The sequence below is a fragment of the Typha angustifolia genome, chromosome 14 (assembly GCF_048772165.1).
Source record: "Typha angustifolia cultivar Huaian chromosome 14, ASM4877216v1, whole genome shotgun sequence".
Lineage (NCBI taxonomy): Eukaryota > Viridiplantae > Streptophyta > Magnoliopsida > Poales > Typhaceae > Typha > Typha angustifolia.
In genome coordinates this window covers 9,075,206-9,342,890 of record NC_133252.1, presented here as the reverse complement: position 1 = coordinate 9,342,890, position 267,685 = coordinate 9,075,206, and the positions used below count along the sequence as shown (strand labels likewise).

Below are 267,685 nucleotides of genomic sequence, written 5' to 3'. Positions count from 1 at the left end.
CATTATTATAAATTTAAATATTAAATATATAATTGCAAAAGCCTTATCCATCTTGTAATATTTTTTTAGAAAAAAGATGCATTAAAATTGTATTAGCAAGTGACCTTAGGGGTAACAATCCGGTCGAGTTAGTTAGATTTGGGTCAAATCGAGTTTGGATTTTCTCAAGTTATTCCTATCTTTCATTTGAGCTACAAGGCTATACATTCACGTCCTTTGTCCTAAAAATCATAAAAATTCTAAGTGAAACACTCGCCACCAAATATTTCACATATCTCTCACGTGGGTAAAATTCACGTGGTTTCCACGTGACCTGTTGGTCAATTTTCTATACAATAATCAGATAAAGACCACATATTTTCATAAATAATAGAACTTAAATTAGATAGACCAAAACAAGTCCTAAAATACATATCCAAACCTCACAATAGAATAAATACCCGCATAGGGACTTAGTTTACAATAACAGAAATAGATAAAAGAAACGGTAAACAAATCTTCTCTAGCTCCTCCATGGTCTCGGGATCATCTATTAATTTAAAAATATTTTCACCAAAAGTGGTAAGCAAAAAGCTCAACAAGTATATACATATATAGTCTAAAAGTAGTGTAAGAAAAAATATTACACAATGTATGTATATACTAATATGATCATAATAGTGCATCCATACAACATGTTTATCAAATTAATATCTACAACTTACATATGATAATAAGGGAACACATTTTGTACATTATTTAAACTATCAAATTATTTCTCTCATGCTCCCACAGTGCCATAGTTATAAATTATCATTATATGTTTATCGAGCTATTCACCACATCATAAGCACATGCTCACAAATCATCTCATATATCGAGAAAGGATAGACATCTACTAGTAATATCATTTGTACATGTTTGGCGATGCTGCACATGATTGGTTATCTATGGCCAACAGATTGAAGACCTTAATCGTAAACGCATATCTCCTTTTTTACAATCATCACCGCCCACAGCGAGATAGTCAAGAGTCCCCATCTCATTAGTGGACGATATGACCATGCGTCATTGGGTATCGCTAAGTCTAAGACCCCTACCTTACAATCATTATTTTATATCACCAATGTATAGTCTCCAACAAGGTAATGTGATTACCTAAATGTCGCTCAAGCTAACAACCTTAGACGTAAATCCTTTATCTCATCGGCACCATATAAACTCCACCTTTAACCTCGGGTTGAGTTAATAAAGAGCACTGCATAGTCAAAACTTACCTAAATAGTAATACACGCGAATAGCGTAATGATCAATATTATTAGTCATATGGCATATACATTAGAGTTATTATACACAGGTATGCACCAACAATCCATAAATCATTATGAAACAGTATAGTAAATATAATTATGTTGAACAACAAATAAATATTTGCACATGTGTGATTTGCATGTCATAAATTCATAAAGTCAAACATCACATCAATGCTATACTATTTCTAGACTACAGAGGATTTATTTGTTTGACATCGCTTTCAAGTAAACTCACTTCAACTACACCACGGAATCACCTTCACACGGTACTGAATCTACCTCGATAATGAGAGTAACAACGTAAGCACACATTCCACTAATTAATTAATAATCCTACTAACAACCGATATTTGTATGAGCAGGTCCATCTAGGATCTCTTTACATTTTTTTTGATCACGTTAGTATATTAATTACAACAATTTGACACACTTTTAAGGTTCACAAATGTGATCATCATCACATTTACCATTTCACCCAGTATTGTCGATTTAAAATAAAAGTGTAAATCATATTCAATTAACTTACTTTATTGGATATAAAAACACATGCAATATAATTACCTAAACTTCAATTAGAAATAAATTCCCATTAAAAGCAAATTCATAGAAATAATCTCATATCACTACCTCATTTATTAAAATAACGATTATTAGGGCTAACTAAACTACCTTATAAAGGTGATTAAAATTTAAGGCTCAATCGACAAGAATAATAAATAAGATAACTAACGTAAATTAAAATAATTATGGTGCTACTAATCTACTTGGATCAGCTCAAGGCTAAACACAAATCCACTAAAATTGGACCTGAAGCCTCGAGACAACTAAACCTAAAAGCCTTTTGGGCTGGGCCGCAGCCCAACCCACCAAAAATTGGGCTGGGTTGTCTGCAGCCTAACCCACCAGATATTTGGTTGGGCTGTAGGACACTAACCGAAAGACCAGCATGAAGCCTAATCTAGCCTAGACTCCACTTAGATTGGGCCGCAACCCAACCCAACCCAAGCTAGCTTGGGCTACACCCCAGCTAGCTCACACTCACCTCCTCCTCTCTCACCCGACAACAGACTCACCAAGAGAGGAGATGATTGTCAATGGCGAGGAGGAGCAGTTTGGTGGAATGTTGAGAAAACAGTAGAGAAAGTATGATCCAGCATAACGAGAAAGTCAATAAGAACCAAATATCAGCCAAACAAGGAGGCCAACAACAATAGGAAGCCTCCTAAGCCATGGAGGCCGGCGGCCATGGAGGTTGCCATCACAGCCTCTAAGCCACGAAAGCCCTATTAGATAATTGCTCAAGCTCCCACAGAAGGATAAGAACACAACAAACCCACGGGAAAGGCGATGGGAAGCTATAGGATATAGCCTCAACCGACGACCTAGAGTACCCATGAAAGGTACCTAGCGAGAGAGGATGTCGAGGGGAAGCTCCTCGGTTCGTAACGACATCGACACATGGTCACCTACCAGCCTATTTTTCGATGGGACCGAAACAAGGATGGGGAGGAAAAGCACTTCAGGGCTAATTTAAACAAAAAATTAAATACTCAAGATAGGGGAGGACTTATCGACGAGCATCTCCGTAGCGGTGGCAAACTCTGGAGACATCGCGAGGTGGCGAGGAGCAAAAAGGGGTGAGTGACGACTACGAGGTGAGGGAGAAAGGAAGCAGAATAGAGAAAATAAGAGAGGGAGGAGAAAAAAGGTAAGGCAGCTGCCGAGCACGTGTGCTCATTTCATTTTTTTTAAGGGACGGGTGTTACACTAAGAATATGAATACATACTTATTAGCTAAAGTAAGTGCAACTTATGTCTTATTTACAAAAGCCCTCAAGCCTATTCTTACTAATCTAATCGATTATCACTCTCGATGGTGCGAGGTCAACTAAGTTGTGTAATAACTGTTGAAAAAAAATATATTTAAACATGGATTTTATATCAATTTTAGGTCCAAATTTAAGTAAGGTCACACATTATTAATGAAGAATTAGTGGTAAAATTGAAAAGCTTAGATAATACTTTAATGTCACATATTTACTTATTCAAATTCATGAAGAGAGGTATATAAAAATTGACTTTTAAGTGATTATCATAGTAATAAAAAATAAAAATAAAAACTAGTTTAGTATCAGATTAACTATTTGAGAAATTTTGATAAGGTATCTAAAGTGACGAGCTTCTGAGAGACTTTGAACCCCAAAAGATATCTATTTTATTGGTAAAGAAATTTATGGAAATTAACTCACATACATAGATCGCCTGACTCGACTTAGTTCAGTTTATGCGCATGAGTCAAATCTAAAATTATATTTTGCATGATATGATTACGATTTCAGTCTTGTCTAACCTGAAGTATATTATGCAAATTGATGCATTGTTTGGTCTAGAAAAGGTGTGTCCTTTCAATGCGTCCTTTCATGACCAAATATCTTCTATTCCAATAGAATTTTTTGCACCATTTCATCGTGACTATCCATTTCTATAAATAAGTTTACAATTTACACTAGATTTTTTTTAATCGAATTGGTTCATTTCATTCACAAATTTTTTGAATTTCTCCTTCTGTGTTGAGAGAGAAAGTACTGCACTACTTTGATTTCACAAAGCACTCAAATAGCAGCTTTCATTTATACGTAAAAGGTCAGTCGTATCTTCGAAGATCGATATTTACTATTTTAAAAGCAACTAATAAATAATCAATTGATTTTAAGGAAATAAAACTTATACAAAATTTTACATTATGTAAACAACGACATTGAAGCATTCTTTTACGGCGGCGTATATATTGGGGGCAGTTTTTATTCTAAAATTTAATATAACTCTCACAAAATGTTAACATACAGGAGCATTTTCATGAAAAGCAATGCAAAAAATAATACTATGTTATACAGACTCTTTATTTTACTAATTACACACCAACTTTCATATATAATATAACATTTGGGGATTGTAAATAGCTTATTAATATAAAAATTGGTTATTAGTATCGTTTCATCTCTTTTTTGAAAGACCAAATATTAAAAAAAGTCCTAGTTAATTTATTAGAACATAGGTTAATCAAGGTGCCGCTTCATATTAATATAAAAACTAGTTATTAGTATCGTTTCATCTCCTTTATGAAAGACCAACTATTAGAAGAAAAAAATTCGATAATAAAATTGTATCGAAAATTTGTGGTGTTTTTAAATCAAACGAAAAAATATACATTTTAAAGTAATAATAAATAATATTTTTTTTAAATAATATTACTTTTTATTATAATTGCAGACTTAAAATACTCTATATACCTGTAATATAAAAAAATAATCATACATTACAAATTAATGCGGGATATAAGCTTGCACTCTACGTAAAATAAACATACACTAGAGGATATAAATAAGCACTGTGGGAGTAATGCGGGATTATAAGCTCGTAATCTATATAAAATAACAATACACTAGAGAATATAAAAAGACACTAAAGAGTAATACGAGATTATAAGCCCGCATTCTGTATAAAATAATTATATGCTATAGAATATAAAGAGGCACTACGGGATAATCTATGGTATAAATCTATACTATATGTAAAATAACTATACACTAAATAATATAAGGAAGCACTATGGTGAGATTATAAGCTCGCATTTTATGTAAAATAATTATGCACTAGAGAATATAAAGAGACATTGCAGATAATGTAGGATTATAAGTCCGCATTCTATGTAAAATAATTATGCACTAGAGAAAATAAATAGAAGATGAAATAGAAAAACTAGACTGTAGATGATATGACTAGTATTTACGAAAATCGATCGTAGAGAGAGAATCTTTATTGTAGTTGATGTGATATATAATTAAGTGTTGTCTAATCTAGATGCGAAATTATTTTTTTTAAATTAAATGAAATAAGATGAGAACAATGAATTACTATACTAAAATAAGATAAGTTGTTATTTAATTAATACACCAGAATAATGAGACTTATTCTATAATACATTTATTTCTATTCTACAAGTGAACAAGGGGCTTAAAATTATAACAATATATTTTGGACTGTCTACCTCCTATCTAATGAACGGCTAAAAAACCATGTATGAACAAGGATTAATTACCCTTCCGCACCAAACTATTCTAGATTGGGGTGGGAGATTTACAGACACCTTTCCATACTTCGTATTTGGAGTAGTACGCTCTTTTTTTTCCAGTCTTCGGTTATATATGGAGGGATAGAAATAAGATGACACGGGCCTTCTCCTTAAAAAAGGAAAATGTTATCCACTAGTAGCCGATTATATATATATATATATATATATATTTCATTTAAGTCCCTCTCCCTCTCCCGTTGTTAAGTTTCACATCAGTTTAAACTGACGGAATAACAGGTCATAGCGGGATTAGGATATAGAGAATAAATAGAAGCCAGACTATTAGTATCAGATTTAGACAACAGCAGAGTGGCTTAAGACCTTTTAGTGTATTTATTATCCTTTTAATTATTATTTTTTTTATAAAAAAAATGCGCCAAGTAATTTTAAGAAGACCAATCGGCTCACCAAACTTGCCGTATTTGGGTTCCTAATTTATTCACCGAAGTTTCTTTTTCGACGGCCAGCGAAATCCAAATCCGCACAGTGTGAGCTGCCATCTCCTCCCTCCCCCCTCCTTCGCGCGATCCCTCTCCTCCGCCTAGCGATCTACCAACACATCTCTTTTGGAATCCCAATTCGATTTGTTACCCAATCGGATCCCTCCTACTGTACCCGAAGTCGAATTCGTCAGCCCAAGCTTCGAATTCCGGTTCTAGGGTTTGCTCCTGGGAGGAAATACCTTTCCTGCCTATGGAGGAGGGGGCTTGTTCTTCTCCCCTTTCTCCAATGGTGCGTTTTGCCGAAGTGAATTGGTAGTCGCTTGGTTTTGTTTTTTCTAATTGATCCGGATGGCGCACATACTTTTCGTCGTCGTCGCGTTGCCGTGCGCGGTCGGAGCGACAGTGCTGGCGTTGCTCCACATCTATCGGCACCTCCTCAATTACACAGAGCCTACTTACCAGCGCTTCATTGTTCGTATGATCTTCATGGTGCCGGTAATGCTGCTTGCTATTATTATTGTTGAGGAAATTGAAGCACTAGCTTTGCTTTAATAAGTATTGGAATTAAGAAATTTAGCAGTGCGCAAGCTTGGGTTCTTTTCTTTGTTTCCTTTTGTTTTAACTATTGCGGTGTCTAATGTTTGACATCTCTGTACGTTAAGTGCATGTATATAATAAAGTTGGTTGCTTGGGTGAAAGAAAATTTAAGAAAATCAAATATATACGCTAGTGTTGCTTTTTTTTATCATTATAGTGTAAGTAATTATGTTATCTTCATCATTTTTGTCACATGGAATTTCTGATCTAATGGCTGTTCTGCTAATTGTACTCTGATTGTAAGTTTCTCAATGGTTGTCCCGGGCACCATTGCAGTAGTTCCGGACAACCCAAGTATACACAGTGTTGCTTTTTTTCTTCTTCTTATCATTGTAGTGTAATTAATTTATGTTATCTTCATCATTTTTGTCACATGGAATTTCTGACTGTATGGCTGTTCTGCTAATTGCTCTCTTATTGTAAAATTTCTCAATGGTTGTTCCGGACACCATTGCAGTGGTACAATAATTTTCTGCTGCTCCCTTTGTATGATACCATTGAGTTCTAACCATAATGATTAACGTTATCCAGCATCTTCTAGTGAGGAATGATTATCTCCTAAGCTATTCGCTAGAGCTATTATCTTTTACCACGGATTTCAGGTGTATGGCCTGATCTTTGATTTTGACCCTATAATGATTATGATTTTCTGTCTTTCCAATTTCGGCATCCAATGTCCTCTACCATTATATCAAGCTTGACTAACTACTAGTTCTGTAACAATCTTCAAGCTGATTCTATATTGAAGAAGAAACTTCAATGTGGTACTTGTGAAACTTTAAAACAACCTCTCGAAATAAGGAAGGTTGCATAAATTTTCTTTCTCAGACCCCGCATTGTCAGGGGCTGCCCTTATTAGTTTCACAAGTACTACATTGAAGTTTCTTCTTCTTTTATATTCCATCTTCAACCATTTTCTCATGCTCTCTTGTGTAGTCCTGCCAAATATTCTTACTGAGCATACACCGGCACCCTTTTGACAAGAAATTTGTTCCATAGGAACTTTTGTTTTTTCACATATGAAACCTTCTTTTTCACAGGTAAAGTAGGTCTTGATTTGGTGTTTTTGTTGCTTGTGCTAGTTGCTTACATCATTGTTTGTTGCATTGCCCACCTTTTTTAATATTTTACATTTATATTGTTGATTTTCTGTTTACTTTGTAATATAAGGGTTTGAATGAACTTAGCAACCTAAAAATGAAGAAGAATTAAGTTAACTTGGATAGAGATGGTAAATTCTTTGAGCAAAGCTTTCTTCATTGAAGGATTTAGCTGTTGGTAAAAACAAATAAAGGATCCACATAATTGGTTCTAATGATATTTGTCAGTTGATGTGCTTTGATTGTTAAAGAGTACTGAGATTATGCAGCTTTTATCGATTTCTTCTGGATCAATTAATAATCTTTTTTGGCAGGTCTATTCTGTGATGTCTTTTCTGTCCCTTGTCTTTCCTGATAGATCAATTTACTTCAATTCAATTCGAGAAGTGTAAGTTTGATCACCTAAGCTTGTCTATGCTTTATTTCCAGTTTTTTTCATTATTGGCAAATAAACATTTCTTGGGTTATACACATATAATCTTTTAAATTTTACATTATACTTATTAGAGATGTTGTAGTTACATAATGACATAGTCAGTGGCATTAACAACGAGTCCAGATAAGAAAACATATATACTAGTGACCTCATATACTTGTATTTCTTGTGTATGAATATGTTAAGAATATCCCACAATGTAATCCATATAAAGTGAAACTAATGTACTGTAAGTTTGTGTCATTGGAGGTTGTGTTGTAAATCATAGAAATAGTTCTTCAAAAAAAATAAAAAATTTAAAGTTAGTGCTTGCAAATTAATTTGCATCCTTGTCAGTCGTCTTATTGTGTATACATACATATGCATGTGGTGGACTTGAGTTTGGAGATGGGCATTTTTGCTGATGGGTTGAATATCAGCATCTGGTTGTATAGAAAGAGGTCTTCTCTTAAAACTTAAAAGGTAGTGTATGTTCTTTCATTTTATGTGCTTGTCTACAGTTGAATGATGCAATAATAGGTCTCTAAGAACACAAGCCTAGCTATGACTAAGTATCCGTTCGGTTAGGTTACAACAAGAGTAGTTAATCTACTACAATATATTCAACAGAGGAGAGCATTTCATATTAAATCTTCAATAGGGGCATGACCCTGGTGGAGAGTTTACCATAGGGGTTTGAATTATTGCCTCTTTTGGGTCCTCCTGTAGGATAGGAACTAAGAGAACTAATTGGGAAGGGGTTGGGCTCAATTAAGAAGTTTTTTAGGTCCTACTCTACGGTCTGTCCATCCTAGTTGAGCCTAGTAATAGTGGCTGGTCATATTTGATCTCCCTTGCTTTTTTAATTTACTGGCTCATCTGATGACTCAATCTGATTATGTGGGCGACATCTAGGCTTTTCAAATTGACAGTTTGCTAATTTAACTAACAACAAAAGAGAAAAACAGACCTAAATTAAATAAATGTCATTGGTGAAATAAGGGTTGAACTTTGGCATTTGTGAACACCATTAGTTACTAACCCAAAGACTTATCCTGGTCTTGTCAAATTTCATTGGCTTAAGTGTCAAGAAGATTTGAACTGTGAATGCATGATATATTCTTGTTAATTTGGGCCGACATTAGACTGCATTCCAAACATTGCACTACAGTATAAGCTTACAAATAAGGACTCATAACTACGAGATAGTGTTGGTAGTTTTTGACCAATCATATTTGATTGGGCTGCACAGTGCATTCTTTTCATGTGTTCATCTTCGTATATCTTAAGTTGGCATATACTCTTTTTAGACATGTAGATGGAAATACAGATTTTCTAATATTATGCATTATAATTTTGACAAGTATATTGTTCCATCTAAGTATTTATGGCTGTATTTCATCTCACTCTCCGACTATATAATGAATAACTATCTTTCTGTTACCTTCAATTTCAGTCTAAATATTAGATTTGTTATTAATTTGATAGAAAATCAATAATATTCCCAGTAATTCTTTGTCCTTAAAACTTTCTTGTATGTCATTTGCTTCTCAATTAACCTGCTAATTGTTATATGTTATTGTTCTTCTTGATATTTCATTCATGTATCAATATACGAAAAGTTAGTTGCTTCTTGGAAAGTGCTGGGAAAAATGCATTTAAAAGTCCTTTGGAAGCTTTAGTTAATTTGATTTTGTATTTTGACAAATTTCAGTTATGATGCTTGGGTGATCTATAATTTCCTTTCACTCTGCTTGGCGTGGGTTGGCGGCCCAGGTGCTGTGGTGTTGAGCCTGAATGGCCGAGTCCTGAAGCCATCATGGTTCCTGATGACATGCTGCTTTCCAGCTATTCCTTTGGATGGGTGCGTTAATACTTAATAGTCCTTTTATTCACCTCTCTGCATGATTGTTTCTTGCAAATTAAATGCCAACCACTTCACATGTTAATCTGCTGAAGTGTTTTCTTTTTGATAAATTCAATCATGTTCACTTTACTGAATCAGACTTTGTTATCCAACAGGCGTTTCATACGAAGATGCAAACAAGGTTGTTTGCAGTTTGTGATTCTTAAGCCTATTTTGGTTGTGATTACCTTCATACTGTATGCAAAGGGAAAGTATAAAGATGGAAATTTTAGCGTGAATCAGTCCTACCTTTACATCACAATCATTTATACAGTTTCATATTCGATGGCACTGTATGCTCTTGCCTTATTCTATGTGGCGTGCAGAGATCTTCTTCAGCCATTCAATCCAGTGCCAAAGTTTGTAATGATCAAATCAGTTGTTTTCCTCACTTATTGGCAGGTATTCTTTCGAAATTCTGTTTCTTATTATTATTATTATTTTTTGTACCTATGGTTTTGAAGCCTGCCAGTGCCTGCTTCAGACTGTCATGCTGATGATTCTTGTGCATATAGCATATCAAGATCCTGCAGGTAGTGGGGAAAGTACCTCCAGTTAGCACAAATAAAATTTGGCTTCTCACTCTGTCAACATAAACATATCTTACCTTTATGGTAAACATTGAGATCCATCTATTTTGCAGGGTGTCCTGGTTTTCCTAGCTGCCAAGTCTGGATTTATAGAAAATGCGGAAGAAGCTGCTGACTTTCAGAACTTCATTTTATGCATTGAGATGCTTGTAGCAGCTGTTGGCCACCTTTTTGCCTTCCCTTACAAAGAATATGCAGGTGCCAATATTGGTGCATCTGGCGGTTTCAGGGGAAGCCTTGCTCATGCTTTGAAGTTCAATGATTTCTATCACGACACGGTCCACCAGGTGATCGCCCAGTAGATTGTAATATTGGAATATCAACCTAATTTTACTAATGATGTCACTCTTTGCCTTAACTTATTCTTACAAGTTTCATTCTACTGCAGTTTGCCCCTACTTATCATGAGTACGTACTCTACAATAACAACGAGGGTGATGATGGAGCAAGAAAATATCGATCACGAACTTTCGTGCCAACTGGACAAGAAATGGATGCTGTTAGAAAGAACAAGCCCATGTATGGTGGCAGAATTGAAGACATCCAACTGTCCAGTGTCTCAACATCTGGCTCAAATAGTCCTGAGGCATCAAATACAGTACCTAGCCAGGCTGATCTGGAAGCAATCAAGTCATCTTTGCTCTTGGAAAGCGGTGCTGCATCTGCACAGCCATACGATCTCTCAGCCTTAATTGACACAGATTTGTCTAGTTATCCAGGAGAGGTTCCTGCAGTTGATGATTCGAGCAAACAATGATATTACATTAGAGGGAGTTCCTTAGCGAGAATGAATCTTTGAAACAGTTGAACTAGGGAAAGCTTGTATTTCGTTTCATCCATTTTGGGCTTTGACACATGCCATGTTGATATGTTCAAACACATTGTTCTGTAATTTTTGATTCAGAGCTACACTAGTATATACCCATGATCATCCACTTTGCTCATCACTTTTGCTTTAGCTATCAAACTTTGGTACCTGGAATGGGGCAGAAATTGATCTAATGGGCGATAGATAGTAAGTGCGACAGTCACCTTTTTATATGTTAATATTTACACCAATGAAGCATCTACTCGCCATAGTTTGGTTTATATACAACTACATAAACGTGATAAACAAAAAGGAGAGAAGTTATAGATCCATACACAAATTAAAAATATGCCTATATTTGCATTTACTATTTGTATGTAAACCTTGTTCCCTGGGGGGATTAAAATGAAAAATACTCATCGGCTCTTATGCGTAGCTGATTGCTCATTCTGTGTCTTCTGCAATTTTATTACATTTAATTTTTTAATTTATAATAACAAATTTTAAGGTGCATCACATATATAAATTATATACACCTTATTATAATAAAATATGCATCAATTACAGAAAATATATGCACTCAATTTTATATGTTAAATTAAACAATTAAATATAATTAAATTGCAAAAAAGCTGGCTTATACTCTAAAAAGGACCAGAGCAATGGATTATGCACCATCTTTTTGTATACGTAATGATTTTATTAAATGAGGATAAACTTTTTGCAGCAGTTCGTTTATCGAAATACACATACTATTATTTATTGTATATATAATGATAATGACAGTGCAGACAAAACTACCGCAGCAGCAGATGAATCCAAACCACGAAGTTGCATTTCCTGAGCACCTTCCTTCCAATACTAAGAACACTTTATTCTCTCACAATTAGATACTAAATTCGCAGTCATGTCTGCAGCCATTGCTTCCATGGTTTTAGTAGTTTCGTGAGAAGGATATCCACCAGCACATCTAAGTTAAATTCCACAATGTAGCAGTTCAAGGCGACTAAATGATGTACCCCTTCATGGTATGTCTGAGCCAATTGCATGTCTAAATCCACTTGTTTAGATAAAATTAGTGTAGGAAAAAAAAAAGCATGCAAATTTCAACAAAGTTGAAACAACCACGACTTGTGGCGACAATTAATTTAAGAGCGCTAAAAGTACAATCTTGAATTATTGGAGCATCCTCATCCATTTTACATTAGCAACCAACAAGAAGGAAAATCTACATTACCCTCATACCTGTTGGAAATTTAACCTTTTGACAGCATAAATATAGGTAGTGGTACATAAAATATCTATGATCAAGCAGAAGCATCACCAATTACATCACTGCTTGCATAGTTTATGAACAAGTTCTTGGATGAAGGCAAACCAGCAACCACATCATCTTCAATTCCACACTCGTTCGTTCCCCTCAAAATCTTGAAGTATCCGTCCTGCACAAACCATAAAAGGGAATGCCTTAGAACCTACTATAAAAGATCCCCACAAAAATAGTATTTGTAATGATTGAGATGTTGAGATGTTGTTCATCAACTTACATCACCCCATCCTCTATTCCATTGATTAGCAAGAAGCTGCAAGAAGAGAGATAACGAAAGTCAGATTTGATTAGATAAGTGTCAGCATTCAGAACCAAAGGGTAGACAGCATACCCAGTAATCCTCGCCCTCATCACTGGTTCCCCATCCAATTAACTTAACGGCATGGCCACCCATTACATCACCTGTAATGTGCTTGTACACTCCTGACTTGTAGTGAGCAAAATCCTATCGATGATGAAGATATCAGTAAATCAGCAATAATAAGCTAAAAAGTAGTTGAACCCTGTCATCCTTCTTTCATGTAGAAACACAAATATACCATGAAAAGGCTGAGTATAAAGATTTTCCACGACTAACCTTACCAATGTAACAGTTCACATAAATGAAGGGAAAGGAAAAAAGCAATCTTAGCATATAGGATTGCTTTAAATTTGTACCTCAAAAACTGTGAAGTCAACTTCTACAGGGCCATTTGTGTAGACCTCTGCCATGATATCATGCGGATCAGAGTTTACTCTGTATGCATTGACACCGAAATGCTTAGTCTTCTCCCAGAAAAGGTTGTTAACTTTGCACTTCTTCTCACACTGTGGGGTTGGATAAGCAGGTTCACAGCCTGGATGGGCACATCCAATGTCATCGAAGTATGGGTCACACTGCAAGATGAAATGTTAACTCGTTAAAGACTGTACATCCAGTTGGATGTTAGGCAACTAAATTCTTGCACTCAAAGCTCGTAAGAGATCACAGAAGCACATAGTGAACATCAACGAAAAAGATGACTATCAAGAGGTGCAATTTTTGCCTATATATTTATGTTTGAGAGAAACATGCCCATCTCAAACAATTTGGTATTTATTGGTAAGCCATAACTTCTTATAGTAATTCTACATATCAACTTAGTACTTACTAAGTTACTACAAAACCCTCCTATGCTTCCAAAATTTTATATACAATGTAGCTTCAGTATGCAACAGTATTTTGTCAACAAATCAGTACTCTCCAGGAATATACACTAATAAATGTGAAACAGAAGAGGCTTCTGCTTGACCAGGATGAAAGCTTATCACTTCACAAATTAGCAAGTGTGCAAGAGAGAACTTGCCATTACTTCCGTAGGCATGTCTATAACTTCATCAATATACAGTGCTCTCTTGATTCTGACCATAAACAGAATTTTGACATGACAATGGGATTAGTTACAAACTGGATTGACTAATTGTCATCGCTTTACGTAATGCTTCTATGCTTTTGTATAAGTTAGGGTAGCCAGCTCACTTATTACTTCAGCAAAAGGGATAAATTCGATCGCACAAGAAAGGAATTCCAACGTAATAATTAAACAATAAATAGAGCAATCTAATTAGGAATATGCCCCATCATATGCAGCAGCAAGTTCTGACACTGGAATGCACCCAAGGATGAAGAAATACAATCAATATTCAAAGCCTTTGCTGATTGGGTAGCAAGAAAAAAAAAACCAGGGTAACAGAAAGAACCACAAATTGTAGGCTACAATAGAAAGAACTGCCCACATCTTCATTTTATCATATTGCAAAGCAAATATAAGCTTGATGCTCACCTAAGAATTTGAAAGAAAATTGCAGAAGAGTGATAGTGCAGAGGAAGTATGCCGAGATTGAGGAAGACAGATATTTCAGAAAAGAACATAGATAACGAAAGGTTGACTGTGAGACTACAATAAATTTTAGTACCTCTTCAGTAACAACACCATTCTGGACAAAGTAGCGCCATGCATATATCGGATAACCACCATCACAACCATCTCCACACATAAAACCACAGCATGAGAGGAGATCATTGACAGACAGGGAAATGTTCTGCGATGGAGTAAATCATTACTTAGCTATAAGAAATAGGCAGCACTTAGGAAATCTTCATAGAAGCTGCAGGTACACTTTACCATGCCGAAATGAATGCAGAATCGATCTGATAGCGACTCCACAGCACCAAAAGCCCAACAAGAGCCACAGTGACCCTGTTCATCAAGATTTCATACCTTTTTAGTGCATCTAAAACCTTTCCTGAACTATATAATTAAGCAATGAAGAATATTGATCAACTTACTTGATCTGTTCACCAAAATCAGCAATTACGCCGTAAAATAACGAGGCAAGGAAGCACGAAAAGGAAAAACAAATGTCAGCATCTCCTATAAAGGATTTGGGTCCTCTGAAGTCTAAACTAAAGCATGAAAATTAGTGCAACTAACCAAGGATTCTCCCAATAGTGCTGCACTGAGACCAAGCTGTCCTTGCATCAAATTGCTTTGGAAGATTTAAAGATTTCGGATAAGTTCTCACAGGAATATCTTCCAACTCATTCTGAGGTGTTCGCTTCACTCCAAGAATATGCTTAAATTGGCCAATCTGCACGAGTACAAGGCTCATTCAGACTCCAGAACATGTAAAAGTAGATGTTCTATTACATCGACGACTCAAGGTTGAGGTTGAGTAAATAAGTCTTACTGTGTAATTTGCGAAACGGGGATTAGTGGAAGCTCTCCAACCGGCACCGGGGTGTGTATTAATTTTGTCTACGATTGCATTCTGGATTGACACAACCAACAAGACGATTTATAAACTCTAAGACGAAAGAAAGAAAAGGAAAACGATAGCACTTGGGAAGCCCCTTTTAACTTGATAAAAGAAGGAACCTGAAGAATCATTGAATCGGTCCTGAGCTTTGGTATTGGCTTCACTGCGACAGCCTGCAGACGAATATAGTGATAAGGAAACAATGGAGAATAAGCATACAAAAGTGCAGACTTGGAAATTAGAATGTTAAAATTGAAGTAAAATAGCCACCAAAAAAGGAATTTTTATAAAACCAAAACGGTCAACGGCGCAACATATACAAACACTTGTATTGTTCAAAGAAATCCCCCTTATCTATGAGCGCTACAAAAAAACAGGACATCATGATCCGTCCCACAAAAAGGAGCTTTGATTTAAAGTGAGCTCTCAAAAAACTCGTCAAACCAGTTAGTTAGATCTTTGCAGTCTTCATCTCGACAACGTTATCAATTTAGTATTGAGTTCAACATAAAGGATAAAAGCTCCTAAAAGATTGCAATCTAATAGGAACTTATTAAATCGAAAAAAAGACCTGGTGTGAGAGGAGATCAGCAGTCAAAATCATTAGGAGCATCACAAGAGATGATTGCCAAAGCGAAGGCAGGGTGGAATTCGCCATCTCGCTTAAATTTTCTCCTCTCCTCCGGATCACAGAGAAGAAAGAGTATCGAAGAAGGGATAGGCGAGAAAGTGGAGCGGATATTTTGGCTCCGTATATTGATCACTAAATAGCGAGGGCGACGTGTGATTGGTGGGAAATTTGTATATAGGACCCTAGATTTATCTAGATTTTATTTGAGACCCTATATTTATCCAATAATTGCCTTCAGGTTTTTCTAGTATAACTTTTTATTTCACATATAGGTTGCACAAACTCAGAAACCCTCCCAAAAAATAAAAACTAAAATATGTACATATAATATTTTAATTAAAAATTACTAAATATAAACCCTAATGTTTATGAAAGAATTCAAAATTCACAACCGTTGTCATAGATTCTATTGTAAGATTAGATCATTAGACTATAATGGTGACAAAAATAGCATCAACTAAAAATATCACCAATTCCATTAATTAGAATTGTGATCCTGATTAGAAAGCCAATCTGTAGCATGAATAAAGGCCCGCTTACTTTATCTACCCAATAATACTATTTTATTTTACACTAAATATATATATATATATATGATGTAGTTTATGACTTATACAGGGTGTTAAATGCAAAATTCCCTCTGAGATCAGGAATTTTGTAAATTTGCACCATGCTTTTCACGTTTATTCTGATTCGCACCTTGTTGGTTTTCGAAAGGTACAGATCCGAATTAACACACAATGTAGGGGCCTGGAATGATATATATTCTTTAAAAAAAAAAAAAAAGAAACTGATCGCAGAAAGCAGATGATAACGTGGTGCAGGCGGGTCCGCACCGTTTGGCCGCCACGATGATCCAATAATGAAGCGACACGTTCTATGTTAAGACGACCCGCGATGTATTTTATAGGCCTGTGGTTTTCGAGGCAAGTAACATGATGACCAGAGTACCCAAGAGCTATGGAAAGGTATGGGTGTCCGTAACAATAAATAGGGGGCCAAGAGATAAGAGAGTTTTATTATTACCAAACTACCCTTTATTTATTTATTTATTTATTTATCAAAATAAATCACATCTTACAATTTTAGAAATGTTGAATAGTATTAAAGTTACAATTTGGATGAGTAACTGAGTAGTGAGTACAAAATTATATAGACTACTCTAAATTTTTTTAATGTATATATATTATCTATATTTTTCTCATTTAAGCTCTGATTAAGCTTCAACTAAATATTCATTTCTAAATTAAGCAGTCCAGTGCCTTAATTTCATCAATAAAATTTATGTAAAAGTAAAAAGCTAATAAATTAATTGTTTGATTTACTGACTATTAATTTTGAATTGTGATTCATTTTGGTAAATAAAGTCTAGAAGACGACTAATTTGGTCAAAGACTATAAGAGATAAAAGATGAGGATAAGGATGAGGGGAAGTAGCGTGATTGGTATGGTATTACTTCTATCGTCAAGTGCGGAAGAAGACGACGGACAATGCCTTATTTCTTGTGGTTAAGTCATTCGTCAGGAACGGGCCGGGCCCACTGCGACTGCCAGGGAACGGAACGGGTTGATACTTCCGTCACGGCCTAATGCAAGCTTGCATCTTTGACCCGTAAAATACCTACCCCTATACTTATACCAGTATTTTGGTATATTAATATTTCTCTTTCTTTTTTCCCTCCAAAAAAGAATGGTATAAAGTTGATAAATTTAGTCACAAGTGAATTACATGATAATATATAGATGGAAAAAATAATAAAATATTAATATAATAAGAATTTGAGAGGTTTCAATAATTTAAGGAGTCCGTAAGTACTTAAAAATAAGTTCATTAGGTGTATATGAAAATAAGTGATAGATTAGAAGGTTTAAATAAAATTATTCATAAATTACTATCCTATTTGATATTTTAACATAAAATGATACTGTGTTAGCGGTTGTCTACTGAGCTGATGAGCTGGTATTAGGGTATTTAATTTTTTTTTAAATGATCTACTATAGTCAAAACTCAATTATGAACAACTTAGAAACTACACCAATTTCCTAAGGTAAGTGATTAGTTTCTCTCAAGTATATTGGTGTCAAAATTCATGAAAAACTAACCGGTAGATTTTAGATAGTTTTGTTAAAAGCATGGTATAAATTGTTGATTCATTATCTACATAGCTTAAGCTTTGTAGTTAATTAGTCATTTAATATAGTATCAGTGCTTTCCTTCAGATTGACAGAAAAGCATGTTGAAAAAGTTCCAAAAGAGAATTAATTTTTCTTTTAGTATAATTAAAAGTATTATAGCAATTAAAATACACAACATATTTTAGAATATAAAATATAAAAATTATCATTCTCATAAATTACAAGTGAAGTCATTAGAATATCTAATGAATTAACATGGCATCATAGTAAGGTCTCTAAGTCTGAATCTCACCATGTGCCACCATTCTCTAACAACTACTCTAAATAAATAACGGTCATATTTATTTTCTTGCTCGGATATTGTAATTATTTACAAAATCTCTTTGCCTGGCCATCCTTCTCATCTTCTCCTCCTCCCTCCCCTCCGTTGGCATGATCTACTTTTCCTCCATTGTTTGTTGCCTCCACCAATCTACTCTTCTTCCTCCATGGTTGCCTTCGGTAGATCTACGCTAGCCCAAACTTCAAGCTTGAGTTTTCTATTCTAGAGTCTGACTCGGCCCGAAATCGACTCAACCCTATATTTGTTCGTGTCAAATTCACTCTATTTTTTTGCTGCACTAAGTACTGAGTTTAGTTCCACATTTGGAGGGAAAAAAAAGTAATATGGTCTTAAATTCATAGATTGAATTGTATTTTTAAGATCACTACTGATAGATTGTTAGGTGCTCATCTAATAACACAATCTTTTGGGCGTCGAAGTTATTACTATAATAATTATCTTTGATATAATATAGAGTATAAATAAAAAAATAAAAATTAAATCAAATATCTTTAATTTGACATATATATTTAAATTAAAATATTTTTATTTATTGTAGATATGCATTAGATACTTGTAAGAATCTAGTGAGGTAGGTGGGTAATAAGAGAGAGAGTAGATATGTGGAAAAATTATGCAAATGATGACTTAATCAATAGCTATGATATCCCTGTGTATTACACTAAAACCCCTACAAATGGTTATTACCTTTCATTTATTACATTTTTACATTTATATGGGCACTAAAATGGAATCTTAAAAGTTATAAAATTTAGATATTCTCAATGATTATTTGATGAAATTACTTCAGAAAATAATTTTAAATTCTATCTATATGTAAGATGTTTTATATTGCAAATTTGTAACCGAAAATAAATACTTCTCATGTATTACACTTTTACCTTTATTTATAACCATATTTTATCTATTATATTTTCATCCCGAACTACTTTATTGTATGCTAGATGCACGCAACCGACATTACTAGAGTTAAGCTATGCTAGGGTTTCACAAAAGTTTATTTTTGCTTGTCATATGAGGGTTTTTCATGTCGGTATCGGACAACGTTTCCTCTTCCCTCATCATCTCCACCATCACTAAGAATCGTTTGCCTCTTGTATGCAGTGTCATGACCAATCAAATCTAGGCACCATGCCTTTTGTATGATCATGCTTTTAGTTTTGCTTAGCTCTTGCTGCAAGGTTTAATGTGTTATAGATTTTTTATTTCTTTGTTTCTTTTCTAATGTAGGTCGATGATCTTTGATCCTCTAAGATACAAATTCCTTGGACTGCTGGATTGCGACAAAACCATAATATAACTCGAGGCTCTCTACATTTGTGAATTTGCTAGCGTCTTGATTCATCATGTAACCTCAAGCTTATGCTTTTTTCGATTTCTAGTGCAATCTAATATAAGTTAAACGTGAGGCTTGTATAAAAGAGTTATCGTTATATCCTTCTTCTATTCTATGTATTATATTGTCTTCCCGTAATCTCTAGAAGTTAAGTAATTGTTCCAATTTACGATCTTTCTCTCAAAGAAAAAATAAAGAAAATTAAAATATTTTCACTTGTCACGATGGAATCTCTTGCTCATATCTAACAAGTCATCCCGAGTACATCATCTTCAAAGTTTGGACATAGTCCTATCTAGTATTTCATCAGCTACTGCAATATAAAAGTATACAGTTTGATTGCGTAGTCCTTCAAACATTGCTGAGTGCTGACAGGTGATGGTGAATAACAACCATATTCGTATTTGTTTACATCTATATCTGATGGCGGGTGACTAATCACAACATCACTACATTAGAATTTAAATAAATTGCACATAAATATATGCAATGATATGCCCACTAATTCTATCACTCTTTGGCTTATTCGACTATAAACGTGTTCAAAGTTTAGACAATTTCAACCCATTAATTTGTTGCATCTCAGGAGCACGATGAGCTTTTGTGAATCTCGAGTTGAATTCAATGGAATGGATAATTATTTATATAGTATTATGCTAGAGAGAGCGACTGTATAAATCTCTTCTTCTTAGGATTTGCTTTAAGGACATATAAAATAGTTACATGGTTTCTTAGCAATAGAAGAAAAATTAAATGAAAAAGAAAACTAAAGTTAAATAATTTAAATATCCTCAACTTTTCTTTTCTTTTTTTCTAAAATAAAGGTAAAATAATTTATAGTCTAAAAATTGATTTTATAATGAATAATTAACGAAAGATGTATGAGAGTGATGGTTGGAAAATTTATGGGCTATTTCAATTTCTTTCAAAATTTTAATTTTAATTTTTATGTGGAAGCTCAGCTGGGAAATGGGGAATGTCATTGGATTTTCTTTGTTTCTCTCCTCTCTATAACTACAAACATATTTATTTAATAAAAGTTTAATTAGATTCTGATTCTGATTCCTTCTTAAAAAATAAGAACTCATATGTCACGAAAATTAAACAATACTATGTGAGAGTAGATCATAGTTAAAGGTCTAGATATAATTATCCATATAATTTATCCTATTTTGGCCGGGTGTTGATTTGTTCTCCTTCTTTTTCCTTCTCCTCCGGGTTTGTAGATAGATTGGCAGCTGCGCGTCCGCAGGTTTAGGTTGTCAGCGGAGATAATATATTCCTGCGCCTGAGTGTTTGTTGGATTCATATATCCGTCCCTATCCAAACCCTCACCTAATAAATCCCCTCGCAGTCATATATGCGACTCTCATTCTAATTAGTAATTGACCTACCGCCTATACCAATCCCTCACTCCCCCAAAATTGGAATCTTGGATAGATAAGAAGTTGGCCATAAAAATAAACCAAGGGAGAAGAAGGGGGAAAGGTGTCGGTAGTTTTTGGCGATGGGTGCGATAAAGGCGGCGGTGAGCGATGCGGTGATCACGTTCCTCTGGGTTCTGTGCGTCTCCACGGTGGGCACAGCCACCTCCGTCGTCACATCCTACCTCCAAATCCGTGGCGTGGCCTTCTCCCTCGTCGTCACCGTCGCCCTCATCTCCCTCCTCCTCTTCGTCTTCAACATCATCTGCGACGCCGTTGGCGGGGCCAGCTTCAACCCCACAGGCACCGCCGCTTTCTACGCCGCGGGCCTCGGCGGTGACAACCTCTTCTCCATGGCTCTCCGCTTCCCAGCTCAGGTCTTGAGGGAGGAGAAAAAAAAAACTACTATTTTTAGAGTTGTTCTTGTTCTTTCGGTTGCGAATTGATGATGGGGGAATTGTGAACAGGCGGCGGGGGCGGTGGCCGGCGCTCTGGCGATCATGGAGTTGATGCCTCCTCAATACAAGCACATGCTTGGTGGGCCTTCCTTGAAGGTGGACCCCCACACTGGAGCCATCGCCGAAGGCGTCCTCACCTTCGTCATCACCTTGGCCGTCCTCTGGATCGTCACTAAGGGGCCTCGGAATCCGATTGTCAAGACTTGGATGCTTTCCATCTCCACCGTCGCATTGGTTCTAGCCGGTGCTGGTTATACGGGACCGTCCATGAATCCCGCCAATGTGAGATATATCTTCCTTTACCTATTTCTCCTTTCACAATTGATCAAACCCGTACTTAGGCTGATAAATGATAAATGATATCTATACAATGTTTATATAGCTTTATCGGAGCACAATGGCTTGTGCTATGTACAGTAGGCATGTGAATTATGTGCTAAAGTACATATTTTGGTGGCTCAAATATGTCTGTTGTATCAATGCTGAAGTGGAGAAGTTCACTATCAGTAAATGACTGATCATACGGCTGTTATACAAGGTCTAATGCATAACAAAAATAAATCAGAAAATCACGAACAAGGAATTTGAACATTCATGATTGAATTTAAGATTATTTTGAAAAACACTCTATTTGCATTAGTTTTGTATTTGCACAATAACTTGTTGGTATAGTCTAGCATGTTGACACAGCTCAAACAGCATGAGCGTGCCATTGACCATGGTGTGCCTTGGTTGGGATTTCTTTTACTTCTTGATGAAAATTATGAAATATAAGTATCATATGCATTTTAATACAAAAATACACCTTAATTGGCACTATTGTTTTCTTTGTCATTTGTGCATCTCTGTTGTTCTTCCTATATACCATTATAGTTAAGAAACTCAGTTTTTTAACCTTACTCAAAGGTTTATGCCCAATTTGATGGAATTTCAATTTCCAAGTGGGCAACTTAATTGTAGATTTATTAGATATATTTAACAGAAATTATACTTCAATCTTTCTTAGATTATTCTAGTTTATCTAAGGAAATTGGAGAATTTACCATTGCCCACCTAAAGTATTTACCAAATATGGGGGAACTTATGTGAGATGAATGCTGAAGGGTAGATCCTATGACTTTATCTCCACCTGATGCGGAGCAACAGAGGTGGCACATCTTTTCCACTTTGTTGTTTATCAGTTACTTTCTATAAGAAAACATCAAACAAGTTTCCTAGTGCAATGGTACTTCCTTACCAATTGAATTTTCTTGGCTGTCAGTTGTTTTCAGCAAGAACTGACACACAGTTTGGAGTTATAGTTGAAACAATGGAAGTAAAGGATATCTATTATCCTAATGATTCCAATAAAGTCTTCCTAGTTGATAGGTCCATGATTTGAAGAGGTAAAGGCATGTAGGGAGTGGGAGTAAAAATTTATTTATTCAATGCTGGAAAGCATTTTTGAAGATGATTGTTACAAAGGGTTTGTCCATGAAAAAATAGCGCATAAAACTTCTCAACCAAGTATTGGAATACAGTGATCCAGACCTATTCCGAACATACCTAATTAGCCACGTTCCATCTATAACTTATTAAAGTTACTTTGTATAACAACATATTCTTTACATTTGTATAATAAATAATGTACATTCCATATTTAATTAATTAGGCTAATTGAGAAGCACTGGAAAATGAGAATTATATCTTCCCTGCAATCATGTTTCATTACTTCTTTGTTTATGGAAAAGAAAAAAATTATTGATCTAAGGTACATTCTTATTAGTTCCTTTTCTGAGATTTTCTTGACCAAACCCAAAATCAGAACCAAAACCACCTAGACCAAACTGAGGTAGATACTTTTAACTTCTTAAATAAGCTATTAATAGAAAAAAGATAAAGTGCGAATGTAGCTTTAAATAAATGTAAAAGAGGAAAGGGGTGAGGATATCAGGGTTTTCAACTTTGCACATGGATTCCTTGGCCTTTTAGTTCCTTAAGACCAACTACTTACTTCTTACATCTATTAGGACAACAAAGCAACTGACAATAATTTTTGACTAATTTGTTCTGCACTTTGGGTAGGGCCTGATAATGAGCCATTCTAATTAGGTTAGTTTTGGTTGGAATCTATGACAAAAATGCCCATTTAGTAGGAATTTAGGAACCCTATAGAACTTGAATGATAGGTACACTTGGGGACCCAAGTAGGAATAGTTCTTCAAACTTAACACTTATATTAGAATTGTTTGGTTCAAAAACTACCTAAGTACCTGGCTCCTAGTGCTTGAATGACTGCCTAGGCATCCAATTGACCACCTTAAGAACCGGCCAAACATATAGAGGAATGGCTCAGTGCCACTTTGGCCATTGATATTGGGCTTTCTTTAGCGAGTCATAGTAGGTACATCAATCATCACTTTACTTCAGATCATGTTGCATGGTATTTTACTTAATTTGGAAGCAGAAGGTTTCTAGTTGGTTTTGCATGGTGAAGATAGAGATGGGGCTTTGGTGATGTGGTATAATGAGAAGCATGCCCGACTATGCTGTGATGGTAGGACTTGATAATGTAGATAGTAATTGTCTTCTAACTGGATTTTAATGTTTCCACTAATATTTATTGGACATTCCTTGCTACCTGTAGATCTGCACCATCATCGCTAGTAATTGTTCTCTTGTTTATCTCGTCACTGTGACTCAGAGTACAAACCACTAAAGTACACATTGGTGTATATCTTACTTTTAGTATTCACTGTTCTAAGTGAGATTTTGAAATGCAACCTTTTCCAATAACAACTGGATTGGCCGTTTAGATGTCTAAAAGACTAAAACTGTTTCTTTTGATGATTTATGTCTGTACCTCCACATGGACTGAATTATTTCTTGTTCTTTTATATTTTCTTTTCTTGGAAAATGTCCTACAGACCTGCACACATTTGGTCTAAAGCATCTTTATTAGCATAATGTCAGAAGCATCAATATATGACTGGTTGATCAATACTTTTTACAAAGTTTTGTTTAGGAACTGCTACACTAGAATATTTTTATTATGACACGGTTAGAGTATGGAGGACTTTGGTAGAATATTTGAATTTTGTGCAAAAATCTTCAATATGTCTACTAACTTATGTTGGATATATTGTGACTTAGTTTATGTCTCTCTTTTCTCCTATATCATTTCCTAAATGTAACAGAATTTGATCCTTTCTGCAGGCATTTGGCTGGGCATATGTTAAAAATCGCCACAATACGTGGGAACAGTTTTATGTCTACTGGATATGCCCCTTCATTGGTGCCATTCTTGCTGCTTGGGTTTTCAGGGTTATATTCCCACCTGCTGTCAAAGTCAAGAAAGCATGAATCCAGATGAAGCGCAAATGTGCAATAAGATATAGATGATCTTTCATGCTTTAGAATGAATTGAATTAATGTGGACTGTTATGGTTGACTAGAAGTAAATGCTTTGTCCATTTTTACGTTCAACCGGTTTAAAGTGTGTGCCATTGCCATGATAAAGTTTTAAAAAGTATCATACTCTTTGATCTCTTGTTACTTCTCTTTTGGGCCTACAGTATTAGATCAACTTAAGGACTACTCAGTAAACCATAACTAAAAGGGAGCCCACTATTGTCAAAAACCTTTTCACAGGTTGATTTGCACAACTTGCTACTTGTCATCTCATAAGATTTGTTTGGTTCCCACCTTATATTTGGAGCTAAGTGGAGCCGAAAAGTGGATTTTACTGAAAATATCTTGATAAATTCTGGTTGGATGATATATGTTTTTTGGTTGAAATCTAGTTGAATGGAGCAACTAAATAGGATATCTATCTATTCTCATTTTCTTCATGTGTTGAATTGAATGCCAATAATTATGTGTAGATTTTATTCTTCTATGAATGGAATCAGGATCCATATGTGCAGGTTTTGCACTGACATTTGCGGAAAGGTATTTTCTCTCTGTGAATCAGCACTTCTGTATGTGAGCAGATCAATATTTCTGAGTGGAAATTTAACACTCTTTTTATTAGGATCATGCTTGAACATATCAAATAAATCCATAAAAGATATTTAAATGGTATAAATTGTATCAAAAAGATGTGGATTTGCGTTAAAAGGGTGTTAATTTGTATCTAAAAAATATGACTTTGTTATTCACCAGTGTTAATTTACTCTTAGAAATCACTGGATACACAAGATACTATTTTACCCATCGCATTTATCTCTTCAATTTGCAATATTATATTCTTTTACATTCTTTGTCGTCTGCGATTTATCTTCTTCTTCCTTTCTTATTACTTTCTATGTTTTCTTACTCTTTGAAGATATACTTATCCGGGGAAAGAATTAGGTTGACTTTGGTTTTTGGCAATAATGTAAGAAAGCTTCAATGGAGATTGAGAAAAGAGTGACAGGTCGATGAGAGGAGATGGAAGAAAAGTATAGCTTTGATTATTTCATACATGTAATGCCTAAGTACACTTGTCTATATATATACATATATATTGCAATAACCAACAAAGAAATGAGTTTTTATGCAATCACTCCTTACAGCATCTTGACTAAAATCTACTATCTCTGTAAGTATATTACACCTTTATTCCTATCAGCTAGAAGATCATACGCCAACATGAGAATATTGACTAATTGTAGCTATAATCCGAGATGATATGATAATACATAGAAATATAGTGAATATTATTAGAGTCGGAGAAGATAATAGTTATTAGTTAAGTTATTTTGTTCCGTTACAACCTTTTAATACGTAGGATATTCTTATATATATATAGGATATACCATTATCATTTACCACTGTAAAATGGACTCTTACCAAACTATAGCCTCTTCCAAACTTTTTTTTATAGAAAATAAATTACCTCTAAACTTAATACCAAAAGTAGTATATTTTATTGTAGTTCTCAGTAAAACTTATTAGCGATTTATGAAAGAAGAGATAAATAAGATCTTGATTTGATGTATATTTAATATGTGGTTAAAAAAAGAAAAAGAATAATAATGAAGGTAAACTTAGCTGAATATATTAGTGTTTCAATAAACATAAATGCAGTAGTTGTTTGAGTTTCTATATAAAAATAAAACTATATTACGATAGATCTTTCTTGTATTAAATTTGGATTATGATCCATTCCAATAAGAAATAAAAGTTTGAGGCAGGGATATTTTGGTCAAAAGCTCTTGTAAAGCTGCCCTTTTTCACAACATCCGAATAATATTATATCCCATTGGTGGCGGTTAAATGCGAAGCGTGGCAGCCTCGGGAGCAACTAACTCGCGAGCGGCGAACCCAAAGCAAAGTTGCTCGATGCGTGCTCGACATTTGACGTTTGACATTTGACCGGTTCGATCTTTTCACTTGCCCTCCCTCCCGCCCGCTTGCCCTCCCTCCCGCCCGCTTGCCCTCCCTCAATCCCCCAACTCCACTTCCGAGACTCGGAGAACGAACGAACGAACGAACGAACGAACATTTGAACCCCCAAAAATGCCTCCACCCAAGAGACGGCGACGCTTTGTCCATAACACAAAGGAGGCCGACTCCGATGAGGAGAGCTCGTCGTTGTCGTCGTCCTCCTCTTCCGATGAGGAAGAAGATGACCAAGTAGAATCACAAGTAGACGACGATGGAGAAGAAGAAGAGGTAGAGGAAGACAAGAATGCCAAGGAGAAGAAGATGAAGGTTCCCATCACCATCAGCCTTAAGAAAGTTTGTAAGGTCCTAAATCTCTCGACTACCTTCCCCTAATTCAATTTCTAATTCCAATGCTTTTCTCTTTTCTTTAAGTTGTATAAAATTTTTTCCAATTTTTATTCGGCTGGATTCAGGTGTGCAAGGGAAAGGGCCATGAAGCGGGTTTCAAGGGAGCCATCTACATAGATTGCCCTATGAAGCCCTGCTTCCTCTGTAAAAAGCCTGGTATGATGTTGCTAAATATTTTCCTTGATCTATCTATTTGGAAGTTACAACTTGGACCTATATGTTAATCTACCATGGGAAAATTGTTCAATGAACAAAGCTGATGCTTTTATTATTTTTTTGTGTAGTGTGATACTCTTTCTTATTATGTTTGTGAAGTTATGGTAGACCTAGAATTGGGTGTTCTCGTATATCTTACGTCCTGTTTTTAGTTATTTTTGTAATGCTTCCTTCGTGCCCATCGTTGTATGATCGTAGGCCATACAACCATGACGTGCCCACACCGAGTAGCAATGGAGCATGGCGTTGTTCCAGCGCCCACGATGAATACAAAGACTTCCTTCGGTTATATCTTTAAGCGCCAAGTGCAAGCTAGAATTCCGATGGTACGAATAGTTGATTAATCTCTTTAAATCTTGTCTTTCTTTAGTTGGTGTTCTCTTTTTATATATAGTTCTTGATAGCCATGAATTAGTAATTTTTAATGAAGATGATCATTTAGCAAAGGTGCATGATGTTTTACTAACATTGATATGCCTATGATGTTTGAATTTGATTTACTATAGCCTTCTTCTCTAAGCTTACTTTTTTTTCCTATGGATGACTGTTCTGCTAATTGATTAGCTGACTTATCTCGAGATTCACGTTCTTGATTTTCTCGCTGTGATTGTTATGTTTAGATCAAGCTTGCATCTGTGATACCTACCCAGTTGGAGTGTGGAAATATCAGATTTCACAGTCGGCGCGTGACTTGCCTGGAGTTTCATCCCACTAAGAATAATGTTGTTTTATCAGGAGACAAGGTATAACATACACACCATTATGTTATCGTGGCATTAAAATGGGCAGTTTTAATATTGACACGCGTTCTTTAGTTCTATGTAGCCATGATGTAGATAACAATCTAATCTTCCTTTTCCTTTTTCTGAAAAGAAAGGGCAAGTTGGTATTTGGGATTATTGTAAGCTACAGGAAAAGATGATATATGGATCCATACACACTTGTATAGTTAACAATATGAAGTAAGAGTCCTCTTCAAAGTGTTTTTGCTTATAATTTCTTAAAAGGGATTGATGGATACTTGATGGGCATTTGTCCTCTTTCAGATTTAATTTGCGCAATGATGAAGTATTGTATACATCATCCTCAGATGGGACCATCAGCTGCACTGACTTGGAGACTGGAATCTCATCCTGCTTGTTGGATCTTAATCCAGATGGGTGGAATGTAATTTTCTATCTGCTAGGACTAAATTAGATTTCTTTCTTTATATTGTGCAATCCTAATCGAGGCCCATTACCTTCAGAAGTTGAGCTAGCCTTCAGTACTTTTTGTGGTCTCAAAGTTTATTGAATGCTTGTGTCAGAGAAGGGTCATCAAGTACACTGTTATGGTTTCAACATTAAGAGTTAAGTTGCTTAAAACCTTTTTCCTTTAAATGAAGATTAAGTTAGGCATTTGTCTTATCCAGAATCACTACTGATGGACCTCATTGAATATGTGTGCTGTCACATACTTAGATCCCGTTAGTTGCATCTTCTTGGGATCGAGGGCTCTGAGTTTTTCCATGGTTCTATTTTATTAATCATTTATCCTAGTCAGGTTTCAAAATAAATTTTGTTAGAAAGTACTTTAGTTGTAAATTGCAGATAAAATGAGTACCTGAATTTTAGTAGCCGAACCCAAAAATGTAGTAAAAGACATTCACCATTATGGTCAGCAAGATGCGGTGAGCTTCTTATGTTATGAAATCTTGAAACTTGTAGTAATTGTACTGAGAATTTACTTGTGGCAAGAATATGCTCTAGACATGAAGTAGAGAAGATAACAGGGTTATGGAATCTGGATTCAGTTTTGTGATGTATCATTCATTTAAGATTTCTTAGGCTCTAATATCTTTCACCCGACTTATCTAAACAGGCATTTACATTCTCATTGTTGGTCCTCTTGATTTTCTATGTAGTTGGAATGTCAAATAGTAAACTAAATTTGTAATTGGTATCAGGGCCCTGCCACATGGCGCATGTTCTATGGTATGGATATAAATGTTGGTAAAAGTCTTCTTCTGGTGGCTGATAACTTTGGATATCTTTACTTGTGAGTATCTCTCAATGGCAAAATTTGAAGTACTGTATTGTTCATCTTCTTTTCTTTCTGTAGTCTTAATGATACATGGTCTTATGTTCTTTGTACTTCATTACTTGGTGCATTGGATACTTAATTTGTAGGAGCACTAATCAATAATGAACCATATGATTTTAATATTTGATATGGAGAAACTAAAAGGATGTGGTGGAAAGTGGAATCTAATATGATATGTCTCTTCTAACTCTTCCTACTTTCTGTCTTTCTTGTTTTAGGCACTGGCAAACTTGATAATTCTGTCATTATTCTTTTATATTGAAAGATCATACTAAATTTGTTGTCATTCTGTAATATTGAAAGACTGGATGAACGATCAAGAACGAAAACTGGGGAACCAATTAGAATACATAATAAGGGTAGCAAGGTGGTTGGGCTTCACTGCAATCCTGTTCAACCAGAACTTCTTCTAAGCTGTGGAAATGACCATTTTGTGAGTTTCTTAAAGGACCGCCTCCTATTTAATTTGAGTCATTATAACTAGAAATTATTGTATGTGTACTTAACCTTATATGTTTGAATATGGCTATTTATAATCTAGTTCCACCCACATCTTTTATTCATTTTCTTCCCCTTTTGTTTTGGTAATTTCTAGGCTCGGATTTGGGATGCACGTCGTCTAGAAGCTGGTTCCTCGCTTGCCAGTCTTGCTCATGGACGTGTCGTCAATTCAGCTTATTTCTCACCAATAACTGGAAGCAAGATCCTGACAACCTCTCAGGATAATCGAATTCGGGTGTGGGATTCTATCTTTGGCAATTTAGATTCCCCAAGCAGAGAGATCGTCCACAGCCACGATTTCAATCGCCACCTGACTCCTTTCCGAGCTGAGTGGGATCCAAAGGTCTTATTCTTGATGTACATTTTTCTGTTGGTATTTAAATGATTTTTAGTTGTGCTCCATCTTGTTACAGTAATTTTAAACAATGTTAGCACTGTACAGGATCACTCAGAATCAGTCGCAGTTATTGGTCGTTACATAAGTGAGAACTATAATGGGGTTGCACTACATCCCATTGATTTCATAGACACAAGTACGGGGAAGCTTTTGGCAGAAGTGTTTGATCCTGACATATTAACTATCAGCCCTGTGAACAAGCTACATCCTAGAGATGATGTGTTGGCATCAGGGAGTTCAAGGTAATTATGCAGTTATTTTCATTGTCATTTTAATGATTAGACAATTGAAAATTAGACATTATTTTCTGTTCATATCATGGTAAAACTGATTGCTATTTACAGGTCTCTTTTCATTTGGAAACCGAAGGAGGAAATAGCTGAAACAACACAAGAACGCAAAAGGAACTGCAAGGAATTCATATATCCAAATGCTAGGAAGAAATCACGTGGTAAGCTCGAGGATGACAGTGATGATGATTCAGATTTTGGTTCTAAGGGGAAGAAAGATAAAGCCAAGAAAAAGTATAGTGTTCAAACTCTTCACGGCAAGGGGAAAGCTAAATAGATCTTCCAAGTTTCTCTCATTTTAGAGATTTTTGGTAGTAAATTATAGTAAGTGCTATTTAAACTGTTCACAGCAAAGAAGAGCTATATCTTGAAACTTTTGTTTCACACCTATTGTATATTTTGTGCTCTAACTGCTAATCAATATGTATTGTATCTGATGATATTTTGACCAATATTGTAACTGTCATGTTATGCTAACAGAGTCTTTCTATTGTTGTCCACCTTGCTTCCACTCTCCTATATGTTCAGCTTGCACCAGATACTTTGGTTGGAAACATAGATTCTTCTCTTTAGTAATTGGGAGTTAATTACACACTTGAACTTGATAGTTGCTTATTAAAGGTATGGTCTTCAAATGTGTTCTTTTCCTGATGTCAAGTAGAGAATTTATCTTAGCAAGGTAACCATTAATACTAGTTAGCAGTCATGTGGAAGCCCGCGTAGTTTCTCTTCTATTTTTTTTTTTAATAGAGAAAAGGGTTTAAAACCCTATAATTGTATTATAGTAGGAGAATCTACAAGGAGGGGAGAGGTGTTTTTGAAACTAGATCTATTTTTAAATTTATTTATCAAAATACATCAGCCCTAAACTTAAATACCAAAAGGGACTTATTATATTATAGCCCTAATAAAAATGCTTAACTGTCGATAAAATTAGCATTTTAGTTAAAGAGATTTATTTTGATAAAAAAACTCAAAACTTTTTGGCACAAATTCTTCTGAGTAGTAACACCGAAACAGGGGTTGTGACAAGTAAAAAGGTTACCTAGGCGGTCCCACACGATCATTTTCCTTTCCAGTTGCTCAATAGTCCATTGTATCTCTTGGAGAAACGAATCCTGCTTCCCAATGTGGGTTAGGGACGAGCCCATGCTTAGTGATTGTATTAGCTGTACATCTCTTTGATTTGTGCTTCATAGGTTCTCTAAGTAATAGTCATTAATGAGTAATGAAAATTTCAGTAGTAAATCCACATGCAGGCGTGGAATTTCGTTGAGGTACAAGAAAGTCTATAAATCTAACCTGGCATCATGCTTTTGACCTGCTAGCTACATGGTTAAAACATATTCAATTTTCAATCTTTTGTCACTAAAAATTGTTATAAGCTAAGTCCTCCATAATGTTTCTTGTGACAAAATGATGTTTCGAGACAATCAAGTCTGAGTTTTTACCTTCCATTAAATTTCTACTACCATGATATTCAATATCCAGTAAGAGGCAAGCGCAATATTACATGTTTGATCACAAACTGTACTTGAATTCCTTGCACAAAACCCACAAGCAACAAGTAGATGGACATTTCAGAGCACAGAAAGAAAGTCTTGGAAGACTTTTGTTTTCATCACCTGAGCCTAATAACTTTTGATATTCGTCAGAGAAACCAAGAATCATTTGCTTGACTCTCATTGATATACTAAGATTACAAATAATAGAACAAAGTCATGGGTGACATTTTACAGATTGAACTAGTCGGACTTATGCCGTGAGCAAAACAAAGTATTTGATAAATACAGAATTTAAAAATACCAATTGTCGAGTTGAACCTGCAAATTTTGTTCAACCTGACAGCTAGAGCTGTAATGTTACGATTTCCGAATTAAATCACCATTCTCCAAAATCAATATATACTACAATTACAAGTAATTGATCAGAATTCTTGTTATCGCTAACTCATCTATTATGCCTCTGATATTTCAACCTTTTGTGCTATCTGAGCTTGGAACAAAATGAGGATAGTCTGCTGGAGCCCTTACGAGAAGAACTACCAGTTTTGTTGAATCCAGTAGATACAATTGACTCAAATCAAGAAGAAACATCCAAAGCTTGTTCTTAATCCATCTTGAAACCAATATGTTGAGGGTTCCGGAATTACCATCTTGTTCTTAATCCATCAGAATTTACACCTCCTTGGCAAGTTCACAGTAAACTACTTCCTCAAAAAGAAGTTCCTTGGGCACCTTGAGTTTAATTTGGTCCTTTTTCCATCCAGCTCTTTCAAATTGTTCAAGAAAGTCTATAAATCCACTTTCCAGTTTCAGCAGGCTCTCCTCAAGCCAAGAGAAGACGCATTCTGATTCTCTTTCTCTATTCTCATTAAGCCAATACACCTGCCATAGGCTTCTCAGGACTGACAAGCTACTAGCCCCCTCCTAAATTTTAAAAAAAGAAGAAGCTTAATTTGGTCAGATAGAAGAAAGTAATTGGTCCTTACAAACAATTGACCTCAACTAAACCAACCATGAACAGCAATCAACCTTGAATGTCACAAAGAATGATAGCCCATTTGATCCATGTTGATTCACAAAAAGGATGTACTTTTCCTTGGTATATAACTTTATAAGATCCTTTACCTGTTACAGATAATTCCACAACAGTGAAAATGTCATTCCAATAATAACTGCTACTACATTTGTCAAAATGTCATAATTGCCGGCCTTTCGAAAATGTCAAGCCATTACATAAATCTAACTAATCATAGTTAAAACTGAACATAGATTAGAAAATGACCATTTTACCCTTGTTAAATTATTTTCAAATAGTTCAAAAGCTATCTAATGTAACCGAATCATTGTTATAAGAAAAGAAATCTTTTTTACATAAGAATAAAAATCAGTCATAAATGTTTTAGACAACTTTAAGAAATTAGGGTATTTTACTCATTTATGTGTATTTGTTAACTTAGCAACCATCAATTGGGAATATTCTGTTAAAAAACTAAGCATGATGGCAATTATAAAAGAGTCAAAAAAGAAAAAAGAAAATCAGTGGCAATTATGTAAAAAGCCCCACATATATATATATACTAGAAAAGAGATACCATTTGACCAGAGCCCCTGGTACCAATCATTGTCTCCATGGATACAGCAAAAGAAACTTGTGGTTGCAAGAATCTTTGCCAGGATAAAATGTCTTCTTCCTTATTGCAATTGGCATATCCTATAAAAAAAGATCAACAAATATTTCTCAGTAAATACAAGAATTGGATCCATAAGCATCAAGGCAGTGGAAAATCACCAGGAACAGTGTCGTATAAAACATGTGAGTTCACAAGAATCCGAGCTCGCTTGAGGTTTATCTGCCAAGAAGAAAAGGTCAAAGACAAACACAAACAATGATGTCATCGTTATCAATTATAATGGGCATCACATGAACAATGAAGCATGCAAATTCCCTAGAAATTTCACTATAAACACAGAATTAAGGGCATCAACCATTAGGAAATGGCAAATGGATAGAACACTTTTTAATTAACAGACAAGACAATTTAACTGAAATTCCTTTCTATGTAAGTTCTTTGTTTCGAAGAAGAAAAGGTGAGATTTGGAAGGACTATATTTACTTGGAAAAGATAGTAAAACTGAAAACTCAGACTTATGAGGGCTACTTAATTTTTACTTTCACACTTAGTGTGCAACTAAGTGTTGAAAGCAAGCAGTTCATTAACAGACATCAGATGCTACCATGCATTATAACAATTGATTATTGCCTCCAATCTGCAGCAGATTTCAACAATCAAGCTAAGGTCAAGAAGAAAATATCTGAATAAACCACCTTACTGTGCGAAACTTGAGAACTGATAGAGACTGGTAACGTAGCCAAAGGTGCAGAAGACGGATGCTTGTCCATGTAAAAGCCAGTGTTGAATATGAAGATTGAACTCCAGGAGTGTCCTGGATTATAATTTCAAATATTACGAACTATATCAACCAAGAGAAAAAAATTTCCAACATCGAAGAACACCTTAATTAAGTCAATACCAATACAATCACACCAAATGTAAGGCCTATGAGCTGAGCTACTACTTCCCACACTTCTTCCTGAAATATCAATGTCAATATACTTGCCAGATAAAGCTACATAATATTATAATACACCAAAATTTTGCATACTCGGATGCATAAATGTACAACAGGAAATAGAAGAATAACTTTCCTCTAGCAATCTAAACACACTTTCCTCTAAAGGTTAATATAGCCAAATCTTGATTTCATATTTTCTGCGATTAGTGTTGAAGGTCTCCATCTCAATTGCATTTTGTTTTTCACTAGAATTTTGTAGTTAAAGCAAGAATTGTGGTGCTAGTGGCACGGAGCATGCCGACCTTGGCTTGGCATGGGGAGTGTTGACCTTGGCTTGGCACAGTTCATATTGTTGGCACGTGTTCGTGCTTAGTCAGTGTGCCGACCTTGTTGTCTGACACGGTAATCCATGAATTAAAACCCTTTTTTCAGAACTTTTAGCACAAGTCCAGACCCCTTTCAGTTCTACGGCATCTTTTGCTGCACAAGTATATCCAAGAAGTTTTGTACTCTTGTACCGCGAAATGAGCAAGTGTGCAACTGTGACACTTCTCTGGTGGAAAACCTAGTTCTTATTTCCTACGTAAATGATTATTTGAATAGATTATCGAGGAACAATTTACATTAATAAAGAGTCTCGCACAGGCTCAAATACACCCAGCTAGCCTTCATTATGGAAATTCAACAGCTAAGCATAGGCCTCTTTAGAGAGCCTTTAAAGTTGAAGAACACCCTTACTTCAAAAAACAAGAAAAAACCTTGCATGAGGCCCCTTTGTGATCTATTTCAACTATATAATAGCTACTCTGATTTATTTGTATCAGAAAAATGCAAAAGAAGGAATGTTCATATATTCTTCTACCTCCTTTCAACCGAATTTAATGGGGCAATAAATCTTGCTTGAGTCCATTATGCTGTATTGCAGAAGTAGTAATATGACCATGCAGATGTTAATTTGTACCTTTGCAGCAACCTCCCCAAGATTAGCAGAGATGGCAAAATGATTTTGGATCACACGGAAGGAGGGGTCTTTCAGGCCTCTTGCTACAGCCTGCTTAGATATTAGAAGTCAGCAATTTCAAAGAGCTGCTGCAAATTGCAGTGTAAAGCATTATTAAATGATGATACATTATTTAAGAAACAAAAATTGACGAGATGGAAACATGCCAAGCTGCAGTTTTGCAGTAACCTTTTCCCAGGACGAAGGTTCACTTCTCATGGATGTGTTATGCTTGATTCAAAAACCAAATCCACCAGATAGGAACACCCTCAAGTATCACATGCAGACCACAAGGAAGGCAGAAATGGGATTGTATCTTATTTCTTTTCCACTTAAACCTTTGAACCATATATCTAGTGTATAATGTGGCAAATAAGAAACATAAAGACTTTCTTTACATCCTTATCTCATAATTCTGTTAGAAGGAAACAGGATTGTATCTTATCTCATTATGAAACCATATAACTAATGTATAATATGTGGAAAAGGCAGCATTAACGAACGGACAATAGAAAGATGGAAAGAAAACAAGAGTTCTGTCAGAAAATGTTACATGTTTTCATATACCTTGGCAAGATTTCCCACAGATGCTAATGGGAGGAAATAAGCTGGATATAGTTGAGTAGTAAGCTCAAAAATGCTGCATAGATATTCAGGAAGCATACTTATACCACTGCATTTATAATTATATATCTAATGTTGGATCAAATTGGTCAAAAACCTTCCAGCACTGCCAATGAAATCAGCATACATCCGCCATTGCTTTGGGTCATCATCAAAAAGATTCCCAAAACGCCCACCTAACATAGACAAGAATTTAACTTTCAGTTGGAACAAGCATAAATATGTTTCTTTCTATCTACTCACCTTACCAATAAATAGACGCCCAATAGCTCCAAGACCATCCTTTGACACCCATCTGTAAAATAATTTGAATCTCAGTAACTTTGTAGAATTTGTTGCTTGAAATGTAATTGCAATCTATATGCAGTATCAAAGTTTTATTAGTATATAGCTATCTCCGACCAAAATCTGTCCTACACTAACTAGTCCAACAAAAGTACAAAAATCTTTGCACCATTTTTATATAATGATATTTGTTAAGAATTGAAATACGTTTTATCAGTTTGTAAGGATAGACTAGATCTTCTCTCGGTGTGAGGTATCTTGCATGTTGGTCCTGAGTTACCAGGCATCTAGCACACAACAGAACCTAAGCCACTACTTTACATTACACTGCTCTCATTTCAGACTATGTCATAACTAAACATAAAGGAGTTGCTCTATGAATTGGACTTGTATCATTAAGTGATAATAACTACACCAAGATTTCAAATATGTAAGAGATTTAATGAGCACATAGTAAATAGAAATTCTCTAGAAACTATAACCAGAAGAACAAGAGGAAGATTACCACATTGAAGTTTTCTTTTTCCCTCTTTGCTCCTCATTTTATTTTGATCAGATAAATCTGGAGTAAAATTACTTGGTATCGTATGATTGGAGTTAACTGCTATTAGCACCCTGTGGACTGAGGTTACTAACATTCAGTTGCCATCCACAGTATCACATTCAGTTGCCATCCACAGCATCACATTCAGTTTTCATGCGATAATATCAGTACTTTTTTTTTTAAGACCGATCTAGATGTTAGAAAATTATAAAAATTTAGGTGGCGGTAGCCTCATGAGTTAGGGTTCTAATGGTTCAGATTTTACGTCAATCGGACATTTGGATGAAAAGTTATAATTAAAATAGTGGAGTAAGGTCAGAACGGTAAATATCTAACGTTGCAGCAGTAGTTGGAGGGTGACAGACGGCCAAAGGTGGTGGTGGATGGCCGTATAGTGGTTGCTGAAGAAAGGTGGTAGCTAGAGTTTGAGTATTTGGAAGGTTTTACGGTTACGATTTACTCCTATGAAAATAAAAATGATCTAACGACTACGATAAATACGATAATAAGAATTATAACTAAATTTAATTAATTCTCAATGCTTGGATACTTGGATTCATAAACACAAAAGCCTAGCCCCTCTATATATAGAGGTCGGGTATAATGAATCCTACTCGGACTTAGCCTTAAAAACTTATTCGGCTCGAACTGTAACTTGTCTTAGAGGCTTACATGACTTAATTAAACTTATTTTAGTGGCTTAAATAACTTAATTAAACTTGTCTTAATAGTTTACATGACTTAATCAGACTTGCCTTAAAGGCTTACATGAACATAAATCAATTAAAAGATAAATAAGCTCAATCTATCAAGTACAATGTTCTTATAATACGATCTAATCTAACCCGGTTTGCAGTACTATTCAAATGTCTAAAGAATTTCTTATCATTATCACATTGCTAGGTTCCTACCTAAGAGGGCAGGTCAATGTGCATCTACTGATATTTATTTTACTTTTTTAAAAGATCATTTTCTCCATGCCTCTCTTTACTCTGTAGCTCCTAGAGTAGGTGACATTCCCCTATTTCTTCATGGCAGACAGTGTCCAAGAAAGAGCAAATAGTTTGTTCTAACTCATAGTTGCTCTTCTTCTTCAACTAAGAATCTATCTGTTCAATTGACACTAAAGCCTTAGATACTTTGACTTTATGTTACTTATAATATATACATATATCAAAGGAAGGGTCTAGAACAGATTTAATTATAATGATTTAAAATAACAGAATGAAAAAATAATTGTCATTCACCATCTTAGGATAAAATCTTTCAGAACTTAGAAAATGAAAACAAAGTAAGCAAGGAGCAAGTTCTATAGAAACAAAAAAAAAACCCGACATAATGTATAGTTAAATGAAGCAAGTTATTTTGGAAGATAAGAAAGAATATTACCTAATAGCAGCAGCAGAAGCAGCGGCTGTAGTTGCTGCAGAAGAGCCTATACCTACAGCCTGTGGCAACTGTATTCAAATAATTGACTCTCTTGCCTTTGAAAAATGTCAATGACGAAAAGATCATGATTACTACATTTTATGCAACATTAAGAATTATTTGAAACTAGAAACCAACTTAACTTGCCACAACCAAGTTAACTGGCATTTCATATCTAATCTTCAAAATATGCAAAAGAATGAAAGATAATGAAGGTTCAAATTCCTTAGGACACGAAAAACAGCATATATATATAGCAGACTCAGGCGTGATATGGATAGCTTTAAATGATTAAATTTTGAAATGACATTTATTCTTTAACATTTATGAGTACTTAAGAGTACTTCTCCATAACAAAATCTTCCTTTCGGGTTCCCAATTACAAAAAGGATTGAACTTTCTTTATTGACATGCCAGTGGAATAAGCTCAATTTCTCAGGTGGTTTAAACCTAGGGTACAACTGAATTAACAAATTTTCTAGAAATTATGACTAAGATCTCTTTAAGTGTTAAACTTCTTTGCTTGGGAGTTTCAACATGTATATAGAAAAGATTCTGGAGTAAATAAGCCATCATATTAATAGTCTGATACAGTACCTTCAGGAGACTTGATGTAACCAATGTGTGACAGATCCACCCCGTTATATTTGTTGGGAACTGCAATAGCATGTAGTCCAAATAATCATCTGAAACTGATCCTGAAGGAATATTCAAAATGGATAAAATAGCTCAGACACCCATGATTCTGACCATAGTCCATAGGAACAAGGTGGATTAAGTAGTAAGTACAGCAGGATACAACAAAAAAAAAAAAGCATATTACCGGGGAATTCAAATTATAGATCAGTATTTATACTGTTTGTAAATCATGTGGTTTTATTGCTAACATTATTAGAAGAAATTGTTACTTGACCATTAGAATATAAACTAATATTGTACATAAAATGCTTCCTGCAATGCTATAGCTGACAAAGTCAATGATGCATTGACAAGATACCTACAATGGCATTTAGGCATTATATCAATAGATTGAAACAATCTACAATAAGAACATATCCCTGCAAAGCAAATAGTGCAATAAATTGATCGTTGCAATTTAGAATCTTCCTATTTGGCAAATCTAAGGCATTAAAATAATGCTGACTTAGATCTCATGTTTAAAATAGGGATTGACAAAATATTGGAAGACTCTCTGAGTTGGACAAGAAGCTATATGGGTGCAGTAAAGAGTAAAAGCACAACTTTGTGATCCAAGTGAAACTAAAAACAGACTAAAGAATCTAAAATTATATGAATTAGAAATCCAGCAGAGTATATTAGTGTCAGGTCATATTAATCTAGGTGCTAGTACTAGCACGATCAGAAACAGGCTACTAAGATTAATTTACTTCAACTATCAAAATTATAGAATGACAATCTCTTCTTAAAAATTAAGATTTAACACTTTACAATAAATAAAATGATGGCAGGTTGCATGCATCTATTTCAACTTTTTCTACAATCTGACAAAGCAACAGAAGATGTCTGTCAAAGTAAATACTAAATAATGCCTAAAGCAAAACTCAAAAATGTAGATATTTTATAGACAAAGTATACTACCAATGTATCAGCCGTATATGGGATTTATTACATTTTATCATTATTAAAATTCAAAAATAAGTTCATGTTTGTACGAGATTGTGTTGTAAACATAATTTTAGTATCATTAATTACTGGATACTGAGTTATTGCAAACTGCAATATGAGTAACAACAAATCATGATAGAGATAAACACATTGTAAAAGCGAAGAACAATTTCAGTATTTACCTGGATACCCAGCAGGAAGTACAAAATCCTTGAAAATGCTTGGAGCAAAAGATAAGTATGAGTGCTTTTCTTCTTGCACTATATTCACTAAAGATCCATCTTTCTCCCAGAACATTTGTAGTCCAAAGTCATTATCAGAAATGTATCTGTAAATCAGGATCTAAAGAAGAATGAGAGACTTCTGAAAACGTCATAGCAACATATTCAGGTAACTAGATACTGATAAAGGAAAGGAAAGGAAAGGAAGGAAAGGAAAGGAAAGGGGGGAAAGGGAGTTTCAGCCATAACTCTCGTAGTTAACATAAGGAATTTGTAGTTTACTCTGAATACCAATATGATAATAACAAGGCATGATTTGCTAACTTCTAGTTTCTTCCTGATCCTACTTACCTGAAATTTTTCTAGTATACTAAGGTAAAAAGTTTTAGGTTGTTGTCCAGATTCAAGAACATTGTTCTAAAAAAATAATCATGTCATTTGCAATGGCGGCTACCGTGGTGGTTTTAAACCCTCTCTGCGAGACTCTGTGTATTTCCTTCCTTGAATGATGTCCAAGCCCATGGCTGGTGTCATTCTAAGCCAAAATCAACTATCATACTAATGCTTTCGACTATTGTAGGTTGTTAATCATATGCGCTAGCTAGTAGGTTGGTAGGATTTCTTTGATAGGACACATCATAAGATAATAGTTACTAACATCATTTGTTTAAGGCATTATCTATTGTTTGAAATTCTTTCAAATCTTCTAATGAATATTATACATAATAACATAATTTTTTAGATTATGAATGCCTCTTTTGGGCTTGAGTCACCCCATATATCACCCTTCATCCACTAAGCACTATTTACAACATGTATCCGTCAAATGGCGTAAATATTGGAAAGTAAAAGTGTAACTATGATATATCCATGCAGCAATGGTTTGCTTTGGGTCTCCTATCTAAGATCAAGCAGTTTAGAACATTCAAGGAGAGTCAGATTGCTTACTTTTATATGGCAACGGACCAATAGGAAGATTCAGGTCAAGCAGTCTTGATTCACATATCATGTGGTGCAAAATGCAAGTCAATCTAGCTTGCAGTTACAAGCAAAAGACCTTCCTTTGGTCGCACCATCATGACCTTGAGAAGTGGCTGGGCCATAAGACTAAGTTTAACCTTTCACTATTTATTTGCCTTTCAATTCTCATATAACAGTCAAAACTAGGAACTTTATGCAGGGTAGTTTCTTTTATTTGGAAGGGCAGATGACCCTTCGATTATCATTTATTAAATAAAATATTATTAAAGTTTCTAAGGCCTAATTTGGTTAGTTCCATATGGAGATTGGATCCTTGTCTAGGAAAAATGAATATTTCCGTACTCTTGACATATCAATATCGGATACGTTGCTTGTCAGATACTTTCAAATACATATCGAATACTTCCTTAAAATATCCGATTTTTAAAAACAAAATTAATCTTGTGGATACTTCTTAGATACTTTTGAAAAGAATAAGTTTGCTTGTTTATTTTATGATCTATACTAGAAAATCATGTTACAATGGTCATTCTTCTGATTTATAAATTGTATTAGCTTATTTATCTTATCTCTTACTTTGTAATACACTACAGTATGCTAGACCAATCTTTTGAATGGTAGTTCTTCAAATAGATAAATTGGAGGTCTCCATATATATCTATCAAATGCAATAATATAATCTTTCAATTAAGAAAATGCAAGTACACAAGTTCACTAGGGGTGTTTATGGACCAATTATGATCTCAGGTCAGGTTCAAGTTTTCTGACCTAGTCCAATCCAGGGCCATGTAATTGGGCGGGCCAATTGCAAGCGAACGAACAGGCTAGGTCCAGTGGATGATGGGCTAAGTGTATATAATTCTGGGCCATCTATTATGTTTGATTCCAAAAAATAAAAAGAAATAAAAGAAGTATTCGAATTTGGAATCTAAATGTTCGAAAAGAATGTTTTTATATTGTTCAAAATTTTCTAAATGTTCTTTCTTCTAGAATTGTTTCCAATCTAAACCAAGTTAGTCACAATTCATATTTTGTGACCATTGCTAATACTCCCTAATGAATGTAGTAATAGTAACACAAATTTAACTTTTAAGGAATAATTTTTGACAAAAACTTTTAAGGAATATAAACAATTTAAAGAATTAAATGGGATTTAAGGGATTTAAATATTATAGATATAAGTCAAGCAAATTGCGGGCATATAGGCTAGGCCTCAATGAATGGGTTGGATGTCATAGGCTCGAGTCAAGTTGAGCTTGGATAAGGCTTGACCTAAGCCAGTCCACTAAACTTTCAGGTCAGGTTGGACAAAGCCCAAAGTGGGCCTAAGCCTAATTTTATTAGGTTGGATATGAATGGGCTTCGGGTCCATGGGTTTTTTTAGCACTTCAAAGTTCACTAATATATATATGTGTAGACATAAATATATATGAGTTACATATCCTAAGCATATAGTATCCTTAATTTTCAAAATTTCTCATATCATATCCCCTATCCTTATCCATGCTTCATAGATCCCTATTTGGTTTGATGTATAACGATGATGGTGCAGTACTTCTAAACACCAAAGTAACCATTTTGGCATCTGCTAAAAATTTGGTGTGACAATATGCACCAATTAAAGGTGTTCACAGACATGTTTAGAAATGGAACCTAGTCACTACTATCAATCACTCCTGTTTGGTAAGTCCTCGAAGCCCCTCTGCTTATCTTCTTTTCTCTCTCCCTCTTTCTGTTTTCCTGTGTATATATATATATATATAACCAAGCTCCTGCCTAAGCCACCTATTCCTCTCCTTGTTCTGCCCTTCAGTAAGTGGCGATAACTAAGCTCAAATCCAATTGCAGAACAGTCAACAGTCCGGACACATCCCCAAAAGAATCAAATAGCATTCAAGCTTCTAATCCAAATGAATTAACACATAACTGACATATTTTATTATGGACAACATTATATAGATTAGATAAAGCACAAGACTCTACTAGCACTCGAGCTACTAAACCATTTAAGGAACATATAATTGAAATATCCACCTATGGACAACATTATTAGACATAGTATAGCTAATTTATCTCAGGTCCAATTAGACAAAGTGTCTACTTCTTGAAATTGGGAAATATGACTTATTCAAAATGCTTCACGAGGAGTATAGAAGATTGACTATCTTCTCAGTTTCTCCATATTAACACTTTGGAAGAGACAACTAGATGGTCTAGCTCACTGGATTATCCTTTATGAAGTTCTAGTTCATGAGCCATCAGATGCCAATTTGAGCACTGGATTTTGGATTTCTTTGGGTCGTCTTGTGAATTTATCGGTGCTCATTTCTAATGCAACACTGACCTCACGAACATATGCACACAAGCTTAATCAAAAAGTTTCACAATATAAAATCAACCAAACAAGAAGTTCGCGTCTCTTGATACAGTATCTTAAGGAAGTTGGATATAAGACTTAATTCAACTCCTTAGTCCTGCTATCTCAGTTCCCTTCCCAGTAATCATACTAGTCTAGAACAATTGGAGTTCTTTTTCACGTAAAAGATAAACTTAAAACGCAGTTCTAAATCTTAATCCTAGAGTGTAAGGTTCAAATTTTGCCAACGAAAAACAAAAGTCCAACAAGACAGAAAATTTTGGACAACAATGGATGAGAAACGAGTCACCGACCTCTTAGCCATGCCATCTCGGTACCTCTCCACTAGCAAAGTCTGCGGCTTTCTGCAGCCAAGAGGGGAAGAAGGAAGAGGGTTAGCTCGCAAGGCACAGGAAGAAGGAAACAAGAAGAGTGCTCACCCGGAGTTGGAATTGGAATGATGATGATGATGATGCGGGGAGACATCTGCCTCGTCTGCTTTGGACGACCCGACAGAGGAAGATCGAAGGAGTCGGCGGCGGAGACCCGGAGGATGGGGGCGAACAGGGGAATGGGGAATGATGGAGCCGTGGAGATGAAGGGCGTGGGAAGCCATGCGTTATTCTCCACCAGGTAGGGAATGGAGATAGATGATGAGAGTGCTGAGTATGCGGTCGTTGCCGATGACGATGGTGACAACTGACAACTACTATAGTCGGGATGTATCTACTAGAAATTGGACTTTGGGTTTTAGCCCAATACGCTCAACGGCAATCCACATCCTTTCACAAGTAGAGCCCTCGGGAACTACGACTACGAATGCTCTAAGGATGAGTTTTTGACCAAAATAGCCCTATTTTATATTTTATTTACTTAAACAAAATTTTATTTTAAACTTAAAACTAAAATAAGTCTGAGATACTAGAGCTAATTTCAGCGCTTTTTATGTTTAAATTTTTTTGAAGATTTAAGCATTTTTAATGAATTAATGTAAATTCGGAGGAGTTATAGTCTTTTTCTTTAATTTTAAGTATAGTCCGCTTTGAGGAGTAACTACGTCATTTCAACTTATAGAAATCTTCTATATCTTTATAACAATATATTTTATGATTAAAATTGATAATCAAGCACAAAGTAATGATGTCATAAATTTTTTTGTATATTTTTTTATATATTATTTTTTATTAATATGTTTAACTTTTTAGCGTTTTATTTGTATCATATTTTTAATAAATCATCAAAATATTCAACATTTTTTTATAATAAAAATACTAATCAGATTAGTATTTTATTGAGTATAACGTTGATCTGATCGATGTTTTCCTTTTTGGCCGGATAAAACACTTAATTATTTAGCATTATTTAGAACTAAAATGAAATAGTCCATATTAAAATAAGAATATTTCATTCTAATCCTTATTGATTCACGGGCGACCGTAGAGCTCTAAGTAAAATACTAAGTTAATATTAACTTCTCAATATTTAAAATAAATGAACGGATAAAGCCAGTGAGAAGCTTGGGCTTAGGCCTAGAGTAAAGTTGGCTCAAGCTTAGTTAAGCCAACCCAACAACGTGGCTCATCCTGAATTGATCGGCATTTTTAAAAATACTAATTAATTCAGCGTTATTATAAGATATTTTTTTAATTTAACTGCTGAAAAATTAAATTTAAAAAAATTATACATATATATATAACACTGATCAATTTAATATTTTAAGACTAGACAAAAATACTGAACTAATTAATATTTTGGCCTAGAAAAATAATATTAATAGTTCAGTAGTTTTATTAGAGCTACAGTAAATTAAACTTTATTTAATAATAAAGTTTGAGGGATAGTCTAAGATATAAAAGAAATCTATATCTGGCTAGTTAGGTCAAAAACTCAAATATGAAAGCCAAATTGATATACATATAAATAAAGTATCTTGTAGGAGTGTAAGTGTAAATTTAGAATTTGGAGGTTGTAATGTTGTACACATAATTCGTTTTTATTTATTTATTTATTTATTTATTTTGAGAGAGAGAGAGAGCGCTTTGAATATCGGAATTTCGCACTGATAAGAAAACTGCAGGACCACCCTCCACCTTACTTCTACTCCTATAGTCCTATCCTCTTCCCTCTCTCTCTCTCCCTCATCTCTTCTCCCCTTCTTCTCCTCCTCCCCTGGCCCTGGGAAACCATAATCCATGACGAAAACCCTAATCTCCTCCCCCTCCTCCTTCTTATCTGCTCCCCTTCCTCTCCTCCCTCGTCATGGCCGCCTTGGATTTCCACTCTACAATCCTCGGAGGCCTATGGACAGCAGGGTCAAGCTAAGCTTCCAAGAGATACCTCCGCTTCAACCGCTCGATTCTTTCGTGGATTTACACGGAATTGTCTCGAGAGCCGAGGGGCTCCTGTACACGCTCGCCGATGCCGCCGTCGTCGCTGCTGACACTTCTACTTCCGCCGGAGCGGATGCTACTACGACGGTTCAGAAGAACGGTGGGTGGTTTGGGTTCATATCGGAGGCCATGGAAGTTGTCCTCAAGGTATTTCTTTCAATAATTTCGTTGCGATTTAAGAATTTGGAGGTTTTTGAATTGTTAGCTGAAAAAAAGGAGAATTTATTTTTCTTTTTCTAGATAACATAATTAGTTTTTCTGTGTATATTTGTCTTCTCGGGGTTTAGAGTAGGTTTGGGCAGTAGATTTTGCATCCTCTCTGGGTTTAAATTCTTGAGGATTAGTTAGAATCTTTTCACATTAGTTGTAAGTTTCTTTTTCGACTGCAGGTCCTAAAGGATGGTCTTACATCTGTACATGTGCCGTATGCTTATGGTTTTGCCATTATTCTTCTCACAGTTGGTGTAAAGATTGCAACCCTTCCGTTGACAAAGAAGCAGGTAACTTGTTGTACTGTTTGTTCTCATGTAAAGAGAAGTTGTCCTCACTGTATTCTTGTATTTTCTATACTGTTTAGCCGCCTTTCAAAATTAATTTAGAAAGCCTACCATTCTTTAACCGGAGCACAGCCGGGTTGCCACGACCACAATGCCCTGAAGTTCAATCTTTGTGTTTACATTGCACTATTTCTTGCTTGTGGAAGATGTTCATAAAGTTAGGAGTCATCATTAGAATTACACATCCTATTAAGTGTTTATCATTCTAATTAGTTTTTGTTTATGGTCTTCATTATTTTCCTTGTTGACTTTTTGAAAGAAAAAAAACATCTCTCCGAAGCAGCTTATGTTGTGCAACTATTGGTTCTGACGACTTTTGTTGATTCTGTAGGTAGAGTCCACTTTGGCAATGCAAAATTTGCAGCCAAAGATCAAGGCAATTCAAGAGAGATACAAAGGCAATCAGGTTTACCCTAATTCCCTATCTCAAACTTCAAAAATACCATGCAAAATAGAGTTCTTAACTTACAGGAAACATTAATGTTTACTAATCTTGTTAAAGCTATTAAGATCTAATGAAAGCCTAAGCTCCTAAGCCTATCATCTTCTGCACTGAATTTAAGTTAACTGATTAGCTAGATAAGGGAAAAAGACAGCGTGTATTGGCTATAATTTGCATAATGTTTAAGAAATTTAATATGCCATTCTATTTGATGTGAAATTTAATTTTACCATGTTGGCACCAATTTTCTTGGAGGCAAGTTGTAAAAAAAAGTATATTTCAAAACATCTTATTGGCATTTATCAACTTAATCCACTTTAGCTCTTGTTCATATCAGGAATAACTTTTTCCTTATTATGGGATACAATTTTTATTCCAGAATAACAGCTAAACATCATAATAGTCATATTTTATAATATAAATACTATTTATTAAAATTTTATTTTATACCACACACTACCTTAATTACTAATTTATCCTTGATATCTATCTTAGCAATTTATTTTGTATCAAATCAAGGGATATGTTTCGTAATTTTCTAAAAACAAAATATATTTTTTCTATTTTTGCCTTCACTTTGTATCACATCAAATTTTTATTATTACACCCTTATTCTAGAATATTAAGTTTACTTTGCCTTTCACTTTAGGAATAACTTTTAATTATTCTAAAATATAACTCTTTATTATAGAATAACAGCTAAATATCATAATAACCTCATTCTAGAATACAAATACTATTCATCAAAATTATATTTTATACCATACACTAATCCAATTACTAATTTACTCTTGATATATATATCCCATCAACCTACTTTATATCAAATTAAAGAGTATTTCTAGTAATTTTATAAAAAATAAAATACCTTTTCTCATCTTTTCTTTTATTTTTTATCGCATCAAAGATAATTATTGCACTCTTATTTTAAAATACAAGTGAACATAATAATAGTTATTCATGGAATAAGGATCTCATTTTGGGAATAACTAAGATGAATACATATTCTAGAATTAACCTTATTTCTAAAGTAAATAAGGCCTTTAGGAATAACTTTTTCTTATTCTAGAATAACAGCTAAATATTATAATAACCATATTCTAGATATAAACACTATTTATTAAAATTACATCTTATGCCATACACTAAATTAATTACTAATTTACCCTTGATATTTATCCCATCAACCTATTTTATATCAAATCAATGGGTATTCATGGTAATTTTATAAAAAACAAAACATATTTTTCTCATTTTTTATTCACTTTATATCACATCAAAAGTAATTATTACATCTTTATTCTAAAATATAAGTGAATATTAAATTAGTTATTCTTGGAATAAAAATCTCATTTTGGAAATAACAAAGAAACAAAAAAGAATACTAGAATTGACATTATTCTCAAAGTAAACGAGTCCTATGAACATAGGAATTTGTAAACTAAATTCTTCATTTTGGTAATAAAAATGAGAACTACTATTCCTATTTCAACTCTATTCCACATGTAACCAAGTCCTTCGTGTCATAATAAGTGGATGTTGCAATTAGGGCATCTTTTTCTTGTTTATTTTGCTCAGCTGCAGTGCGGGTTTATTTTGACCTGCTTATCTAATTCAGATACATTTAATCTGTACTACAGTTTTTTTAACTTGCTAAATTTATCAACTGTTTTTTTTTTTTGGTCGGAAAGAGAGCTTTTCATATGATTTACTGTGGTTTTTCTCCTCTTGGTAGGAAAGAATACAACTTGAGACTGCGCGTTTATATAAGCAAGCTGGAGTAAATCCATTAGCAGGTATCTTTCATATTACATCTCCTTCTTTATGTTGTTTAATTTTCTGTAATTTTTCATAAACTCTTCTTTTCATATTATAATCCTTTTGGATCTATGCACTTTCTGCTATGGTAAACGAGTTTCTACAGTACTCTCCATTTAACAATGAAAGGACATTTAAGTGGAACCTCCCCTCTTTATGCTTTATCCTCTTAGAATGGTTGCTTGACTGTGCTGGGCTAATTGAATCTAGTTTTCGCACTCTCTAGTGCTTTCCAGCTTAAGAAATTGTGCTAGATCTGGTCAGATGGTTTTTAACTATTTTCCAAAAGAAACTTCTTTCATGCCTATGTTTTAGCTGATAGGTTCTTCCTACATATTTACCTTACATATACAGTTCTCTATCTTACCTTTCTTTTGTTGGTCTTAATGATTAACTATTATGGTCATCAATCTTGCTTTCTTCTAACACAAAATTTTATCTTCGTATGTTTACTTGGGTTTAAAATTATTTTGTGGAACCAATGGCTTTCATGGGCCATGGCTTTCAAAGTGCAGGGTGTTCAAATATATATGACTGCAGAATAAAGATTATGAATCAGTTGATATTTGTTTTAGAAATTTCTTCTCCCGGCATAGTAAGGGCATAAAACACAGTAGAAGAGAATTTTCCATCTTCTTTTTCAGCTCTTATCAATTCTTTTACCACATTATGATCCTTTTATCTGCTTAATTATTGTCTCTATGGGCATTTATTATGGTGCATCTTCTTAAGATGTTAATTTCTTGCCTTAAACTTTCTGTATTCATTGATAGGATGTTTCCCTACTTTGGCTACAATACCTGTGTGGATTGGTCTCTATCAAGCTCTTTCAAATGTGGCAAATGAGGTTCATCAGTGATCTTTTTTTTAATGACTTGGATGTTTTTTCCTAGTAACTGTACATGTTGACTTGTCAAATTGTTTCACTGAAGGGGTTGCTGACAGAAGGGTTTTTCTGGATTCCCTCTTTGGGAGGCCCAACCACGATTGCTGCTAGGCAAAGTGGTGCCGGCATTTCCTGGCTCATTCCTTTTGTGGTAATGAAGTACTTTCATGTAGAGAAACCAACTCCTATTTTATTGTAGAATATTGACCAATTTGCTACCAGCCCATAGATGTACTCGTCTTAAGGCCTTAAGGCTACATGAATTTGTTTTATTTTTCCTACGCGTCTTCAAATTGCCTCACTCGTGTCATAAATTCTATTTTGTTCTTTTTCAAGAATTCAGAAAGCCTATCATCTTTATTTTTCTTTCATGGTAGACCTGTTGAAGAACTGAAGAATGCTAAATCCAATGAACTTTTTCATTATCAATATCCTCAGTGACAGTCTGAAAGATGTTAACATATCATGTGCAGGATGGGCATCCACCATTAGGTTGGTCTGACACCATTGCATACCTTGTTTTACCTGTTCTTCTTGTTGTGTCTCAGTACGTCTCCATGGAAATTATGAAGCCACCTCAGGTAGATAATCACCTTTTTGCAAATTTTTGTTTGCTGTTGTTGCTTTTTGCCCCTTATATTGGTTAAACATATAACCTGTATCATGTTTAACTGCAGAGTGATGATCCATCTGCAAAGAATTCACTACTTGTACTCAAGTTTCTTCCTTTTATGATTGGTTACTTCTCTTTGTCCGTGCCTTCAGGCTTGTCAATTTATTGGTAGGAAACTTGGTGTTTACCTTTGGTAATGACAGTTTTCTTTTCCTAGAATTACATCTAGCCAGGAACTTGGTGCTTAATTGGGTGGGTGGGTTTCTTTTCTCTGTGTACGTATATGAGGATGGGTGTGCTTTTCTGCAGTTATACTATAGCTACATCATTTGATGCTTAGAAGTATGAGAAGTTCATGAATTGGTTTTTGTAGGTTTACGAACAATCTCCTCAGCACCGCTCAGCAGATATGGTTACGGAAATTAGGTGGTGCAAAACCTGTTGTCAGTGAGGATGGAGGTGGAATCATTAGTGCCGGACGTGCAAAACGGACTGGTGAAAGGTTGTTATTCCACTTCAGAGAATATTCTGCTCTTCTCATTTCCACGTAATTTGTCTCTTGTACTGATGAGCACACAAAAGCAGGTTTAAGCAATTAAAAGGTCAAGAAAATAAGAAAACACTCAACAAGGCATTGCCAGCTGAGGACATGCAGATTTTGGTCTCAACATCTGATGCTGATGATAATTCAAGTGATGAATCTAAGGATAAGGTACTGCTACCTATTACTTTTTGTGACACCCCTAGTGAACAAGGCCTTAAGCTTAAGTAATGTTTTAACCATTGGCATTATATATTCTTTTTTTACATCTAGAGAGAGTATGAAACTTTGTTGATCAACCTTATAAGAAAACTAGAATTAAAAAGTTAGGGTGTTGAAAATAATTTCTGAGCAGAATTTTTATATTATCATCATTAAAACTTCTTTACGAACTTTGTCTTTTGTTTCAAAATAATAATAATAATAAATTATTCTCAATCAGAATTTTCTTAGTACACATGTTACGATCCGACCACATAGATTAAGTCGAGTCAAGTCAAGTTAGTTACTTAATTTTATCTTATTGTTTTAAATTTTAAATAAATCGAATAATCCGCATGTAGGTTCGATCCGTTAGAAATTTTTACTCCTATAAATAGAAGTACACATGTGTTGATAGTAATCAACTGAATGAATCTGAGTTTAGCTAAGTTAATATTTTCGTCCTTATCTTTTACCGTAGCCGTTAGATTGTATTTATCTTTCTAGAAGTAGATCATAGCTATAGAAGTATCCCGATCTTTCAAATCTTAGCCATCTTTCTCCATCAGCAGCCACCCTACTTATAGCTGTCGACCATCGTCCTTGGCCGTTCGTCGCCTTTCGACGACCAACACAACGTCGGTTATTTACCGTTTTGTCCTATCTAATATTCCTCCACTATTTTAATCATAACTTTCCATTCAGATCTATTGATTTCATTCCAAAGCCATTAGATCCGAGACTTTTGAGGTTACTACCTCTTAAAATATCAGGATCATCGTACAAACTGATCATTCCAGATCTGGTTCGTAACAGCACAATATCCGGAGGATACGTAAAGTTCAATCCCGCCTAAATTTGGCTACACGTAAAATTATTTTTTCCTTGTCGGCTAATGGTGCATCATTGTCATTTTCTTTTTTGTAATAAAAGACAATATATTACCTCAAAAATGGCGCTAAAATACTTTAGGTATTAAAGGTGACACTTAGGGTATCTGTATACAGTAAGCTATGTAAAGATGTGGGAACAAAACCGGTCCACACTGAAGAAAAGCTTTGATGCCTTCTATGGTTAGCTTCTCTAACACAAAAGGGAAACAGAGGCAACAAAGAAACAGGAAAAAATGTGAAAATGTCCCCAAAAAATGTGTTTTAGCTGCCACAGAATAACAGTCCTGTGGCCCATAATGTTGATGAGAATTTCAGAATCAGCTTCAGTAGCAAAGTGGCCCAGACTAAACTCCTCGACTTTGAGAAGGGATGTCATTGTCATTTTTAATTCATTGAGTGTGCAGTCTACAGACTTTTTCCTCAATAAATAAATAAAGATCATTGGATGTCCACTTGTATTGCTTTCTTGTATAGAAGTTGGCACACAATTATGCACCACATTCCTCATCACCGTGGAGTTCACTTGGTTACAATCTGAGCGATCTACTTTGTTCTTAAAAAAAACATCTAATTGTATATATAATGCTTACTCGTCTCACTCCGCATGGCAGGGTGATGTCCTAGAGGAGGCTTACAGTTCGAGCAGTGGCAAACAAGTTCCAGATTATCCTGGACCACGGAAAGGCAAAAGATCAAAAAGAAAGCGCACAGTGCAGTAGTCTCAAGGCCTAATATGACTTAATTTTTAATCTGGTGAGTAATATGCATCCTGTGCAGTTGCATCATCGCAAAGGTATTGTGCTCTTTTCTTTTTCTTTTTTCTTTTTTGAACTGTGGCATTATTGTAGGCACAAGGCCCAGCTGTGAGGAGCAAAATTTTTTAGCTTTCGGAGCAATGTTTGTAAAGTTATCCCAATGCTTTCGGAGCACGGTCCCATTATTGTTGGCAGTCAGCTATATCATGTCGATTTTTAGTTACCAGTTGCCACCACACATATTCATATTATTTGTAATCATGTCATCATAAGTTTGCCAGTTGAGGCCCATAATATTAAGTTTTGTTCTGGCTGAGATCTCTTATCAAGCAAGCAAACTGCCTTGACTCCTACGAAGTTCCAGGTCTTGGGTTCACGCCCAACTTTTGTTGTCTGTTAAACTCAGACTTTGCGCACAAAAGAAGCAGGATTTCATCTTAGCTGTGAGATGACCACCAGGAACACAGATGCTAATTGCTTTGCAACTGAAAGATCTCAATCAGAACTGCACTGATTATATCAGCATCTAAAACTGGATTCTGATTCTTTTCTCGTCACAGGTTGAAGCAACTGTTTTCACCTCAGCTTATCTTTTCACTTTCTCTTACCCTATTGGAATTTGATGCAATTAATCTTACTATGATTTCTCAATTTCTCGGGCCTTAGATCATCTATATTATGGAAACTTTAGAATATTACCTTTCCTTCAAGAATTATTTTTGGCTTACTTCACAAACTCTACATGAAGGACAACCTTGGAAAGAAAGGCTTCTTAATTTGTGTTATCTGGGGGAACTCCCTAGAAGCAGTCGAGCATATCTTATTTGAGTGCTCCTACATTAATGAAATTTTCAACTTCTATACTGCTAAGCTACAAATTATCTACCGGCTGTCATCGTAGAAGGATTTTTGGTCTGCCCTCTCGAGTTTCTCTCCCCATATCTGCCAGTTATGGTTTATGCTCCATTTTATGTCCTAGTGGAAGATTTGGAAGGAGCGCAACAATAGTTTTTTTTTTAATATTAAAGCTTTTAACTCCAATTTATTTCTTCCAAGGATTTTTTTTGTTAAATAGTTCATTCTATTGAAGACAGGTTACAGTAAAAATTGACTGATGGGTTGATCCACCCTTTACTACATTTGTGTAGAATTGCGAATTTTGCTAGCCAGAGAGCTGCTAGGTTAACATTTTTACTAGTATAGCATATCTTTAAGGACGGAACTTTGAGATCCAGAGAAGACATCCATGGATAAGAGGAGCTCTTTGCCGGTTTGGAGAGTTTGGAGAAGGATTGTTGATTGCAGTGACTAAGGTCCGGCAGTTGCAGATCTAGATCTTCTTGCCATTAGCCAACCTACTTGTCGCCTTGATAGCAAAGGGAAGAGCTACAGATTCCCCCATAAATTAGGTCCTGACAATGGTTTTATGAAAACCGACGGACGAGGGGTGCTCTCAGGCAAAAAATAGGAACATCTTTACCCGACAAAAGTGAAAAATCTCCTTTCTTACTTTCTCTAATGTTTGTACTCTATAAACGTGTACATTTATTTCCTTCCTTTTAAGAGCTTTTCATTATTTTAGTCTGCATCTAAATTTTTTCATTAGTCTAATAGTACATTTTAAAACTTATATTAGGTGTATTTTGAAAATTGTTGTTCCAGACAATGATCAATATATAAACTTTAATGCTACTCAGAAAATTAATATAACCCCTTACTCGGAAAACAATTTATATGAAAACAAAATTCCTCGGATGTACTATAATCATATCTCAAAATGGAACAGATACGCCGGACCGTAAAAAAAGAAATTATGGGAGGGTAGTTTGGTCAAAAACTCTTCCCTTAATTTCATAGCCAGCTTTGTCCGGTAGTTATCGTTGTAATGTACTCTGTAACTCGTGATCCCATGTGGCCCTAACACTGCGATGCTTGACACTTAATCGCAGGCTATTGATACTCTCCCCCCGGAAAGTGGGGCCCTCATGGATAAGGCCGAGCACAGAGCGCAGAGGGCACCGCACCACTATAGCGGCTCATCCACTTGCGTGGGCCCCATCCACCAACGTGTGCGCGTACGGACGCCTAATTCATTATTCTACCTGCGCCCTCTCGACCAACATTAGCGCGTACGGACGCCTATTCTTTCCTCAGTTTTGTTTATTGTGTGACTATTTTAAGTCTGATGGAAAGTTTGTTTGACGCGTCTAGTTCAGTTCGAAAGCTAAGTGCATGACTGGATGAGTTATAAAACTGTTAAATTAGATAAATTGGACACTCGGTTCAGTCATTCTTATTGGTCACCGAGGAAATTACTGACATCTTGGAGGAGAAATATTAGCACAACTCACTCTTTAGTCTAATAGTTTATTTGAAAGTTGCCGTCCTGTTCAGTGACTTCTACTATGGAATGCAAGTTATGTTGGAAAATAATATCAATGTATGTCGTTTTTTTAATTCAGCGATTTATATTTGAAAGTCATTGTCGAGTTTAGTAGCTTTCTTATTCATTTAGATTCGTATCTAAATTTAAACATTTATTAAATGTATAAAGGAAAAGTGTGGGAGGGCTAGTGTGGTCAAGAACTCTTATTTATTATACATTTTTTTGAATGTTTTGCTTGATAAACTTTAGATACATTTGATATAGCATTTGTTTTTCTCCGTTTCATGTTCTCACTGAATAATTACCCAATTTTGGCATTTTGTAGCACTTTCTAAAATGTTTGGATAACCAATTTTAGCATATATATATATATATATATTCTAGGATATATAATAGAAGGAGCCTTTTTCTTAAATTACATGTCTTAATTTTCAGTATCATTTAACACATAATATTAAATGTTTTACTTAAATGAATGAATATTGTAACGCTAGTCTTTAGTCACATGTACGATACGAGTTCACACGATATGTGCGGTACACACAACAATTTGGTTAGTTACGGATAATTAAATAACTTCTGAATTATTATTATAATTTATCAATAATCATCTAAATCATGAGTCACTTGAACCATAGTAATAATATCATATTTTATTAATAATCTTAACAAAGCCTACATAAGCCATAATAATATATCAACAGACATATACATAAAATTTCCATGCACATAATATATAGATTTTATAAAATTGGTACACTATTTAACATCAACTAATATAAATCTATAATATCACACAAATTTTCAATTGCTAGTAGGTCTTTGGTAGAATATTTCGCTGATTTCTCACTTAGGGTTTTATAAAAAGAATAACAAGCAGGTTATAAGCTAAAAGGTCCAACCCCTCGGCTCTTTAGTGATTCTCTCACCTTGGTCACATATATTAATGATTTGCGCAATACTTTGGGTTGGACAACCCTTTCTATCATTCAAAAATGTACCATATAATTATCTTTCTACAGTCTATTTTATTAGCAAGTATAACAATCCATTGATCATAATTTTTGCCAACCTTCTTAATTGTAATAGTATCTATGAAGTTTGGACTAGTCCATCCTCGAAGATTAATAATCTTTACTTTGTAAACAAATATGCTATAATTTAGAAACAACAAAAAATAGAATTCGGTTCGAAAAATGATTCGTTTAAAATATAGGGCGTTACATATAAATTTCATCAAAAAATCGATACGGTGTTTGTCCTTAATTAAACTTGCATCGTTGTTTATAAATTGGGTCGTCTTTTATTGCCGGTTCTATTTTTTCTCTTCTCTATCTCTCTCTTAATCTGAGTTTTTGACCAAATTATTGCTACAAGTGAAAAAATTGTTGAAACTTATTCTAAAATCACCATACTTCTCCTAACTCACCACCGAGTAAACATAATAAAAAATGGTTATTTTAAAAATGATTTACATAAATAGCTCTCTAGAAAAGTAATTTATAAGTAAATCCCATCTCCCCCCACAAATAGTATTAGATATTTTTAATAGTATAAATTAATTTTTTAGAGAATTATTTATAAATCGACCTTTTTTTTTAAATTAAATATGGGGTTATTATGTATTTCGGTAAAAGAAGTTTGAAAGAGGGCTAGTTTGGTAAATAGAACTCCAGAAACTCCTCGGTAATCCAGTGGACCGAGTCATCACTGCCATTCTTGGGTGGTTTCCATGTGACTCGAGTGCTCCTCCCTTTATGGGGGAGGATTAGATGCACGTCCTTATCCGATCTCCTCATCCGCCTCACTACAATACGAAAGATTAAGAATTTTTTAATGTCAAATGACAACTATAACTCCATTATTAGCCACACTAAATCCATTTGTTTATCAGAAACAGGGTTGGTGATAAGGTTTCCACTCCCCCTAGACCACTTTTAACGCATAAAGGTTGCCCTTCCTGTCCCCCTGTGGGCTGTGGCTGTTCTTCTCCTCCCTCGCTAAGTTCGCGTCTTCCTAGAGCCACAAAGGTGAGATCTTTAGGCTGATCTTGCTTACTACTAGATCGTTTTTTTTTTTTTTTGTCTTGGGGTTGTTTACTATCTTTTTTATTCGATCTGTTTCTGGGCTTCCAAATTGTTTATCTGGTACGGAGATTGCAGTTACTAGGAATCAATTTAGCCTGCGTTCTGCAGTTTGGTTTATTTTTTTCTCCTGAATCTGCGTTTAATTGAACATAGTTGGCAAGACAAAGTTGCCGATTTCACTTTTCCTTTTCCTTTTCTTTCTTTTGTCCCCATTAAATTTGTGAAATGAGTTGGGTTGGGGATCATTGCCAAGATTGCATGACAGATGTTACTTTTTTATGGTTGATCAACGATTTATCTTTCTTAAGAAGAATAAGAAGCCTGTTCTTTGATTTTTCTTGCATAGTTTGCCTAGATCAGTTTCAGACCTTAATACTCTTTCAGTCTTATCCTTTTATATTAACTCTTTTAGTCCTTTTAGCAAGTTGGAAATATGTGATGGGGATTGATTGGCTTTTAACCTGCTGAAAATGAATTTCAGGAAAATAGAAGATGAAAGTGAATTTTGACACCTCATTATCAACTTCATTAATAGAAAAGTTCATTGCTATTTAGTCTCTTGACAGTTTTGAAAGCATTTGACAATCTGCATAATGAATTCCTTTTTTTTTATATGGTGATTGATGCTGCTTGTTATTATTATCTATTTATACATTTATTTCTTCTGTCATGTTGGCTGTGATGAAGGTAGTTATTTGTCATCGCCATTCATTTGATTTCTGCATGCATCCCGGCAATTTTTCTATATTTGCAAGGTGATTTTCCTGGTATAGAGAAACCTTTTTAGCTCTTAAAATGTTAAAATCTGGTGTTGGTTCACTAACATGTAGAAGTTGAGAAATAATGTTGACTTTGATTTACTGCATATCCTTTGTTTAATAAGAGATTTTGCAGTTCTTTTATTTCAGGTACATCTTTTTCTAGTTGTTTGCTTCTGGACCTGGAGAATGCTAGAAAGCAGTCTCCTTTTCTTGACATTGCCATTTATATTTTAAATTAATGTACCATCCAAAGCAGGAAAAATGCAAGGAGCTATTCAAGCATTTCGGTCGCGAGGAAATGTCCTTAAGCACACCGTTTTGCAACACGTCCGTGTCATGAACCCAGCGACCATACCAAATGCTTTTTCACGTTTTCTGTCAGTTTCTTCTGCCCGATTGGAAGAGCATGGATTTGAAAGCACCACAATTGCGGATATTCTGAAAGGTAAAGGGAAGAGTGCTGATGGATCCTGGCTTTGGTGCACCACAGAAGACAGCGTCTATGATGCTGTGAAATCGGTACATGCTCTTGTGTATTTGTTATCTCTCTTAAGTTTATGAGGGCTCTCTTGCCTAAGTGATGTGGTCAAGATTGCTTATGTGTTTTATTCTGAAATCAGATGACGCATCACAATGTTGGAGCTTTGGTTGTGGTAAAACCTGGAGAAGAGAATGCAATTGCTGGAATCATTACTGAAAGAGGTAATCGACAACTTTGTCCACTTAGAAAATGTTGCACTTGCACTTTCATTGCACGCTAGCTTGTCGACTCTTTCATCTTTACAACACAGTAAAAAGCAAAGATCTAGTAAGGTAATAATAAATATAACAATGTCATTACCAATACAACTCTGATAGAGCCTCTCCTGGTTTTGTTGGAAGGAGAAACCACATATTGTAACAACTATTTCGAGATGCTCAACTATCCTATCTCAATCTGATAGACATGGTCTTTGTTTAGCATAGAGTTGAATGCAGATTTGTAGTAGATACTTGGCTCTATAGCTTGGCTCTGAAAGAGATTTTTCAATATGAACGGGACTACTGGAGCATTATTATACCCTTATTAAAATAATTAGTGGAATTGGTAGGTCTACTTGTCCCTGAGTTGGACCAGAACATACTTACATGTATAAGTAACCACTGACCATTGTTGGACAAAAAATGCATTGCAATGAAACTTGAGCAGGCAAAATCTTATTACATTTATGTTGTAATTTTTTCATCTTTTTCTTTTTTTTTTCTAATTAGAATAGAAAGAAAAATTGAAAAAGGAAATATTCCTAAGAAATAAAGTAGACAATTTTTCATAAGAACCATAGAAAACCCTGGATCTTCAAAAATGTTTTTTTTTATGAATTATTAATTTAATTTAATTTTGTACTAACTTTTTCAACCTTTCAAGAGATTGTCTTATCTGAATAAAATCAAGAAAGGAATTCTATGGAATGGTACTTATATCAACCAATTAGAATCACCTTCTAGGAGCTATAATTGTCTCAAATGTGCAACATATGTAATAACAAGAGTTGTAAAACCCTTTTTGACGACCTAATATTATTATAGAATATATCTTAAAAGTTAGTGGTTCAAAGTTAGTGAAATGGGCTAAGGTTTACCTGAATAAACAGACACAACACAAATTCAAGGGCAAATTGCAGGATAAATATGAACATATAAAATATTGAGTTTGTGCATAGATTTTTTGGTAGTATACCCACAATAAATAAAATTAAAATCCAAAGCTATATTTCTCTCTAAAACTGATAAATCTGAATGAAATGACTAAACTCAATTCAACAGGTACATTTGCATGCCATGACTTGTTGGGTGTGAATAGAACATGGCATCTTGTCGGAATGGGGATATTTGGCTTTGCCATAATTAGATTTCTTTGATAGTAGTCTAACTCTAAGAAAAGTTTGAAGCAAAAATTGGGGAGTGCTTGAGATGGTACTTGCTTGCTGGCATGGCCGCGTGCTGCGGCAAGTGAATCCTTGGTGGTAGTAAAGTAACTTTAAGAAAAACTTAGGTCTTGTTTGTTTTGAGTTTAGGAGTCTTTGAACTGGTTCAGTAATTAAATATCTTTCTATCTTTTTCATATCTAATCAAATTTATTCTTAAAAAAATTAAGATTAAAAAATGAGACTAATTAATCGAGTTTGAAGCTTAGCTTTAAACCAAACAAGACCTTAAAGCATAATGGGGATTTCTCAAGGTGGTACTTTTCTTGCAGACTGAAGTTAATCAACTGATAATCGTGACATTGATTAAGTTGGAGATTGCTGTAATTGCTTTGATTTCTGGATATCATAGAAACACCACAAAGACCAATTTGGGTTACTAGTTCATCTTAATCTCTAACTTGCAGAAATCAAGTACTGATCATTCAATGCACTTTTTCAGATTATCTCCGGAAAATTATCGTGCAGGGGAGATCTTCTAAATCAACTAAAGTTGGTGATATCATGACTGAAGAGGTACATTTGGCCACCTAAGATGTGCTCTATCTATTTGTGTGCGTCCAATATTATATATAAGAGAAGTCCAGTGAAGGATACTTCTAAATTTGTGGACATTTCTCTAAATCAGGAGCAGATCAGATGAGTTCTTATTAATGAACCATTCTTCTGTTTTCCTTTTCTTCTTTCTACTCATTATTTGTGTACAACTGTTACAACTGTTCAGAACAAGCTAATCACAGTGACACCAGATACCAGAGTTCTGCGAGCAATGCAGCTGATGACAGGTTTACCATGCCTTCGAATTATGCCTTTATCAGTGGCCATCAAACTAGTCCTCATCAAAGTATCTGTTTTTGTTTGCAGAGAACCGTATTAGGCACATTCCAGTGATTAATGATAAGGGTATGCTTGGAATGGTGTCCATTGGAGATGTTGTTCGTGCTGTGGTCAGCGAGCATAGGGAGGAACTGAACCGCCTCAACGCATTCATACAGGGCGGTTACTAGAACGAGACATCCTCACGCCCTACTAGTGCTTAATGTCTCATCCTCAATTTCTGCTAGTGCTTATGATGGTGGCGAAAAGTTATGGTTTTCATGAACAGAGTTTGGTGGTTGATCTCCTCGTAGCAGTGTGGCTTTTGGTGTTCTAGTTTTAATCATGTGTCTATATCCCTTTGCCTTTCCTCTTCTACATGATGGTTTGTGCAAACCACCAGACAGCACATCCACTGAATAAAGTCTGTTCATGTAAACGAACTGATGTGCTTAGTTTCTATTGAATCTTTTTCTGTAGCATAGGCTCCTTTATTATAAATAGCGATACTTTTCTTCACTCCCTGAATTATCACATAATGATTTTAATTTATTTTATAATGATTTTCTAGACTATCAAAAATATCTCACCTCTATTATGATGAAATCGGTGAATTAATAAGTTGCCGCTCAACTTAATATATTAAGATAGATACGTAACAGAGCTAAAATTAAATATATATTTTATCGTTTGAAAAAATTTTATTGTTCTATGCCTTAATCCTCTTTGTCCTAAGCTTTTTTAATTTCTCCTCTACAGCACACAGAAGATCTCCCCCGAGCTTTAATCTCTCCTCTTGTCTCTACTTCTCCTTCATAGGGTGTTAAGTAAGATGTTCTCTTGTGCGTGTGTTTATAAATTGCTATTACGGATCCATTGCATAGGTGTAAATTCTTCTTAAAACCATGAGAATGAGAACTTAGATATGTGAAAATTCTGCATGGGTGCCATGTCCTTGACAGGTTTATTTTGAGTGATAATTAGCCAGCAACTTGATTCACATTCTAAACAAATGTCGTAGGACATACCATGGCTTGCTTACTTAGTTGAAATCCGAACCATAACAAGCTATACTTTGATAAGAAATGAGTTAGAAATCTAGTTGGATATGGATTTTGGCAAGACTACTATTTATTCATAATAAAACTATGATCTATGTGAAAAAATAACCACTTTGGTCAACACGTAGATGGTTTGGTGTTGCGCAATTGTTGGCCTCTTATTCTTAATTCGATTATTTGTCGTAATTAATACAAGTAATGTACAAGCCATTGTTACAATGACGGACGAAGGTGGGTAATGGTAGTAACGATCGAAGAATCCATATTCTAAGGATTAAAACCAACCGTATGCAATTTGTGCGTAGCGTTAACCGTTTCACCATTCCTGCTGCAACCAAGCGTTCCTCAGCTGCAGCTCCACGGGATCTCCGAACGCTTTGGCTCTCACCAGGCAGAAATGGGTGCAGAATCCCACCGACGTCCGAACCCGGCTTGTTCTAAGAATGTAACACGCCGCCGCACACTCCATCCCACGCCCTTGGACGACGACACCCCAACTCCTATGACCCACTCCACCGTCCTCATCGTCGTCGTCTTTATACTTGAGCTCTTCCACTAGGATTATCCCGTCAGGCGGCGTGCAGTTCTCGTGGTCCCATCTCTTCTTGATGCTTGGCCAGCTCTCCGGCAACGCCGCCTCCCTTTCCTTCCTCACGCCTTTCCCCTCGCCGGAGAAGATGTGGACGAGAAAAGGAGCCTCCCCTACGCTCCTTACAATCTGAGTGCAATTGTCGAGGAGTTATATAACATGGTATCAGAGCGAGCGATATTTTAAATAATATCTCAAATATGTTTCAGTGGATTATCAGAGGCATCACCTCTGAAATCGACTGTTTGATCCAATCATCTAGCTTCTCTTGGGTGACGGGCTTCTTCCTCTCCTCCTCCTTTGCCCCTAATAGTGCAGTGATGCACTTAATAATAAGAAAAGGCTCTAAGAAGATGGACTGGAAATGGAAACTCCTCCTGCTCCCCAGAGACTTTGGCTTCAACCTAAGAGAAGATCTAAGCGGACTACGACCACCGCGTGATATAAGAGAGCAGGAGGAAGAAGAAGAAGAAGGAGAAGAGAGTTGATGAGCCTTCTTATTAGTGCATGGAAGCTGCAACCCACCAATCATAGACGCCATCTCAATTCTCGCATCGATCCGATCGATGCCCAAACCAAACTAGCAAAGGCGTGCACCGCGGGAAAGAGAGCAGGGGGCGGAGGATGAAAGGAAAAAGATCGACCAAGAATCAAGCAAAGAAAGCAACTCGACTAAATCGTGCTCGATCCTGCTGAGGTGGCAGTTGTCCATTGGGCGGAATCCGCTGTATTCTGTTGTACATGTATCGCGTGGCATGCGGCTTGTTTCCACGTTCCCACGCATGGTTGGCCCCCGGCGCCTCTCTTCCACGTCAGCGAATTCTTTCCATGTCACCTCCCACGCTTCCTCAACCCCTCGGATCCGGTACGGTGCACCGCGTAGCAGACGGAACACGCTTGGCTCCCTGCGAGAAGAAAGTCTTCTGGATCAGGAAAGCATCCGTCGATTCCCGGACCAGAATATAATTCCCTCCACTTGACCACCGACTCGAACAATCGTAAAGAAGAGATAAGAATCTCCTCTCATTTCATCTCATCTCTTTGGATTCGAAGCGAATTAATGGACGGTGGTTGGCGCGGAAACCGTCAGCCTCCTCCTCCGCCTTGCGCGAAGGGTGGTGGAAATGGGGGTTTTGGGGCTCCCACTTGTGTGATGGGCACGCCGGCACCACCGCACGCTAATCCGGCCAATCAGCAAACCGCCGCCACGTGGTACGCCGTCGATTACGCCCCGGCCGGCCACCACGCTAACCACATGAACGCGAACTACCACGCTGCCTCCACCGTTCCCTCCTCCTCCGCCTATTACCATAATAGCAGCGGCGGCGGCGGCGGCGGCGGCGGCGGCGGGGACAACAACCCTTATGTGCAAGTCTCCCCTGTTCCTGGACCACCCGGCAAGAGTACGCAAGTGGTTTCGATCTTGAATTCGACAATTGAAGTATATCGATTGCTCCCCAATGGATAAGTTCCTTTCGCCTTTTGTAGATCAAATGGGGACGATCCTTAAGGCGTTGGGTCGCTGTGGAAAGAAGCTGGAAGACACCGGCAGAAAGGCAGGGGGCACCGCTGGAAACGTCTGGCACCACCGTATGTCTTAAACTCGCTTCTATGTTAAACTTCTTGTGATAATGGGCTGAGTTCATCTGATAAATTCTTAATCTTGACCACAAATAGGAAATAGGAAAAATGAAAAATTGAAATTTGTTCGGATAAAGACATGTCGAGAAAGGTCGTCGCCTATTTGACATTGGTTACATCTAAGACGTGACTTTTTTTTCGCTGCATGAATGAATCATTTTTGCCACTTCAGCTATATCGTTATGATGATTCTCGTGTTACTTTTGTTTACAGTTCTTTTGTGTCGTCCTCTTCATGCTATGGTAGCTTCATCTTTACTTGGACAGTTATCCTTCTTCATAGATATTTCTGATAACTTGGACTATTAACCTCTATGAAGATCCTTTTGGATCATCCTGTGACTGGCTCCGTATAAAGGACCTATACTTGTTTGTTATGCGTATCATCATCATGATCAGCACATGAATCTGAGGGATCAATTTTACATAGTTCACCAGATCCTCCTGTAGGCTCGTTATGTTTTAAAGATATTATTAACTCTGTAATTGATAAACCTTTGGCTTCTGTAGTGCTCCTAAATTTTTTTGTTGCAATATGATGCTTAAATGCTTAGGAATAACTGAAAGCAACTGAGAATATTCGTCTAATTTTCGGTGATTGCTATGAAGCACCAGCAGGTTGGATATATCATTACATGCTAAGCAAAGATTGTTTTTTTCCGACATAGTCTACCATTTATTTGACTTATGAGCCATTTTTTGTTTTAATTTTCAACTAGGGGAGAAGTTTTTATTTTCACAATTTTGCCCCAAATTGTGCTCTTTCGCTCTTGAGTTCGAGTGGCTTATGAGTTATGGAAGTGAACCCAATCTCGTAAGCAACTCAGGGCTTAAAAGAGCTCCTATACCAATTGATATTAAGTCAAATTTGTTGCTTGCTACCTATCATGATCTTCACCTTATCACACAAGAATCCTTGAAGTTAAGTTATAATACATCTATTACCAAAACTTTCTGATTCCAGATTCCAATTGAAGGTAACTTGAACTGGTCTTTGAAGCTAAACTGCTCAAGCCATCCCAAATTCCCAATCATCCGAATACCAAATTAAATGGTTTTCTCTGTTGGTAGCTCTAAAATGCCCCAGTATTTGTGATTCTCATTTTGAAAATGTTACTTTCAGTTGTAATGTGAAGTTTGGTCTCATTTCCCTGAGATTTCTAGTAGTTCTCATTTCTCAATTTAATGATTCTTGTCATGTGGAGAGGGCTGAGTAATTTCTACCTATCAATTTTCATATGCCTATAGTTTGTTTACATGTACTACTGTGATTTGACCTACTGAGGAATTTAATCCGTGCTCATTAGTTTAGGTCTGGTGAGTTCATTCCTAGATTGTTAACCAGGATGTGTTACAATGAAAGGTTGTTGGCATTCATCATGATTTAATAAAACGTGCTTACACCCTCACCATTTCTTACTTGTACATGCATCTTAAACAGTAAAGACAGGTCCCAGTCTCACTGATGCAGCCATGGCTAGGCTTGCACAAGGAACTAAAGTGTTTGCTGAAGGAGGAAGTGACAAAGTTTTTCAACAGACATTTGGTGTCTTTCCAGGAGAACAGCTTCGAAAGTCATTTGCTTGTTATCTCTCGACATCGGCAGGTCCTGTGATTGGAACACTATACATATCCACAGCAAGGCTTGCCTTTTGCAGTGATAACCTTCTTTGTCATACTATTGCTCCAGGTCAACAAGAGTGGGTATACTACAAGGTGCATTTTTCTCCTCACATTCTTTAAAAGCCATAATTAATTAATTAATTAATTAATTGTACAATACAATGTTCAAAAGCTTTTACTGTGATGATCCTTCTTACCTTAGGTTGTGACCAAATGTTTAGGCATTTCATTCTACAGTAATATTTCTCAGTGGAGATGTATTGACAAAAGACAATTTTCTGCTTTTGAGTCTCCTATACATCTCAAATAGTCAAATATCTATGCTTTATTAGTGGAAGTTATTAAAGTTAAAGTAGGTTAAAGGGTGGCTCAAGATATTAGTGCTCAAAAATAGTCTTCGTTCAAAGCCAGGCAATGAAATGAAGTAACTTTCTAGACATCATTAACTTTATGGCTTTGAATTTATCAAGGTAGCACACCCAGCCTGAGAAAGAGTACCCTTCTTCCACCCATCTAATTTGGATTGCACCCGACTAAGCTAATTAGAGAAATGATTAACACAAGGAATCGGTGGCTGAACCAGAATACCCAAGTAGGAGAAGGGATACAAACCTTGGCTAAATTCTAGGCTGCTCGCTAAAATCCGACCCAAAACAAGACTGGCCCACAAAGGGAAGTAAAAAAGCCGATATAGCCTTATTAACACGTTGGTTGGTTAGACACAGTTATTTGTTCAGGATATCATTTAAAAACTCACAGTTACTAGAGTTAGCCTTAGTAAAAAGTTAAAATATCGTCTGCATTCATAATATGACAGATTTTAGTGTTATCAGAAATAAGAAACCATCCAGTCACCACTACTCAAAGCTTCATTAAGTAAAGAAGTTAAAACTTGAGCACATAAAATGAATAAATAGAGGTAAAGGAATCGCTCTGTATCAACAAGAGCGATCATGGTATTTGATTCCTAGAAGTAATTTATGTCGAATGATTACTATACACTTGTACCACTTTATCACACCCTCCTAATTGTGGTAAGATATAAGAAATAAAAATTGTTCTAAACTTCTAAGGCATGTACAGATCTTCATTGTCACACCTCTCTTATCATGAAACTAGATAGGCCATAAATTACTCCAACGAGACAACCCTAAACGAATTAGTTATATGTTGGCCATCAAATAGCTGTCTTTTTTTTCTTCTCCAGGGAACCAGTATATTGCTTGTCTAGTAATATTGCATATTATTCTCTTTATTACTAGCATTATCATCGTCATTTTTATGTGATGATTGATGATATTATTAAATAACCAGCTGACCTAAAAACTTAAATTGTTAAGTAAAAGACCAATAATGTATATTATACTTTTATTGCACACCCTACGTGTTGCTTTTATATATTGCACATAGACATAAAAAGTACGACCCCCCACACTGTACAAAGAATGGATAATAGAAAATAGGGATTAATTGAAGCTAAACGATGTTTGAACTCTAGACCTCTAGAAAGTCAACCTTTAATATCATGTTAGATAATCAGCTGATTCAAAAGCTTAAATTGTTAAGTAACAAACTAAGAATATATATTATATCTTTAACAGATCAGAATGAGTTTGTAATAGCTCTGCCCTGAACGTATGCACATTATGCAGTTATGCTCCATCCCAACAGAGATGATAACAATTCTGGCATCTAAATTATCCTAGTTTATTTTGAGAATCTATTGTTACTGAAAACAGTAGATGGAAGAAAGAAGGATTCTAGTAAATCAGTGATGACATTTTGTATGATCTCTTCTTTCAAATGTTTAATTATTAAAATCTTTGGACATTGGTGCTGCTGCAGAGCATTCTGTGCATAAAATACCAACTGGTATGACATTTTGAAGACCATTATTAGAAAGGAAAACACATCAGTTGATGCTATTATAAAATTTACGGCTTTACCAAGATGTAGCACATCTCAAGACACTCAGAATAGAAGTTTCCTGTTTCATCTAGATGTGTATAAGATTCTGTTGCCATGATAATATAAGCAGCCTTCCACCTTGTATTGGTAAACATTAGATGATACGACTGTCTGCTCAAGGTTACATCAACATCACCTTGAATTTTGCTAGTTCTTTATAAAAGAAAAAGGTATGCCAGCTCTTATCACTGCTAAGTATCGTGATCTAGGTGCTTCTGTTTTTGAGCTTTGCTTGCATTTTTTACTTATTCATTACAACCTCAATGTGGTAGAGTTAATTGTTTTGCTTTACTCTTATCCGAGCTGTTTGTTTGCATCTATGGTAGCTGAATTTCTGTTCTCTTCTTGTACATGAATGTCAGATTGTTATGCAACTGGATCAAGTAAGAGCATTGAATCCTTCTGCTAGCATGTCAAATCCAGCAGAGAAGTACATTCAAATTGTGACTCTGGATAACAATGAGTTCTGGTTCATGGGATTTGTATCATATGATAAAGCACTTAAGCATCTAAGGGAGGCCTTACAGCGCTGTTATGCTTAACACTCTCTTCCTCTTCAAAACAGTTAAATATTTGACTTTATTTACATTTCAAGCTGAATGCAGCATATTTGATGTCCAACCTCGACTGTATCTGACTGTAAGCTATTCCTGCATGAAAACAATGATGCAACTGTCTATAATTTGGTGCCCACTCAATTGTACTTTAAACAACTTTGCAGTATTGGTGGTATGCTATGTACTTTTCAAACAATGTTTTGCATCAAAGGTTGTGGAAATAAAATAAAGTGCTTACACTGGTAAACTTGTACACTTTTTCTTACTGCATGAATTTGGTCACTGCAGGATTTCTCTTCAGCAACTAGCAAACCTTCAACTCCCCACAGGATAAAATCCATGGCTTAACTACAGCTCCGCCACAGTATAAAAACTATTTGGCTTAAAATACAGCTGTGACAACAACATGACAGAAAATTGTTGTTGGCAGTGTTGATACTAAGAAGTGCCACAGGGATATTTATTTACATGATTACAAGAACTGTGAATTCTGCAGATCTTGAATCTTGTAACTCTAAACATGGTTGTAGGTCCTCCGGTCGAAGGTTTCAACTCGTGCCGCTAACGCAGCCAATTGACCTTTCACACTGAGATCTATAATTTGCGACTCGTCAGTGCCATAGCTGATAACAAATCCAGCAATCAACGAGGGATCAACAATGTTTTCAAGCCTCAGGTTTCTGAATCCTGTCAGCCTCTGCATCTTCCTAGTTATGAGATCGATCTGCTTGGCATCGAGCTTCACGGCGGATGAAACTGCGACGATGAGGGCATGATCAGTTGGAAGCTGGGCCATTGAGCTGCCATCATTAATTGTATTCAACTTGTCCTTCTCCAAGATGGAATTCAAGAAGTTGAGAGTAATGGGCTGGAATTCCACACTTTGTATGGCCGTTTTGGATTCGCTGTTAATTGTCTGCTGCTGTCCAGAAGATTCTGTCGTTGAGATTGTTAGTGCTGTTCTGGATGCCTTGAGAGGAAGTGAAGCATCAAATCTTACAGCACCAGTTGGAAGTTGCTTCTGGCGCAATTCTTGGATTCCTGAGTCTTTGGAAGTGAACACTGGCTGAGCACCAGGATTGATGGATTGATTCAAAATGTTCATCTGCCAATATTTTTCTAAAATTTGTTAATCCTCATGCCTCTGATAACTTAGCATCAAACGAGATGCGAAAATGATGATTTTGCTGATAGTTCCATTGGAATACATGAATTATAGGTTAATAAGAACACAAGAGTCATATTAACTTTCTCTTTGGAAACCCTAAATCTCAGCAATTCAAGTCTCTCCAAATCAGCTGCTTGGAATCATCAAGTATAATTAAATTCGATGATTTCAGATTGGATTTGAACAGAATTCATTCCCACTTTCCTAAATCTCTAAACTAAATCTTACCCAGTTTCATTCCTATTGATGTTCGAGTGTAAATTAAAAAAAAAATACAGTATAATAAGATTACATGGATTTTCTTTTCAAATGAAATCTATCTAGAATTGGTTTCAAAACATAGTTGTTTAAACTTTTAATCCTTGCAAGAATAACAAGAACAAACTGTAACATATACGTTACTTTAACATTAAAAACATAACCCATCCAAGAGATGATCAACTAGAGAGGATAATCTCTTAAACCAGAGCAAGATGGTCGAACCTGGAATGGTGCAAGTAGTCCTGTCCTTCTCTCCTGGAACGAACAAGCTGAAAAACTAGTTGTTATGAGAATGAAGGAAGAGGAGAGGAGATGTGAGAGCTGCTTCTTGCCCACAAGAAGGAGTGGATTGGATGAGGAGTTAAAAAGAGAGGTTGTGGCGAAGAGTAAATGCTAAGGATAACATGAGCGACGTGCAACCAACCATATACATATATGTAGGCAAGATGGAGTTGATGATAAATGGAGATAATAGAAAGGATTGGAAGAAATGGTAGGGGGTGAAAGCACATACGAGGAGGCACTTCCAACCGCAGAATCCCCATCTTTATCTACTGACTTTATCCCCCCACCATATCCTCTCTTGGGAACTTAGATTGGATGGATTAGGTGAGAGAGAGAGAGAGAGAGAGAGAGGAACCACTCATTCATTAAGGAGGCCTTGGATGATCACACTGAGTTAGTTTTCATCTTTTTCTTCTTCTCTTGGCTTTTGTGATTGATCCATTAAGTTGACTGAGTGGATATTTATCTGAAAATATATTGGATTTTTTATTTTTTATTTTTGAAAGCCAAGAAAGTTGTTCGATTGGTGGCTGGCCGGGTCAGATTTTGGGTTTTAGATATATTTGAATATTATTTATAACCATTTGTATAAATTATTCAGCCTATAATATTAATGGTATTTTATAATCATGGTCAAAGAATAGATTTTTTTTATAAATTAAATTTTTAGAATAATGAAATAAAAGATTAATGATTACATGTAAGTAAAAAAAACATACAAACGGAGATTAAATATCACAAGTGAAAATTGACAAATTAAAAAAAAATGATAGCGATCTCTCTAGATACATTCTTATTTTGTTGTGTGGTTTGAAATTTAGGATACGTAGCATTCCAGATAATAAATAAATAAATAAATAAAACAGGTTGGTAGTATATCCAGAATTTTTGACCAAAGACTAATTAAGTTAAATAGATAAAACTAAATTAATTGAATAGTATTTTTAAAAATGGATTGTCAGTTTAATATTTTTATCGTTAAATAAATTTTTTTACTTACGAAAGATCAAGTTAAGTAGATTTATATGTATAAAATATTGATCAATTTATACTTTAGGACTAGACAAAAAGATGCACTTATTAATATTTTTGTTGAGAGATAAAATACTAATTAATTTAGTATTTTTATTAGTAATATAGTAAATTAGATATTTTTAATGGTAAGTTTGAAGAGTATATATATTTCGATAAAAATAAACTAGTTAAAAATTCGCAGAACAGGAGTAGGGCCAGTGAACTTCGAACGAGATTGATAATAATAATAATAATAATAATAATAATAATAATAAACTCTTGGGTACAAGGACAAACAAGCAAAGACGAGGAATAATTCCAACTTAGATCCAAGTAAGATAGTATGCAGTAAAAAGTGTGGGGGCTGCTTTGTAGCTCCTTCTCTCTGGGAGTGGGACAAATATGCTCCATGCCACTGGCATCACACAAAATAGGAGGAAGATAAGGTCAGAAGAAGCCGAGCTAGTTGTATTAAAGGACCACCCCAACCCAAATCAAAGTGACATTAGTTAGAAGAAATGGCCATGAAAAGAGAAAAGCCTAAAGAAAACAAACGAGCAATGGAATACTATTTCCGAGTATAAATTTTCTGAACAAGAGTAGAACGCATTAGAAGAGAGAAAGAAATTACATAAGAATAACTAGATAGATAGATAGATAGATTATAATATTTATATAAGAACAAACCAATGAATGAAGAAATCTTTTTTCCCACTTCAGAGGGAGCTTGAGCAGAACTCCAATGGCCCATTAGGAATCCAAGCAAAGAGACCGACCAACTTAGGATTTGGTAATGCTGGTGAGGACGGGGATGATGACGATTAAGATGAGCAGTAGAAGCAGGACGATGCCGATGCAGAGCCACTTGCGGCTGCTCCTCTGGTACACCTTCGCCGTCTTGAGCTCCTTCGTCCCGTCCTTCACGTAGTGCGAGGCGCTGCTGACGTGGTGCTCGATGTCGTCCATCTTCTCCCCCTGCGCCTCCACCATCACCGCCATGTCCAGGAACACCTGGTGCAGCTCCAGCAAGCTCCTCTCGATCTCCCTCGCCGCCTCGTGCCGGTCCTGGATCTCGCTCACCGCCTCCAGCACCTCCCCCTTTCCGTGCTCCATGATCGCCTTCTTCAGCAGCTCCTCGCTCTTCCCCTCCGATATCATCTTCTCGATCACCTCCTCGTCAGGGACCTCCCCCGTCACCGTGAAGTACCGCCGCTCCACCGTCTCTTTGTACTCCGACATGCTCCTCTGCCTCAGCTCTTGGAAGTCCATCATCAGCTCTTTCAGCTTCTTCCGAAGACCGTTGGTCACCGACGTCCTCGTCCGGTCGACCGGGGTGCCCTCGCGACACCCGGAGAGCCGGCGGTTCACGGCGTTGGATTGGTCCATCGCCTCGAGCCGGGCGCGGATGGCGCGGGCCTTCTTGAGGACGGCGACGATGTCGGAGTTGATGCGGTCGCGGAGGCGGCGGAGCGCGTCGGGCCGGTGGACGGACTTACTCTCCTCATTCGCCGCCTGGAGGCGGACGAGGACGTCGCGGATGGCGGACATCTCTTCCTTGACGAGACCGGCTTCCTCAAAGAAGCGGCGGAGGTTCTCATCAGCGCCGGCGGAGGCAGCCGACATCTCGATGTCGGCGGGGTCCTCGCCGCCGGATTCTAAGTCCTTGAGGGCGGCCTTCTTGAGGTCGACGTAGCTGACGAACGATTTGGTCATCAGGTCATTCATCTTTGGTTATCTAAAAGAGATAGTAGTAGGAATGGGGAGAGGAGAGTGAGAGCAGCTGAGAAGAAGAATTGTTGGTGGTGTTGGTGTTTGAGGAGGAGGGATTGGGGAATCGAATTTAAAAGGTCCGAGCCATTGAGGCGCTCCTCCAACGGTCAGATTTGATTCAGAACGGCAGGTGAGTTAATGTAGCCGTTATCAAAAGACGAGTTCTTCCCAACGGCTATAAGCATTGAATAGTTAAAAGGGCTTTTTGCAGGTATACCCCTCCAAAGCTGTCTATTTATTTGCGAGCATATCTTGCTAAATTTTGTATTTATGTACATGCCCTTTTTATATTGCTTTTATATGGATACCGTTCTAGTTACTTTTTTGATAATTTTATATTAAAATTTAAACTATTTAGTAGATGGAATGACAATGATGCCCTTAATTAGAAGTAATGTATGCAAAATAAGTCAAAATTTATTAGTTGGTTAACCTTTTATTTTCTTACTTTAAAAAAAAAATGTAGAAGAGTAGATGTGCAAAAAAAACCTATTGAATAATGTTTGGGGCCCCCTCGAGACCCCAACGGCTAATAGCACGTGTAAGGGAGGGGGAACTGTAATTCTGTCTTGATTTAGGAGGGAATAGCTTTAAATTCTTCTCTTAATCTTATTAAGATGAACATGGCTTCTTCATAAATATATAAATAAATAAATAAATAAATAATGCGGATGTTTTGCACTTTTTATACACTTTGAAGTCATACTGCATGCATATCCAACTCTGAAAAAAGAGAAGGTAGCAGAGGCCCTCGCTAGCATTTCCCCGTGTCCCTCGCAGGATATTTTCTTCTCCTCTTCACCTTTTCTCCTTCCTCTCCACTCTTCTCCTCCCGCCACTGCCATTGCTCCCCTCCCCCTATCTCAACCTCCTCTTCGCTGCTGCTGCTACTACCGCAGCACTCCTCTTATCCGACGTCGCCAAGGCCTCCTCTAGGCTTGCAGGACCCCGCAGAACCCCAGATCGATCACACCGGAGTCGCCAAAAGCTAGATCTTTTATGCTGGTATAGCAGCTTGGCCTGAGGTTTTTAATCTTATTTCTAGGTGCTCTTCGAACTTGATACAATATTTTTATCTTGTTGTGCTGTTATTTTCGCCAAATAGAAGAGGTTTATTCAATCTATCTCCCCCTTTTTCTTTGCGTATCAAGCTTATAAACATATAATTTGAAAATTCTGTTTTAGCCACAAGAGACTAACAAGGAGTGGCATTTCAGTAAGACTCAAAAGTAAGAACTTGCAGTAGGAACAGAGAAGCTGCCAGAGCTAAAAAAACCTTGTAGAGTTTGATTTGTTCCAAATAGTTTTCACTTCGAAGTTCTTTTAATGCAATTAAGAAGGGTTAAAGAAGAGCCGAGCATAAGCAAAGTGAAATCAAAGTTCATACGGTGTCAGGCACTTCTCCAAACAATATCTTAACATTTATATAGACACTTATAAAGTGTTCCCCCAATATAAAACAATGATTTTTAATGATCATGATGGAAGAAAACAAACAGTTGTTAAGTATTAGCAATCAGGCTGCAATAAATTCTCCAGATGCTGGACTTGTATCACTATGTCTTGCAGATCTTTTATGCGTAAAGCCAGATTTAATCCTTAAGCTGAAAAAAGTAGCAGTAAGAAAAAAAGTTGAAAGAACCATTATAAACCCCAGAAAACAATCTATAGACCATTATAAACCCAGGAAAAAAGCCACAGATAGAAGTGAAACTGATTTCATACATCAAACGCAGAAAAGGAAAAAAATAGAAAGAAAAAATAAAACTTGATTCAGACTTACTATTCAGGCACTAGACCAAGAAATCTAATCATATATGACAGGGCTGGTCTAAATGGTTATGCTAGATGAGAGCTTAGTAGGAATAGGATTTTTATGCTTCGCAAGGACAAATAAGAAAAGATGAGAAAAAACAGAGGACTGGAGACTCTTACACTCTCACGAGAAAAGAAGATAGATACAATGAAACTCTGAGAGACACCTTTGAGCATATTTCAAACAATGTTATACATGATTAGATGATGGAGTAGAATATGACAGAAATAAACATATACAATGAAAGGACACAGATGCAGTTTATTTGACTATTCTCGAAACTATGTTTCCTATTACAAACCAGTCATATAAGGTCTCTTTATATCTTTTGGCCCTTTCTTATGTACCAACATGTCAATAAACTGTGCTAACATCATTAATTGTTCCTCCAGTGAATGAGCACTATTGTTTTATCTCCATTCTGGAGCTACCTTATATTGTCATCCCGACACTGTAAAAGAACATTAAATTTCAACCTCAATCATTATAACATCAGATAATAAAACAGTTTGATGAAGTAGGTTTCAAGCTCAGGTTTCTCATGAATACAATATGCGTTGAGAATGATACTGAAATTGAAGCTTGTAATACAGCAGCTATATGTCAGTGAACAAATATACTAACTATATGATTTGAGTAAGCGATCGGATTCACTACTTGCTCTGCCCAGACTTAAAGAAACAATTACAGCCAAGATAACTGCACACCGGCACAGGATGCACGATTGGCATGGTATCTCTTGCTACACAGCATGATCTGGTATATAGTGTAAAGAAACAATAGAGAAAGATTAAATTATGCAAGATAGATACCACATTCAACCAACATCAGCACTTGAAAAATTGAAATCTAAAGTCTAACTTTATCAACAACCAAAATTCAGATCTCAGTTCTTCATGTCCCATTGTACAAAGGTTGTCTCCACAACACATGATGCAAAACTTGAAACTAGGATTGCAGCACAGACAGACAACTTCCTACTCAAAATCTAAAGCACAGCTACCAGCAAGAAGAGTTATTCAGTCAAATTATGAGATAGCAGCAGGCACCTTTCTATTCCTCTGATTCATTTCTTCTCTGTTGTGGCTATGTTGGCACACCGTCCGGGATATGGCATCACTTGCTAAAGAGCAAGCTCATGATGCTTCGGAACATGTGACCGCGCTTGGTGAGGCTTTCTCTTACGGCGTTTTCATCCAGAACGAATCCCTTCGTCTTCAAATCATCCAGCAGAGCCCGGGCATCATCAAGCTTCTGCTCTCTAATGTACGCCTCGAACACGGCCAAGTAGGTGCCCACATTGGGCCGCATCCCCCTCGCAATCATGTCAAGCATATACTTGCTAGCCTCATTGAGCTTCCCATCCTTCGCAAGACCTTTTATTAGCACCGTAAAGGTATACGCATTGGGCACGACTCCGGAGGCGAGCATCCGGTCGTAGGTGCGGACGGCATCCTTGGAGTGGCCGCCAGCGTTGGCGTAGGCCTCGATGACCGCCGTGTGAGCGACGACGTCGGGCATGGCGCCCTTGTCCTTGATGACGGCGAAGAGTTCGAGCGCCTCGTGGGTGAGCCCGTCCTTCGACAATGCGTCGAACATCTTGATGGCGTAGTTGGTGAGCCCCTCGGTTCGCATCTTGTGGAAGATCTCTTGCAAGTTCGACGGGTCACGGGGCTCCTCCACGACTGGCTTCTTGCTGAACGGGTCGTAGGGAGGGGGGAGCTTGCTCTTATCAATCTCGTGGCTCTTGTTCCTCTTCTTATTTTCGCCGTCGACGTCGTCGTCTTCGTCAGAGGACCAGTCGAAGGAAGCGGTGGTGTTGGTAGTGGAATTAGAGGAGGAGGAGGAGGAGGAGGAGGAGGAGGAGAAGGTGCGGCGTGGAAGAAGGGAGGAGGATAGAAAGGCGGGGATTTTGGTGATGATGGGAGGATGATGGTAAGAGGGTCTGAGGAGGGCGATGAGTGTAGAGAAGGAGGAGGAGAAGTTTGAGTTAACGCGAAGGGAGGGGGTTAGGAAGAAGAGGCGATTGAAGGAGGATGGGAGAGGCCGAGGAATTTTAGCTGCCATCGCCATTTCCGCAGGGTGAGCACCGAACCGAAGACAAGAGTTTGCAGGGAAAGCGGAGTAGGGTTTAACTCGATCAGTTGGGACGACAATTGACGCATCACAATTTACAAGGGCTGTACTAAAGTCAACTGAGCCGAGCTAGGTGCATCGGATTCGGTATCTAGGATAAACAAAGGAAAGGAAATTTGCATTTAAACCCCTGCCTTTTCACCTATTTAGGGTTTAAGTCATACATTTTTACTATTATTTACAGAAAATATTATGAATTATATTAACACTGTTTGTTTGGACAAACGGCAAGTATGCCAATATTCCATCCACCACAAAACTATTCTTTTTCTAAAATATTAAAATTATCATCATCTTCTAGGGTTTGGCCAACCAACACTCGTGGTTCTTGGGTGGTGGCTAACCTAAAGTCTTGAATTATTGGGCCTATGATAGGGGTGAAAACGGATTGGATACGGATCGGATAATGTTTAACCCATATTCGGATCCATATTTTTAGTCCGGATGAATACAGATTTTGGACGGATAGTAAAATTTAAAACCATATCCTAACTAAACAGATACGGATAATTTTCGGATGAAGGATTGGATCTTCAACGGATATTGATTGAATTTAAAATAATTATAATATTTTATTTAGATATAATTAACACAAAATTATTAAGAGTTTTTTTGTCTGTCAAATATATAAAATTAGAGAAATTAATCTCTATAAATAATATATAAAGTATTATTAGTAACAATATTAATATTTACTATTTAAATAAGCAAACTAAAAACTGTAAATCATTTAAAAAGATATGTGGGTAAACGGATATCCAATATCCGTATTCGAATCCGAAAAATATATCCGACCCGTATCTGAATTTTTTTCACAAATTCTATCCGTATCCGAATAGAAATTTTTTATCCGAATCCGATCCAAGTGGGGTCGGATAGCAGGTCAGGTCGGAGTTAATCCGACCCGTTTGCACCCCTAGCCTATGAGCAAGCCTAAATGAGTTGGTTAATTTTAGTTTTCCCATACTAAATTGAAGCATTTAAATATTAATATCTAGATAATTGAAATTCATTTGTTCATAATAATTGTTATAAGTCTATATTAAATCAATATAGCTGCTTGCTAATAGGAGAATCTTTCACATAATTTACTCTTCAAACTCATTAGAGTGTGACTATTAAGATGAATAAATGTAATAACCTCAATTAGTTCTACCCGAACTCAAAAGCTGCAAGATGCATCTTATCTAATTAATTGGTCCTAGGTGAGTTCTTGTTTATACTTTAATTTTCTTCACAACTTAGTAGATATGTTACTATAGGAGGAGAATTTCGTGATGTGGGCAAAGCTAAGCAGTGTTTGCAACAATTAGATACTTTTTAGGTAAATGAATTCTCTATAGTCTAAGGGTAATATAGACATAGTAGTGTAATAATGTAGCCTGTAGTATAAAATTGCAAATATACTATAACATAACATGCGTATGCTCATGCATCCTTTATTATTAGTGTTGCACTTTATTACATCATTATAATATAATTGCGTACATACTTAATACATTATATGCACTTTAAATATGTTGATTATGCAATGTATAATGTTAGATATTGTACTACATGTATGTATCACTAAGTAGTTAGATAATTTCTCAACAATACTATTGTACTTACTAAGTCAGGATCAGAGGCACAATATATATGTATAATTTTTATATATTATTAGCCCTAAAATCATTAATTCTAGGAGGACAATCAAATAAATTGTATATTGTATTTAAGTAGATATATTACTATTGAGTATAAAGATTAGGAACTAGATGCTCTTGAAAATAATAATTATGAGGTAGGATTTATAACTCTAACAGTACTAATGATATATAATTATGGCATCTTTCAAAGTCGAGGGCTCATGATCCCACATGGGGTGCAATAACAAGGAAGAATGGAGCTTATGATCGAGATTTTTAGTTTAAGTTATAGATACGTAGCTTTTACAAATATGTTCATGTGTTAATACCATTAATTGTCTTTCTTTATTGTTTTGTTGCTTTTGGAGAGATTGTGATATTATTATATATAGTGATGCTTTGAGATAACATATGATGTTAATATCTTGAGACTCTAAAAGAGCATAATTGTATGACACTTGATTTACTTTTCATTATTAATTTATGGGAACTAGTATTATTATTCTTATGAGCTGATGATATTATTATTATTTGAGTATGATTTTTTTTTTATTATACATTATACTACTTTAAAAAATGTATAAATTTATACTTGTTAGACTTCATGCTTACTAACATTTTATGATACATCTTTTTTGAATTAGTAGATGACATCGAAGTCGTGGAAAAGCAAACGATAATTAATTACATTTTAATTTAGTTTTTTTATTAGTTATGTTGTCTCTATGTGAATATTTACTTACTTTTTCTTATGTTATATATATATATATATTCTCTGAATGCTTATAGTGATATGTGATACTTTTGAATATTGACCAATGAGCTATGTGAATATATGTGAGTACTACCTACATAAGGAGTACATGTATTTAGTGATGGACATTTCAAATAGAGTAATATGTAGATAAAACAAAAATGGTAAAGGATAATTTATATGGATTCAATACATATGATAAATTGAAGATATATTTTTTAATGCATAGTTTCTGAAAAAAACTTAGTTTTTTATCCTTTGGTATGATATATGTATGACATACTTAAAGAGTGTCTAACGTGTTTATAAGTTTGGATATTTGGTGACCAAGGGATTGTACTACTATTTGAGAGGAAGATAATAGTTTTATTTGAGAATATTATGGTATTTTGGTACACTGAGAGTTCTCTCTCTCTCTTTTTCTCTAAAGACAAAGGTAAACATGTTACATAGCAGCTAGAGATTTTTTTATAGTTAAGTCTACATGCACGAAAGAAAACTACAGAAAATATATGTGAAAATTAATGATGATTCAGAAGTCTAAGTGAAATTATTCCAAATATATAGTACAAGTTAAAGAGTATAAAATTTGATCTTCTTGTATTTGTTTGACTTAACTAAGTAGGATTAGGTAAATAAGACACCAACTATCTCGAGGTGACTAATTTAAGAGTTAACTATACTTATACCCCTTAAATAGTAGCTAATTTTTAATTACACTAATAACTTTTTTTTGTTATAGTAACATCAAAGTCAACAAATGCTAAAATTACATAAGAGTTAAATAAAATTATTTTACCCATTTATTCTTGGCTTAATGGCGAGATTGTCAATCTCTTCGTCCCATCAAATCTACTTTTATTTGAAGTGCACTCATGCATGCTATCAGAGAAATTAATACATGGCCTCAACCTAAAGACCGCATAATATGCCATTAAAGGGACACACCGTGAGCCCAAGAATTTGGAAAGATGGAAAGAAAGGAGCAGCTAAGGAAAAGGAAAAGAAAAGTAAATGTGAGATCTTTATGGAATTAGATTTGTGAGAAGAGGAAGAAGGAGAATGATGAATGTTGGAGGGGAAGGGAAGTATATTCTCCATATAAGGTTAATCTGGCATATAAATCCACAGTAGAAGGGGCACATCGTAACAAAGAAAGTTTAGGAGTACTAATTAAAATTTGGCCATAGTTTAGATGGTGTATATGTAATAAATTCTTAACTAAATAAAGCTGACAGTGTCTTGGATCCTTGGTATCACGCTTATTTTATCTCTTTTAACGAGATACACGGTGTGTTCTAATTATGGATTTCTATTAAGCTTACTTGCATTATGATGAGAATAACTGAGCATATTAGTTAATTGCATGGACGTATGAGCATAACGTTCTAGGATTTTATTACTATTTTTATTTTCCAGTCGTCTACATGTTAAACTTTAATTACACGTACTCACGTAGCTCCCTAACACACGCACGAAACCGGCCACCTCCATGAGCCGTTCGATAGCCTTCTCCAAATTAGGCTCCGACGCACTTCCCTCAACATCCAACACAAAGACGTAGTCAAAATAGGTGGCTTCACCGGCTCCGTCCTTCCTCTCCACCACCCTGACCGGCGCCGATCGGTTCGGCCGGTGATCGATACGAATCACCCTCACCCCTCTCATCTCGAACACCCACATCACCCGAACGAGATCCGAGACACCGTTCTTGAGCGAGAAGGCGATGGTAGTCTTCGTCGGTGTTCCTGGTACTGCTACTCTTGCATCCAACTCCAGCCCAACTTGGAGGAATCGATAGTTGAACTCATCATCCACCGGGACGATGAATTCGCCGACGATGCGGATGTACGGGTGGCGGAGGAGGAGATCAAGGTTGCGGTGGATGGCGCCGTCGCGAGAATTCTCAATAGGGATGACGGCGAGGTCGGCGGCGCCGTCTTGCACGGCGGCAAACGCGTCCTCGGCGTAGGAGCAGGGTACAAAGGCGGTGGAGAAGAAGGCCGACGCCACCGCCGCTTCGCGGCAGTAGGCGACGCGCGGAAGTCGCGAGTCCAGCTCGATGCTGAAGCGCGAGGCGATATCTTCGGCGATATGGAGGGGAGACGTCGTCGTAGGAGGAGTCACATTTAGAACTCTCGAGCTTGCAGGAGATGTGGAGTCTAAGTTAGCTTTGATAGTATGGTGTCGTAGTAATGGGGTTTGATAATAACTAGGAGGAAAGTTAAGAGCCATTGTAAGCTACAACTAGGGAAGAGGAATCCCTGGATGAGAGCTTTTGGCTTTGGAAGGGTGATGTAGCTAATTATATAGACAGTTCTTGGTTGGTTGGTGTGCTTAGGATTTGGTTTGAAATTTCCAAACAGCTTTGACGAACGAGCAACGTACGTGAGTGAGGGAAATGGAACGAGGTTGAGAGGTAAATTCTATGCAGTGGTTGGTGCGGAGATCTGCTAGAGTCGCGGTCAAAGCTCGCATGTCTTCCCTTGTTTTGTTGACCGCCAATTACCATCGGCATTCGTCTTGGAATTGAGTATATTGTACGTTAGATTTCCGTAATTTGGTGTTTACTAGTTATTTCGGTTTGAGAGCTGAAACTAATATCTAACGGTTGATAACTATATAATTACTTTGGTTGGTGACTTGCTCAACTAGTTAGTCAAGATGATTTTCCTTTAAAATTGTCAAACTTTTGGCAAGAAATATTTACAATATTTAGAATGTAAGATTCATATGGCAAGAAATAATTCTTCTAATTATACTAAATATGATGAGAATTACAAGGAGATCAAGTGACATAAATAAAAACTCAAAAGGACACGGGGTTATATATATTATATTATCCCCTCTAAGGAATTACCGATAAATTAATAATTATTTTATGCTTAAATACAGTCTTAGCAGTTGGATAAAAGAACAAGAAATTGAAGATATATACGTATGGAATCATTCATCAAAAATATTCTTGGTAATTTATTAATTTGACCTACTTACATGAACAACAGCAGCAAATGACCGCAGTATTCATGAAGATCGCTGGGGAGAATGTCAAATTCTTCGGCGACGTAAATTGACGGGAAGCCAACCGAGTTTTCATCACATTCATGCATGAAAAAGAATTTTATTATTAGTTCGCTGCACGAGTTAATGACTGGAAGATTAACGCTTTTATACTACGTAACGTTCCTTACTAATAGTACATTTTATCTTTGTTTTTTAAGAAACAAACTTAGAAGATTAATTTGAACACATTATTTTGATTTTTTTTTATTCATATAATAAGTTGTACGTTTACAAAATTTCTAAATGTAATCTTCAAAATTATTGAGTGGATTAGAGGATTATGTGCCAATCTGATAAGACATTATCGCTGAAAACCTAATTTGCTTTCACTTAGATACTCTAAAAATATTGGGAGAAGCTGTAAACTTGTTACGACAATAACACATAAAAAAATATTAAATTCTAATAACTCTAAAATTTAAACATAATGCCCAACAACTAATAGGGGAGGCACGATGAGCTTTCAAAACAGTGCTCTTGTCAAAATAATCAAGCCATGACAATTTCGCATTTGAAATTGAGTCAAATTTCTCGGTTTGCTTTCTACGCCAGCTTCTGAAGAAACTTGATAGTGTGCTTGGGAAGTTTTGATGGGGACCTAGCAAAGACCGGTCCATCTGTCTTCGAAGTTGAGAGGTGTTCTGCCGTTCTGAAGATCATGATGGTCTTGGTATCCGTTCTTTTGAAGCTGTAAACAAATCTCTTATCATCAAGTTGGTTTGGAGACTTTTAACATCAAATGGCTTGTGGACTGAGATTCTTAAAGCCCGTTACTTCCCTAGTTCTTTCTTTTTGGGATGCTGCACCTAAGCGACCTTCTTCTTGGTCTTGGCTTGCAATGCTCCATGGCAGAGAAATCGTTAAATCTCATATAGTTTGGGAAGTTGGATCGAGCGCCAATATTTCTATTACTCAAGACACATAGCTACGCGGCATGGATTTATCGTATCTTGTTATCCCTTCTGGCATCTCTCATGTCATTCACCTAATATCTCCAACAGGATTATGGAATCAGCAGTTAATCTTCTCAATTTTTTAGTCGTCGGTTGCTACCCGCATTATTAGCTCACCACCGTCCTCACCTTGTGATGAGGATTGCTTACTTTGAAAGCTAACCCCCACTGGCCGCTTCTTTACTCGGTCGGCGTTCTAACTCATGGCTTAGGATACTTGGTCTGCTTCTTCTTCCTCTTTTCCTCTCAAAGCTCTTTGGCGAGCAGTTTGGAAGACTAAATATATTCTTCTTCCTCATTGATCTCACACTCTTTCTGTTGGGTTGACGCTAGTTGGTGCAAAGGATTGGATGCTAGAATTGGCATTTATCTCCAATCAGCATTCTCAGGAATATTTCAGCAAACTATTTATTTACCTGACTGTCCTTCGGCTTTAGAAGGAGAAGCTTAAGCTCTTCTAGCAAGACTCAAAGTGATTCAAGCTCTCATACCTTTGGAGCGGGTTCTTCTTTTTTATGATTGCAAAATAGTAGTCGATGCCTTCTCCTCTAATTCACCTAATGATATTCCATGGGTCATTAGGTCTTGCATGCTGCTCTCCCTTCCACTACTATATTGCATACTAGCAGGGCCAATAATTCTTATTCTCATAACCTTGCTTGTTCGACTTTATCCACCCAAATTTTTCTATCTGATTTGAGTGCATCCTGTAATTTTTCTTGATGAAATGAATTTTGACTACGGTCTTTCTCTCTCAAAAAAAAAAAAAAAAAATTTGAGTCAAATTTAATTAATTAGATCAGACTTAAATCTCATTTCAAATTAAGATTATATTACGTGCCAACTCAAGTCAGCTTGGCTCAATAAGACATGATATATTTAATTAGGTTATATGTTTAATTTGAATTTAAAACGTGTAGATTACCCACCAACTTGGTTCAAGTTGGATTCAATTAAACTTCCATTCTAACTTGATTCAAATTGGATTCAATTCAATATGTATTACCCTTCTATTTTCTCGATAAGTTTGGAAGATAAATAATATGCAAAAGGAGTCCAAAAACTTTGCGACTTGGGCTCAGGCCCTAGTCAGGTTTCCAGCATTTAGATCCAGCCAGCCCAACAAACTCAAAACCATCTAAAAGGAAAACGACTCGCCGCTGCGCTTCCCAGAATTTCCTGGGCTTTGCATTCCTCCCTCTCCGACTTCCAACTTTCCAAGTTTTTCGATCGGAAGAGACGGCGGAAGAGTATGCGCACCAAGAACTTCCGCAAGAGAAGCTTCGAGCAGGACGCCAATTCGGACTCCGGAGACGAAGAGGACCGCAGGTAATGCAACAATCTCTGCAAAACCACTCACTCGTTCATGGTGTTGGTGTTGGGATTACTCATCTATTCGCTCTTCTTTCCCGAGATTTATTTATTAGGGTTTTGGTTGTGTTAGATTGGCTTTGGAGGAGGTCAAGTTCCTCCAGAAGCAGCGGGAGAGGAAGACCGGCATCCCCGCTCTCCCTATTCCGACCAACTCTGCAGCCTTGGCGGCAGCCGGCGGCCTCCACCGCTCAGCCGAGAAGAAGGGCGAAGCTGGCGGAGGCGATGGCGAGAAGGAGGACCTCGTGCTCCAGGATACCTTCGCACAGGAGACTGCCGTCACCATCGAAGACCCCAACATGTACTCTTCTTTGCACGCTCTTGTATCTCTCTTCTGTTGTTGATTTGTTCTGGATGTTCTTATCTCTATTCTCGTGCTGCGAAGGTTGAAATATGTGGAACAAGAATTGGCTAAGAAGAGGGGCAAAAAGATCGATGCTAATGAGAAAGATGAGAAAGATCAGGTGGATGAGCTCTATGTTGTGCCCGATCATCTCAAGGTGACCTCTTTTATTTACAAAAAGGATCGCTCACTGATAACTACTCTGGATTATGTTTATGCTTATGCTTTTGTTTCTTGTAGGTGAAGAAGAGGAACTCAGAGGAGAGTTCCACGCAGTGGACAACCGGGATCGCGGAAGTCCAGCTACCTATTGAGTGCGTTTCCTCCTTTGTCTCTGTGTTTCCTGTATTTTATTTACTTGGGCAAGTCTCCAAATATGATTTCCCTTCCCTGTTTTTTGAGTTAAAAAATAGCATCACACCAATGATTTCACTGATTGGAACAATGAAAAAACCTAAATTATGCATTTTTGATAGTACACACTTTTGCTGCAACGAATGCTGTTATTCAGCAGTTTTCTTCAAATTACCTTATTTCTTGGGGACAACACATTTGCAAAGAGACTCCAAACTAATGAAGGGAGCTTAGAATAATTTAAACTTAAGATTTATAGGACTGTGTTTTTTTTTTTAACGCTATGTTTTATAGGCAGCAAATTCTTTTGATTGGCTGTCCTGTTCTCTTATTTACACAAACCACTCCTGTTTTGATGCTTTCTATATGTTGAATGCTACTATACTTCTTGACATTAATATAACTATATTGTTGTGGCTAAGAAACATTACAAATTTGAATTCCTTGTGCCCTATTTAGTGCATTAATTATCTAATCAGGATCTCAGACATTCTGTACAATTTCTAAGTTTTCATTAATTCTAGCTCATCCTATTCTTGTAGTCTAAAGGCTTACCTATCCTTCTTCAAGATCCAATGTTTCTGGAATCAACTAGTATGTTAGATGACATCTTTCAATCTACTTCTGCTTTGACACACTGATATGATAAATCTTGAAATGTCCTCTGGATCCACATGCCTGCACAGAGTTCCATGCATGCAATTGTATTAGATATATTCTTAAGGAAATAGAAGAGAATAATAAAATAAATACCTTTCCTGAAATTAGATGGTGAGTCGGTGACATTTAAGAGGGTACTAGGGAAAATAATTTGCAAACAGGATAACAATTAACAAATGAAAATAACTGGATGTCTGGAACTAAGAAGATGATGCTAATACAACATGGATCATGACAACTAACCATATTATGAGAGTTGCATCAAAGGTTCCATGTGTTTCAAAAGTAGAAAATATATGTTCAAAGGAGAAACGCTGGTTAAATGATGAGTTAGTGATAAAAAAGAATATGACTTGGCAAAAAGGTAGAAGTAGTAAATGAAAGTGAATTTTATATCCTTGTCACATAAGACTGTGTTTTGAAAGGTGGCGGAGGCAGCCGCCTTGGCGGGGGTGGCGGACGCCTTGCAAACAAGGAATATGATCGGGAAATGGTGGACGGGCTGCCTTGATGGTCTTGGCAGGTCGCCTTGTCGCTTGGTGGGCTGGGTGACCTGCTATGGCGTTGAAGTGTGTCATCTTCTCTTTCCCTCTCTTGTGTCCATGGCGTTGGAGTGTGTCATTTTCTCTCTTGAATGGTCACAAGTGATCGGCCCACTAAAGATTCCGGGAGAGATTGAGGTGGGTGAGAGAGGAATAGGGAAGTAAGGGAGAGGAAGTGAGATGGATATTTTATTGTTAGTATTTGATGCCATCATTATCTGATTGGATCACTCCCATACCCATGTTTCTAAAATCTAATCAAAGGTTTTTTTTTCCTAAGTTACAGAGATCGGTGTATTAGAAATTTCTTGCAGCTAGTTACTAAGATAATTCATTTGCGGGATTGCAGATATAAATTGCGAAATATTGAAGAAACAGAAGCCGCTAAAAAGCTCTTGCAAGAGAAAAGGCTTGCCAGTAAAACAAAATCAGAGCTGACCATTCCATCAAGCTATAGTGCAGATTATTTCCAGCGTGGCCGAGATTATGCAGAAAAACTTCGGAGAGGTTAGACATGCTTACTTGGCCTCATTTATCTGCAATTTGCATGTGATATTAGTCTATTACTTTACAGGCATGTGTCCAATCAGGTGAGTGGGAAGCCTTGTTGTCTAAATAAACGCTCACCCTCATTCTATCTGCTATCCAACTAAATATTGATCCTTTGTTTCTGAACAGAAGGGTGGAATCCCCTCTTTTCCACATCAAAAATTGTGATGACAAATTAAAAAAATCAATCATCCGTTCTTAATGTTTTTTCTGAGAGAAACTTTGCTTTTGGCATTTCTCTTGCATAATGCATGACGTATGACATACTATGTAATGTAGATGACAAATCCATCTTATAGGATAAGCTTGAATGCATTTTGTAGTATTAAGAGTTCCTTGAAAATTAATACATAATACTTCTATTGGAATCATGAATAGCTGATAGATATCTGTGATCCTCACCTAGTGTTACGACAAAATTTTGGGGTTATTTAGACGTAAAGATGGGTGGTGCCCAACATGTATTCAACACCATTTCTGTGCCTTCACTGGAACATAGGCCTCTAATTTCACTTACTACTTGCAGTAGCAAGTCCAAACAATGTAAGCTCTAAACATGTATGATCACAATAAAGTCTTGGCCGACAAATAGTACTTTGAATCACTGAATGTATCAAGATTTTACATTGTGACATTTCTTTTATGTTGTCAGTCAAATTGTAAATAACAAGGTTCCAAAAATCGGTATCAAGATCGGGATCGGCCGTCCGAAAAAACGATACGTATCGGTTGTATCGGCTGTATCGGCTGTATCGGCCGTATCGGCTGCCTGTATCGGATCGGACTATTTTAATTAAATAAAATTCTAAATATTATTAAAAATGTTAAGAAATTTCTAAAAATTTAGAAAAAATTATAAGAAAATAAGAAATAATAATTACTCACATATAAAGCCTAAAAAGTAAAAATCTATTTTTCTCCCTCTCTTCTTTTCTGTCATTCTAATTGTTAGTCTAAAGTATTCATTCTCTTCCATATTTTTTTTTAATCTTTTTCTCTCTCTTTCTCACCTTTTTTTTTAATCTTTCCCTCTTCATCACTCTCTCTTCCTTTTTTCCTCTCTCTCTCATACCCTTTTTTTTTTAATCTTTCCCTCTCCCTCACTCTCTCTTCCATTTTCTCTCTCTCATACCCTCTTCTTTTTTTTTAATCTTTCCCTCTCTCTCACTCTCTCTCCCTTTTTCCCTCTCTCTCTCTCTCTCTCTCTCTCTCTCCCTTTCTCTCCCTTTCTCTCCCTCACTCTCCCTTCCTCTCTCTCCCTCACTCTCTCTCTCCCTCTCTCTCTAGCTGCTGCTGACAGCAGCAGCTGATAGCTGACAGCAGTAGCTGTCAGTAGACAGCTGCAGCCGCCTGCAGCAGGCCGAAAATCGAATCCTTGGTAAATAATAACCACCTTGACATAGAGAATAATGGAACAGAAAGTAGAAACAATAAATGTCTGAAGAAGAAGACAAAAGAAAAATATTTTTATCCATGTCTACGAAATCGTCACAGAATAGATTATCTTGTGGTTTATCTACATGTTGTCTTGTCATAAAATACATATAATTGAAGTTTTCACTGAGTTATATGAGACAATTTGTAGTGTATTATTACATATTCTTTGTACAAATTTCAAAGACAGAATAATGATCAAGAATTCCTTAATAATTTTATCCATTTTACAATGACCTAGATCATGAAGAAAAAAAAAAGAGTCAAACTGTAGAACCTGACCTTAAATTTTTTAGATTATTGCTGAACAATATCAAGTAGCTGCTGCACTCTCAATTCTCCAGCTCATCACATTTGCAAGAATAGTAGTTTGACTTACTAAGTTACTAGGTTATTATTAGGAAGAGTGAATGTGGAAGATTGCATCCATCATTACTGTGTTTGGAGTAGCTTTGATACTTATATACTTATTTGGAATTAACTAATATCTAGATTTATTTTCATTATTTGCTATTATCGTTTGTGGTGATGCATTAGCATGAGTTTTATGATGTTCCATGGTATTATTGGACTAATTTTTGGTGGGAAATGTTCTTTCAGAGCTGTTTGGTTGTGGGATAAGAAAAAATTGGGACTGAAATAAAATGGGGTCTTATAATCAGATAAAGGCAATTTTTATCTCAAACTTTTATTGGGTGTTCGATTGCAAAAACAACTAGTGCTGGGATAATTTTTTTTTTTATTATGATAGTTGGGATGAAAAATAAAAATAATCAAATTTAAAAGATTATAAATACCCTAGGAGATTGGATTTCTCACACGCTATTAATGATAAAATGTGGAATAACAAACATATAAGGACAATCTCAAACACAAGGATTTTTACATGAAAAAAACTTGCAACATGGGTAAAAAACCATGAATCAACGTGGGTAAAAAATCACGAATTCAAACTCTAATTGAAATTAATCACTAATAATGGTAGTAGTTATAAGATTGACTTATAGATCGCCTACTGATTCTCATGGCTTTATTTATAAGGCTTTGCTTGCTCGAACCTATAATACATTATTTTTCGTAATTGATTCTCAGCCCCAATGGCCCTAGAGGTTGATTTTTTTTTGTTTTAGTGACTATTGAGACATATTTCTTCTATATCTTATGCAGACACGATAAGTAGAAAATTGATATCGCATGTTCCATCCAAAGCCATGAGATTTTCTTCAAAATCCTCTCCAAAAGGATAATAGGATGGTTCTAATGATCTAAAAAGATGCTCTAAGATTAGGTCGTAAGCTCTTATGTACCTCCTTTAATAATAGCCCAAACTACCCTTCAAAAGTTTTCCAAATGGACTCTAAAAACAGATGTGTTCCCGTGCATTCGATCTACTTTTATGCATTTGAATGTCTCACATGAGAACTTATGTCATTTCTAAAGTGATTAAAACCACTCTTCAAATGCTTGTACACCAAAATTTCTCTGTATTTTTTTGTTTGAACCACTTTCAAAGTGGTTAGAACTATTGCACTAAAATTGCCAAAACTTGATATGTCTTTTTGTGTAAACCAATGCCATAGATTGAATTATTGACTTTAAAATCAATCTTTAATTATAATATTTTTCATCAAATATTTCATAACTTATGCATATACTCATATTTAAAATAGAGACTTGTTTTATATTTGAAGCATAATTTACCAATTATATAAGTACAAATAAAACCTCTCAAAATTAACCTAATTACTCTTCTCTAATTTTAATGTAAACAGATATTTGGTATGTTTTTCTATTGAGAAATATAGGAAATGAGTTTAAAATTAAATATAAATTATAATTTTATTTTATAACTATTATATTATAGGGAAATTAATCAAAATACCCCGCAATTTGCTTTTACTATCATTTACACCCTATCTTATAGTATTTACCATTCAACCTCTATACTATAGGTTTAATCCTTAAAAACACCCTAAGTTAATATAACCTGACATCAACTAGTATAATGGAGAATATATCTTCAATTTAAAAAATAAGAAACTTAAATATCTAATATATTATCCCTCACTTTTTATACTTAAACCTATGGCACAAGAAGAGTAGAAGTTATTCAAGGGCACTTCAATTATTTTTCACCTTTAATTAAGTTAACTAATATATATAGTAACTTTCGATTGGGAAAATTAATGTTAGGGAGTTTTTGATGATTAAACTCATAATGTAAGGATCGAATAATAAATATTGATAGAGGACAGTGTAAACAATAATAAAAGCAAAATGCTGGGTGTTTTTCTTATTAATTTTGTATGTTAAATTATATTATCATATCATGGTTATTACAGAATTTCTAACCACTTCTTTTTTTTAAACATATTCACCTTAATTAAAAATATCAATACCATTACAAATAGCACCATAAATAAGCATCTCATATCAAAACATTTTCACATCAGACATATTCCAATATATTATATTAATTGTCACATTACAATTCGGTGATTCGGTAACCATAGTAGTGCTATTTTACATTCAGTAATATATTATAATGTATGTAAAATAGAGAGGACAAATTGGTTATTTTTCTTTTGGGCTAACAAAGTGGAATAACCTGTCTTTTTAATCTTAACAACTTAACACCTCTTTGACAATCAATTTCTGAGATAAGATGGGATTACCATGGATAAACCCCCTTATCCCTGGTTGCCAAATGGGGCCTTAATGCCTAAGGGTGCCTTTATAGGATATGGTCACTATGATCCTTTAATCATACTAGGATCCCAATCTAGTCTCCTTTAGACTTATTTGGAGAAAAGGGCCATCTTTTTATAAATGTAATCCTATCTCAACCCCTTTTTCAGTTGTACGATTTCGTAAAATTTGAGTGCAATGCACAATGGTTAAACATCAAAACCAAATATATTTGGTGCATTAAAACTAGTTTTCTTGAGATATTTTCTGCTTGTTGCTTTTTAGCTTCTCGGAAGTTACTGTATCTTTTGCTTCTAACTCTAGGTCCTTTGCTAATCAATGTACCATTCAAGTGATGGATTAGTCCATGGAAGAATCTTTACGTTTCCTTGTTATCAACAATCAGGTCCTTGTCTAGGGAAAATATACCGGACGGACAACAATGGTACTTATGTGCTAACTATGTGGGTCCAACTAAATTTCTCTTTCATTGCCATGATTACATGAGGATGTATTTGCTATGATTCTTATTCTTTCTCCCACAATTTTTATGCCTGCTGGCGAGCCAACTAAAACAGTGCTTCATTTTTCTCTAAATTTGATATCCTATCAACTATACCATATTATGTTTTTATATGTACCCTTCAAGTTCTGTTGCTTTCAATTTTATTGCTATAGAATCAATTAAACTATTTGAGAAGTCAAATCATACACATTCTGTACCTATCATAAAAAACTACATTCAGAATCTTGTTTGTAACGGGAGAATAGGAGATCAATTTGCAATCTTACACACCATTTGTTATATGGTCATCTTTGCATTTTCTGATATCTAGGATAACAGTCGAACTGTTTTGACATAAATGCCCATGTGATAATATCTTGATTATTCTAGTTTGGCAGATGCCATCAAATATATGGCTGTATGTGTAATCCATAATGCTTTCTATTTGTATATATGCAAATATCAGACATTTAGTCAGACCCAGATTCAGCTTCAGGCATCTAGAGGGCAGTCAAATTCGACAGGGCTTATATGAACATTACTATTTATGAAGGCTATATTTGCAAAGTTGCAAAGGACCAAAGGAAAAAATGGTCTCCAATTTTTTTTTTTTATACAAGGCACATCTTTTTCTCTTTTCTCGTCTCATATCTTAGTCTTCAGTTGGAAATTCTATTATAAGAAGATACTATGTGCTTAAATTTTAATGGATCTCATTTATGATCAAGGAATTTCACATTAGAAGTTACTGATAAGTGTTTGTTTCTCTATGTAGACCATCCTGAACTGTACAAAGAACGAGGTCCACAAGTTAATGAAACCGGAGGCAAACCAGCAGACACTAACAATCCAGATGGTGCAGTGCGTAGACAAGCTGCCACAGATGAGTTCATGCTCGATCGGTTCCGCAAGCGAGAAAGACATCGCGTTATGCGGAGATAGCACAAAATGTAACTTTGTATCATGAGCCTAACAAATTGAAAAGTATCTTATACAGTTTTGCTGTGCCAAGTGAATCCTGTATATGTTCTCCATCATACACGGAAGTTGGATTTGATGGCCTAAGTTGCTTGTGCAATTTCCTGGTGGATGACTCGCTTCAATGAAGCAGCTCAATTTGTTCTGTATCAACATATTATAACTGGGCAGTAGACTCGACACAATCAGTCTTAATACTCCTATTTATTATGAATTTGTACTTTCTTTTGCCTCCAAAAAGGTGTATTTAGTTTTTGGTGAATAATGACCCAACTAGATTTTTAATTTATGGGTTTAATATATATTTCATTCTCTGTATTTATCTTCAAAATTTTTTTACTCTCCAATATTTAAAAAAAATTTCAAATTAATTCATGTACTTATGATTAAACTGAAATCTTTATATTTTCTGTCATAGTTAATGGAGTGCATATAAATATACTTTACTTTTAATTTATTGTGTCCAGTGTCCAAAATTATTCTTTTTTCTGTTGCGTATGTTTTATTTAGTTTTTCTTACTAGTTATGTTTTAGGGAAATTTAAGTTGTCTTTAATATTATTCATACCATGTAGATAAGTGTCATTTAGCTTTTAAATTGTACTTAAAAGTGCCTAAAATATGTGACCTGTAGATGCAAAATGATCCTGATGTCTTTGAAATAAGTTTTTTAGGTTAAGATAAAAAATATAAAGAGAGCTAAATATTTAAATAATGAAATATTTTATATTCTGTTAGTTGGCCTTAGGATAAAATTAATCCATGCACACCTGGCAAAGTAAAAAACAATCCTTTTTGTATAATTACTGTGTATAAATAACATAATTAATATATCATTATTTCTACTAAATTGAACTTTGTACAAAATTATATAATCGATGTATACATATTTAAAATTAGGAAGTATATTTTCGACCATCTTAATGAATAATTTATATATATGACGACACAGTTTTTCTTACTAGCACACCTTTACAAAATAAAACATACGTTGTATAGGAGTTATATATAAATTACATAAATAATGTAATATTATTTGTGCTAAACTAGACTTTGTATAAATTATATAGCTAATGCATACATTTTCAAAAATATAGCATATACTTTTAATAGTATTTGTGTATAATTTATATAAGCACACCATTTTTACTAGGTTGTAGTTTGTGCAAAATTGTACGGTTTGAAATTTTGAGAGAAATAAAAATTTTAAATCGTGCCTCACTAAAAAGAGGATAAACTATGGATCCAATCACCCAAAGATCAGTCTATTTTATAAAAAAATACTGATACGTGATTCCTTATAACCGCTCATATCGCATTACTGATGATTATTGATTAAACTCCCTCGCTCGAATTCCATCGAGCAAAAGAGGGACTTTAATCAAGAGTTAATTGTCCTCGCTTTTCAATAGTTGTAGTTATGCTCGCTGACAATTAAGCAACTCCGATATACTTCATATAAATTAATGAAAACCTTATGTTTGCAGAAAATAAAGTTTATTTGAAAATTGTATAACTCTTAAAGTAACAATATTTGATCTCTCTCGCTTTTCAACTGTTGTAGACGTGCTCTGACGATTAAGCAACTCCGCTATGCTTCAAGAGCATATGGACTAATAAAAACCTTATGTTTGCGGAAAATAAAACTTATTTGAAGATTGTAAACTCTTAAATTAATAATATTTGATTTTTCTTGAGTTTCTTAAATTGTCTAACATCTAATATTATAAGTGTAAAAAATTCTTTGTAATTTATATTAGGAGAATTATAAAGGAAGCATCAAATCTAAATTTTTCGTCGCAATTTGGTGAGACCGATTCGAACCGATTTGAGTTTAGTTTGCACTTGACCTATATTTTTAGTATGATTTATCGTTAATGATGTTGTGGTTTAAAATCAGTTTGGAGCAATTATATAGTTTTGCTAAATTTTTTTTTTATCTATGATTTTTTCATATGTATAAGTCTTTCACAAATAGCGCGACTTGATTATATATAAAATCTTAGATTATACAACATAATTACTACTATTTTTTTTTGTTTATAAATTTGCCATTATAAAAATATTATATTTACATAGTCGATGCACATCTTTTGAAAACTAAAAGCATATTTTTTATAAATTCAATATAATAACACTACCACTTTTAGTAGCACCGCTATCATCACAATCATCTTGCCACCACTTTCAGCGGCACTACTATCACCACAATCATCTTACCACCACTCACTATGATGAGTACCATCCAAATATCACTATTAACAATATCACTCCATCATCATTATCACTTTCAATCAAGTACTACCACTGACATTACCACTTTTACAACTATCACTTTAGTCACCACTCAAGCACTACCATCCCACCATATTCACCTGTTGTAGTTCAACAACCACTATCACTCACCACCATCGAGCTATCATCACTACTATATAACCACCACTCCATCATCACAATTACCACCACTACTATTCGAACACCACCATCAATACTACTACAATATCACTACTACCAGCATACCTTCATCTTCACCCAAATACCACCATTATCATAATCATTATGATCACCAACTCACAATTACCTTAAGTGCCACCAGCACCACCCCACCATCATGATTATCATCTTTACTGCTAGCACTAAATTACCTCTATGACTCACATTCATCACTAGAACCACCTCATCATTAGAACCATCATATCACCACTTTGCTAATATTCCCTAACTATTACTTTTTCTTATCACTGTAACTGTTATTATTGAATAATAATTGCACTATTAATAGTATAGAATAATATGATTAATTATTTTATAAATTACGTACTAATAAACTATTATAATAATTTAAGAAAAATCTTATTTAAATATTTATGAGTTACTATAGGAATTAAAAAATAATATATTTCTAATAAATATTGTTTATTCAATGTCTATGTATCATTTGTTTAAACTTTATGTATTCATTTTTCATAAGTGTATGATTGTACTAAAGATAAATTTTGATAGAAGGTTGGTTTTTATTAAAATATTATTTTTAATATGTATTTTTATATGTATTGTTAATTCAAAATATATGTATCAATTTTCATAAGTGTATTGACTTACAATAAAATACTAGTCTCTACTAAAATTTTATTTTTAACGTTCATCACTTATTCCATTTTTATGTATTGTTTAATTTAAAATATATGTATAATACTTTATAAGTGTGCGTTGACTTATCTAATAAAATTAAATTTCTATTAAAAATTTATTTTTAATGTGCATTACTTATTGAATATATATACATTATTTATTCAAAATATTTATATTATCGATTAGTATGACATTGCAGTGGTATTTACTCTGATCTTAAATAGATCGACTATCTAAAAATATCTAGCTATAGTGAGCCATAAGACTAACTATTAAATAGATATTAAGACATATTTTAAATTTTTTTGATATGAAATTATTAATTTAATTTTTTAAAATTAATTTATTGCTAATTTAAAAACAATTCACAATTAAAATATTGTTGCAAAAATATAAAGCGAAAGAACTCCATCGTCTGCGAGACCCGAATTAATTTACAAGTAATATACTTGTTGCTATAGAGAAAGATGACAACGGCGACGACGTCGTCGTCCTACCCTCCTCCGCCGCCGTATTACCGGCTCTACAAGGACTACGAGCTTGATCCCAATTCGGCGCCGGAGCCTCCGCCGCCGATCCAGGGAAGTTTCCCCCTCTTCGGCGCCACCTACACCGTCCGTCTTCTCCCTTTTCTCTAGTCTTCATCTCTCTCTCTCTCTCTCTCTCTCTCTCTTCCCAGTAATTGAGCATTGAGATCCATCTGGTTGTTAATTTGTTTGTATATTTTGGTTTTTGGCAGACGGAGGTGGTGCTGCCGAGCTTGGAGGATCAGGGCGTCCGCCAGCTCTATCCCAAGGGCTCTAACACCGGTTAGTCTTCCTTCGACTCCCCCCTAGCTACCAAGTCTTAGTACACCATTCTTGCAAGAAAAATGCTTTATCCCAAGGTACTCACCCCTTTCCCTAAGTTCGAAGGTAGCGAGCAGCTAACTCATGAACCCTAACTAATAATCACCTAACTGATTTACGAGCTTTTTTGACCTTCCCCAGAAGATTCTTGTGTAAATTCAACAATCATCATACTAGGCATAGAGAAAATTGATAAGATGAACTATTACAGATTTAGGTGACTTTTCTTTGTCCACTTTGAGACCTGAAAATGAGAAGGGATATGCTGGCTGACTGAAATCATAATTGATCGTCGGAGGATGAAGCAACAAAAAATGAATATGTGCAAAGCCAAGTAGGAACAGAAGAACCGATGGTATAGACTTGTAATTGTTAAACAAGACTTGAGGATCCTTGCAATGGCTCGTCGATTATCTAGATCCTATTCATATATGGAATTTTATGACTCCACTAGTTTTTTCTAATTACATGTAGGTTCTAATAGTTTTTAATTCTTTAATTTTGAGACATCCAAATTTAGTTTCATCATATGACCTCCAGTTAGGCCAAAGTTTCATCATACGGAATTTTAGATCTTCGTTTTTAGGATTTTCAACTGCAACTTAAAAATTGGTCCTTGAGCATACAACTTACTGAAGTAGAAGGTTTGGGTGATAGATTGATATTAAATGTTGATGCTATATCATACTCCATATTCTTGAGCATCACCTGAGCATAGGATGTATACATGTTTCCTACTCTTGACATTTTGGAGTAGAGACAATTCTGGACTGACCCTAGCCACGTCAACCTATTGTTTGCCTCAGACCTACTAGAGTCATCTTCTTCTATATTGGCACAGAGTTGAATGTACAGGCACATTGCTCAATCCATGGGGTGCAGATAGATATTCTTGTCTATGCCCTTTACAAGGATTGGACTTAGATTACCTCCTCCACATGTAGTATGGTATTATTTATGCAAAAGTTGCTGCTTTAAACACCACGTAAGATCTTAGTTCATTAAATTTGTAATCTATGTAGCGACTATTCTATACAAGAAAAAAGTATGCTTCAATTGATTCTATCATACCCTATGAGGAATATGTACAAAAAGTGCAGGTTGCTTTAATGGTTGTGTTACACTTTATATGTTTTAATGATCGTTTTGGTGAAGGTATTAATTCAAAAACTCAGAATACACATGATGATGCCTTCAGCTGTATTCTGCAGCTACTCTAGCTAGCAGAACCTGAGTTTGCATCAACAGTAGGAAACAATGAAGATTAACAAATGAGTTGCACCAGCTCATGCTCCTGACAGCATCCCCTTTCATTTTGCTACTGAAGGAACCATGTGAACATGAGTGATACATAATTGAGACTTCATATAGCTATGAGAATCATCCTAGTTACTGAAGTTATGGATCACATGATGGTGTATTGAGCTTTTTGTTATCGACCTTCTTGACTGATATTGCTTTTAGACAAGGTTGCTTTAGTTAGAAGAATGATGTTTTCAAAGTAAGCTGAATGTGATTTGCTCACTATGGAAAAAATAAATTCTCTTGTTATATAGTTTGATCTCATGCTACCATGGAACTCCACAATGGAGTAAGAAACTAAGAATGTATATTTCACTACACCATGCATTAATTCTTAATCACTGATTATATCACCAACTCCAAATTAACAGTTAAGACATTAGACATGATATAAAAAGATTGAACATTTAATGCCTTCTATTAATTCGTTATATCTTCACCCTTAAAAAGAAATTGTGTAGGTCCATTTTGTTCATTTTGGTTTCCTCATCTATTATGATGCATGATACTGTGATAGCGTATAGCAGCAAAGTACTAGCTCATTTTCTGAGGCCCTTATCTTAAGGCCTGAAGTGGGCACCAAATAAGCCTATATAAACAGTTGGGCAAGTTTAGGATATGTAATGTTCTTTGGCAAACAACGAAGTGCCTGGCATTTTCCTCTTCAATTCTTGTAATAGTTGGTTGTTTATTCTTTAAGGGCCTTTTTACTGGTTTCGATTGGATAAGAAAGAGATTTAAATATACGAAAAGAAACTAGGTCAAGATACTTTCTATGGATTGTTTCCAATGAGTTTGTAAATTGTTGTAAGCAAATCTAATGATCAGTGGTAGGTGAGAAATGTGAAGTATGGTATTATTTCCTTTTAGTGGTGTGAGAAATTAGTGTGATTCATGCATACTACATGCTTTAAATTGGAAACCAGCTTTTGTCCACTGATAGAAATCAATAAGTTGTTGCACTTATACCAGAGTCCAGAGGCAGAACAATAGTATAACAAATGATTTTCTTGCCAGTTGACACAAAGTATTTATAAAGTGGCAAGCCTATTTGTTTGCCAATGTGGCATGAACTTGGTTTATATTGCAGTGCTGGGCCTGCTGGCTCACCTGTATATTTCTTATTTGGACCTTTAGACTATAACTTCACTTCTTAGCATATTTGTGATCAAGACTAAGAAAACGATCACAACAATTGGTGATGACATATCAAGAGTCAAATGCTTACTTCTTCTATTTCTTTCATTACCCTTTTTCCTCTCCTTCATGCTGCCTTATTGCTTTGTTGCACCGTATGCTACTATATAATGCAATGAATGACACATAATAGATTGCCTTTTGGATTAACTCATGCATTGTGTTTCCTATTCTTTTGACTATTTCTGATGTACTTCCTGAAAGACCATTTTTTGTTCAGATTTCAAAAAGGAATTAAAATCACTGAATAGGGAGCTTCAACTTCACATCCTGGAGCTAGCAGATATTCTAGTGGAGAGACCCTCTCAATATGCACGTAGAGTTGAAGATATCTCACTTATTTTCAAGAACATGCACCATCTACTTAATTCCATGCGCCCTCATCAAGTATGCAAATTAATTGCTATGTTTCATAGACATCCACCAAGTTGGTTTTCTTTTTTTTTTTGTGTGTGTCTGACTCATATCTATCTATTTCACTTTTAGGCCAGAGCGACACTCATTCACATTCTGGAAAGTCAGATACAGCGTCGTAAACAGGCAGTGGAAGATATAAAACGGTGAGTACTCAACTTCCCTGACTGTTCAGTTTGGTTGTTCTTGGTAGGAACAAATACATCAAAGTTGAACAAAATATATGGGGAAACCACTTCTTATTCATGGTATTTGATTCTGTCATCTTTCAGAGTTATATCCTGCATGTTGTATTCCATCCTTTTTGGTTTCTTCACGAAAGCTAATTGTACCAACTTGTAACTGGAACAGTCTTTATGTAGCATGGAGCCATGGGCCATAAAACGCCATGTTGCAAAGTAATCAATTTCTCAACGACTTGCAGACTTTTAACAAATATATCTTGTGATATTATTCCTGGTAGGAGAGTAATATGATATAAAGATATTAAAATGCTTATTACCAAGGATTATTGAGAAATGCCTAGGACAACCACTTCTTGGTCTTCAAGCTTGAGCTGCTATTTTAGTTCTGATTGCCCTCACAGAACATATTAGAACACTTCTGTCTCATTGATCTCTCACTGTTTCCTGTTCAGGAGGAGAGAGGAGGCCCAGAGGCTGCTCAAGGAATCACTCCAACTTTGAGATTTTTAACCAGCCTGAGTTGCATTGCTCATCTTTGTAAGGAAGTGTTTGTGTAAGAACCATTCGTATAGTTGCTTACGAGTCTTTCTTGGCTGCCAGAACATTGCAGCTTAAGCATGTTGCACTCTCTGAGCAAGGTGCTTAATAGTAAAGCATGAATTATTGTTTGAACTCGTTCAACTGTAGCTTCCTGCACCTTGAATCAGTAGTCTCTGATAATTTTAGTAGTTCTATATTTCCATATACCAATCTATTGCTAAAACTAATAAAATGGCCTCCAAAATGTTCCCACTCGATGCATTAGGCTATCACTGATCCTTGCCCTATACCTTTTATTGGTTCTATTGACATTTATCATCCGACTTTGAAGCCATGGATATTGCACGATGTTTGAAATATCCATCTTCATGAAAAAATGATGTAAAAATGTGGGTTGCCTGCCCATCTTATCAATGATTATTAAAAACACCCTACATTCTAGTTCATATGAGCTTTCAGTTATATAGATTCTCCTGGCGAATGAATCATCCTGGATGCACATACAATTTTCTTGGTCCTGGATTTATCATCAAGAGAGTGAAAGATATCATGAATGCACTTTCTTGAACTTATTCCTCCAGAGCTCGTGGATGCAAAAGATAGAATCAATTATTCCTGTACTGTTTGAATTATCTTTTGCACTAGTAAGCAAGAACCATCAACATCTGTTACAGCATCTCAATTACATGTACAATTATAATAAACAAATTATTCCAAGCTACTCAAGTTCCAAACTAAAAACACCAGCCAAGCGATCTGTTCAATATTGAAGGAGGGAAATCCTACTGATCTGGTTTCTAAGAATTGTGTGAAAGATATAAAAGCTTTCCTGTTTGCATAGTCATCTGTCGAATCTCTCAAGCCTCCTCTGACGAACTTCTTCCATGGAGAGGTCCCTGCTTCTATCGGATCGCCGAGCTGATCTAAAACCTTGATCCCTCCGAACTGAACTGCACATCTCACAAGCATCCAACCATGCTGAATTATCGTAAGTACATACAGGGCAACTCCATCGGACAGCTGTGCCTCTCTCCGGTGGAGGACTGCGACCAACTCTTCCCCTTCCACCTATGCGATGAGGCCGAAATTGGAAAAGACCCCGAAATAACTTCAATGGCCAGCTCAGAAGACCAACAGCATTCCTGACCAGAAGAGAGAGTGGATCCCGGCCTGAGAATGATCCACGTAACTGGAGATAAGCTAGTCCAGCAAGTATACCACCAAGGTGACCCAGAAATGAGACCCCGGGCACAAAAAGCTGAATAAGGATCAATTCAGCCCATGCAGAATACTTTGCAGGGACTACCATCCCATATACATGACTTAGCTCATCAGACTGTGCATTGAGAACCACCTTCATACCAAATAGCACTCCTGAAAATCCAGCAGCATACTGGTGATAGTATGCTGTTTCATAATTGAAGAAAATAAGTAAACTTTTAGCCAGAAGTATGGTGATTCCCTGGGACAAACCAAGCAATGCAGCAATCATGGATGCAAACTCAAGACTCCCCATCGTCGTTTCAAGTTGGATACCCTTCCATAAAAGTGACATCATGTTGTAGACCAGGTGAGACTCATTCATGTGGTAGAAAGCTGATAGTAGGAACCGCTTCAGGTCACCATACTGGTTGAACAATGTAACAAATAAGCAAGAATTTCTCATGGAACACAAAATTAAATAGGCAAATAATTAACTGAAAAGAATACCAATATCAATGTTTCAGCATAATAAAATGTAACCATGGTGCACTCCACATTACAGCAAAAGGAGAAAAGGAAGTTTCACTCCCCTACTATAAAGGAAAATTCACCAAGTGTACTGTTTTCCTGATCACTCAAAATGATCGTATGAAGTGCAGACCTAATTAAACTCTGTGGGCAAGACATATCCCTAACAGCACCCTCTGCACCCTCCGAATTGGCCTTAAGTGAAAGATTGCCAGTCCTATCAATTATATCTATTAATTCCATGACATCCATAATTCATTAATTCTATGAGCATGTCTTGCTACAACTCCACAAGCCTTCCCATAATCAATTAACTAAACCATCCCTCATAACACAATCCATTTGAGTTGGCCTTAAGTGAAAGATTGCCAGTCCTATCAATTATATCTATTAATCCCATGACATCCGTAATTCAATAATTCTATGAGCATATCTTGCTACAACTCCACAAGCCTTTCCATAATCGCTAACTAAACCATCCTCATAACAAAATCCATTTCTTTCTAGCAATAAACATCTCTGTTTTCATTGGAATGAGATACAAGGTACATTTGGCTGCATCAAGTATATAACTACAGATTATTATATATCATACTTGTTAGACCCACTTTTCCATCTATTACAGAGAACATATAACCACCTAAACAGCTTTCTTTTAACATTGCTTCTTTAAGAGTTGTCTACAATAATAGAAGCATAGAACCATGCAAGTATAAGGTCACTCTTATCTCAAAGAAGTTGCCATTATCCACACAGCTTCCTGAAAGAGGTATACCCATACAATGCAATGCACTACATATACATAGTTTTAGAGTCGACAACTAATAAAATAAGATAAAAGATTATTATTTCATTTGCGCATGAAAATCTGCAATATAATTATTTCAAATTGCATTGTGAGGCATATTAATGAATATCATATAGATTCCACATTAAAGAAAAATTGCGACAATTGTTATTATTATTATTATTATTATTATTATTATTATTATTATTACCATCATCATCATCATCATCAATTACTCTATTTTTCTACAATTTCTCTGTTTATTGAGACACCATTGTAGTCCAGTAAAATGCAAATAAGTTGACATTACCAAAATGAAAATCATCTTGTGAATCACAATAGCACCACCATACAAACTTCTCTTTTGAGGCTGTATCAAATTTTTAAAAATTGGAAACATAATACATGTCATCCAGAACTTAAACACTCACATGCAATATAAGCAGCAACTATTCTACCCTTTCACTAGAGATCTTAAACAATTCATGATAGCCAAACAATTCAAATCATCAACTTGTACAATTATACTATGTTACATAAAGTAAGGATGGCCATGCCGATGGCGTACCGACACGTGGCACGAGGAGGTGTCGCACAACAATCCTCCTAGTAGCTTTACCACTCGCCATTGATCTCACCATCGAACTTACCATAGCATCAGCGAGCGGCAATGGTAACAACAAAGGTGAGTAGTCCCTTATCTCTTTTTTCCCTCTCTTACGGCATGGCCAATAAGTGCCGCGGCACGTGCCTTGTTATGTCGGTCGGTGGTCGGCACAGTTTGTGTCTATGGCATGGCCATCGTTAACATAAACTATTCCAAACTATTACAAGCTAATTCTTAAAGTATCATATTTGCCAATAATTTTATATTAATAGCTAATTCTTAAGCCCATGTTTTGGTGCTAGTTAGGGAATACCCTATTCTAGATTAAGGAACATTACTTTAAACGTAAATTATCTCTAGTTTAGATTAAAAAAACCATTCATGCTAGTTTAAATATTATTTTTAACATAAACCAATTATAACTTTATCATTGATTTGACTAAAGTTGTTTCACGCATCATGTCAAAATCCCTTCTCTTCTCTCCTCTCCTACCACCTAGCTACGTTAGCCCATTTTCCCATTCAAACCAAAATATTTCCATTCAATTTTAATGAAATTTGGCATGCGATACTTATAGGGATGCAATGCATACTTGCGATTAAAAATTAAAAATTACTTTGAGGAGAAAAACTACTTTAGCCCACTTTCTCGCTCAAACCAAAAGTTTCCACTCAATTCTTTTGCTCAATTTTAATTACATTTGACATGTGATATTTGTAGGTTATGCAATGCACACTTGACATTGGAATTACTTTGGGAGAAAAACTAGTTTAGCTCACTTTCCTGCTCAAACAAAAAAGTTTCTGCTCAAATTTCTGCTAAATTTTAATCATATTTGACATTGCGTACCTACAAGTATCACTTGTCAATCTCCACTTTTTAAACTAGAATAAGGAACACCTAAATTTGAATGTATATGTCAAATTAGAAGCAAGAAACGAGTACCATATTGCATATTAACTGGATTTTCTCTTAACCAGCGACCAAACGAAGTCTATAGCACCCTATTGCATTCCTAAAACAGAGTACTATGGCAACAAATAGTATGGCAGCTAAAGGGAACATGATAAAGTGTAAGACAAAGAGAAAAGGATAAAAAAATGTGTCAGCATTAGCCAGTAAAAGATTAAGAAACATATATGTGTTTCTCTAAAGTACTCACAACCTACATTTTAAGACAGATTTTCATAGCCCTTATTGTGATACTGACACGACATATAGTCATATACTAAGGCACATCATACTTGCTCATTTCAATGGTTAAAATGGTCTCTGCAGCAAAAAACTGTGTTACAATCTAAGAGTAACCATCAGCTAAAGAAGTTACAAGCCATAATATTAATGTTCCAAATTTAAAGAAATCTATGTGGGTGATCAAATGATCAAATGAATCACAGTTGTAGGCCAATGCATATGCAATGACGATATTAAAAAATATTTAAAAGAAATCCATTAAGAACAGAAAGAAAACTGAAACTTTTCAGAAAATTGGTCTGAAATGTCATGCTAAAATTAGAAAGTAATGCTGAAAAAGAGAAAATTGTCAACGCGATGTTTAAATAATCAAAACCTACAATGGTTAAAGAGGTCGCTTAGCTATGCATCTAGAACGGAAGGCACCTATACCAACTATTGTTTGCCTTGCCATGAGGAAGAAGTAGCACTCAAGAAGCACTGAATTGATCACATTTGTCTAATAGATCAGCCAAGACTTGAATAATTTTTGTCTAATGCAAGAAGCAAAATCCTGAACCCCAAAGGAACTTATAACCCTAGAGAGATTACATTCTCGAAGCCCAGAGAGACTTACAACTGAAGCTGGAAAGTCATCCAATCAAGTTCACAAGTAGAAATAAATCAACTAAAAGGCTCTATTTTGGTCTTATTACTAATAGCCTTCCAATTTCCTTTTCAACATACGCTGCTCAAATTCCTCTCCTTTCACATTCCACTAACGAAAAACAAACAAAATCCGGGGGAAGAGGGTTTTTAGAAGACCATTTCTTCTCTACATTCTTCCACGATTCTCCACCAAACATGTCCAGAGGAAGGTATCAACAAAGGAAATAACCAACAAGATCGTCTATGGAATGGGCGGGTGGGAGAGAGAGAGAGAGAGACGAACCTTGAGGATGAGATGGGGGTTGAACAAGACCTGATCGATGGTAGGAAGGACCCGGTGGAGCGCACCGGGGCGGAGGTAGAGGAGGGTATTAGCTAAGATGAGCCCCGCCGTCACCGGCGGCTTCCGGCCAAGGCGATGGTACTCGTTCGCCACGTGCAGCGCCAGCAGCGGCAGCATCGCACGCGACACCCCCCTCCCGCTGTATCGATCCATCTCTCTGCCTTCTTCTTCTTCTTCTTCTTCTTCTTCTGTTCGCCTTCGTGCCAAATTGAAGACGACGACGACGACGACGACGGCAACTCAATTCTCTGCTTGCTTGGTCGCCAAGAATTCTTTTCCTTCTCTTTTATTCCAACTCCGTCTCAGAGAAGTCGATTCGCGTGGAATTAATCCAGAATCGTCTCGATGGCGCTTACAACCACAAAGCGGTGATCGGAAAAATTAATCCAGAGTCCATTAATAGCTCTTATTTTTAAGAATTGGTTCATCTATATATATATATATATATATATATATATATATATATATTCATGTATTAAGAAGAAGTAATTTCTATGTCGAATTTATAATTAAATTACGAACTCTCTATTATTTATAATAATAAACACTCGAGTCTAACTAGAAAGTTCGCGTCATGCTTCGACCCATCATCGGGTCCAGGATATGAGATCTAATCTCCCCCTAAGAATAGCAGCTAACCTATCTATTGCTATCTTCAAAAAATAAAAAATAAAAAATAAAAAATAAAAAATAAAAATAAAAATTTAATCTCTATCTTTTATCTTTTTAGAGTTGATATTGGATAAAAGATCATCCATTAGATCTTCATAGAGATACAATACTTGACATGCCAACAAGATTAAGGGTGTTTTTTTTTATCTATAGTATTGTTATTAAAGTCGTTATAATTACTGTTATATTCTTCAAAATATTATATTTAACATTACAATTATAAGATTCATATCATTTCATTTATTCTAATAGATCATGAGCATATAATTAATTGTAAAAAAAAGAAAAGAGATTAGCACTCTCAATATGTAGATATTAGATAATGATGAGCTCATCCCTCAGTGAAAATTATACCAAATATCAATTCTAATGTCTACAATTTTTTTAAATTATTTCATTAGTTAAATTTAACTTTAAATTTGAAACAAGTCGGAAGTTATCTAATACTAGGAATTAGATCATGCTCCAAATATCTTAATATATTTTATATTATCAATGGCATACAATTAACATTATATTTGGTGGAGAAAGGTGAAGTATCTTAGTCATTTATATATACTTCTTAACTTTTAAGAGCTTAGGAATATTCCATGAATATTTTTCAGTTAAATTATTCCATGAAATATTTTTAAAGTTAATAAAAGTGATATTTAAATAGTCCAATAATTCTAACTCCACTGGTACTATTTCAAAAAATATAGTGGATAATTAAATATTTAACATGTGTTTTTTTTATTATCCACCGAGGTTTTAGCTGTCTAGTTTAGACGATCTGCTCTAAGCCATTGCGTTGTCAAGCTGTCCTCTAAACTACCGTGCTGTCGAGCCGTCAATTGAATCAAGATAAGCTATCAAACTACTAACCATTAAATAATTTTTCCATAATATTATTTGAGGTTGGAGTTGAACTCATGACCAAGGAGCACTAGAGTTGGTTGGTATATTTAACATGTTTTTGATAACAATCATGCACAAAACCCTAATATTAGACATGGTCTCCGTAATTCATCTAAGGAAATTAGAATAAAAAGCATATCCTACAACCTACAACTAAAAGCATACAGACTAAAAGGGTAATCGAAGGACTAATATGTAAAATGTACAAAAACAATCTTTTCTAAAATTGGCTATATATAATAATATCAGTTATAGCGCACCATATTATTTAATATAAAATATTATAAAAATAGTGATATAAAAGGATATTGAGCAATTATATAATAATTAAAAATACTAGTAGTATTTTATAATTTATCCGTATCCCGTCCGTTTTGTTCCCCCACCCCTATCAGGCTCACTCATGACTCATCGCTCCAAAATTCCAAAATAGCACACGCAACTACGCGAGGATGTGTGGCAAGAGTGCATGACATCTATCCTTCTCGATCCATCCATATTCCATACCACCTTACTTTAGCCTTCGGATTTCGTTACAGTCAAAGAAAATCTCTGCAATCCTACCTATGGCGTCCTCCGTTCCACTCCGTACTCTCCCGAACCCTTTCTTCTCCAATCCATCCTCCCTCCTCCGGAAGCCCATTTCCTCCTCCTCCTCCTCCCTTCGGTCTACCACCGTCTTCCCCTCTGCCAAGTTCCAGCTCTCCGAGCTCTTGGGCGGCCGAGGCCTCTGCAATGGGGAAGCAGGCCTCCGGAAGGAGCTCGAGGTCTCCCCCTCCATCTCAGACCCCGCCTCCCCTTCCTCACAACCCCAACAAACCCCTTCCCCCTCACCCCTCTCCGACGCCGGCGACGACGCCTTCGAGAAGGAGCTCATGGGCCTCACCGGCGGCTTCCCCGGCGGCGAGAAGGGCCTCCGAACCTTTATCGAGAAGAATCCACCTCCTAAAAAGGACGAGGAAGCCGAATTGGCCTTCTCTGGATCGAAGAAGCCGACGCCGCCGGAGCTGCCGCTCTTCTTGCCGGGGATGATCGTGATCGTGAAGAACCCTAATAATCCTTTCTACATGTACTGCGGGATTGTGCAGAGGGTCACAGATGGGATTGCCGGGGTTTTGTTTGAGGGCGGGAATTGGGACAAGCTCATCACTTTCCGTCTCGACGAGCTCGAAAGGAGGGAGAAGGGCCCGCCGATGGTTAATCCCAAGTCTGCCATTATTGAACCCATTGTACAGAAGTCGCCGTGAGATATCCCGGGGTACCACTTCTTTGAGTTATTGTTGTGGCTTTCTCTTTTACTTTATAAAGTTTATATGAGATTATATATCGTTTATGTTGTAACTATTCAATTGAGATGATTAATGAATGGTAGAAACTCTATTTGTACTGTCAATTACACCTCGTTTGCTTGTTTGGATGCAGAGGATTCGGCAATCTTTATGAGGTCGTGTCCTAATTGTTCAGTTTCTGCTTTAATTTTTCCCTTTTGTTGAAAAGAATTTGTCATTTTACTTGGATAATTCACTATTCTCATAGAATTTCTATGGTATTCTGGCTGATTATAAGTTCCTTTTCTGTTCTAAGCTTGGTGGCTGTACTGAAGGAAGTGTTAAATACTGGGAAAATTGAACATTAGGAGCATCTTAGTTGGTCTCCCATCATGAACTTAGGAGGTTCTGCTTCATTCTTGCATTTAAGTAGATCTCTTTCATAGTTAGCTTTATATTTCTCATCTCATAGGATTTCGTGATTGCAACATTCCGATCCAAAGAGGAAGCTCTGCTTTGTTTTTGTCTGATTTCACGTGATTTTCATCTAGTCACAAATGCATAAACTATAACAGGAAAAATTTATGTTGTTCTTGCTTCATAACAATTAGGCATACTTTGTATCCTATATTTTCAATTCCTAAATGTACAAGAATTATAAATGACAGGATATTATGAACCAGATCTGGACATAAAAAAATTATGAAAATTTATATAACAGTAGCTTCGAAAGTTAGAGTTCTAATGATTTTAGTTTCATATAAATCGAAGGTCGAAATAAAAAAATATAAACATGCCCAAAATAATACAGTAGAAAATCCTCTCAGTATTTCTTGTAGATTGTATGATATATATCAAACAAAGAAGTATCAATATAGTTAGGTTAAACAATGAATCCCAAAGAGGGGATACATTAATTGTGAGCTCTCTGAATTCAGCTGTTCCGAGCCCTCTTGAACTTTTATAGAAATTAGCTGGATATGGTATATAATACTGTTGCTTACATCAGATCAAGAACACACACTCACTAATTCCACAGTTTTCTTTTTTCTGTATCATCTATAAAATGACTGAAAACAATGTTAAATATGTTTTTGCAGGAGACAAGGAGAAATAGCTCAAGTAGTCACGATGCATCGGTGACGGTGATACACCAGGAGTGCTATTTCCAGGATTTCATTATGGTGTCAAGATCATGGTGATTTCTTTCTTTCCGTTGTTAGATTGATCTGTATGTAATTGTGTGCTTCTTCCTCTTCCATACTTTTGTTTCTTTTCCATTTCCGTTGCAGCAAGTTAATGTTGTTTGGTAAGAGAACTCATATTAATATGTGTTTAGGTTGTAAATAAGAGGTCGGGCATCTTTAATTCAATTGAGTAATGTCTTCGTTGATATGCTTCAAAACGCCTGCTCATTGGATCTGGCACTTGGTGTTTACATTCATCGTGGTCTTCCAATCATCCATTGGATTTTCATATGGTATAAATTAATTTGGAATCGACAGTTTAGTCCTTTCATTAGGTACATATGTCAATTTTCTTACTTCCAGTTCTAAACAACTTCCATGGTAGAAAATGAAGCTAGCATAGAATTGCATTAATAAGAGTTGTTTTACAAAACACAATCATACTGCAACCAAAAGGAAAAGGAAACAAAAGATTTAAAGATGAAGAAACACAATTACATGCAATAGATCCAACAGACATACAAATAAATAATCAGTCTTGCTAAATGATAATAAAATCCTGAAAGACATATTAACTGCATCAGTGTCCACCAGATATAAGGCAAATATTTGAGCTATATACCTCATCGTCTCCTGCAAAAACATGGCAATAGTTATGTAGTCATTTTCTTCAAAAAAAAATTATGAACGATGAGACGAACAGCATGAGAGTTGTACTTAACATTGAAAGCATTTGGATTTCAAAGCACTCAAACGCAATAACTCATTCCCCTTTATGGATTTTGTTTGTACCACTTTGTCTGGTACTAGTAAAGTAATCTTAAGGCCAGGATTGTCTATTGCAACATCTTAGAGTTCCAAATATATAATTCTCCACGAGACTTAGCAGTATCACGTAGTACTGGTGGAAAGAAAAATAAAATATATATATATATACGTAAAAGATATAATGGCAATTTACAAATAAATAGTAAAAGAAATAAAATCTTTACAGTAGAAGGCAGAAACAAGACGTTCTTGTAAGTTGCAGAGAACCAAGAAGAAACTAAGAAAAGTTTAAGCAGGATGCACCAAATCTGATGAATAAATTTATATATTTCAACCATTGAGTGCATTTTTAAGATTTTGAAAACCCAACACCAAGGAAGAGAAAAATTAAAAGCATATTCTCTCTCAATACTTCGGGATTTGGCTTTTTTTACAATACGAAAGCACAACCAAGAGATGAATATGTATTACTTCTTTTTTCCTTCTAAAGTTCTAACATAAAGTTTACTATCCTAATCACCATCTCTATAATATACTAATTGAACTTCAAACTTTACATTTAAACATTTATAAAATATCTAACACCTTTAGAGCCATTGATAGTGACTCGGGATTGTAAAGCTGTAATCTTAAGAGGGAGATATATTTTCCACTTTTCACTTGAAATGTGGGTTATCTTTTATCTCAAATTTTAGCATAAATCATATAGTCTAACTCTCTCAATGTATGCATATGAAAATGTATGAATATACGTATCATATATAATCTGACCTGTTTTAGTGGATCTAATCTTATTCTTGGATGAGCACCTTGCATCCTTTCTCCTTAAGTTCCTTGATTCTGTACATGGATTGGCTCTTCATGCGAGTCAAGTGTAGTTTTTGAAGGAGCTTGAGGTGTTGCAATCCCTCCTCAGGAACCATCTCCAAATGTTCACAGTCGCTTAGTCCCAAGAAGTTGAGTTTGGGAATCGCTCCTTCCTCTATCTTCCATTCCTCAAGAAAGAGGAGATTAGACAATGTCAGGTACTGCAGCTGAGGGAACCCTCCCGAAGAGCAGGACATGTTCTTCCCATTATACGCTTGCCCATCAAATGAAAGCACCACGAGATGTTTAAGCCTCTCCAGTATTGGCATTGGATCTTCTTCCAACTTGGAAGAGTCTAAAATAGAGCTCTTGAAGGTTTTGTAGGAGGCTGTTGCTATCTGCCGGCCAGCTTCTCTTCGTCAATTCTCCATGCAATGACATCGTCAGAAGTTTTTGGGAGACAAATAATACCTCTAGAGGGATACGATGGATCTTCTTACAAAAGTACATCTTCCTGGATTTGTTCATTTCCTCTGTAGCTGATGGTTCTCTCTTCCATAATGTTGGGCAAATTATCTATTGCTATCTAGTCAATATGTTTGGTAATCTCCTGCTAGTCACCTCTTCCATATTTTTTTGGATTATGCTAAACCTTTACTGGTTATTGCCGTCAAGTGGGTATACTTAACTGATTGAACGGTGGTGGCGGAACACAATAATCGAGAATTGGTTAGAGTTTGTGTTTCTAAGATTTGGAGCAGAACAAGATAGCAGATCAAGGCACTTCTCCAATTAGTTAGCATAAGCATGAACGTGTTTTATTGTTAAGATCTACTGCTTCTTGGTTTTGGTTTGCTTTCAGAAGATTAACAGATCTAATGCTGATTCAGGTTGCTGAATCCTATGATTGACAAATTTACTTTGTGTTTGTTTTGTTGAAGAGATGTTATATATTGTTGATATGTCATGTAACAACTTAAAGCTTGTAGGTTAATTGATTATCTAACATAGTATTAGAGCTATATATTTTTTTTCTTCTGAAGATCACGAGTTCAAACTTTAATAGTACATTTTTATTTTCTAACTCTTAGTATTGCAGTATGGTGAATCGAAAAATCCTGTTATCTACCATCTATATCATTCTTAATTTGATTGTACTGGCTGATAAGAATTATAGTTAGATCTTAAATTGCAGCAAAGATTTATTTATTATATTCTCGATGCTCATTAACCACCTTCTAGTCTTTCATCTTCTGTAGCTTTTCATACCAGCTTAGGAATTTACGTTATGGTAATTGAGGCATAGAAATACTATTATTAGCAAATGATTGGATCAAGAGTCCATAGTAGTGCGAACAACAGCAGGAAATGAGTTACAAACGAAATGAAGAAAGCAACCAGTCCTTGGATTTCTTTTCTTGAGCTCAATGCATCCTGATCTCAGGTCTTCTTCGGCGCGAGGCGGGACTTGATTTTTTCTACCTCCTTGGTGCCTATCTGGAACGCCTTGGTGAGCACGACGTTCGGCACCGGCGGGGTCGAACCGAACAGGGTGACCGCGATGGACTGCGTGCCCGGTAATTGGCTGTTGAACGCCGCGATGACGGCGGCGGGGCCATAGCCATTGTTCTTCTGGAAGTGGACGAGGCCGCGAGGGAAGACGAAGACCTCGCCTTTTGTTATAGTCTTCATGACGAGCTTATTGGCCCCGGTGATGAACCCGACGTCCAGGGAGCCTTCGAGGACGAAGACGATCTCGGTGGCGCGGGGGTGGGTGTGGGGCGGGTTGAGGCCGCCGGGGGCGTAGTCGATGCGAGACATGGACACGCCCAGGGTGTTCAGCCCCGGGATCTTCTCGACGTTGGCGCCGGTCACCAACGAGCCCAAGGTATTGTTGGTGGCGCCGGGCATCGCCAGGCCCTTGAAGAAGAAGTCATCCTCTGTCACATTTGCCTTGCAAGCAAATCCGTTCAACTTTGTACCTGTTGTCAAATGCATAGTAGTATACTTCATTAGTTTGTTAAAAGAAGGAGAATCAAAGATCTAGTATGTTTTGAGAGCATCAGTCTTTCACTTACCGGAGGAAAGATCAGCGACGCAGATGTCTTGGAGCATGTCAGGATCGGCGGCGATGGACGGAGCGACGGCGAGAGAGAGGAGGAGGAGGAGGAGGAAAAGGAGGAAAGAAGAAGACTTGGCCATGGTGCTTGATGGCCTGAGATTGGCTTCCTCCACCTGCTGCTGCTTCTGGTTGGCTTTTAATTGTATTTATGGTTGTGGTTATAAGCCTTTGACTTTTCCTTGGATGATAGAGAGGAGAGTGGGATGCAAATAATAGGAGGAGAGTGGATAGTATATATAACAAGGGTGGGGTAGAGATTTGTGGATTGGAGTGGAGGAAAGTTTAATGTGAGAATGAAGGCATGAAAAAGGCCTTGCTAATTAAGTAAGAAATGACTTGGAGGAATTGTCTCATTTATTTTATTTTGTAATTGATGGTGATATGCAGTGATAAAGAAGAGATGGATTAATTGACTAGTAGGAGTTATGAAGAGGTGTTTTGGAACTAATTTATGACAAATTAATCCCTGCTTCTATTCTTTCTTTTGTGGTGTGTTGTTAGACCTTTCTTTTTCTATTTATTTGCTTAGGATATAGATTGCTTGGCCATGTTGTCATATACCAACTTGATATTATTTTTGATATAGGGAACAGTGTTTGGTAGCTCTTCCTGCAAATCCAAGACTGGAGACCCTATTTTGTGGAGCGAGCTTTGTAGTCCTACATAAATGGGGCTTCTTTTTTATTTCAAGGATATGCTGCAGTTATTATAGTTCGATTTTTTTTGTTGTGATGATAAATGAAGCTCTTCTCCTCTATGAAATAAAGATATCATTAATGTGTGGGTCCAGTCGTATTATCTTTTATTAGTCAATATGGTCAACAAGGCCATGAGGGCGTCTTGAACGTGGACTCGATTATTGATTATATTAGTACTCTAACTCATAATTTTTAAAATTATCAAATTAATTATATTTTCAGGAAAGCTAATCTGCTTGTCAACTGGTTTGTTAATCATGGTGTATGTGACATGGTGATTTTCTGACAGCTTTATATCTCCAAGTATTTTGTAATCATGGTGGCTAAATTTTAATACATTTCTTCTTCTTCTTCTTCTTCTTTTTTAAATAAAAGCTTAGTGGATCCAAGATGTGCGGGACGAAGGAATATTATTTACACAATCAGATGCTATGAACCTACTGCATTGATAAGTGTCCCTTAATGGAAAATTATTGATACGTTAATTAATTTCTGCATGCAATAAATGTGTTGAATAGTTTTAGCATGACTTCCAGAATATGCCAGTTTTTATTTGGCTGTAGTTTCATTAATTCATTGAAGCTTGGTACCCAAACCACCGCACCACAGCCTGACACTAACCCATTGGCAATATCACAAACAACCGTCGATCGACTTCCTCGGCAAGACAAGCAACAAGTCGGAGAGAGGGCTCCCCAGACCCACACCCGACGTACTCTTTCTGATCCACTCTGGCACGGGGTACGAGTCAGGCAAGACTAGGTGACCGGGTTATGAAGCAAAGAGTGAGGAGGGAGAGATCTATCACTGCCCACGCCCAGCAGAGGAGAGATGGAGGGGAGGTGGCGGCACTAATGGTGCATCGGCATCGGCTCAGCTTGGAGGAAGAAAGAAGAGAGATGATAGGAGAGATGGGCGTGGTCGAAGGATAAAGGTGGGGTGGAACCAAGCCACCGGCGACGGCGACAAGGAAGACCCTCAAAGGAGAGGAGAAAAGAGCTATCTATTATAGGGTCATAGGATATGCCAGCTATGATTTGATGAACATAATTTGATCATATATGGCCCACTCGACTTAGCCTACAAATTCTACTCAATCAAAAGACAAGTGATGTTTACTTATTAATTTGTTCAGTTCCGTTCTAGTTCTTCTTTTTCTTTTTCTTTCAGTAGCCATCTCGGCGGAAGTAGTCCAATCCATGAAACACATACATTAGAATCCATTACAAATTAATTAGCAATGTATAATTATTTCCTTTTTTTTATGGTATCCAAATGAAACCATTATGTACAGTTAGGATTTCGATCCTGCACATTTTTGCAGTAATTAGATTTGCCCAATCACTGTTAGAAGAAGACTGCAGCAAAGCAAATCATAGAGACGTTTTATTGACAAATAAAATATCAATCAAGAAACAAACTAATGGCGTGCTGCTATGCGCACTCCTGTTATTATTGTTCAAGTCAAAACAACACAATGATCGACCATCACCAAATCATAACACGCACACAACTAACCTAGACATTCATGCATGCAAATCCAATCCTTATGCATGCATCTAGCTCTTCTTCGGCGCCAATTTAGCCTTGATCTTCTCCACCACGTCGTCGCTGACCTGGAACGCCTTTGTCAGCACGCCGTTCGGCACCGCCGGCGTCGAGGTGAAGAGAGTCGCCGCAATGGACTGCGTGCCCGGAAGCTGGCTATTAAAGGCCGCGATGACGGCGGCGGGGCCATAGCCATTGTTCTTCTGGAAGTGGACGAGGCCGCGAGGGAAGACGAAGACCTCGCCTTTGTTGATAGTCTTCATGACGAGCTTATTGGCCCCGGTGATGAACCCAACGTCGAGGCAGCCTTCGAGGACGAAGACAATCTCGGTGGCGCGGGGGTGGGTGTGGGGCGGGTTGAGGCCGCCGGGGGCGTAGTCGATGCGGGACATGGACACGCCCAACGTGTTCAGCCCCGGGATCTTCTCGACGTTGGCGCCGGTCACCACCGAGCCCATGAGGTTGTTGGTGTTGCCGGGCATGGACAGGCCCTTGAAGAAGAAGTCGTCCTCCATGAAATTCGCCTTGCAGGGGAATCCATTCACCTTCGGGCCTGTGTTTGATTAACTAATTGTTAGATAATTAGTTCACCATAATGCTCAATAAGCTATCAAAAAAGGGTACACTATGGATTTGAGTTAATAGGTGCATGAATACTCTTTAGATTACTTTTATACAACTAAAGGTTACAATATTAGTAATTTAATATATGAAAAGATATATGTACCCTTAATTGTCAAGAATATATGTAAATAAGAACAGAAGTTTTTTATATTGAATGGTTAATTAGGTTTGAGAAATTGAGAGGCATCCATGTAAAAAATAAAGATATTAAAGAATATCAAAAACCAAGTGTTCACAACTTCAGGAGAGCATACATAAATGAGAGATTTTAGAAGGGTATACATTAAAAAAGATTAAAAGACAAAGAAAAACCATCTTCTTGTACTGCTTCTATATATAAGTAGTAGGAGCTGTAGAGTAGCTAGAGGAAGCAAGAGTGTCATTGTTAACTTACTACCGTTGAGGTCGGCGACGCAGACATCTTGGAGCATGTCGGGATCGGCGGCGAGGGAGGGAGCGGCGAGGAGAAAGAGGAGAGGGGAGAACAGGAAGAGGAGGCAAGAAAACTTAGCCATGGTGTGTTCCTTGATAGGGAGATGTCTTAGAGTTAAGAAGGGGAGAAGAAGGATATATATGGAGTTGCCGGGATGCATTAAATATCGCAGAAGGGGGTTAGTATATATAATAAAAAAGGGAGAAAGATAATGTGAGGTTGTGTGCTGATTGCTGAGGGATTTGACCACGAATAGTTGGAACGTCGATATGTTTATATAATCTCCACTTGTATATATTCTTTAATAAGGGTGTTATTAATTTTGTCCTTATATTTTGTCTTCATCGTGGCAACTTGATATCATTTGGATAAGGAACAAAGTCTGTAGAGTGGTAGATGTATTATTGCGAGATCTGGGAGCCTATAAATATACTAAAAAGTATAAGGATTCAATTTTTTTTCCCCATTCTTAAAGGTATGCCAAGGGTATTTTTCATATATCCACTTGCTGTATGTAGGTATTGCACGTAAATAGACATCTTAGAAGTATATTAATTCATTATCTAAAAGTTAAAACTTTTGGGTCAATTAACTGTCGAATATATATTATTTTTCACAGTCGAATCAGATTAACTTGACTTGCATCTGCATATATTCATTCACTAATACAAATTAACTTTTAAGAGTTTGGTTAATGAAGAAGTATTTATGTATGTATATATATATCATTAGGTCCGCTAGTTTGGGATAACTATTGGACAGGTAGACCATCTATTTTAGATACCAGTTGACCTTTCCCACTACTTTTATTAACTCTTTAGGCTTGTATTAATTTATTAGGATGCTTGAGGGGATAAGATTTTTATTTTTCCAGCTGATTTTCGTTGTGAGGAAAGAGGATATGCTCCTTATATTCCATTAGTCAGTGAAACATGATTAAGGAGTTCGTTGAAGTTGATTGGAGCAACAACAACAACAAAAAAAGTAATCCTGGCTGTTAGTCAACTGATCATGATTTATGGATCAATTTATTATGGCTAAATACCAATCGATCTTCCAATATAGTAGAATCCTGGCTGTTGGTCAACTGATTGCATATCCATGATGCAGGCTCTCAAATTGGAAGAAATCTCCACTTCTTTTGGTCTTCTCCTCCCAAGTTCCATAATTGGAAGTGTTGGAGTCAAAGAGATGATCGTGGAATACAAATGTATTTAAGACAGAAAGGGGTGGTAGGGTTGGATAATGTTGATTTTTACTCCTCAGATCCGCACTTGGTAGGATTGGAGATTATGTATGCATACATATATCCATATTATTATCACATGGATCTTCATGCAACCACCTTTCAATCATTATTATTATGAGTATTTTTTATTATCTTGGCCCAAAACTATCTCGCCCTTGATTTAGTCTTCCTTTGCATGTCTGGAAGTAGCAAAGTTCGTATATTATTTTTCTATGACAACTTGAGCATAATCAAAAGCCAACTCTGTCATGATCAAAAGCCAACTGTGTTGATGTACTATTAATTAAACCATATACAAGAGCATTGCTAGATTTACTAGTTGATTTGGAATCCTATATATAGTCAGGGTTAAATCTGAAATAAGGATATGTTGTAAGATTATTAGTCTTCGTATCCCAAATTATAGCAGAAATGCAATAAATAACTAGGCAATACAACACAGTCATCTAAATGCCACATAGTTTGAAAAAGCGACAACTGCGTCCCAAAATGATCACCTCGTGGGCTGACCAGGTCTCAATGACTCAAATTCAATGTGGCATTTAAGCCGGAAGACGAGGGAGAGACAACTTGTCAGACGCCTCACCTACTGAGAATTAACTTGCAAGCTTTTCGAGTAGATGAGCAAGACGGGCGAATTATCCAGTCGTAGAATCCAACCCAGCATTGCATTATTTTAACACCACTCATATTCCAACAGGATGGACCACAGGATCGAGAACTAGATACAAGTCGGGATATTAATAAAGGAACAAAAGCTCTGGAGGTAATCTTAGAAATATAATCAAGGTTACATAAAAACAAGGACGCATAGTATTCATTTGTCAAAACTGCATGGTACATCGGAGTATCGAAGGTTGGCCTTATGAAGGAAAAGAAAAGGGCAACAATTTGTCAGTTCTGGCGTCTTCACTTCTGCTCCCAAGTATGAAACTACTAACGATAGTGCCTGTGTATGATAGATATTGTGCTCCAAGAAAGCTATCTTACAAAATAGTCTGCTTTCCCCACGGGGATTCTCATTGACAAACAAGGGAGATCTGGAAGAGTGACTGAAGCTGCAACATCCAGTCGATGTATAACTTACTTTCTGAGCTTTAACATAATCCCAGAGATGAGTTTCAGCTTCATCGGCCATCCTGCAAGCTACCTGTTATTTGGAACATCTTTATCAGCTCCTTCGTTAGCGTCTCAAATCAATAATGCATTTTAGCAGAAAAAAGGAAAGCAATAACAACTGACTGACTGCATCTAATATGCAACTGTATGGAGATATGAACGAACTTGTACATTTTACATATACTATGTCCTAAAACTTTTGTCTAGAAAGGGCCACGGTATCCAACGTAACTGCCAACAAGAGGCCTTTGAAGCTTCTGTCACCTTCTGTGGTATTTGCAAAAATAATGCTTTCTAAAGACTTCAGCTTGAGCACAAGTTAGTTTCCAATCTTCCAAACTTCTAATCCATCATATTAAGATTTCACTTTACACTGGTCATATGATCTATACAATTTTCACTATTTATACTAGAAGATCATTTGTTGCCTACTTATTCAACCCTTCACTGATGGAAGGTGACAAGCAAATTTAAATGTTAATATGCCTACCTTGGGATCAAGGCAGCAGCCATATAGCCTGCTATCTATTGGGTGTCATAAGTGATGAAGACCACTTGAATTCACTAGCTAACAAGGTTTATCGTAGCATTCATGTTAAATCAGTCAAATCATAAAACAAGAAAGAAAAAGCAAAGGAAATAATTCCTTGTGAGATGGCTCTCGTGCACCAAGAGAACAGATGACTGCTTACGTACTAACACTCAACAAACCTAAAATAATGCATAAACAAAGAGCTAGCAGTTTTCATCATGTCACTGGGGATCAGCATCAGGTCTATTTTGCCTCCTAATTTAATAGTACAACAGAATTCCTCCAAGTGACTATACTGCATGACCATCCAAACTCTTCTAGCCTTGCAGTCCTCTTTACAACTTGAATAGTTCACACCAAAAAACACTAGATAACCTACTCAAATCAATTCAAAATACTTTCAATCTGAACATCTCTACTTGACTCATTATTAATTCGTCTGTTGAAGTTATATTAGACATATTTCTCTACTCATTCCTTGGAAAATAACCATATGAAGAAGCTTTCCTTGAATATACCAGCCTATTTGAAAAAAAGTAACATAATGGCCACAAGAATGACCTTAGGCAACTAATATCAAAACATAATATTTGCACACTTATATTAATAAATACTAATTGTTTGACCCCCATTTGGAATTATTATGATATTATCATGACGGGTATATCACTCTAGGCATAGAAGTTGTTGCTCAGGTCCTGAAACCCAACAAAATTTCCAAAGTTCCAAACTTAAGTGCCAGTCTTGAACAAATTAACTCAAACCTACTAGGACCAAAATCAACCATATCACATAGGAATATCCAATGTCATACACACAATAATGGATAACATACATGTGAAAATTATACAGAATTTAAGTTCCCAGACAACTTTAATAACTTAGCTATCCAAAAAATTTGCCAACCATTGAACTACACAAATAGCATACTCAAAATACTTAAAGCCCATTATTATATAAAAGAATATTTTAAATAATAATTCTGATGCAATCTTTATGCAGCATTGACTGAAAAGCCAATTTACATACCAGTGTCATCAAACTTCTGGACTAACAACCTCCAGTGATAATAAAGAATAAAAGAGCAAACTAAAGCACTAAACTTTTATTTTTGCTTGTTTCTTAACTATTAATCAACTCAAATTAGCAAAACAATCAATTTCACCAAAGTTCGCCTTAAAAGTTAATGCTTTCAATAGTCTTATGATAGTAGAGAAGTTCAGTTTCACACTTAAAACATGACTAATAATAATTGAAGAGAATGCGAGAAAAAGCTGCATGTAAGTTTGTTGAAGTTCATAAATTATGATTAAAAAAAAAGGCAAAAGGATTGGTACAGAGAGATAAAATGGGCATAGCATTCTCCGTACTTATGGTGAAAGAATTGATTGGCAGAACAAGTTAGATATAAAGCTGGTTATCCATGATGTTCCATACAAGGATAAATCCACGAGGATTTTGGTTCTTTAAACACAGTTGACAGATCTCAAAGACGAAAACAAGAGAGGAAATTATGTTCCTCATCATCAAGGCTACCAACCACCATACAAACAGATACCATCGCCAAGATACAAACCCCAGAATCCCACTCAAAAGTCAGAAAAGAAGAGAAAAGAACTCGGTCCATCTTGATTTCAAAAGATTGCAAATAGAAAAAAAAAAAATCAGCAGTCAGGACTTACATAAGGTGGATTGAAGATGGTCCTGCAACAGCAATAACCTTCTGAGCCTTCTGAGCTTCACACTTGTACAAACCTTTCAGTTCCTTCTTCGTCCTTCGTGCTTCTCTCCTCTCTTCTTTTACGGCAGCCTGTGAATGCAACAGTTACAGTATGAAAACTAGATCAAAGAAGAAGTACCAGCAAGTTATCGGTGAATATATGAAGAAAACTTGAATTAAAGTGCGGCCAAATGAAGAAATATGATAGATATACAAACTAAGATCCACTAACAATCATCACAGCCAATAAATCTTCCCCAAATATCCAGTCCCATTTGGGAGGAAAAAGAGAATAGCTGTACACTGGTCGATATGAATGCTGAACAGATATACCCGCACTGAGAAGTCAGATCTGATATTTACAACTATCAGCAAACTGATATTATTTAACAATTAGCCATCCATGAGACAGAAGAATACAAGGTCAAGTCAGATCATGGACATTAAAATTTTGAACTTAAAGTCAATCTGTGATGCCCTTAATGCTTATCAAATAATGATTGCTTCAGATGATCTTAAGTGATTGTTTTTTCATTTGTGGCATAATTCTAGACAAGCCTAAGAGTACACTCAGCTAAACAAGATTAGACATCTACCATGTATCTTAGCAGGTCTTTCGTTTCCGTTCACATCCTCCAGACAAAGGGCAACAGATGATTACAGTCATTAAGTCAAACTACTTCAATTCCATTTCTTTTTTGCATCTTAAGTTGTGATAAGTGATAAAATAAAATTAAAGAACTAATTGACTCCAAATCAAATCTGAGAAGTGACCTTCCGTTCTTTCTTTTCCTCCTTTGACTCTCCTGTGTGCACTCTTCTCTTTGGCTTCTCACTGCTGGAAGTGACTAAAGTATTTCCTTTCTTTGCACTCTCAGTATGTTTTTTCTTCTGGGGTAGATAATCCACTGGCAGCATCTCCTTCCCTCGCAGAGTAATCATATCATGTTTTACAGTTGAGTCTCTAGAGAAAACTTTTGGGAATCGTTTTTTAGGATTTCCTGGAGCTTGTATTTTCTCAGGGTGATTGTCAAGGTTTGAAAAAGTAGAAACGATAGTCTCACAGTCCCATACTTCAGATTCATCGCTACTTTCGTCAACAAGTACAACCTCTTTATCGTCCTCACTTTCATTTAAGTACTTCTCAGCATATTCTGCACATCTACGAATCACATCAGCAGATGCATCAAGCTCTGCAACTTCGCCTGACTCTTGTTGTCCATGCTTAAAGTCCGCTGGAACTCTGTACTTGTCATCAAGTTCGAAATCTTCAGTGACATACTCTTTAAGTGCATCTTTAAGCTTATTGGCAAGTGATTCATGTTCTTCTTCAATATAACCAGCAACATCGTTATCACTGTCATTATCATATTCTCGCAATGTAAGCTGAAACGACAGAAAAATAATATAAGTGAAGGAGACAGCAATGGACCAGTAGGAAAGTAATGCATCAAAACCATCAAGGTAGAAGATCAAGGAGAAGATGACATGTTTATGACAACATAACAGAAGATAATAATTTCAAAAAGATAAACTATCTGAAATTTTTAATAAGACAGTAGGACTGGCACTATAAGCTGAAGTTTTTTTTTATGGAAATCTGATAGTACATATCCTCATACTGGATTCCAGATTATGAAAAGGAAAATAATAATTGATTTGCTATACTACATAAATACTTGCATCAAGTCATTAGCAAAGATATAGGCATCAGAAAGTCAGTAAGATACAAATGCCAAAAGGTCCCACTGAGTCATGATAGATATTCAATTCATATCAGGAAATACCTATGATCTTTTAAAGCATGATAATTAAGGAGGGTTGAGTAGGTATGACTAAGCTTGACTCAAATTAAGATGTGCCGAGCTTTAATCAATCTTCTAAACCTCAAAATTGATTCCAAAATGAACTTAGACACACTTTGGCTCAATCAACTGTGGTTCGATAAATTTATAAAATTATGTATACATTTAAGATACAGTAAAATTTGAATTCAGTATCAATACAAATTAATCAATTATGCACCAATACTTATGCAGGATTTAATTCAATTTTGATAAATTTAAACTCAATAAAATCAAGTTTGAAATAAACTCAATTGAAGCCAATTTTAGTTAAGTGCTTGACTAATCAAGCTTGAACCATGCTTTACTTAAATCCATCTCAATACAAATGGCCTGTTAAGGCAAAATAAGCTTCACACAGAACTCCTAAACTCCAAATTAATTTCAAGTCAATTTTGATCAAGTCGACTAAACTCTTAACCATATGAACTTTGATTGCCTTATAATTATTGCTCTACGAGTAACCTGTCAACTAATCAAATAGGGGCTACACAATTTTCAGTCCATGAAAAGAAGGAACACTTTTAAATTCTTCATGGCCATGACAAATGAAGTCAAAAAAGTTCTCTCTAGTCTGCAACTCCCTGAAATCTGAACTGTAAGAACCAAATATATGATTAAAAAAGGAAACAACTCAGGAATATACTAATATATGACAAAATATCGTGTCCCAAAAAAAATGGCAGTAGCATGCTCGTGATAGTTAACAATGTTGTATATGGTTCTGTAATAAGATTTACTCATGCTAAGATACTACCTAGAAGATGCGATTATTGCAAATACAAAACTGTATATGGATGCAAGAACAGTTGAACTTCTCCTGCCACATCGAGATGGTTGATATTTTACAGTCATCATCTTTGTTAACTTTCCTTAGTTAGGTTTAACTTACATTTTCAGAGGCAAACAAAAGAGGCTCACCATATCAAATTGCTCATCCAGAAGTCTTCTAACTCTTTGCTTTGCACCATCTTCTAATTCACTGTCCCCATTACCTCTCTCAAAAACTTCTTCTTTTTGGGCATCATATCTCCTGTCACTTCTAAACAATTCTCTGTTCTCCTCCTCTTCTTCCTCTTCCACCTCATCTTCCTCTTCTTCAGGACAATTAGCTTTAATGACAAAATCCTCCTCTAAATCCTCCACATCAGAACCAAACCGTGAGAGATCATCATCATCAAGAAGCTTAGCCACATCCGGATCCACCGCTCTCTGAACCTTGACAGCGGCCGTCTTTGAAGCAACAGCATATAAGGAATCCCTATTCGATTCCTCGTCCTCACAAGCATCGCCACTAATTCGCACTCTAGAAGCATCATACGCCTACGTACATGCAACCAAAACGTAAGTAAAACAACAGATCAAGGAAGAAATTATATTACTCGATCGTAGTAACTGAAAGCACCTTAACATCGAGAGGAACACGATCGAGCTTAGCTCTAGGGTTGTCGAAGTAGGCGGAACCACCACCGGCACCATTGATCTCCCGCAGATGGACGAGGTAGTTGTATCCGTCGTCTGGGAGCCCTAGCTCCAGAATATCCCTCCTCACGTTCTCGGGAAGCCCTCCACGGGAAGGGACGGCGGCGGCGGCGGTGGCAGATGACCACGGCACCGGAGCGGCGTCCTCGGCATCCCCCGGCGCGTCGGCAAAGATAGAGGATCCTTCCGCGTCAGCGTCGTCGCCGTGGTTTCCATGCAACTCGTCGAGGAGACCGGGGTGGACGGGGAAGGGGTTGTTGTCCACCCTGACGAAGACGCGGTCGGCGGCGGCGGCGGTGGATGAGGAGAAGGAGGAGGAGTCGCGAGCGAGGAGATGGAAGGTGGCGGAGTTCTTCTTGTCAATAAACTTCTTCTTACGACCCATCGGGATCCGTCTCTCAAACTCGTGTATCAATCGGCGGTGAAGGAGAGGTTTTTATTAGGGTTTTGCTACTCTCCTGTCCGCTTGAGGAGTAGGAGACTGGAGGAGGATTGGGAGAAAAATAACGGCTGCGGATGGCTGTTTCTTTTGTCCGACCCGTTATGACCATTTCATAGATAGGGGTGAAAACTGATCGGATACGGATCGGATCTGTATCCATATTTATGTTCCGATACGGATTCGAATATGGATATTAGACTGATAGCAAAATTTAAAATCATATCCTAACTAAACGGATATAGATAATTTTCAGATAAATAATCAAATCTTAAACTGATATTGATTGAACTTAAATAATTATAATATTTTATGTATATTTAATTAACATAAAATTATTAAGAGTTTTACAACAAATAATTTTTTTATATATCAAATATATAAAATTAGAGAAATTAATCTCTATAAATAATATATAACATATTATTAGTAACAATATTAATGTTTACTATTTAAATAAGCAAACTAAAAACTGTAAATCATTTAAAAAAATATGCGGGTAAACGGATATCCGATATCCGTATCCGAATCTAAAAAAATATATCTGACCCATATCTGAATCCGTATCCGAATTTTTTTCAAAAATTCTATCCATATCCGAATCCGTGTCTAAATCGAATAGAAATTTTTTATCCAAATCTGATCCGAATCAGATCGGATAGTGGGTCGGGTCAAAGTTAATCCGACCCGTTTTCACCCCTATTCGTAGGGCGTAGGGATATTTAAATAAAGTAAGCCGCCCTGCCCAAGCCCGAGACAGTCTGATTTGGACCGATGCTGGGCCGAGCCCAGCATTGTAGCAGTAGGAGGTTTATTATTTTATTTTATTTCCCTTTTCTATTAGTTAGTTATTTAATGGTTGAAGGTAATTCAAATCAGATTTTTTTTCTTCATAATTAATTAATTTGTGAATAATGTATACTATGTAGAGTGAAATACATATAATATATTTACCTTTGTTAAGTATAATTATTATAGAGATTAGTATAGTTTGATTCTAGATAATTATATATTTAGACATTATATGTACAATATTGTAGACTGAATTAGTATACTTAAATTCAAATATGTTTCTATATATATAGGTATTTGTATTAAAGTGGATGATATAATGAAGGTTTAAAGTCTATTGTACTAGAGTTTCGAGCGTTTCAATAGAAAACCTAATGCTGATTTGACTTAGATTTATATTAATATTTATTTATCTTATCTCTAAGAGACTCAGTAGAGAATCTTTAAAAAAAATATTTATCTTATTTTAAGAGATACTTATCTTTTAGAGGCCATTAGATATTACTTCTTTAATTTAGATGAACATACTAAATTATTCTTATTTCAACATGTCTATATTAGATCTAGAAGAGCTATGCCTTGAGAGTAACTGAGTTTTGAAAAACTTATCACAAAAAGTAGTATATCGCTAGGTATTAGCAAACAAGATTGGTATAAATTGAGTTATGAAATCGGTTGGTGATTTGTAAGATTCTTAATGACTGCTACAGGTTTAATAATTGATTTTGATTTAGATTTGATCTTTTTATCCCTTTTGGAGTTTTTCCGTATAAAAAGTTTTATGTTTGATAGTCTTTCCATAATTAATTTTTTATATTTTATAATTGATAGCGTATAATAGATCTCATCTTTTATAACATTTATTCGATCTCTTTGTTTCATCCCTGTCATAGTTCCAACCCAAATTTTAACTCTAACTCGCAAATAGACATATAAAAAAAAATTATTAGAGCATGCGATCCACCAACACAAAAGAATAGATAATAGAAAATAAGAGAATAAATGATGTTAAACGAGGTTTGAACTCCGTATCTATATAAAATGAGACTTTGATACTATATTAGACAACCGGTTAATTCAAAGTCTTAAACTGTTAGGTAATCAGACTAATGATATATATCATAACTTCAGCACAACCTAAGCCCCAATGAAGACCCAGCCTAAACAAATGCAAACCCGAAATCATAGTTAGCGATATGGCACATAGAGAGGGTTGGCCCAGTCCAAGCTTAAAAACCTGACTCAAACTCGATCTGTTCATCGATCAAGTGTAGTGTTAAATAAGCTTCTCGGCTCATTCACTAGCTAAATGGTGTTTTTCATTCAATCTCAGCTCATCCATTTGAATCAAGAATGCTTAAATTTGCAGCTCATTTATTAATGAACGAGTCAATTTGATTGACATCATTTTACTTAATTATTATTTTAATATCTCTCTCTCTTTCCTTTTTTTTTCCCACCACTTTTCATCCATTTATGAAGTATCATTTAATAATCTATTAAATTATCGTTTTAATTTTGTATCACATTTAGTTTAATTATCACATAGTATACTAGTTTATTTCTTATGCCCCAATATATATATATTCCGCTCATCTATTTAAGAATATTTTTAAATTAGGAAATTTTATAAAGCATTCTCTATATTTTATATATTTTATGATTCATATTCCGTCTTTCAAGTTTTTATAACCCGACTCTTTTTTTTATTAATTCTTATTTAACATACTTTGTTAATTTAAACAGTACCTGCAAAGAAATATTCTATTATAATATATCAAATAATTTATAAATACCTAAATTATTTATGCCTTCTTCAGAGAAAGGCAATAGAGAAGAAAAAAGAGTGGTGATGATATTTAATAATTTGGTCGATATTAGTTAGTCAAAATAACGTCAAGGTATTAAACAAAAATTATAGAGAAAAATGAGGGGTCGGGTTACAAAATTATCAAATAAGATGTGTGAATCATAAAATAATCAAAATATATGATGTAATTTCTAAAATACCCTACAAATTATAATTATTTAGTTGGAGAATATTGGAGGGGAATATTAAGAGTTTAAAAATAAAAGGGGAGTAGCTTCAAACATATCATGGGAATTGCATCATCTCCTAAACTGATGAACACGTTTGGGCGCAGACGTCATCTCCATCTAGATACAAATTGCCAACTAGATAAGCCTCTGGTTGTTGCCTTATATTATTAGAGAGAGAGAGAGAATAATAGCAGCATATATATATATTATAGTGGAGTATAATATATGTATCATTCTTGCACTTAGGGGAGGTGGCAACCATTTGGGTTACACGATTTTATACAACTCAAATATAACTCGTTTAATAATTAGATTAGCTTTAATTTCAAGTCGATCAAGCTTAGCTCGATAAGGCATGAATTATATATATTTAATTTGACATTTTCTTTCTTTCAAGGTGTAATATTCAATTCAGGCTTGACATGAGTTTAGTTCATGTTTAAATTAGGTATCAAGCGGTTCTAAATAGGCTCAGAATAAGTTTAATTGAATCTAATCAATTAAATAGTTTAGCTTAGGCTTAAAAACTAATTTCAAACCAAGGTTAAATAGAGCTCAGCTTGATCACACCTTCACCCGGTTTAATACATAGGTTTCACAGACCCCTTTAATCTAACTCTTTTATTACAAGAGATTTTCATTGATTTAGACATGCTTGGCTACAAAAGGTCCCAATAAGATCTAAGGCAAGTGAAAACAAAAGGGTTCCAACCAAGTGCACCCAAAACCCTGAGTACGACTTAGGTTCATCTATAAGCTAATCAGATGGAATATTTTTAGTGATAGGAACCAAAGTGCATACTTTTAAGTCAATAAGTTTGATCTATCTATATCAGGTTTACTTCAACGTCTACAATCTTATTATCATTACATTCTTTATAATTGTTCATGAAAGATGATAATTTAGTTATTTATAGCTACTTGTTAACTCTAATAATTCCACGTCCAACTATCATGGCAATTCTAAAAGAGATTATGATACTGTGAAAAATTTCAACGGCAATTATAAATATAAATATATATATATATAGAAGCTCACCAAGTCAACGTCCACTTCTATAAACAAGCCAAGAAGGAATATTTTATTCGTCAGTTGCCCACGTTATTCCTTTCCGAGCACTCCAATCATAGCCCTTCATTAAATTCAGACCAATGAGAGGTGATCGATCACCTTCGAGATCATTAGAAAAGGAATTATTGACTGACAGGCAGATAGCAAGCGATTAATTCTTATTATAATTTTGTTTCTGTAAACCAAGTCCGACTTTTATTTATCATTTACAGCAAATAAATCTTACCCAAGTCTTTTTATATACTCAGTTTCGCTGGAGCTAAACCCATAGACTTTGTTTCCAGTTCCTTTCACGATGTCGAAGGTGAGGTGCTCCTTCTCAATTTGTATATCTATACTAGTTACTATCTCCAATCTCTCACCCTCTCTTTGATCTCTCTCTCTCTCTCTCTCTCTCTCTCTCTCTCTCTCTCTTTTAATGGTTTTGATGCACATTTGCAGAAGATCGTGTTGAAAGTTTGCATCACATGCGACAAATGCAAGACCATAATTATGAAGACGACCGGCAAGATTTGTGGTTCGTGGACTATTAATTCTCTTCTTCTATCAATCTCCTTTTCTCCTCTACGAACGAACATGTTAACTTGTTGGCCTTTGTTAGGGATCAAATCGTTAGCCTTGGATGTCGAGAAGAGCACGCTGACGGTGATCGGAGACGTCGACGTGGTGGTGATCGTGAAGGAGCTGAAGAAAGTGAAAAAGATGGTCGAGATAATAAGCGTCGGTCCGGAGAAAGAGGAGAAGAAAGAAGAGAAGAAAGAAGAAAAGAAAGAAGAGAAGAAAGAAGAGAAGAAAGACGACAAGAAAGAAGAAAAGAAAGACTGCATTCTGCCTCCGTGCTGCAACGCATGCCGGCCGTCGGGCTACATGCCTATCGTGTTATACGATGAACAGCCGTCCGGTTGCATGATCCTCTGAGTTCGAAGATTAGATCTTATTCTTTCCTCCATCGTCTCATCGTTTCTTTTCTTCTCCTTCAGAAATTTCAGCATTACCAGTATCTTTTTTGTTTTTGTTCAGCATATCATATATTATATATAACTTCCAAAGCTTGGAAAATTATGTGCATGGGTTCATCTCTTTAAAAGATGAGTTCTTCTTCTATAACCTCTATTCCAGTAGGTTATTTAGCACGAAAACGAATATATATAGCCATGGTGTAATTGAGATTTTATCATCCATCTCTCAAAACCGGTCTGTTAAAGCTGGGTTTAGATATATAACTATGGCAAACAATAGAGTTGTTCCAGATATGAAAATTCTCCACAAACACATGATGAATTCAAACATATATGATAACAGTCTATGCTATCTTTAATGACTCATTAGCCCCCTTAATAGGTTATTAAGAGCCTCTCAACTTGGTATCAGGGACTGACTGTCAACATACATGAGTTTAGATATTAAAGAGGGGTATGGAAGTAGAAAACCTGAACGATCGATGTAGCTATAGTTGAGGAGGAACATAAAAACCTATTAGAGTTTTGAGTTTTCTCCATCTTAGTTGTGCGGGTGGTCGGGTTTGTAAACGAGTATGAATCTCTTTATAAATAGCTATAGTAGATTGTAGATCTTAAAAATAATTAAGAATCGATGTAGATAGGAGAAAGAATAAAGAGTTGAGTATTTTTAGTCATCTACACGTCTATGAGTATTTATTCAAAGTTAAACTATATAGATTTTAATGACAACTATAATGTTTAAAAAGTCTTGGCTGCAATTATGTAAGAAGAAAAGAAAAGAATACCCCTTTTATCAGTCCACCAAGTCAATCTCCACCTCAGTAAACAAGCAAAGAAGAACAATTTATTATTCGTTTGCCCACGTTATTCCTTTCCAATCACACCAGTTATATATATATATATATATATATATATATATATAAACTCCAATTATAGTTCTTAAAAATTCGGACCAATCAGAGGTTATCGATTGACGGGTAGATAACAAACTATAAGTTTGATTATATTTTCCTTTATGTCAACCAACTACAGTACTTTTGTTTCTCATTTACGGCAAATAAATCTTGATCAAAGTTAAGAGGGTGATGAAGATGAGACTGTTATATTACTCCGTTTCTCTGGAGCTCATGAAGCCATTCAACTTTGTCTCCAGTTCCTGACACAAATGTTGAAGGTGAGTTGATCCCAGTTAATATCTCTATTGTCTCATCTTCTCTTTAATCTCTTTCTCTATAGTTTTGATGCACATTCGCAGAACATTGTGCTAAAAGTTTGCAATATATATATACATAGAAAAGTATGTGCATGGATCCATCTGTTTAAAGGATACATATTCATGTGCGGTAAATACTTCAATGTATCTTTAAAAATTATAATCTTATTTTAACGGCTATAATAGCTAGTTTTTATACTCGGTACCGGTTCCAAAACCATATTTTGTAAAAAAAAGAGTATATTAGTTAAGAAGATTAAATTACGTGTGCCTTAACTTTTTAATTTTTTTATTATACCCTTGAGTATCTTACCCATTAGATCCTCAAGGGTATATTATGATGAAAATTTAATGGGTAAGATCCTCAAAGGTATCATAATTAACTTTATGAGGTCTTATTATGATAAACAATTTTCTTATTATACCTTTGCGGCCAAATCAGTGGAACTTACTCTTTGGACATCAAAGCAATCTGGCTCCTCATATGGGTACCCTTTTATAGGGATCAAAGTAAATGGATTAGCAGTATTTACTATTAATTTTTGTTGTGTGATTACAGTTGATTATGGCCACCCGAGAGTAATCTGATACTCAGATTGTATCTATGATATGTGTTGTTGATCCGGAGATCTGGAGGATGCGATAGCCACCAATTTGTTTTAATATCAAAGAGTGGGGCTTTTCAGACTGAGTTATGAGACAATTTGGCTTAATACCAGGGTCCCATGAAAGTATAACTTGTATATTTTAATCTAGCACATAATGGTACGACATTTAATTTACTTATATAATATACAAACTCTATTATTTATTCGGCGGTCTTCTTTTAATGAAACTTGCAAGTTGACTTTTACCTGAAAATTATTCAATTCCAGGCTGTGGTTAGAGATGTGACAGCCTTGGTTAATGTTTTTAAATGTTTAGTACAATTAACGAAGAACAAATGGTGGATGGCCATTTCCCCACTAACAAAATGCCTCATCACCTTTGGAAACCAGTTGAGATGTAACATGAACACATGAACGAGGGTTTCTTCCGTACAATAAAGTTAATTTTTTATTAATTAATTTGATAAATATCTAACGATTAAAATTTTGAAGGGTATAATAGGAATGAAAGATATTATCAGTTCAATAGGTAATTTTGTTTAGATATATAATCTTGCATATTTTTTTTTATAATTATATTATCTTAATATTTTATTAAATAAAAGACATATATATCATTAACTGAGAGTAATGTATATAAATATCAAAATAAGGATATTGATATCTTTTATAATTAACTTGATAAAAATTTAGTTACATTTTATTTATTTTTTGATTATTTTTTATTATTTACATATATCTCCCATTAGTTTAAGACTGATTTAAATTAAATTTTAATAGACAGAGGGTATAATAAGATCCTCAAGGGTATATTATGAGGTTCCCTTCGGCTAGAGAGACAACCTATAATAACCCATCCTAATAATAATAATAATAATAATAATAATAATAATAATAGAATTTTGGGCATGACGTGGCTGGCCACATTGTGGGAGCCCCCTTCGCTCGGCTTCCTTAAGCTCAATACCAACCTAGTGGGTTGGGCTTCATCTTGCGCACCCCAATAGGTTCCCCGATTTGTGTAGGCTGTCGACATGGTTTCTATCGATCCTTCTTGGCTGCTGAAGCAATCAATCTCCGTGAGGTTATCGATAGGCCGGCCTTCTCCTTATTCATTGGAAAGATCCCCCACCTCATCATCAAAAGTGGTTCTCTTTTGCTAGCGAACATTTTGAAGGGTTGACATCAGGTCCCTTAAGCTACAACTGCTAGCATTGATAATTATCTATATTTTTTTTTATCTTTTTTTTTTCTTATCTCTCAATCATATCTCCCGTAAAACTTAATCAGTCAGTTGACTGGCTTGTAAATTATAATAGAAATATGGCTCTCAATTGCACCTAGGAGGGTTGGTTCCTCCCTCCTTACGGCCTATTTTGGCTATGTGTACCGAGGAACCTTAAGTAATATATCGTCTTCTTGTTTTTCAGGAAAAAGAAAGAAAGAAAGAGCTTTGACTTTTGTAACTAATGTAAAAACTCTAATAGATCAATAATAATTTCTGATAGGGACAGCAGATCGTTCCATGAAGACGCAACACCTGAAGAGCCGAACTCCATCAGGTTACCTACTTGGTAGTAGTAGGTAAGGGAAATTTTAATACGAAAATACAAATGGATATAAAAAGAACTGCAGTTATGAAACTTGTAAACCAGCTGATACAAATGAATATCTATATATATATATTAGTATAGTATTTACATTCTCCTTTTTCTAAATAAATTATAACTGGGTATGTCCCATTCATTCTCAGAAAACAAAAACAAAAACAAAAACATAAACATAAAAACAAAGAGAAAACTCGACATACTTTCATCTCAGAATATTGCACCATTCTACTTAACTAGGTAAGTACATAGTAGCTCATTGTGCCCATCTATTATATATATACCAAACTCTATTATCTGGATACAGAACAAAGAGACATGAACTCTGTTGATCTATTCTATACAAATTCAAACCACCGCAGAGAAGAAAATACAGAGAGGTGGATGGAAAAGAGGGTTTTGTCCCATCTTTTTGTATTAGTGCAGTCACCTCAAACTTAAATAAAACTTCTATTTGAAAGAAGAAGAAAAAATATTTTGTTAAGAATGAGAAGATGACGATGTAGAAGATTAACTTTCCTGGTTACTTTGTTTTAAGGATTTGAAATTATGACAGTAATCAAGAACTGCCAAGTATTCCAACTATAAACAATTTGACTATGGGTATTATCCCAAAGATCGTAAGCTAAAGTTAAAATGATGGTATCTTAGCTAAAAATTCCCATATGAGATGCACTTATATGCATTAGTTTGAAAGTACCAAAAAGCTATGATGATCTTGATATGTTTACTAGCTCTATTAAGTTATAACAGTACCTAACAAACTAACAATTGCTACTACATTTAATATTAACATAAGGTGTGGTAGAGATGCTCAATTTTGACCTCCAATAGACTGATAGGATGATTGTGATAATTGTGCATGGATTGCCTTTGTTTTGCTCCATGGATTTGGATATGATAATTGTGCATCACATCTGCTTTAGAAATAAAGCAGAGAAAAAAGGAATTCAGATCGGATCAAAAATCTGGTGAACCTAACTATGTATGAGATCACCAAACAAATATGATCTCAGCAGTCCAACTACCTGATATTTGTGATATTAACTAAACAAATAGGCCAACTAATAAAAAAGAATTATAACTCGTGAACTGTGGTAATCCTCAAAGTGGCCCATAATTGGATGGCCAAACATGCACCACAAAGGCGCAGCACTGTTTATAGCTCAGAAAGGAGGAAAGCAAAAGGTGGGACGAGACAACGAAGAAGAATGATAAGAGAGATGCCCTTCTTGATTGGAATTTTGTTACATTAACGGACAGCATGGCACAGACCCACATCAGGCAATTATCAACCAGATGAACGCCAAATCCTTCCTTCAAGGGAAATCACCATCAAAGAAACATCATCGTGATATTTCCGCCGGTCCCCTTGGGGAATATCAAGCAACTCATGGAAATCCATCCCTGCATGAAGAATATAGAAACATAACCTTTTAATCATTTGTTGTATAAAGCTCCTTAACAGATAATGCAAACAAGCAATGCCCGGTTGCAGATGGAATATGCATGAAATGAGTAAAGAATGGAGAACAAATGATTATAAAGGATGACACCATCAAAAGATATCAAAATGCAATAGGAACTTTGGCTGCTATGGCCAAGTTAGACAGCAACTCAACTAAGGAGAAAAACTTGACTGTGCTTTTCACATTGAATCATATAATAATTTCGGTGAGGACAAAGAATATAGAGTAAATTTGAAGTGCAAGATTAATCAACAAATATCTTCATGATCAGCAGCGAAAAAAAAAATCAGAGAAGACTCCGCACACATGCATATCAATACTTTGTAAAATGCCTTCAGATTTGATAAGAAAGAAAAAACTCACGAACTAAATAATGAAACATATCATAGAGATGACCAGAAAGAGATTAACCATTTTTCTTAGCTGCACGACAAAGCAGTTCGGCTATTAGGTACTGTGCAGGGTCCCCTTCTGGAACATTTTCCATAAACCATTCAACATGTGAAACAACCTCTTCATTGCTAAAGTACTGGTACAGTCCATCAGAAGAAAGGACCAGAAAGCGATCACTTGCACAGAGACGATGATGAAGAACAGAGGGAATGCAGCTAACATATGGTGACGTCCCAACATAGTCAATTTGAAACATCTCAAGCAAGGCATCATTGAATTTTGGCTGTATTAGAAAGAAACCAGTCACAGTCAGTACACCAATGTAATTAACCTGAATATACCTTTTCTTTTAAAAAAATAAAATAAAAGGTAGGTACTCTACATGATCATGACCTATATATATATACGAAATTTAAAACATAGCAGTCCTAATATTAGCCTGTCTACACTTTTCTCACCATTTTCTTAAAAGATCATGGCAAAGCATCCATCTAGATAGTTGGTAACTTGACTCTTCCAAGAAATTAAACTAGTAAGTGGTAAAGAAGAGAAAGTACTTTTACCTATATGTGATGTGGTCTTGCATGGACAATGACACAAGAATAAGATGAAAGTGCATGTCAAATTGAATAAAATGGTAACACATGCAAAATAAGATGATGGGACAAGGGACAACTAAGAGAATATAATCTTGCCTATTGTACATCATTATCTATTTCCTTTATATCCTAGAAAATGAAAATTGAAAGATGATTTTGTCACATTCATTTTTCAAAAAATATTTTTGTTGCAGATGTTTCATTATCAATATACAATTGTTTAGCTACCTGTTAATGATTGAATTAGGTTAACAGGATTGTGTTTATACTTTCAATTGCTGAGATGTGTAATCATAATAATACGGAAGGTAAACCAAGAAGTGCTCAGTTCCCAGTCAACATTTAAATTTCAAGTTAAAAATCTTTGATAATATCTCACGACGCATCATGCAATTTTATCTTACTGACACTGTATGATACTAATCTGGGAAGAGACAGGTAGTTGCTCAGTTGCTACCTAAAGGGTATTATATATAAGCCATGTACAATGTCAGGCTAAACAAACGCCACCCAATTAGTTTAAAAGCTTAAGTACATAGCCTTACATTTGAACCAAGCAAAAAAAAAAATCAACCCTAGCAAGTAGCAACAAAGGATGCTTCTAAGCATATTATAATTTAAATGAGGTTTACCGTTTTCAGTTGGCCTCTTTCACACCATAATGAGGGAAATTGAATAAAAGATCACCTCATTATAAGTTAAATGAAATAATCTACTACTGGAAAGATGGGCCAATTACTTAACTAATAACCGTGTGAACTGTGAATTTAAATTCTATTACATAGGGAAGCTAACTTTGAAAATCCCAGAATTGTGATTAGAAGCATAAAATCAAAAAGCTTAAACTGGAAGCTGAAAACATGAAAAAAATTTCAATGATTATCATCTGCAAAGAATGGGTTCACCTAGACTATCTATAGTGTGATGTAATCAACAAAATCTCTGTCCTGCCAATTGTAATTGGCTCAACTATCAGACCTTTAGCATTTTCATATTGGAGGACCACATCTCAACTATTTCCAAATCTGCAGAAATACTAAAATAACAAAGGGCGTCCAACTATTATAGTAATGCTATCATGGTATTCATACTTATACATTCCAGATTTACAGTTTCAACTTTCACACCTTCAACTTTCAAGCCCAATCAAGGAACTGGGCATGCATATTTCCAGTCATAGCACATACTATGATCTGTATAACCATATTAGATGGTTATTTTGGAGTTTGTAACTAGACTCCATAAACGCTATATCAATTAGACACCAAAGGGAACAAACAATTGATATATCTACAGTGCGATGAACCTTTCTGACTTAAGAGTGCGCAAATCAATTCAGCAAAAGGCAGCAACTTTGATCACCTAGAAAGATAGTCAAAGGATGTAAAGATGTGTCAACCTCAAAGAAATAACTAAGTGATTCAGTCTGCCAACAAGACTAAACTCTAAATTATTCTGTTGAATTGGATAGCAAATGACCAATTAGGATTTAAATAAAGAACTGTTCAAATGCTAACCAAACGCAGCAACTAGAACAACATGAAACAGCATATCACTTAGCAGATTTTTTTTTTTTACCATGTCTAGCATTAGTAGGTAGTTGGGCGAGGAGAAAGTACCAAGGTATGGAAATAGCAAATTAATCAGGAAATCAACCATTATACAGAATGAATTGATTATCTATAGCTCCAATAGATCAACTGCATACTGCATCTTATCTTTGATTGACCTTTCCGTTATATTGCAGAAACTGTCAGAGTACCATATAAGTATTGAAGGTAGCTAGATAGAAAAATCTGAACATCAGTAAGGTTCTCAAGGCAAGAAAAGGTCTAAGCACCCACGCCACTTGTGAGGTGTGAATATATAAGACAGAAAGTAAAGTGACAGAATGAGATGATGATGATGATGATAGTCAATAGTCTTTCACTATCTCATAATCTAATAACAGTAGTGATGATGGCAGTTGAAGTATTGAATACTCAGTTGCTCTTTATCTTGTGGACAGAGCTATTCTACATCATTAAAGAGGATTGGTAGTTCACTAGATAAAGAAAGACATGCCTAGATTGAGAATTTGAGAAGGCTAGTCATTACTACTTCACTAGAATAGAGCAAGATGTAATAGGCAAATGCGACAGTCAAATAGAACTGTTTCAGATTACGAACAAAGGATTAGCTAACACGTAGTGAAGCTTTCTTGAAGTCTGTTTCAGGGAATTGGAGAGTATGGCCATTATAAGTCCAAAAGGCACCCACAGCATACCCTAGAATAGCTGAAGTCTGTTTTCCAATCATCAGCTTTCATACAAATATATACTAGCAAATCTAATGGATCACAATGCTTTTGACCTGCCATCATTGCTAAATAGTGAATGAGATCACAATGACCACTTTGTATAAGAATGTATTTACATCTTACAGCAGTAGAACTAAAACTTCCAGACACATTAAGAATGGCTCAGCGTGGTAATTGACACAAATTCATGTCAGTTGCAACTTGTATAGGCAATATAGCATCATTTCGTGCTAGCTAAGCTGGGACAGTCGGCAGCTAATACAAAAACATATTTCTGTAACCTTTGATTTCGGCAAATGGATGATTGATGTAGGTGGTCCTGTTATTTGTTCTCAAACTTCCATCTTATTTTCTGCTCAGGCAGTATTTGAGTGTTGAACAGTGCAGATGATATAATACATCTTGCAAGTCAAAGGAGCAAATCACCGTAGATGCAAAAGTAGACTTCTAAAATGATTTGAGCAGTTAAAGTATCTCGATGTGCACAACCAGGCATGAGACAAACAAATTGACCTCTCAGCACCCCTAAACGTAAGAGATTCTAGTACTAATCAATTAATGTCATATGACTGAGATTCTACAGTGTTTGGTTTGTGTGTTTGAGCAGGATCATTTAAGATTTCTACTGTCTATTAGTTTCAGAAATGTTCCATAGAGGTGGACACATCCAAATTGAGTCTAAATAGAGTTGAGATTAACTGGTCTCAGTCTATGAAATAATATTCAATGGAAATGACGATACTGTCATAATTTTAGAGCTAAATAGATGAGATCTAGACATAAGATATAACTACAGTAAAAAGGTTACAAGATGAAAGACGGAAAGATTGTAGGCAAGAATTTAATTGCTAGCCATGAGCTTTGTCAGTAGCTTACTAGGTGTTAGACGGGATGGGATGTGCCACCCATACAATCTTCATCCTGTGATGATGGCCGCAGAAGACGAAAAGAATGGTTAGATGTGGAAAAAAGGCATGATGGGCCTCATGGACATTGGAAGCCAGGGGGAGAGAGACAGAGAAAGAGGAGGAGGTCAATTGAGCTAGGGAAAGGTGACGTTTGGTAATGGAGAGAAATGAGTAAGAAAATAATACTACTTTCAGGTTGGATTTAGGTATGGCACACCCCAAAACCCAACCCAAGTCTCAATTAACTTGAGTTAAAAACGTTGTAGATCGGGTTTGGTTTAGATCAAAGCTAAATCCAACCCCAACCAAAACCTTATTAATTATTGGGGTCCGAGTCGAGTTAAAGACGAGTAAGACTTGAATCTGACCTACAATTTTATTAACATCCAACAATCTTCTTCACCTTTCTTCTTCCACTTCCCACAACCAAACCCTAAGCCCCCGTTTACTTCAAGATTATCTTTTTTTTCCTTATTCAAGATTAGAGAACACTACACTAAATTAGAAAGCAAACATCAAATTATCCCTACTCTAGATTAAAATACTATTCAAATTATTCCACACATAAGCCAAATTACAATTTTACCCTTGATTTGACTAAAATTTAAAAAAATTCTCTCTCCTCTCTCCTCTCTCCTACAATCTCATTGCGTACATACAAATATGCATTACAAACCTACAAGTATGCATTGAATACCTACAAGAAATGACAACACTTTAATTTGAAATTATATGTCAAATCAACGGTATTGTGAGAGTAAAACCATTACATATGAGCTCACTATAGACATTGATGAAGGTAATTTAAAAATTTTAGAAGTGTCACCTTGAACAAGATCAAATATTCCTTTCTAGATTCATATGTATTAAGGTGATGTGGGTTAAAAATTAACTCAAAGTGTTAAATGGATATTTCTTATGTGTTAAGATGAGGTGGTTTAAAATATAGTAGCTTTGAACCTATAGTTAGTCCTCCACTCTGTTTGGAAACTAGAACCCTAAGAGTGGAACAGAAAAGTAATTATTTGTCTTGTAAGCTGCACCTTAATATATCATTATTCAAATGTTCAAAATTGCTTTGTTTCTATCCTCATGACAAGTTAATTCAGTTCTATCACATCTCTTACGGATCTCCTCTAATGAGCCAAGTTCAAAAGGGGGCTTGCATGAAGTTAAGATATTTCCCACTTCATATCTTAGTTGAAACCCTCAAATCCATAGTTCCTAGTTTCGGCCGATCCCGATCCAGGCCGAAACTAGCCGGTTTGGCTGGTTTCGGCCTTGCTGCAGCAGCTGTTGCTGACAGCAACTGAGGGAAAAAGGAAGAGAGAGTTACGAAGAGAGTGTGTGTGTGAGTGAGGGAAAAATAAAAAGAAAGAGAGAGTGAGAGAGAGAGTGGAATTGCTTAGATTAACAGTTTAGAGATAGAAAAAAAGAGGAGGAAGAGAGATTTTTTACTTTTTAGACTTTATATGTGAGTAATTATTATTTCTTATTTTCTTATAATTTTTTCTAAATTTTTAGAAATTTCTCAACATTTTTAAATAATATTTAAAATCTTATTTAATTAAAATAGTTTAATCCGATGCAGATGGCCAATACGACCGATACGTATCGTTTTTTCCGACGCTTGATATCGATCTTGATACCGATTTTTAGAATCTTGCTCAAATCATCCTAAATACGATTATCTGAAGGTTTCTCACTTGTTACCTCCTATAGAACCAGCTTCTTATAATTATAAAAACCACAAACATCATCCAACAGCCAAAAGAAAGTATGCCATTGGCAGTTCATGTAAACCACCAAAAGAGTGATTATCCGGCAGAGGAACTACCATATTCACACTATTACATGACTAAAATTGGTATGTTCTGACAGTGAACTCAATAATTAAAAAAAAAATCTAAACAAATTTGAAATAACTGATTAAGTGGCAACTAGATCAGCAACTTCAGTATACAATTTGAGAATCACTAACATATAAAGTGAAGTTTCTGATAATTTCATTTTCCTGATTCCTAGTCGTTAGTTGAAAAGTAGATGGTACAGTGCATTAAACTACTTGGATCTAGATAGGTCACGTTAACTATTGTGCAGATTCTAGTAAAAACTAAATCAGGTTCACAGGCATAGGTAATCACCAAATATAATGATAAACAGTCATTAACAAATATCAGATGCATCTACGAGATTGAACACTAAAATGATGGAATGAATAAGTACAGCTAACCTTCTTCAGAAACCCTGCACCAAATGCCCTAGTAACCTTCAGTTGTCCTTTTACTCTATCATTGAAGACTGCTTGAGCATCATCAGCATGTTCTGCCTTAATCCTCAAGACTTCCTGTATAGTGTCAGTTAAAAGGTAAGTTTACAGTTAACATTCAGTCACCACTCACCATGTTAAGCAATGTGGCAAACACAGTAAAACATCAAACCATACTTGTTAATGTAGTCTTTTATTTGGCTTCAACAAATTATCACCTATTTCACCCTACTGATGCATTTGCTGTGAAAATATGAGTATCTTCATCACAGATAGATAATACAATGTAAGATATGGCTCAAACAAGAACCTTAGTGAGATAACTCAAGAACGCTCCTAATTATTACATTCTCACTCCAAAAGATAAACACCTGGAAGTCCCCAAGTCTCGACCTTCTATTTCCATAGAAGAAAGCTATTCTAAAAGCAGGCTTTCTCTCATCTAAATGTTATGACAAAGAGATTGTCCAGTGTAACAAGATTGCACAGAATTGACTTGATTATTATTTCTTTTTTATCAGACAACCAATCAACCCTCACTAATATCAGCAGTAGAATGACTGACAATTTGAGATAAAAAAATACATCTTACTATGTCTTCAGCCAGTCTCAAACCTGATGTTTGTAACCTGTTGTAAAAGAATGAAGAATGTACTAAGCTGCATTTCATTTGACTAAAAGGGAAAAATTGTGCTGCCTCTACTAAAGGTGAGGTTAACACTCAACAATTAACACCAATACAAACGGCAGTCAGAAAGGGATTTAGTACCTTGCATACAATTCTGGAAGGAGTAATGTAAATTAGAATACTTCATAAGCTTTAAATTGTCTAACTTGTATACCCACATGATGTTGACAGCACAGAAATGTAACTCAAAGAAATAAAAGAATTCATTAAGATACTACAGTATTAAGAAAGTTAAAGAGATTATGTTGAAGTACCATGACATGTAACATGCAGATTCTGGCTCCTGAAAACTAAAATCAACTATCCTAATAAAACAGCCTACATGTGTGAACATCAAATAATATACATTAGATGTATCACAAGTCTAGCTTATTTTACTTTTCAAGGGAGATTTCTCCTTGCCTCTGATGCATGCTGTTGAGAAACCAATGTTTTAAGAACTCCCATCCTCCCAGAAAATAATGAACCGGAGCAGGAATAAATAAAACTGCTAAACACTAGATAGGAAATTGCGGTTGTAGTTTGAGTGAGAGAAATAATAGACCTTCTAGTTCATCAGTTGAGTGATTTTCCTAGTCTCCAAGCAAGCACAGTAACCAACACCCACCCAAATGACAAGCATATAGATAGAGATACAAGTAAATCAGCCAAAAGCAATACCTCCTCAATGCTGGTACTATGATCAGTTGACAGTTGGACAGCTCTCATCTTTAAACTGCAAAGTGACAGTTCCCTGTTCTTGCTTATATTACATATCCGGTTGTCGGGATTATGCATAGGAGACTCCTCTGAAATCCTATCAAGCTCCACACGAACAAGGGACTCCCTCGACCTGTTTCTAAGTCTCATATCATCTTTTATCGGGTTTAAGCTGTGGTGCTGCATCTGCTGATCACTTGACCTATCCTGAGCCAAGATGACACGACTATCCCCAAGGTTCATAACATAGACATCCTGATCCTTCATCAACATCACCAGAACACATGAACCCATTAATGCAAGCTCAGGGTTCTTGTTAAGTGCTTTTTCCACCATTTCCATGTAGGCCTCCTCCGTCGTTTCAAGTGCTCGTGACATTGCTTTCAAAACTGCATCGTGATCAACTGGCCCTGACTTGCACCTCCTGATGACTACTGATGGGTCGGCTGTCTTCTCATCCACATGAGATTGGTCTCTGTGCCAATCATAACTCCAGGGGAAAAGCTTTTTGCGTAATGATTTCTGCTTCCTGTACATCTTCCTCAACTTCAATCCTAAGATTGATCTTCTCATGATCTGCTTATGCCCCACAGCAGAAAATGACGCAACAGAAGAATGCTTCGACTCTTCGGAGTCTGCTCCAGAGACACCCTCACTTCGTCTCGAACTTCCTGCCCCTTCAACATGATCCAAATTTTCTCCTTTGAGTCTCGAAGAGCATGAAGAAGGCTGTGCTGTGAACATGCTTTGTCTACTAGACAAGTCTTCACTGACACTTGAGTGAACATCCCATGAGCTCCTCTTGTTCAACCTAGACACATTGATATCATATTCTTCCAGCAGTTCCATCTGAAGCAGCTCATAAAGACGCTTGCTTTTTCTGCAATCCTTAGATACTTTGTTATCTGGATCGGAAGGGGGATCTTCATGTGGCACATGAACAGGGCCTGCTGTCTCGTCCCCCTCTCTCAATTCTGTATTGTCTTTTTGAATGGTTTCATCTGGTTGCTGATCAATGCCCTTGTGTCCATCTTTCTCCTCTAGTATTTCATCAGCCTCCACTTTTTGCTTGCTGCAATTCTCGTTGGCACTAGCTTCCATTCCACTTTCAACTTCAGTTGACTGAACCTGTAAATTTTCTTTGTCAGACTGGTGTTCTTGACATGCCTTGTGTGATTGAGAACTATCACATTGCTTCTGCATTTCACTGCTCTGCAAGTGAGAAGAAACGGTATCTTCCCTAAACAGCAAAGAAGCCTCAGTAGTATCAGGTCCAAGAAGAGCAGATGTGTCTATGCTACCCTCACCTTTGTCTTCATAATCCCAGAGCAGCCCTTCCAATTCTTTATCTATAGCTTTATAAAGATTACTCATCAGAAATTCAGGTGCATCAGGGCCACTGAATCCATCATAAATCCCAATGAATAACCAACCTTGTTCTTCAGATAAAACAACATGAACCCTATCTTCTCCTGCCTTTCCATGAGCCCATTGCAAGTTACGGCTATTGCTGTACTCTGGATCGGACGGCCCATCCTCCACAGAGTTTTGCATAGCTTCTGAGCGAAACTTTGCCTCCTTGGAGTGCCAGACTAACTGGGTCATTGGATGCAGAAGAAACTTTTGCATCCATCCAGCGCCCTGTGAACGTCTGGTAAAGGTCCTAGAGAGTGCACTTTTCATCGGTCTACTCATGCTCCTCATAAGTCGTCCTAACCCTGCCCTCCGCCGGCCATAAGCAAGTGGAGCTGAAAAGTTACTCCTATCTGTGCTGTCGATAGGACCTGACATGAAAATGCCCTTGTCTAATGGACCAGACATAAAACCCATCCCTCTTTCCAATGGCCCTGAAGCAAAACCTCTCTCTAGCGGCCCCGACATGAACCCATTTAAGGGTCCTGATCCCCGAGGCACTGGTTGCAGAGGGACTGCAGCAAACGAAGCGGTGCTCTCAAATGAAGCAGCAGGCTCCTGGGCCTCACCTGAGAGAAATACATTCAGATTGCCAGTCCTGGCAGTCGAGGCATTCGCACTTACTGAAGCTCCTGATATGGTTTTAAAAGTGGTTTCAGAGTAATTCTTGTTGGGTCTCTGGAAGCCTGCCAAATCTTCTACTATCTCCTGCCTAAAGGAACCACTGTGTGTTTCCGAGTCGAGCACACTTGAATCGACAGTGTACCTCTCCGAGTTTGACGGAGTTATAGCAGGAGAATCGCCAATCACCGGCCTGACGTAACAGAAAGAATGGCCTAATCCTTCATCCAAGGGCTCTAAAAACTCCAAATTGACACCAGTCTTCCCATTACTTAATGGCACAAAGCAACCGACCACTCGAGAAGTGCTGTTGCCCATCACCTCTCCTAGCAAGACACGAACATCCAGCGGCCGATGACAACGCCGTCGTATAATCTCCGGAATGGAGGATTCCGGTAGCTCTGTACCATGAGCAGGTACCCAAACACTCCCTCAACCCAATGACTCCTTTTCTGGAGAGTTTGCATCATAAGCACTTGCTCAACATCTATATGATCAAAAGTCCCAAAGGAAAAAGGAACCATTTTTACACATCAGCGCTCTGCGAATCAATCACTTGAATACACAAAATAGAGCAAAGACTCAATTCAAAGCCTAACCTCTCGGAGATCATCAAATCTCCCGTGAAATCCCTGGAGCTGCCACTGCAGGCGACGGATCTAAGCTGCCCCCAATAGCAAGAGACGACGAGGCCAGATAGCACACACCCCAACTGAAACGGCAACTCGAAGTCAACTACCAACGACAAGAAATCAAGAAAACGGGAGGAACCATGGTTGGGAAAGGCAGACCCAGATGGGAGCAGTCGAGCGAGGGAACGTGGGGAAAGGGGAGGGCGAGAAATGGTGCGAAAAGGTGGGGAAAGGGGAGGATGGGGGCAAAAAAATGGGATTTTCGTCGTGATCTGAACGAGGAGGAGAAGGAGACGAAGTGGTGAAGAAGGGGATGAAGAAGGGTGGGAGGGAGAGTAAAGAGTCTCACTTCCTCTGGGCTTCAGAGAGAGAGAGAAGAGAGAGAGAGAGAGAGAGAGAGAGAGAGTCTCTTTCTTGGGGTTTTCAAATGGGGGGGTGGGAGGGGGTAAAAAGAATAAATTAAAGAAATTAAAATGGAGTTGAAAAGTTGAAACCGGAGTTGGTGTTTTGTTTACATTACATTACACTCTGCTCTTCTTTTGTTTGTTTTCCTTTTCCTCACTATTGAATGATTGGATTTGGTGGTGCCAGGAGTCAAAATAAAGAAAAGCCCAGAATTTCCTTCCTCATCACACATCATCATCATCATGGATCACTACCATGGATCACTACCATGGATCATCACCATAAAATTCTAAAACCTCGTAGTTTATTCTTTCTTTACGTAACTTATGTTTGTATGAGCAACTACCTCGGTTTAAATTATGGACACCAAAACTCTCGTCTGCAACAAGCATATTGAATGATTTCTTTCTAAGATCTATGCAGAGCAAAGTCTAGTCTACGTTAACAGTGATCTATTGACTAAGCTGCACATTAATATTCAAGTCAGCTGGTATCTCCATCACTTGAAAAGACCACCAAACTAATCTTAATGACTCATTAGCACAGACACTTAATTAGTCATCGTTTCTCCATACACTGAATTAGTTAATGATATATAATGGAAAGCTAAGTAGAAAGTTAGGAAGAGGTCCCTGATAGGATTTTAATTCTTCTCTAATAAATTAATAAATAATTAATTAATTATTCTCCTCCCCCAGTCAGGTAGTCAGGTTTTGCTACCTGAAGGCTCTCCTGTCATCCATATGCATGGGACTTCGTTTGGACGACTCATGTCATTGCCATGTAAGGAAGCCACGTTTATCTCACATGACCCATCTTTAAACGTGCATGGCATTGATTATCCATACATCCATCATCTTCATGCATGGCATGAGACTGACATGCATGCATGCATGCATGCATCGGAGACATGGCCCATGGGGCTGGGCCCCTCGAGAGACCAACTCCACAAGCACCAACAAACCCAATGGTTCGCTTTGACTAGTGATATGTATAAATATATAAATGGGAGAAAATTAATGCTTGAGAGGGTGTGGATAAACTGTGAACCATAGAAGTAGTATACATGGAAGAAAGGTGGTTGGAGGTTGGCATCTTCAAACCAAAGTCCAAATCTTAAGATATTTAAATGCTAAGAGTTCATCTCTATATTAATTTGACAATTAAACTTCTACTCGCCCAACCTTTTATTCTCTTAATTTCTTGTTATTTCTTTAGCTTTCCGTTGAATCTTTAATAGTCACCCACACCCAGAAAGAACCTTCAGAATTACCCACCACCATCTGATTTCCTTAGCCCTCCAATCCACTTGAACATTAGAATATTTATCTGGCCTCTTTCCCTGAGACCAAGGGTGGTGTGGTAGTTTGATAGCAAATCTCCATAAGAATCCAATATATCATTTTTTTTTCCACCTCAATCCAAGTCAAAGTAAACAGTACTTTGGTGCAGTGGTTGCTTACTATTTTACTGTATTACTCACTCACCTATGAACATATATATACATCTCTCTCTCTCTCTCTCTCTCTACTGCAACTTTGGGATTTTTCCTATTAGCTGCATCAGAGTGTGTCTACTCCATTAGAGATCTCTCTTTGGGTCTTTCTCTTTTTTCCAACTGCCCCATTCATTGGGATGCTAATATAGATTTGGAGCACGTGAGATCCCAATGCAACCCAGGGCATGCACATGCAGATGCACATGATCATGATCATGATCATGATCATGATCATGCAATGAGAGAGAGAGAGAGAGAGAGAGAGTTCATCTCCATTCATCTCTTTGAAATGATAACTTTTTTTTTTGTTCCCCCTTAAATGCTGTATGAAGGTGCATAAGATGTTTAATTTTCATGCATGACCTTCATCATTGTCTTCTGCCCTTCTATTACCTTCCTCATTTCTTTTTCTTCTTTCTTTAGTTTTGCTTTCCTCCTCTTGGAGTCACCTCATGTGTATGTGTATGTGCTTTTCCTCTTTAAATTCTTGCTTTTTCCTTCTTTTTAAGTGCCTTCTCAAGTGTTTGACCTAATAACTTAAAGCTTCTAGATAAACAAATTAATTGTTTAAAAAAATATCAATTTTTCAAAATTAATAATAATAATAATCTTATTGATCAAATTTAGTGACAAGTAAAGCCTAGTAAAACCGCCACAGACCAGATGACCTTACACTTATCCATCAAAAGGAATTAAGAGGGCTTCCACTCTATGAGCAACCTCCAAAATATTCAAGTTGAATGAGTGATTAATTCTAATTTTGAATAGATGTTTCTGGATCAGAACTTTGTGAGGGAAGTTGTCGTAGGAAAAATATTACCTCTATTTTAGTTTGGCTAATTAATGGGCCAATGTGCCCTTCTCCTAAGGGAAGAGTTGACTCTTTATTTAGCTGATAAATTAGGGCACGTGATAAAACAAGATCATAAATGTCCTTTAAAAGTCTTCGAGCTGTATTTTGATAATTGTAAATTAAAATCCGAGCTATTTAGCCGGAAAAGAGACAAAATCACTTATAACTAAGAAAAAGGAATGCGAACAGGAATAAGATCTTATCTTTTTTTACCATTAAATGGATTGAATTTTACTGTTGATTAGCCTTAAGGAGTATATAAGTATGAAATTTAGAGGGATATATTAGCAAATAAGAGATTTTAGAAGGGTATATATAAGAGAAAAGAAAAATCCTAAAAAGAAGAATAGAAAAGAAGTGAATCTTGTCTGACTTCAAGCCAGGTCAGACTCACAGACCAACACCATCCCTAGAACAAATTCACATGAATCTGTAGCCATTGGAGCTAAAGAAAATATCTAACCAAGGACAGGGAGGAATTTTTGACATAAATTCCAAGTTGGTGGAATAGTAATTGAGGAGAATTAGGTGGAATTCCCCAACTGCATGGATTTAATATCTCAGCAATGTTGTGGTTGTGGAATTGAATATTGAAGGGTTTGAGCTTCAGAAGTAGGTATTTTGTCCCGGGTGTTGAATATTTTGACAAAACCTGACCCACCTCATGAGGAATTTATGCATTTAATTGTGACATAATGCATACCATTGAAGTGTGTACATGTTTAATGAGTATTGACTATTTGGAAGTCTTCTTTGATCATCCATAGATAAATAGTTCTGGCAGGCTGAGAAAGGAGAGTTTCATGAATGGTGAAATAAACTCATCACCTTTACCCCTATCAATATATATTAAATCAGAGTGTTTAGGATAAGAAGGTTAGTAATAGTTTGAAGGAATATTTCTAAAAAATATAGTATACTTTTTCTTTATTATCATTCCTATCATAAATATTTTATCATTCGAATCTCCGACCTTGATATCTTTGAGAAAGCTTTTAACAATTTTTTTTAATCTTTTTAAGAAAATTGAAAAGTTAATAATACCATAATTAAACCGATACTATTAGAATTTGAATCCAAGAATACGTATACAATAAAAACCTATTTAACTATCTGAGTAATAACTCTTAGCGAGACATTTTTTTAACATTAAAGTAATTATATAAAGAAAAATAAATTTTAAAGTCCAATGAAAGAGGTGTTCCATTGAAGTAATATAATATTCTCTATTTTGTCAATTAATATTAAGTTGAAAGGATATTTTTGAGACATCCAAAATAAAATGTACAGTTGGTAAAATAAATATGTATATGGTATAATGTGAAACTGTGAACAATAATAAAAATAAAAGTAACTGTGAATTCAACCTTCCATTTAGGGATGCTGAGTTTGAGATCCACTCCAAGAAAATTGACCTATATTTATTGACAGCAACAAGCAACTAACTTGTGGTCAACTTGAAGTCTGTTCCTGGGGCCCTTAGACTGTCTTCTTCTCCAAGACAAAATCTGCTCCAAGAAAGGAATCAACTTACACCTTTTAAGTTCTCATTGTTTTTTGTAAGTTTCTGACCAGACTAGCCTTCTCATAAATTCTATTTTATCCAAATATTTCATCCTCCAAATTTATTATTTAAAATGATTTAATTTAGATATATCAGTTATAAACAAATGTGCCATAATATGATCAGGGTATGATTAGATCAAATCACGAAGATATTGGACTCCATGAATTGTGCCTATTTATCTTCTAACTGATTCATGCTTATATAAGCTCTTGCGACAAGTCTAGTTAAATCATGTAAACCATTAAGACAAATTTAATTAAATCATATAAATTTATAAGGTAAATTCTAGTTTGAGTTGTATAAATTTTTAGGAGTAATCCGAGTAGGACTCATTGTACCTGGCCTTTATATATAGAGGGACTGAGCTTTTTTGTTTAATAATCACAAGTATTGTGAAATTATTTTAGTCTGGAGTTTATCTTAGGAGTAAGAGTAAGATAATCTAAAGATAGAAGTAAATTAATTATAGCCGTTTATTTTCCTAGGAGTATATTTAACTTAGAAATCTAATTTTACATCCAAATCTTAGCCACCATCACCTCCATGAGTCATTCTACCTTATCCTTTGGTTGTTCACCGCCCTCCGACGACCGTTGCAACGTCGGATAATTATCAATCTATCCAATCTTGACATTCCTCCACTATTTTGCTTATATCTTTTTATCTCGACCTCTGATTTATATAAAATTTAAACTATTAGAATCTTGACCTCTGAGACTACTGTTACTAAATTTTTATAATTAGTTTACATTCGGATCTATTCAGATTTAATTCATAACATGGTCAGCAGAAAAATAATATGAAATGTAAAATACGGAAAAGTTGAATGTTTTATCTCAAGTATAAAATGCTCACTGCTTTATATATAAAAAGTACGTATAAACTTACAAACATGTACGAAAAGTGAAGAGAATATTTATTTTATCTAAATCTTAATCCAATATATTCTATAACGTATCGTATAGCAATACGACACATCTCTCTAGTTTATCTAATTAACATATAAATACAAATAAAAAATAATAATATTTCTTATTCGTATGTGTCTTCAATAGGAATAAAACCTCGATAGATTCAACGTTTTATACTTAAAAATAAAGTGGTGAACGGTAGCTAGCGTGTCTAAAAAAAAAGACCGATTTAGTGTTAATTTTTTATAAAAATAGGCTCTTTGGATAGATAAAATTTTATCTTCTTTGAGCTTTTATTCAGCTTCTTAATTTCTTTATAAAAGGTGGACCAACATAAGCACTCTTTTCTATTAAGAATTTTATTTAGCACACAAGCAAGCAGGCTGAGGACAATGCTTACATAAATTAAGAGCTTCTCTTAGTATTCAGCATAAAAGGAATATAAAGAGTTTCTTCCCTACTACCTTTTACTAAAGTAAAAGAAGGTGAGTTAATACTCACCAACCAAGTTACTTTTTGGAGAGAAAGATAGCAAAAGAATTGGAGTATAGTCATCTCACATTGAAATATTTTGACCAGGCATCTTGACCAATGGAGGAAGAACTAGAAACCTTCCACTTAGCAACAATGGTGATAAAATTAGGCAGATTACTGAGGAAGCCAAAGAGCATCAAGTTCTTTGCTTCTTCTCAATCATGGCTTCTTAATTTGGCCTGCCACTGGAAGTGGGGCACTGTTCTGCTGAGGCATTGATCAAATAGAGGTGCAAGGCTGTGAGAGATATACCCAAACAATCAACAATATTCACCACTTCCAATTTAAAAGTATGAAAAGTAGGAGCAGGAGAAGAGAAGCAGCAAGTTGGGTGACTTTTCCACCCTCCATTTTGGGAAAGAGAGAAGCATTGTGTGAGTTGATAAAGTGATCTTAGTAAAGAATGTCATACTTCCTTTGCATAGGCAAATGATTTGGGAATACTTGTCTGAACTTCTCGGTCAAAAGAAACTTTAAAGGAGATGGAGAATGATGCAACCCAGGTATGGAGACAATGTGGGAGATTGGACAATATATTCTTTGCTAATGCTGCTTATTGGTCTCAGAAACTTGCTTAATTATTAATGAAACAGAAGTTTGTCATCTTCATTCATATTTAAGCATGCATTAAGATGCACTCGTTCTTAATCACATAATTTAAATCCATTGAAGATCTTTCTTGATTGGTCTGTTGGTTCTTCGGAATATCAGATCAAAAGCATCAACTGTTGAAAACCACAGAAAGAAGAAGATAAGTAAAACAAAACTTTTCTAAAGTAGCAAAACTATTGATTTGGAAGCCAGCTAAAATCTATCTTGGCTCATAACAACCTTTGGTTATATTGAGTTGTAATCATAAACACGTCTTCCTTGGCTTACCAAATCTCGTTCAATTACGAAACCTTACGTAGTTTTCTTTCCTCTCTTCCTTTTGGGATACGAGATATATAATCTAAGTAGCTAGCTAGTGAGATGTGGCATGATGATCATAAACACTTCTTCTCTGCTGCCTGTACTTGTAATGCACATCTCATGTACGTGCATGCATAGTGTGTCTTACGGATCGATGAATATGTACTCATTGGAGCTGACACAATTGCTGGAGAAACTTTATGCCATTCCTGGACGTGTTCTTCTTTTGAGGGGGCATGGATATCGAAATGGGACATTGTCTCATATCCCATGCACATACATACACCCTTTAGAATGTGTGATGACTTGTGTTGAGCTGCCATGGATGGATGCATGCATGGTGGATCCCGGGTTCTGGCAGATTGACTCCAAATCTTTATCTAATATATACCAAATTTTAATTAAGAAGATAATTCATGCAGGGTCCATAGCTCAGTGGTAGAGCATTTGACTGCAGATCAAGAGGTCACCGGTTCGAACCCGGTTGGGCCCTTTGCTAATTATTTTATCTATGAAATATTTTTTCTTGGAATTCTTCTTATTTATCTCTCAAAATACTTGCATTATATTTTTGCCACCTATGTTAACCGACAGTTAAATTTTTGATCCATTTAATAGTAAAATGACAAATTCTTTATATTCATTTTACATATATTGCTCTCAAATAAAGACATCTTTGACTTTAATATATAGTTATTGGAAAGTACCTAAAAGGGCATCCAGTGAAATACAATAATGTTTTAAGGATATTTTTCAGAAATGCAAAACTTGGAGGGGTATGCAAGCAAATAAAGAGCTTTTTGAGGGGCATATGCAAAACCCTAGAGTACTTTTATTTTGTTCTTTTGATGCACATAGCACTGAGCTTAGAATCCTCCCCCTCCTTATTCCTCCTTGGATTATGAGTACGGTTTATTAAGTGGTTTGACTTTTATACTAGCTCGTCAGCAAGCCCTTGGGGCTACATAGAGATTAGGGATGCGAGATGAACCTTTAGATTAGGATCCTGAACCAGCTCCACTTGTTGCTTTCTTGGGCCAAAAGAAAGTTTTTATTCGACCTTCTGTGTTCTAGATTTTTGTAACATACCGTACAAAAAATTCATCGAGCTTCTTTGCCCTCCCCTCTTTTTTTTTTTCTTCTTTTTTTTCCTTCCCTTGTCTCCCGTAGTCGTTTCCCCCTGTCACCACAGAACGGTTCGCCGGTAAGTGCTCTACCTCTTTAGTAAATTAATTTTAGTTTAATAGCCTAGTTAGTTGTTTTATTGTTTCTCTTCCTTTTTTGGTCTTATTGGGCAATTAGTCGGCCGACAACCTCAAGTTGATGCCGCGCTGGTTTGGGGAGCTTCACCTCGTAAAGCTCACTTGGTTGTGGCCTTTCTCTAAGATCTGGACTATCAAGATTTCTCCAAAGATAGAAAACTTTCTATGGAAGGTGCTCTTTCCTATTTTGAAATAAAATCCGTAGACTGATCATATCATTCATTTCAATATACCGACTATAATTTGATACAAAGGATGATAAGAGGAAATATGACAAGAGTCCTAGAAATAAGCTCTACACTTAGCTGTAGTACAAATTGAATAATAGTTAATGCAGGTATCATAACAAGAACTCAAGCACAGAAAAAACAAAGGAGATAGAACAAAACTCCGATAGCAAGTCTCTCGCTTGGCCAATTGGCAGCACTACATGTAGAACATCGTGAGTCTTGAAAAGCTAAGCACCCAACTAAGGAACAAGCTTTGACGTGATACAGGCACGCTAGTGACAAAGTCCGATGAATTTAACGAAACACCTAAAGACCCCATTTGAGTAGACTTGTGAATCCAAAAAAACGAAGAGCAAAGTATCTGCTGCCTATTACATCTCATTGCATCCACACAGATTTATCAAAATAAAATGTAGATGGCTCAAAATATGAAGTAATAGGGCAGATGCTAGCTTCGACAATGATGAAAGCTAGGTGAGGCGAGTTCGAACATAGCGACGGAGGCCGAGGTGGGATAAGGCGAGGTGAGGCTCAGTAAAGGAGGTTGAGGCGAGGCAAGGCAATGGCGCAATGTTGGAGGTCGAGGTGCTAGCACGGCGATGGAGGTCATGGTGAAACGTGGCGAGACACAGCAATGGAGGCTGTGGCGAGGCGAGAGGCGACAACATAGATGGTAGGGAACGGATGGGTAGAGAGTGGGGCAGATTAGATCCGTAGTCTTTAGCTCCTATTGTGGTGATTCAAACAGCGACAACAGTCGGCGACAGCGGGGATGCATGATAGCAATGAAAGGATGGGAGCGTAGATGCGGGGAAAGAGTCGAGGGAGGAAGAGAGAGGGGGAAGAAGAGAGAGAGAGAGAAAGGGAGAAGAGAACCCATAAGGGGGTAGCTAGGTGGAGAGGAGAGAGGAGGCAAGCCGCCGGAGACGGCGGGAAGAAACACTGGAGGCGGGGGAAGACCCTTTTGGCGAGGGTAGGAAAAGCCGAACCAGTAGAGTGCTTTGCTAGGGCCGGCGGAGGTGCTCTTTCCTATTGGCAACCTTCTTTATAAACTCAACCTTCACCTAGATTCAATATCTCGAATTGTGGCCTCATCCATGAATCCATTAGCCATACATTCTGTTCTTGCAGTTTGCCAGCAAAATGTGAGCTTATTTGAGACTAGATTCAATTAAACTTTCTCTAATCTGCATTTGTGGAACGATGGTCAGCAAATTCATATGATTGATAGCTTTGTATGGTTCGGCTAAGAGCCTCATGACGATGGGCTGATGGCCTATCACGGTAAGTGCTCGTCGTGCTAAATATATGTATAATGATATTTGTTCTTTTCCCAAAAAATATTAGTCTTACAGAATCACACATTCTATAATCACAATTACAAATGTACTTATGTTGGGTGTTTTTTCCTTTTGTTTCTCCAATTTTTGGTTGATTTTTTTATTTTATATTTTTTTTTGTAACTGTGGCAGCTTACTTATCTTAATAATACTTGTTTGTCCTTTTCTCTTTGAAGAAAGAAAGACTGGAAGACTACTGTTTGTTCATTAGAGAGCGTGGGAATTGGACTCAACCCGTTATATTTTGCTACTTACCCACAAAGAAGCTTTAAGAAAGGAAAGAAAAACTAAGGAGATGGTGAAGTGCTCTCAAGGGAGTATCAATTCTTTTTTCCTTTTTTTTTTCCTTGGCTTAAATTTATGTTTTCTCTTTGCTTTTATTAATGACAATATTCCATTTCTTTTGGTAAAAGAAACATAATCTCACATAGTAGGTCAAATTCACTCCTCGCAAAGTGGAGAAGGAATACAGAAGCCATATATTATATAACAGTAGTCTTAATTTTAAGCATGGACTATAGTTTCCACTGCGGTGGATGAAAGAAGTGAACCCAATTTTTCACCACCCTCCCATATCTCTGGCAATGCTTCTTTCATGTTGTGGATGCTCTCAAGTGCAACATCTGCCCCTGGAACCAGCACTGAGCTCCCAACCTGCAATCCATGATGAGTACTTAAATCAAGTGCTTTATCTAAACATTCTAAAATATTGCTTTCCACTATCTATCTATCTGCCAGAAGATTTAAACTCAGAACTATATTAATCTTTAAAACTATATTAACTCAGTCAATTACTTTAAAAGCTTAAGCTATTGTAAATTTAATTTACAATATAAATCTTTCTATATGAAGATAATGCTTTGTTGAAGGATCAAAGCAAATAATAAAAAACTTACAACGACAGTATGAAAACCAGCTGCCTTCCCAACGGCTATATTACGTGCGCTGTCATCAAAAAAAATCTGCCGGGAGAAAATTCCTATTAAATGTTGTATTGTCCTTGAATTAACTATCTAGATCAATATGTAAGAGCTTACTGTTTTCTTTGGATCAATGTTTGCGATTCTTATGGCAGCTTCCATGGCTTCCAAAGAAGGTTTACAAAGAATTCGTTGCCAGTTGGAGTCTGTCATGCTGACATTGTTAGCTGCATCAGTATCTGAATCAGTTTCACTAAAATATCCATGAACATTTTTGTTAATCAACTGCTCATCGTTTAATGGTGCAGCATCATCCATTTTCTTGCAATTGCCATCTGCTTCAAGAGGTGGGTTAAGTGTTTCAAAGCATATAACACCTTCAAAGCAGTCTTCTAGCCCTAGCCTGCTGAGAACCTTTTCAGCATGAGCTTTGTCGGCATTGGTGAAAATCTACAGGAAAATTACAGGTCATTATTATAACAAGAAAACATGCATATTTATACAAATCATTTTGGTTGTTCTGATTATATTGCTTATTGAATTAAATCATAACAGTCGTACTATCTTGCACTGTGGCATTGAAAGAAGTAGGTGCTTCAAAACAGGATCAGGCTTTAGTGTCTCATATGGGAGTCTCCCATGCACATATGCATGGAATTCATCATTGTCAAACTCAAAGCCCAAGGCCTACAACAGAAAAGACCAGGAGAAACTTAGAAAGCAATAAACATGCAATTAATTTGCATTGTTAACAGTAAAAATATTAGACATATTACTATTTTCTACCTTAAGACCAGCCATTGTTGTTCCGTATTCCTTGTACAATGCCAGGCACATTTTGGGTACTTGACTTTCTTCAATCTGGAGGTTGTTCAACATATAATCTGCCATTATTCAACATAAAGTTAATTTCTTTCAGACAACATGACAAAAATCTCTGTTTTAAAAAAATACTCAGTCTGCTTTCTCCAAGCAGATCAAGATCAAATTTCCTAGAATTTTTCTGTAACTTGTTCTTGGTTAAAACTTGTTTGCTTTTAGTCAATGATGCTTTTTCCTTTTTCTCATAGTAATTAAGACAAAAATCGTAAGACAATTTATGGAATACAATGTTTTTTAATTTTTCTTACACTTACCTTGTATGTTCTTGCGACAAGCCAAATTGAGTCCTGAACTCAATGGATATAGCGTATCATCCATATCTGGAAACACCATTTAAGAGCCGCAGTCTAGTTAATTCTGGCCATCTTTTTCGAAGAAATAAAAGAAGAATCTTAAATATTGATGACTTCACAGTTCACACATCCTTAACTCACCGAAGAGCAAATATTCAAACTTTGCTCCAGTTGAAAAGCGATCCATTTCAAAAGTTAAAGCCTGCAAGAACAAGAACCTGCAAGAACAAGAACAACAAAATTATTTCAAATATCCAATTATTCGAATGAGTTTTCATTACTTTCTACCACCTGAGCAAAGTATACAAATAATGTTACACTGTTTATTCTTTGCAGAAGTCTTTGGAAGCAATTACTTTTCAGAAATAAATGATTTTGGCAACACTATTTTTTTCTGAATCTATGGTAAAAGTAGTTCGATATAAAATTAATTTGTGCCGTAATTATTACTGGGTATGATGGAGTTCTAAATTTCAACTCCAGTCCTGATCTGATCACACTGATTGGATATACAGGCCTTCTTTTCTAAAGGGGAAATCCCACTGCAGTTAAATTTGTTAAAGAAAGGTCAAGGCTAAAAGTCCTAAAGGATTACCTGAGAAGAAATAATACAAACTTTGAACTAAATAATATCTATACCTATTGAATCAGAGGTGAGGAAAATGTCTTGATGCCCTTGCTTCATTCTTTATTAGTACTTTGAATTGAAGAATCTATTAGGTATTATCTCTGATTTATGTCTCTCTTTTTTCAAAAGATATTCTATACCTCCTGAATCAGAGGTAAGGAAAATGTTAAGATGCCCTTGTTTCATTCTCTATTATGCTTCAAGCCCGCAAAATTCTTTTGTCCTCAGCAAAAGGTTTATGTCCTCAATTTCTTAACAAGTGAACTACAAAGTATCCAAACTAAATAGGTAAAAAAGAGGAAAAGAAGACCCATCAAAGACTAAATAATTGGAAGCAAGAAAGCCTAAAGGTTTGTCCTCAACAATCAAGAATCTACTTCACCTAGAAATGAAATCACTAAGAAAAAGAGGAACATAAGACTAATGAAAATTACAGGATAACATGCAAAAGAAACCATAAGAAGAGGGAAAAGAGAAAAAAAAAAGAAGAAAAAAGGAATGGATGCAGTGTATTACCTCCAGTTCTAAAGGTCGAGAAGGAAGAAGCAAGACCCAGAAATGTGATGGCAGGAGTCCTTGGTTTAAGCCCCTATTTATACAAATCTGAGAGGAACTGGCTTTCTCTTTGTTGTGATGGAAATATGACACTTCCAAATAATTCCAGTGGGCAATGAGGGTAGCATATCTTGTAGTACTACACCATATTTGAAAGCATTCTTCTTTTTTCCTGTTCACTTTCCACCTTGCCCGAGTGCCTTCCCACACAGACAAGGACAGCACTTCCCCAATGGTGACCACTGATACTGTTGACACCGAGTGGAGAGATTCTATTTGGCCACTGATGGCCGCCTCTCACTCGGTTTCAGATTCCAATTAACTTGCAGGTGTGATATATTCGGTAATTTTTATTATTATTTTAAGCCTGCCGACTTTTTGTTTTTTTTTTCAATTTGTCTAATTCACTTAGAAATTCAAGTACAAGAATAAATAAGTTATGGAATTGAACTGTGATAACAACTCCTTTCCTATGACCAAGGAGATTATGTGATCGACTCCAACTCTAATAATTATTGTGAAAAAAATTATTTAGTGGTTAGTAGTAACTTAGCTCAATGATTTGGCTTGATTGATGGCTCGATAGTGCGGTTTGACTTGGAGAAGCAGTTCGGCAACGCAATGGTTTACGCACACAGCTTGAAATCTAAATTAGACGACTTAATATATTTGCTAAAGCTTGATAGAGTCTTAGTGTCTTTGTCAGCTCATATCTAATCTTCGAATTCTTGAACGATAAAAAAAATATTATATCTAAGGTTTTTAGTTCACTAATTCAAATCCTGTATTTAAGTTTTGAATAAAATGTAAAAGTAGAAGTTTGGGAGGGTTGGTTTGGTCAAAAACTCACCTTTCAGTGTTATTTTTTGAGGTTTTTACATAATTGCCATATAATTTTCAAAACATTATAATTATTATTACATTCTTTTATGTGAGATAAAAATATGTATTTATTAATTTTAACAATAATTAATCAGAAATATTTTATTAAAAACTAATAATTATTACAATTTTAAAGTCAAAAGATTTCAGTCAATAATTATAATATTTTAAAGAATACAATGAGTGTGATATTTTAAATTTTTTTGATAGCAATTATGTTTAAAAAAAAGTCTAATTGTTGTTTTTATGGATTATGAGTCCTTTAAGCTATTTAGAGAAAGAGAGTAATGGCGGCAAGGAATTGGTTACTAATCTAATATAATATATATGTATATATATGATGTTGTACTTCGAGAAAAGTTAAAATTGTTACATAGTGGAATGGCTAGTTTTGCTGGATGACTCTCTTTCCTATAGATGCCTTAGTGGGTGAATTTGGACTAAAGTAGGTTTGGTGGTGCATTTATAGTATCAGACAGCAAAATGGACATAATGGTGGAATCTGGTTAGCTTTTCTCTTTGAGATTCCCAAGTGGGATGGATTAATTTTGATTAAGAAAACAAAAGTAGAATCATGCTTTCATTTTTCATTAGTACCTTAGGGTATGTAAATATATATATACCCTTCAAAAAATTTATATTTACTTGTGTACCTAAGGCCTTATCAAACGGCCCAGCCTGACTACCCATGGATGGCATGAACCAACCCTTTGTTCGCTCGACCTAGTCCAAAAGCTCGCTCGTTTGGTCTACAACTAAGCTTGCCCATTCTGCTACAATGAAAGTCAACGAAAATTTTGATATTGTACCATTTGTATATATTTTTTAAGCAAACATTTAAATTTTTTTAATATATTATTTTTTTTTAAATTGAGGAACAAATGTTTTTTAAAGAATTAGCTAACGGTTAAAATTTTTCTAAAAATAACTAAAAGGTGTGCCTTTCAACACACACAGGTTTTATGTGTATGTCTCTCAAATACTTTTTTCTTCTTGTTTTTGTATGGATATCTTCTAGTGTTAACTAACTATTAAAATTTGAATAATTCAGATATAAAAAGATATATCCAAAGATTTTTGAAGATATACACATAAAAAAACCATATATATATATATATACTTACAACTCTCTACTCTCTAAGTGGGGTGCACTTAGGGCTGTCAAAATAACGAAGAGATGTTAACTTTAGTTTGTATGATCCTAGCAAAAAACTTAATTTACATTATAGGTTAGGCCTCTTGGCCTAAATAAATCAGATTAGAAAAGTCAACAACCCACCCAACGAAATTGCTCATCCAAACCCAGCTTGGGTTTAGGGAGAGCCACGTACCCATGGGTTCGAATCTTTGGTCCCAACGACACTTTTCTTCCCCACTGCTCTTGTCGGATGGTCCAAACGACCACCCACACGAGGAGAAGGAAGGTTGTCTAAAGTGGCTAACGGCGAGGAGCACACCCTCCATGGTCGACGAGCATGGTGGTGCTTAACGGCAACAACCAAACATGAGTACCAAACTTGTTGGTGGGAGATTAGATGGTATAGCCTCCTCCAGATGCCTTCAGCACCATGAAGGGCACCTAGGACATGAGGAGGACGCGGTAGAGCTTCCCGAACCTAACAATGACAACTCAAAATCACTAGCTAACAAAAACTTTGCCAATGAAGCCTAACATACAAAGGTAAATCTGTAATGCAATCTACTATATTAAACTTAAAATTAAATATAGGAGATGAAAGAGGACTCATAGGATGAGTTGAGACTTGAGAGGTGGTCTTCGATTTCTCCTGTGATGCCCAATGTTAGACTTCGACAGTGCACAGTACGATTAGGAGAAAATACGAAGAAAGAGAGGAAGATGAAGAGAATGATGGTGGCTAAGAGAGAAAGGCAGAGGCTAGGGTTTTATAGCGAGCAAATAAATTAGCATTCACTCACAATCTTTTCCGGCGATATGGCCGATGATTTGGTGAGTTACGCCCCAACCCCTCGTAAGAGTTACAAAGAGGAAGAAGGAAAACGGTGACGCATATGCCTAGCACATGCGCCACAATTTTATGTGTGGATATTACATGTTATATTTAATGCATTAAATGAGTTACATAGGTTATCCAAATTTAATTATATGGGTTATTTGAGTTATAAGTATGTTTTTTTAGATTATAAATGAGTTATTTGATTTATAAATGAAATCTCGGGTCATAAATGAAACATGTTAAACCTAAACAAATTGAATGATTGATACAATAAATATGAACTATTAGATTAAGCAGGTCACACTGTTTATAACCCAAATTCTATTATATTAAATCAAAACCTATTAAAACCTTTTAAATCGAAAAATTGCCACTTTTATTAAAAAATCTAAGATCCATTTAGAATCATATTTTCTACATATTCTCATAGGCAAAAATATTACACATCTTAATATCTTCCATATATTCAAAGACAATATGTATGTATCTTGTGCGGGACGTCTCATCATATTATTTTTGACCTAACCATGTGTGCCTCATATAGAATTCATATTGTTAATACTTTACCTAATAACTTATTTAAGTTTTAAAAGGTTTTGAGTTAATTCATTACATAACACAGAGATATCTATCCCCCTAGATTTTCCTATCATATTTCTTTCACCTCTTGAAAACTATTCTAGGTAGGCTGAGCAAAGATTACTGGTATTGGTGTGACTCCATATCAACAACAAAGTTAGAGGATATATGAGACTGATAAGGACGGTGGACATCACTATATCTTTCCATCGGTAGTCCAACAATTTATTTTTAATGTCTCAAAAGCATTTAAGTTAACTTTACCCTAACGTAACGTAACCGAAATATATAATATTCTATTACCTTTGGAAAAAAAAAAACAAAAATACCTATAGTACTCCTCGTTTATCGTTAACCTTAAGACTTACTCTATGGTATTAAGATCATTTTATATCTATAACTACGTTAGCTCATCTTTATAGCAATCGTTCATTAAAAAATAATGTTTAAGAGTTTGTTTAATGATAATAAAAGATAAAACATATGGTGTTCTTAATAAATTTCCCCAAGTTATATTGCTCTCGATCCTACAACCTAGGTGGACGACATAATTCTTATCGAAGAAACTCCCAAGAAAGCTCGCCTATTAGCTTCAGCTACAATAACATAGGAAACAAGATTACATCTCACGATCGCCTTCTCTCACAACACTGCCATGGTTATTCATTCCCTACATCCAGTTAATCTTAGTGAAGCAAGTGTTTTTAATTTGAGCACCATGCAGAGACCAAGGGAAGGTGGATTTAGGGCAGCCATGTTCATCTTCGGTAAGGACTCAAGTTGCACGTACTATATATCTTCTCATGTTGTATGATCTTAATCGCTTTGCAGCTATGTTTGGGCTTGAGAATGTCGGATTTGTGGCAATGATGGTGAGCTTGGTGGAGTACTTCATGTATGTGATATTGTGGTGCATTTTGATCTCCTTGGCTCTGCTACTACTCTCACAAACGTCGCCGGTTCCACCTTCTTGCTGACTCTTCTTGGGAGGTTTCATCTTGGACACTTACATGACCAAGGTTAACACCGTTCTTGTCTTCGGACTACTCGAAATTTTGGTAACTAGTACTACGTACTATGGGCTATAAATCGATCTTAGTAGAGCACCGGCCACTTGGGGGGTTTATTAATTAAGCTTGATTTATAAATTTAAGATTGATAGAGTTTTAGACTAATGAGCATTGAATGAAACTTAATTATCTTTACAACCATGTTGAAGCTTTAAAACCTTAAAAGCCAGCCTGGATATATCGACTAGTTAGACGATTACTCACTTAAATTGCTAGCATACCATATTTATGTTCAACCTATAGTATGTATTCATGAATTAACCCCTCTCTTATTCAGAAATTTATAGCTAACTAAACATACTTTAGATGTGTTTCTCTCTTTAAATAAAGCTTGGTCAATGCCATATACTGTACACAACTCTTTTAAACTATATTTCCCAATATAAAACAACAAAAAAGAGTTAATTTAGTGAATGCCTATCTGTTTAGGTCAGTCTGAGTGCACCGTCAGATACATTATACAAGTTGTGACCCACAAAGACTAATATGGATGCGATCATGAGTGCTAGATATGCATGATCGATACATACATACATACATACATACATACATACATACATACATACATACATACGTTAGTGTACATCTAACTATATGCCTAGCTAAACTAAATCAAAGCCATGAAATCCAATTAATGAACAACCAAATGAGTCAAAGCTCACAAGTGAATTCTTGATTTTGGTTTAGGGTTACATAGAATCAAACAGGAGGAATAATACAATAGGATCGTGAGTACTCAATCAGAACAAAATGAGGAACTTGGCCTTCTCACCATGCAAAATCCCATGATAAGCAACTGCAACCAAACCTACCTCCAGCTCATGCCACCCGGAGGGCAAAGCGCTTACATATTCTACTTCACATTGAGTCTCCTGGCATTGGGATTTGGAGGAGAGAGAGGATGAGTCCCTGCACTGGGAGCTAATCAATTTGACAAGAACTACCCCCAAGGAGTAGAAGCACCTCACTACTGGAGCAACACTAGGAGTTACCATAGTCGTCTGGGTTAGCACACAGAATAGTTGGCCTCTTGGATTTCTCATTTCTACCTTGCTTTCTTAGCTGGGCTTTGGTTTTGTGGCTATTGGAAGGCCTTTCCATCGTGCTCAAGATCCCAGGAGATAGCCAATCTCCTGAGAATTTTGCTGGTATCTTCCTATATATATACATATATATCAAACTTTACGTAGTAATTTAGTTTGATCAGTTGATAGAAATAGGTTTTCTTTTTCTCAGGTCATAGTGGTGGTGGCTATCAAAAATAGGAAGATGGAAGTGCCTGGAAGCTGTGATGAACTGAATGAGATCAATGAGAAAGAAGAAGGGCAATATTATGTTGAAGAGAAGATTCCACGTTCGACCCAGTTCAGGTAATGGATTTAGTTTCTATAGCAGCACCCTTGCATGCAATTTTCTCTTTTTTTTTTGCATGTATACCCTTCAAAGACTTCTTACTTACGTTTATATCCCTCATAAATTTATAATGATTTATATATCCATAAAAACACCTTTTTCTACGTAGCTACCCTTTACAACTAATGTTTGTTACATTAATACTCCTCAAATTTAATTAGCCATTAAAACTCTATAATTTAATTATAAAAAGATGGAAATACCCTTATTACGCTAAAATGAAATTTAGAAGGGCATATATATATAAATAAAAAGTTTGGAGAGGCAGACATGTTAAAAAAGAAAACTCTTGAGATTACTTAAAAAATATTAAAGAACTCATTTGATTGCTAGTTGTCTCTATACTATACTATGAACCTTGAGCAGAAGGAACTCACAATATATATATATATATATAATACACTTTTGCAAAGTAAGTTCATTATATTAACTACTTGCTATTGACAAATGTTCAACTAGACCAAATATGCCCACTACTTGGATGCCCTATCATTTTTTTCCCAAAAAGAGAAAAAATAGTTTAGTTAACTTCTTCGGTTATAATAGGCGCCACTTAGGTTGGCAAGCAAGATTCATATTAGAATTTTAGAAAAAGATTTTTTTCAGATACATCCAAAGCCGACATTTCTACCATAATTGGCAAGCCAGTTAGCTACCCGATTTGCCTCTCACAATATACATGATTAATTTCAAAACATGTGAGAACAAGGCATTAGGTTGAGGCCCCTTGATGATATTAACTGGGAACAGTGAACCACACTCAACCTTCAAGTAGGTAATGCTTATGCTTCTAAGGTATTGTAACACATCATTAAGGGTGGAAACTTCAACTGAAAGAGTAGAGTGAAAGATTGGGACCGAAGGCTAAATCCCTCCCCTACTAATTCGTTGGGACTCGAGAATGAGCCATCAATGCTAATTAACTGAAGGGACTTGGGCAGAGGGGTTGTTTGTTTACAAACGGATAAGACATGGAGGAGGGGAGTTAACCATGGGACATTGCCCAATGGATTAGTACAAGTTAACAACGTAGATTGTTTCGGTGCTTCTAGACATGATCGAGAGGGTAGCCAACATTATGGGTTGGTGGTGCATTGGAATCCGACTGTGATCCATATGGCTCAGGCAAAGAAACAGAAGAAAAACAAGTGATTCACTGTCTCCTGAAACGGGCCACAGAGTTTGCAAATTTTGGAGGTTGGAGATGGCTAGACCCATCCGAGCCATTATTTACAGGGCAGTGGGAAGATGGTAGTAATTATTAGTAGGATCAAACCATAAGTATAAAGAATTTAACGTGGAAAAAGATGATAGGTGTTAGCTTAGTTGATTCAAATTGGATGCATGCGTTGACTATATGACCTCCCGTATTCTCTTTTTGAGACACGATCAGAGATGTCAGATGTGTACTGTTGCTACGCTAGCACATATTCAAGGAGGAACCACCCAAGTGGAGGAGGTGAAGATCTTGATCCGAATCATGCTCCCTGCTCCTCCTCCTCCCACTCTACGAGCTCCTCTTCGTCCCCCTCGCCCGCCGCCTCACCGGCCAACCCACCGGCATCTCCCCATCTGCAGCGCTGGAGGCGGCGGAGAGGAGACTCTGGCTCGCCTTCCAGTACGGGGTATTCGGGAGCGCCGACATGTTCACGCTCGTCGGGCTCATGGAGTTCTTCTACGGCCAGGCGCCGGCCGGGATGAGGTCATTGGCGACCTCCTTCGCGTTCCTCTCGCTCTCGTTTGGCTTCTTCCTTAAGCTCTGTTGTGATGGTGCATTCCGTTAATGGAGTTACTCGGACTGTGACGAAGAGCAAGCAGGGTTGGACTCGAACCAGGATCACCTGGATTTGTTCTACTGGTTCTTGGCGATCCTTAGCTGCCTCAAATTTTTGGTATATCTCTCATATAATAACAAAATTTATAAAACCAAACGTGGCTGTAGTTTAGTGGTGAGAATTCTACGTTGTGGCCGTAGAGACCTGGGCTCGAATCCCAGCAGCCACAGTTAATATTATTTTTTCTCCATAAACTCAGCAGATAAGATTAGTGTTCGGGCTTAATTGGATACTACTTAAACTTAATCTTGACTAATATTTAATAAAACTCGGATCCAAAACCGAATCACATGTAGTTTCAAATTTGCAATTGAATTTTTCTTCTTCTTCTTCCATCTTTTTCTCATGCCAGCTCTTTGTAGGGTCCTTGATTGATGCACTTTAACTAATTACTTCATAATTGGGTCTTATGGACCACTGCTTTCCATTGAGAATAATCCTCCTTCCTTTCTCTTTTGGCGTAATCCTCGGAATCTCTCCATTTTATTCTCAATATCAATCATAATACAATCACACACCATTTAATAACACTCCAGAAAACCATTTTCACATACTCAAAACATCCAATAATATATAACTTTGTTCATGTGCCAATGAATAATTCTATCGAGGATAATCATTCCACCGTCTTATTGCCCATATACTTTTTGACCCAACAAAATAATTGAGGATTCCCATGGCTTTTTTGAAATCCACTGAGTACTCTCATGGCGGGACTACATCATCAGATACTCCTAGGGTTCCATGGAAAGCTGGAAGAAGAACCAGTAGGGACCCCATGCATGTATATTTTCCCCCCCTGTGGTCCTCTGGAGCCAAAAAAGTCCTCCTTAGATCTGCACTTAGTTATTATATACCTACTGTATGTATAAATATATTCTGACTATTGGGATCTACTACTACTGCCTGTTGTTTAACCTTCATCTATGTATAGCAGGTAAAAGCAACAAGCCTTCTGTCTCTGTAAAATAGACTGCACCTTGAGATGCAAAGTGTTTGTTGGCTAGATTCATGTTCTATATGTAGTTTATTAGGAGATATGCATAGTTATTTTAATGGAAGGGTGATTAAATATTAATGGGAGATTTGAGATCCTCTCTCCATGTGTTAGGGTTTTCCAATGAGTAATTTATTGTTTTAATCAGGAAACACATCTTGGATCCTCTCAAATCCCACGCCAAACACAAAGACATGCAGTTCCTATGTAAGTGTCTGATCTCCTTCTTTATTAGAAATTAAATATTAGCTTCCTTTATTTTTTTCTCTCTCTAAGGAGTTAAAATATAAAACATCTAATCCTCGACCCATTTAAATCAAATCTATTTTTCTGAACGTGTCAAAATATCTTAAACTATAAAAATAAGAGGGATTATTAAAATATAAAATATAAAAATTATCGTCCTTTAATCGTTTAAGAAATATTCAATTCAAACTATAAATATTAAAAAATAATCATCATTTCAATTCTTTAATATGTATATTTGACATTTGACATTGAGCTAATTATGTCATTTTCATATACATAACATTGAAAGGAACATTTGGAGCTTAGAGACAGACACAGAGAGAGAGAGAGAGAGAGAGAGAGGAACATCCAGCTGCTCACTTTGACACTTGTTTCTTCCTACCCCTGTTTGAACGATTGACACAATCCAGCTCAAAATCCGGAGGGACCCACCTTTGAAGAATTTTTGGTCAAACTAACTCTCTCCCAAATTTTATTTACCAAAATAAATGAGCAAACTTAGTACTAAAATATATCTATTTTATCATAAATTATTGGTATTTTATTTGAAGCAGGAAGTGTTAATAAGTTAAGTTCATCGCCTTGTTTTGATATAAAGTTACTGATCTAATCCATATTTCATGTTTAACTAAAAGAAAAACTAAGGCAAAGACTTAATTAAATTTGTTTACTTACTGTAATATCGAACAAGTCGATATGTTTATATTATATTAAGTTTAACAAATAATTTATTTTGATTAATAAAATTTTGGGAAAAGAACTCCATCAATGAGCGGCGAAGGACGTACTCTCTTCTTCTTTGTGTCGGCAGGGGAATAATAAAAAGTAATCTCCCTCCATATCTATGACTTATTCTTTTCTTGTGACAAACCATGAAGAAGAGACTACTTGAGAGTATTCTTATCAACTTTATAATAAATTAGGATCCCACGAACACAAATTGAGAACCTTGTATGAGTTTGAATTGGATTGCAAAGGAATCATATGATTCAACCTTAATAAGAGAAGGCACAACTTTATCTTTGATTGATGTAGAAAGATTAACGTTATCAAATCCATTAAATTGACATCAATTTAATCATCTCGTGAGATGCCGATTCCTCTTAGTTGATTCACTTAATACAGCAGAACCAAATTACACTGCATTTATAATGTAGCCTTTAATGTGGAAGAAGGTCACATGATTTGGACTTTTTTTTGTTGTTGTTGCAATATTAGATTAAACTGCTTTCGGTGAGAATGATCGCTATAAATAGTCAGCAATTTTTCACTCAGATGTAATATATAACTGCGGAAGAGATTAATAAAGCAAATTTGATAGAGCTTTGCTGATAAGAGCCGAAAGAAGCCATCTTTATGCACAAAAAGCAGCAGAATCCTTGGGATAAAGCCTTTGCATTTATTCAGACTCCTCTTCTTTAATCTTTCGTAAACAGTAAGTAGCAGTAACAACTGGCCATTAAGAAACTTGGCATCTCCATTACAAGACAAACACCTCCTCCTCCAGCCGCAGCTGGCGTTTTCAAAGCGCCCATCTTGCGAATAGTAACCCACATTGCCTCCCCTGCTTCGTTTCTTAAACACCCACTTCCCGTTTCTACTGGAATCTACCCATCTCACAGATATATAAGGCCTTGGCCTTTCTTTCTTTCTTTCTTGGGTTGTCCTTGCTCCGGTTTCTTAGATCCGTTTTCCGTCTTCTGTGGTGCATCTCCTTCCTCGTCGTGCTTCTGGGTGTGAGGAGGGTGGAAGAGAACGGACCCATGAAGGCGTTTTGGGTTCTTGGGTTGTTTGGGTTGGTTCTGGTGAGGTGGGCTGATGGCTTTGGCTTTGAGGAGTGGAATGTGAGTGAGGTGCGGCTTCAGACTGATGGATTTGTGGGTAGAAATCCTTTGCTTGTAGGTTTGACTCTCATACAATCTGCGGCCGCGAAGGGGGCTGGTAGTGATCTTGCTCCCTTTCCGATCATCTTTTGTGGTTTTTAGTTTAACTCTATTTTTGGACATTATTTGGTAGATATAAATTTCGATTTTTTTTTGGGTATTTTAATTAGTAACGGCAACTCTTTTCTTTTCTTTTCTTTTTTTCGTCCTTTTGTCTATTATCTCCTGTCATATTTGGTTGTGAGAATGCCTTCATTAGCATTTCATTGATCAAAACTTGACTGAGTAAAGGGCTCGTCTTTTACACAGCAATGAATCTGGCTTTTTAATTCAACTAGTTAGTTGTAAAGGAACTAGGGAATGAATAGACCAACAATTTGATGTTGATTGACATGGAACTGTAGCTTGAAGATTTTATGGCACCTGTTTTCTTTTTCCAATTATACGTTACATGAGAAAAGAATTCTGATAATAAATAATGTTTCCGGCCTTACTCCAGTGACTTTTTGAAAAGCTTGGGATGTTTGATTCAATGCTATCATCAGTGTTAGTGGAATTATTGGTTTTTTTTCTTTCTTTCTCAGAATTGGTAATCTATGAAATTCCTTTGAAATTGATCCAATTATTGTGAGCCCACATATTTTCCATCTGTAATTAAAAGCTTTGGAAATTGAGGGAGGTTGGATTGTCTGAAATATTTGTGAGCATGGCTCACTTTTTTTATATGGTATAGTGGTCGTAGTTGTGGTTGATATATCTGATACTCTCTTTGGTTCTTTCAGTATGCATGGATGGAAGCTTACCTGGTTACCACCTACATCGTGGTTATGGATCAGGGGCAAATAGTTGGCTAGTTCAACTTGAGGTGAGGGTACTTAGAGAGTAAAAAGTAGAGCTAAAGTCAGATTCAAGTAGTATACTGTCAGTCTAAATTACATTGCATTGTGATATCTAATAAGACTTCGGCATCATTTACTTTGTATTCCACTGCTACTCCTTAGGGGGGAGGCTGGTGCAATGATATGAGTACTTGCATTTACCGCAAGACGAGCCGCCGTGGTTCATCAAACTACATGGAGAAGCAGTTACAGTTTAGTGGAATATTGAGTGACAAACCCCAAGAAAATCCTGGTTCTTCTCAGATTCTTGTGCATATATTTCCTCTTTTTGGACCATTTTATGATATTATTAATCTGTGATGACTATCTAGTTGGTTCTTCTACTTGCTCTTATTAGTATTGTTTTTGTTTTCTTTCCAGACTTCTATAACTGGAATAGAGTGAAGGTTCGCTACTGCGATGGTGCATCTTTCACCGGTGAAGGCTATAATGCGGTTGGTACAACTATTTTACTTCCGTTATCATAGAAGTATACTTGCATTATATAAGGGTAAGTCATGATTCATCATTTTTCACATCAGTAAATTTATAGTGTTCAAAGATTCTTCTTTGAGGGATCAATTAGGTGGGATTAAAGATCCATCATGAAAAAAAATAAAGTTTCTTGTTAACCGCTCTTTGAGGTGATAAAGAACGAGAGGTATGAAATCTCCAAGTACCTCAAGAGAAAATGAACAGTTTCAGTCACTTATACTAGAGGCTAATCTCAGCAAGGGGGTGCAAAATGTGAGGAAGAGAAATTTGGATACTTTGACTATAGAAGACACACATTAGAGTTGTATATGAAAATGAAACAATGGAGGAAAAAATACATATGTTACTTCCAAAAGGTACTGATGAGGCCACATAAAGAAAAAATTGAAGAACTTATAAAAAATGAAGAATACATTAGCAAGGTCTTCAAAACAACATGCAATATTAAGTGATGGAAGGCGATTAACTGGAATCATCTGTATTAGATTGAAAACTGAGAAAACTGTTTCATTTATTGAATAATTATTAATTGCAGCATTTACCTTTTAGAAAGATGAGGACAGGATCACAACTGCACAACAAATTTTGTTGGAATCTAGATCTTTCTCATCTGGGATGTAATTAAGAGGAATATTAATCAAAGTTGGAGACAGGTAATTCCAGTTTGTTAGAGAAAGCAATAATCAAGAAAAAAAAATTATTTGAGTAGTTTCAAGAACATTAAAATGAAGAGAGAAACCTGGATGATTATACAGTAAATATTAAAACGTGCAGGAAGATAATAATTTTCTCAGCATATAGAAAAGGAGTTTTTCAAAATTCAAACTTCTAGTCGTTGAGGAATGATGAGGACGAGAAAGGTAAAGAGATGCACACGAAGAACAATGCCAACATTTTAGTTTCCTGTGAAGAAAATAAGGAATTTGAGTGGTAAATGTTTTGTTAGGGTATAACAGCTTACAATTAGTGATTGGTTGTCGATAGGTCATGCTATATATGGACGATAGCATATAAAAGAGGGTGTCTTGGTGAATGGAAGTTCCTTTAAATGTTACCAAGACAAACAGAGATAATGTGGAATGCAACAGATTTAACATTTTCTTGATAGTTCGAAATGTAGCTGGAGAATAATTTGTTGCTGTTGGAAGATTTTAACCTCCTTTAGTGGCACCATCTTTGACTGAATGATTCAGTTTGGTGTTTTAGGATGATACTTTGACCTTTTCTTTTGTGGACTCATACTCGTACAGTCAGTTGGAAGCATAATACAAGTGCGTGCCTTTTTAACTTCAATTCAAAAGTGACACCATGCCTGCAGCAACACCTCATAAGCTGGATTATGTATGAAGCTCCATGCACACAGAAGATCTAAAAAGAAAATTGAAGTTTCCTATTGTAATTTGTTGATCATTTTACTGACACTTTCTGAATGAATTTCAGGGTGCAGGCATATATTTCCGAGGTCAGCGCATCTGGTTAGCTGCTATGGAAGATCTTATGGCGCAGGGAATGCGTTTTGCTAATCAGGTTACACCCTACCCACAGCCAATTTGTTTGATAATTCTTTTGGCAATATCATTTTGTATTATGGTTGTGGATAATTTATATTTCTAGGCTCTTCTTTCTGGATGTTCTGCTGGGGGTCTTGCTGCCATATTACACTGCGATGAATTTCGGGCATTATTTCCTAGACGCACACGAGTCAAGTGCCTTGCTGATGCTGGAATGTTTCTTGACACGTATGACTCAATATGAAAGATATATGACTTACAAGCTATGGCATATTCTTTTGTGTATTTGTTGCTCACTTTCTATTTACTCTTCCATGCCTTTTTCTTTCAAACTTATACCGGATATCTCTTATTTCACATCAATGCTGACAAATATTTCTTGATTCCCTTCCACAATTATAGTGTTAATATAGCTGGTGGGCGGAGCCTAAGATCCTTCTTTGGAGGTGTAGTGCATCTACAGGTATCCTTGTGATATACATGTCTGGCTTTTTCATGTTAACTATTAATAAATTAGTTTTGGACTTAGAGTAGCAACCTCTCTTGATGGCATACTTAGTTTCATATTTCAGTTTTAAGACATGTCAGGAGCTGCCTTCCATAGGCTTATTTGTTTCTATTCTCTCCTTAGAAGCTCGTGTATATTTGTAGGGCTCAGCAAGGAATTTGCCGAGAACCTGTACTTCCCGCATGGATGCAACTTCGGTAGGATTATTTTCCCCAGAAATAGCTGATAAAAGAACATAAAAGGTCAAAAGGAATTTCACTTTAATGTTTTCAAATTCCTGTTTCTGCAGTGCTTCTTTCCGCAGAATGTGGTGGACAATATTCAGACTCCACTTTTTCTTCTGAATACAGCATATGATGTGTGGCAGGTGACTTTATTCATCAGTACTTGCTTATGTTTAATCAGTTACTACAAAAGTACATGACAGACCAGCAACATAATTCATAAATATAAGTACAAATGTAACAAATATTTGTCGTTTTCCTTTTTGTTTATCTTGGCAGCTTAAGAACCAGCCTAGACTGATCTTTCTCTAATTAATGCTCTTAACTTCCAGATCCAGCAAAGTCTAGCCCCTAAAACAGCTGATCCTCATGGTTTTTGGCAAGGATGTAAAATGAACCACTTGAGGTGCAATGCCAATCAGATCCAATTTTTGCACGGTACTCATATCAGTTAGATTTTTATCTCTCTATTAATGAATCCGCTAGCTTCAAATGACAGACAGTGCACATTGGCTCCTTCCACATTGCAGGTTTCAGGAGTCAAATGCTTAATGCCGTAAGAGGGTTCTCCAAGTCAAGACAAAATGGCGTTTTTATAAATTCATGTTTTGCTCATTGTCAAAGTGAAAGGCAGGACACGTGGTATGCAAGTAACTCTCCACTTATTGGGAACAAGGTACGTTATGCTGAAGGAGTTTATTCAATTCCATATAAGTTTACTATTCATTATTTGGTAGTATAATTCATGATTTTCTGGGTCCTGTATTAGATATCGACAAACTATATAGTCTTAGTTCTTAAATACTCATGACATAGTGACTAATATTATAATTTTTATATGATATTCTATTATTTTTTGCATCTTACAATCTTATATAGCATTTTGACCATTTCCTTATAAGTTTAAAACATATGCGTGCGGATATATGCATAGAACATTTTTTGTTTTGACAAAGATATAGAATATAGATAACTATATCTTTTATATCCTCAATTTTCAAGACTTACTGAATCTGTGTGTCGTATCAACTACTATCAAGTTGTGTCCTTGTCCCTTGTTTTGTTAGCATGATGAGGGTTATCCTTGTGAACTTCCTTCCTTGTAATCATATATTCTTCTTGTTACTGAGAGAAGTACTGAACATTTGTCTTTGTTATCCTTTCATCAGAATCACTAAGCAAAGGGTAATGATCATGTGTCTTTCCACTAGTATCTCAGCAAGAAATATATTAGTTGCTATATTCTGAGAGGTTATCTGACAGTCATTATGACCAATAGAAAGGGAAATAAGTATAGTGTTTTAAAAGTATAATGGTCTCATTGCTTAGAAGAATTGTTTGAGACCTTCCTTTGAGTGATGTTCTTCATGCATAATCCTCTCAAGATAGGACCATAATTGTTCTAGTGATCAAATGGTCTATGAATTAGACAGAAAGTGCAATAGTTGACCAATATTAGAGAACATAATGAACATGATGAAAGAAAAATCATATAACCAGAAAGTGGAAGAGTTGAACTCTAGCAACCTTCCTCAATAATTGGTAAGAAACCCATAATTTCAAGCCTATAAAGTACAATAAGATCTCTCCTTAGAAGCAGAAATAGATATCAGTCATAAACACCAAAAATGTTAGTTAATGTTTCTTTTGGCATTTAAGATCCCAGCATAAAATTTTAACTCCACAGAATATATAGAAAGTAGGTTAAGCTACAAGACCACCTGGCTAACCCAGAACAAGTGCTGCCGTATCAAATGCATGTGTTTGTCCTGTCCCCGCCAAAGGTGACATGGTTTGAAAGCCATCCTTTGAACCCTCATTGGTCTTCTTCATTCGTAAAAGAAAACAACATGACAATGCAAGCAGTTAGTTGGGAACTTGAAGCATTTGTTGTTGGATACATTCATGTTCATCATGGCAAAACAGTCTCAAGTCTTCAGAGATCTTCTTGAAGTATCTTTCCTTTACCATTGCAAAACATCCATAGATGTAGCTTCATTGGATCAGTAGTTGTTTGTTCATCTCATCATGTTTATAGGATGAATTGACCAACTTCACATTTGGAACCTGATGCTTTCCGGATGTGAGATTTATCTTAAGGTGTGGAACTAGTCAACGAACCAGTGACTTTATCCGCCAATAGTAACTAGACTGAAAAGCAAATCATTTATGAGCAAATATTAAACTAATAAAGTTTGCTACATTATCTGCAGTATTTAATCTTTGCTACTGTTGAAGTTCCCTGATGTTCATCATCTTCAACAGAAACAATCAGATGAACTTTTTAGCTCATTCTACATTTCCATTAACTTATCCTAATTCACGAAATTAGAATTTATATCTCTTACTTGTCTCATAGTGCAGCCCTTCTCTATCAATCAGTTATGTATTGACTGCTGATCTGCAGGGAATAGCAAAGTCTGTAGGTGACTGGTACTTTGATCGTTCAGAAATTAAGGCAATAGACTGCCCATATCCTTGTGACAGGACATGCCACCATCTTACAAAGAAGAATCTTATGTCTAGAAGGAATCACAGAATTCCTTAGTTTGTTTTCGCAAGTAAATGCAACTAAATGTACTCTTCAAGGATAAAAAGCATGTGGAGGTGAAAAATAACAAGCATCGTCTATACAAGAGAGACATTGCCTTGCATAACTATTAGCAAGGATTCCCATGCTGATAATTGGTTCACAAAGAGTGTGCTGAGTACCTGGTTCGCACGGGGCGTGCCAAAAAAATAAGAATTAAATGGGCTAAACAAGATTTGGGGAGACTTTTGAAAAACTAGGCTCTTATACCATGTTAAACAATTACCTAACTCAAGCTCTCAAGCTTAAGTTGTTAGGCAACAGATTAACACTGTATATCACACCTTTGACAATAATGATATTTCTCATACAGAATACAGCTGGGAATAACTATGAACAAAATGTTCTTTCAATAGAAAATTAGAAATTTTAATGCTTATAACTGCACTTAAGGACTTCAAAGATCAATTTCAATTAGCACATAAGTTTCTATGGAGCGTGACAACTAGAATTATCTCAAATATCTTCATTGATGATCCTATAATAAGTCCTCCATGAGGCAGTAATGGCTAATGCGAGAATTCAGGGTAATTCATAAGCTACTAACATCATTAACCAAATTCCAGTTCTTTAAATATTTTTAGATATTTAAATGCCAAAATAGGTGTGGTAAGGATTATATGTTGCTGATCCTGTGCTTATTGGATGGCACATCTTCTACCGAGGGCTTGTTGACAGGAGAAGTGCTCTTCTACCATGATATGAAAATGAAAGGTGAGACAAAGACGAGGTGGAGAGAGATGAGGGGAATCAGGAGAAAGGATTAGGGCAATGGACAAAAGAGGGAAGGATTAGACAAAGGGCTAGTCAGGTTCAAGCTGAACCCGACCCCTTAATCTCCTTCAATCTCTCTCTCTCTCTCTCTCTCTCTCTCTCTCTCTCTCTCTCTCTCCCCTTATCTCCATCTCTCTAACTCTTCTCACTCCTTGCATTTTTTGTCGCTTCCCCTTTATTAGAATATAGAAGATTAAAACAACAATTATCTTACAACTTAAGCTTTTAAATAATTAGTAAGTTAATATGGTCTTAGAGTAGAGGGTCCTAAGTCTGAATCCTGTTAAGACTTTGTCATTTAAAACGTCCCTCGAGACACTAATGTAGATGACTGTAGAATCTCCAAGATCCTCATATTGTAACTCCAATGATGAAGTACATCTTGACAAAAACAATATCTCCGATTCCAATAAAGCTTATAAGGTTTTGATATGGAAGATCTTGAAAGCCTTCCAAATGAAGTAGCCCTCATTTCCTTTATATAACTAATAAAAAACCTTTTCAAGCAGACTAGGAAATCCTAAAAACCTATTCAAATATTTTAAAATACAGCTTCAAAAGTTTCCAGAACTGTTCGGATGTACGAAAGGACTTGTCGGGTGAACATGGTACTGTTCTTCCATTCGAACCACACTGTTCATCCAGTACAATACATCCCTTTGAACTCTTTAGCAGATTTAGCTTTTTTACATTCCACATTTTGTTGAACAATGTTACAACTTATACATGATTAACTAGGGAAGATATATCATAAATAACTTTGTTTCATCAGAACTTCTTCTAATGTGGAGTTCCTTGAGAATTGCATCCAGAACCTATGATCCATTGCATATCGTTGCTTGGTTCTATAGGCTCCTTGTAAATGCTTTTGTCTTGAAACTCTTTTCAGCTTGTGCCAATATTATTTAAGATCTTCTGAATTCAGAAGCAGCTACAAAGGGAATTCTCCAACTGATTTCTTGTGCCACACCCAAATTTTGCGAATGTTTATATTGTAGAATAACAGTTGGTTCCATTGACATCTTGATGATACTGAGTATACTAGTATTCTAATTTAATTTGTTCAGAATGCAAATCTGACTCACAAAGAACTACACAGAAAGCAGTTACTTGTGAGAAAAAATATACTACAAGAGAACACAAACTACTCAATGTTTCATTTCATCTGAGATGCTCCGTAATGTAGCTGAATGGGTCCTCCTTCGCCCCATCTCTTTTAATAGGTGGATGGATGTCTTCAGCTAGAGCTAACAGTCTAGCTGTTATAACGTATTGAGTGTTCTAAAAATTGTACTAAAACCTGGAGCTCAAGAGATTTGAAGGTTGTTACTTCTGCATTCTTTCAGCTAGAAGGATATTGAGACTTCCTCAGTAATTGTTTTGACTTTAGCTTTGATAGCTCACTAATATCCTGTGTTTGATATGAACATGTACTTGCTATAGGCTTATTATTGCAACTCTTCTTTAATCTCAGCAATTTTCCTACTTTGTATTTCCAATTCTTGTAGCAGCTCTCTTAAAACTTTGGAATTAGAACAGCTTTGTTAGAAACTCGAGAAAACCAGCTAAAGTGCAGATTCCTCACTAGCTTGTAATAAGAGATAGTAGCATAAAAACTAATTATCAAAAGTGAACTAATGACAGACAAACAAGTGAACTATAGATCTGCTACATTACATAAGAATGAACATAAGTTTCGAATAGAAAAACAGATGGGTGGCCGAGCTTCCTATCAGGATTTGCTAAATTGCATGTAGGTACTTGAGTTTGAAACTTCTAGAATCTCAATCTTTCTTGTTTTGCATCATCTCAGGCAGGACACGTTTTTATAGTTCATAGTCTACTATATGTTCCCATATAGCTTTCTAATTGTCCAATTTTGTGACATCCTTCTCTTTAATGTGGTTGATTTGCAGAGAATTGCAAATGCTGTTGGTGACTGGTATTTCGATAGGTCAGAGATAAAGGATATTGATTGTCAATACCCTTGTGATGGTACCTGCCATCATCTTATATTCAGAAAGAACTATTAAATTATTCTTTAACCTTTGCCATTCATATGCTTCAATTTCGCTGGGGATAAGAAGGTATACAGAGATAATGCAAGTTTCTCGCTTGCTCTAGCCTGCAAATGCATGCCAGACTCTCATTCATTCCATATTTGACTCTTCCAGTGGAAGAAGGTTATAGAAGCTTCAACATTATTGTTGTAATATCTGCACATTGCATCAAATTACAAATGTAAAGACATGAAGTAAGAATATGTTCTAGTATCTGCTTTTCCAGAATAACCTGGGAGATCAAAATGTCAGTTATATGACCATTTTTTTTTCCTTTGAGTTCTCCGAAGAGTCTGAAGAACGATGCAGCACTGAGAATGATCAATAGGACAACCGGAGTTTTCTATTCTGGTGGCCTTTCTGCATTAATTTCATTAGCAAATGCAAAGCTATCTAGAATAAATAATTATCATTAGCTCTTTATTAGTTTGTAGGTTGTAAAGTCTCAGATGGGGCTGCATTGCAATGGACACTCATGACTAAGCTGACCTAGTTTTTATCATCTCCACCGCTAGCTATCAAAATTGCAAAAATTGAGCTTCTTTTCCTCAAGAGAGGAAAGGGGTACCGAGAGCCACAACTCGGATCAGCTAGGGTTTTCCTAATAGAGCTTCTTCTCCTCCAACCCTAGTAGTGGTGTTTGGAGGACGGGAGAGGCTCACCGGCAAGGGCGGGGGTGGTCATTGGACACCGACAGTGATAGTGGAGCTTGAGAAGGAGAGCTTTACATTAGGAGGGAGGAGAAGGAGGTTAACCACCCTGTACACGCACCTACTCACTGTTAATTGTGTGTGCAGGGTGGGTGGCAGCTCTGCACCATGGTAGGGATAATGTTGTCTTACAACTTTAGATTCCATAGATTTAAAAGTTGTTACTTTTATATTTATTTGTCGTTAGGGGAGGCAATTGAGTTGGGTCATGATGTTGCAAAAACACAAAACACTTTTATTAAATGAGTCAAAATTATTAAACACTAGTACAACCCGCTTATTAAGTGAGTTACCCCAGGGTGGTAAAGTTAATCCAATCATAGAACTCGATAAGATAACCCTACTTTTAAATAAGTTTAGGTTTAGTCTAATTGGATTCAGGTTATAAACTAATTAACATGTCTAACTTGATTATTTTAGTAGTTATAGGCTTCTTGTTGCACCTCTTCTTTCATCTCAACTTTTTAATTGCAATAAGTCTTATTTTCCTACTTTGCATTTCCACTTCTTGCAGTAGCAGCGCTCTGGAAATCTTGTAATCAGGATTGCTTTGTTTAGAACCTTCAGAAATGTCAGCAATGCTATTGTAAATGAATGACTCGTCTTGTATTCTGGTAGCCTTTCTGGATTAATTTCATTAGCAAATGCAAGGCTATCTAGAATAGATGCCTCTGATGAATGCTGCTTCACAGTTAGTTGTATAAATGTGGAAATCAAGAATCTGATTAGCTCTTTGTTACCAATTGGAAACTCATTATGTTGTTTCTTTTATTGAGAGAATGACCGTAGTAAGCGATTTCATTTCAATATCAAGAATGCGCTTGCGGCACGAGAATTATATCAACCTGTGAGCTCCTAGATGATAGGGAGTCGCAGGACAAGTTATGAGCAGAAACATTGTTTGCTCGATAAGTAAAACCCACTATGTTGTTTGTCGTCGATGATTGCTAAGTAAGTTGTGCGACTTGTTTAAGAGTCATTGTATTATCTTTTTACTGTTTTTTTGTGTATAATAAAGTCATTCGCATATGGGCTTTTAAATTAAAGAAAATTTGTAAAAAGAAAAAGTAGCATTAAACATTGTTGACCTATCTTTACAAGAAAGCAAGAAAGTCAACAAATATAAACACCAAATCATCCCATCCCATGTAGAAGGGAACAAATCCCATCACTTGATGGGATCTAGGATGTGATTTTCTAAGTTAATCTACTTAGATTATATAGCAAAAGGCAGTAAATAATAAACGAGATAGAAAACTCAAGATGATTGCGACAAACACCACAAGATTTTTACATACGGATCATCTTTGTGGACATAATATAACTTACAATTCATCCCACCACTCAGACACTAATAATTAAAGTTCTTTTACTCGCTAAATCTTATAATAAAATACTCTCAGTGCTATCAACTCGGTTAGAACTAAATAAGTTAAAACTCCTGCAAGATATTGACGTAGATGGATAGATGCAGACACTCTAAATTCCTCACACTGCAGCTCTCGTGATGACAAGAATAATCTATTCTCTTTTCTCTAAGACGAGATAATCTTCACTCTCTTTAATTTATATAGGTTATAAAAAAATATTCTTCGATCCTCTTCATATTAAACACGGTATTATCTATCCATTCAAATGTACTGTTCATTCTCATACACAATAATTTATCTATATCCATCAAATATAGTTTTTCGTACAGGAAATTGCAAACATATATTACAAAAAAATAATCTGACAACTCCACAAACGGAGATCTCAAAGCACAAACTCGATCAAACAATCTGGACTTCTATCTGGCCTACTCCCAGTGAGAGTTCATACAAGGGAACAATCATCAAAGATGCTACTTCAAACTAAGAAAATAAACTAGCTAGCACTCAAATTATTCTACGTGTATTTTGCTCATGCATATGCATGAATGCAGGGGCTTCAGCTACCGAGACGGGAGGCGGACGCCAGCGCCACCGCCTGAGCCCACGTTTTGAGCCTCTCCTTCACCTCTTTTGGATCATCCCCTGCTTCAAAAAGAGCATAAGATTATATATATGTTTATATGTATATATATCAAGGAAAATAGTACAAAGTTTCTAATTTTTTTAATTTAATTACACTTAGCTCCTGAATTATTACCCTTTTTTTTTATATATTTACCTCTTGATTTGACCTTGATCTAAAGAAAATTCTTACTTCGGATAATCTAGGTAACTTAAAAATCTATGTAAAGGATAGTGGAAAAAGTTCAGAATGCGATAGTTGAGATGTTGTTTATAATTATCCCTTCTTTTAAAACAAGGAAAAACCAGAGGAGATACAAATATTAAAGCTATTATATTACCAGGGCCGGAGATCCCCCACCCATCGCCGGGCGAATCGCGGCCGTCGGTATCATCTACGCAAGTGATCTGGACCCTCATATCGCAGGGCAGCCCCAGGCCGAGATCCCTGCATGCCTTCACCTCCTCCACGTCCATGCACACATGCCCGGCCTGCAACACCACGTGCTTCCTCCGCCGCCGCCACCGCCTCTCGCCGCCGGAAAGCAACCACCGCACCTCCGTGTCGCTCGCATAGCCTTTGCTCGACGCCGCCACAGAGCTCCGCCGGTCCGGCGTCCCGGGTCGCGACGCTGACTCCTCCTCGTCTTCGTTAATGGTACTGATCACTGTTGCCTCGTAGGACGCCATTCTTTTGGTTCTTTGACCCAACTTTAGAGTGTATTAGAGATGGAGATTGGTGATAGAGGGATACGAAAGAGAGAGAGAGATTATCTGAATGAATGGAGAGAGTTTGATGCGGACTATTTATCGTCGTTCCTGGATTTAATTTACGGAACTACCCCTTATAACACAATCTCTAGTGTGCTATTTGTTCATTAATAAGTGTCAGAATCTTTTAAAAACTCTCTATTGTCGTCGTTAAGATCACAGCACCGATAATTCCACGTCTCGTTGGCTCGTCAAGCCGACGGTCAAAATGGAGAGGGACCGTAGCGTTGGCGTCATCAAGCACCGACATCAACACGACCGGTTCGGCTTTTCAGGGGGGGCGGGGCCCGCTCAAATGCATACGTGGCCTAATTTAGAATGGTCAATGAGCTGGAGTTCTTATCCTGGGGCCAGTGCTCCGGTCCCACTAGGAGGACGTGTCGACGTCCGCACATAGAGCTCTCGACGCGTGCTTCCAAGTACTAGGATCATGAGGTGAATATAAAGGACACGTGTGCTCAGATTGTTTGCGAAAGTTTGGTGTTTTGTTTTTGTCCCGGTCCAGCAACATGATCCAATCAAACACGTACACGTGCTCGCTGTGAAAGGAAAATTTCAGGATATGCCTTATGCTTTGAATTTAGTATCATTTACACTCTCATTCTATCAATATCTACTTTTAATACACCAGAGTCAGTACGTATGTTATATGATTGACTCTAAGTCTAAATAATTATTTAATAATTTTGCTTAACGATTCGAGTCAGTTGATGGTTTGACGATACGGTTAACTTAAAGAAAGCAGCTTGGTAGTATAACAGTTTGAAGCACATAGTTTTAGCCTAAGTGTCACTGTATCTTAAGAAGCTAACTTATATCTAACCTTCTATTCATAATTTACGAATAAGTATCGAATCATTGCTCTTTTTATTTTTTAGCTTATCCTTACAGCCAAGAACATTGGTCGTTAAACATCTATAATTAAGTTAATAAATCTATGATCTACATGTTGATTGACTATTAAGCAAACAAACTGCATAATACTTTTTTAGGCATTAAATATTCATATGATAAAACTCTTTAAAGTTATAGATTGAACTAAAAGAATATTCATATATGATAAGATACAAATAATAATAGAGCATTGTTTCAATAAGAAAAAATAAAATAAGAAAGAGTATTTTCTTAATCTTTTGTTTGATCATCTGATTTAACAAGATTATCCCTAAGCTCACCTTTTGCTAACCAACCAACCAACTATTGACTTGGTCTCAAATTAATGATAAATGCCAAGCAAGCGAGACCAAAACCGTGTTTGCAAGAGGCTCATGAAGAATGTCTAAACTAATATTAATTGCATTGCAACCAAAATAATATTAAGATAATCAAGCCGAGCCGAGCCGAGCCGGCTATTACTCGGCTCGATCAAGCTCGACTAGAAATTGAGCTTAGCTGAGCTTGATCTTCAAAATAGGTTCGAAAATATTATGTATAGATATAATATGTGTAATATTTTCTATATTGTATTATATTATTATTTTTTATATTCTAAAATTTATTTAAATGGATTGTTATATACTCCGATGTTATTAAATTTTACTTTTCAAATACGTAGAGATTTCTATTAATTTATATTTCTATAGTTTAATTAGATCTTATTTTAAGTTTGATTTAAGCCTAAATTAAACTTAATTTCATTCAAGTTTAATCAAAGCTTGAAATTTGGCTTGAATTGGTTGAAGCTTAAAAAAGATCATTGATGGGATCATTTAAGCTTGAGCTTGGAATTGACTCAAAATTAACTCAAATTGAAATAATTTATGAGAAAATGTATCCGTGTGTATCTTTAAACCCTAGGCATGATTCTCAACCCTTTGATTAAGTAAACCAAAATACGCAATAGCAATCAATGAATCAAGCAAAAGTAATAAAAATCAAGATTTTTATGTAGACTACGAGTCCAAACTTGGACTAAACTAATCACTAATAAATTATAACAGTTTACAATCCTGACTTATAGATAGCTTGTCAATCTCACAACTTTATTTGATACAGCCTTGATCACTTGATCGCGTGATTCATTACTTTCCGTGATTGATTTTCAAACACAATAACCCTCAAAATTTATCTTCTATCTTGGTGGTGGTTAAAACGAATCCTTTCATATATAGATGATGGTAAAAAGAAGATCCCTATCAGTGAATATCAATGTTTCTTAAAAAATGTCTTCTCAAAATAATAATCAACGACACTTAGGGTTAGAGCATCCTAAGCCATATATATCTTATAAAGACAAGGTCAAATTCTAATCTAATTAAGTCTCACAAGTTTCTAGATTTCATTCCGTTCAAACAATTTGACTTGAATTTTTGTATCTTTAAACAGTTGCCAAGTGCGTTTAAACGGTCAAAACTATGCATTTATATCTTTGAATGACTTTAACCGTTTTCTGGGGCGCATTTAAAGGATCGAAATTATGTCTCTATAACTTGGAAGTCGGTATTTTTAAACACACTTCAAACAACATAACTTATTTGTTCAAAATTCGAAAATCTTTAAACTAAATCTTACTGACACTTATATAAATACTCATATACATAGATAAAAACTCTTTAAATATATTTTACACATCTGCCAATACTAAAAGCCTAACAATTTCAATTTAAGCTAAATTTATAAAGCTTGATCATAAATCTAGGATAAAAAAGCTAGAATCGATTACACCCCTAAAATTACTCCAAATGTCACCAAAAATCTAATTGGGTTGCCACAGTCAATTGCAGCTTAAGGATGAAGGCAGTTTGAAAAAACTGATATAAGATTGGAAAATTAAAACCACTAATCGCAGCATAATCTCATGAGACATATCGAAAGCAAATAATACACTGAACGTAGGACTAGCAACAGAGACCCACAAACTTTTTTAAAGAGTTCGGGCTTGGAGTGGGCCTGGCCTATCATATATATATATATATATATATATACCAAAAGGCTAACCCAAAAGAAAGGAGGTCACTTAGGCTGGGCCTGGAGAGAGAGGTGAAAGATGTATATGAAACTTGGGCCATAGCAACCTACCTATCCTTCATGTTAAATATAATATCAATTTTCATAGGAAAACTAATGTGGTACCAAACAATGCGATCAACAATAATAACCTAATTAATCCAGCCAAGAACAAACCCCCGCATATGTTATCATACTCCTTACCATACCACATCCTACAAATCAATATACCTAGAATTGAATCCACTCCGAGAGGTTTAGGAGAGACAATCTGGTCAGGTTTAGGTTGATTTAAGTAGAATCGGGTATAGATTAGGTCAAGGTCATGCTAACATGTAACTCGACTTATTTAGAGGTGCTCATTTGGCTCGACGGTAGATGCTCGCTTGGAGCTGGGCCGAGTTTAAGGGACAAAACCTCAGTCTTCCCTTCAATTGGGATTGTTCGGTTATGATTGGATTTATCCTCTCTCCTCCATTGGGGTTCAAGTTTCTCAATCCATATACCAACTTAAATGATCTTTGAGTTTGGCACGAGTCAGGCCTAGGCCCAAGCAAATGATTCGACAAGTGAGCACATTGGACCCTCTTTATTAAATGAATTGGAATTTTAAAATACGAACATGATATGCTTATTAAATTAGTGACATGACAAGATTGATGTAATCTATTTAGTAAATGGGTCGTGTTCATATAAAACAAAGACACACAGAATATAAATTGATTAGACTCTATTGCTTGTCTTTGTTACATTGTTGTAATTTGTATGTTTATAGAGATGTAATATGCCCCCTCAGGTAAGGGTTCTAATAGCTATCAGATAGATCTAATATGATCAATGAGAAGATTTGGATTCCTTACTGGTGAGATGCTTTCATTATGAATATTATATAGTACATTAATATGGCATGATTAATTAATTTCTAACACGATAATAAGTATGATTAAGCCACTTCCACTGAAGACATTTTAACAAGATAATATTTTTTGTGGATTAGGAGGGTTTATGGTACTAGCAAATGGAAGCTAGATGACAAACATTTTAACAAGAGTGTGAAGTGAACAGAGAAGGATAATGAGGGTTGATGATACTTTTTACCTATTTTCATGGCTGGATTATGAATGGAACAAGCCGTTGCATTTCATCGTATCACCTCTTTCCATTTGAAAGTTAAGATTTAAGCACAAGCCAAGGTATATCATCTCTCTTCCATTTGAACAGAGGAAGAAGGGAGAACAATGAAAAAGGAATTTGAGAAAAGGATAAAGAGTTAGGATTAGGGATTGGATACAACTTAAGTATATATATAAGAAATTAAACAAAAAAAATAAAATTGAATCGACTCTTGAACAATTACTTTTCATCCATGCATGTAGTCTGGTCTTGGTTAGTGATTCTACCTAATACATCTATCTCTCCATATATTTCTTGTTTCAATCTAGACTTGGTCTTGTATTAAGAAGGACAATAATCTTTCATTAGCATAACTCATTTTGGATTTTTCCTGGTGTTATTTTATAAGGTTTATTCCTTCAGTACTCCTGATGCTAACCAAATGTTTAATTTAGTACATATATATATGCTTCAGACAAGTTGCATTCGCTAACTTGTTACCTCAAAGATTAAAAGAGAATCATTTGGGTAGTTTGTCTAAAGTCTTGTCTTCTTTATTGAATGATGCATTAGTTCTAATCAGAAGAAACGTCCAATAATGCAGTTCATGTACTTTTTGTTCCAATAATTCAGTTCATGTACTTTTTTAGGAGGACAAGAGAAAGAAAAAGATTGTCGCTGTAGATTTCCTAAGTCTAAACAATCCATCGACGACATTGCGGTAGACGATAAAAACCATGCAAACCAGACCAAGCTCACTATCAGAAGTGGGGCATTAAGTGTTCCTCTCAAGATTTCTCTTGATTAGCAAATCTCTCTTTCTAGTCTGAAGTGGGTGTTAAGATATTGCCTAGAGCTAAAAGGGTGGCTCTACCACATGCCAGCCTTATGGTAATCAGAAAATTAAGGGTCACAATCTTCCTTCTATTAGGTAAAATGAATAGATCGACACTTTATCTTTGATAGATTTGCTTGCTTTCTTTGGTAGGAGGATGACAGATTCGCTTGACAGTAATAATTAGCACCTCTTTTGCTTGTCTGTAAAGCCTTTTAATGAAGTGGAGATTGAGCGAGTAGCTATCGGATGAGTAAACAATACGTGGACAGCAATTGATGCTAACTTCACAGGAACATTCAATAAATTCACTCAAAATATTCGCCTTCTTGATGACCAGTGACATGCAACGATGTTGCTACTTTAGTGCTATTGATGCTAAGCAAGGGAGAAATAGATTAAGACCCAATAAAACCAAAAGCAAATATTTAGTGTTCTTACAAAGTAAAACAGCAATTTGTAAATTTGCAATCCAACAACAAAAAAGAAAGAAAGAAAAAGTGAAAAGACGACTAAAGATTGCAAGCTTTATTCTGCACTTGGCCCCATTACTCCAAGGGCAGAGATGGTTGAGCTTGATCATTCAGCACTGCTCGTCAAAGCTGAAGAGGTTATGACGTTTTATGTCATCATGCATGCATAATTCTGTACATGAGAAATCAGAGGAACTTTTTTTTTTTTTTTTTTGTTATCACAACTCCTTTTCAGATTGGAAATTCTTTGGCAGCCAAAGATGCTCTTTGTATATCCTTGTCGTAAATTTCTGAAACATGGAGATGCTGCTGATTCTGATGTCCGGTATCTAATCCTCCGACTGCGAATTCGCTTTCAGCTTTGATGTCATCATACATAGACTGGTTTTGGTAATCAATTGCCGCGGATATAGGGAAGGAACCGTGAAGGTATTCTGACCATTTGATGTCCTCTGGCTCGCCGTCGAGTTGGAGATGAGAATCTCTATCTGAGCCTAATTCCAACCACGGAAACATGCCACTGTCGAAGAAGGAACTGTTGCTCTGCAGCTCAAATTCACTGCTGTTATTCCCACTGCTCCCACTACTGGTGCTAGGATTAGCAGCATCCCAATATGCCATGCTGCTAATACTATTAGAGCTTGGCAACTGACTGAGAACTGGCTTAATTGAGCTTGAAACTGATGGAATTGCAGTGGTTGTACTGCTGTAATTGAGCTCAGAATTCATAACATTTTGATCAAGCCACAGGAGTTGATCGTGTGCAGCTGTTAGCTTAATAGGAGTCATCTGGTTGCCACCACACTTGGAGCCATAACTTAACACTGGGAGAAAGGAATAGCCCAGAGAATCCGATAAGCCGCAGCTCGACGAGCTATCATGGCCGGCGACGAACCGGTCTAGGAAGAGTTCCTTCATCGGTATCAGTGAATTCTTTGTGGTTGACCTCTCACAACCAAATCTATCGAACACTGGCATTGGCATGCCTGCAGGTTGAGACTTAGGAGGAGGCGAGGGGAGGTCGCCGTCGCTGGACGCAGAAGACTTCCCGCTGTCGGCGGGCGCCCCCTTCTCCCCGCCGCCTGTGGTCTCGGATATCGGCTTGTGGGTGCTCGGGTCAATGCCTATCTGCCTCAGCTTCTTCTTGATTGAGGAGTTCCAGAGGTTCTTGATCTCATTGTCTGTCCTTCCGGGCAGCTGCGCCGCAATTTGAGACCACCTGATGGTGCGGTTGCAGAAGAGAATTATATCCAGCTGAAGGCCTTGAAGAATTTGGAAGTGAATTGGAGAAGAGTTGAGAAAAGAGAATTATTACTCTTACCTGTTTCCTAACGCTGCATGGAGCTCAATTATAAGGTCCTCCTCTTGCTGCGAGAATGCACCTCTCTTTAGATTAGGCCTCAGGTAGTTTATCCACCGAAGTCTACAGCTCTTCCCACATCTCTGAAGACCTGAACAACAACAAATTCCAACTCAATTCCTCTCTCTCGCGCGCTCTCTCTCTCTCTTTCCTCTGTAAATCTTGACAGAAATGCATTAAGAGTATAACAGTACAGGGAGTATGACCTGCTTGCTTAGGCACAGAGCTCCAGCACCCATGGCCATACTTGGTGATGTACTCCGCTAGCTTCTCATCCTCCTCAGGAGACCACAGCCCCTTCCTTAGCTTTTGCTTGTAGCAGCAGGAATGCCTTGCCATTTCTGGCGTTGGGGGCTAGCTGCAGGCACTTGGGGTCAGGTGCTTTATCAAGACAGAGATTTGGGCACCACTTTGTGTGAATTGTGGCCAAAGGAAGGGTTGTACATTGATTTTTATAGAGTTTGGTATTGATTGGCCTCTTGGGAGTGGTGTGGGGAATGCAGAGGACTGCAAGTAGCAGTGGAGCAGGGAATGGAATTAAGATAGGGGAAGGGTCTGGAACTATAAAGAGAGTAGAATAGAGAGAGAGAGAGAGAGAGAGAGAGAGAGAGAGAGAGAGAGAGAGAAGGGTCAGGCTCAAAGTTGGTGGGGGATTGAAAAGAGCTCTTCTTCCCTCTTTTTCTTACCTTTTTATCTAGCAGGTGGGTGATTTGGGGTTGGATTTCTTGTGGAGTTTTATGTCTGTAGATAGCTTTCTTCTCATCATTTTGTGACAAGTAATGTCTGGTATACCAGTGGTTGGGGATGGGGGCAATTGGTCTGAATATTTTTCCATTGCATTAAAAGGAGTAGAAAAGAAGCAAAGAGGTAGTAGTCATACATATCAGGCAATTAGTATACTGTCACTGAACAAGGTAACTAGCTTTACTTTTTTGACTCAGTTTTATATTCTTCGCCGCGAGAAACACATGCAGAAATAACGACGTACTTGGAAAAAGGAGTGTCGTAATTAAGTCTTGAGTTATTCTGTGGATTTCTTTTTACATTCTTTTTTTCTTAAGATTTTTCCCAGAAAATTAAATTACTTAAAAGAACAAACATCTTATGATAAGGAGAATTTATACAAATAACTAAACATATGCTCATATACTCGTAATTTGTTCTTTAGACTCATCCACTCCAATAAAACCCCTTGCTTTGTAAACAAATATCATTCCTCAAAAACTTTAGCTTAATAATAATAATAATAATATATATATATAAGAAAACATGCTGAGTAGTTTGAATATGAAAGCGATAACTTGCAAGAAATATGAGGTAGAACTTTTTTGGCTACACTTCTGGAACTCATTATTATCAAGAAGACTCAAAGATATGGATGTCGAAATAATTAGAATAAAATAAGGTGAGAGGTACTCAACATGCTGCTTCTTTTGTTTATATTCTCCATCAATGATTAAAAGTCCAAATTATTGTGATTCTGCTCATGTGAACAGGAACACAAACTGAGATAAAATAAAATGAGACGTTATTAATAAACATTTATTAGATTAATTTTTTTCTTTTTAATATTATCATCCTAGACGCCTTCCTTGTCTAATTGTCTCCCAAAAATGACAAATTTTCCAGTAATACTCCTTATATTACAAGAAATTAAGAAATGATATCCTTGGTCATAAATTAACGTAGTTAATTTAAACAGCTGGAAATTAGAATACAAGTTGGGGGTCTAATTATTATTATTATTATTATTATTATTATTATTATTATTATTTGTGATGTATAATTTTGTTATATGCCATAAGTTTATTTATTTATTTTTTAGCTCTCCTTGGCATGAGATAAAGCTCCTGTGGTCCTAAAATGGCGTTTAGTATTTTTTTGGACGGTCCTGATTGATCTTCGCCCGCGGGAGAATGCCGATCCGCCGCACGAAAGATGATCAATGGATAAATGGGCTTTAGTGGGCCCGCATTTGTGCTAACCACCTAGATGAGCACTTCCTTTTTGTTTTTGCCCCTTGTGTGTAGAATGACCAAAATACCCCTAGGAGGACAAAATATCATCAAGAGCTATCCTTATGGTGGTGGACTAGTCTTTTTGGGTAGGGGAAAAATTGGATATAGAAACTTCTTGGAAAATTACACTTAGGGCTCCTTAACCTAAGGTTTGGGTCACTTAAAAGAGTTAAGACTCCTTCAAGGGCTTAATCGCAATAACGAACACCGATTATATAAGTACTAGGTTTTCTTTTCTTTCTAATTTTGTCGAACGGTATGAGAAATTAAAAATGATGTTTTAGAAAGAAAAGAAAAAAAGGATTTTTTACATACACTGCCTGAATTATTTTATTACTCGCATACAAATACACCCCCCCCGAACAAAGAAAAATATTCACATATACTACATTGAAGAACTAAGAAAAGAAAACTACTATAAACCTCTACACCAATTTTTTTTTTTTTTTTAGTTCGAACGGTTTATGTGATAAAAAAGAAGTTTAAAAAGTGTATATAGAAAATGATGATAGTACAGAGGATAGTTTTTATAAACTAATAGCAGGCGGTATTTTTCTTTTGCAAATATACATGAACAAATGAGGAGTCAATTTGCAAGAAAAAGACAAAAAAAAATCAAAGGATGATATTTTTCATAATAAGGATAAAATATAAGGAATCTTTAAACTTAATAATTATCTATTTCACCTCTCTATTGATAATTAAAATATTCCCGTATAATGGTATCGCATGTGCTATAAAAACTCTAATTTGTGTAATCAATCATATTTTCTTCTCCTATCACTTATCTTCCTCTCGAGACTTCACGGATGAAACCGGGTTAACTCGTGTTAACTTACTATCATAATATATAATATTTATATTTATATTCTTTCACAACGTGCTCCTTTAGATTTGCACACGACCTCCTTATGTCATTCACGAGTGAGACTGGACAACTTTGATTTCTATGTTATGCTGACCATCGAACAACCCTTAAAGAATTCAAATCCTCATGGATTATTTGCTAGTATATTTTGGAAGCCTTTCAAGATGTATACGTTCGTCTATTCAAATAATAATATATATATTAACACCATGAAAAGAATATCATATATGTTAGATAACATTATATTTAATTTCAAATTATATAATTAACTTCACTTAGTTTTTTAAAACTTTCCAATAAAACCCGTGGTGCATGTCGGCAGTATATATATATATAGGTTATGACCTCCTGAAATTTGTGATTAATTATGCATTACACTTGGAGGTGATGTTTCTCAACCTCGATCAAATTTGCAGACTAATAATTTTTAATTAATTATGCACACATGATTCTCATGGAGCAAGTTTAAATTCCAATCCTCACCCTAACATTCCTTAGACAAAGTCACCAATAACTGCCCTAAGATATGTAGCATTTGTCCATATTTTCAAAAGGGGGAACATTTGCTCCTATAGAGGTGAGAAATAGTACTGTTTGTATGGTTTAGGTAATTTACCATATGTTTCAAAATATTTCAAAATGTGTTAAAAATGTAGAAAATCTTTGTAGGAGCATTGCACAAGTTGTTATGAATGTTGGCGGAAGAAAATCAAAGCAAAAATTGGAGAATATTGATTTATTGAAGGTGTATAGTTCGCAAGGCCTTCACAAGATGTTCAAACACAATTAAGAATATTCTTAAATGCAGAGACCATATCTGTGGGAGTTGCGGGCATTCATAATGATATTCAAACATGGATTAAATGGGCTCGAAAGTTTAGATTTTAAATCATCGTGTTTGAATACGAATTGGTCGCATTTAAATGTCATCATGAATCTTTTATCTAGTTAAGGAGTTTTTTTACATAACCCTAAAAGCAATATAATACCTTTTTTTATTATCATTTGGAGACTATTGAATATCACCTCTTAGCTTTACATGGAATGTGTTGAGTTATTCCCATCTCAATACATCTATATCAAAGCTGGAATAATTATATCTCAAGGGTTACTAAGATGGAAGTACTAACCTCAAAGTTCATTTGAGGTTTGAAATCTATCACGGAAAGCAATGCATCTAGCAACATTGTTACATACTGAACCATATAGATCGACGAGTAATATGTAAGTTTTTCGTAACTATAACAGATATTAACGATTGATTCCGATTCGAATTTGGATCCATATTTTTTTTCCCCTTGATTTAAAATTTTTCTACATAAAAATCTATGTCTGTGAGTATCTTTTCACTTTTTTTTTTCTTTTAATCGATAGCATGGGATAGATCCATCTCTTAAGATATTTTCTTATATATATAACCCTAACCGTAAGATATCTCTAGTCAAGTTGAAACTTTCGTTGCATGTAGACACTGGTATCTTTTTATCCCTCCGATGTAGAAGTGGCACCTATCGAGCCATGCATGTTGCCCAACTGTAACTCTTATCACTGGCCACACCAACGCCAAGCATTGCAATACTTGCATGCACATAGACAAGTCTTCTTCATGCAAAAGGTTAGTCTGGATCAAGGAAGAAGAAACTTGAGTGCATGTTAGAATTGTATCCTTACGTGTTTTTACGTGGCTATCCTTAATGATAACGTGTAAGATTGGAGACCAAGTTGCAGGTCAATCTATTTTAAACTACGTCATTTTCCATGCATCTATTAAGTCTCTTACATCATCAATGAAGGTGGTATTTTTTTTTTCTTTTCTTACAAGTGGGAATTAGAAAGGATAGCTTTTTATGCAAGATGCTGGTGGAGCTAAAATGGAAAATTATATTTTACCTCTCTTTGGTTAAGTTTCTATAACAATTTCAAACTATAGGCAAATGATATATGATGGTATTGAGATGAATTAATACCTTAACTATAATTTTCATAACTAAAATTATTTAATAAAAGGCCAACCACTATATCTCGGTGGTCTGAGTCCTACTGGTCCATATCTGTCGGTCATGAGTTTGAATTCTTCCGTAACTTTATGAGAACTGATAATAATATTTGATATATTTTTTTGCACGAGAATTACATCTTATACTATATACTAACTTAATTATTAATTTACTTTTGATATTTATCCCATCAACCTACTTTATATCAAATCAAAAGATATTTATAGTTATTTCAAAAAAAATAAAATATTTTTTTTTATCATTTTCTTCACTTTATATCACATCAAAATTAATTATTATACCTTTATTATAGAATACAAGTGAACATAAAAATAGTAATTTCTAGAATAAATACCTTAATTTAAGAATAATAAAAATGAATACATTTTCTAGAATTGACCTTATTCCTAAAATAAACGAGGTCAAATTTGCCCCAAGCTCATAATCTAAGACTTTTATTTGATTTTTTGATTTAAAATAATAGACTCTAGTGTGCATTGCATATGTAAATTATGTGCACAATATTATAACAAAATATGCATTGACTATAGAAAATATATGCACTTAATTAAATGCAACAATGGTCATGCCACCATCAGCACAACACGTGCCGAGCGGCACGCCTAAGCACGCCCCCACCATGCTAGTGGCACACCACTACATGCCACATGTTTTTAGATATTCGATATGTCAATCTTTGGTTTTTGGTTTAAATATATATATATATATATATATATATATATATATATATATATATATATATATATATATATATATGTTAAAGGTTTTAAACCTAGATTATAATGTTTTATCTTTAGATTATTTTAGAAAAAAAATGAGGTTCTTTGTATTCCTCGAAAACCCCCGCCCACAATTTTGTTCAATATTTCTTAACTTACTATTGGCCAAACTACCATAAGCACTAGGTCCAATGTGAGTAGGATTAGATATAGATCTTTGCCTGCTAGGCAAGACGATAGCAAGTTACAAACTCAATCTTGATAGGACATGTATTTCTATTACTATGAAATTAATAAATAAAAATAAACTAGTTAATAATAGGGTTACCATTATCCTTAAAGATAAAGCAACAATTAATATAAATATTATTAAACACATACTATGGTTGAAGACATTTATTAAAACTAATATTAATGATTGAACACTTTATAATATAATTGAATACTCTATAATATAATTAAAGACATAATATTAATTGATAATAATTTAATAAATAAAATTAATATCTAGTTAAACATAAAATGACGAGGAGGATCAAAGACTTCATTTGTTAGCACAAGGATAATATGATAATATTGCATTAAATATTGTCAATAATCTTCAAAATCATTCACTAATAGTATTGCTCATTGTAACGTCTCACATAGTCTTTGTATAAATAGAAATTTTATAATTTTCCTATAATATAATATGTGTATTGAATATGCATGAAAATGAATATCACCGGATAAGCGCAGATATACCATAAGCATATGTAGATTGTGAATATAGAGTATAATAATGGTGTTTTAATTATGTGGGCGTGATTGATATGATGATAATTATGATGAACTCATATTATCGTGTAGGTGCACCTCTCTTAATGTTCTGCTACTTACAGACTTAAGTCCTTTGTAAATACAATACCTTTCTGAGAAAGTTGTGTAATAGGAATACATGTCTCATTTCCATCATCACTGCACTAGACTGAGTGTCATTATTATCACTATCACTATCATTATTATCATTTCTAGCCTCATTATCATCAATTTTATCTAAGCCTTTTAAATGATAAATTGATCAGTTGATTTGATAATGATTAACTAAAATAAATTTTTTTTAAAAAAAAGGTTCCACATGGCACAATGATCGACATGCGACTGTGCTGAACGGCACATAGCCGTGTCTGACCAGCACTTGCCGTGTCGATCGGCCCGTGCCGACCAACTAGCACGACCATCTATGATTATATATTAAATTGAAAAATTAAATATAATTAATTATAAAAGTGTTACAAACCATATTTGAATTGATCTAGATGTAAGAAATTATGTGAAAATTATATGGTAGTCTCACAAATTACAGATCTAATGGATTTGATTTTCATATGAATCAGAGTTTGGATAAAAAGTTAAAAATAAAACAGTGAAATAAGATCGAAATAGAGCATATTTATAATTATCCAATGTTGCGGAGGTCATCATAGGGCGGCGGACGACCAAGAGTGGTGGTGAACGACTGTAATGTATGGTCACTTATAGAAGATTATGATATACACTTATAAAGATAAAAAAAGATCTAACAGCTATAATAAAAAATAAAGATGAGATAATAAAATAATTTAACTTAATAACCAATTCCACAATAATAATCAATCCATGATTACTCCTATATATAGGAGTAGAATTATAACGGATGAGATCCAATTCGTCATGTTGGGCTTACATCCACTTTATTTGAAATTTAAAGTAATAAGTAAATCTAACTAACAAACTCAATTTGACTCGACTTGAATCAATTGACTCAACTAACTTAACCCACATGATTGGTTGTATCAATATACCACTCTTCCAACACCTTGCCCTAAAGGTAACTAATACACGAGCTGGATTTTAGGCTCATGACGTGCTTCTAAGCCCATAGGTTTGCATGCAGGTCCGACTCAATCAGTTGACGCGAGCCTACCGGGTTGTTCCACCAATTGTTCTCAGGCTTATACTTGAGTTTCCCAAGTTGTATTCATGGGTTCCTAGCTAGTTCATGCAAGCTAGTCAAATCAATTCATAAAAATTTAACTCGTCTCGAGATATGTACACTTCATCTCTCCTAATTAATAGCCCAAAACTTCTTATCCTAGGGTTGAAAAAGTTTTTTGGCCTAAGGGCGCCACGTGGGTTGCATGGGCAGCGATGGTAGTTGGGCAAGATTGTTAGCAAGTCGCAGTCAACATTCGGTGAGTCCTTACGACGGCAGAGTGGCGGCAAGTGGCAGTGGAAGCTAAAAATTGAGCTTGGGCTCGGTCTAATGCAAGGTGGCTAGGGTGCATCGCTAACTGGTCCATCGGCCCCTAATGGCAATAAGAAGCCCTAACGAAGCCACCCCGATGTAGGGGTAGCTGCCTATGTTGGTGGCTATTGGGTTCAGCCACCCGACTACTATAGCGACCACCATTGCTTGGTAGTCGACTCGAGGAAGCTAGCCGTGGCTACTGACAGTTGTTGAAGCATCACACCCATGCCTACTTGCCGCAGGTTGGCTACATTGATTATGGCCATTGACAATGGTCTTCCGGTTGGTACTAGCATAAATGGAAGCCACGGTTTAAATGTGGATGGTCTAAGGAAGGTGTCGATGATTGTGGCTTAGATTTAGAGGGCCTAGGTCGTTGCCGGTGGAAAACAATTCTGCCATTATTTTTTACTGCGACTAAGGAAGATGCCTCAAGAACCGCTTCTTCTGGTTGCTCTAGTGTTGCTACGATGGTGGCCTGGGTCTATTGTGACGGGGTGTCTCCTCCACTGTTAGAAGAGGGGTTTTGGCCACGAGTTGGATCTCCCTCCACCTCTCTCATGATTTGAAGGTGTGTTTGTGGATGGCAGGTCTGCCGTGGTAGGTGGCAATAGCAAGCGCGATGGTCATGTTGGACTAGTAGGATTGCCATCAAGGCTTGGATCACCTTCTCAATCCTCTTGGAGCTCTCCTTCAATGATTTTATCAATGCTTTCACGCATGTGGGTGGTTTATCACCGACAATTATTAGTGGTGGTGGTGCCGTCGAAGAAACCCTCACAGAAACGGAGATGAATTCCTTGTTCTCTATGGTTGCTCACTCCTCGTTCATCTTCTTCAATCTTGTGTTAACCATTGACCGTGGAACAATGGCTCTGATGTCATTGTTACGAACCAAATTTGGATCAATCCATGAGCACTCCTATTTAAAGGAGTAGAATCATAATGCTTCATGTCCAATTCGCCCTATTGAGCTTAATAAACAAATCTAATTAACTAACTCAATTCGATTTGACTTGACTCAACTTGACTCGACACTTAACCCACATGGTCTGATCTTATTAAGAAACCTTCTCATAATTTAGAAAATAAAATACCTAATAAATGATTCTTTGGCTTAGTAAAGTTGATTTATAATCTCATTTTGGTTTAAAAAAATATACATGTAGATTTGGCATACTGGCCTTTTTTATCTTCTTTTTATCTTCCCACTTGGTATTAATTCTATTTTATCAAAACGATCTAAAGTCCAAATTCCTAAAAACATGCAATGGATGTTCTATAATAAAGTCAAGGATCAACTTGCTAAGGCTATTTGACATGCAAGACATGCATGGAATATGAATATATTAGAAATTTACATAGTTACAACAATACATTATAATTATAATATGATAAATAGTAATGTGAAAAAAAAACCTAAAATTCTCTTTTGACCAATGCCTTTCTAAACTGTTATACATCTTTTATATATGTTCAATCCAAATTATTCTCTAAAAAAGTTAACCCTAATAGTACATTAAAACCTTTAACAAGAGATCCAGGAATAATATCTCATCCAAAGTAGCTAGCCGTGGTTATCAGTTCTGCTAGCTATCCACATCAAATAAGCCTTGTGTGATCCTGTTAGAGGTTCACATGGCACCTACACACTGTTAAAATTTATGTTCTTTGGACAGACTTTCCATGCGTTCTTCAACGTAAACGTCTACATTTCTAACAATCAACTATTCTCTCTCTCTCTCTCTCTCTCTCTCTCTCTCTCTCTCTCTCTCTCTCTATATATATATATATATATAGTTTATTATCTGCATGCATGGATGCTTGCAAGATAACTCTTGTATGTTTCCTTCCACTTTAATTGTTTCCGATCCCTTTCACGTGTAGAATTGAAATTAGTGTGATCGTTCTTAAGATGATGTGAACGTTGCATTCCGTCGCTGCCTTTTTGCTGTGATATCTAGTTATCTTTATGTTTATATACTGACAAGTTCTAGGAGGGAGAAATTAACTATGGAAAAGGACATATTTGACTAATCCAATAAAGCAAATAGTAAACAAATTAAAAGAGCCTACAGTTTGATATACTCATCCATTCGTTTAGTTTGCATGCGTGTTGATGAGTTGAAATTAACATAATCTTTGTCATTGTTTATTTCAATGGCATTAAATAAATGAAAGAGATAGTTAGCAAATTGAGAGAAGAAAGTGATGGTATTTAAGAACTACAGCTAATTAGTACATTAATTCTTGGCATCATGCGTATTATAAAATTACGTAGAGGTATCCATATCTTCCGCTACCAATCCGACGGAGAAGAGAGGAGAAAAACAAAAAAAAAAAAGAGACGGTGTTAATTTTAGTATTTAGAATATTCTTTTGCTGGTACCGATTCACGGTAACCTAAAATGTTACATAAAGAGTCAGGTTACAAAATTTTTAAAAACAAAATATAAATTATAAAATAGCTAAAAATATAAGGTTAGGTTTGTAAAGTTTCTACAAATGTATACTGTATAAATGAAATGACGATTTTACCCCTGTGTGATGGATCGTTATGCTTCACGAGAGTGGAGTGGAGTGGAGTGGAGTGGTGTGTCGTAATAGACGCGGGAGGGAGAGGGGGAGGATATTTAGAGATTCCGAACCACCCGTCAACGGACGGCCCTCGTGATTTCCGGGCGACGCCAACGTCCAAGAGGGGCGCAGCACGTGTGGATGGGAGCCCGATGCGTGTGGGTCCGGATCCGACGCGGCTAAGCTTTCACACAGCTGGATCGTACCACGTGGGACAACGATGTGGTCGCAAGCTGTCGCCCTCGCACTGGCCACTTCCCCGAGCGGAAGCTGGACCAGCTTTCCTGTCGCTTCTCCCCCCACCACTACTGTTCCAACACGTAGGATGTGGGACCCACAGAGGCACGGTACGACGAGGTCAACGGCGTAGGGTGGCGTCTTTCGCACGAATCTCGAGGCTCTGGTGGCGTCACGAACTGATGATTCTCGAATCATTTTATACGTAACAGAATTTGAACCGGTACTTCTAATTAATTTTGTAGTCTCCCTTCACTTCTAAAATAAAATTAGTTTTATTTTAGAATAGAAATAGCCTTATTCTGAAATAAATCTCCTCATTTTGTTTAGTAAATAAATAACAATTTATCTTATTTGGTATAATAATTTATTATTTTTTCTTATCTTATTCCGTACAACTTCTAAAAAATGATTTAATAATAACTCGTGATTACTATTTTGCTCCGAGATCGGACATCACTATATTATACATCAACTCGGCTACAGTTAAATTATCTCTCTCTTCTATCTCTTCTCTTAAATATTAGTTATCTTAGCTACCGTTGATATTTTCTCTCTCCTCTATCTCTTCTCTTAAATATTAATCATTTCACTTACAATTGAGATTCTATTTGTTTTTCTTGGCCTAATAAATTTTACAAAAAAAAATATATATATTAAACCCGCACTCTTTCAGAATAACTCTATAGTGCATACTTGTTTCCTTGTAATATTTAGAAGTATTACTGTAGTACGAAAGTAATTTTCTTATAGTACAGGCTTATAACCTCGATTTGTCTAAAATTACCTCTTAGTGTATGATTATTTTCTTGTAATTTTTAAAAATATTATCAAAATATGAGATTATTTTTCCATACTGTGGGTTTATAACCACGTAGTGCAGGCTTATAACCCTTCACTATTCTAAAATTACCTTGCAGCACATGATTATTTTATATAGAATGTGGGGTTATTCTTCCGTAGTGTGAGCTTATAACCTTGCCTTATACATAATTATTTCCTTATAAAGTAGATATATGAAATATATTCAATTTTAATAAAAATATTATAATTAGATAAATATATATTACTTAACACTTTACATCCAATCAAGGTATTTTTATTATTTGGTATAAATGTTCACCGATTCTCAATACAAATTTTTTATTCTCCAATACGTTAACATCAACTTTCTATCACATCAAATATAATTATTACTCTTTATATTAATATTAAACTAAATAATAAAATAACTTATATCGGTATTAGAGCTCTTCTTCTAGTATTCAAAATTAAGATACTTATTCTATCATAGATCTCATTCCACAAGCGAAAAAGACTAGATACTTGGGATTAATTTTGTACAATCATCGTAGAATTTTAGAAGAAGAGAGAAAAGTTAGAGATAATGTTGAATCATTTGTCCTTTATGAATTAATTAGAAAAGGACACAAATACATGTGTGTACAATTCTTTTTAGTTAAGATTAGAGTTAAATCCAATTTATCATCTACACTTGAGATGGCTTAATAGAAATGGTAAATGACTTACATAACTCTGCTTTTATTAGATCAATATATATTTGAAGAGAAAAATTCTGCATAGATTAATAATACAAAAGAAAATTAGGAGTAAAATATTTTTTGTTTAAATTAGTAATAATGATTTCATTCTAAATACAAGAGGTGAAATGTAATTAACTTTTAAGTTTATTTATAGTTATGCTCATTTAATTATTATTATTATTTTAATTTATAAATAATAAAAGGTAGTGTTAATGGTATCCACATAAACACCTGTGAATAACATTGCCCTTAAAAATTAATGACATTATTCAGAAGGGGGACCATATATACATATAATACTTCTGATCTCCAACACATTTGAGACATTGTCACACATTTCTAGATGCATGGAGAAACCTTATCCACATTTTCTTTTTCAGATATGGATACACATTCCGATAATTAAATTATACTAGAATATCTTATCCGTAGAATCGATTCAGAAAATGTTGTATTACTAGAAAGGCTGTAGGAAAAATGTCAAGATATATAACAGAAAGAAGAGTGGGGAAAAGATATAAGTTTGTTTTATTCTACTTGTTGCATTATTTTCATAATAATTTTAAAATTAGAGATATATATTTGAAAATGGATATGAATTCGAGTATGAATACAGATGTACAAATCTAAGTCCCCTATTTGTTATTATCAGCTAAATTAAAATCCTCTTTCACTCTCCTAATGTTGCTAAAATAATAAAGCTAATTCGAGCCTAATTAAGTTTGATTAAGGTCGGCACTAAAGTAAATGAATGGAGTTTATTAGGACCACCAATTTGCTTTGATTGGAGACAACATAACCTTTTAGTCGGTAGAATATAAAATATAAAGACCACAATTCTCTAACTAATAATTTAAGCTTTTAAAGTAATTTAGTGAGTTAATATGATATTTGAGCAGAAAGTCTAACTTCAAATTTATTATGTCTGGTGGAATTATATTTTATAAACTCGTGGCATTGCTTAAAGGAAAAGAAATTTAGATTCAAGAGTACTCAATATTTTTTCCTTCTATTTTCCCTTCTTAATCCAATGGTCCACTTGTGCCTTGTTTGAAAGTTTGCTTGTCTCACTTCCATCCTTCAAAGGTCACACACACACTTTAATATGTTTAGTGGTCTACGATTTTATAGAGTGTTTCATTGAGAGGAAAGATTTCTTATTAAATGTAGAAAAGGGCAGTGGAGAAAAAGAATACATGCAAATGGGCAAATAAAAAGAGAATTGGAGAGAGGAGATCAAATAGTTTATAGCTCAAAAGATGGTTGGGTCAAGAGAAGGATCATGAGAAGCAAAGAACCTGTACCTAATCTGATCATATATTCTCCCCTTAATCTATCAAATGCCGACAATAACAAGTTGGAATAAATAAAGGGTATCAAGATCTTAAAAGAAGTCATTGGAGAGAGATAGAGAGAGAGAGAGAGATGAGATGAGTGAAGTAATTAAAAGGGCATTCATTATTTTAGCAAATGTGATGTGAGAACCAATTCAGTAAAACTATCATAAAGTAGAGATGGCGATGTTTTAAAAGCATCATTATGCTAACTAGGATTAGCATCTGTCCATTAATATTTGTAAAACAACAGTAGGTCGAGAATCAATTGACCTTAATTATTTATTAGCACCATCCATGTAGGTTGCAAAAGCAAATACAGGCTAATTAATTAAGATTAAAAGGAGTAAAGCTAGTGATTCAAATTTAAAACCTTCTGATTTGATAGCATGCTAACTTGCTAATTACTCTAAGAGTACAAATTGTGAGAGATGACGATCAAGCTCAACAATAATATTATCTCAACAGCAATTTAATTTGTCTATGATAATGACCTATCATGGCGGAATCACTGTAATAAACTAATTAGCATTATAGAAGACAAGGAATAGTAGAAATGATGACCTTAAAATATCTTTAGTCAAGTTTAATGAGTGTCATTACAGTGATGAGGATAATGACTAGCTAGTTATTGATTGAGTCCAAAATAGACCGTTAACTGGTGTTTTAGAGAAGAATCCAGAGGAGAGGAGCACCCACCTCTCACTGCTACTATGTGAAATAATATGTATACAGCATTGTTGCTGACAACAACATAGAAACTAATTTCCTTAAAGATTTCTCATCTCTACGGAATGTGCGTTAGTTGTTAGTTTATTGTTAAAGAATCTGAGGAAAAATACTATTACCATGTCAGTATAGTTAATAATGACCATATTCTGTATATATAATATGTCATCTAGTTTTGATAAATGATAAATACTATCTTTCTGGTGGCCATCTTCGCAAGCTGATGTATATTTCATACTAAGTTATTCATCCTCCGAATGAAGTGACTAACTATATATAACACTTCTGAAGATGGTCATGGAAATCTTTTCTGAAACTAAAATAAAATAGAATACAACACATCTCTCGTCATCATACGTAGGATGTTCATTGGACACAATTTATGCATGTAGGTATGTAAGGTTGGTGGAATTGCTCTATTGATTATTATTAATTTACTAATTAACTAGTCTAAAAGCTTAACAATTATTCTATCAACATTGAATAGTTCACGTAGCCCTTCTACAGTTCTACTTTTATATATATTTTATATCTTCACGCAAACAAAGTCTCTTCTGTATTACTTTTTTATGCATGCATGCATGCAACTACGTACATCTTGTTTTGTCTTTCAGAAAATCATCAATAGACTTCCCTTTCAACTCTAGCTACAAGTTAAACGTGATGTCTTCTATCAACTTTTTCCTCTTTATCAACTTATGTGCCTCTCTCATCTTTTGGCATGCATGGTGTAGGTGATGTTGCCTTGTCTTTATATATATATATATATATATAGAGAGAGAGAGAGAGAGAGAGAGAGAGAGAGAGAGAGAGAGAGAGAGAGAGAGAGAGAGAGAGAGAGAGAGAGAGAGATTCTTACTTTCTTGTTGTGTTGGTTTATAATAGCTGAGCCACCGACAATATAATAATTAGCACGATCTTAAAATTCTAGAGTAATCAAAGAAAAATTATTGAAAGTGATAGATAGAACCACTTTAGTAAAAACAAATCGGAACAACTACACTTTTACCCATCGAAAGAGGTTTTAACCAAACTAATCCTTCTATAAAATCTATTTCTCTTAATAGACTCTGCTTCAAACTTAATATAAAATGGGTAGGTGAGACTATACTCCTACATAAAACACTGATAAGTTCATCATTTTATACGGTCAAAAGTAAAATACTGATCATACTACTATTTTATATTAAAAAATGCTGAAGAGATAGAACTTTTTCTTGAAAAAAATATTGAAAGAAACATTTAGAAGTAAAATTTAGAGAACCTAGTATTTTTTTTTTGTTGATATTAACGGTTTACCTTTTTATTTAGGATTACAATAAAATAGACCTCTTTTGGTGTTAAATTTAGAGGGCATATTATTACGGTAAATAAAATTAAAAAAAAAGACAGATTTAATATGGTCAAAAACTCCCATCGTAATCCAACTATATTTTTCAACTATATATTTCATATAGATATTATTAGATAACTTTGACTTTATAGACACAAAATTCTACCAACCATCTTTGCTACCAACCATCAAGTATAAATAATATAGATGTCTAAAAAAGAAAAAGAAAAAGATTACTCTTCACATTAGAAAAAAGGTCACAAGAAGTGGAAATATAATATTTAATAAACACTAACATTGTTGGTCTTTAATTTAAGCTAACGTCCAAGTTAAAGTTATTATAAATTAATTTTAAGATAAGACTTATACGACCTTAACTGTGGTCCAAAAGTTAAAACACTTGTAATCTCGAGGCAACGCAACAACACGTGCGGACAAGGATCCGACCCGACTAAGCTTTCGCATGGGTGGTGTCTATCTCGACGGGGCCCCACTGCTTGGCTCGAATAGGAGCACGTTCGCCTCGTCGGACGGCGATGTTCTCGCGCGCAGCTGTCACGGTCCCCGTCGGAGTGGGCCCTCTAAAGCCCACTAATATTCGAGCACGTGTCAGAACGCCAGTAAAAAAAGTGCCTGCGTGTACAGACCTCGTGACACGAATCACGAGACTTGGTGGGACTTTGGAACAGCTTAGTGTATGATTAGTAAACCCCCCCCCCCCCCTTTGTACGTATGCCTCAGAGCGAACTTAGTAATTAAAGAAGACAAAATATATCAATAATTATTCTTGGCCCCATTTTATTAGCAATTAATTTTTGAATTTATTTGAATGTCATGATCATGAGAATTACTGGTCTTCTTTTGTTAAAATCTTGACAAAACGATCCACTTGTGTGTGATTGAAACTGTTGCTTGTCTCACTCCATCCTTTTAGTTACCAGACACTTGTTTTTGCCCAGTGGTCCAAAGGGGGGAGAAGTTGATTAATTAGCTTACAGTGTTAAAGGTCCCTTTGCCAAGATTTAATCAGATCATACTGTCCCCTTAATTAATCTGTCATTATCCATCACCAGCAATGGCAACTTGGAATAAAGAAAAAGATAGCAAGATCTTGCTGAAGGAAAGTGATCCAAAAAGCTTTACTTAATCAGCACATCAGAGCCAATCGAATTAAATTAGTAGATCCATAACCATTAAGCTAGAATCCATCTTCAGCATGCGTACTACTAGATGGAGATGCTTATTATATACAATAATCAAGCAGCTAGCAGTTTGTTTTCTCCCATCCCTGGAGCTGTTCCTCTTGAAAGTTTTAATTGCAGCAACTGAAAGAACTACCGGGACTAGTTTAAGATTTTCAAATTGATTATATTAATCTCACGTAGATATCGTGAGTAAAAACAAAGAAGATGCGACAAAATCTTTGTATATGATCTATAAAAGCTAACAAAGGCTATTGCCATCCATCATTTCAGAGTGGAAAGGACTTCTTTGTCAAAGACTTGGATGCTCATCTACTGCCCGACGATTAAAAGTGGAAGAGAGGAGTGATAACCTTTATGCCGTCTGGAAATGTCGGCAGATGATTTCTTTCACATTAAGGGCTAGCAAAATAGCTTGCTGGCTATGCTTAAATAACATTTGTTAGGACGACGAAGAGAAATTTGGATAGGTTTTCGCATAGATACAAGTTAAGAATCTAGTCTTGTTTTATGATGTTCTCCAATAAGAGGAGTTGGTTTATTCATATGAATAAATCCAACTTAGTTTAGTGAATTGTAACCAAACCTCCTCCCTCTTGTAAGAAGCCATGTTTACTGAAAACAAAATTTAGAACTCTACTGGGAGATATCACAGATTACAATGGAAACAACAATACTCCAGATTGATCGCACTGTAGGTAATTACTTCACCAGCAATGTTTATGGTTACTGTTTACCGATATTGTTCATTGGAACTGTTTACATGTTATAATAACAAATGGAACACCCTATTTTTTTAGCGAAATTATAATTTACACCCTATATTTTTATTATTTATTAATTAAGCCTTATGATTTGATAAATACGTGTAGAAAATACTCTTTATTAGATTTAAACTAACACGGTTAGAATATTCTGTGAAGTAGAGATATTTTATTTTTAAAATAACTAAAATACCCTTAGTACAGGATATTTTTATAATTTTTTTAGTATAGTTAAATTAACTCAGATATTTGGTTAAGTTTAATTAACAGATTTAATAGCGAGGTGTTTTCTATATATATCCGTTAAATAATATAATTGTATATGTAAATAGTAAAAATATAGGGTGTAAACCATAATTTTATTTAAAATACATGATGTTATATGCAAAATTTTCTAATTATAATAAAATGTGAATAAGAAAGTGTAGAAAGAGGTAATCATAAACACACATATTTTTACATGAAAATACTCATAAACCTAGGGCAAAAAAAAATCACAAATCTTTTCTAAAATCAATGATATGATTTGGGTCTAATCAAATCGAATTACGAGGACATTAGGCTTGAATGCAAACCAAGTTAGATCAGATCGTATCATGAGGATATTGGGCTCGATGGATGAATTCTATTTATCTTTTAATTGATTCATATTTATCTCTTATGTAAGCTCATAAGGTAAGTCTACTTAAGTCATGTAAGCCACTAAGGCAAGTTTAATTAAGATATGTAAGTCTCTAAGACAAGTTCAATTAAGTCATGTAAGCCTCTAAGACAAGTCGTAGTGCGAGTTGTATAAGCCTTTAGGGATAAATCCGAGTAAGACTTATTATACCTGATCTCTATATATAGAGGGGCTGGGCTTCTTTGTTTAAGATTCTAAGTATATCTAAGCATTGGAAATTAATTGAGTTTGATTATTTTTTTATTATCCCATTTATCTTTCTTATCATAACCGTTAGATCGTCTTTATCTTTATAAGAGTATATTGTAACTATAGAACTCTTTCAAACACCCAAACCCTAGCCACCATCTTCCTCGAGCAGTCACCCTACTATACGGCCGTCCACCACCACCCTTGGCCATTCGCCAACCTCTGACAACAGCTGCAACGTCGGATATTTTTTGTTTTGCCATATTCTGACATTTCTCTACTGATTTAATTATATCTTTTCATCTAGGTATCCGATTGATATAAAGTTAGATCCATTAGAACCCTATCTCATCAAATTACCACCACTTAAATTTTCATAATTTTTTGACATTTGGATCGGTCTAAATCTATTTCGTAACATTGGTATCAGAGCTGATCTTCCGACCTTCATCCACTTTTATAAAGATATCTTCTAATCTAGCCATCCGATATGCGCAAAATTAGATTGATTAGAAAGATATTTTTTAAGGCTATAATTTATCAAAAATTGATATCGATCCAACAACCAAATCTACTGAAAATTCTCTTTAAAGTTCCATATAAATTTTTGTCTAGAAACTGATTCGAATCGAGTCAAGCCCGTTTGTATCAGATTTGACAAGAATCTCATCTCATTAAGTGGATTGGAAATCTAAAGGCTTTATGATCACAATAAATATTAGAGTTTTGAAAATTGAATTGACATTTTTGTTGTCATAAAATTTCTTCGAAAAATAAATTTGTATTTCTTAGAGGGCAATATTGTTATTGGTAAATAGTGACATAAACCTCAAATACGATATTCTAACTTAAATTAAGAGTATGTGGTAAATGCCACAAGCAAAGATTTTCTACAGTAAGTAGAGGTTGGAATCTCTATAGATCCAATGAAGTCTAGCAAAACAAGTAATTTAGATATAGAAGACTCAAGTTTGAATGAGGAGACCTCGAGGTAGAAAATTTTATAGAAAAAAAATTAATTGCTCTCAATAGAGAGAGAAGAAGACTCAAAATCTTGTATGTTGTAGTAACATGATGGCTATGCACTTTTGGTTTTTCACAATGATATTATAATTGTGACTGGGTCAAGGCCCAATATAGTTTGGACTTGATCAATTATTTGCATAATTGATTATATGAATTTAGCCTAGTGCACTCATTTTGTAGTGGTAAAGATAGATTGTTTAACATCTTCAAAGTCTCTTTGTAGTCTATCCCCTTCAAATTTGGCATGGTGCACTCACTTTATAGTGTGTTGAAGTCTTTGGAAGTCTCACCATATTTGATTATTTAGATTTAGTGTCTTAAGACTTGTAGGCAATATATTTTTAGTGTTTTTAGTCACTTTGCAAATGTGGAGATAAATTTGGTTAAAGTCTTAAATTTTTGTCACAGTGGAGAATTGTTAGTTTTTGACTCAAACTAAGTAGCATCTGAATAACCATAAGTCTATTCGAATGCCCAAGCTCAAGAAGATCTGATGTTGCATTCACCACGGGCACTTGAACGTGCTTGGGCCATTCGAATGCATTGTAGGATTTCTCCTTCATTAGTCACACCTATAAATACCATAAAAAATGAGTTTTAGGGCATTAAGTTGAGAGGCTTTTGTGAGAGAACATATTTATTGTATTGTGAGAAGATTCGAAGTTTGAAAACACTTGTATATTACATCTCTACTAGTGGATTAAAGTTTTGAATTGCTTGTGGATGTGGGCACAATGTGAAACCACATTAATATTGTCTCTCGTTCTCTCTTCTTTGTAGTTTCATATCTTTAGTATTATTACTTATGATTGTCTTAGGTGCAGTAGTTCTACTTTTAGCATCATGATTGTCGATTTCTCAAATTTATATTATCATTAGTTTTCCTAATATGTAGTTATTATTATCCATTGCTACTCTATTTATTCTTGTTCCAAAGAAAGCCTCAAATTACTCTTGAAAAGTATGCAGAATGGACTTTGAAAATTTTTATTTTCACCCGTACATTCGAACTCACTTAGGGAGTGTTTGAATGCTTATTGTTAAAACCATTCTTCAAATATATGTAAATAAGAAGCTCTTTGGTTTTTCTTAGTTAGAACCACTTTTTGGGTTGTAATTAGAATATTGCACTAAAACTTTATATATCTTTTTCATACAAACCATTGTTAGAGACTAAAATATTTGGCTTCAAAATCGAATATCTTGTAACTTGTGCTATAGTTTATACGTAAAATTTAGACATATTATATAAATAAAATTTTATTTAAAATAAAATTTATTAATTACATAAATACAATAAATAAAACTTTAATTTCTTAATAAGGAGGATAGTATCACACTATCTAGATTGTCCAACTTTTCTCTAAAAGCTAAAGCCATTGTGGATAAAGGATAGTATTCTGGTGAATGAATGTATTAGGCCCCTCTATTATCCATTGTTGCAGTTTTATTTTTCCATTAACCAAATTAGGCTATATCAATTGGAGAACAGAACACTAGAAATTAGTGTGATGACTTCTACTTTGTCACACACACACACACACTCACAGAATTTCTGGCCTTCCAAATTCCAACAGAATTACTTCAATTTTGCTGGTGCACAAAAGAACTGCAATAGAACTGCAATATATTTTTTAAAAGAAATAGAATTAACTACAACTTTGTCAAATATTACATGATCTACAAACCCTACCATAATTGCAATTAGAATCAGAACTTAATTAGCCAAACATTACATATCCAGACAATTTCATGTCAAAATTGGTTTTGTAATATATGTAATGTTTGGAAGTGAAATTGGTTTGCAATGTATGCAATATTTGGCTAATTAATTTCAGATTCTATTTGTGATTACGATAGTATTTGTAGAACATGTAATATTTGACAAAGTTGTAACTATTCTATTTCTTTTAATAATATATTATAATTCTATTGTGCATCGGCAGAATTGAAATAAGATATGTTTCGCAAAAGATAAGTATCAAATGTGGAAGAAGTTGATATGCACTATTGGACTCAAACTTTGAACTTACACTTTCAGCTTGAACTATTACATATTGGTCTTTTTTTTGGGTTAAATAGGTTTCTCAACTTGTTCATGATTTGCTTGTTTTGTCATAGCTATGCTTGTTGTGAGTTTCATGTGCTTGTAAGAGGCTGGATCTGTTTTGGTGTTACTTAGCCTGCTTCTCCTCTTTTTCCATTTGTACTACATGTTGCTCTTTCAAGTCTATTATGGTGTTAATTACGCCATAGGACGTTGAATCGCTTTCTCCCAAGCTTCTTGATGCTTCTTCTCGTGGTGTTACTTGTGTTTGGCCAAATGAGAGGCTTGTTTTCAGGGCAAACATCCTATCTCCCCTTCTTCCTGCAAGATTACTTGTGTAATTCTCTAGGCTTGATACTATGCTTACTTGTTGGTCAGTCTGTGTCGGTCAAGTGAAGGGCTTGTTAAAGGATTAATGTCATATTTTCCTTCTTTGTTGGTATCAAGCTGTAACACTTTGTAATATGAATGAAATACTAGTCTATAGACTTACTTTCGAAAAAGAATATAGACAAATGGAAAGATAAATTATGGAACAATGATGACTTAATTATAGAGTCCATTAACTAAAGTAATTAGGCTGCTTAGGAGAATATTAAATTGGTATTGCAGGTGAAATCTAGCACATAACACATCCAAATAAGACAACATTATGGATCCCAGCATGGCCTAGTTTTGCTAGGGTTTTATCTCGTCGTCGTTGGTGAGCTTTCTCCCCATCCCTCTTCTAGCCCAAGTGGCTAGGGGAGGGGAGGGGTTCTTTTTCCCTTCTATCCGCTAAGCATCCCTCTCTTTTCCCTTTTTCTCTTTTTCCCCTTTTCTGTTTCATTTGCACTTCGCTTGCCACGATCGTCATTCTCCTCGCCTCCTTGACACTCGTCTTCATCCGTGCACTCCCCCATCGATAGCTAACATCCTTTACCTTACTTCTTAAGTGGGATACTTAACACATTAGCTACAGCATTGCATGGGTCAATATGCACAATGCCCAATATTGCGATAAGTACATCTAAGATTAACTAATGGGATGGGATGGGATGAGAAGATTGGGTTGGCTATTCGGTCTATGTAAGATTTTCCTTTTCCTTGTAAACAAATATCTATGAATCTCTTATCTTCGGTTATTGGCGATCCCATTTCTTTTGACTTGTCATTGTAGAATTTTTTTTTTTGGAACAACCCAGAGAAAACAAAGTAAGAGAGTCCAATCTTTGAATATAGCGCAAGTGAATTTATCCTAGAAGCAGAAGAATTATTAAGAAAGAAGGAATGTCACAATTATTTGAATAAGACAAAAGACTTAGTGAGTCTCCTTGTTGTCCCCTCCCTCGTCTGCCACCGCCATTGTCCTCTTCTTTACTCTTTGCTCTCATTAGTTTCCATCTCGTTGTCAGCTCTTCCTCAAGTTGCATGCGTCTCTCCCTCTTCCTCTCCCTTAAGGCCTCAAGGCCCTAATGCCTTCTTCTCCTCCTCGACTCTCCCTCCACTGACCTTTGACGTCTTCTCCTACTCCATCTCCTCTTTCGGCCCTTCCCCGTTATGTAATTTGAGTCTGATCGGATTAATTCACAGGGACATTGGGCTCGATTGGTCGAGTCTATTTATCTTTTAATTATTTCATGATGTAAGTCTTTTAAGCAAGTCTAATTTAATCATATGAGTCATTAAGGCAAGTCGAAATAAGTCATGATAGCACTTAAGACAAGTCTAGTTAAGGCAAGTCCAATTAAGTTATGTAAGTCTTTAAGGCAAATCCTAATTTAAGTTGTGTCAGCATTTATGACTAGTCCTAGTGGGACTTATTGTAACCTACCTCTATATATAGAGGGTTGGGCTCTTTATGAAGCATCCAGGCATTGAGAATTAATTGAGTTTAGTTATATTCTTATTATCGTATTTATCGTTTTATCGTAGCAATTAAATCGTCTTTACCTTTCTAGGTGTAGAACATATCAGTAAAACTCTTTCAAGCATTCAAACTCTAGCCTCCACCTTCCTCTAGCAGCCACCTTACCCTATGGTTGTCCACAACCATCCTTGGCCATCCACCATCCTCCGACGATCCCCCGACGTCGGATATTTACAGTTCTGCCCCATTCTGACCTATCTTTACTGTTTTATTTTTAGCTTTTCATCTTGACCCTCGATTTAGGTGAAACTAGAGTCATTAGAACCCTAACTCACAAGACTATGACCACCTAAATTTTTATAATTTTCTTACATTTGGATCAGTCCAGATCTAGTTCGTAACACCCCAACTCCTCTTTATGATTAAGCTTTCAACTGTAAGAATGGTAGGGTTGACAGAGATGAAGTTGACAGTGGCTTAGGCCATTTGGTTTTTCCAACTTTAACTTTTCCTATTTTCGCTCTACACCACTTTAAGATCCACAATGATCGTAATAATGTTTCTTAGTTGACTAGTGATGTTTGTGATTTGGGTCATGTCTTACTTAGATCATATTTGCCCTTCTTTAGGCTTGATGCTTGTGTTTTAATGTTATACCGGTAGTGAGGCTTTTCAAATTATATTCCTTTATTTTATGTGTATCAAGCTTGTAAAAAACTTATTTAATTTAATAGAATTATCGCCCTTCGACCTGTCATCCAATAAAGAGAAAATATATAGATATGAGAGAATGCAAAAGAAGAGAAAAATAATAACGAAGAGAGGAAATGAATAGAATTGTAGAAAGATCCCTCAAAAGATATTTTATCATCCATCTGCACAATTGGAAGAATCTTCAATGTATATAGTTTTGGGGGTTCTAGAGAAAGAATAAGCTCATTTTTAAGTAATAACAGGTATCATGCATGATCATGACTAGAACTAGTTTTTCTCACTCTCATAATTCAAATTTTATAAGGCCACTTGTCGCCTATGATTCTTTTGAACCCAAGCTTTCTAGCATGTATAGATATACTAATGCTGGAATTAGAATAAATTTATTAAATAAGGAGAAAATTAACAATTTAACAGTTCATGACCATAATGACCATAGCCGATCGAAGTTAAATTAGATATATTTTTATACAAATGGGAGGTACTTCAACGCAGTAATAAATCGATTTCTGAAAACAAATGTGCGTTTCAGAACCTCTAATCCCACACATTTCTACAACAACCAATTTCTATCTTACATGTTTACAGATTAGACTCTACACGTAGACGTCGGCGGCTTAATTAGAGGTTGTGGGCGGCGAAGAAGGCGTCGAGGTCCGGTCCGACGTAGAAGTCCTTGCGCCGTGGAGCAGCGGGAGGGCGACACGTATCGCTCCGGCGCTTCCTCGGCGCCGGCGGGCACTTGCTCCCCTCCCCCTCCCCCTCCGGGATTCTCCTCCTCGGCGTCCTGCACGCTTCCTCCTTTTCCTCCTCTGATGGACCCATCTCGAACGCTTGTTAATTTCCTCTTATGATTTGGGTAGGAATAAAAGTAAAAGAGAGAAGGAGAAGGAGAAGGAGAAGGAGAAAGAGAAAGAGAGAGAGAGAGAGAGAGAGAGAGAGAGAGAGAGAGAGAGAGACAGAGAGAGTGGAAACAGCCGCCGAGGTTGACCGAATGGAGTTTGTTGCGGTGTCGGGAGTCGTGGTTTGCATGAATAGTCCAAGGAAGAATAATGCCTTGGGAGATACTGTGGAAGATGCCCTGGAACGCAATTATTAAGTTGGGATTAAAGAGAGGAAGAGGAGGGGGGGAGGTAAAAGGATCATAATAAGATCATAACCGCCCGCCGTGAATTGTACCAGAGTACTCTCCCTTGAGGAATTTGACGAAAAGATAGGTTGATTTTGACTTTTATTAGAGGTCAGTTTGACTCGTTGACTCTGGAAGTGGACCAACTGTGGTGGGCTAGACGAAGACACTAATACTCTCATAAATATCTTGAATGAGCTAGACTAATTAGGGCCGGCAATGAGTCTGTGTTAAGCATTTCCGGTAGAGTCAATTTCATCGCAATACTACTCGATTATTAAATGAGTTACGTTTAGTAAACATAATTACGAACAAATAGTATTAACTCGTCACGATGACATAAATAATACAATAATATTAACTCTAAATAATGATTAACATTTACTAATTCACTCTATAAAATGGTCTATTATATAAATAAAATAGTATATTTTTTATGAATGAGTTCTACTTTCCAAGTTCCACCAAACATTAGGTCTTTAACCTAGCTGATACCAGGGAGAAGCTTTCTAAAGGAATCCAAGTATCATAGAGAATTGAAATCCAGCGACGGGGTTTAGGATTTTGATGAGGGTCGTAGGGGGCTGTGGTGGATATGGTTTTAGGCTTTCAAAGAGGGTGTGGTGGGACTTTGGAAGTTGGGAGGCGACTTGGTAAGAGACAATGAGTGAGAGTTTCAGTCAAGTTAGGGGTATATATATATATACTATTGAGTTACTGGTCGACTTGATTCGCGCTGTATATTTAAAGATATAAATTAGGTTAAAATGAGTCAGTAAGTATAACACTAGTATAAGACTGAGCAGAACTCCATCAATCGGGTTAGACGGATTGACTTATTTATAATTCAAACTCGATCAAACTAAAATCAAACTCGATTAAGAGTGAAATTATCGTGCTGAGTTACCGAGTCATGTCAAATTTTTCCATCCCTAGAATAAACTATTCGAAAAAGGGTCGCAGTCGAATTCGAATCCATAATCTGTGTGGTGGGCTTATGGCACAATATACTTTTGAGTGAATGAGCTTTATATTTGGTTTCTGGTCACCGCGCTTTCAATTGTTTGAGAGAATGCCCCAGAAGGAGACAAAGGATATAGGAAGAGAAAGTAACTTGAACGTAAGTTGTTCCTCCTTATTACTGTATTTGATATTTGTTCTCATTCTCACATATTTTTTTTGACCAAACAGGCTGCAGCCCCTGTCTCGTTGAAACTTAAAAAAATTGGTGATGTCCAGGTAGATTACCACAGCAATCCCAAAAAAATCAGATAAAAAACCTGTCAAAGGTATACGGACCCATTCTCATATATTGAGGAGGAGTTTGAGGGGAAGACACATATCAAGCGTTGTGCATTTGAATTTTGAGCTTTAAAGAGCAGATACCCTCAATTACTACCTTGCTATGTAATTCTTGATACAGTTTAGTTGGTATTCTCTGCTTCACTTCATTGGGTTCTTACATGTTTCTTTGTTGCCTATACTTTGAAAGATGGCACTTTCAAATTAGATGACATTGGTAAACTTGTCTCATGTAAATGAAACTTTCTTTTTCTGCTCTACCTCTGCCACTTTAGAATTATAAGCCAAATGATGCCATTCCTATGCATTTGTTCCAAATGTTGGAATACTTGGTTCTGTTTGTCTTAATGTTGGAACATATGGCTAGTTCTATTCATCCTTGTAACTAGAGCCCGTTATTGTCTTGTCATATTTTTATTGTGTTCTCCTTTAGGTGTACATTTCTTGTTTCTTGCTGCACCATTTTAAATTCACTTGTGCAGTTAATTTGGCTTGTTAACTCAGGAATCCATCGAACCAACCATGGTACATTGATTTCGGCTGACTTGAGATTTAGGCTTAGGCTTCTGGCACAATTACATGCGTGAGCAGCTTTATATTTGCTTCCTGTCCCAGCGCGCTTTCAAGTTGTTTGAGAGAATGCCTGAGAGGACTGTTTCCCTCCATTAGCACATTCAAATTGCTTCAGATAATAGCATGCTTTTCTCTTCCATATTGTCAGTTTCATCCAGACTCAAATCAACACAGCACTTCCCTCTTTTCCACTTCTCCTACCTCATCTCCTACCCATTTAACTCACGGCCCTCCTCTTGTATTCCACACCAAGATTCTCTTATGGGTTCTTATCATGAGCTCCCCACAATTCATCACTTCTCCCACAACACCCTTTTCTTCCATCTGAGATCAGTTTCCAATCTACCTGTAGCTAGAAAATTGCATGCTCTCCTAGTAGTCCATGGCTATCTCCACCAAAACCACAGCCTGGTCTTGGGCGCACAACTCGTGCACATTTATGTTAGCCTTAATTCTCTCCAAGAAGCTCTTCTTGTCTTCAACCACTTGCCGAAAAGAAACTCTTTTGCTTGGAACTCCATTATCAAAGGTCTTGTAGACACTGACAATTTCACAAAAGCCTTGGATTTCTACCACAGCATGATAAGAGAAGGCTCGGCTGCCGACAATTTCACATTTCCACTTGTTCTTAAGGCATGTTCTGGACTATCAGATCTCCAACAGGGCAGAAAGATTCACGAATCCATTGAGTCTGTAAGAGTTCGTAGCAATGCGAAGCCCAATATCTTTGTGCAATGTGCACTCATACACATGTTTGCAAAGTGTGGCAGCTTAGGAGAAGCCAGGATGATATTTGAGAATATGCCAACTAGAGATTTGGCCACATGGGGTGCAATGATATCTGGAATGATGCAAGAAGGAACCTGGTTTGAAGCCTTAAATCTGTTCAGGCGGATGAGAATGGAAGGATTTATGGTTGATTCTGTGATTGTTGCAACTGTTATTCCAGCTTGCGGTAGGATACGGAATCTGCAAATAGGAATGGGGTTGCATGGATGTGCCATTAAATTTGGGTTAGATGATGATCTCTATGTTTCAAATGCTTTGATTGACATGTACTGCAAATGTGGTCATACCGAGATGGCTGAATGTCTGTTTAGATCAATCGAGTTCAAAGATGTTATCTCTTGGAGTAGCTTACTTGCAGGGTATTCACAAAACTGTGCATATACTGAATGTTTGGCATTGTTTTCTGAGATGATGGGTTTGGGATTAAGACCAACATCCGTGACCCTAGCTAGTGTTCTTCCTAGCTTTTCAGTGCTGAAATTATTCAAACAGGGAAAGGAGATTCACAACTATGCCATTAGACAAGGATTTGAACTCGATGTATTTATTGCTAGTGCATTAATAGATTTTTATTGCAAGTGCAGGTTAACAAGAGAAGCAGAAATCATTTTTGATATAATGGCAGATAGGGATATAGCAATAGGAAACTCGTTGGTTGCAGGATATGCCTCAAATGGAGATGTGGATTCTGCATTTCAGACATTAAGAAGACTGCAGAAAGGTGGATTTAGACTTAGTTCTATAACTATTGTGTCTGTTATTCCACTCTGCAATCGCTTCACAATGCTTAACAAAGGAAAGGAGCTTCATGCTTATGTGACTAGAAGTAGCCTTGGGTCGGTGGTTGCTGTAAATAATTCGCTGATAGATATGTATTGCAAATGTGGTTGTCTAGATCTGGCAAAGAAGGTTTTTGATCTAATGACAGAGAGAGATGTTGTCACTTATAACATTATAATTGCTGCATTTGGGATGCATGGTTATGGAGATCAGGCAATTATGTTTTTTGACCATATGAAGGAGCAAAGAATTGAACCAGATAAAGTGACATTTATAGCACTCTTATCAGCTTGTAGCCATGCTGGTCTCATTGAGAGTGGCTTCTCCTTTTACAATTCCATGTTACAAGACTATGGTATCTCTCCAGAAATGGAACACTACTCATGCATGGTAGACCTTTATAGCAGATCTGGTAGCCTGGAGGATGCGTGGAGCTTTGTTGGAAAGATAGTCGAACCAAACATCGATGTCCTGGGAAGCCTGTTGGGAGCTTGTAGGGTACATAAGAGGGTTGACATTGCTGAGCTTGTCAGCAAACGAATTTTTGAAAGAAGACCAGAAGATCCTGGTTACTATATTCTCCTATCCAACATATATGCTGATGCTGGGAGATGGGTAGATGTAATGAAGGTGAGAGCAATGATACAAGAGCAAAGTTTAAAGAAGAAGGCAGGCAATAGCTGGACTTAGATTAGATACTGGATCCTGTTTTTGCTTGCTAGATATGGAACACACAGGGAATATATACAGGTTTATGATTTATCGACTATGATTTGCAAAATAAGAGGACATGTAATGGACATAAACTTTGTTCATAATCTGGCTGTGAGATACAACATAGAACTGTGCAGTTTTCCTTAAACTCCGATATACAGGCTTTGGCTATTCATCTTATACTTGACAGACATATGTTAGGAACTTGTTCTTTTATCAGAGAAAAAAGGAAAAAGGGAAGAGTTGTCACAATTTATGCAATAGCATACCAGGTGGTGCTACTAAACATGATTATAAATAGTTTTTTTTTCTTCTTCTCCTTTCTTTTTCTTTTTATCCTCAAAACACCAATGCACTTAGGATTGACTTTGAGTTTACTGCTTATCTTGATTAAGCTATGTTATGTGCAAGTTGATTAGTAATTAATCACCTTCTGATCCCTGCAAGGATCAGCAGTGGAAAACAACTATTTCTGTCTTGTTGCTAACTGGCCGGTGCCTTGGCAAGACAGGAAAAAAGTTATAAGTGCATCATTTGGTTGAGTTTTCTGTTTATCTTTGTCCTTCGTTTATCTCTTCCATATTCCTTATATGTTGTCTTGTTGTTCTTATTGGACCCTAACTCTTTCCTATCACAGTAAAGCTCATGTTAAATAGAGATCTATCCTGCTCTGCTATTTTATAATGTATTGAATTGCTATCATGTATTATTTGCTTGACATTTGATTTTCTTTAGTACCTATATTTAATCACTTGAGCAGTGAGCTCAGTGGCATCTTTCACTGCTTCAGTCAATGTTCAATTTCTTGTTGTAACATGATGCTATCAATCAATATTTCAAACCTTTCTGTTGCAAAATTGTTGGATTAGTATCCATTCCAATCTACTAAGAAGTCTTTTTGGCAAGGGCAATTGTGTCAAATTAGTGTTAGCTAAAGCTAAATGAAATCTTTATTTCTTATTTATTCTACTAAGAAGATCTCCATTCTTCTCTTAATGTTAACCAACGAAGTGGAGAAGTCAATACAACTATACAAGCTGCAGGCAATTATGTGAAACTTGAATATCACATGTCATTTCTGATATATCTTTTCAACAATCAACTGCAAAAATTGAAAAGGTAGGGAAGTCAATACAAGAAGTATGGAAATATACTGCTGTCACTTATAATATGTCATGATGCAGTGGTTCTTGTAACTATGCCATGTTATATTCCAAGTCTTTTTTGGAATATATTTTATATTTAAAGGAGGATGGTAAAATAATGTTCCACTGATATTTTATGACCAGATTCATTTTTCTCCTCGACTGTTTTAGCCATACATTTTCTTGGCATATTTGATTTATTGTCCTGTGCTTGTCAGGAGTTGGGGTGTCAGTAGCTATCATCTGGATATTGTGGCAGAGAATGCTCATCTCACTCATGCAGTATATGCTTTATATTGCAGAAACTCCCTCAAGAAATGGAAGCTCTGGAAATCCAAATGATCAATCTGAACCTTTACGCAGCTAAACTATATGGCTCATCCATTGTGGATCTGATCAAAAAGGTGTTGGAAAACACAGTCAATGTTCTGCACCATCTTGCATTTGTTTCCAGAGAATTGGTATAGATTCTTACATTACATAATTCGTTTCACTGTGTAACTTGAATCTCTAATTCAAGTTCTTGATAACTTTCTTGAGAATGTTCCTGTCCCTACAATTGCTACACAAACTTGAGATTTGAAAGATCCAGCAGAGGCCAATGCATTACCAATAAGAAATAAAAAGACAGAGATACAGATCACAAGAGTTTGGGCTCGGTGCTCCCTACTATGCTGTGCTACACTGCTACCTATGATAAAAGTTCTTCTGTCGGGAATGAACGAATAGGATGATTATTTGGCTACATGTACATATCCGTCAGTTCATACATCACAATGGATGCAAAGTAAATCAGATGCAATTTACTTGTACTTTGTCATAATTACTGAAAGCTTCTGTTCAAGAAATTTCAGATCCTCTTTGTATTTGGAGGCTGAGTCCATTTGCCCATGTTTGGTTTGCGTCTGCCAGTGATTGAGGTTGTCTTGGATGTTGATGGTCAAGGTTTTTTTTTTTTGTGTGCGGCAGTTCCACTATTATTTAAGCGGTGGTTTGAACCGTCTTCTCCCTCCTCTCTGTTCTTCGATATTTAGAGGTTTTTTGTTCCGTTACTTTTCTCTTCTAGAGTGGTGAATGTAAAGTTGTGCATGCTAGGGTGAGTGGAGGTCACAAGGGAGCTATTGGATGCTAGGATCTTTTGTTGTTGTATTCCTATTGAGGCTAGACAATTTGTTGGTCTTTTATGCCCAATTAAATGCCATGCTTAAGTTATTGTAATATGTGTTTTACTCAAATTGTAGGAGCATCTTTAATGGTGACAGCTCTACCTTCTCTATTCTATTAGACATTATGCTTAAATATTTAAGTTGTTAGGTCTTAATACATAACTCTTTTAATGCCCGCCTGTTGTAAGACAAATTCGAGGCTTTCTTTCTCTCTCAAATAATAATAATAATAATAATAATAATAATAATAATAATAATAATAATAAAAACTAAACTGGCCCTAAGCATAATCTTGGGGGTTTCAACTTGGATCAGGTTTGGTTGCAATAGGACTAGAGCTGGGCTCAATTGACCTGGCTTTTACACCGCGTGGCCGCTTTGAAATTTCAAATAAAGGGGAAGCCTCTCGGACTCTAGGGTTTTCTAAATTGCAGAGAAAAAAAATAAAAGAAAGGGGAAACAGAAAAAAGAAAAGAAAAGAAAAACTATTTTGGAGCCAAGGAAGTCATGAAATCCTTCTCGCTTGGCGCTTCGAAGGCGCCCGTCAAATTTCGAATGTGAGTCGTTCTGGTTCCTGATCGTTATACTTGATGCGTCGTTTTATTTTCCAATCTTGAGGGGTTAGAGACTTAGTTCTTCTGATTTTGATTGGGAATTTGGCCGCCGATCGCTCTTTCTTCTTTTGTCTTTCTAAGCTTACAAATTTCAAGCGTTGTGCATTTGAATTTCAACCTTAGTTGGTCTTTCTGATGGTCATGCTGGTTGATAGAATTGAAAGAGTTACATTTACTATATGTCGAAGTTAAGTTTGAATTTGATGAAGATCTGCTTCCTATTGTCTTGTCATATGTTTAGTATTTCTCTCCTACTCTCCTTTGAGTGGCGTCTATATTTCGCCGGCTCATTGTTGTCGCCCTTTTGATTTATTTATAACTTAAAATGCCAATTAACTTCTCTTTAGCTAAAATGGAAAAGGTTAATGATACATGATTCTTCCACTTCTCAATGGCAGGCCTACTGAAGAGAATCTTGTTCCTATACGTTTGGATATTGAAGTTGATGGACAGCGGTATAAAGATGCCTTTACATGGAACCCTGATGGTATTGTGTGTTGAAAGATGCTTTGATATGTTCATCTTCTGTTTCTTCCTGTTCTATACTTAATACTCAGGTCAATCTCATCTGTTTGAGCTAACTGCATAACCTTGTAGGTAATTAACCCTTTCAAACCTCTCATTTATTTATCATGTAATCGGTTTGCATCGGATTTCATATGGCCGTTCTATATTGGTAGATTTAACAGTCCATGGAAGTACATAGCGTATTCCGTTGTTGTCTTTGTTACTATCATGGAACTTCTAAAATTTATGTCAAGAAGATATTGAACTTTCTTATACGTTCCTTGCTAGTGTACATATCACCTTTCCCAAGGCATTAACAAAATTTTCTACTCTTCAATCTTCAGTGCTTTTAACACTATTGGGGAAAAGAGAACATGTAAAATTTTCTTTTTTTAAGTTGAACTTCTCTTTGTGCAGTAATCTTCTCCTTAGTGTTAATCTATGAGTCCTAGATTAAAAAGATAACGTTGAGACTTTGATTGAAGCTAGACCATTTGAAAATCCTTGCTTTGCACTTCTTTGTATTTGTACTTGTATTGAATTCTCTATTATCAGTCATAAGCAAGATTATAGAATGTGTTCATGAAAATTTGTTCTAGAAATAGTTAGGGCGAGAAATATTCGTTACTTGACTTAACCTTTTACCTGGTTTTTTACCTAGACTTACATATCTTAAGATGATGACATCGTAAATCAATTTTTAAGATCATGTAATGAAAGCTGGGGAATAGTGCAAGGAGTTATGTGATTTACATTAGGTTTTGGCTGTGGTTAGTAGTTACTGGCCGATCCGAATCAGCCGATTTCGATCCAGGTCCAATCTAAACTCTCCCTCTCTTTCTCTCTTTCGCTCTTTCGCTTTTTCTTCTCACTCTCTCCTTTTCTCTCTTTCACTCTTTCCTTCTCTTTTTCTCTCTTTACCATATATTTGTTTATCTTACGGAGAGATTTAGCTTCGGTGAGCTCTAACGAACTCCGGTATATAATTTTTTAATTTTATTTCTATATTTCTCTCTTTTTTTTATTTTCTTCTGCTCTTTCTCTCTCTCTTTTTCTTCTCCTTTTCTTTTCTTCTTCTTCACTACATCAAAGTTTTTCTTTTTTCATTTGGTTTTCTTCCACTCACTCTCTCTCTAATTTCTTATTCTTTTTTAGTTTTCACTGCACTATAATTTTTATTTTCTTATTTTTTTTGTCATTTTTTCTAAATTTTTACAAGTTTTTTTGTTTTTTTAAATAATATTAAGAATTTACATAATTAAAAATATCTAATCTGATCTAAGCGACTGATTCGATCGATACGTATCATTTTTTTTGAAAGGTCGATTATAATCCCGATCCCGATTTTTCAAACCTTAGTTTTGACTATATGGGTGACTTTTCTGTCTTGTTGCATAATTTCATTTAGATTGACAATAATTCTTGTTTTATCATCTAATTGATAAATAGGATGATGCTTATGATTAGTTGTGCGTAACTTCTTAATACGTTTCTTTTTGTTGAAGATCCTGATTCAGAAGTGGTTAGTTTTTCAAAACGGACTGTGAAGGATCTCAAACTACCTCCGACTTTTATGACACATATTGCACAATCTATCCAAGTAAGTAAATGTTTGCAGTTTGTAGGCTATGTGTGCTTTTTGAGCAATTTTTTTTGCTATAGTTCAAGCTAACTACATGGATCTTTCTCTGGTCCTCACATTTACATACTTTTCCAGATTTTCCTGTCATTAAAATTTCCTTAGATGAATACTAGCCTGATTTCTTATTTGTACCCTAGCTTTCTTCTCTCATTGATCTATCTTGTTCATTTGCACTTTAACTTGCACTCCTCCCTGAAGCCTACATTGGTAAGAGCCTTGTGCACTCGAATACCCTCTTAAAGTTTTCAGTACTAGTGTACTACCATTATTTAGTATCATTTATTATCTGATAGCTTTCTTCCTGTGGATCTTTTTACATGCGCTCTACCATTTGAGTCTTGCTACCTGATTTTACCTCCTAGGTTTAGCTCAGTCCAGCAGCCAACAAGTTGTCAGCGTTTTGGTATTTCTTAATTTGTGTACTTGGTGATTAATAGCTTCTTGTCCTTTTCATTAAAGACCCAACTGGCAGAATTTCGTTCATTTGAAGGGCAAGAAATGCATATTAAGGAGAAGATTGTGCCCATCAAGGTTTGAACTTTTTTTGTTTTGTTTTTAATTTGTAATGATTGTGATTTCTGGTTTATATCTTGTAATGAATGGGATGATAGCGCATTCTACATAACTTTGACAACATGTGTGTTTGTTTTGCAGATTGACCTCCGAGTTAACAATACTGTAGTAAGAGACCAATTTTTGTGGGTATGTTCTTTTCACAATATTCATAAGATGTGGTGTAGAGGGTGTCACTTAGTGTCAATAAGGCTTGTCCTCATGCAGCTTACAGTGTGGGTTTGATCCTTCAAGACAAGCTTTCACTAATAGGTGAAATGCTGCATGCTACTTTTAACTAGACCCTTCATTTGTTGAAGCCTGGTGCACTAGACAAATCTTTTTGTTTTGAACTTTTCCCACCAAGAAAAAGGTATCCTTGTATATGAGGCTCTCTTCTACATGGGTCTGGGAAGGAGATATAGGCAGCCTTACTATCTCTAAAGAGGTTCTTTATCGTTTCCAAGAAATCAACGACCTCCTGGAATGAAAGGGGCAAATTTTACAGTCTCACCAAGGGACTTTTCCTACTAGATAACTTTAATCAGCTGATATTTGGGCTCGTATCTTATTCTCTTTTAACTTGTTGGATGTCAGGACATAAGCAATTTTGAAAGTGATCCTGAAGAATTTGCAAGAACCTTATGTAAGGATCTAAATATTGGAGACCCTGAAGTTGGTGTAAGAAATTCTCTTTTATTGAAGATTATTAACAAATTGTCTTGCTTTTCGTATAAAATAGAAACTTTTTAGTTTTCACTCCTCTTCTATTGGAAACTGGAAAGTTAATACTAGCATTCAAAAAATAATTTGATTCAGTTGCATGTTCTTAGCGTCTCTTAATGAGTAAAAAAAAGTCCCTTTCGTGATACAAATGTCTATCCCAATCTAGGACCAAATAAAGACAACTATTTGGCCACATACACAATTGTTTTGTTTTACTAGTAGATGTAAACTAATTGTGTTCTGATATTTTTCTCAAGTTGGAAAGCATGGTGAGACTCTTGAATGGATGAAGTTTATATATAAGATTCATCATTTGAGATCTATACTAACTAGAGATTTACATATTTAAGATCTTGTTTAGTAAGTTGTATAGGGCTAGAGGAGAATGACATAAATTGGATTTGGATTGTTTAGTAAGTTGTATTGGACTCTGAGCATGCACAATAAACTTTTACATAGCATAGATGTTAAAGTTCACTCTTTCGCCGAGGAACACTAAACAGTCTTCAGATTGGCAAACAGAAATGTGTTGCAATCTTATAAATTGCTCCTGCCTAAATATCTACTCACTTGAGGTCCTCTCTTCTTTAAAAGCCGGATAAAGTTGTTGTACCCTGTTTTGACTTTTAGTAACAAACCTAGATGATAATAACAAACATATATTATAATCGGCTTGTAAAAGATATGATTTTTTTTCAGGCATGTGCAGTTCTTACCTGTTTATTGGTGACACAAATTATTTTCATTTATTTCAACACAATGGTGCTTGTGATATATTGATTAAACTGATGAATATGTACAGCCCGCGATTGCTGTTGCTATTCGGGAACAACTTTATGAGGTTAGATACTTAGTTCCCTTCCATTGTGAATTGTTGGATGTTCTTTCTTCTAGAAGATGTTACATTTGGATTCCCATTATTTGCTGTAGGATTGACCATTTCTTGGAGATAGTTTGTGATTTGAAGAATAGTTTGTGATCACTATGTATGCGTATATGCATATGCATATATATGTAGATGCATGTATTTACAAAGTTTCTGACCAAACTAGCACTCTCAAATTTTTTTTTACACATTTAGTATACTTTAAAACTTAAATATATGACTATGTGAGTTAGAAAATTACTGACTGAAATAACAATTTTTAATACAATTTATATAAAAATTTAAAAATTGCTAAGTTTGAGGGAATGCAATTCTGTATAAATCTTTTTTTGGTTCAGTGACTTCCAAATATAAATCGCTAATAAGATCAACAATTTATACAAATTCTTTTCGTCGTACTTGGTCTTTTTCTTATTCATTTTTAAATTTTTATATAAATTGCTGACGATATTGTGACTTATTTTGAAAATCGCTGTCCCAATCAACAATTTTTCAACTCACTTAGTCTTATATGTAAGTTTAAGGTGAATTATACACAGTAAAAAAATTTGAGAGATGTAAAATAGTCAAAAATTCTATATGTACGTACATATACTTCGATATTAGACTCCTTTTTATATTTGTTGCGTCATTACTTTATGAACCTAGGTGTAAAGTTTGGTTTCAGTGAAATTAGATCTTTAGTAATTTTCATCCAAATAAAAAGTTCAGGTTAAGGAAGCAGAAAAGTTCAATACAGAAAAGGTAAGTACAATAACTGAATAAACAAGAAAAGTAAAGTGTAAGAAAACTCGTTGGACATTATTTTAATGTTGTACCCTCCTCCATTGGTTGTTCTTTTTGGTTTATGGACTTTGTCTAAAGAAATTGCTCCCTTTACTGCTAAAATCTACTTGGGTTGGGAAGATTGTTATCTTGAGCAATGTAACTCTTTTTGGGCTTTGACATTTCTAAATCTTTTTGTAATAGTGTTGATTAATTGAGAAAAAATTTCTTTAAACAAACTAATACCAACCATGGCCAAAGTTTGCTTAGGTGGCCTTGTTCACATTAGGAATAAAGATGAAACAAGATTAACAAATATGAATTGTTATTACCAACGAGAGATTTATTTTAGGAATAGCTATTCCCGTGTTAACTTGTATTCTAGAATAATGATGTAATAATTATGTTTAATGTGATATAAAGTGAAGATAAAGAAGAAAATATTATTGAAATATACTTCAATTTTATTTAAAGTAGATTGATAGAATAGATGATAAATAAAATAAAATAATTTATGTATGCAATGCATGCAATACACATATAGGGTGCAAGTATGCAACGCTATATTTACGTGTGCAATGCAGTTAGCTTGGTATGCACAGTTAGGTCGATAGGTGTGCAACACACATGTAAGACGGTACTTATGCATTGCTATATTTACATATACAATGCAGTTAGCTCAGTATGCACAACTAGGCAAATAGATATGCAATACACATGTAGGGCGGTATTTATGGAATGTTATATTTATGTATGCAATGCAGTTAACTCAGTATACATAGCTAGGTCGATAGTAATGCAATACACATGTAGGGCGTTACTTATGCAATATTATATTCACATATGCAACTATTTTAAGAAATATTAAATTGTTGGCATTTATGTTTTTTAAGTTGAATTTTATTTATTTAGTGTAAAATAAAAAAAATATGATGAAAGGAGAGAGTAGAGAAGAGTGATAAATCATGATAAGATATTTGTCTTCACTTTAGAAATCCAACGACAACCTTGCGAGGCGATAAACAAGTCGGAATGGGCTTTGTTATGGATCCAACAAAGATGAAGAAAATAAAGAAAGAAAATTGAGACCGCCCTGGCCACTTGTGAAGCTAATTCATTGTTGACTTTTTGACTTTTTGTGCTTGTGCCCTCCTGATTTGATGGAAAGATCGGACACCACTCTTTTATATACAAGTGCCCCTACCGAAAGAGAGGAGAGATGAATAATGAATTGTGATAAGATGTTTAAAAAAGATAAAAAATAATTGATAAATTATAATAAGATATTTAAGAGAAGTTGTAGTCAAATTAAGGGTAAATTGGTAATTGATTAATGTGTGGTTGATAACTAGTATTTATATTTTTTAATATGGCTACTTTGATATTTAGTTGTTATGAATAAAATGTTGTAATCTAGAATAAATGTTTTCATTAATCCTGAAATGAACGGAGGCTTAGGCTCCACTTGGGTCCAACTAGGTATTTATCTCAATATCTTTATTATATTTTGCTATAAAAGGGAACTTAGGAGTTGAAACTCGTTTTGATGTTGCCAGATTTGTGGATTCTAATGGATTTATGTGCTTACAATATTTTACCTTGTTGGTTTAGGTTCGGTTTAGATCAAGTTGCGCCAAGCTTGAGCCCAAGCTGAGCCAGAAGCGATTTTAAACTTGAAACGAGCCTATTTTCAAACTGAGTCAGATTGAGTCAGATTAGAACCAACCTCAAGCTTGAAACGAGCCCATTTTTAAGTCAAACTCAAGCCGACTTATATCGAGCCATTAAAGCTTGAAATTTAAGATTTACCTATAAACTATAAAAATAATACACCTCTAATACATAAAAGTAGTATTAAATTATCAAAATGACAATATATATCACACCAAGTTCAATTTTTAATATAGAACTATATATCAAAATTTGGTTTAAAGCAAGTCCAATTTGACACCCAAATTGGAAGTTTTATCACTCGCTTAATATTACAATAAAAGTTATTTGTCACTTGCTAAATATTACAACAAAAATTACTTGCCACTTACTCCTAGCACCAAATGGAAGAGCATAGTGCATTATCCCTAGTGTTGCAAAACTTGAACCCACCTGGCTAAGGACTAAACACGTGGCAATAGTCAGAAAGTTTAGAAGATCATTTGAAATGTTATAGTTAAGAACATTATTGGATTTAAAAGAAAGCATTAAAACATAACATATAAAGAGAATTTTGACTGGAAGGATACTACTAAGTTCAAGAAGTTATAATATAATCCACATCAATTAGAAAGATATAAACAATGTGAAATACCAGTCATTCAAATTACAAGCATTATCTTAAGATGTTGTATGATCATCCAACTATTATTCACGTCCAACAGTTTTTAGGTAAAAAAAGAAGGTAGAAAGAGTTTTCAGGTATTATTGTGAGTAGCTTATATAAACTATAATAGAGAGATATAGCTCAGTAAATATCAAACCTGATTGGAGCAAATTGAGTAAAGGTGAAAGACTGTCATCCCTCTTACAAACCAAGTTGCTACAAAAGTAAATAATATAATAAAGCTAGAAACAAGTGATCCAATAATAACTGTCCACAATTGGCATCTGTATGCATCCATAGTTTTCTTAAGGTGCAACCCAACAGAAGGCGAAGACAATTGGGTGTTTAAATTTCTAATCATCTTGAATTTTATGGTCTCTTTCTACAATAAAGTGGCAATCTGTTTATAGGTCATTTTTAGAAGATGCAGCATATTTCAGATAAATGAAATGTTCTTGCATGTAGATTATTATTAGATAATTTGTTCGTATATTGAGTTGTCAGTTAGATTAGGAATCTAATAACTAATAATTCACTTGATTTATCTACTGGTATTTTGGAGTGCCTTGGAGTTGATATCTTTGTGATCATGATCTCTATAAGATCATTGAACACATGGTTCCTAGTTTCGGCCGATCCCAAGTGGGATCGGCCGAAACGGATCGGGATCGGCCGTAGTCGATCCTGATCCTAGCCGGGTATTGGCCAATACCCGATTCGTTTCGGGTCAGGATCAGCTGTATCGGTCAATCCTGCCCGAGACGAGCATGGGTAAGAGAGAAAGAAAGGGGAAAGAGAGAGAGAGAAAGAGAGGGAGCAAGAGAGGGGGAAAGAGAGAGAGAGAGATGGAGCAAGAGAGAGGGAAAAAGAGAGAGAGAAAGAGATAGAGTTTGTGGGTTGCAGTAGTAAGAGAGAGGGAAGAAGAGAGAGATGGGAAGAGAAGAGAGAGAGAGACATGGAGAGAAAACAAAAATTTTAAACTATATTAAAGAGAAAAAGAGATGGTAGTCGATGAGGAAGAGAGAGTATTTAAGGGAGAGAGTAGGAGAGAGTTAATTAGGGAGAGAGTTTGATAAAAAAGAGAATTAGTGGAGAGAAGGTAAATTTTTTTTTAAAATTTGTGTGGGAGAGACGGAGAGTGTGAGTGGTAGAAAGGAAGAAATAGAAATTGAGAAAATAGTATTTATTTTTTAGTTTTTAGACTTTATATATGAATAATTTATATCTTATTATTATTTTTCAAAAAAATTAAGAATTTTTCTGTATTTTAAAATACAGGTCGATACGGACGGCCGATACTACTGATACCGCCGATATGGCCAATACGTATCGTTTTTTCAGACGACCAATCCCGATCCCGATTTCGATATTTGGAATCTTGATTGAACATCCATCTTTACGCCAAGATATAGAGCTATCATATTAAATAGCTAAATTTACGGATATTTACTGGTATTTTAACCCACTGTAGGTCAATGATTGACTTCTCACATATTTTTGCATAACATAAGAATTAACAAGTTAGATATCCATTTGATTAGATTTACACACCATCTTGCTTTTGAAAAATGAAAATTGAGTGGCATCCGTTGATTTTGGAGATAGTAGGAGACATTCATACAATACTTTCCATTTATACAATTAAAATTTGTGGAATTTTCTCTAAGAATCTTTCACAACTATATTACAGTATAATGAATTTTTGGATGACTATTTTTATGTTTCTACATTACATGGAATGGTATTCTCAAAACATTGGCGGGAAGATTGGATTTGATTAGTCTGTTCCTGACATGCATTTTGTCAAGTATTGCTCGTAATCATCACCATGTTTTATATGACAGATTGCAGCTCAAAGTATTTCATCAGTAAGAGAAGCTAGGTTAGGAAAAAAAGGTCGGCGTGGGGCAGAAACTGTTACAAATAGGTCAGTGTATTCTTTGTGATGGCATTATATAAGTCTTTCTCCTTTAATCAAGAATATGCTATGATACATACCTGTTACGGTATTCTGATGGTTTGAGTTTCATTTCTAGTGTTGTTTCCAATTAGCGAAATAAAGGTGAATAATTTTTTGTTATGCAGTAAAGCAGGCAACAGTGCCTTGGACTTGGTAAAGTATTTTGGCAGCAAAGGAAGTGTCATTAGGTAAGATCATAAAACTGAAATTAGTAGTTCTTTCTCCCTGTAAAAGAATGTAATCAGAGAAAAAGGGAATAATCTAACCTAGATGACACTAAGGCAACTATTGCATGAGGAAAGCAATGTTGTAAGCCTAAAGTTATTATAAATTATCATGAATGTTGTGCCACAATTAACTCTTTCAGATCAAGTTTTGTTTGGGGACGTGTATAGCTGGATTTTGTTGTGGGATGTTCCATTATCCTGGATCCAGGAGACTTAGTTTCAGGACAGGGTAATAAAAGTAATACCATTACAGGTACTACTACAATCGTCATCAATTCAATCACCTCTTTGAGACCAAAATGCAGGATTCTTCAAGGACAAGGCAGTTCCACCATTTGGTGGACCTAATAAGGCTAATAATGTCCTTCAATTTTTGAAGAAATAAATCTGTTAATTTTTTTTTTCCAAGCAAACACAGCAATGTTTGGAGGAATCCATCTGGTATTCCTCGGTTATCAAGATAGAAACTAAATTTGTTTATGATGAGGACTACTGCAGAGTGGCCTAATACACTATTATCTCCATAATTATACAAAATCACAAGTAGGTCTTTGCCGAAAAACAAACTCCGGGTATCTTCTTGCATATGAAAGATTTTATTTTTTATTTATCTGGCATATCCCTAAAATTATTTTGTTACAACTCAGGAAAAGGAAGGAGTGGTACTTGTATGAGCCCATTGTTGATATTTTATCAAATGAGGAAGTTGGGGCTCTTGATGCAAGAGAAGAGCTGAATGCTCGGTAAGTATACTTTGGTTGCATTATAGTTCTGCATGTGTAGAAATGGTAGGCTTAGAACTAGGACTTCAGCATCCAAGTTAACATAGTGCATTAGGAGTGAGCTTAACGTCGGAAGCATTCCTTATAAGAGCCATAGAGTGGCAAAATCTCATTTCTTTTGATGTTCGAAGTTATTATGTGTTTACATGGGCTAACACCAGCTTTCAGCAATTCTTTCTCTTCTTTCTTATCCCTTGGCATGCCCAGTCCTCTTCCTTATGCAGTCTCTAAACTATATAGAGATTCAAGGAAAATGCGGAAAAGAAAATGTCAATCCAGTATCTTGTTGGTAAACACAAATCCAACTCGTCATAATTTGTCTTGCTTTCTGCAGGTTGAAGAGAAAGTTAGATGAGAAAGAATAAAGCTTCCAGGCATGCTTTTCCCAGGGCGAAAATGCACCTATTACCTTGGCATCTGCACACCAAAAGGCTATGCTTCACATACACATCTGAATATCCGACTCTGTTGATGTGAATCTCAACTGTCAATGTGATGAAAGTTGTTGCCTGCTGCCCAGGCAAATTAGTTTATGAAAAGGCTAACAGCATTTAATTAATTTAGTTTAGGTGGATACTTGACTAAAGAAAGATAGCTCCTTGTAATCAAGTATAAACAGCACAATGTTCACTGCTCAGCAGTTGCCAAAATGGATGGCTGTATTTGAGAATCAGCACCTTTGTTGTGCTGGCAAAGCTATATCTAATCCAGAATATGAGGCAGCTGTTGCCAATTGCCTTTTATTTCAGAGGACAACTTGATATTATCTTGTGATCCTGAAGCTTCTTAAGTTTTTTCCTTTCTTCTTGTCATATAACGATGCAAGCACAAAATGCAATTTAGTCTTTACTGCTGATGTTGGTGTTAGCGACAACAGCCTTGTTGTTGATAGTGGTGATGCGTATGATAGACTGTAAATATTCACTTCGATATAGGATGTCAAATATCCTAGTCGAATTAGTACTTGATCATCATTTCACCAGTAGTCTCCACATGAACATAATCCACCAGCAAAGTGATGAAAGCGGTTCGTATCTCTTAGAACAATCTCTCGGCCAATGATCCCAGAAATGATCTTCATTACTGTGTGGCAATCTCCACAGGTTCTCAGGTTCTTCTTGATGCAAATGGGTGCACTAACAGGCAAACTAATTAGCCCAAATGCCAGAGCAAGCCTCTCACTATGGCACCACAAGTTCTGCTCCTTGTACTCCCCCATATCATTCACCGCACACCGGGTATCGGCAACGTACCCTTTCTCCCTCACCAGCTCCTCTAGCTTCCTTAACATGGCATAGATCTTCTCGCTCTCCCGGTGGGACCTATCGTGCACGGTGAACACGTGAGTCGTGCTTCCGATATCGATCCAGCTGCACCCAGTCTCTTTTTTCACCCCATTAGAGCTCATCAATCTCCTCACCTCCTTAGCTTCCTCCAGCCTTCCATAGGATGCATACATGTTTGACAGCAGCACATAGTTTCCAGGGTTATCAGGCTCCATCTCAAATAGCTTCTGAGCAACCTCTTTTCCTAGTTCTAAGTCTCCACAGTTCCTGCAAGCTCCAAGCAGAGCCCCCCACACTGATGAATCTGGCTCAACCGGCATTGTGTCGATGAACTGCTTTGCGTCATCTAGGCAGCCCGCACGACCGAGCATATCAACCACGCAGGCATAATGCTCGCTCCCTGGTGCCAACCTATGAGTCTGAGACATTGAATTGAAGTACTTGAGCCCTTCTTCTACTAGCCCATTATGGCTACAAGCTGAAAGGACACAAACAAATGTAATGTAATCTGGCTCAATTCCTCTTTCAAGCATTTCATTGAACAATGCTATAACACGGCTGCCGTGGCCATGCTGCTGAAAAGCAGCGATCATGGCAGTCCACGACACAATGTTGAGGTGGTTCTTCGTCTCCTCAAATGCTCGGTATGCATCAAGTAAGGTTCCACATTTGGCATACATAGTAATAAGCGAGCTCCCAACGCAACGGTTAGCTGCAAACCCAGATTTTACTATCAAAGCATGAATTGTCGCCCCCTGAGCCCATACAGCAATGCCCACCAATGCATGAAGCACTGTCGAAAATGATGCCTCATCGGGAAGAATTCCCTCCCTCATCACTGATCTGAAACAGCTGCAAGCTTCTCCAAATTGATCGTTATGGACCCAACCCATCATTAAGATGTTCCAAGTCACAACATCTCTATCAGTCTCAGGATCGAACACCTCCACGGCATTGCTGAAGCAACCACATTTGCTATACATGTCTACGAGCGAGTTCTTGACGTAAACCAACTTCTCCAACCCAAGCTTCAGAACATGAGCATGCAAGCTTTGGCCGAATCCCAATTCCCCAGCATTAGCGCAAGCGCTCAAGGTACTCGAAAAGCTCACTTGGTCCGGCGCCAGAGAGCAATCCCTTACCAACTCTTGAAAAGTGAAGATGGCGTTTCTATACAGCTTATTTCGTACGTAGCCCACCATGAGCGCGTTCCAAGAGACGAGGTTTCTCTGAGGCATTTCGTCGAACACCTTCCTCGACGCCGCCATGTCGCCGCATTTCGCGTACATGTCGGCAATGGCGCTGGCCACGAAGACACTCGACTCGGCGCCGTGTTTAAAACCGAGCGCGTGGACTTGCGAGCCGTGGGTTCGTACGCCAGTCTGTGCGCAGGCATGGAATGCGGCGGAGAAGGTGTGGGGATTTGGGCTAAGCGTTGAGGTCTTCTTCAGCTGGGAGAAGAGGGAGAAGGCTTCAAATGGGTGGCGAGATTGGGTCAAGTGGGCGATTAGAGAAGTCCAGGTCACGACGTTGGTGTACTTTCTGGCGCAGTTGAAGGTGAGAATGGCTTGGGTCAACTGGCCAGACTTGGCGTAGAGGTTGATGAGTTGGGTGAGGAGGAGGGGGTTGGAGAGGTTGTGGGTGGTGATGAGTTGGGCGTGGATTTGGGCGGGGTGGTTTGGGTTTGGATTTGGGGCTTGGATGGTGGCGGCGGTGAGGAGGGTGGCGAGGTACGTAGCTTGGGTAGTGGTGGGTTTGGGTGGTAATCTCATAGGATTTGGAGAGGGTTAAGGGTGAGATTGAAACTCTCATATATATATATATATATATATATATATATATACTTTTTAAAAAACCAATTTATATAGAATAAGATAAAAGATGTTGAAAGTATATTTTATTTTAAATCTGAATGAAAAAATTAACATTTTTACGTTAGTCTAAACCACATGAGAGTAAAGTCATACAAATTAAAGTTTAGAGACGTAATTTGAATTTAGGCAAAATTACAAGGGGGCAATTTATAATCTAATTATTTTTATATCAATAACCAGTTGATTGTAGCCAAACTGGTTGGTACGATTGAGATGGATGATGAATAGGAAACGAGCAACGTAGCATTAACTAAGACGGGTTTGGATATATTCAAATTAAATGAGGTCTCATAGTGGACTAGTATGGATGACTAGTCCTACAGAAAGAGAAAGACCCCCAACTAATCTATTTAAAGAACCCTCTCTCAACAAATAATAAATACATAATAATCTATTAAAAGAATATCACACTAAGTGTTGCATTGAATAAAAGAAGTACGAATGAGGGCCATTCCAGAAACGCCTGTAGATCTCTAGTTCAAAGCCGTATACAAGAAGGAAACGTCCAACCAACCATAGCGGCGGCTGCCACCTCATAACCAGAGCTTGACACGGCTCTCTTGGAACATTAGCGAAGTTTTCTTCCTGTTAGGAATCGCCATGACAGCTAGCATGCAAATAGACTTTATTTGTTTCGAGCTTATCCATTATTAATATTTTTCGTTGATGTCAACGTCACACGTGGCACTTACTTATCCTTCCCACGACGCCCCGCGACGTACACTGATAGTTGACTCTTCGCGTATGGAGTCAACTTTTGACTGGATAAGCTTGAAAGTAATTTAGGATAGATTATAAATTTACTTGTCTTAACAGAGCCATCAAATTATTATAATATTATTGATTGTTACATTATTTGAGCAACTAAAAATTATCTAAGAGAGAAACTGGAGGACAGGAAAGGAAGAAAGGTAAATGCTATTTTAAGTTTGAGGAATGAGATATGGTGAGTAAATTTAATATATATATATATATATATATATATTTTTTTTATATATATATTTTGATAGGAAAAAGATTTAGTTTCAAATTAATTAAGATCAAAAGATAGAGAGACAAAATAATACAAATTAGAGTTTATGAGGTAGTTTAATTTTAGGATATTTACAAACAATGCTCTATATTTTAACTATTTTATGTTTCATAATCGTCCTTAAGAATTTTGTAATTCGATCCTTATTTTTTATATAATTTTTATTTAACATCCCGATGTAATTTTAACTAACTAATATTTATCATGTTGCTGAAATACTTCTATCATTTTCTCTCATTTTTTATATCCCTCTATCATTTTTCTTACCTACCTTCTTCACCATGGTTATTTTCATTGCTGCCACCATCTTTCCTCATCTTCCCTTTCCTTCTTCCTCCTCCTTCTCCTCTTTTTTTCTTACAACGATAATTTATGTATTTATAAATTATTTTATATATTATGATAAAATATTTTTTAAGTACTAGCTAAGTTAACTAAAAATATTAAATAAGAATTATATGAAAAAAAAATGAGTTCGGGTTGTAAAATCTTTAAAACAAGTGTGAAATAAAAAAATAGATAAAATATAGGCCGTAATTCGTAAAAATCTCTTTAATTTTATATAAGGACACGTGCAGAATTTATAATTTATCTATACAGGGGTAATTCGTAAATATTCATCAGGCAGGGCCGCGACTCTGTCGGCCGACATCGTATAGCGCGGGGGTCGGGGCCCAGGCCACGTGGTACTATTGCGATCGCAAAGTTAAAGAGTCCAGCTCCCAAGATTCCAACCAATCACAGAACACCTATCAGAGCCAACCAACTCGTGCCACATGTGGAGAAAGGCCAGCTGTCAGAGTAAAACAGAAGTAGGAGAGACAAGAATCAAAATCCGCGTGCTATCTTAGCAACCCGAAGAAGAATCGACACAGCTCATACGTGTCGTGATCTCAAGGGGATAATTACATCGTCATCACGCGCCATGCACGAGCTACTCCTCTATAAAGAGAGAAGAGAGAAGAGAGAAGCTTCTCTACTCAATTATTCTTCTCTCTTTACCATCCCTCTCCTCTCTCTTCTCTCCCCCTCTCTTTCTCCTTATTCTCAAGTGAATTTTATTGAAGTTGGAAGAGAAAAGGTAAACTAAGTGAAAGAGTAATGGGGGACGGCACAGCCACTTGCGTAGATATCATTCTGGCCATCATCCTCCCACCTCTTGGGGTCTTCCTCAAGTTTGGCTGCAAGGTATATATTAATCTCATGCAGCCGCTCTTCTCTCTCAATTGATATATAACCTTTAAAAAGCTAATTAATCTCCCTTCCGTTATGGTAAATATATATATAGGTGGAGTTCTGGATTTGCCTGCTACTTACTATACTTGGCTACTTACCTGGAATCATCTATGCCGTTTGGGTCATCACCAAGTAAAAATCCCACCGTCTACTCAAGGAAAAGGTACGTAAGAAGTTACTTAACATCTAGTTACCTGTTTGTGTAATTAGGTTAGTTAAACTGTTATGGAGTTGGATTTAGAAAGATATATGATTAAAGATGGCTATTATTGTTTGGTTTGGCAGGAGCTAGTGGTGGTGGATGATGGTAGTGATTTCTACCTTCTAGACTTGACTTAATTGGCAGCTGCTGGTGGATTCTACTTCTTTGGTGGTGATTGATGTGATATTTTTTTATATATTTGCCTGTCACTTCTTTTGTAAGTTTGTCTGCATATAATATGTGGGAGAGTTATTAATTACTTTGTGTGTGATTATGTCATTTGTATAAGGAGGGTATATATCTCCACCGTTTGATGTATGTTGCTTAGTGGAAGATGTGATCAGCTTATTAATAAACTCTGAGGCATTACACTTCCTTCTTTATGATGCGTAGTGGAAGATGTTCGTCCTTCTATATTATATATCGTTAATATTCTACCATATATATTGTAGTTAAATTTAACCTAGTGGGGGAATGGAAGAGAAATTATTTCTATTGTTTCTAAAATATATATATATATTTAGAATATACGTCAACAAAATTATTACTGAAGGGGAATGCTGTGGTCATTACACATATATAATTAATTTGACTAACTTATGATTAAGCATGGCACGAATAATAAATATATACTGTTTTTTTATAATGAATTTCTATATCTAAAAGAGATAAAAGATCATTCTAGTTAGGGTGGTTACAATAAGTTGGTTTGGCTTCAATATAAAAATCAATTATTTAGATTATATATCTCATGAAATATATTTTTTAAAGGCTAAGATGGGCTCACATATGTTCTCTCAATTAAAAAAGGAAAGATATAAAATACTTTTATGGGATAATTACACTAAGAATTATTACTTATTTTCACATACATTTCTCATCTTCTTTTAGTAGGGGATATCAAATGATCATTTTATGTTCAATTAAAGTTATCCATAGAGGCATATCATTTTTAACCTTTAAAAAAATAAATCTATGTGAAGGTATAACTAATGGAAGTGGCATTTTAGAAGTTTTTCATAGTTAAGGGGTCAATATGTCATGCAAAAATGAAAAGGTGAGGGCCTACGTGGAAATGAGCAAAGTCCAGATATAATCTTGTCTTTATTATTTGATACTATAGATGCTATATCTTAAAACACGTTCGGGCTCAACGAGAAATCGACCCATCACCTACTTTACACTGCAAATTGACAACTGAGGTTGGGCCCATTTGGACACTATGCTTTAGTAAAGTTGGTAGGTACCATCCTTGTGACCAACATAATTATAGGTTCTATGAGATTCAACTCCAACTCTAAATAATATTGTAAAAAAATTATTTAATAGTTTGGTGACTTAGTAGTTTGGCTCAACGGCTCAATTCGGTTGATGACTCGACAATACAGTTGGCTTAGAGGAGCAGCGCGATGGTTCGAAGTAATTATTTATATTAACTAAAAACTTGGTTAAATCTAAGTGTTTATATCTACCATTTGGGCTTAAGTATCATTCTACTTCCAATTGGATCTCTTATAGGGGATGGGCTCAAACTGAAGGCTATAATTGTTGACAACTCCAGTGCTGCCGTAGCTCCGGTACTATAACCTGCTGATGTTATTCCTTTTATATGTATTTATATATATATATAAAGTGTCATTTATTTTGTCTCATTTGTTTCTATAAGTTTGGATGTGTATGTGTGCGAGATTTAATTGTTTGTCTGTGATTACTTATATGATGTCTCCTCTGGATTGTATCAGTTAGTGCTGCTCCAGTTTGCAGTTTATTAAACATTGTAGCTACTGGAAGTTGTGTTTAGTTTATGGATAAAATAGAGTTTTGGTTGTGTTATTAGTTCTTTTGCATTATTTTTTAGTTTTTTGATGAGAAATTCTTATTTGGATTCTCTTTTGTAGATTTATATTGAATTTAAAAGTTGAGTTGTATCCTTTACAGCCCTAAGGGGCTCTTGCAATTTAATTATATTTAATTTTTTAATTTAATATATAAAATTGAGTGTGTATATTTTTTAAAATTAATATCTATCTCTCTCTTCAAGTATAAATTTAGAAAATATCAGAAAGGTTATTTAATTTTACCTAAATTTTCTTATTTATTTTTTATGTCACATTAATTTACTTCTTTAATTATCAAATTGGCAATGGTAATTCCTAAGGTGCTTAAAATTAATCATATGACAGTTAATATGATAAATTTTAATAGAAAAATTAAATAAGTAACTAATAGAAAGAAAATATTTCTAATCACAAATCAAACTTCCCGAACCATTATTTAATTTTACATAAATCTTTTTATTTTAATTTTTTTGACACTTCGACTTCCTCAACTATTATATATATATTAATAATAGAAAATATTAATTAATTATCTTACACTTAATTTTTGTTTCCTTTTTTTTTAAATTAAAGAGTAAATTAGTCCTGAGAGGCTTAAAATTGATCACAGAAAAATATAACGAGCGACTACAAAAGAAATATTTCAATTGTTTTACATAGTTATATGATCAATGTATCATAAAAAATAAATGGTGGGAGTCTATACGAAGATAATTCAAGAGTAATTCTTCTAAATATAAGGGATGCACATTGCAAGTTATACTATTATTTTTATTTGTTTTACCTTCTCACCTTCTAAGTGCAGCAAAGAGGAAGAACCAAAGATCCTGATATCTTGAGGATGATGAGCTCCAAAATGGAAGGAAGAGGACATCTTGAGCAATATATGGTTCATAGATCAACAGCTATGTATACATAATGTTCCACACTAATTTTTGATAATGCCAGTGAGGTGAGAAGAAGATGATGAGTGATGATACGACTCCAGTGTCCTTTCCTGACCCCTCATGTCCTCTGATGACGGGCCACTTACCCCACAACACATGCCCTTCTCCTCTATCCATGAATTAAAGCACACTAACTTGCCTTTTACTTGGGTCAATTCCAAGTTGTTTGTCTACTCTACTAAAGGAAAGTCATATTGGTCGGGTGCTTTGGTCCTATCACTACTAAAGGTGATGATTGACCAGGCTGAGCCTTTTTATTCTTTTTTTTTTCTCTGTCGACTTAACTATTTGTTTATAATTTAACCCACCAATCACTCATATCGGGACAAATTTAAACCATGATAAAATATTATATTCCGTTATCGCCCACTAGCCTATTGAATATCAGGCTTATATATATATATATATATATATATGTAAGATTTTTGTTACATAATGAATGAACTTTTTGGAGATTGATGTTGTCTCGATGATCATTGAGACAAAACATCTAATCTCGAAGATCAATCACGGAAGCAATATATTGAGTTCTAGTGTGCAAGATAATTTCAGATATAACTGTGAAATTCAACGGACAATTTGTAAGTGACTTTTGTAATTGCTCTATCATTTTAATTATTGGTTTGATCCTCGTGAAAATTATCTATGATTTTTATATTCAAGTTTAGGATTCTTCATATAAAAAATTATTTGGATCTACTTTGATCTCTATTACTTGTTTTTACTTATATTTGTATTTTCGCGATAGGTTGTTATCTTGTAAGTGTGTTTCAATGCACAATTCATCATTCAAACTCGCTACTATTCATTTTATATTGTTCACCTGTCAATTTGTCTTTAGAGTGGTTAAAACATTCTGTTATATTTTGAGTTAAAGTGGGTTAAGTCGGTGGATGGATGGTCGTGATGACGGTGGATAGGGGTAGAGGAATGGTGATGGTGGGGATGATAATGGCAGTGAGAGGGGAAGACAAGGAAGGAGAGGTGATCTTTTGGGTCTAGGGAGGTACGACAAATGAGGAGGGAGAGAAGACATCAACCTTGGGGTGGATGGGCGGCCTAGATCGAGAAATGGCTACCTTTCACAATTTTAGAGAAAAGATAGGAAAACTGATAATAATCTTCAATAATTTTGAAATGGCTGTCTTTCACAATTTTGGAGGATAATGAAAATTCAAAATAATTCAAAATAAACCTAATACGAGATAATTTTGGTGTTAGTTCAAATCGCTTTGAGTGGAGTTTGAAGGCCTCTTCTAACTCCAATTTTCTGCACTCTTAGGTTGTGGCGTTTAAATGTCAAAACCTGAGATAACTTATTCTTGAATAGCGCTATGGTGTTTGAACACCAAGAAGAGCAGTTCAAACACAAAATCTAAGAGCACTTATTCTTTAAGAGAACCTTAGCATTTGAATGCTAGGAAGGGGCATTCGTTAGACAAGATTGCTACTGTTGAGATGAAAATCTCGATGATAACATCAATCCCGCGAATCCACTATCCCTTGTGAGGTGATTTGATTGAGTCGGACCACATCACATCACTCAACAATAAATGACTATAACTTTTCTATTAAAACCAAATCTTGAAAATATGGTTAGACTATTTTTGATAGTTAGAACCACATTCTAAAAATATCTTCCTCTTGAATTTCTTCATGAACCTTCATAAGACTTTCACATATGCTCATACAAAGATTCTAAACTTTTTTATACATTTAAGATATTTTGAAATATATTGCTAGTTAAATAAAATCTTACGGTCTATATTAATAGACTTGTTGGATTAGGTGTCCTTACAAGGAATCATAGTCTAATTGAGAATATTAGTTCATTTATGTTTTTGGTCTCCTTGATAAAGTAGGAAGAGGTGACAAGAGAAGGAACATTATGAGAACATAATGAGATTAGGTGTGTGAAAATTTGTGATTCCCTAGATATGTCCTCTTAGTTAAAATTTTGGAAGAGATAAAATTTATAATTTGACTAGAATTAGAAGATATTAAAATTTAAACGCAAAGTTGACAACCAAAAACAATTAGGTTTAGAAAAATTGAATCCTACTAAGTTTAGAAAAATATGATTAAGAATCCTATTTTGAAGAGCAACTCAAGTAGGAAAGAGAAAACCAAATAAGAGTAGGAAAATTAAAATATGATAAACATTATGATATTTTTTTAGCATAGAAAACCTCTTTAACCGAAGAGCTGACAAAATTATGAACCCCCCTTCAAACATATTGATATATTTCACAAAACAATAGAAATATTCTTAATTGTTTAAGTATCATCTTGAATGTGTTTCATACAATTAACTATTCTCATAAAATAAAAGTTCTCTTTTTGGTACGCAACCGGATTCTAGATCAAACTTTTGCACATGTGTTATTGGTAGGGTGCAGATGTCGATAATGACAACTCGATTCAGCACATCCTATGTGATCGATCAATCTCTCATGTAGAAACAACAATCAAATATATATAAATGGCTCTCCTCATACTTGATGTGAAGTATGCCTTGTGGAATAACCAATAACTCTAAGTTAGAACTTGATCTCATTTCCATTCTTGTTGGATCCATGAAAGTTCTTTAGCCTTTTAGCATCGCCAATGTGCTACAAGTTATAGTTAGTGTTTGATTTGCACTTAGAAATTATAGTTAAATAGTTCCCCACAATTTATAGAAAGCTAAAAACTTCAAGTGAGGGATCAAAAAATGGGTTGGATGAATAGCATGTTGGATGGATACCTTGTAAATACATCTAAATCTCTTCGGAACCTCTCTAATTTGTACTAGATGAATCTCCTTTTTCGTTTTGTGAAAGTCGTTCGACACTTTAAGTGTCATCTAGATGCCACTTAAGTTTCTTTTGTAAAACACGCATTTCTTGTGCTAGAGTCCACACTGGCCCTATTCCATCTAGACAGGGTACTATTCACCTAACACTATCTATCTAGCACTATAGCAAATGCTGAATTTTTTAATTTTACTTCTTTTTCACTTGAATATTCAAGCTCTTCACATGTAACACTTTTTCATTAGTAATGTATCTTGATCATATATAATTTTTAAATTATATATCATAAATATTGAGTGCTTTGGATCCACAAATTTATTGTTACAATATTCTGCACAAAGTATCCTAATTTGACTAAGGAAAAAAAATATAAACTTTAGATGCCTATGTAAAGACGTAGAATGATACTCTTCTAGACAACGAATAAAGGCATTCTATGATGCAAAGATTCTTAGAAGGGGTGCAGAGAGTGACGAGATTGGTAATATAGGATACGCACGAATATGTTGATGGGCTATCATATAAAAAGCTCATAGAGAATCGATACATGATAGCAATAAAATGTGCTAAGGGATTCTCCTGTGGTCTACCTTTTAGGAATTCTTTTGTACTAACTATATGTTACGAACTAACCTAATCTGATCCGCAACGGTTCTAAAACTTGGATCCTAGCTTGGTAGCCCACAAATAGCTAGATGGATACTAGAGTTAGATCTTGGTGTAAAGGGGGAGAAGTTGTTCTGGATGAGAGTGGTTAGAGGCTGGAAGAAGCCAACCAAAAACTTAGGTGAAAGAAAAAGGGAGGAGGGATAAGGTGTCAATGGTTAGAGACAAAAGAAAAGGAGATAGAACTAAAGCCAATTCTAATCCAGATAAAAAATCTCAATTAGAGTTTCCTCCACATATATATAGAGGCCCACCCTAAGGAATCCATAATTAACATAAAAATACTCCAAACAACCCTAACGATCCCTAACTTAACCCACACTTTCGCCGTGGTGCGTTCGAACGTGCCTAATTGCGTTCAAACGCGGAATTTCCGTTCTCTATCAATGCGAATATGATGCAGGCGTTCGAACGCGCCCATTTTCATTCGAATGCGCCAATTCCGTCCTCTGTCAATGTGAATGTGATGCAGGCATTCGAACCACCTCGTTCAAACGCAGTCCATGCATTCAAACGCACCCTGGCAAAAAATAATTTTATTGATTCTACTTACTCAACTAGATAAATAGGCTTATTCCAATGAACCCAATATCATGCGTAGAGCCAATATGAATCGAATCGTATCACTATATATATGTGTAAGGATTATTCTATCTGATATGAGTTAGAATCATTTCACTATGTGTTTTGTATATTGGATTTGTTGATATGCCATAATCTTTTGCTACTAAGAGAGTTTTCCACTACTAAGAGGACTTTTTGTGTGTATCTTAGGTTAGAGTTGCTGTGATTATGTTATTCTCATCTGATATTTGGCGAGATTGGATCACATAACAACTAATATCAAAACTAAGGGTGCGGTGAATTTTAACAATTTAGCAGAATTAACAACTGGGAGACTTATAAATTGATTAGTCTTGCTATTCAAGCTGAAGTCTATAGAATGGACTTATTCATATTGATACATTGTAACTTTATCTTTGATGCAAGGAAATAATTTACTAAGCGTGTGTTTGGCTTGAGGCTAAGACTAATCCTTGAAATTGGCTAGGACCACTAATCATGTTTAGTATCTAAATATTATTTTATCCCTAACTAAATTTAAAACCAAAGAGACAGAGAGTACAAAAAAAAAGTCTCAGTTTGAATTTACCCTTGGAATGACTTACATTATCTTTTATATTTTATATATTTTTTCTGTCACACCAAAAGAAAAAAAAAAAGGTGTAATATGCTTCAAAGTCAAAGGGTCAAATAGCATTTTGCTCCATTAATATAACATATCATCAATTTCTCTCCAAAATTAATATTCTTTTCACTTTTTCATATCATATCAATGGTAATCATAATACTCCCCAGCTTCTTCAGAGACAAACACTTAATTCTTTTTAGACTAGTTTAAGCTACATAAAATGAGGCTAATAAAATGAATCTAAATAGCCACGTTCAACTACTAGATTCAGACCAAAAGAAAAGAATTCCATCCAAATCCAATTTTCAAAACCATTGGATTTTATTAAATGTACTAAAATCAACCAAATCTACTCAAATCAATTAAAATATCATATCACTTAATAGCTCTAACTCCTAAACTAGACGATTCACTATATGCTTCTCAAGAATTAAGATAAAAGGTGCCAGAATTTCCATGTATATATTTCGAAATTAAGACAAAATAATTAGGGTTTTGAATCAATAATGATTATCTAATCACAGGTTTGGCAGCCCTTTATTGGCTACCAAGTACCAAAACCTAATCAAAGGGCTAAGTCCCTTGGTGGGCCTAATCAGGCCCAAAACATCCGTAGGATAACTGTCCGGATACTGCGCGCCTTATCCGAGGAAAGATGGATAGTTTTCTGTTTGAGAAAAGGCTATTGGAGTACAATCTCGGAGGATAAGATGGTTGGAGGAATAGCGATATTTCTCAAGTTGCTTGCTTCAACTGAGTTTTTTTGTCCCCCCCTCTTCTTCTTCCCCCCTTCGTTACTTCTTTCTAATCAAGAACATCATTTTCAAAGAGCAAACAACATGGCAAATTCTGAGTATAAATCAGTAGTAAGTACTTCATGATTTCGAACAGTAGACTCAAATTATGTACTAAATCTCACCATGGAACTCAATAGTATCCATCCATGGGGATTCAAATGAAGTTTCTCATGAGATTAACACCTCTCTCTCTCTCTCTCTCCTCTAGATCTCCTTGTCTGGCTACTGGGATGCATCGAGATGAACATAGAACTACTACACAATTACAAAACCACACATATGAACATGTTAACGTCGCAAAACACAACGCATCGATGATTACGAGCTCGTGTTATGATCCCCAACCCTCGACTTGTCGAGCATCGACCACATTATGTGAACATCCTCATAAGGACACGCCATCACCTCGCCATGAAGCTTCAAGCTATTATGGTCGTGACCTGCAACAAGAAACAAATTGCCTCTGAGAGATGACCTTTTACGTGCTGGTATACCTACATAGATAGATACATTGTACAGCGTATTGATGCTTGGGAAGCTAGGAAAAGCTTTACAAACCGGCTTCTTGTGGCTTCTTCTCTTTGGGTGAGTTGAAGACTGTGCAGGCTTTTCTGAAGGGGGTGGTGATAGTCCGAACCCAAGAACCCATGAAGGGTTAGCTTAGATGATAATGATGATGATGATGATCAGGAGATGGGTGCACGGATGTTGATCTAAAAATCCAGTACAAACCTTGGTATCTATATGTAGTGCTAGTGCTGGGGGAGATTGAGATGAGTTTGATGATGATGATGACGATGATTAGGAGAGGAACATAGAGGAGGCAAGATCCGAGAGGTGAGGTCTCTATGGAACCAAGTATCGCACGAGCACATGCTTCTGGTTATTCCCTCAGCTGGTCTCCAACACACTCAAATGCTTCTTGTCTACTTACTTTTCTTTCATGTTTTTGCAAGTGGTAATATAATTGTATGCTCTCCATTTGTTCTAATTCCCCAATGTTATTTTCTCAAACAAAATAAATAAATTAATTAAAGATACTTTTTTTAAAATAAAATAATAATTCCAAGGCTTGTAGGTTATATATATATATAGATTAGATCCGAAATCTCTCGGAGAATTAGGTTAAACAATTGGGATAACACTACAGGGCACTCAGCACAATTTATTCAGATAATTCTTCCCATTTTTATATAGGAAAGCAAGCCCCTCCAACAATTTATGTTCGTAGTTAACTCTTTTAAGTTAATCTCTCTAATTGAAAACCAAGTTATCTTCAAGAAATGATAGTTACTTATTAAGCAAAAGCTGTTGTATATAGAATAATATGCTAAAAATAATAAAAAAATATCCTCGTATAATTTAATAGAGTAGAAGAGTGTATGAGTATAATAATCATCATTTTACTTATATTTGCTCTAGAAATAATAGTCCTTGCTCTCTATATATTTCAGTTCCCTATATATTCAAATTACAAATGCAAGATTCAGCATCTTCTACTGCCATTGAAATTCGTATACTTTGCCAATTAATTCACTGAAAGATTCTTCCTGAGGAGATAGTTGGCTGACTTGGGAATTCCAATTACTTTGGATGATTTGGGTCCACGAGTTGATCCAATATTTCTCCAACAAATCGAAGTAAAAAAAGTACCCAAATTTATTTATTTATTTATTTATTTTCTATTAAAAGTGTGAATCTATTATTATTCTGATTACTTTCTCTAAAGTTTATTAATCTTTTGGCATCAATGATTGCAAGTATTTAATGTTTTCCGTCCACGTGATGTGTCGCTGTCACATCCGGAGGATTCCCAGCAGGCCGTACATGGAGAACTGTGCGGAGATGCTGCCTCATCTAAAGAATAACAATTTAATGTTGATGAACACTGCAATACGATTGGAGGTTGGCGTCCACTTTAAGTCATGCGTGCCATGATTTCGTTGATTTAAGCGCAAGAGATCCGCATTATTGTACCTTAAAAGGTCTTTTAGAAAGGCGTACTCAACGTTGTCCCTTGCCACTCCGCACTTGGAGCCCCCTGTACGGCTCAAATTTTATTAAAGAGAATTAAGTCTATTCTTTTTATTTATTATTTTAAGACTAGGCTGGATCTATAATAAGTTTGAGCTTGTAAGCACTGATGTACAATGGTAACTTTCTTCTTTAATTTGATTGATGGAAGATGAGAGTCTTAAATTATTTGATGAATAGATACTATTTTGTTTGATGTTTTTCTTTTGGGTAGTAAAACAAAATAGATAGCACGGATGGCATGAGGGAGATGTTGGGAGGTAGCGGTGATGGGTGAGGGTGACCCATGCTCTCCAAGAATTGCAATGATGAGATTACAAGCTTTGAGCTTCGTATATGCTTGAGTGGGGAATTTAGGAACACCATATCTGTGTGTACGGAGAGATGAACTTCATCTTTTGATGGTACTAGTTGTCTACATTTCTATCTTCTATAGACCACCAATTAGATTCACATTGGAATTTATATATCATAAAAAATTTGAGGGTGCTCTATTGATTCACAAATTTGGAAGACTATTAAAATACACATTTGATAGGTCCTAGAGACATATATCCAAGCCCATCTTTATCTTTAACATTCCTAACAGATCCCTCTCATATCTATCCTCTGGTGCACACACAAGAGAAGACCTAGTATCAATAAGGATATACATAGTGAACACTAACCAGGAACAAGGATTTGAATGGTGCGAGTTATCCAAGGAAAATATTCTTTTTTTTCTATTTGATTTAAGGGACTCGGGGACTTGGGAAAGTAGGATTGCAATCCCAGAGTTGCATGAAAATATTGCTTGCAGCTGATATGTCAATATTAGACCCCTTTCAAGCAATAGGTTTGAGAGATGGACCATTTTGGTAGACAAGTTTCTGAGGCGGCTCAGTTTGGTAAAAGAAACTCCCTCTATTTGCTAAAAATTTCAAGCTACACCCAACAACTTAATAGATAACCATACTTTAATCAGATCATTGTGTCAACTTAATTATATAAATAAATTAAGCCTCGAAACTACTAAAATAGCATCCAAAGATCAAAATATCATTTGAAATAACCAAAGTATTTCTCAGGTCTTGTTTTATTTAGAACATAGACAGAATGTAGTTTGTTATTTGTAACTTTTCTCAAAAGATGAAAAGCAAGAAAAATAGATATGTAATATTTGTATCGAAACCGCATGAACTCTCGGAAAATCCAACAGAATTTTTCAAAAGAAATTCTTCACCAAACCGACAGACGAACTATACTGTGAATAGACCTAAGCAAGTTAGTCAGCACATATAATTGTCTAATAACATCTACAATTGTTAATTTATCTGCCTTCAAAGAACACATTGATACCGAGAGAGAACTGCCCCAGTTCTACAGGCATGCGAAGACTATCCATTCCTGCCCATGATTGATTTGCATGACATTGAGAACGTCAATATTTCATTGTTCTTGTGATTTTAAACACTTGGGCCTTTTGATAAGCAACCAGTTACTCTCCCATTGGGATGTTTCTTCTCATGCTAGCCTATGGTAGTACCAATCAGGATCAACTTCTCTTACTGCCAGACTCGAGCAGGGACATGATATAACTTCATGTATATCTCCAGAGAATTTAAGTGTTAGATGTTAAGGTTCATATGACAGGGCTAAGGTAAAAATATAGTATCAAATCATGTCAATTTTAATATGCCAAAAATGAGTGAACTAATTGCATGTAGTATGTACAACCATGTTCACACATACCTCTGAACTAGTTCTCTCACTGCATTCTTATTGCAGCTTCCCATTTGGAAGAAAAGAATTTACATAAACCATTTTGCTTGAAGCTAGTCAAATCAGTTAATTATTGGATTATTTCTTCCTGCACGAAAACTCGGCTTCTTTCGTCGACCCTTCTTTCCATATTGGTTTCCTGATATTTTTTGCCTAAGAGATATAGAACAGAGTGGAGAATTATGTAATGTACAATAAAAATATTGTAGTGGTATCAAGCTCCCTACTGGCAATAAAAGCTTACCTCAGACTGTTAAGTTGGCTTGTCAAATCATTAATCTCCAAGCCAGATAGCTTCAGTGAAGATAAAGTTCCAGGTACCTCTTCTGAAACTACCTTTGACAGTTTATTTGCTGAAACTTCTAACCTTTTAAAAGCCTGATTATTGAACATCCAAAGCAATTTCAATCAAATTTCTTGTCAGTAAACACAAGGAACAGAGTGTTATCTAATCGCCAGATTTTCTTACACTCATGACTGGGAGAGAAACGATTGCCAATGAGAAAAATGATCCGACTACCTGCAAAAAGTACAATGAAGAGAACTTCATTCCTGACATAAATTTATTTAGATCATAATGAAAAAGTAGCCATACTGAGTTCCATTTCTAATATTGAAGCAGAAGTATAGCCAGTAGGATTTGTGAGGTACTTCTGTACATCAAATACAATATACTCACAACAAAGGAAAAAGAGGAGCATAATTAGTGACTACTTTTAAACTCATTGTACAATGAAAATGAAGAGCTAAGTTGTCATGCCCAAAATAGGAATCATTACCGGCCATGCATTTCAATATGCTTGAGATGCACGAAACCTTATTAATATTCTCTACGTGTACGATGGCAAATTAAATAAATAAAACGAGAATATGCTTTATTAAATTTTATAACTAATTACAATAAAGATAAAACAATGTTAATGTTTTTGAGTCTCTAAACTAAACGAAGAAAACTTCTAATCTAAAGCATAAAATAAAAAAGAGCGGAAAGGTAAATAGGTGAATCCTAAGTGGAGGTGGAGTCCGGGTACATCTCGCTCAGTCGCCCCGCTGACTATTACCTGAAATAAATAAATAAAATACAAAAACAATAGAACCCATGAGCCAACAACTATAGCTCAGTGAATGGAATCCACTCGAAAACTAAATAAATTTTAAATCATATTAATGCTGAATAAATTAAACTAAAAGCAACAATATCCATAACAATATGCAATAGGCATGCTCTCTAAATAATAACAATGATAACAATAGAGAGATGTCACAACTTGTAACCTTGCACGTTTTCAACATATTAACATCTTTTGATATTTATACTGTCATGTGTCTCAATGGGTCTAAACCTTGTGAATCTACATCAACTAGAAGTCACCTCGAAATAACGCTAGGGATTTTTTTTCATAGCTGATCCGGTTAGGGTCATCAGAGGGTATCACCCTGTGATCAATACACTCTGTCTTTTTCTCTAACCGTTGAGAAAAGTTAAGAGTCACCTAGGAAATTTTCTCATTCATCTTAGGACTGTTCCCTAACCCCGCCAGAGTCACCTAAGAAAATCACCGCAGTGATCTAATTTAAGATTTTTCCCTGGACTTTCAGATAGACTTGAGTCACCACGGAAAATCACAAACGATTTATACCGGGACTATTCTCTAAGTCGTACCAATACTAGTCTCATTTTTCTTTTCACAAATTTCAATATTTGCACGAAGTATGGTGATGCACTGAATATAATAATTAAATACACACTGAAAATATAACAATTAAATTTTCGCACGTACGGATGAAATAAATAGATTTGCACACAAAAATTACAATAATTTAATTTTTACACATAAGGATGAAATAAATAAATTACACACAGAAAATTTACATGGTCTGATAAAGATACGAAATACAATAAAATAAACATGTGAGTGAACCCACTCACCTGAGTCTAGGCAAAACAACCGAAATCTCAAATCTCTAGTTCACATACTAAAAATCACCACCATAAATAATAAATAATAATCAAAATTTTAATTTGAATAATAACACTATTTTTAAAATTTAAAAAAAAAAAATCAAAAATTACTAAAATGGGTTTAAATTCACCCATTGGATTGGGCTGGGCTAATGCTGGCCCGGCCCATTCTAGAAAATGAGCTAATTGGGCTGGGCCAAGGCCCAACCAAAATAATGGATTGGGCTATGGGTCAACCCGCAACCCATCCCAAAACTAACTAGTTCGGGTCGGGTCTGTGGATCCGAAATCCAAACCCGACTCGAACCCAAACTTAATTAAAAAGGGGTTGGCTCGGGTTAAACCCGAGCCCAACCAACCCCTTCTCTCCTTTCTCGCGACCGACGCGAGAAGAGAACTGAGGGAGAGGGTGACCGCCGGCGACCCCTTCACGACCACCTTCAACCTCTCCTCTCCCTCTCTCTCTCTCACTCTTTCTTTGTTGTCATGAGGTGGAGGAGGACCCACCACCGACGACCGACGTCGGAGCCGACGTTGACTGGAGCCACGAGGGCTCTTCCAGAAGACATCCATGACACAAGGCTAACGACTTGGAGCTCTCGAGCACAAGCAGCAGCAGCCCAAAGCTGCCGGCCGGCGAGAGTTACCGACGAAGCCGAAATCCCCAATTTAGGTACTTTCGCTAAACCCTATTAAACTCTAATTAAAATTTATGGGTGGGAGAGGGCTTACCAACGAGTCGCGTGGTGGTCTCCGATGGCTCCGACGGCACTCCGGCGGACTGATCCCACAGCGACGACTCTGACAGTGAGGAAGAAGAAAGCGAAAGAGGGGAGGAAAAAGAGAGAGAAGAGGACTGAGATGGTTAAGCAGAGAGAGAGAAGAGATTAGGGTTTTAATTTATAGATTAGAAGAGAAATCTAGACCTAATCCGATCCGGATTAGGCGTGATTTCTCTCTGCGCCTCGTTGCTTGCTGGAGAAGGTGAGGGGAGGGGCTGCACGTGCAGAACACGTGCACCCTCCTCTCTCAACCCATATTTTTATTTTTATTTTATTTTATTTTATTTTATTTTTTTGCTTCTGGTTCTGACATAAGTACTCGGATGTTTGAGGTTGTAAGCAACTAACAAATAATGGGAAGTCTCCAGATTAAGATAGGATATCTTTGAGCATCAATAATACCAACCAGTGGAGTGCTCGTAACAGATCTTCCAAGGTTCAAAATATTTCTATTGGCTTTGGTTGCACTCAGGCATGTGACTTCCATATATTGTATTTCCAACGGTTTGGTATTTTCGGATGAAACTTTCAAGTTTCAACTGAAAGGTTCTAGAATATCATGGAAATAATGTTTTATCAGATTATGAATATATATATGTATATATATATATGAATCATGGATACTCCATTGGGATTAGAGACGATCATTGGCCCGAACTTCCCATGCCCAAGCCCAACCCAAACCCGCATGATTTGGGCCCCGCCAATCCGAGCTCGAGATAATAAAAGGCGGCATGGGCTAGGTCTTTGCGCGCCCGATCCAGCCCAAAAGCCTAACCCACTAAACCCACTTGTGGCTCAGCCCATTATGCATGTCTATTCTAATAATTTTTAGTTCCATATCAAATATTTAATAAACTGTGTCGAACACTTACACACATTGCATACAATATTAACATGTGATGCACATGTCAAACTATTATCTATTTCCCAAAAATGAGAGGAGGATTTCCAAATATGGCTAGGATACAACAGGGATACATGAGGAGACGGGAGATATAGGAGCAATGCGACTAATTAAGCTGTTAAAACCAAAAGATGAACTAACGAAGTTTGATACATGTTTCAAGAGGAAAAATTTTATTGCCGCTTAGTTGTGATGAACCAAAGGAAAAATAAGGATAGGGAGATTATATGTTCCCCGCTCCCTAGAATATTAAAAGATTCTAATTAAGTACATTTCAACGAGACAACCTTTGATTGAACTAATTTTTTATTACAAATAATTTATTCATTTATAAAGCGATACAGACGTTAACAACTCTTGACACTTTACCAAATCTAAAGTATTTTATGGCATGAATCCAAGTTTCAACTGATCATGAGATGAATATGCTAAAAGGGATCGAGATTGGCCATACCTAATCCTCCATCCCGTCTCAAAACCAGAATGATGACTAATTTCGATCTAGTATTGACCAATTTCGACTATATTAGTCGGATCGACCGATCTATCTCGGCCATATTAGCCAAAACCGGATGTTTTAAGATTCACGTCGGATTTAAAATGGATCTAAGTAGGAGGATATCAGTAATTAATGTCCCAACTTGCCTTCTTTTTAAGTTTTTGATTTATTCAGTTTATCTCTCACATACATTCTTGTCCCACCCCTAACACTTCACCGAACTAATCCGGCAGTCAATCCAGTAAGCTCATCCAACAACTTCTCACTTTGGTAAACTCGAGTATGTTTTCTTTTTCTATTTAGTTTTTTTTTCATTTCTCTTATCTCTCTTTTCTTCTCTACCACTCTTTTACTACTTATTTCTTACTACTACAAAACAATAATGAAAAGAACTCTCTCTCTCTCTTCATCTCACTTATACAATAGTAATTTATGAATAAAAAAATTTACTAATCCAACTCAAAATTCATCATGATTTTGAGGCAAACACTCTTTTTTTCACTTTTAAGGCTTCATACATGAGTAAATTCTTCTTTTCTTGTTTTTCTCACTTTTTCTAAATTTTTAGAAAATTTTCTATATATTTAAATAATATTTAGAATTTTACGTAATTAAAAATAGTTTGATCAACAAATACATATTGTTTTATCGAGTAGCAATCCTAACCCCGAGTTTCAGAACCCTGTTTTATGGAGATCATTCTCCAAAGATTCTTACAACAATATACTTAATACAAGTTATATCTAATGTTAATTTTCTATTCAGGAATCTGCTATCTATAGTTCATTATTGATCCTTCAAGAACTTCTTGGAACATAAGCCAAAGTAGTGATTTCAAAAAAAATCATAAATTAACGAAAAATATTTCATGCATGTCAGCAACATGCTAGTAAAATTTCATCGGTTTGGAGTTGTAGATCAAATGTTTAAGTGTTTTAAATCATGGATTTTCGTTTCGGCCGATCTCACCTTGAACCTAGTTGGTAGGCTAGTTTAGGTGGGACATCAACCTTCCGGATTGGGCAAGTTTCAACTGCTTTGGCCGAAACAAAACAAAATCGGGAAAGAAAAGAAGAAAGACAGGGTAGGGAGCTCATCAGAGAAAGATAGAGAGAATAAAGGAAGAAATTATATATCTAAGGTCGACGGAGCCAGAACTACGTTAGAGGAGTTCATATTACAAACCAAATCTTGACCGATCCAGACATAATAAAATTATAAAAATTTAAAAGGTGGTGGCCTTGTGAGTTAGGGTTTTCCTAGCTCTGGTTTCAAATCAATTGGATGTCTGAATGAAAATATATAATTAAAATAGTGGAGCAAGGCTAGAACAGAGCAGAAAAGTAAATATTCGATGTTGCAACAGCCAAGAGTGGTGGTGGATGGCCGTAAGATAGGGTGACTGCTGGAGGTAATGGTGGCTATAGATTGGAGGTAGAATTTGAATTTCTAACTTAGATCTACTCGAAAAATAAACAACTATGATTAACTTATTTTTACTCCTAAATTCATTCTTACTCCTAAGAGAACTCAAGAGCAAAATAATTTCCGAATAGTTGGATGATTGGATGAATAAAGCTTAACCCCTCTATATATAGAGATCGGGTACAACGAGTCATACTCAAAATTAATTCTAAAAGTTTACACGACTCGAACTAGAATTTGCTTTAAAAACTTACATGACTTAATTGAACTTGTCTTAGTGGCTTACATGACTTAATTAAAGTTGTCTTAGTGGCTTACATGACTTAACTAGACTAACTTTAAGGGCTTACATAAGTATAAATTATTTAAAAAATAAATATGATCAATCCATCGAGCTTAATCCTCATGATGCGATCTGATCTGACCTGGTTCGCATCAGAGGAATTCACTAGAGGTTGACAGAGCCGAATATATGTCAGAGGAGTTTGCCGGACGTTAATGGACATTGGAACTACGATAGAGAAGCATTGCTTAAAAGAGAGGGAGTAAGAGAAGAGTGAGAGTGTGGGAGAGAATGGGGAATCAAAGAGGGAGAAGGAAAGGTTTTAAGGGAGATTGAATTTTTTTTTTGAAATGGGAGCAAAAGTGAGAATAAAGAGCAGATGGGAGAGAGAAAGAGTTAGAAAAAGTTTTTTATTTATGGGAGAAAGGGAGAGATTGAGATTAAGAAAATAGTATTTTCATTTTTAGTTTTTAAACTTCAAATATGAATAATTTTTATTTATATATTATTATTATTTTTCTAAAACTTTTTAGAATTTTTTGTATTCTAAAAATTATTTTAAAATACAAGCTGATACGAACGGTCGATACTTATCATTTTTTTCAAACGATCGACCCCAATCTTGATGCTTGGAATCTTGTTTCAAATATGTTATTGTAGAATTTCTATTGCAAACTGTAGTTGTCAAGTATAGGAAAAATATATATAATTATGGAGATCAACATAGGCTAGGGGTGTCAAAATAAATAGGCGGCTTGGGTTCGGCTTGGGTTCGGCTTGGGCTCGGCTCGACCCAGGCTGAGCTGAGCCTGAGCTCAAAATTGAGGCTCAATTAAATTTCGAGCCAAGCCTAAACCAAAAGTAGCTCAGGCTCGTCTCGACAGGTTTGTTTACTCCCTTTCCCTCACCCCACCCAAACCAATCTCAAGTAAATCGAACGGTCCACTCTCACCAATCACGATCCCCCCACCTAGCCATCCTATCACCCCATCCCTGCCCTTACCGTCACCTGTTCTCACCCCACCCTTGCCCTCACTCGTCACCCGTCACCCCACCCCTTACCCATCATCCCTGCTCTCACCCCACGCTCACCCATCCCACCACATCCTCTCCGTCGGCCTCCATCGACAAGCCGCCACCACCTCTCCGTTGGCATCATCCTCCTCCATCGGCATTAGGCTCAATGTTGGCGTCGGCGTTGGCCTCATCATCTTCGACCTCTCCGTCAGCCTCCTCCATTGACCATCTTCTCTAGCCTCTTTCAACGACCTCCATCAGCGTTGGGCTCAGCATCAGCGTCGACCTCATTATCTTCCTCTCCATTGACCATCTCCTCCGACCTCATCTTCTATTGGCAAGCCACCGCCGCCTCCTCTTCGTCAGCATCCTCCTCCTTCTCCATTGACCGACATCCTTTTCCATCAACTAGCTCTTTTGGCCTCGTCCAACGACCTCCTCCTCCATCAATAAGTCACCGCCACCGCCACCGCCTCCTTTTCCTTCAGCCTCCTCCTCTATTGACCAGCTCCTTTGGTCTCTTCCAACGGCCTCCTCCTCCATCAACAAGTCACCACTGTCGCCTCCTCCTCTTTCTTCAGCAAGCCGCCATCTCTTCCTCTTCCTTCGGCCTCCTCCTCCTCCATCAGTCTCCTACTCCTCCTTCGGCAAGTTGTTGTCTCCGCCAACACCCCCTCCTTATCCTCTAATCAAGCTCGGGCTTGGTTAGGCTTGGCTCGAGTTGAGCTAAGCTGAATCTAAACAATATAATAGGGCTCGAAATTAATTTCAAGCCAAGCCTGAGCTAGAGTCGACTCGCTCAGGCTTGACTCATTTACACCCTTGAGATAAGCTTCTATAATTTACAGAATTATCTGAAAATGGTTGTTCTCTATCTACAAACATGCCAGTAAAGTTTCATCAATTTGGATTTGCAAATTAAAAGTACGAGTCCTCGAAATCTGCTATTTCAGAATTCTTGCTGTAAATTTTTGTCGGGCATAGGAAAAAAGTTCTATTGTACAGATCTTTGTGAGCACTAATAATTTATGAAAGTATATAGAGATAATTCTCCTCTATATCAATGACATGCCCATAAAGTTTCGTTGAATTTGAGCTTGCGGATTGAAAGTTATACACTTCTAAACTTGTTACTCCAAATATTCTACCACAGATTTATTATCAGACATTGAAAAAAGATCTGAACGTACAGATCAACCTATGCATTGATAATCTATCAAATTTCTCAAAAATAGTTCTAGTCTATATCAAGAACATGTATGTGAAATTTCATTAAGTTTGGACATGCATATTAAATGTTATAAGCCTCCAGATCTAATACTCTAGAAATTCTGCCACAGATTTGTTACCAAGCATAATGAATATCCTAATATACATATTGATCTAAGCATTAATAATTCATGGGATTTTCCATAAATAGTATTTCTCTATGTCAAAAATATGTCTGCAAAGTTTCATTGAATTTGGACTTGCAAATTAAAAGTTATAAACCTCCAAGTCTGTTATTCCAATATATTTAGGAGATATTCCAACACTTCAATGTTTCAATATTTGATATTCTAATATCCAACATTTCCATGCCCAGTAATCAATGTCAAATGTCCAATATTCAATAATTCAATATTTCAATGATAATCATGATCTAAATCTGTATAGATCAAAATTATAATTATAATAGTGACGTTTTTAAGAACTCCGCAAAGACTAAAGATGGTTTAAAAAATCAACTCTTGGCCGGAGAGCCATGCCATCGACTTTCGGGATAATAATTTGTTGTTTAATGACAAATAGAAAATAATAAAATTAAATGCCTCTAGATCAGCTAAAGATGGTTTAGAAAATCATCTCTTAGCTAGGAGCCATGTCATTAGCCTCTGGGACAATTTTTTGTCGTTTAATGAGAAATAGATAATAGTAAAATAAAAAGTCTCTGCATCAACCGAAGATGGTTTAGAAAATCATCCCTTGACCGAAGGGCTATGCCTCCAGCCTTTACGATAATAATCCATTGTTTAATGGCAACTATTGAATAATAAAATAAGAACATGTCGAAGAAGATGTTATGATCCGATCATGTGGGTTAAACTAGTCGAGTTGATTGAGTCGAGTCAAGTCAACTTGAGTTAGTTAGTTAGCTATATCTTCTAGTTTTGAATTTCAAATAAATTGGATAATCCGTATGTGGATCCGATTCGTTAGAAATTTTTAATACGAGTAAACATGTGTTGATAATTATTATTGAATAAATTTGAGTTTAGCCAAGTTAAATTTTTGTCCTTATCTTTTACCGTAGCCATTAGATCATCTTTATTTTTCTAAGAGTAAATCATAGTCGTAAAAACATTCTGATCTTTCAAACCCTAATGATCTTCCTCCACCAGTAACCACTCTATCTTATGGCCATCCACCATCACCTTTGGTTGTCCACCACCCTTCGACGATCGCCACAATGTTGGTTATTTATCGTTCTTTTCTATTTGACCTTGCTCCACTATTTTATTAATATCTTTTCATCCAAACATCGAATTTGTATGAAACCATAACTATTAGAGACCTAACCACAATACTACCACTACATAAAATATCACAATCTTACGTTCAAATTGGTCTAGAACTGGTTCATAACAAAAGAATTGCCCTCCTTGAATTGCTAAAGGATAAAAAGAAACTCTACAAATATGAATAGCTGCAGCGACACTTGCAAGAGGAAAGAATACTTGAACAGATGACAGTTTCTTGTTGTAAGCATAATGGATCTCTCATCTAGATGATCTCTGATCACTCCATAGATGTTTGATCTATATGAGACTTCTTCTAGAGTGTAGACCTCTCCAAGATTAATCTCTGCTCTATCTTCCTATCTATTATTTTCTGATCTCTAAATTGTCGCTCTCTAGTTGCAGCTCGTCTCCTCCTAGTCTCCACCCTCCAGCTTTTCTTTAATCCATCTACCCCCCTATATATAGGAGGCTAGAATATCTTATTGGTTAAAGATAAAATCTTGTAGAATATTAATCTGATCTCTTTGAAATAAGAGAACAACAATCATAATCTGAGTTACCTTTTCAAATTAACATGTCACTTATTGGAAAAATTATCTTGCTGTGCACAAATTTGGACCTGGAATCACTTAAATTCAAAAAAAAAAAATCCCTTCAATACTGAAAATTGGTCTTTCTGAAATAAATTCCTATTTGCAATAGGATTATCCAATGACTGCGAGATGTTTTAGACAGATGGATAAGAGTCCTCAGAATTTGTTCCGAAAAATCTCACATGTAAGTGTAGCTTTGACATGTGGCAACAATCCGTTATTTTATTCAGCAGTATCAATTTCCTACAGCATGACAATTTCAGATCAATTTGAGCTTTTAGATCAAACTACACCAACCCAACTAGATCTCAATGTTGACTCACCCAACTTAACTTCTCAAATTTATGGCTCAACAAAACACAAGAGGAAAACTCATCAGAAAAATCCAATTCTTGAGAAAAAGAAAACAAGTAGCACGGAATCTACATTAAAATTGTCTGTGTTATTATAGAAATCATCCTAGATTCAGGCCTTTTTCCAGTAAATAAAGTGGCAAGAATTATAAAAATCTTTGGCTCCAAGACATTCAAGATCTGGTTTACACAAATCCTCAAGAAACAAGTAAATCCAACTTACTCAACTACACTATAATGGTACTTCGACAAGGACAAATAAAAAGAGTCCACTCTAACTTCTGATCTAAGAGGCTCCTACCAACAAGATGTCTAGGAGGGAATATGTATGTAACCTAAGTTTCATTAGCAAAGACATGGTTTTTATGACTCAAACAAATGACACTTAGAAGCACACAGCGCAAGGATGTCACTTTTAGCAATTTAGTGTGACATCATAGTAAGGAGCAAGTACTAAATTATTTTTAAATATATATAACTATGGACCTTAGGTTATTCTTACATGCAAGTATGCAACTGAAGACAACGATGGCTGTGTTGGCCGGCATGCCCCGTACTAGTGGTGGCACAGCACCTGGAATAGGGTATGTCATTTTATATATAACTATGGCTCTTAGGTTATTCTTAAATGCAAGTATACAACTGAAGACAATGATGGCCATGCCAGTTGGCACGTCCTTTGCCGGTGGTGACATAACACTTGGCATGAGGTGTGCCAATGGCACACCCCCATGCCGAGTCATGCCGATCCGGCGCAGGTGTATGCTAACCTTTGTTAATGTTGTGCCTATTTTTTTTATTTTTTTCTATTTTCATCTATCATTGTCAATCAACTTTAGTGATATTTTTATACCAGCAAATTAAGTCATTATCATCAATATAATTGAAAATTATCGACAGTATCATATACAACATTCTCGTGTTATTCATGTGCCGACATTTGAAGTCTTCGATCATTTCTATCATTCTATGTTCAACTAGATATTAATTTTAATTTTTAAATTATCATCAATTAATATTATGCATTGAATGTTATGTGCTCAACTATATTATAGATTATTCAATTATATTATGAATTGTTCAATCATTAATATAAGTTTTAATGAAAGTATTCAATCATATTATGTATTGAATAATATTTATATTGACTACTGTTATATCTTTAATAAATGGGTCTTTTACAAAAATAATCTAAAGATAAAAAATTGTGATATAGATTTTAATACATATATTCAAACCAAAAACTAAAAATTAACGTGCCAAAGATCTAAAACATATTTAAATATCATAAATTTTTTATTAAAAATATAATAATGCGTGCTAGTGGCAACAGAAGCGTGCCGAGGGCGTGCTGGTCGACACACCCTGTGCTAATGGTGGCACGACATGGCGTATTCCTTCGACGCAGCCATCACTGACTGAAGACATGTACCATAGTAAAAATTTGAAACAAAATATAGGAAGTAAAAACTCCATGATGAATAGAACCAATCAAATTTATGCAACAACCAACAAAGCTATCATTACAAGGGGATCTTTGGGCAACAATATATGTATAAATATAGGATCCAATTATGCCTATACAACCAAAGAAGAGTAACAATAAGAAAAGAAACCAAAAGAGAAAAAAGTGATCCAGGTTTTGCGGTCTTTTTTTTTTCTCTTTTTGTTTCTTCCACTCTTTCTCTCTTTCGTTGCAATAGTTTTGAGTAAATTAGTACTTTTTTTAGCTTTAAACTTCATATGTAAGTAATTACTATTTTTTTTCTTTTTGCCATTTTTTTACTTATGAAATTTTATTCCATTTTAAAATAATATTTAAAATTTTATATAATTAAAAATAGTTTGATCCAATCCGAGTAGCCAATACATATCGTTCTTTTGGGAGGCCGACTCAATCCCAATCCCAATTTTTTGAATCTTGTTAGTGTGGCATCCATGTGTATTTTAAATTATCTACTCAAGGTAAATAAGTTTGTAACTTATTTATCTTAATACAATGTTGGGTGTGCGAACCTACTTTGGTCAAAAAGTCCCTTGATATAGGTGCCTAATCAATCGTGTGGTCGGGGTGGTCAAAGTTGGTCAAAATATGTGTCAGTGTAGGGTGCTCGCATCTGGTGCTGGTAGAGCTGGGTTGAGGTGTTGCTGTTGGGCGTTAGCAAGGGTTGCGGCCGAAGTGGAGCTAGAATGGGGAGGAGCTGGGTTGGAGTGGTGGCTCAGCGGGAAGAAGCTACAGCTATAGTAATGACAACTACAATGCGAAAGGGGAAGCTCTGTGGAGGAGCTGGACGAGTTCCTAGGATACGCTACTAGATCTACAGAAAAACAGACTAGGGAGAAGTCTACAATAGAGAAGGGAGGGAAGTTCAATCGAGGGAGAAGCACAGCTAGTGGAGCTCGGTCTGCCTTGGTGAGCTGTTGGCTGCTAAAGGAAGGAGGTGAGAGCTAGAGAGAGAGAGAGAGGGAGAGGAAAAATTAGAGCATCATATTTCTATATTTCCCTGAAGTGCTCACTGCACCTCTTAAGTGGCTATCCAACACTAGTCAGGCCTATGACTCGAGTGGCCCAAGCCAAGTAGTGCAGGATTACATGGCTAGACCTAAACCAATGCAGGAATAAACAATGCAAAAATTAAAAATGGACTCAACCCAATAAAACTATACCAGACCAAACCCATTAGACCTCCCTAAGCTGAGTCATAACAGTCTATCACGCTTTTGTCATCTAGTCCTCAAGATGATAAGTCGGGAATGTTTTGAGTTAGTTCTATGCGAGCCTAACTCGTAGCCTCGGGTTGTGCTGCTGGTGGCCAAGGTATCTCCACTGTGTCTTCCTCTATCCACGGAGGAGTGGGGCTGCCCCATCATCCAATGCAAAGTCAGGTTTGGCTTCGTCTTCACGCCCTCAAATCGAACTACTCTACTATTCTGTTGAAATGCCATCTACATGCTACCAAAGTCAAATGTTATGAGTCCCAATCTCAACAAACACTATGTACCTAGGACAATCCCTGTATGCGGATTCCGAACTGGCAACACAAACTATCTGCTTGCAATTTCGTGTCGTCGCCAATCTCTACCTTGAGTCTGAACGTTGGCTCAGTCTCTAACTATATCCTCAAGATGAGACGCTAGTCCAAGAAGTTATGCATATTCCCGGTGTCAATAAGGATGGCACGCACTACTTCTTAACTAGCCCATACAATCTCAAGGTCTTCAAGCCACTCATGCCTGAGTAAGCATGTAGGGAGATCTTAGCTGATGTCTCATTAGTGTCATTCATGCAATATCATCCTCAGCCACATGGTCCCTATTGTCTTCCTGACTGTCAATCAGCATCACGCTCCCGCTGGCCTTGGTGCAACAGTAGCCTAGAGTGAACCACTCATCACACCGAAAGCCTAATTTTTTAGCTCGTCGCACTTCCACTTGTGCCGGTGTAAGAGTGTGAACTAAAAGACATGTTCCTCCCCCTCCAAGGCCTGCTACTAGTCTCGAGACAATTTTCATGCCATAAAAAGAGTATAGGTGTGGCCCTAGGGCCCAACTTGGGTTTGTCAGCTGCATTGGCTTCTCTTGATGCTTGCGTATTGTTCTGGCTAGTCCATGCAGTCCTCATGACACTTTTAAAAATGGTATGCTTTTGCTCCATCCGTGTAGCATCTTCGAAAACTTTGCTCAAAGTCCGAGGCCGTAAGGAAAGGACATCAGCCTTGCTCTCTTTGCACAACCCTAAAATGAAGGTGCTGACTAGTAACCGCTATGGCCATAATGGTCGGCACCGACTACCAACTCGCTCGAACTCCTCCTGATACGCGACTACAGTTGTCTGCTGCACCAACTTGGAGAGTGTGGCATTATAATCCTCAAACCCAACGGTTTTTAATCATCTAAAAAGACCGTCAATAAAGGTCATCCAATTATCAAATAGTTTGTGAGCACTACCGATTAGTACTAATGGAGGGCAGCACCCTCTAAATGAAAACTCGCTAATAACACCTTAACGTCCTCTGTTGTACTTTGAAAATCAAAAAATTATTCAGCTCAAAAATTTCAATCCAACAGGTTATTTTCTTAAAATTTTGGACATTCGAGCTGTGTCGTTCACCCTCCAATGCCATTGGCCTAGTTGGGGTCATACACTTGTTTAGGTCTGACTCTTAGTGGAGGGCTGCAACACAGGGTCACCCTGCCGACGACCATCTTCCTCTCACTGGGACCCAAATTCACCTAGTTCCGGCCAACGCATCACGGTCTCGATGCATTATGGGTTCACATCTGGCCGTGGGTGCAATCCTTCACGTTCTAGTCCATAGGAGCCGTGGTGAGTCACCTAGGGTCTTGCAAGGGAGGTGACTACCTCACTAGTTGGACAACAACTCCCTCGACCACTACTAGTGGCCGTGCTGGCCACGGTGGCCTCGGAATCATGCATTGCTCCCTCGCTCGTTCTGGCCACGGTGGCCTCGGAATCAATTGATAGATAGGATAAGCTTATATGCGAGGGATATCCGCATTGAGTTATTACCTAAATTGAGTTAGTCAATTTAGATAAGACTTAATCAATAAGGGTCCTATTAGGAAATGAATTTCTATTAAAAGTATGTATATATGTGGGAGATTCCACATTGATTTATTACCTAAATTAGATTAGTCAATTTAGGTAAAATGATCAATTAGAGTCATATTAGGAAATAAGTTCCTATTAGAATCAGCTACAATCAAAGTTGTTAACATATTTAAGGGTTATTGTATAAAAAACAAGGAACAATTGAATAAAATTTATTTGAATCTCTTATTTTCTCTCCTGTGGTCTTCTTCTCTCTCCCATTATCTCCCTTTCTCTCCCTTTCTCGTACTCTATCTTAAGATTATTCTCTAATTTCTCCTACTTCCTCTCTAAACCTCTCTACTTCTTCAATCTCTACTTTTCATTGGTTACTGTTGCTGTCCAGAAGATTCCAGTAGTGAAAGAGAATTTTTGGGTGCCCGAACATAAAGAGGAAGACTTGGTTTCAAAGTAAAAGCACCACTATTTTATTTATTAGTAAACTTAAACTCTAAATTCTTTTCTTACACTATATTTTAGCCTTTTCTACTGTCAACATACCTATTTGAAAGTTGAGAAAGTTACTGTCTTATCGGAGTAGTTTTCTCTCCTTCCATTTAGTAGTGATCATTTTAATCAATTAACTTATTGTCAATTATTGCTTAATATATTTTATTTTACTTACTTGTTCGAGTCAATTGTTCTCCAAAATATTACATTCATACTAGATTTGCATAAATCTCTTTAGTGGCTATCCAATACCAGTGAGGTCCATGACTCAAGTGGCCCCAGCCAAGTAGTGCAGGATTACATGGCTAGACCCAACCGATTGCAGGAATAAACAATGCAGAAATTAAAAATGGACTCATTCCAATAGAACTATACTCGACCAAACCCATTAGACCCCCTAAAGCTGGGTCATAACAATCAATCATAGTTTCATATTAAAAAAAATAAAAATAGTGAAGGTTCCTATATTTCTTTTAACTAAAGTAACCTAACATTAAATATAATCGTCGATGCATGCACTGTATATGTCTTGTCCCCCAACAGAAAACCAGACAAGGATATATGTATAACAGAGGCATTTGCAGAGTACGATCTTTTCAATTTGTTTTTGAGCACCAACTTTGGTGTTCGGGTGGCTTTCCATGCCCCAATCTGATTGATTAGGGCATATGCAGATAGATATCTATGCATCGCAACGGTGTGCACTGCAATTTTAGGGTATTCGTACGTAAGCTAGAACGATCGTGAGGTTGGTGTTCGAAATTGCCTCGGAGAGTCTCTGGATCAGTCGATGAATTTTCCAGATAACGCATCAACGGCATGTGTAATAGCTTACAAACAAAGGAATGTTGAGTTAACACGGTGAATGCAATTGCCATACAACATTTATAGTTCCACAGAATCAAAGCAATGAAGTGGAGAAAGAGGGGATTACCGCCGAGAGGACGAAGAGAAGGGCGAGGAGGCCGAGCTCGGGGTCGCGGCGAAACCCTAGGTCGGTCGGGAAGGGCGGGGGAGAGGACTGCGCCGAGAGGAGTGTGGTTTTCGAATGCTGCGACGAGAGGAGAGGAGGGACACGTGGAGAGTCGAGAGAGATGGTCACCTTTGTGTTCATCTGAGATCGCGGGGGGAACCAGCGAGGCCTCGGCGCCGGCGGTTTGTGAGCTGGAACGGAGGAGAGGAGCATGGCGGGTGATAGGGGAGTGACGCAGGACGCAGGTCACAACCCTGGGTGAGCGACTCGACCCTATTCATAAAAATTCGTAGAAATACCACATTCACAACTACTACTTTTAGAAAAATAGAAATAATTTAATAACGCCATTTACTTAAAAATTATATTATATGACATTAATTCTATCGATTAATTATTAGAATAATTATACTAAAACCTCTCATTTCTAATAGGGTCGGGTTAAGCGGATTCGGGTTGGATCATATTCCGGTCGGGTCAACTTTTTTCTAACACAAACACGATTCGATTAATAAACGGGTTGTATTTAATAAACACGAACACGACCCAATAATTAAACGAGTAACACGACACGACCCGTCTAACTCGTTTAATAAACAAGTTGCGTTAACACAACACGTTAAGACGACCTACCTAATCCGTTTAATAAACGGGTCGTGTTAACACGACCTGTCTAACCTGTTTAATAAACAGGTTGTATTAACACGACACGACAATAAACACGAATAACAAAATATTATTAACCCAATATAAAATTTAATATTTATTAATTCAAGCAATATAATCTCTTTTTATTTGGAAAAATATATAATTCTAAATATTCAACATAAATTCAATTCGACACAAATCAATATATTAATTCAACTACCAGCATTCAACACTAAGTAAATAAATTTAGGTACTAATTTTAATTTCAACTTACAACTTACAAATCTAACAATCTCATGGCAATTATAACATAATTTCAAGTTCATAATATATTACAGACTACAAATAGTTTTAAAAAAAAATCAAATAATAGCATTGGGCCATCTATTTTATTATCCAAAGATCACCACACTGTCAGGAAAAGAAAAACAAAAGAGAATGTTACATCTTCTATTACAAACTGCCGATAGTTGTAATCTCATGACAATTACAACATAATTTTAAATTCATAATATATTATAAACTACAAATAGTTAAAAGAGAGAGCAAATAATAGCATTGGACCTTCCATTTTATTATCCAAAGATCACGACTCTGTCAGAAAAAATAAAATAAAAAAAGAATGTTAACTAACATAGAGAAAAATAGAGTACAAAAAATCTAATTAGCAGTAGATGTATAAGAAAATTGAGCACAAAAAACAAAGAAAAGAACTAACCTGTTATACACTTATACTGGACATATTTCATGTATGCATCATCTATAGATCTAGATGCCATAAAAGCACTGGACACTAAACTAAACTAAAACTAAACTAAATAGATAGATCAGTCAAGAACTCAAGATAGGCTATAGCTTTTATACTCTTTTGTATATTACTGAATAAAAGATGATTTATACAAAATAAAACCTCAAACTAAGCAAACCAAATCTCTTCCTTCTAGCAGCAATTTTTTTATATAAAAGAAAAACTATAGTTATGATTTTACATCATATAAAACTATGGATCTGATTTATATGTTTCCAACCCGAATCAAATGCTGCTAGAAAAGTAGAGCCTAATTGAAATAAGGTAATCGTCTGTCTATCGCTTTGGATATTGGTTTTTATAAATCGGATAATCGATTCAAATCAAGTTACACACATCTATGATGGATTGCATTGTTTGTAGCTTTTGGGAATCATAGATAGAGATATAACAGACTAGAGAATAACTATGAAACATTTCAGTAGTAATTTTTTAAAAGCAATGAAGAATAGAGGAACCTCATTGATAGCAATCACTGGGCCATTACTCTTTTTCACCTTCTTTAATTTCCTCAAGAAATACCTAACAATATATAAACATACATCAAACATGTAAAACTACTTAAAAAGAAGTAAAATTACAACATGGAAGACAGGCTTACCAAATCCATAATCAAATAATGAATCAATACACGAACACTACCAAAGCATTAATACAACGTAAATCTAGAAATAAATCCCAGTAAATAAGATCAAATAAGCAACAATTTACGCAATTTGAGAGATGAGATCGCTATTATTCCTAACTCCAATCACACATTTGCGACATCAAGGGATTATTAAAACACTATTTAGAAAATCTTATCTTGGAAATCTTTTTGAAACATATAAACATATAAAAAGGAAGAGGAGGAAAAGAGGATTCTTACCCTAAAGTTTCCCATAGATCGACATCTTTTATAGGCCGTGTGGGGGAGGCGGCGAGAGGCGAGAGGCATGCAGTGCCGAGAGGCGACGAGATGGAGATAGGACTTTCGAGAGGCAAGAGGAGGCGAGAGGCGGTGGAGATGAGTGTAGAGATGGGTGAGGTGTTGTAAGGGTGAGGCAGCTGGG

At 35.9% G+C, this 267,685-nt stretch overlaps 32 protein-coding genes, 2 long non-coding RNA genes and 2 other non-coding genes across 51 annotated transcripts; 18 read left to right on the top strand and 18 right to left on the bottom strand.

Moving 5' to 3' along the window:
- Nucleotides 1-5,841: 5,841 nt before the first annotated feature.
- LOC140776325 (uncharacterized) lies at nt 5,842-11,422 on the top strand. The gene is made up of 6 exons (XM_073119989.1): nt 5,842-6,362; nt 7,879-7,952; nt 9,694-9,843; nt 10,002-10,287; nt 10,529-10,762; nt 10,864-11,422. The coding sequence occupies exons 1-6, from the start codon at nt 6,216-6,218 to the stop codon at nt 11,230-11,232; spliced, it is 1,260 nt and encodes a 419-aa protein (XP_072976090.1). The 5' UTR covers nt 5,842-6,215; the 3' UTR covers nt 11,233-11,422.
- Nucleotides 11,423-12,398: 976 nt separating this feature from the next.
- Nucleotides 12,399-16,132, bottom strand: LOC140776634 (cathepsin B-like protease 3). Its single transcript, XM_073120401.1, has 11 exons — nt 15,963-16,132; nt 15,511-15,564; nt 15,323-15,403; nt 15,067-15,223; nt 14,922-14,926; nt 14,758-14,832; nt 14,549-14,674; nt 13,271-13,489; nt 12,945-13,058; nt 12,831-12,866; nt 12,399-12,725 (listed from the first exon to the last, which is right to left on the bottom strand). The coding sequence occupies exons 1-11, from the start codon at nt 16,047-16,049 to the stop codon at nt 12,591-12,593; spliced, it is 1,089 nt and encodes a 362-aa protein (XP_072976502.1). The 5' UTR covers nt 16,050-16,132; the 3' UTR covers nt 12,399-12,590.
- Nucleotides 16,133-21,083: 4,951 nt separating this feature from the next.
- Nucleotides 21,084-25,248, top strand: LOC140776703 (aquaporin SIP1-2). Its single transcript, XM_073120515.1, has 3 exons — nt 21,084-21,638; nt 21,729-22,001; nt 24,915-25,248. The coding sequence occupies exons 1-3, from the start codon at nt 21,345-21,347 to the stop codon at nt 25,059-25,061; spliced, it is 714 nt and encodes a 237-aa protein (XP_072976616.1). The 5' UTR covers nt 21,084-21,344; the 3' UTR covers nt 25,062-25,248.
- Nucleotides 25,249-27,088: 1,840 nt separating this feature from the next.
- LOC140776775 (DNA damage-binding protein 2) lies at nt 27,089-31,471 on the top strand. 2 transcript variants are annotated; one of them, XM_073120629.1, is made up of 11 exons: nt 27,089-27,431; nt 27,542-27,632; nt 27,891-28,018; nt 28,313-28,435; nt 28,566-28,654; nt 28,739-28,859; nt 29,638-29,729; nt 30,078-30,207; nt 30,370-30,618; nt 30,718-30,914; nt 31,017-31,471. In XM_073120629.1, exons 1-11 carry the CDS (start codon nt 27,201-27,203, stop codon nt 31,237-31,239), a joined length of 1,674 nt encoding a protein of 557 aa, XP_072976730.1. In that variant the 5' UTR covers nt 27,089-27,200; the 3' UTR covers nt 31,240-31,471. The 2 variants fall into 2 exon arrangements, with proteins under 2 accessions (XP_072976730.1, XP_072976731.1); XM_073120630.1 differs by having other exon boundaries at nt 27,288-27,426.
- A 1,138-nt stretch (nt 31,472-32,609) lies between these two features.
- Nucleotides 32,610-44,807, bottom strand: LOC140775676 (protein root UVB sensitive 5). 3 transcript variants are annotated; one of them, XM_073119076.1, is made up of 15 exons: nt 44,547-44,804; nt 44,421-44,471; nt 40,731-40,876; nt 39,520-39,620; nt 38,884-38,942; nt 36,914-36,960; nt 36,763-36,841; nt 36,609-36,681; nt 36,003-36,092; nt 35,000-35,059; nt 34,799-34,912; nt 34,257-34,317; nt 34,060-34,178; nt 33,497-33,592; nt 32,611-33,391 (listed from the first exon to the last, which is right to left on the bottom strand). In XM_073119076.1, the coding sequence occupies exons 1-15, from the start codon at nt 44,720-44,722 to the stop codon at nt 33,140-33,142; spliced, it is 1,524 nt and encodes a 507-aa protein (XP_072975177.1). In that variant the 5' UTR covers nt 44,723-44,804; the 3' UTR covers nt 32,611-33,139. The 3 variants fall into 3 exon arrangements, with proteins under 3 accessions (XP_072975178.1, XP_072975177.1, XP_072975179.1); XM_073119078.1 differs by having other exon boundaries at nt 33,223-33,391; nt 33,480-33,592; nt 44,547-44,807; XM_073119077.1 differs by lacking the exon at nt 35,000-35,059 and having other exon boundaries at nt 32,610-33,391.
- Nucleotides 44,808-46,181: 1,374 nt separating this feature from the next.
- LOC140776259 (inner membrane protein PPF-1, chloroplastic) lies at nt 46,182-53,518 on the top strand. 2 transcript variants are annotated; one of them, XM_073119902.1, is made up of 12 exons: nt 46,185-46,643; nt 46,886-46,996; nt 47,385-47,459; nt 49,231-49,291; nt 50,087-50,160; nt 50,246-50,350; nt 50,673-50,780; nt 50,877-50,980; nt 51,186-51,314; nt 51,398-51,524; nt 53,059-53,200; nt 53,296-53,518. In XM_073119902.1, exons 1-11 carry the CDS (start codon nt 46,299-46,301, stop codon nt 53,164-53,166), a joined length of 1,347 nt encoding a protein of 448 aa, XP_072976003.1. In that variant the 5' UTR covers nt 46,185-46,298; the 3' UTR covers nt 53,167-53,200; nt 53,296-53,518. The 2 variants fall into 2 exon arrangements, with proteins under 2 accessions (XP_072976004.1, XP_072976003.1); XM_073119903.1 differs by lacking the exons at nt 51,186-51,314; nt 51,398-51,524; nt 53,059-53,200; nt 53,296-53,518 and having other exon boundaries at nt 46,182-46,643; nt 50,877-50,984.
- Nucleotides 53,519-57,459: 3,941 nt separating this feature from the next.
- LOC140776119 (CBS domain-containing protein CBSX3, mitochondrial) lies at nt 57,460-61,735 on the top strand. Of its 2 annotated transcripts, none has more exons than XM_073119701.1 (6): nt 57,460-57,618; nt 58,693-58,955; nt 59,057-59,138; nt 60,843-60,916; nt 61,125-61,185; nt 61,265-61,735. In XM_073119701.1, exons 2-6 carry the CDS (start codon nt 58,698-58,700, stop codon nt 61,405-61,407), a joined length of 618 nt encoding a protein of 205 aa, XP_072975802.1. In that variant the 5' UTR covers nt 57,460-57,618; nt 58,693-58,697; the 3' UTR covers nt 61,408-61,735. The 2 variants fall into 2 exon arrangements, with proteins under 2 accessions (XP_072975802.1, XP_072975803.1); XM_073119702.1 differs by having other exon boundaries at nt 57,474-57,618; nt 58,690-58,955.
- Nucleotides 61,736-62,363: 628 nt separating this feature from the next.
- On the bottom strand, nt 62,364-63,543 carry LOC140775410 (uncharacterized). The gene is made up of 2 exons (XM_073118686.1): nt 63,096-63,543; nt 62,364-62,995 (listed from the first exon to the last, which is right to left on the bottom strand). The coding sequence occupies exons 1-2, from the start codon at nt 63,405-63,407 to the stop codon at nt 62,594-62,596; spliced, it is 714 nt and encodes a 237-aa protein (XP_072974787.1). The 5' UTR covers nt 63,408-63,543; the 3' UTR covers nt 62,364-62,593.
- Nucleotides 63,544-63,770: 227 nt separating this feature from the next.
- On the top strand, nt 63,771-68,744 carry LOC140775409 (GEM-like protein 1). Its single transcript, XM_073118685.1, has 4 exons — nt 63,771-64,269; nt 64,355-64,456; nt 65,948-66,222; nt 68,460-68,744. Exons 1-4 carry the CDS (start codon nt 63,927-63,929, stop codon nt 68,637-68,639), a joined length of 900 nt encoding a protein of 299 aa, XP_072974786.1. The 5' UTR covers nt 63,771-63,926; the 3' UTR covers nt 68,640-68,744.
- Nucleotides 68,745-68,838: 94 nt separating this feature from the next.
- LOC140775411 (ATP synthase delta chain, chloroplastic-like) lies at nt 68,839-70,592 on the bottom strand. Its single transcript, XM_073118687.1, has 2 exons — nt 70,306-70,592; nt 68,839-69,759 (listed from the first exon to the last, which is right to left on the bottom strand). Exon 2 carries the CDS (start codon nt 69,757-69,759, stop codon nt 69,169-69,171), a length of 591 nt encoding a protein of 196 aa, XP_072974788.1. The 5' UTR covers nt 70,306-70,592; the 3' UTR covers nt 68,839-69,168.
- Nucleotides 70,593-71,923: 1,331 nt separating this feature from the next.
- Nucleotides 71,924-73,443, bottom strand: LOC140775965 (syntaxin-111). The gene has a single exon (XM_073119475.1). The coding sequence runs from the start codon at nt 73,105-73,107 to the stop codon at nt 72,163-72,165; it is 945 nt and encodes a 314-aa protein (XP_072975576.1). The 5' UTR covers nt 73,108-73,443; the 3' UTR covers nt 71,924-72,162.
- A 1,179-nt stretch (nt 73,444-74,622) lies between these two features.
- On the bottom strand, nt 74,623-77,142 carry LOC140775995 (uncharacterized). 3 transcript variants are annotated; one of them, XM_073119520.1, is made up of 2 exons: nt 76,018-77,142; nt 74,623-74,756 (listed from the first exon to the last, which is right to left on the bottom strand). In XM_073119520.1, the coding sequence occupies exon 1, from the start codon at nt 77,039-77,041 to the stop codon at nt 76,085-76,087; it is 957 nt and encodes a 318-aa protein (XP_072975621.1). In that variant the 5' UTR covers nt 77,042-77,142; the 3' UTR covers nt 74,623-74,756; nt 76,018-76,084. The 3 variants fall into 3 exon arrangements, with proteins under 3 accessions (XP_072975621.1, XP_072975622.1, XP_072975620.1); XM_073119521.1 differs by lacking the exon at nt 74,623-74,756 and adding an exon at nt 75,402-75,419; XM_073119519.1 differs by lacking the exon at nt 74,623-74,756 and adding an exon at nt 75,485-75,724.
- Nucleotides 77,143-80,923: 3,781 nt separating this feature from the next.
- LOC140775704 (arogenate dehydratase 3, chloroplastic-like) lies at nt 80,924-81,721 on the bottom strand. Its single transcript, XM_073119110.1, has one exon. The coding sequence runs from the start codon at nt 81,719-81,721 to the stop codon at nt 80,924-80,926; it is 798 nt and encodes a 265-aa protein (XP_072975211.1).
- Nucleotides 81,722-84,639: 2,918 nt separating this feature from the next.
- LOC140776157 (protein COP1 SUPPRESSOR 2) lies at nt 84,640-93,244 on the top strand. Its single transcript, XM_073119770.1, has 6 exons — nt 84,640-84,831; nt 84,947-85,174; nt 85,259-85,373; nt 85,457-85,530; nt 87,122-87,279; nt 92,724-93,244. The coding sequence occupies exons 1-6, from the start codon at nt 84,755-84,757 to the stop codon at nt 92,888-92,890; spliced, it is 819 nt and encodes a 272-aa protein (XP_072975871.1). The 5' UTR covers nt 84,640-84,754; the 3' UTR covers nt 92,891-93,244.
- A 3,236-nt stretch (nt 93,245-96,480) lies between these two features.
- On the top strand, nt 96,481-100,675 carry LOC140775508 (mediator of RNA polymerase II transcription subunit 7a-like). The gene is made up of 5 exons (XM_073118853.1): nt 96,481-96,671; nt 96,797-96,866; nt 99,625-99,791; nt 99,891-99,964; nt 100,456-100,675. Exons 1-5 carry the CDS (start codon nt 96,525-96,527, stop codon nt 100,502-100,504), a joined length of 507 nt encoding a protein of 168 aa, XP_072974954.1. The 5' UTR covers nt 96,481-96,524; the 3' UTR covers nt 100,505-100,675.
- A 455-nt stretch (nt 100,676-101,130) lies between these two features.
- On the bottom strand, nt 101,131-106,094 carry LOC140775509 (rhomboid-like protein 14, mitochondrial). Its single transcript, XM_073118854.1, has 2 exons — nt 105,795-106,094; nt 101,131-102,170 (listed from the first exon to the last, which is right to left on the bottom strand). Exons 1-2 carry the CDS (start codon nt 106,005-106,007, stop codon nt 101,385-101,387), a joined length of 999 nt encoding a protein of 332 aa, XP_072974955.1. The 5' UTR covers nt 106,008-106,094; the 3' UTR covers nt 101,131-101,384.
- Nucleotides 106,095-107,859: 1,765 nt separating this feature from the next.
- LOC140775507 (NAD(P)H-quinone oxidoreductase subunit S, chloroplastic) lies at nt 107,860-110,064 on the top strand. Its single transcript, XM_073118852.1, has 2 exons — nt 107,860-108,681; nt 109,792-110,064. The coding sequence occupies exon 1, from the start codon at nt 107,990-107,992 to the stop codon at nt 108,668-108,670; it is 681 nt and encodes a 226-aa protein (XP_072974953.1). The 5' UTR covers nt 107,860-107,989; the 3' UTR covers nt 108,671-108,681; nt 109,792-110,064.
- A 2,684-nt stretch (nt 110,065-112,748) lies between these two features.
- Nucleotides 112,749-113,788, bottom strand: LOC140776052 (germin-like protein 5-1). Its single transcript, XM_073119606.1, has 2 exons — nt 113,532-113,788; nt 112,749-113,435 (listed from the first exon to the last, which is right to left on the bottom strand). The coding sequence occupies exons 1-2, from the start codon at nt 113,653-113,655 to the stop codon at nt 112,894-112,896; spliced, it is 666 nt and encodes a 221-aa protein (XP_072975707.1). The 5' UTR covers nt 113,656-113,788; the 3' UTR covers nt 112,749-112,893.
- A 1,844-nt stretch (nt 113,789-115,632) lies between these two features.
- LOC140776059 (germin-like protein 5-1) lies at nt 115,633-117,033 on the bottom strand. Of its 2 annotated transcripts, none has more exons than XM_073119617.1 (2): nt 116,843-117,033; nt 115,633-116,374 (listed from the first exon to the last, which is right to left on the bottom strand). In XM_073119617.1, exons 1-2 carry the CDS (start codon nt 116,958-116,960, stop codon nt 115,833-115,835), a joined length of 660 nt encoding a protein of 219 aa, XP_072975718.1. In that variant the 5' UTR covers nt 116,961-117,033; the 3' UTR covers nt 115,633-115,832. The 2 variants fall into 2 exon arrangements, with proteins under 2 accessions (XP_072975718.1, XP_072975717.1); XM_073119616.1 differs by having other exon boundaries at nt 116,840-117,031.
- A 1,743-nt stretch (nt 117,034-118,776) lies between these two features.
- Nucleotides 118,777-125,334, bottom strand: LOC140776043 (uncharacterized). The gene is made up of 5 exons (XM_073119590.1): nt 124,748-125,334; nt 124,264-124,665; nt 122,273-122,884; nt 121,461-121,588; nt 118,777-119,277 (listed from the first exon to the last, which is right to left on the bottom strand). The coding sequence occupies exons 1-5, from the start codon at nt 125,207-125,209 to the stop codon at nt 119,274-119,276; spliced, it is 1,608 nt and encodes a 535-aa protein (XP_072975691.1). The 5' UTR covers nt 125,210-125,334; the 3' UTR covers nt 118,777-119,273.
- A 4,074-nt stretch (nt 125,335-129,408) lies between these two features.
- Nucleotides 129,409-130,340, top strand: LOC140776504 (heavy metal-associated isoprenylated plant protein 2-like). Its single transcript, XM_073120233.1, has 3 exons — nt 129,409-129,471; nt 129,609-129,684; nt 129,769-130,340. The coding sequence occupies exons 1-3, from the start codon at nt 129,463-129,465 to the stop codon at nt 130,083-130,085; spliced, it is 402 nt and encodes a 133-aa protein (XP_072976334.1). The 5' UTR covers nt 129,409-129,462; the 3' UTR covers nt 130,086-130,340.
- Nucleotides 130,341-134,769: 4,429 nt separating this feature from the next.
- On the bottom strand, nt 134,770-145,935 carry LOC140775835 (protein phosphatase 2C 32). The gene is made up of 5 exons (XM_073119293.1): nt 145,515-145,935; nt 142,843-145,402; nt 141,459-141,572; nt 135,438-135,702; nt 134,770-134,964 (listed from the first exon to the last, which is right to left on the bottom strand). The coding sequence occupies exons 2-5, from the start codon at nt 145,231-145,233 to the stop codon at nt 134,849-134,851; spliced, it is 2,886 nt and encodes a 961-aa protein (XP_072975394.1). The 5' UTR covers nt 145,234-145,402; nt 145,515-145,935; the 3' UTR covers nt 134,770-134,848.
- Nucleotides 145,936-152,648: 6,713 nt separating this feature from the next.
- Nucleotides 152,649-152,720, top strand: TRNAC-GCA (transfer RNA cysteine (anticodon GCA)). Its single transcript has one exon. It is a non-coding gene; the product is annotated as a tRNA-Cys (tRNA).
- Nucleotides 152,721-153,271: 551 nt separating this feature from the next.
- Nucleotides 153,272-155,618, top strand: LOC140775318 (uncharacterized). The gene is made up of 2 exons (XR_012106732.1): nt 153,272-153,431; nt 155,236-155,618. It is a non-coding gene; the product is annotated as an uncharacterized lncRNA (long non-coding RNA).
- Nucleotides 155,356-158,456, bottom strand: LOC140775317 (uncharacterized protein C24B11.05-like). The gene is made up of 8 exons (XM_073118537.1): nt 158,299-158,456; nt 157,296-157,372; nt 157,116-157,181; nt 156,766-156,863; nt 156,541-156,666; nt 156,097-156,429; nt 155,956-156,021; nt 155,356-155,713 (listed from the first exon to the last, which is right to left on the bottom strand). Exons 2-8 carry the CDS (start codon nt 157,339-157,341, stop codon nt 155,564-155,566), a joined length of 885 nt encoding a protein of 294 aa, XP_072974638.1. The 5' UTR covers nt 157,342-157,372; nt 158,299-158,456; the 3' UTR covers nt 155,356-155,563.
- Nucleotides 158,457-162,342: 3,886 nt separating this feature from the next.
- LOC140776582 (uncharacterized) lies at nt 162,343-164,300 on the top strand. The gene is made up of 4 exons (XR_012106905.1): nt 162,343-162,541; nt 162,606-162,793; nt 163,532-163,992; nt 164,081-164,300. It is a non-coding gene; the product is annotated as an uncharacterized lncRNA (long non-coding RNA).
- A 1,889-nt stretch (nt 164,301-166,189) lies between these two features.
- TRNAH-GUG (transfer RNA histidin (anticodon GUG)) lies at nt 166,190-166,261 on the top strand. The gene has a single exon. It is a non-coding gene; the product is annotated as a tRNA-His (tRNA).
- Nucleotides 166,262-168,689: 2,428 nt separating this feature from the next.
- On the top strand, nt 168,690-178,544 carry LOC140775935 (pectin acetylesterase 12-like). Of its 2 annotated transcripts, none has more exons than XM_073119435.1 (12): nt 168,690-169,279; nt 170,004-170,086; nt 170,223-170,352; nt 170,481-170,554; nt 172,035-172,121; nt 172,209-172,333; nt 172,508-172,568; nt 172,757-172,810; nt 172,903-172,980; nt 173,170-173,275; nt 173,368-173,513; nt 175,245-178,103. In XM_073119435.1, exons 1-12 carry the CDS (start codon nt 169,102-169,104, stop codon nt 175,383-175,385), a joined length of 1,263 nt encoding a protein of 420 aa, XP_072975536.1. In that variant the 5' UTR covers nt 168,690-169,101; the 3' UTR covers nt 175,386-178,103. The 2 variants fall into 2 exon arrangements, with proteins under 2 accessions (XP_072975536.1, XP_072975535.1); XM_073119434.1 differs by lacking the exon at nt 175,245-178,103 and adding an exon at nt 178,118-178,544 and having other exon boundaries at nt 168,699-169,279.
- Nucleotides 178,545-180,572: 2,028 nt separating this feature from the next.
- LOC140776099 (uncharacterized) lies at nt 180,573-181,758 on the bottom strand. The gene is made up of 2 exons (XM_073119674.1): nt 181,307-181,758; nt 180,573-180,986 (listed from the first exon to the last, which is right to left on the bottom strand). The coding sequence occupies exons 1-2, from the start codon at nt 181,653-181,655 to the stop codon at nt 180,901-180,903; spliced, it is 435 nt and encodes a 144-aa protein (XP_072975775.1). The 5' UTR covers nt 181,656-181,758; the 3' UTR covers nt 180,573-180,900.
- Nucleotides 181,759-187,009: 5,251 nt separating this feature from the next.
- On the bottom strand, nt 187,010-189,190 carry LOC140776705 (transcription factor MYB61-like). The gene is made up of 3 exons (XM_073120517.1): nt 188,670-189,190; nt 188,425-188,554; nt 187,010-188,322 (listed from the first exon to the last, which is right to left on the bottom strand). The coding sequence occupies exons 1-3, from the start codon at nt 188,800-188,802 to the stop codon at nt 187,335-187,337; spliced, it is 1,251 nt and encodes a 416-aa protein (XP_072976618.1). The 5' UTR covers nt 188,803-189,190; the 3' UTR covers nt 187,010-187,334.
- Nucleotides 189,191-214,508: 25,318 nt separating this feature from the next.
- On the top strand, nt 214,509-220,244 carry LOC140775293 (putative pentatricopeptide repeat-containing protein At3g01580). 2 transcript variants are annotated; one of them, XM_073118494.1, is made up of 3 exons: nt 214,509-214,831; nt 214,903-218,141; nt 219,317-220,244. In XM_073118494.1, exon 2 carries the CDS (start codon nt 215,710-215,712, stop codon nt 217,843-217,845), a length of 2,136 nt encoding a protein of 711 aa, XP_072974595.1. In that variant the 5' UTR covers nt 214,509-214,831; nt 214,903-215,709; the 3' UTR covers nt 217,846-218,141; nt 219,317-220,244. The 2 variants fall into 2 exon arrangements, with proteins under 2 accessions (XP_072974595.1, XP_072974594.1); XM_073118493.1 differs by having other exon boundaries at nt 219,233-220,244.
- A 353-nt stretch (nt 220,245-220,597) lies between these two features.
- Nucleotides 220,598-231,906, top strand: LOC140775998 (chromatin structure-remodeling complex protein BSH). 2 transcript variants are annotated; one of them, XM_073119523.1, is made up of 11 exons: nt 220,598-220,737; nt 221,193-221,281; nt 222,807-222,901; nt 223,403-223,474; nt 223,598-223,645; nt 224,093-224,176; nt 225,024-225,062; nt 230,034-230,116; nt 230,275-230,337; nt 231,024-231,119; nt 231,493-231,906. In XM_073119523.1, the coding sequence occupies exons 1-11, from the start codon at nt 220,688-220,690 to the stop codon at nt 231,521-231,523; spliced, it is 750 nt and encodes a 249-aa protein (XP_072975624.1). In that variant the 5' UTR covers nt 220,598-220,687; the 3' UTR covers nt 231,524-231,906. The 2 variants fall into 2 exon arrangements, with proteins under 2 accessions (XP_072975624.1, XP_072975625.1); XM_073119524.1 differs by lacking the exon at nt 231,493-231,906 and having other exon boundaries at nt 231,024-231,123.
- A 228-nt stretch (nt 231,907-232,134) lies between these two features.
- On the bottom strand, nt 232,135-234,216 carry LOC140775703 (putative pentatricopeptide repeat-containing protein At5g52630). The gene has a single exon (XM_073119109.1). The coding sequence runs from the start codon at nt 234,214-234,216 to the stop codon at nt 232,135-232,137; it is 2,082 nt and encodes a 693-aa protein (XP_072975210.1).
- A 2,109-nt stretch (nt 234,217-236,325) lies between these two features.
- LOC140775937 (hydrophobic protein LTI6A) lies at nt 236,326-237,172 on the top strand. Its single transcript, XM_073119437.1, has 3 exons — nt 236,326-236,539; nt 236,640-236,750; nt 236,873-237,172. The coding sequence occupies exons 1-2, from the start codon at nt 236,453-236,455 to the stop codon at nt 236,721-236,723; spliced, it is 171 nt and encodes a 56-aa protein (XP_072975538.1). The 5' UTR covers nt 236,326-236,452; the 3' UTR covers nt 236,724-236,750; nt 236,873-237,172.
- Nucleotides 237,173-245,101: 7,929 nt separating this feature from the next.
- Nucleotides 245,102-245,919, bottom strand: LOC140776527 (uncharacterized). 2 transcript variants are annotated; one of them, XM_073120259.1, is made up of 2 exons: nt 245,583-245,919; nt 245,102-245,518 (listed from the first exon to the last, which is right to left on the bottom strand). In XM_073120259.1, exons 1-2 carry the CDS (start codon nt 245,671-245,673, stop codon nt 245,343-245,345), a joined length of 267 nt encoding a protein of 88 aa, XP_072976360.1. In that variant the 5' UTR covers nt 245,674-245,919; the 3' UTR covers nt 245,102-245,342. The 2 variants fall into 2 exon arrangements, 1 of the variants encoding a protein (XP_072976360.1); XR_012106893.1 differs by having other exon boundaries at nt 245,333-245,464.
- A 2,218-nt stretch (nt 245,920-248,137) lies between these two features.
- Nucleotides 248,138-265,448, bottom strand: LOC140775331 (uncharacterized). 4 transcript variants are annotated; one of them, XR_012106734.1, is made up of 5 exons: nt 265,139-265,448; nt 249,289-249,339; nt 249,064-249,197; nt 248,790-248,972; nt 248,148-248,647 (listed from the first exon to the last, which is right to left on the bottom strand). XR_012106734.1 is itself a non-coding variant. In XM_073118563.1 (4 exons), the coding sequence occupies exons 1-4, from the start codon at nt 265,388-265,390 to the stop codon at nt 248,882-248,884; spliced, it is 360 nt and encodes a 119-aa protein (XP_072974664.1). In that variant the 5' UTR covers nt 265,391-265,443; the 3' UTR covers nt 248,138-248,881. The 4 variants fall into 4 exon arrangements, 2 of the variants coding, with proteins under 2 accessions (XP_072974664.1, XP_072974663.1); XR_012106735.1 differs by having other exon boundaries at nt 248,148-248,635; XM_073118563.1 differs by having other exon boundaries at nt 248,138-248,972; nt 265,307-265,443.
- Nucleotides 265,449-267,685: the final 2,237 nt, after the last annotated feature.

Coding starts and splice junctions, on each gene's coding strand:
- LOC140776325 (XM_073119989.1), top strand. CDS start 6,216: ATGGCGCACATACTTTTCGTCGTCGTCGCGTTGCCGTGCGCGGTCGGA. Junction 7,953..9,693: donor TTCAATTCAATTCGAGAAGT/GTAAGTTTGATC, acceptor GACAAATTTCAG/TTATGATGCTTGGGTGATCT. Junction 9,844..10,001: donor CCAGCTATTCCTTTGGATGG/GTGCGTTAATAC, acceptor GTTATCCAACAG/GCGTTTCATACGAAGATGCA.
- LOC140776634 (XM_073120401.1), bottom strand. CDS start 16,049: ATGGCGAATTCCACCCTGCCTTCGCTTTGGCAATCATCTCTTGTGATG. Junction 15,404..15,510: donor CCGATTCAATGATTCTTCAG/GTTCCTTCTTTT, acceptor GTGTCAATCCAG/AATGCAATCGTAGACAAAAT. Junction 13,059..13,270: donor TTGACTTCACAGTTTTTGAG/GTACAAATTTAA, acceptor CATCATCGATAG/GATTTTGCTCACTACAAGTC.
- LOC140776703 (XM_073120515.1), top strand. CDS start 21,345: ATGGGTGCGATAAAGGCGGCGGTGAGCGATGCGGTGATCACGTTCCTC. Junction 21,639..21,728: donor CTCTCCGCTTCCCAGCTCAG/GTCTTGAGGGAG, acceptor AATTGTGAACAG/GCGGCGGGGGCGGTGGCCGG. Junction 22,002..24,914: donor CGTCCATGAATCCCGCCAAT/GTGAGATATATC, acceptor TCCTTTCTGCAG/GCATTTGGCTGGGCATATGT.
- LOC140776775 (XM_073120629.1), top strand. CDS start 27,201: ATGCCTCCACCCAAGAGACGGCGACGCTTTGTCCATAACACAAAGGAG. Junction 28,019..28,312: donor TGCAAGCTAGAATTCCGATG/GTACGAATAGTT, acceptor TGTTATGTTTAG/ATCAAGCTTGCATCTGTGAT. Junction 28,436..28,565: donor TTGTTTTATCAGGAGACAAG/GTATAACATACA, acceptor TTTTCTGAAAAG/AAAGGGCAAGTTGGTATTTG.
- LOC140775676 (XM_073119076.1), bottom strand. CDS start 44,722: ATGGCTTCCCACGCCCTTCATCTCCACGGCTCCATCATTCCCCATTCC. Junction 39,621..40,730: donor ACTTCCTGCTGGGTATCCAG/GTAAATACTGAA, acceptor ATATTCCTTCAG/GATCAGTTTCAGATGATTAT. Junction 33,593..34,059: donor CCAGGGGCTCTGGTCAAATG/GTATCTCTTTTC, acceptor TATCTGTAACAG/GTAAAGGATCTTATAAAGTT.
- LOC140776259 (XM_073119902.1), top strand. CDS start 46,299: ATGACGAAAACCCTAATCTCCTCCCCCTCCTCCTTCTTATCTGCTCCC. Junction 50,161..50,245: donor TTTCAAATGTGGCAAATGAG/GTTCATCAGTGA, acceptor GTTTCACTGAAG/GGGTTGCTGACAGAAGGGTT. Junction 50,981..51,185: donor TCAGGCTTGTCAATTTATTG/GTAGGAAACTTG, acceptor TGGTTTTTGTAG/GTTTACGAACAATCTCCTCA.
- LOC140776119 (XM_073119701.1), top strand. CDS start 58,698: ATGCAAGGAGCTATTCAAGCATTTCGGTCGCGAGGAAATGTCCTTAAG. Junction 58,956..59,056: donor TCTATGATGCTGTGAAATCG/GTACATGCTCTT, acceptor TTCTGAAATCAG/ATGACGCATCACAATGTTGG. Junction 61,186..61,264: donor AGCAATGCAGCTGATGACAG/GTTTACCATGCC, acceptor TTTTGTTTGCAG/AGAACCGTATTAGGCACATT.
- LOC140775410 (XM_073118686.1), bottom strand. CDS start 63,407: ATGGCGTCTATGATTGGTGGGTTGCAGCTTCCATGCACTAATAAGAAG. Junction 62,996..63,095: donor TCAAACAGTCGATTTCAGAG/GTGATGCCTCTG, acceptor AATTGCACTCAG/ATTGTAAGGAGCGTAGGGGA.
- LOC140775409 (XM_073118685.1), top strand. CDS start 63,927: ATGGACGGTGGTTGGCGCGGAAACCGTCAGCCTCCTCCTCCGCCTTGC. Junction 64,270..64,354: donor TCCTGGACCACCCGGCAAGA/GTACGCAAGTGG, acceptor CGCCTTTTGTAG/ATCAAATGGGGACGATCCTT. Junction 64,457..65,947: donor TGGAAACGTCTGGCACCACC/GTATGTCTTAAA, acceptor CATCTTAAACAG/TAAAGACAGGTCCCAGTCTC.
- LOC140775411 (XM_073118687.1), bottom strand. CDS start 69,759: ATGAACATTTTGAATCAATCCATCAATCCTGGTGCTCAGCCAGTGTTC.
- LOC140775965 (XM_073119475.1), bottom strand. CDS start 73,107: ATGAATGACCTGATGACCAAATCGTTCGTCAGCTACGTCGACCTCAAG.
- LOC140775995 (XM_073119520.1), bottom strand. CDS start 77,041: ATGGCGATGGCAGCTAAAATTCCTCGGCCTCTCCCATCCTCCTTCAAT.
- LOC140775704 (XM_073119110.1), bottom strand. CDS start 81,721: ATGGCTCTTAACTTTCCTCCTAGTTATTATCAAACCCCATTACTACGA.
- LOC140776157 (XM_073119770.1), top strand. CDS start 84,755: ATGCGCACCAAGAACTTCCGCAAGAGAAGCTTCGAGCAGGACGCCAAT. Junction 85,175..85,258: donor ACCATCGAAGACCCCAACAT/GTACTCTTCTTT, acceptor CGTGCTGCGAAG/GTTGAAATATGTGGAACAAG. Junction 87,280..92,723: donor TGCAGAAAAACTTCGGAGAG/GTTAGACATGCT, acceptor TTCTCTATGTAG/ACCATCCTGAACTGTACAAA.
- LOC140775508 (XM_073118853.1), top strand. CDS start 96,525: ATGACAACGGCGACGACGTCGTCGTCCTACCCTCCTCCGCCGCCGTAT. Junction 96,672..96,796: donor TCTTCGGCGCCACCTACACC/GTCCGTCTTCTC, acceptor GGTTTTTGGCAG/ACGGAGGTGGTGCTGCCGAG. Junction 96,867..99,624: donor TCCCAAGGGCTCTAACACCG/GTTAGTCTTCCT, acceptor TTTTTTGTTCAG/ATTTCAAAAAGGAATTAAAA.
- LOC140775509 (XM_073118854.1), bottom strand. CDS start 106,007: ATGGATCGATACAGCGGGAGGGGGGTGTCGCGTGCGATGCTGCCGCTG. Junction 102,171..105,794: donor ACCCCCATCTCATCCTCAAG/GTTCGTCTCTCT, acceptor TTGTTCAACCAG/TATGGTGACCTGAAGCGGTT.
- LOC140775507 (XM_073118852.1), top strand. CDS start 107,990: ATGGCGTCCTCCGTTCCACTCCGTACTCTCCCGAACCCTTTCTTCTCC.
- LOC140776052 (XM_073119606.1), bottom strand. CDS start 113,655: ATGGCCAAGTCTTCTTCTTTCCTCCTTTTCCTCCTCCTCCTCCTCCTC. Junction 113,436..113,531: donor CGTCGCTGATCTTTCCTCCG/GTAAGTGAAAGA, acceptor ATTTGACAACAG/GTACAAAGTTGAACGGATTT.
- LOC140776059 (XM_073119616.1), bottom strand. CDS start 116,960: ATGGCTAAGTTTTCTTGCCTCCTCTTCCTGTTCTCCCCTCTCCTCTTT. Junction 116,375..116,839: donor CGTCGCCGACCTCAACGGTA/GTAAGTTAACAA, acceptor AATCAAACACAG/GCCCGAAGGTGAATGGATTC.
- LOC140776043 (XM_073119590.1), bottom strand. CDS start 125,209: ATGGGTCGTAAGAAGAAGTTTATTGACAAGAAGAACTCCGCCACCTTC. Junction 124,666..124,747: donor GTGTTCCTCTCGATGTTAAG/GTGCTTTCAGTT, acceptor GCATGTACGTAG/GCGTATGATGCTTCTAGAGT. Junction 121,589..122,272: donor AGGAAAAGAAAGAACGGAAG/GTCACTTCTCAG, acceptor TTGCATTCACAG/GCTGCCGTAAAAGAAGAGAG.
- LOC140776504 (XM_073120233.1), top strand. Junction 129,685..129,768: donor GACGACCGGCAAGATTTGTG/GTTCGTGGACTA, acceptor GGCCTTTGTTAG/GGATCAAATCGTTAGCCTTG.
- LOC140775835 (XM_073119293.1), bottom strand. CDS start 145,233: ATGGGCAACAGCACTTCTCGAGTGGTCGGTTGCTTTGTGCCATTAAGT. Junction 135,703..141,458: donor GTGCAGGGTTTCTGAAGAAG/GTTAGCTGTACT, acceptor TTTCTAATACAG/CCAAAATTCAATGATGCCTT. Junction 134,965..135,437: donor TCGTGCAGCTAAGAAAAATG/GTTAATCTCTTT, acceptor TTCTTCATGCAG/GGATGGATTTCCATGAGTTG.
- LOC140775317 (XM_073118537.1), bottom strand. CDS start 157,341: ATGGATCGCTTTTCAACTGGAGCAAAGTTTGAATATTTGCTCTTCG. Junction 156,667..156,765: donor CAACAATGGCTGGTCTTAAG/GTAGAAAATAGT, acceptor TTTCTGTTGTAG/GCCTTGGGCTTTGAGTTTGA. Junction 155,714..155,955: donor CTGGTTTTCATACTGTCGTT/GTAAGTTTTTTA, acceptor CATGGATTGCAG/GTTGGGAGCTCAGTGCTGGT.
- LOC140775935 (XM_073119435.1), top strand. CDS start 169,102: ATGAAGGCGTTTTGGGTTCTTGGGTTGTTTGGGTTGGTTCTGGTGAGG. Junction 172,122..172,208: donor GAATGCGTTTTGCTAATCAG/GTTACACCCTAC, acceptor TTATATTTCTAG/GCTCTTCTTTCTGGATGTTC. Junction 172,811..172,902: donor CCCGCATGGATGCAACTTCG/GTAGGATTATTT, acceptor CTGTTTCTGCAG/TGCTTCTTTCCGCAGAATGT.
- LOC140776099 (XM_073119674.1), bottom strand. CDS start 181,655: ATGGCGTCCTACGAGGCAACAGTGATCAGTACCATTAACGAAGACGAG. Junction 180,987..181,306: donor GTGGGGGATCTCCGGCCCTG/GTAATATAATAG, acceptor TTTTTGAAGCAG/GGGATGATCCAAAAGAGGTG.
- LOC140776705 (XM_073120517.1), bottom strand. CDS start 188,802: ATGGCAAGGCATTCCTGCTGCTACAAGCAAAAGCTAAGGAAGGGGCTG. Junction 188,555..188,669: donor CTCTGTGCCTAAGCAAGCAG/GTCATACTCCCT, acceptor GTTGTTGTTCAG/GTCTTCAGAGATGTGGGAAG. Junction 188,323..188,424: donor CATGCAGCGTTAGGAAACAG/GTAAGAGTAATA, acceptor CCGCACCATCAG/GTGGTCTCAAATTGCGGCGC.
- LOC140775293 (XM_073118494.1), top strand. CDS start 215,710: ATGCTTTTCTCTTCCATATTGTCAGTTTCATCCAGACTCAAATCAACA.
- LOC140775998 (XM_073119523.1), top strand. CDS start 220,688: ATGAAATCCTTCTCGCTTGGCGCTTCGAAGGCGCCCGTCAAATTTCGA. Junction 223,646..224,092: donor TAAGAGACCAATTTTTGTGG/GTATGTTCTTTT, acceptor GTTGGATGTCAG/GACATAAGCAATTTTGAAAG. Junction 230,338..231,023: donor AGCAAAGGAAGTGTCATTAG/GTAAGATCATAA, acceptor GTTACAACTCAG/GAAAAGGAAGGAGTGGTACT.
- LOC140775703 (XM_073119109.1), bottom strand. CDS start 234,216: ATGAGATTACCACCCAAACCCACCACTACCCAAGCTACGTACCTCGCC.
- LOC140775937 (XM_073119437.1), top strand. CDS start 236,453: ATGGGGGACGGCACAGCCACTTGCGTAGATATCATTCTGGCCATCATC. Junction 236,540..236,639: donor TCCTCAAGTTTGGCTGCAAG/GTATATATTAAT, acceptor ATATATATATAG/GTGGAGTTCTGGATTTGCCT.
- LOC140776527 (XM_073120259.1), bottom strand. CDS start 245,673: ATGGGTTCTTGGGTTCGGACTATCACCACCCCCTTCAGAAAAGCCTGC. Junction 245,519..245,582: donor GAAGAAGCCACAAGAAGCCG/GTTTGTAAAGCT, acceptor CTATCTATGTAG/GTATACCAGCACGTAAAAGG.
- LOC140775331 (XM_073118562.1), bottom strand. CDS start 265,390: ATGCTCCTCTCCTCCGTTCCAGCTCACAAACCGCCGGCGCCGAGGCCT. Junction 249,340..265,138: donor TTCTCTTCGTCCTCTCGGCG/GTAATCCCCTCT, acceptor TACTTTTTGCAG/GTAGTCGGATCATTTTTCTC. Junction 249,198..249,288: donor TTTCTCTCCCAGTCATGAGT/GTAAGAAAATCT, acceptor TTCAATAATCAG/GCTTTTAAAAGGTTAGAAGT.